General features: G+C 35.8%; 2 long non-coding RNA genes across 3 annotated transcripts; one reads left to right on the top strand and one right to left on the bottom strand.

Moving 5' to 3' along the window:
• Nucleotides 1-27,165: 27,165 nt before the first annotated feature.
• Nucleotides 27,166-65,360, top strand: LOC116665864. Of its 2 annotated transcripts, XR_004322612.1 has the most exons (10): nt 27,166-27,239; nt 33,240-33,370; nt 36,043-36,195; nt 38,047-38,155; nt 43,530-43,720; nt 43,894-44,334; nt 47,375-47,670; nt 53,688-53,765; nt 59,447-59,509; nt 65,209-65,360. It is a non-coding gene; the product is annotated as an uncharacterized LOC116665864 (long non-coding RNA). The 2 variants fall into 2 exon arrangements; XR_004322614.1 differs by lacking the exon at nt 43,530-43,720.
• A 35,066-nt stretch (nt 65,361-100,426) lies between these two features.
• LOC116665867 lies at nt 100,427-236,469 on the bottom strand. Its single transcript, XR_004322618.1, has 4 exons — nt 236,270-236,469; nt 230,632-230,831; nt 192,465-192,507; nt 100,427-100,867 (listed from the first exon to the last, which is right to left on the bottom strand). It is a non-coding gene; the product is annotated as an uncharacterized LOC116665867 (long non-coding RNA).
• Between the last annotated feature and the right edge of the window lie 51,889 nt (nt 236,470-288,358).

The following is a 288,358-nucleotide window of genomic DNA, read 5'->3' as shown; positions in this document are numbered from 1 at the left end:
ACAGAAGCAACACTGAGCTGCTCTATTCCTGGCCAAAGCATGAGCTCCTCTATACTTTACAACTTACATGCCTCTCTTTGTAAATCACCGACATTTGTTGGATACTATGTTCTGCTCAACATTCCAGGCACTTCAATTGTACTAACTCATATAATCCTCGCATAAACCCTAGTTATTGCTTATTACTATAAGTTCGTTTTATATATCAAGAAATTTAGCACAGGGAAATATATACAAGATCCTGTCGTAGCTCATGGTGAAAAAGAATATGAAAATGAATATATGCATATTCATGTATGACTGAAAAATTGTGCTGTACACCAGAAATAGACACAACATTGTAAACTGACTATAACTAAATGAAAATAAATTAATTAAAAAAAAGATACTTAGGCACAGAGAGGTTAAGCTACTTGCCCAAGGTGACACTCTTAACTACCACCTCTGTGGATGGGAGGAAAAGTACAGCTATTCCTTATTGGTACACATTATTTTCATGTTTCTATTAAAATAAAAAGGTTATACATCAAAGTAAGTATATCATTTTTGAATTTGATGACTTACTGTAGCAAATGCACAATATGAACTTCAATTCCTGTAATTCTTTGTACAGGAAGCTATCTCATAGAAAAGTAAAAAAAAAAAACATAATGCATTAATAATCATAAATCTTTCATTTGGAAGAAAAATTAGAAGCCATTTAAGGTATTACAACATTTACAATATTTATTATTTAAAACAAAAGGAAAAAGTTTTATAACATTTATTTAGTAGATCCGTGGAACATTGGAATTGAAAAGGATTGTAATCATCAGCTAGGCTAGTTTCAAATTGGCTGCTCTCAGAGGTGATTTATTTGGCCTCCACAGTGATGTATGTTTTAATTGAATAGCTTGCCAATTTCAAAAAAAAAATAAAAAATAAAATAGGACATTTAATTTAAAGATATCCATTTCCAGGATCTCATAAAAAAAAAAGAGAGAATACTGGGCAATAGTGAACCCACATTTGTATGGTAATAATCAACTAGAGCTGAGTAGAGGCTGGTTAGTTCCAGTGGGTCCTATAATGCCTGGTTAGTTACAGACAGTGCATTACTTTTCTACTGCTGCATAACAAATTACACCCATTTATTAGCTCAAAGGTTCATTGGTCAAAAGTTCATAAGCATGAGTGGTTTTTCTGCTAGGAGTCTCACTAGGCCACACTCAAGGAACAATTAGTCATATGACTTCATTGTGTAATGGTTTAAAGATAATCCCAGTTCATTTATTTACACAGTGATAAGAGTATTCTTGCCAATCATTCTTGCACACTCAAGGCAGATGACTTAATTTTCACTTTGGAAATTGCCTTCATAATTCTCATTTTCTGTATCAACTCCATTTTGACTGACATTCATCCTTTTTCTGTATGCTCACAAGTTCAGTATAGTTATAATCGGGTTGATAAGCCTGAAAGAATTTCTGTTTCTTTTATGTGACATTGCTTATCTCTACTTGATCACCTCTAAGTATATTTGATAATGGGGTTCCCAAGTATATTCTATTTCCCTTATTTCCAAACTTGTTTGACTTATCTCATTTAAACATCCGCTTATTGACAGCAGCAGGTGTTGCTTGGATAATAAGCACAATGTTCATACATTAAAATTTTTTTGACAGCCTGTGTCTTTTTAAATGTAAGCAAATTTGTACTGTAAGTCTTGCAAAGCACTTGCCAATTATAAAAATTCATCCATTAGTGAATATTTGTTTTAAGTTTCTTTCATTTTTCCCTCCACAATTTATTTCCATTTAGCACAGATGTTCTCTAAAGAATTACAAGAGTTCCTGGAGTTTTTGCAAAGAAGATGATGTTGAGGTCTACATCATCAAACATTCATTGATTGCTGAAAATATAATCATCGACTCAATCAGTAAATTTCATTAAAAACCATACAGATAAGACAATTCAACTAACTCTCCTTTGAGCTCTACAGGAAAAAGAACATCTATTAAAAAAAAAAACAACTATCAGCCATGAATAAGTATCTTATCTTTATTCTGGTCTTTTTATAAGATTGTCTCTATTTCAAAAATTGTGTTAATTCATTCTGGGAAAATCTATAGTTTGATTATAAATGAACAGGTAAATTACCTGAAGTATGATATAAATTTTTGGAATTTAGAAATGTATTATTTTCTTTTTAAATTTCTCCTTTCATGATGGCTAAAGGAAGAGAACAAACAATGGTTTTTCCATCTTCTTGGAACAATTTATCTTGCAAAAGGTGTGATACAATCTTACACTTATTTTCTTTGGTATTCTGATGTGATTAGTCAACTTCTTTTATATGCAGAAGTGACAAAGGAATCTTTAGAGGATCATACTGTGCTCCATTTAAGACTTTGATTTTCTTTAAGCTTAAAAATTAGGCAAATTCTCTTGTTGGTTTAGCCTAAGAGGAGTATGTGTAAAGGATCTCATTTTTGCAAGGAATTGAAAGGTCAGAACAGTAAATCAAAGAACCACTTCTAAAGTTAAACATAATACATGTTTAACTCCCAGAAATGTCAAAAAGTGTCTTTCTCCAGCTATTGCAATAGATTGATTTGAATAATGTCAAAAATTGGTATTACAGCTAAACAGAATAATGCAAACATTGGAAATTCAGCATTCAAGAGCCGTAGCCTTCATTAGCTTACTCGGCATGCATTTATTGAGTTTTTCCACTGTGTAAAGGCCAGAGAGGCACCCAGGTGAATAAAGAACTGTACTGCTATGTGTTGCAGGTCACCCTACGTAAGGAACATGGAATCTACAGAAAGAGACATGACAATTCAATTGCAATGCAAGTCAAAAAGTAAGAACTAGTAACACATACATGCTTCTCATGTTTAGCAAATGAGAGGTAAAAATAATAAACATTGTAGAAGATCATAGGAGTGAAGACATTTCATGAAGGTATTTGAGCTTAGGTAAAATCACAGGCCAGCAATTGTGATTTTGGTCATTGGTCATTGGTAAGTGACATCATAACAACAGAATCTGGCCTGCTTCTGGCCTGTATCTGGCTTCTCTAAGCAGGGTTCCTTCACTCGGTCAGAAGTTCTGTTGTGTTCCTTTTCTGTAAGTAACAGGAAAACTTGTTTCTTCCCAGATCCATCCAAGCCGGGCAGTGAGGAACAATTTGTTCTGGTATTTCATAATAAAAGATACCATGGGAGAGTGTAATTTTGAGAACATTGAGTGAAGTATGCATTTTGTTCATTTGTTTGAAGAACTGCTATTTCAGTTAACAGGAAAGAGTTGAATTCAGTATGTGTATTTTTCTTGAGACACTCTCAAAAATTTCTGATTGACAGAAAAGAGCTGCCTGACAAGTTCCATTTTGGTAAAACTGGGTGGTAATAGTAGGACAGAGGGGCAAAACTTATCATAAGATGTTCGTTATATTAAAACATATGAAATTGCCTATAGAGACCACCATATTTAACCTCAAATATAGCAATTTAAAATTGAGCAACTGAGTAAATAGAACTCCTTTTATTTCATTTTTTGCCTGGAGCCCCTCAGCAAGGAATAACGTGATAGATGTCAGATATTCCAAAGTGTCACATGCTATGCCTTTTAACCAGGGTGTGTTGAGATGGTTAAATAGATTCTGTTGTCTTAGTGATCACTCAGCTCCAACCACAAATGCATAGACGTAGAAAATGAGTGAGGGAGATTTTCCTTAGAGAGACGATGGGCCAGCTGTGTGTTCTCTTTTCTATTGGGGCAGGGGGAGAACTGATTCTATTCAAGTAGGAGGGGCTTTAGGGGGACCTCCCAACCCACCTGTCTGGAGGGAGCCTGAGTGGAGCCATTTTGAAGGGAAATCCATCCAACGCAATTCTGGGGAGACACAGATCAGCAAGGGTCTGACTGTGGGTTCCCAGGCTGAGAATGGTGCAGGCTCCCTGTGCATTATAGGTATTCTAGTAGGAGTTGGTAAAGGGGGAATCTCAGAAACTCCCACAACAGCAATCTGTGAAAAATTCAGCTTGGACATGTGCCAGTCTCATAGGACAGGGACGTCATTTCACAAGTTATTCTATAGTGCCTTGTCTCTCCTTAGTTCCTACCCTGGAGAGGTCATCTGCTTCAATCTGTTGCATATGACACCATGCGAAAGCACAAAATGCATCAATAAATAGTTCTTATATTGTTTTATCTATACACAGAATAGATTATCTACCTAGAATGCTGAGAGTATGTGTGTGTGCGTGTGTGTGCGCTTGTGTGTGTTGTGTGTGTAGATACATACACAATGTTTTAAATTTCAAACAGAATTTTGCCACTGACATATATATAGAAGCTGTCTTCACGTAGTAACAGATGTTACTGTAAGACAGGAATTGGATTGCCTCACCTAGGGTTTTCTTTCACTATCTCTTGCTTTCACTCTTGCTTTCATTTTTTCATTTTCCCTCTCTCTCTCCCTATTGCTCTTTTATTTTTCTACTTGTTTTCTGAGCCACTTACTAGGCGACCCCTTCCTGTGGGAGGTTTAGGCTTCGCTGAGGGACCCCAGCCTGCCTGCCACTCCTCTGACCAGGCTGTTAGATTTCTAACAGATGTTCCAGTGTTGCTTAAGTTTGCTTCACCTTTTCCCTAAGAATTCCCCTCCTCCCACTAAATGACCCCCACCCCCAACCCTCTCCTTTTATTTCCTCCATCATCTTCAGAGGGAAGAGTTCTTACCTGCACAGGAACGCCTTATCTTTTCAGAAAGCTTTGCTGTGGCTAGACTTAAGTAAAACAAAATATTCATTAATTGAGATGATCTTTTAGGATACCTCGAGGAATGTCCAGTAGATGTAAAATAAAGGTAACATTTACAAGGCTCCTGAATGTATACAGTTTCCATAACAATATGGTTCCACATTACGAACACAAAATGTTTTCATCTGTTGAGATCTGACAGTATGAGTCATATGATACCTCATGTGAGTTCTCTGACCTTCACTTCTGATTCATTTACTTACTCCATGTGACTGATTCTTCACATCACTTTGAATTTCACCTTTACTGTGATTCTAGTTGTCATGACTGTAACACATCTGAAAATTGTTTATGCCGAATTAAGTCCACTAAAAATAGTCATAGAAAACACACACACACACACACACACACTCAACAAATTGCCTAGATATTCAGGAGAATATGGTTTCATGGCTGGAAGCCCAGTTTATTCATAAGAAAAAGGCAAGGGCACAGATAACTACTTTTATGAATAAAATGATCTTAACAGAAGCTACCGTTAAAGTATCATTTCCCAATTTTTCTTGCATAATGTCTGTAGAAGATGGTGATTGTGTCACTGTCCACTCTCCTGAAGCATCCGCACCTCAGGGCATCTGTAACTCATTCCCCGCACTTGGGGTTGAAGGCTCTGCTTCAGGGATTATTGCCAGGACTGGCTTCATTTCAAGTTTTTATAAGTGATCGGGAAGATGAAGTGCCCAGTAAAATCTTCAAGTTCACAGATGGACACTAAGCTTCTCTGGGTAATTAAATGTCAAGCTGATAAGGATAAACTGTAGAAAAATCTTTCCTGCTTGCCTGTGAGGTCGACACAAAGATGAACTTCACCTTGGATGTGTGACTGTTGTAGAATAATAAAAAAAATAATACAAACCAAATTTTATATGATGATGCCCCCTGAGCACCAGTGATGACCCATGATAAAATGTGAGAGTTCTTACTGTCTTCTACTCCTGGAGACATCCACCTGAAGTCTGTGGTGACACAAACAGTTATTACAATTCTGTGAATCATCAGAGAGGTCGTGCAAATGACACAAAAACATCAGTAGCACCTCAAACAATTTTTTAATTAAGTTTTTTTTTTCAGTTGAAGTATAGTTGATTTAAATGTGTTAGTTTCTGGTTTACAGCAAAGTGATTCAGTTACACATATATATGTAAGTATATATATTCTTTTGCATATTCTTCTCCATTATGATTTATTACAAGATACTGAACATAGTTCCCTGTGCTATACAGTAGGGCCTTGTTGTTCATCTGTTCTATTTTTGAGGGGAGTTAGGTTTATTTATTTATTTTTTTTATGGAGGGACTGGGGATTGAGCCCAGGACCTAATCCATGCTAACCATGCATTCTGCCACTGGGCCATACCCTCCCCCTCAAACACTTTTTTATATTTTATCTAGTTTAGTCCTCAAAAAAATTCTGTGTGAGAGTTTTTAATGCCTTTTGCAAATGAGGAAAGTGAGGCTCAATAAGTGATTGGTTCTTGCATCAAGGTCTAGGCTCCTGCAATTAGGTCTAGATGCTGTCTCTAAAGAAAATGGAAGTGAAAAGTGTTCAGACATGGACTTTTCAAATAAGAATTGGGGAATTAGAAGAACAAACTAAGGAAAGAAGGAGATTTCTATAGATGCATATATTTTTAAAATAAGAAATCTTTGGTATGGAAAAATGACTTGCATACTGAGTATAATATGGCTTGAGTAAAGTTCTAGAATTCTAGATATGTCTAGGAAATGGTGTGATGCTTCAAAATGGTATATTAGTTTGCTAAGGCTGCAATAACAAAGCACACAAAATAAGTGGCTTAAGCAACAGAAATTTATTGTCTTACAATTCTGGAGACTAGAAGTCCAAAATCAAGGTGTCAGCAGAGTTGACGTTTTCCAGAGGCTGTGAAGGAAGGATCTCTTCCAGGCCTCCTTTTCCTATGTTTCTTCACATTTTCTTTCCCCTATGCATGTTGCCTCTGTATTCATATTTCCTTTTTCTATAAGGACACCAGTCATACTGGATTAGGGTCCCTGCAATACCTCATCTTAATTATATCTGCAATGACCCCATTTCCAAAGAAGGTTATATTCTGAGATACTAGGAGTTAGGCTTCAATACACAGATGGTTAGTGGGGTGCACAATTCAACCCATTCCAATTGGCAAGGAAGCCCTGGACAGTGGGTGATACATTTATGAAAGTTATTGCTTTGAATAAAAACAAGACCTAAAGACTTTATATGTCAGTGAAAAACAGAGCACCCTGAAAACGTTAAGCCAACAAAAAGATGTGTGTGGTGGTGTGAGGGGGTCCTGACAGAACCTTAGCATCATAATATTGGAGAGTTGTGGGAAGCCACAGAGATCACTGTTTTTACACAGTTGAGAAATATCCAGAAAGAAGAGTCTCTTCTCTTGTCTAACAACAACATAATCAATTGATTTTATCCAATAGGCACTAGCAGTGCTATTTATTTATGCCTTTTTTTTTCATCCCAGTAAAGATTAAACCCCAAATGTTTAAAAATGTGGTTTACCACACAGCCCAAATAATCTCAACTCTTTGAATCTATAACAAAAACTTGTCTTGATTTTCTCTTTTAGATTAAAATCAAAACAAAAACATTTAGACAAGTTTATACTAGATACATTAATCCTGGTAACAGTTTCTAAAATGGAACTCAACCACATTTCTCCATGAAATTGAACAAGCACTTCAATTAAGGTTTGTTTTATTCAGGGTGCATTCAACCCTATGTCACAATGTTACGTGTTACAGATATCACAATGGACTAAGAGATATCTTAAGATATGTAGTTTAATCATCTTTAATGTATAAAGGCAAGAGATGAAATGATGAAGAAAGGCAAATTATCATTCCATTTATTTATTACTGCATCCATCCTCTCAAGGCAGAGTCTTTCCTAAAAACTGACCTTTAATATAGTCTTAATCATGATGGTACCTTGTGCATGTGCCTGCACTATGACTGTTTTGTTAAGGTTATTGTCCATGAAACTGTGGCCTTTAAAATGCCTCCACAATTATTTTCAGTTTATACTGATCCTCTGAGTCCATAGCTGAATAGATTTGGTCCTTGTCTTCTCTAGCCTTAGGTCCCTTGGCTGGTCCCTGGAGAGCCTAGTGGCTGGAGTTTGATTGACAGCTTCAGCAATACAAGGCACACCTCACCAGCACCTGGGAAGTAGTGATATGTAAATGAAGTTCCCAGTTTTTAAATGTAAATACCCTTGGGCTTTTCAACAAAGGATCGCCTAACTTGACTTTTGCTATGTGGATCAGGGAAGAAACTGAAATTGTAGACACCAGTTTGCAATACCTTTTAAAATAAGAGTGATGACTTGAGCCCATGCGCTGAACGCAATTTTTATTTGGCCTAGAATATCTGAATCCAAGTGTATGACACAGAGAGGATTGCAGTGAGTGAGGTGCAGTGGTGAAGGCCATCAGCAAGGGTCAAGGTGGAAAGGGATCTGTCCCCAAGATAAAAAGGTGGGAGATTTTCCCTCTGAGTATCTAAGGGAGGAAACTCTGAATCATTTGAAAGAGACCATGAAATGCTACTGCTATTTTTTAAAATACCATGGAATTTTATTCCATAAAATTGGAATATAGAAAGAATAAAACAAATTCTTTATTGTCACAATATATTTTTACCAATATGCACACAATCCAAACACAACTAGTTAACATTTTGATCGGTTTCTTCCCAGGCTCTGCATGTGCTATACACATTTGTGATTATGTGTTTCTCAATAGTCCAGTCAAATTATCTAAATTTTTTAAATCTTGATTTTTCTATCAAGTACCTAGTATCTTTTTATGTTCACACTGTATCTATACTCATTTCTGACTACTTTTTAAATGTTGATGTTTCCCACAATTCTGGTTTGGACTCTTCTTTTTTTCTACTTTTTGTAATCTCCCAGCTCTTTCTCACTTCTTTTATCAGAACAACTACCCCCTAAACACTTACAAGTCACAAATCTATATTTTACATTTCAGACTCACAACTATTAACTCTTTATTAATGAATGAATTAATTGATTATTAATGAGTTAACTAATTAAATCATTCAGATCTTAGCATGTGTTGGGTGGTGTTCTGAGTACTGGGGTCTTAACCTGGAAAATGGTGGTTGGATACAATGGAAGACGGTGAGAACTGACGCAAGGGTTTGAAAGCCATGAAAAGTCTACAATTTGAAGGTTCTAAAATAAAAAAAAAAAAAAAAGTAAGCATTTGGACATTTAGTCCCAGTCTACATTATGTACCCCTATTAGCAGTCTTGTGAAATGTGACAATGAATATACGTATGTTCATGTATAACTGGAAAATTGTGCTCTACACTGGAATTTGACACAACATTATAAAATGACTATAACACAATTTAAAAAAAAAACAGTCTTGTGGCTCTCTGCTTATAACAATCATCAGAGGTAAAGTTAACAGTTATTGGAGTGATTTGTGTGTGTCTGTGTGTGTCTGTATTAGTTTTTTGTTGCAGCTGTGATAAATTACTAATTTGTGTAAGCCAATTACACTTAGTGGCTTAAAATAACTCAGAATTCCTGTTGTATAGTTCTGTAGATCAGAAGTCCGACGCAAACCTCACTGCCCTAAGATCAAGGTGTTGGCAGGGTGCCTTCCTTTCTGCCTGTTCTAGAGGAGAACCCATTTCTTTGCCTTTTCCTCTTCTGGAGCTGCCTGCTTTCCTTGGCTTATGGTTTCTTTCCTCAGTCTTCAAAACCACAACATGGGCCAAGTCCTTCTCACACTGCCATCTCCCCGGTTGTCTTTCCCACAGTTATGTATCCTTGTGATTACACTGAGACCACCTGGATAGTCCAAGATAATCTCCTTGTTTTAAAGTCAGCTGACTGGCAACCTTAATTCTATCTTCTGCTTTAATTTTCCTTTGCCATGTGACTAACATATTTACAGGTTCTGGGGAGTAGAAGGTGGACATCTTTGGTGGGCCATTATTCTGTTGAACACAGTGTTTCTTCTTCGACCTGTGAATTTCATGTAGGAGACTCTGTACCCACTCTTCCTTTCTTCCTTAATAACAGAAGCTTGGTTTTATTCAGTGTGGCAATTGTCCAGCTAATAAAATGCAGTATCCTGGTCTCCACTATAGTACAGAAGCAAAACATGGCAGTTCTGGTGAATGAGTTATAAAGGGATGTCTACTGAGTACTTTCTGCAGAGACTTTACTTTCCTAGTAAGAAATATTACCCCTCCTTTCCTTGTATCCCTACCTTGAAGTCTAAAGAACAGTCATCTTTTGGCCAAGAATGATAGGAATGAGTACACCGAGGGTTCTGCATTAAGGCAAAGAGGTAAGAATATGGAAAGAATCATGGAACCGCTGATGACATTATTTAGCTGACATACTGTATCATCCAAGACTTGCCACTTCTTGTACTGGAGAAAAAAAAATTTATTACATACTTGGCTACTATAGCAGGGCTTTTGGTTACTAGCAGCCAAATGAAATCTTGCTTCATAGCTTACATGAGAGCAGGCATCTTTTCTATCTTGTTTACTCCTGTACAAAAAGCTTGGGGGGAAACAGAACATTTGTTAGGGACCTAATAAATGTTTCTTAAGCTTCTCTTGAGATTTTGACTTTTGATCTGCATTTACTGTACAAGTAGGCATTAACAAGGTTAAGAAGGAAGGGTGAGTAGGTCATCCAAAACAAAGTGCATTTGTTAATGTTCTGAAGTGGGAGTGCAGTTGTATTTAGGGAAGTAACAGAAAGTGCTATGATTGCAAAATAAGAGAGGAGAAACTGCACAATAATAGGCTAGCTGAGCCCTGTGAGATCCGTAGGCACAGGCTCACCATAGACCACATTAAGAATTTTCTTTTTTTAATCATAAGAGCACTGATCAGAGATTGAAAGATTTTAGGTGAGGTTATCATATGCCTGTGTTTGAAGGTTCTTTTAGGCTACTGTGTGAAGAAAGGCAGCTGAATGCTTTGAGAGAGATTGGGAGAGTATGGAAATTGTCCAAGTGAGAGGTGATGACAGCCGATGATCCTAGAAATGGATGGATTGGAGAGACATTAGGAGGTTAGAGTGGCCGGAAGTAGCGCTTGACTGGATGTGGGGGAAGGAGGGACGTGTCGGATGAACTCTTAGGTCTCTGATAATGTACATGGGACGGTCGTGGAGTTGTTCCTGTGGCAGTAACATCCTGGCATTGCTCTGTTGAAGATACCATAACTCAGGATTTTTTGTTGAGTGTTCACCATGTAGCAAGGCAGTAAGTGCACAGAACATGAATCTATTATTTGAATACTTCAGAGCCTAGGATGAGGTACAAGTGGGGACTAGTGGCTGGAGTTTGGGCTGTGTAAGGCCCAAATTCCACCTCCAGGAATTATTTCTTCATTTTCATACCTGTACTTATTGAGGGCACTTCTTCAGGAGCTGTAGGCATGAAGATGAACACCCTGCCCTCAGTGAGCCCAGAATCTAGTGCAGAGCTTTTTCTTGTGATACATGAACGGGTCACAGGTAAGGTGAGCCCACCCCGCCACCCCAGCTCTCAGCACAGGCAAGCTCCTCCACCGACACCACCAGTGTGGGGTGCACACGTATGTGCTTCCATGTGTGCTCTGTGGAAATTTTAGGATTTTCTAGCCTTGGAGACAAGTTGGACATATATAGATAATAAGAATAACTACAATACAATGTAATGATGTAACAAGAGAATATAAAGCAATAAGTTTTAAAATTGCTATCATATAATGATGGAATAAGAGACTATAAGGTAATAATTTTTTAAATTGTTAGGGAGATGGTTTGGGTGACATTGCAAAAGCAAGCATGCTTCAGGAAGCTGGAAGACTTGGTCCCCATCCTTCTGGAAGCTTCAAGCCTGAATGTTCTGTTTGAGTTTCAACTATAAAATTGCTCATTTGTTTTTTCAGTAACTGCTTACTTTTTCCAGCAAAAAATAAATAAATAAATAACATGAAGCATCTTCCCTCGTACTTTATCAGCTGATGAATTTTGAAAATACAGTACCTAGAGAATAGATGGCAGTGTAAGGGTTTGTCTCTGCACTCTCTTCCCCTCTGGGTAAGAAATGGGTTTGGAGAGGTGATGCAGTTTCTCATTAAGTCGAACGTGGGTGTTTTCCTGAAGTGATATCACACTCTTTCAGTTATTTACTTCCTTCAGCTTTGAAAGTTTAAGTTACAGCTCTCTCAGAGCTTCCAGTGCTTTTTAGTCAAAGAATTATCCTTGTATAGCTCCAAGAACTGTATGTTTGCCTGTTAGAATTCATTGTTTTCCACCACAGATTTGCTGTATCTATCAAATAACATTGTTTTAAATTTTTTGGTACATAAGCACTTTATAAAATTTGTAGGACTGTATTGTTTTGCCACCTTTTTTTGTTCTTCACTCAAGGAAGAATGGAAGGTCAAATAAAATGACCATTTGTTAAATCCAACTTCCAGCACGTTCGTTCTATGAAACTTTCAATAGATTCCAAGGGGTTTTAAATTGTGATTTGGAGTTGAATTCAAATAGGTAAGAGGATCTCTTGGAGTGACTGCAACAGTTGAACTTGAAATTGGGTCTAGAAACTCATCTGGTCTACTGCATGGCTAAAGGTGAAAATAAATGTGAAGCTATTTATAACATAATTAATAACATCCACAGACGTTGAGCTATTCTCAGACTCCTCCGAATCTGTCATGTCAGCGGTTGGAAACAATGTCAAACTCCGTTACTACCTTTTCCAAAGCCACGGTTGTATTATTACCCCCAAGAGATTTTAATAATGAGGATTCAGCCTGGGCTTCAAAGCCCATGTCTAAGCCCCCCTTACCCTTCCTTGGGGTGCTTAAATCACAAATGGAGCTTTTCTAGACTTTTAGCGCTGAGCACTAAAACCATTCTTCCGTTTCACAAATGTACCACGTAGGCTTTTATACACAATCACTATGATAGAACTTCTAACCACATCAGCCTACTGTTATAATCAAGCTTTTTGTGATAAGAGTGTTTTAGGCCATCTTGACAAATGCTTGTAATTATAATAGTTATCACATAGAGCACTCAGTATCCTCGAAGGGATTTAAGTATACGATAGAATCTTCCTTTTAACAGAGTTTATCATCCAGCAGATTTCCATTCTTATGTATGGAAAGTGCATTTTAGATACATAAAACCACCATAAATGAGCTCTTAACTTTGTCAACGGCTGTAGTAATCAAGCCCCTTTCTTTCCGAAGTATTTAAACTATCTCATTAAGTATACTTCTAGAAGATATAATGACATTCCTCCACATAAGCAAAGAGAATGTCTTGCATTTATATCCTTTCTTATTAGACTCCAGAGTTTTAGAAGTTTGGTCACTGGGATAATTAGGCAGCCAGTCCCCCTCAACCCCCTTTGCCTGCCTGTCAAGGCTAATGGCTGGAGAAAGAGAATTTGCTAAATTGAGAAAGTTGCTATGGGGCTGGAGGGGAGTGTTGGACAAAAGTAAGCAAGTTTACAACCTGTCACCCTCTTAAAGGCTCTGAGGAATAATTTATGAGCTCTTGAAGCTAATGTCAGTGGCGTGGCCTAGAAACACAGGCATTTCTTATGGAAGTCCTAAAACATTTATCTGATGATTTAAAAATATGGCAGAGTTTGACTAGAATGTTCCACTGAGGTTCTCAAGCAGTTTCAGAGTAAGAACACGCAGTGTGCAGGCCCTGTTTAGCTCCTGGCCTGAGCATATTTTAGGTATTGGGTCCAGCTGGTCTTCCACCTGAATTTCAGTTTGTGGGGCCAACACTGTTGTTCAGAATTTCTGATTCTTCTCCCACATTTCAGAGTTTGGGGATCTAAGACTGCTGTTCAGTATTTCGGCATTTACTATAGCAGGTGATGAATGTAAGCTGTGATGCAAAGGAATGAGATGTCCATGTTTTGTGGAATCAGACATCACTTTATTGTTTTCTTTTGACCTAAGACAATCTTGACCTCCATCCTCTACTGCAGTGCTCTTTCATAGATATAGATCTGTCATGGGGGATGGGGTAAAATACTGATTTAAAAGGTCAAAATAAAGCAATAAAGTAATAATGATTACATATATACCTACATTGCATGTGTGTATTACATGTATACATATATGTTATATTTATGTGTGTGTGTATATATGTGTATGTATGTTCACACACGTACATACACACAGGTTTAAACAGCAAAAGCAAATTTAAAAGTGCTGGCTCATTTTTATTTTCAATAAAATAATGATAAATAGTGAACTATGAATCTGTCCTTTTTGTAGTCATCTTTTCATCCTGATGCTCTCAGACTCCAAAATCAATGTTAAACTACTAAGCTTATGAGGTTGTCGTTCCAGTAGAACAGAAGTCCTGTAAGAAGAGCTGCCCCCTCACGTCGACTCCGTTACCATCTTGTGTGTGCCTCTCGTGGCGTGCGCTTATTTACTGCAAATAGCGGTGGCACCGCCATAAATCCGTATGACTGTTTTGCTTTTCACGGTCTGGGGAAATGGCAAAATCAAAGCCAAATGAATTGGGTGGTACTGAGATGCTGATGGTATTTGTAAAGGGCACAGGCATATTTTGTGCTGAGTAATGTGTGGGCCGTTATCTGTTGTCAGGGCCACTGGAAGACTGATGTCTTTTCATTGAGAGCAGCTTTTATCCTAGGGGAACAATCAAAATGAGAAAATCAAAAGCCTCCTGTAAGTGGAAGCAGCTTCTCTCTAATTTGATGAGCTGTGACATCAGTGTGGACCGGGTCAGCAGTTCTTCTCCTTACTGTGTGGAATATTCCATGCAGTTTTCTTTCCGTATAAACACATTGAAATAGTCCAGTGTGCACTTTTAAGTTCTTCTTTTGCTATTAGCTGTCTCTGGATGGAACACAATGTGGTCTTTCTTGTTTGATTGTTCTGGGAACATCAGCAGATAACTTTCTCAAAACCTTAAAGACGCCTGCTCTTTTTGGTATCTTGAGGGGTAGATACTAGTGAGATGAGTATTCAAATCCTGAGCACATCTCAATTTGTTGTCACTGCCAAGTCTCAGTAAGTGTCCAGGTTGCCATCCCTGCTAAGCACAACCCTCTCTCCATGGACAGAGGCCCTCAGTATATTTTAATAATTCTTTTTTTGGGGGTGGCAGTAATTAGGTTTATTTCTTTCTTTATGTTTAGAGGTACTGGGGATTGAACCCAGGACCTTGTGTATGCTAGGCATGCACTTTACCACTGAGCTATACCCTCCCCCTCCTCTCAGTATATTTTCCATTTGTTCCTTGGTTCTAAGACTCTGCTAACCCTGTAAACTTTCATTAGGTTCATTTCACAAAATTAAATTCTTCTTTGTAATACTCAGACTCCTAGCTGCAGGGCTGCCCTAGAGCTGACAGCCAAGTGTCCTGTGACCACACTGCTTGGAGGGAAACAGACAAAACAATGTTGAGAAATTGTGTGGCTCCATGTTGTTTGGCATCAGATCCTCACTGTGATCAGAACTGAAAAGTGTGTCAGTGCTTGTCCTCATTCTGCTGCTCAGCATAGTGCTTCTGACAAGCAAGGCTTCATCACAGAAGTAGATTTGAGAAGAACTCGTGCAGTACACTGTACCTCCATAAATCAAAGAACAGGGCTGCCCAGATCCTCCTATTTAGGAATAAATGGAATTGAGAATGAAATGCCTTGTAATGAACACTTAGCTGAAAAGGTTAGCAACTGGGATAGGGAGTGGGAGATGATAGAATGAGGACTGGGTGATTTATTAAATTGACAAAATCCCTAATTTTGCAATTTAACACCATTTCCCTTTGTTCTGCTCTCAGTAGAGACGGAGAACAGCTGGTTAGTACCACCTGTGTAAGAATCCATCATATTCTTGAATACCATTAATAAATTTTCCCACAGCCTTTTCAGCCTTAGAAAAAGATCAGTTCCTTTCATCTTTCCAAAGTGGTAAATCAAGCCACCAGTCCAGGGATTCAAAATGTTTTCTGAGGATGGTTTGTTTCTTAGGCTAGAACCCAGAACAGAAACTTTCTCAACTGATTGGTGAGGTGGGGGGCGTTTACTGTCTGGATGGAAGTGGAAATAACAAAGACAGGAATCCTGACTATGCTTAAGAAAACCCAATCCCTTGAGCCTCATCAGAAGAACAGAAATCCTAATCTGCCCAGGCTTTGAGGGGGATGGCTACTGAAAGGCTATTAAGATCCAAAGCCACTCTGGGTGGATTATCATTGTGCCTTCCGGCAGCTGAGTGTGGCAGTCTTTTATGTTTGGGTGCCATTAATTTTATACAGCTATTAACACAACTTGGCTACTCCTATCTGCAGCTGCTTCTATGATTCACTGAGCAACTGTTTTTTTTATTTGCTACTAGTAAAATTTCCAAAGTGTTCCTGATTGACCAAGAATATTTTGTAGCCCGTTGATCAGTTTATACGTTTAGTATCCTTCAGTCAGATATTCATCTTGTGTCCAATCAGTAATGAGGGTCACATGGTACAGAACAGCCCCACCAATAGCCCAGCCTCCTAGGGCTTCTCTTGCAGAGTGAGATTGACAGCTAGTCAAGAACTTTGTTAAGTCAGTCTAACAGGGTTAGCACAGATGGGCAGAAATGGGGAGAGAACAACTTTTCTTTGTTGGCTTTACATCTAAACACATCCTTAGGCTATATCTGCATCAATGGCTATATCACAACTAAACACATGTCAAATGCTAGGAACTGGGAGTTTTTGTTATGTGTATCTCTCTACGCGAATTGCATCTTCTCACTTCAATGACCTTTGTAAATTCTGAGCATTTGAGGGTTTTTTTCACATTGTTAAGTTTCTCAGTTTCTTATGTGGCATTTGATCTATTTCAGTTTTCTCTGTCTTCTGGTATCAATTTCAGGAATTTGTGTTTTCCTAAAAAAATCTTCTATTTCACTTAAATTTTAAATGCTTTTAGATAGAGTTTTGCAAAGTCTTCTTTTATGCTGGTTGGTTTTCCCACTCATCTTAGATTTGTTTATCAATTCTGTAAATTTTTAATGTTGTTATTTCTTCCCTTCTGTTTTTCTTAAGTTAATTTATTGCTTTTTAATTTACTGAATTCATTGACTTTTATTCCTTTTGTTTATGAATAAGATTTTTTTAATTTATGAATTTGTCAAAAAAATGAGTTAAATCTTTATCTGTTGTCCCAGAGGACTGTTCATGGTGTAGCATGGCGTGGTGTTAAATTAGAAAAGCATATTTGAGGGGTTAAATATTTAAAGTAATGAATTCTCTTCTGTGTCATTAAAATGTTACCCATAGTTGCATAACAATCTGATATTGCTCACAAACTTCAGGAGATGAGGAGGGAAAAAGTGATATGCATGGAATTATTTTCACAATTACAACAGTAACAGCAGACATCATCTCTATCCGATATGCCCTCTTGACTCTTGTTCATTCTGGATCTGGAAAATCTCTGTTTAGCCACTATGAGCTCAAGATCCAGCACTTATGTAAACCTGGCTGTGAGGCCTTTCAGAAACACCCCTAGGCCCAGAGACTTTCTCTTGCCTTCATCTCACTTCATTAAACTTTGGTGTCTATGTCTATTTGATTTCTTATCACAGGTGTCATTTTCTGGTAATTTTTATTTTTAATTATTTAAGCAAGTGCTCACTGTATAACTGAAAAAAATAGAGAAAATTACTAGAAAAATTAATCAACTTCCATTGCCTGCTTGAAATAACCTAATAGATTAATATGTATCTTTGCACACCTTTCTTTGTGATTTTTATAAATTTGAATTAACACATTTAAAATGTATGTTTGTTTTCCAAAAATGGGATTATGAGATACTTATTATTTTGTTACTTGCTCGTCTCACTTAATAATGCAGCATGAAATCCCTCTAGGTCAGTAATAGAAGTAACCTATGATTTTTTCTTTAATTAAAAAAAATAATTGTGGTAAAATATACATAACATAAAATTTACCACCTTAACCATTTTTAAGTATACAGTTAACAATATTAAGTATATTCAAATTATTATGCCACCAATCTCCAAAACTCTTTTCATCTTATAAATCTAAATACCCATTAAGTAACAACTCACCGTGCCCACCTCCCCTGAGCCCATGGCAACCGCCATTCTATTTTCTGTCCCTACGAATGTAACTACTCTAGGCACCTCATATAAAGTAGAATCATACAGTATTTGTCTTTCAGGACTGGCTTACTTCACTTACTACACTGTCCTCAAAGTTCATCCACGTTGTAGCCTGCGCCAGAATTTCCTTCCTATTTTAAGGCTAACTAATATGTCACTGTATGTATACACCACATTTTATTCCATCCTATTGTCAATGGGCATTTCAGTTGCTTCTACCTTTTGGCTATTATAAATAAGATTGCACAGAACATGGTTGTACACAAATCTCTTTGAGACCCTGCTTTCAATTCTTTTGGGTATACACCCAGAAGTGGAATTGATGTCTCGTATGGCAGGTCTATTTTTAATTTTTCGAGAAGCCACAATACTTGTTTCCATAGTGGCCACACTATTTTACTTGTCTACCAACAGTGCACAAGGGTTCCAGTTTCTCCAGTAACCCATTCTCATTTGGAAAAATCCATAATTATTAATATTGATTTTGATTTGGGATATATATATATATATATATATACACATATATACCTATTTTATATGTGTATATATATAGGCATGTTTGTGCCTTCCTCTCAGGACATGAACTCCTACAGGGAGTTGTGAAGAGATAGCGCTGTTTGATTTCGACCTTGAAGGACAGCTGGCAAGATGAGGGTGTAGGGCCTCACCCCTTCTGCCAGAGCAGCTGACCCCACACTGACCCCTAATGGCTCTGGACAATGGGCCACTTTCAATGCAACTGACACAATTGCTAGGCTTCCTCTGAGCTGTCTTTGAGCCTGACGTCAGACTCTAACAAATTGTCTAGTTTAGGTTGAGTGAACCTTAAAACTTCAAACAAATGTGATTACAGTTAGGTTCCTCTCCCTAGAAACATGCACATATTTAGTTTTTAGTATTTACCTTCAAATTTGGAGATTTTAATGTCCCTTGAATTTCCCACGGATACCCTCTCAGGACTCCCTGGCTTAAGAACACAGGCTCCAGGATCTGACTCAGCCCTTTCACTGATAAGCAGGAATGGACAAAGCTATTTAAGCTTCATCATTTATTCTGCCTTCATCACACTGCTCTGTCTCTCACCTTATTTTTGTACTAATCTTTGTCTTCCGCATATGCTCCCTCTTCTCCTCTTCGTTGGTCAGTGTGTACAAATTGTAGAACGCCCTCTTTAATTTATTCTTACACTGCTAACATATGGTGTTCATTCTGCCTATTATCTAATAATCCTCAAGACATCTCCAGAAATAGGTAGGAAGTCTCGTATCATCAATCAAACGCGGTAGAGAAGGCACAACTGCCGCATCGTGATTGTCCATTAAGCTTTAGCCATAAAATAGATTATTCAATGTGACCAGGCAGCCTTGAATACTATCAGGTATTTTTGTTTTATCTTAAACATTTCTTCCCTTGTTCCCTTTCTACCAGGCCTTCAGGCTGCTTTATGCTTTTCGAAAATGTCACATTGGAATAGAAATAAGAATTCACCATCAGGGACATGACATCCTGAGTAAAACAGGCCTGCTTTTTCTGACCTAGTTATGAATAAACGATGCTGTCATTGTGGTACTTAATTCATTAAAAAGAACATGCTTCCCCCCCCCCAAAATAAGTAGAATTTACCTTAGAAAAATATGAAATGGTAGTCATAAGTAGTGAAGTCTGTTAATTTTCAGAGACAAGAGTAAGAAGCTTTCAAGTGTCTCTGGCATCTAAGTAGATTTAATTGTGAATTCACATGTCAAAATCGAAGAAAAAAGGTTAAGGGAGACTTTCCAAACTAGTGATATGTGAAACATTTAAAAATGTGTTTGCATTCCAATTTTTACCCAGTCTTATTGCAACCCTTAAAATCTACATTTGTTTCTAATTTATATTGTTATAATCCTTCAAAATGCATTTTGTCAGCACCTTTTCATTTAAGGTTTAAATTCACTTTAAGAAAGACAAGTGCAAAGTACTGTGTGTTTAAAATTAATTTTCAGGTAACTTTTCAAAGTGTTGCTTCAAGATCTTTTTGATGTTTGGGAAAGCTCAAGAGACTTTTTTGGTGAGATTTTACAATCTTTAGCATGGAACATAAAGTTGTGTTTTGTGATGAATAAATAAAATAAAGCTTTAAAAGATTTAGATGATTTTAAAACTTAGGCATCTTAACAAGTTCTACATTTCGCCAAATATATTTTCCCATTTTGCTTATCACTTTCATAAGTATTTCTTCTGGTGGTTAATTATTCAGCAAACAGATTAGGATAAACTTATGCTTCAGTACCAGGCAGAGAATCTCAGTGGCTTAACACTTAGAATTTATTTCTTCTTGTGTAAAGACAGCTGTAGGTCAAGAAACTCACCAGCAGCCTGCCTTTCAGGTGGTACCTTAGTCATTCAGCCTTCTTTGACCTAGGGCTTAGGACTCAGCCATCTCAGCTTTTGAGGTCCACGCTTCCTATAAATGAGAAGAAATCTCACACCTGCTCTTCAATACTTGGCTAACCTCCACTCACAGCACGTTGACCAAAACGAGTCACATGGCACTACCTAAATGCAAGAGGTGACAGAAGGTGGGGGGTACATGGAATATTTGGTCTTCAGTGCTATCTGTGCTGCAAAAGACAGCTCTGAATTTGAGTTTGAGAGATAGAAGGGACTTGTAGGAGGATAGCTCCCTAATTTTACAAGTAATAAAGGTGAAGCTGGAAGCTAGATCAGCTCCCACCACTACTTGCCTTAGGTAGTGTCTTCACAGTGCTTTCTTTACTATACTGAGAAGACCATTCAAATAAACTAGTTATAATGCTATTTTACCTTATCTTGCCGTTCTTGAAAGTTATTCTTAGACATTTTGAACTTGGGCTCACAATGAGATGACTGTTATGCCATCTGGTTCAATAGTTATATTGAGGATGGTTACAGGATATACTGTAAGAGAGCAGCACCTTGGAATACAGGAGGATTCTCATACAGAAGTGAACTATGCTGGACCTATGTGGTAAGCTTTAAATCCTGCTCTTGAGTCGAAGTAGATAGGGAATCTGGATTTTATTGCATCTTAAATATTTCCTACACATGGCCGGATCTTTTCCCTGAGCTTTGAAGTCTTCAACTCTAGGATAAACCAAAGTGAACTGACTTTTCAAAACCAATGGAGACATCAGCTCTACTTTGTAGCTAAGGAATTGAAAACCAAAACAGAACTAGACATTTCACTAACTGATAGTAATGTCTGAGGAACAAAGTACATTTCATTAATATAAATACAAATACAAAACTTTAAGCTCAATTTCTATACTTATTTCATTGGAGATTAGTAACAGTTTTCTGACCAGCAACAATTCATGGACCATAGTTTTAGTACCACTTAAATGGAGGAGATTATACAGTGGCAAGTGTAGAACTGAGAGCTAACATAACCAGCTGCCTCTGTCACATTCCACAGTAAAAATCTGGAGTAATTAATACAGGTTTCCCCTGCTATCCGAAAGTAGAGCATGCCTATGAAAACTTTCATAAGCCTAAATGGCATAAAGTGAGGAAGGAAATATCTTAGGGGCCCATCTTGCTAACAGATGCACAAAACTGAAATAAAGCACAGATGCTCTCAGGCACAGTTCAAAGTTACGGAGTCTTTACTGGGATGCTGGGCGACATTCCCCGGAAAGGAGCTGGGTGGTACCACTCTCACTGGTCTGGGTGCGAGTGGCCTCTTTTGAGAGCTTGCTGCAAAACACACACTGAGCGCTGTTTTTCCTTCTTATCTTTTTTTCCTAAAAGTAAAAATCCTCTTCAGATTTCTTTTGGTTAGCGAAAACTGGTACTAGTGTGGGTCTTTCATAAAAGTGAAGAGGGCCTAAAGCAAACTTTTGAAAAGCAGGGAGTACCTGTATTTTGACCTTGAATATGTACTTGTATGTTATTTCTCATTTGATGATACATCCTTTGATGTATATGCTGCTAGGCAGAACCCTAGAGAGGAGAGCAAAATATGTATGTACACTAACCTTTGGGAGTAGTTATCATTGTATATATTTAATGAATGAGAAAATCCAGGTTTCCTTCATGAGTGTCCTTGATACAAGTGCTCATGTTTTCATCGATTTAAATGACTTTGCTTGAGTTTAAGCTACATAAATTTGTTTCCAATTGCTGCTGTAACAAATTACCACAAAGGTAGTGGCTTAAAACCATACAGACTTCTTACCCTAAAGTTCTAGAGGCCAGATGTTCAAAACCAGTTTCAGGTGACTGAAATCAAGATATGGCAGGTCTTCTTCTCTCCTGGAAGCTCTAGGGGAAAATTCATGTCATTGCCTTTTCTAGCTTCTGGAAGCTGACCACATTCCTTGTCTGGCAGCCCTGTCCTCCATCTTCAAAGCCAGCAATGTGACATCTTTCAGTCTCTCTTATGCTTAGCCTCCTGCCTCCCTCTTAGAAGGACCCTTGTGATTACACTGTCTTCACCCGGACAATCCAGGATAACCTCCCCATCTCAAAATCCTTAACTTAATCACTTCTGCAAAGTCTATTTTGCCATAGAAGATAACATATTCACAGGTTCCAGGAATTAGGATGTTAGTATCTTTGGGGGGCATTTTTCGGTCTCCTACACAAGAATATTTCATTTAATATGTGTATTTCAGCAATAGATTCTAGGTTGTTCTACTGTGTTTTTTTGGGAAACACATTTATTTCTATTTTTGGATGTTAAAACGATACAGAATAACACACACAAAAAATTAATCCACATTTTTAATAAGAAAAGTGGACTTGGCACACACTCCCTACAGCCATAAAACAGAAAGAGATAACATATTATCTCATAATGGAAAAGAGACAGAACAGAGCCTTACCAGTACAACATACAAAAATCATGCTTGACCACATTTGGCAATGTAGATTTCCATTGCCTTGAAGAAGATTAAAACTGAAGCTCGGCAGGACTGAGTAACTTATCTTCATTCCCTCTTCTATCCACATGGAAAGAAAGTTTACTCCAGCCACATTTATGGGGGGAAAAGTGGACTGCTTAATTTGACAAAACTGTATGTGTCATCTGAGGAGGAAAAAAAAATGGCTTTCTAATGAGAATGTGATGGTGTGGACACATCCATTTCCTCACCACTACATGAAATTTAAGAGAAGGAAAGTGGGTGTCCTGAGAGTTCCACTGAGAAATGGAGACAGTGTATGGCCTGACTTGAATAATGGCACTGTACATCCTGGTGGACTCTACACCTTTACTTATACTTTTACACGGTACTTTCTCACCTTCCAACATTATAGACTCATTGAATCTATGCACAATCCCCTGCCAATTCCATGCTCCCCCTTGACTTGACTTTCTGCTCCTCTCCACAAGGACTGCCTGTACCTCTGCACTAACTGAATTCTTCCCGCCCTACACTTCCCTCAAGTCTACTCCAGCCTGTGCTTGTCTTAAGACATAAGTTGGATTACATCACTCTGCTCAGAACCTTAATGGTTTTCTGCCATATTTAGGAAAATACCCCAAATCCTAAACAGAGCCTCCCATGCTGACTGGCCTTCCCTTCCAGTCACCTGTTCTCCCCAGCTCACTACACAGTGATCACACAGGTCTACTTTGAGGTCCTCCATTGAGCCAAGCACTTTCCTACCTCAGAACCTTCAAACACTTGGTTCTCTCTGCCTGGGACATTCTTCAGCTCACTATGACTGGTCAACTCCTTTTATCCCAAACAAAGTTAGGTTCCCCAGTCATAGAACCTCCTTCATAGAACCTCCAACCTTCCTTCTGAACGTCTCACCAGTTTCCGATTACACAGAGACACGTGTAAGTCATGTAGTGGTGAGGAGTGTGGGCTCTGCTCCACCTCCTACTCGCTGTGACTTCATGCATGTCACTAGTTCGCTGTAGAAGTAATACGTGTATTAATAGGGCTTTTTATGAGGATTAAATGAGTTTACATCTAAAGTTTTGATAGGGAAAATTTCAAGTTTACATATTACAAGTATAATTAAGAATTATCACTTCTGCTTGGAAAAGGGGGGTATTTTAATTAGACGATCAAAGCACATCAGCCTTGGAGATAGTTATTAAAAGGACGAGATTGCTCTTGCCTTTCAATGTGAGTCTAAAGTCATGTAAGAGCCTAGGTTTGGGCACTGTCATATCTGGTGTCAAATCATCACCTTTGCTTAGAGGTGTTATGCCCATGGTTAAGCATGCATTCTCTAGACAGTGACTGCCTGGTCCAGACTTGACTCAGGAATTTCTGCTGCTTCCTGGCTGTGTGGACTTGAGATAGTTGCTTATCCTCTCTGAACCTCAGTTCTTTTATGTGTAAAATAGAGTAATGCTTTTAAAGATTTTTGTGAACATTAATGAGAGGATTCACATAAATTATTTGGACTTTTTAGTAAGTACTCCATAAATATTAGTAATTATTACAAATTGACAAAGATTTACCTTGACTAAGATTGCTACCTTGACTAATATTTCTTAACTCAGAGTCTCAGTTTTCTTATCTAAATTAGGAATCTTTTCAATTTACAGATAATTACCTTGCTCCTGCCACTGGATTGCAAAGTACCTGTGGATACAAAAGAGAATAAAACTCAGGGAGTTAATAGCATCTTACCTGTAATATTTGTGTGAAAACTTAATGAGATAATGTATAATTGAAGTATTCCTTATGCTTCCCGGCATACTTTATTCATTAAACAAATGTTAATTTCTTTCCTTTCCCCTTTTTAGTTGGTGGAAGTGTCTTCTTTCTCTTTTCCATAAAGTCTTAATGGAGTCGCTTTTAATAATTTAATAGGGTTGGCCAGTGGAATAAATTATTTGCTTTCCTTTCACTTTAATCCAACTGGTATGTGTTGATGAGATATGATTTATTAGATGAATTCCATACATCATGCTACATTATTTTGAATTAGGTCTGTGTGACAGAAAAGAATAGGATAAAACCCCACAGAAATATCTTGTTCTTATAGAGTGTCATAGCCATGTGTGTGCTTATTCTCCAGTTTGGGGTTGCCTTAAGGACCTGTAATGCCCGAGAACCGCTTTTGGCATTTCAGTTATTGCTGACCGTACAGCTGCTCAATAGGGACTGACAGATAATAACCATAGATTGAAAGGCAATATCTAGGAAACGTTTAAGTGAAGAACCTCATAAGTAATAAAAAGGGACTATGTTTTGGCTCATTGTTCCCTAACCCTTGCTGCCACCCTTCCACCCCCTGTCCTTTAAAAGGGACTGAGGATTAATTCAGGTAGGAGTGCCTTGATCATGGGGCCTAAGTCCCTGAAGACTAGGAACTGCAACAGAAACAGCAAATCAGAGACACATGCTGGGGCCATAGAGAGAGAAAAACAGAACCCCTGCCAGAGAGATTAGATCCAAATATGCCGGAGATGGGGCACCCTGAGCAGGTGTGCACTGGTATGAAAATACCTGGTGTTTATGACCAGTGTCTATTCTGGTAGGTTGAGGCTCATACTGCGTCAAATGTTAAAAATATTGAATAGTTACTTAAAACTTATGCATTCCTAGGGAGAGCATAATGCAGAGAGCTAACTATCAAACTGAGAAAGGAATTAGGAGGAAGGAAGCAGGACTGAGTGACAATGGCATTTGAACTAACAGATTAGAATCAGGGACACCAGAATTGGTAAAAATTAATCTAGAAGCAAATCAAAAAAGAAGACCTCACACGGTGGCTTTGAGTATCAGGTATCATTTGAAACTTCTCTTTTGGGTCCTGTATGGCTACTTACTAGGTGGTTGACGTCACTCAAAGTAGGGGGACAAAGTACTAGTAATATAGCTGTAGCTAACTTATACTTAATTGTGAATGTTTGTGGCATTTAGAGAATTATTTCCTAGGTCATTTCCACCATTTACAAAAATATTTCAAACTGATCCTATTAACTTGAAATGAAAATAATTCTACAATTTGCATTAATGCTTTAGGAAAGGTTGTATTACAATACAGAGGTTTCTCTTATTTGGAGCAGTGATTGGACTGCATTCCCTAAATTGCATAAGCTTCCTGATCTTGTACTGAATTTCTAGAATACATTTAGCTCATTTCATCATTTTTTATTTTTTGATCTGATATCCTGACGCCTCCCAGGTAAGATAAATGGGTTTGTGTGGAGTTAGATGATGATGATGGTTTCAAATTTCAATCATTTTGAAAAGTTCTGGACTTCTGTTTTACAAATGAATGCTAGCATTTTAAAATGCACTTAACTGCAAAAATATTTTTAAGTTGAATTATCTGGAGCAATTCCAATTATGCTGTATGCATTGCTGAATGACTTTCTTCTGAGAGACTAGAAACTGTATAAGAAATTAAAGAAGTGGGGGGAAAGGAGAAGAAAGATTAGGAACCAAAACAGAAGAAGCAGCTTTTACTACTGCAGATAACTTCTAAAATGTGTAAAATATGCCACCTCTCAGTGCAATCCATATACCTGATACTTACAAAAATTAATATAGTGATACGCTTTTAATTGACATATTCCCTTTGCAAAAGTCAATTGCTACAGTTAAGGAAGCTCCAAATGCATTTGAAAGTAGTGACAGTAATCTGTGGTAGCCACTCTTAGATTTATAGGACGGGTTGTCTAAACTATTCCATGGTTTTGTGCCTCCGAGTTCTCTCAGTATTATTTTAGTCTCATTTACGTTTTAGAGACCTGTTACTCATAATATTTAGTAATTGTGCATAATTGATGAGAAATATGTACAGGTAGTCAGTCAGGCTGGAGGTATAAAAACCTCCCTTCCAAACGCCACCGTGGCCTCTATTGCACCTTGGCATTTGTTTTGCCTTGGGCCTCTTCCAGCAGTTAATACCACTGTACAAGTTAGCATTTTATAAGTTTTATTTTAAATATATATGATCTCGAATTATGGGTGAACTACAAAAGGATATCCCTCCCCTACCCACCGACCCCCAGCACAGGCCGTGAACGCCAAGGGTACTGAGTCTGCACGGGGGTTCACACGCCATGTGATGTCTCCGCAGATCCAGGGACACGGTGGAGGCGGCTGGCATCGCTGAGTGGGCGGGCTGAGTGTACCATCGCACTCAGAGCACGTGTGGGTCTTTTGTCCCACTCTTGGTGTGTTCTATATTTTCTCCAATTTTTAAAATAAATTTCTTCTATTTTGTGTTTTAGAAAAAAAGATATGATGGCAAATCCCCTCAAAAGTGAAGAAAAATCTTACTTCAGAAAGGAAGGCTGGAATAAAGGTGAGAGAACTAACCTCTAAGTTCAAGTTTTCTCACTGGGGTGTAAGTATAATTGTTTAGAACAGGGGAAAATATTTGAAGAAAATGCTCGGTCAATTCAATCGATGGGGTCATGAAAATGCATTGGCTGAGCGACGAGGTGGAAACATCTGTGACTGGATGCCTGGTCAGAAAATACTTATGCCCCAGAAGTTTAAAGTCTAAACCACACGATGAATGTTAGCATAGGTGCTTGAATCAATAAAGGAATGATGTGATTACTTCCAGAAGAGAAATTGTTGGCCTCGCAGCAGTATTTCAAGAAAAACTTGAAGCAAGGCTATAGAGGTAGCCAAGACTTTTTCAGAAAATTTCGTTTAGGTCATTGAAAGGGAAGGCAAGTATTTGCAATTTATATTTCAAGCTGATGAAGCAGGGCTTTGGGGAAAGCCAGTTCCCTGCAAAATTACATTCTCACGGAAGGAAAAGTGTACTGCTGGTTACAGAGGGATGTGCAGACCTTCTTTATAGGAGCTGAGTGATGAGCGGGAAGGGCATGGAATCAAGAGAAGAGGGTCACCTTGAAGAGATGTCATTTTTATTCACTAATGTATCCCAAGTGCCTGGAACAGTACCCAACATGTAGCAGGTTCTCAGTATGTACTTGTTAAATAACGTATGAAGAAGCCTCAGCTAGTCTAGTTCATACTAAAAAAAATTGTAACATAGCTTTTCTAGTGTGTCAGGTGAATATATAGCATGTCTATAAAACAAACATTTGTTTCTATTTTTGTTCCATTGGCTGAGTTTGGAATGGCATTTCAGAAACCTAAGTTGACAACATGGCGTTAATGGGAAGAAAATGGGTCAACTCGTAATGGCTGGACACGCAGCTCTCCTTAGGAACCAGTTACATTTGTCTGTGGTCATTCAGCTTGCTCTTTTCTTTTTCCCCTCTCCTTTTTCCCAGGACCTTCCAAATAACTGTTTTTTTATTTTACTATTGTTTTCTATTTTTCTTCTCGGGTTTCTTTCCCTTTATGTACCTCAATTTGTTAGCTGAGACATACTGAACACACCTTATCCCCAATTCCACCAAAAAAAAAAAAAAAAAAAAGCTACCCAAAATACAATGCCCCAATGATATTTAGAATGCAGTAATAGTCTTGGAGGTGGACTAGAATATCCTAATATGTGAAGCAATGTTATATATAATAAAACCCAGTGCCACCATCTCCAACACCTTTGAAAGTCACTGGATGGCACTTCAGACTCTCCAGGGATGTCCTATTTTATCTCCTCCTCTTTTTGTTAAACTTCTCTGCTCACAGTGGAATTGAAGGTACATTTTAAAAATTACTATTAAACATTTGTATTTTGGTTTCATTTAGTTTTATTATTGCGAATGTATGTGAATCTATTTTAAAATTGGAAAGCTGCAATAATTCAGCTACTTGCTTAAACACATTTTGTGTGATTGCCAAGAAACCTAACCATTTGTAGCATTGTTTCTAAGGGATAAATGGACTTTTGGATCATCTCTTGCTTATAAATAAGAGGCTGCCAATACACTTAATAAGAATGGGTTTGTACCAGGTGTTGCATAGGAAGCATTAGATAGAAAATTATAGACCAAATGATTTTTGCTGTGCTGAATTTCACAGGTAGAGAGATCTTGATTTGCTTCCTAAATCTGTCACTGTTATTCTCAGTTGATTTTAATTATAAAAAAAAAAATTTTGGCCCATTTTCTTGATTCCTAAAACTCGAGAACTTTGGAAATAACAGAGCTTGTAACTTTCTTTTCCCCAGGTTTATAGTTGTAGGCTACTGAAGGCTCTTTAAGCTTGGCACACATGTTATGTATTACCTTTCATTCCAAAGCAATATATATCCTTACTTGCTGAACTAAAACTGTGATTTTTATCTTCTTTGAAGGAAGAAATACATTTTAAATAAAGAAAAAAAATAACCAAATTTCAGATTTTCATCAGAAAATCACCAATATTAGCTTGGATTTGATGGTTCGATAAAAGAGAATATATATCTGAATTGCTTTACTTAAATTAACTTTTGTCCTTAAAATTTTTTCTTAAGCTTTAAACTGCCCAACTTTTGTGAACAAAGCAGAAGAGGACCTGGGCTTGAGAATGGAATAAATGTGTGAATATTGGATGCAAATTACCAGTCACTGTCCAGTGCTTGGAATTTTTATGTTTGCCGCTTTTCCGTTCACACAGATAATCAAGCCACTTCCAAGGCATAAAAATGACATAATTATTTTTAAATGATTAAGTTTAAAAATTTAATATGGTAACACGCAAAGCATGTCTTTCTTTTTGTCTCACTGAAACATACCAGGTCTGCCTTCTTTTCTTTTTCCTTCACCCATTTTCTTGAACAGAAGCAGAAAGAATAAAAGATCCTGGGTTTTGTGTGTTCTGTGTATTTATGTGCTAAGCAGTAGTCGACCGTGCAAACCATAGCAGGAACTTCCTTTTGGAAGGTCTTTCATCTCTGAAAGCAGCTTACTGTAGCCATCACGGTTAATTTTATTATTGGCACTCAGGCCTAAACCTCGTGAAACTGCAGCTGCAGAGCACCTTTGCATGTAATGACTATCCTGGGAATTCACAGTTCTGGGGTAAGTACTGCCTTCTCCCCTTTGATGACTCAGGGTGGTTTGATTTTTAAAGCACTGATAACACTGATGGTCAATGGACAGTTCACCATTTTATTTGTTTCTTTACTTCCCTGAAGTAGATCAAAGGGGATTTTACTGGCTTAGCAGTGATTCATGCTAATGACACCTGGGAAGCTGACCTGACCATAAGGTCACAGTGGTCAGGAACATGACAGGGTTGTCAAAAGCACACATGTTTTGAACTGCGTTCATAGAACAAGCACAACAGTCACTGTACCCTGGGCTGATCAGATCATTGGAGCCCTGGGTCAGATGGCAGGGCTCTATGTAAGGAAGGCACTGGCAAACTGCAGTGTCTTCAGAGGATGCTGAGGTACGAGAAGCATTTCTTTAGGAAGTTAATTTACAGTCCATAATGTGAAAGCTCTGAGAAATGGTGAGAGAAATTGTCTGTGCTCTTTCAAAACCATGCTTTGTCTGGTGAGTAATTTGGTTTTTGTGTTAGAGGCTGAATGTACCACTTCATACACTGATTCCTAAGAAGGCTGTAAGAATTGATATGCCCGATATTGTGACTTTCTTTATACCTAGAGGAGAAAAAAAAAAAAAAAAACTTCACCCACCAAGTATTATCCTCAAGCAACATTTTGACACTGTCATAGCAAACATTCTCAAGTCCTGGAGGAACAGAAAGACTTTTTTCCCCCAAAGTATTAACCTTTACAAAATGAAAAGGCATTTGGATTTAATGACATGGAACTCTGCTATACACAAATCTCCATGAATGCCTAATGTCTAAGAGTTCAGTTCAGACTTGAGTGGTTAGGAGTGCTTGTATTGACCAAGAGAGAAAACTTTGACATTTTTCTGCTTTACAATTTACTGTTTATTTCATTTCTTGTCATTTTTTTCTTTTCCATTGTTTTCCATGATATATGCCAATTTTAAACCCTAAGGAATGGAGGAAGGTTAGAGATTTTAGATAATTGTGCTTTTTCTTTTCTTCAAGTTTTCTTATACCAAATCTTTGTCTTTGCTCATTTTTATCTAGATAAAACTTCACCTGTTATAGTGATATAGGGTGACTTGGTATATAGTATTCAGCATAGTTTCAATCATCTAAAAAGCATATTTTTCTTGAACATATTAAAGAATTTCATTCAGTATTTCAGAAATCTAATGGCTTCATTGGATAGTATGAAACTTGATGCTCTATTTCCTACTAATATGTAGGATCTTATTTCTAATAAGAACTTAGGAAAATAAGAAAACAAACCTGGGAAAGTATATGGTACTCTTAGATATATTCTAATTAATTGGTGTTTTCAGGTTGCAGATTGAATGTCATCTTTCTGTAAGTATGCCTTTAGTTAGTGGGAAAACTATTTAGTGTATTAATAAATTAGCTTCTGAAAGATGAGGTTGGCAAATATTTCAGTTTATTCAAAATATTTAGTGAAGCATCAAATTAACACTGGCCTGGTTTATAAAGGAAGCACCAGCAGGTGCAGAGTGAAATCATTTTGCCTAATAATGTTACTGAATGATATTTCTCTTGATTAAAGTTTATCATTTTATATTTGACAGTTTGAAACAAGTGGGCATGGATTTTTGCATTTCTTATTAACCCAATCCTGATGAAATGGATTGCCTTGTACTAGAATCTAACCTACCTGAAAAAAATACATATGTAGTTGTGCATTATTGCGAGGAAGGCCATAGTAGCCAAAGAGAATGCTTATTCTCCCTCAATTTTCACAACTAAATAAGAAAAAAATAGTAATATATGCCATAGCGAATCACCAAGCAGAAAACATGTACCGTGATATGGGGGAATATACCTAACTCAATAAACTAATATAAAGAACAGCAATGACTTATGAATTTTATTAGACATTCGTTATAAATATTTATATCTGAATAACAAAAATGAAACTTATGTCTGGGAATCCAAATATAACATTTATTTACTGGTGTTAGAACACTGAAACAAATTTCAGTTAGAGAAATTAAAAAAGAAATATACTCACTCGTGTCTGTACATCCACAGCAATCAATAACAGGTTACTAATTTGTGTTTGCTGTGGTTTTAGGATCATATCGAGGTAATAGATTCACAAGCAGTGTGCTTCAGGGGGGTGGGGGAGGGGCTCTTTAGAGTGATTCTCATGATGGCTTTACCCTGGTGAAGTCCGTGTAGTTCAGGATCAGATCACTAGAGCATCTCCTGATGCTGGTTAATCAGTAATTGACTCCAGATTTATGTTAACAAACTCACAAGAAAACTGATCAGTGTACCAGGTTGCCTAGTAGTTAAATTAAAATGAGGCATACGATTGTCACAGAGACCAGAGGAATGAGTGTTGTCATAGGAAAGCCACATGGGAAACCAAATTAAAATTAGAATATTGCTTGGTAAGCAATGAGTCAGAGCAAGAAGAGCTTGTTGCATGATTAAAAGTGCCAGCGTATCATAACCCAATGCATCTGCTGCCATCATTAGGACTTGGCTGCCGTGGGAGCTTTATAGTTGAGTTTGATGTATCAATACCACTAACACTCTGCATGGTAGCCAGCTTGTGAACTGGGAGCCACTCTGCTTCCTAAAATGGTTTTTGCTACAATTTTATTACACCTCTTATGAGCTTATTTTATAAGATTAACTCTTAAAATCTTGGAGGGTCTGCCTCTCCTTAGCAGCACAACATAGTGAAAAGAACACAAATACTGGAGTCAGACCATTCTGTGTTTGAATCCTAGTTCTGCAGCTTGCTATCTCAATTGTTAACCTTTGCCAAAACCAAGTTTTCAGATTTGTAATGTGTGAGTGATAGTTATCTGTCTTCCAAGGATTATGTATCATCAGCGTCAGCTCAATCAACAGTGGCAAGCATTGCATGGGGCTTAAGTACACTGGGTTTAGAATCAAATGGACCTGCCTTCTGTCCCAGATCTACCATTACTTTCTTCTCTTAGCCTCATTTATTCATTTCTAAAATGTGGGAATCAAACTGCTGCCCCATGGAGTAGTGCTAGGATTAAATGAAATAAAAATAAAACATTTATTACAGTTTCTCTCAGTTAATGCATGCTCAATAAATGGTAGCTATCAATATAAAGTAATAACACTGTTACTATTCCTTTCATTGCTGAGAATAGCAACGCTATAGTGAATATATCTTGAGCCACAGTCAATTAGAAAATAATACTCAGTTTCTCATGATCCAAAGGAATCATCTTTGGTTTGGTTTGAAGAGTTTTCACTGTTCTTGTCAGTCATTCAATGCCGATAAGTTTAGGGTTGACTGGAAGTGGTTACCCTTGAAATTTATGGGGTCTTGTGAAGAGACTCAATCATCTCTCTTTGTCAAGCACAGCATCAGAACTGCCCTTGATTAATTGGAGCCTCCAGGGAGCCTAAGTCCTCACTGCCTGTAGCCTTCAGAATTGTCATTCTCACAACCACCACACTCACTTTGGATAAGGGAAGTGTCTACCTTATTTTCAGGTATGTTATTGTTTCTGGGATTGTTCAGAAAATGCTGATTTTCCCCCAGCAAGAATCTGACTGCATCTTCTTTGAAATAACCTGAAAACATTTCAAAGGAAAAATATTAGAAATTATATGTAGAGGAAAAGCTTTCAGCGAAGAGCAGGTCATGGTAGCCACTCTTTTAATAAAGCAAGAGATGAGATATTGATGGAAAGTTTGATGAGTTAGAACTTGTCTAAGTGACATGACCAAATTGATATAATTTGAAGATATGATGAACTATATACTGTATTGCCTAATCGTAACAAAAGTGAGACTTTTGCTGCAGGCAACTGTGAAAAACTAGAAAAATTAGAAAAATGTTGAAAGAATGAAGTATTTTCTAGCTCTGTCATGACACTAGAGGGTATATAAATGTATATTGTGGTTAAGTAGCGGATACCACAGAAGAGCAATAGAAAGTAACTATCAAGTGGCCACTGTGAAATTTGCCTAGAAAATAATTTTTCCAGGTGATTTCCAAGGTATAAGCTAGATTCCAACCTAGCATTAACGGATAAGTGTGTCTAAGAAGTCTTGCAGTTAGTAAAAACACTTGTGCATGAACTTCAAAAGTCTCATACACAACATGTCAGGCTAAAAGCCAGATTCTCCACTCCCCACCACAAACTTGCTTTTCCATAGTTTTCCCATCTCCGTGGCTCAAGCCATAAACCTTGGATTTATCTACGGCTCCTTTCATTGTCTCACGTCTCAGTCAGGAATCTCTTTTAGCTCTCCCTTCAGACTATATCCAGGACCCAACCACTTCTTGCTCTCTCCTCTGCTCCTGCACTGATGTGAGCCACCGTCACCTCCCACCTGGGTTATTGCCAGAGCCCCAGAGTCTCTCTGCTTCTGTCTTTGCCTCCTACAGTTCCTACTCCACACAGTAGTGAGTCTTCACACTTGGGGGGAGGGTATAGCTCAGTGATAGAGCACATGCTTAGCATGCATGAGGCCCCAGGTTCAATTCCCAGTACCTCCACTAAAAATAAATAAGTAAATAAACCTAATTACCTCCCCCGTAAAAAAAATTGAAAGTAAACTCTATGTCAGATCATGTCACTCTTCCATGAAGAACACCATGACGGCTCCTCATTGCATTCAAGCAAAAACCAAAGTCTTGAAAACTAGAAGTACCTCTGTGATTCGATTTTCTGTTACTTCTCTGCTTCACATCCTATTCCGTTTTTCTTGTTTACTCCAACCCAGAGAGACTGAGTGCCTTCCTGTTCTCCAATCTCCAGTCTGACTATTGTAGAATATTGCCACCCAAGAACAGCCTGCAGGAGCTAGATTTATAGCTATAGAATGCAAAGAGCCAGGATTCTGGAAAATGAAAAGAAAGACATACAAACCATGAATATTAATAGTCTGTTTGAATTTATATTAATGACAGAATTCTAGCCTGCTTTATGGAGAGTTTAGCTGGGATATTTGAAAGAGCTGTAATTTTAGAATATTTAAAAGGAAATATGTTTAAAACAAAGAAATATGCTTATAAAAACATTTTGATAAATATTTCTGCTGGAGTGAAATATAACTATTATTAGAAATATTTAGAAAATGGATAGATTCATAAAACCTCAAAGATGAATATCTAACTTTGTGAATGTGACACTATGTAGACTATTCGCTCTAGTCTCCAAATTGTTCATTAGAACCATATTCTTGATAGATGGACCATTATGTAAATTCAGTTTTATACTTTATGAGCTCAGGTGTTACTTTCATATAATTTAAATATAATAATGAACATACATGTAAAGATGTTTTTGTAATTTGATGTGATTTTTCTTTCATTTTTAACAAAGATGAAATCAGCTAAACTATACTAGTTATTTTATATGCATAATGCTCATTGTATATACCTAACAGGATATACCATTAGGAAGAGAGTAATGGTTACCTGAAATCCCAACCAACAGAACATTTTGGTGACTTTTCTGTCAAATTTATGTGCAAACTTGCAGACATCTACCTGCTGATACATACACATATACCTGGAAATTTACACATACATGATCATCTCAGAAATAACTGCTTTTATCATCTCACTTTTGCTTATTTTATTTTATTTATGTAGTAAATCCTTCCTTTTCTTATTCAAAATTCTCCTCATGCCACCTAAACAATATGAATAATCTAGTATATATTCTTCCATACTCCTCTGTATATTTATTTAAACATTTAATCTCAAAACACACAGTCATATGCAGACATTTTTGTCATTATAAAAAATAAAGTTGTGCTACTTCTTTCTTTAGCTTTTGAAAGTTAACACATGCATATTTAAAATCTTTCCAAGTGAGCCAGTGGAGCCTCATTTTTTTATTTTTAAAATTCTGGATAATATTTTATAGTATAAATATAATATAATTTTTCACCAAAGCCTCTATTATTCTGTATAGTTTTTGCTCCCAGCTTCTTCCCTGCCTCCATAAACAATTCCACAATAAACATTCTAATACATATTCTGTTCTTCATGTTTTGTTGCTTTTATTTCTATAAGAGAGATTCACAAAATTGTGATTGCTGGCTTTGGGCTTATCCTCTAGATTGTGGTAGCACGTAGACCGCTGAGAGAAAAAAAATTGCAACGTAAATCTTCTATATCCTTCCAAGATATTTTTTATCCATCACAGTGAAAAGAAAGATATTTGAAGCTATGCAAGAGTTCTGAAAATAGATCACCAAGCACCACCTGTATGTACAGTACTAGAGAAAAGACTCTACAAGACAAATGAATCAAGACATGGACCTCTGATAGCAGAAGATGAAGTGGAAAGGAAACGGTGGTGAGCAATGAATCTTGCAATCTGTATAGTTAATTCTAAGTGGAAAATGATAAAGTGACTGTGCATGTGGAAGTTGAGATAAATAAAGCTTGAAACAGAAGAGAGATACTGCAAGGGGAAAAACTGAAACTGAAGTCCTCAGTTATCAGCAAAAGCTGGGACAGGAAGGAGGGTGGGGAACATGCATTCTATGGATTTCATTTTATTGGCAGTAGTCTGAGTGGCAAGGAAATAGCCTTCCGATGGTGGAAATACATGAATTTGGGGAAAAGAAAGATAACTACACATGAAGAACATCCAAATGAACAAGGGGTAAAACATTATAAGTATCTACAAAGAAAAGGAAAAAAATGAAATAATAAAGTAAAATGAATTGCATAAATTAAATAGGATGAAGATGGTAAAATCAAATATTTCAATGCTTACACTAAATGTGAACATGCTGAATGATTTGTTTAGAAGACAGGAACAATAATGTTAGGGTAAAACCTCATAGCTACTTGCAATTTATAGGAAGCATTCTTCAAATGACATGTTGAAAGAGATTGAAAATGAAGATCTGGTCAAAGAGAGACCAGGCCAAGGCACAAAAAGGAAGTAGCAATATTATTACCACAAAAGATGGAACTTTAGGTTAGTGGCAACGACAATACTGAGGAGTAGAATTTAATGAAATGTCCAAATTAAAAGAAAATATTACAATAAAAAAATTTCTGTTCATGAAACTACATAGCAGCTCAATTGAGTCAAAGCAAAAACTGTTAGTAATGCAAGACTTAAAAAATTAAATTAAATTAATTATATATCTTTCAGGATTAGGCTGATGTCAAAAGCAAAAAATAGATTAAAACATACAGCAACTAAATAATATATTCAACACATTTAATTATAAATATATACATATGTAATATTATATAAGTTAAAATGCAAACATGTTTATATACTCCAAATAAAGGATGTTACATATATCTAATATGTAATCTAATTTATCTATCTATATATAACCACAATTAAGAGATAAAATGCATTATTAAAAATTGACCCTTTTTAAAACAAAAACAGAGGAAACCTTACATAATTTAAACTTAACAAAGACATAAATAATATTCAGTCATAGAGGAAATAAAATTAAACTAGCAAGCAATATAAAAAGTAATGTAAATGAGAAGACTTCAAATCGAAATATACGAAACAAAGTTTTTGTTTGCATTTATAGTCTTAAGTGTACACAAAAAATGAGAAAACCCACAGGAAAATGTGAGAAAATGGACTTCTAACTGATCATAAAAAATGACAAAAAGAACAACAAAAAGTGCAGTAACAGGAAAGAAGGGATTGATCAAAATAAAAGCTCAAAATAATGAAAAAATAAAGAAACCTCAAAGTTTATCTTTTATAGATACAGCAAAATGTTTAAAGTTTTTTACTGTAATAAATATAAAAATTATTTACCTATGCAGGTCTTTCTGTTGTGCTTAAATAGTATGTGTTTATACAGATATACATACTATATTTCCTGACATCTAAGATATCAAATGTAAAAAACACCATTATTTTATGAACCACTAAGAAAGAAAACCTTCAGTTAAACTCTGATTTGCCATCTAGTGTAAGACTTATACTAAAATAAGTATGCCTTAGAATGGGTGTGTGTGTGTGTGTGTGTTTATGTCCCCTGCATGAGTGGGAATATACTCTGTGCATCACTTTGTAACTCTCCTTTTTCATTTATTGTAGTGGTAGATAGTCCTATTTCATTCTTTTGTTTTACCGCTACTTATCATTGTAAAATATGGGTGTATTTATTAATTAATTGTCACTTAAGGTGTTTCGTATTGTCTGTTGTTACAGATAATTCTCCTACGATAATACTCCTAAACAGATTGTGATACATAGATGCAGTTGAGGTTGGATAGTAAGGCATGGAATTACTAAGCTAAAGAGCAGGCTCACTGAAAATGTAAGTATATATTGCTAAATTGTTGTGTTAAAATGCTGTATTTATTTATATTTTCACAAGGGGTGTTTTGGAATAATCATTTCTTCACTTCATTTTATTTGATATTTAAATATTTGCCAGTCCAAAGGGTGGAAATAGTATCTCATTATTGGTTTAATTTGCATTTTTTTATATTACAAGTAATCATTTTTACATATATGTATTAGTCATTTGTGTTTTGCCATCTGCTAGATGCCTTTGAATTTATCCTTTTTTCATTTTCCTATTGAGATTTTACCTTTTCTGTTTAATTTGTAGTAATAATTTAAAATAACCTGATTATTAATATTTTTATAGTATTTTACATCCTGCAAATATTTTCTCCTAATCTGTCATTTGAATTTTAACTTTCTTAATAAAGCAATTTTTTTGGTTGTTCAGAAGTTTTTAACATTTAAAGAACCAAACTTACAATTGCTTTACTTATTGATTCTTAATTAGATCTTTTTTAAAGAAGTTCTTTCCTACCTCATGATTATTATTATTTCTTAAAAACTTTATCTTGTCCTCTGATAATTTATCACTCCTTTAATGCAACTGGAAATTTTGTTGTATGTTTTTACCCATTTTCCTTTTCATAGAGAGGAAACGTGTATGTATACAAAAACAAAGATAATTAGAAAAAAAATCAATATGGATGGCAATTTAAAAAATCAGTATGGATTATCCTGACAATCATAAATTGTCCAAGTGTCCTGATTATTTAAAGGATTTTATTTGGCTCAAAAAAATTTCTTTTGAGCGTTACTTCAAATAGTTGAGAAACAATCAATTACATTTAAGATTTCAAGGAATAGATCAAAGCTAACTGATCAGTTTTGACTGCCATTATTAACACTACTAATTGATAGAATCAAGAATAGAATATCAAAAAAGGAAAAAATTAATGTGAGACTTTAACCAAGTCATCAAGGTTAACAGTGATAAGTCACATTGATAGGATGGAACTTTGACATTGTGTGATAGAAATGGCACTTGACCCCTGGGATCTTCCTACTCAAAGTCCATAACCCTTGTCTGATTGTGAAAAAAAAAAATCAGACAAATCCTAGTTGAAGAACATTATGCAAAATATCTGACTAGTACTTCTTCAAAACTGTCAAGGTCATCAAAACAAAGAAAAGTCTGAAAAGCTGTCACAGTCAAGAGGAGCCTAAAAAGACATGAAGACTGAATGTAATGTAGCGTCTTGGATAGGATCCCAGGGGGATAAAAAGGACAGTAGGTTTAAAAAAAACAACTATAGACACACCTACACTCAATTAATTTGACAAAGGAGGCAAGAATATACAATGGAGAAAAAATATATCCTCTTCAGCAAGTGGTGTTGGGAAAGCTGGACAGCCACATGTAAATCAATGAAGTTAGAACACTCCCTCACATCACAAAGTAAATGACAACAACAAAAATTCTCAAAAATAAACTCAAAAACACCAAAAAAAAAAAAATGACCTAAAGACTTAAATATAAGACAAGACACTATAAACCTCCTAGAAAAAAACATAAGCAAAACATTCTCTAACATAATTCTCAGCAATGTTCTCCTAGGACAATCTACCCAAGCAATAAAAATAAAAGTAAAATAAACAAATGGATCTAATTAAACTTACAAGCTTTTGCACAGCAAAAGAAACTATAAACAAAATAAAAAACACCTACAGAATAGGAGAAAATATTTGCAAATAATGAGACTGACCAGGGCTTAATTTCCAGAATATATAAATAGCTCATACAACTCAATAACACAAAAAAAACCAACAGCCCTATCAAAAATGGGCAGAAGACCTAAACAAACATTTCTCCAGTGAAGACATACACATGGCCAATAGGCACATGAAAAAATGTTCAGCATAGCTAATTATCAGAGAAATGCAAATCAATACTATAATGAGGTATCACTTTACACCAGTTAGAATGGCCATGATTAAAAAATCCACAAACGATAAATGCTAGAGAGGGTGTGGAGAAAAGGGAACCCTCCTACACTGTTAGTGGGAATTTGGTGCAGCCAAATTGGAAAACAGTATAGGGATTCCTTAAAAAAAACTAAAAATAGACTTCCCATATGATCCAGTAATCCCTCTCCTGGGCATATATCTAGAAAAAACTCTAATTCAAAAAGACACCTGCACCTCAATGTTCACTATATAGAATAGCCAAGGCATGGAAGCAACCTAAATGTCCATCAACAGATGACTGGATAAAGAAGTTGTGTTATATTTAGAAAATGAAATACTACTCAGCCATAAAAAAGTGCCATTTGCAGCAACATGGATGAACCTGGAGATTGTCATACTAAGTGAAGTAAGCCAGAACAAGGAAGAAAAAATACCATATGATAGCACTTAATTGTGGAATATTTTAAAAAATGACACAAATAACTTATTTACAAAACAGAAAGAGACTCACAGACATAGTAAACAAACTAATGGTTACCAGCGGGGAAAGGTTGGGGGAGGGATAAATTGGGAGTTCGGGATTTGCAGATACTAACAACTATATATAAAATAGATAGACAACAAGGTCCTACTGTATAGCACAGGGAACTATACTCATATCTTGTAATAGCCTGTAATGAAAAAGAATATGAAAAGGAATATATGCATATGTAAAACTGAATCACTAAGCTATACACCAGAAATGAACACACTATAAACCAACTATATTTCAATAAAAAAAAAAACTATAGAAATTTGAGTAAAGTATGTATTTTGTTAACAATATAGTATTGAAATTTATTTGTTCATTAATTTTAGTTTGTTGATATAATATAATGCAATGTAATATAGTGTAGGGGAAACTGGGTACAATATCTTAAATTTTTTCTGTAAATTTAAAACTGTTCTAAAATAAAATTTTATTTAAAAAACAACGTAAGATTAGTGTATGGAATCGGTTCATGTTAAGATAAGTCATGTGAAGGGAAACTTCGACTTCTATTTAATATCACCAGTTTCCTGTGGGGACAGTGGGCATGTGGTTGAGTGAACACGTGACAGCAGAATTATTTGCATTTCAATATAAAAGCAAGTTTATATTGAATCCTGTTTCCAGTGGAAGTAAGAAGGAAAATGTTAGTTTTTTGAGCAAATTAAGTAAAATAATTAACTGCTCCTGTTTTGAAATCAGGATGAAGTTGCTTTTCCCCCCTGCCTCTAACTAAATAAAAAGTACTGAAAGAAAACAGAGTAATGTTTAAGAGCTAACACTGAGGCAAGAATGATCGTCTTTAAAAAAAGACCCAAACTTAGAAGCTGTTTTTTACCTGCTACTCTGATTGATGACATGGATTCCTCAAGGAACATGATAGATTTAATATAGTTTATTCAGGTATTAGGAAAACAATTTTCAGTGACACAGCATTTTAAAAGTGAGTATTCAATACCACTATATAATCATTTTCTGGTGTGTGTTTCAAACCCAGTGCTCTGGAGATTGTGCGCCAGGCTGTGTGCTGTCCTGATGGATGTGAACAATGTGAGCATTTTTTTGGTGTGTGTCAGAGAAACTATAATTCAGTTACCAACTGGACAACTGAAGGAGGATTATAGCTGACATCTTATGACTTATCCACAATAAGTATATTCATCTTGCACAAATTTTCTTATAAAATGAGAATTAGGAGAACTGAAGTGAAAATCTTCAGACAATATGAAGATGCTGTAACATACATTTAAGTTAATGCATTTTTGAATTTCTTTTTGAAATAGACTTTTCCCAGTAGTAGACAGGGACTTGAAGATCAACTGCAGCCCTTTTGAGAAATAACTGTGCTCTTTGCTACTTTCAGCAGACACATCTACCAAAATTAAAACATTGGCAATAATATTTGCATTTTGCTTTTATCTAATGGAATTTATTTAGATGTAAGAAGAATGTGGTCATGTAGACAAGGGAATATGAATGCTGATACACATTGCTCTTGGCTACACAAAATAAGCCACTTAGTATTACTACTGATAACTGTATTCTGTAGACTCTGTTGCTCTCTTCACAGAGTTCAGGTTTATTTCCCTACTTAGTTATCACCTAATGAAACACTCTAGAATTTTTCTTTCTTTCTTCCTTTCTTTCTTTTTCTTCCTTCCTTCCTTCCTTCCTTCCTTCCTTCCTTCCTTCCTTCCTTCCTTCCTTCCTTTCTTTCTTTCTTTCTTTCTTTCTTTCTTTCTTTCTTTCTTTCTTTCTCTCTCTCTCTCTCTCTCCTCCCTCCCTTCCTTCCCTCCTTTCCTTCTTTCCTTCCTTAATTTGTTTATTTATCAGGTCCTTTCTTGTTTAGAACTATTTTCAAATAAACATTTATTTTAATTTCTTTTTAAAACATGCCAGATCCTTGTCCCTGTATCTTTTGAAGTTCATTCGTCTCTATTTTGTATTTTTCACCACTTGGAAAATGCAGTGACATCTCTGTTTTTGTATTCCACAAGACATTTCATACAACTATTTACACTTGTGACACCCTTTGTTTCTATAATCATGGCACCTTACTTTGTTTTTCTCCAGGTATAATTTATTTTAACAGTTAAAACTTTGGCACATAGCTCTAATTGTGTGTGGAAATAAACTCATTTCCTTTTTTGTTCACAGGTACATAAATTCACATGATGGGCCTATCTCATTTTAGGACTAATGAGCTTCATTACTCAGGATACTTTATTATCTTCATATCCAGTATCTACACTAAAATTTTATTGTGAATTTTGTGTAGCAGCAGCTCAATTCTTGTTTCTACAGTATAAAACTTAGTAGCCATTGGGGTGTTTATCATCCATGAAGTTCATTTCACATCTCATCTATTATAAGAATAAAATGCAAAAATAATTATGTTTCTCTAAAATGACATTATTAGGACTGACTGCAAGGGAACAAAAGCAAAGAACATTTCACGCAACCCAAGGAAGTTTACAGAATCTTTTCATCTTTTCTGTTAATTGTTGTAATGAAATAATGGAGAAAGCCACTTTACCTAGTGGTAGCCCCCAAACCCAGACCATGAGGTCCAAGCTAGAAATGAAAATATTAGTCATGGGAGCCCAAAGCAAATAAAAGGACACTTCTTCAGCTTTTTCTGTCTGTCAGAGAAATATGGTCATTACCTGTGCTCAGGGAAGATTCCATTCTGTTAAGCCTGAAACGAATGTAAATTGAGGTGAAGTTTCTCTTAGAAATACTTCATAGTATTTGAGTACAAACTCAAAGTGAAGTTCCAGCGTCACAGTTTAGAATGAACTGTTGCTGGAGCTTTGGCGATTCGGATCCATCTCACCTGAGATTTCTCAAAGTAACTTAGTTTCATAGTTCCTTCCTGATTGCCTCCCAGGTTTCTCTCCCTATCTAGAACCTTCCACAACTTCCAGTAACTCTCTGCACTCCCAGGGGTCAGAGACAGAAGGGCTCCAAAGTGTAATCATCACTGTCTGCGGGATAAATCTGCACCTGCACATGCTGTGGATTTTTCTTTTCTGTGTCTCTGCCTGCTGTGTTTTCAGACCTGCCTCTTATGCTGTTCTTCTGGGCTGCCTCCCAAAGGTGGGTCCCCCCATCAACTTGATTTTTTCAATGTCTCCAGTTTTTCCATAAGCAATGGAAAAAATAGTTTCAGTTCTTTGGCAATAATATGGTATTTTTAAACTTTTTTTTTAATGGTAGGTGAGAATTCCTGTTTGCACATAATCCTTAAGATACATTACCTCTCTTTTCAGGACAGATAAACATGAAGATGTACTCTTTGTCCAGTTGGGGAAGAAGGTCTTCAGTTGGCAGCCTGAACAGCCCAAATGGCCATTGGGTAAATCAGCCACCCTAAGGAAGAAGAGAGTCCAGGCACTCAAGTGGGTCCAAGCTGTCTGGAGGGGGGTTTTGTGAGTAATTATTTTAAAAAATGATTTCACAAATGTTCCTGTGAGATCCAGAGCCCAGAGACCCAGGCACTGTGGTCCCTCAGTATGTCTGGAGTAACAGAGGGAAGTGAAGCCCAAAGACACTGTCACTACAGTGCATTTCATTGATGTCAAATTTGTCACACGACCTGGTCTTGTAGCTGAGCCAGTTCATATCTTGAACAAAATGAGGGTGAGCACTTCAGCAGTGAAAAAGTTTTCACTACAAAAGGATGCTGGGAGCCAGGGAGTGCTTGTAACTGTGTAAGTATAATTTATGTTTTCCTCATCTTTTTTGGGGGGTGGAAGAGTTGAGGGGAAGTACTTAGGTTTGTTTGTTTGTTTAATTTATTTATTTTAATGGAGTTTCTGGGGATTGAACCCTGGACCTCATGCATGCTAAGCAGGTGCTCTACCACTGAGCTATACCTTCCCCCCTGTTTTCCTGATCTTTTCTACTATCAATGCTCAAATGCCTGCTAACCTACTATTGTTAAGTTTTCAGCCAACCACGGAGAGGTAGCTGACAATGATCTAATGTATGAATCTCTATTCTTCCATAGCTAAACTCTTAAGTCTAAAATATTTTGTACTCTAAAGGCACAAATTGCTATAATGAAACCACAAATAAAACTATATACGAATACCCCGAATCATAACGGTGACCTTAGAGGGGAAAAAAAGTCAAGCTGTTCCTTGGAGTTGTATAGGTAATACAGCAGTGCAGCATTGTATTTGACATTCATAAATGAATTATTTTTAGCCTTTCTAAACTGAGGTTTGGGGAGATCCTCAAGAATAGGAGTGTTCTTATAAATTTGGAAGAGGATTTTATAAAATTTGGAAAAGGAACTGTATAAACACCAAATTAGGACAATGTGCATTATATGCCACATGTTTTGAATGAAAAGATCTTACAAATAGTATACTTTTGCCTGTAACTGTTTTCCTACGTAAGTTGATTTATGGAACTAAATAGTTCCATGAATCTTTCCAGCAATGAACTACCCTATAGGCAAAGCCTAAAAACTGGTGATGTTATGGGGAATGAAGAAGAAAGTCTGTTACATCATTTGAGAACGACTTTGTGCAGGGCACTGTGCTAGGAGTGATAAGAGCGACCCCATTCCATCTAATGAATGATGCACATAAGCAGGTCAAAGTGGAGATGAGGGGTTCCAGTTAGTGTGATTAGTGCTACGATGGGTGTTTCACAGACTTATGTGGGAACATAATCTTGTTGGAAATGGTCATCAATAAAGATTTTTTGAAAGAAGAGATTTATTTAACTCACCCTAGAAGGCTGAATATGATTAGGCCAGGTGAAGGAGGAGGAAAGAGTTTTTTGGGCAAATGGAAGACATATGGAGACGCCTAAAGTTGGATAAAAACATGATATCTTTAAGTGTCAGATAGAAAGAGGTGATAGAAAGGTGTCAGATGAGGCTATTTCAGGAAATGTTTGTTTTATCATAAGAGCAGTGGGAAGCCATTGATAAATTTTAAGAAACAAATATGATCATAGTTTCATTCTATGAAGTACTTTAAGGCTGTAGAGAAGACTGAAAACATTATTATGATAAGTATAAATCACTTGAAAGATTTTAGGATAGTCAGTATGATATTATATATGTACCCATTAGTTTAGGATCCAATTCTTGGTCTGGTTATCCGACACAACATTGAGGGTGTGCAGCCAAGGGGAGGTGAACCCTCATTCTATCAGAAAGGGGCAGCTACCAAAAGCCCCCCTCTAATCCCGTCACTGTCAACAACCACTTCTTTGCTAAGGGACGTACTGAAAGTCAGAAATAATGTTTATTGATGTAACTGGAGACCTGTCAATTAGCGTGATGAATTACAGAAAGAGATTGTCATTAGACATGTATTTCAAGACATGTAGAATGACTGAAATATTGTTTACATTCTCCCACATTACCAGAACAGGTGCATGAATTTACTGGGTCTGAAATCTATTTTTCTTAAGGATGGTGCCTGCGGTTTGAGCTCTGGTTGATCCAACATCCAGGCATTGGTTTAAGAGGATTTCTGTTTGTGTGATGCCAACTAGAGGCAAGGATTGAATTTTTACCAAAATCTATCTGTCTAATAAGTGTCGATAGATTTGTTAGAATTTGGCCTGAGATTTGTTCTTATTAAACATTAACAGCAAGGTCATGAGGGCTTGGTTAATCTTTGCTATCTGAAACTCTTTGACAACTATTATTATCCACCCAAAAGGTAAGCATTACGTGGGACCAGTTAGGCTGACATCAGTTCACAGCAGACAGTATCACCTAACACATCTCCCGCTTTCACAGGAAGGATGAGAGTGGTCTGAACAAGTAATTTGGAAATAGTGGCTGGCTTGACTTAAGAAATATATAGGAGGTAGACCCAATGGAATATGATACTGATCAATAAGATGAGGGAGAAACAAGAAAGAAAAATCATATCTAATTTTCTGTCACTAGTAACTGGATTGGGGGAGTTTTTATTCACTAAAACAGGACACAAAAGTAGAAAAGCAGGTTTAGGGAAAGATGCTGCGTTCAGCTTTGTAAATATTGAGTTAGAAATGCCTGAAACATTCAAACAGAATGTATACACGTTGGAAAACATGCAGTATCTGGGCTGTGAATGAGCGATGAGACCCAACCTTCAGACGTAAAGAAAACAGTGCAGCATAACCTTACTTAGGGCAGTCATCTGGCCAATGAACTGTGCTATTTTTCAGTCCCAGAGTTCTCCCGGGTGATGAAGTTTAGTGGGAGAACATAAGACCTAAGGCCAATATGCACGTATACAATTTATTGACACTGGCTATAAAATAAAATTTTATGAAAAATAATAAATATGCAGCCTTTAGAATCTCCCAAGTATCCTGGGTCAGTTTAACTCATTTTTACATGATCCAAACTCTACTCCTCCTGAGACCTCCCAAGGTGAAGCCAATTAGACCTTGAGTTTCCTTACCTCTGATAATTATTTGTTTCATTGATGTGGGCTTTTTATTTTCCATCGTACATTATTAGCGTAAAGGGTAGCCTCTGTTTCAAAGGGATTCTGGGTTGAACAGGAAAGCCTTGCTTGCAAACTCTTATTTCTTGTCTCATCTTTTTTCTATGGTCAAAATAATCATTCTGTATTTCCCCATTTGTTTGTTTCTTGAGATCTTGATGACATATGTATGCCTTCGAATGTACCAAGTTCAGATATTTTATTTCTACTCAGTATCTCTGATACATTTTCTTTATTTTATATAATGAATTCTGCCTTCGGATCATTATTATTTCCTCAACAGAGTTTGCTCAGGGAGAGTGAAGAGTCAGAAGAGAAAAAGTGCCTGAATAAGATTTAATGCAAACAAGGAAACAAATAAACAGAACAAAATGAACCAGGATTTTAAAAAGAAGCACAGAAAAGAGAAATTTGTAAAAGAGATGAAGACCTGGTGGTTGAACCACAGGAGAAGATCCTGGAGCGGGAGTGTGGATTTAAGGTGAAAAGAGAAGAGGCGGTTTCAGGAAGGAGGGCGTGGTCAGCAATGCCAGTGGCTTCCAGGGGAGATGCACACTGATTGCCTTTAGCTACAGTGAGGTTAGTGCTAATAGTTTTTGAGCAATATAGGGGACCAGTGCGGAAATAAATCCACAAAGCGGTTGGCTGGGGAACCAGTAAGAATTGAGAAACTGGTGAAAATAACTCTTTTTGAAATGTTAGGCTCAGTGAGGGAAAGGGGGTTAGGATGGTTATGAAAAGAAGTCAAGGTATTGACATTGATTTTTTTTTTTTTAATGTAGAAGAAACGTGCTTAAGTTCTAGTTTACTAATTCAAATAAGAAGACATATGCAGAGAGGGAGAGGATGAAGAGAAAGGATTAATAGAGAATAATCAGTTGATCAAGTTGCCTGAGCAGAGAACAGGCTATGGATCAGCTGTATGCAGGACAGAAGCTTTCCCGCTGTCTGAAGATAAAGGGAGGAAATGATATGTGTCAAGGGGAAAAAGGTTTGGAGTGTTTATTATGTGACACATTTCTAAGTGCTTCTCACGTACTAGATCAGTGGTTCCAAAACTATGGTTGCTAATGCTGGGCTGCATCACCTAGGAATTGTTAGAAATGCAAATTCTGGGGCTTAATGGTAGGCCAACTGATCCAACTCTGGGAATATGGCTCCATTTGTGTTATAATAAGCCTTCTGGGTGAGTCTGATACTTGCCCAAGTTTGAGAAACACTGCACTAGATCATTTAACAATTCAATCCCCTTTTAGGTTCAAAGTTAGGATTGTGCCCATTTCACAGATGAGGAAGCTGAGGCACAAAAAGTTTAAGTGATTTGCCAGAAGTCACCAGCCACCTGGATCCAAAGCCCACATTTTTAAGTCTTGTCTTCTGCAGTCTCTAAGTGTTGCTTATACAATTGTCGATGGGATGTTGAACACTTTTCTGTTCAGTGATTTCATGATTTGTTGTTGTTTTCCCTGTAACTCAAGAAGTAGAGTCATTTCCTAAGATTAAGAGGGAGCAAGTGGTGGGATTAGCATAAAATGTTGAAAGTTTAACATGGTTTCTGTAGAAAATTAGAAACATACTTCAGTGGGGCAAAAGGAAGAATTGCTATTTAGCATGAAGGTCGGTAGATAGTAAATATCCATGAATTTATAAAGGCAGTAATCTGGATGATTGTTGGTTTCCTTCAGTATTATATAGGAGCAATTGAAGGTTCCCTAGGAAAGTGTCACAGAAGGATAGAAAATCAGGAAAATTAAAGAAATTGGCAAGTAAATGATTATAATGATGGAGAATATGATCTAAACTGGTTGCAGAAAGGCAGTGAAATCAGGAAGGAGATGACAGGAAAAAGCAGTAGGGAGTTCACATGCATGGATACTAACCCTGTCTTCTAAGCAACACAGCGATGACGATAACAGCAACATTGAGAATAACACAAAATAAGCAGCCAGGTTGCAAGTACTCAGTATAGTAAATACAGAATTGAAGATTCTTGATATTAGTTCTTTCCTTGGCTTCCCTGATACTACACCATTCTTTTGTGTTTTTTACCTGTAAACCTGTGTGGTCACCCCTCATTCTCCTTCACAAACTCATCTTCCTCCACATAGCATTTAAATTTTAAATGTTGGGATTTCATCAGGCTCTGTTCTTTGCTCTTTCCTCTCCTGACTCACTTCTCCGTGTGACATCATCCACATCTGTGGTTTCAGTTTTAGATAAACTGAAAAATCTTAATCTCTGGTCCAGACTTTGCCTTTGAACTACAGATCTGTATACCCAACTGTTTGTTCAAAACTATCCCTCAGATGTCTCAAAGACACCTCAAATTCAACACAAGTCAAACAGAACATGTCTTTTTACCTACTACATTTGGTCTTCTCCCAGAGTTTCCAACTTCACTGAATGGCACCATCACCCATGCAGCTGTGCAGGACAGAAATATATGAGTTGTCCTTAATACCCCCTCTTCATGCACAATGCATGGCCAAGTTGAACTGATTTGTAGCTCCTAAATATTTATCAGATTTTTCTTTTGTTCTTTTGCCCTACTATCTCCTGGTCTCTGTTGCTCTTATCTCTTGTATGGAGTATTGACCAGCCTCCAGAAACCCATCCCCTACCCTGATCTGATAAATGCATATCTCAGCAAGTCTCTTCTTGGCCTCTTTGGATAAAGGAAAGAGTCCTTCATATGGCTAGTCTAGTCCAGTATTTTACAAACTGGGCATGTGCCACATTGGTGTGTCATAAAATTGTTTGGTGGATAATAACTGTTACCATTATTTCTCTATTTCTATATATAAGTGTGTGTGTATGTGCACTGGTTCTTGAAACAAAATGGGTTTCTCACTGAGCGTCGTGGTCACAAAAAGTGAAAAGCCACTAAGCTAGTTACACCCACTTCTCATCTCTTACTATTCATTCCAACTACACTGGCCACCTTTCTTTCATTCACTGTAATAGAGTCTGTACATTCTCTGAGCTTGGAGAGATGGATATCGCCCTCCTTACCCAGCTGAAATTGCCTTATATGATGTGCTGAGCTTGGTTATGACTTTCCTTGGGTTAGAATAGGTCAAACCTTCCTACAGCGCACTAAACCATACCGACTCTCGTGTAGCATTTATCACGGCTGAGTTTTTGCATATATGTATCATTATTTGATAAATGTCAATCTCCCCAGTTAGAACTTTTTAATTTTATTCACTAAATATTTATGGCTTCCACTGTATGTCAATTTTCCTTCATGCTACTGGGGGGACCCAACAATGAATGAGATAGGACAGGCCACTTGCTATCATGGAACTTATATTGTAGCTCAGGGATGTGAACAATAATCATGCGAACAAGTGAATGAACTTGGTATGTTCTGATGGTGATTTCCTTAGTAAAGTCAATAAGGCAGTGTTAGTTATGACAGATTGTGAATGACAGACCTTTGGTATATGACTAATTGGGTGTCTCTGAATGGATGAGTCGAGAACTAAGTGGTAAGGATAGACCAGGCATACGATATCTGTGAGAACCGGATCCAGGTGTGTTTTTACTCATCAGTGAGCAAGTTGATATTTGGCATATAGGATCACTGCTGCTAAAATTATATTGCTGAATAAATGAACAACCACATGGATGAGTGAGTGCCTTTGCCAGATGGCAGAGCTACAGTCTCTAAAAACAAGAAAAAATTATTTTATGATTATGAACTTGAAGACATTGCAATAAGAAGAAGTAAGTACATATTCAGATGACAGGGTAGAGAAGAGTGTTTTTCATCTTTCTAAAGAAGTATGTAGAATTATTACCCTTAAAAAATGTTCAACAAAACAAATGCAATCTGCTTGCTTTTGAATGCCCATAAAATAGTGATTTCACAAGGCAATGTTTTCATTTTGCAAAGTCATTTGTTAGTTATGTATTTGGCTTAGAGATAAAATTGCATCATAAGATGGGAGGTAGATCAGAAATTAACATTTTGTAACTCATTTTCTGACAAGATTATACTTTCATATGAAACAATATAGTCTTTGTTGGAGAGAAATGATAATAAGAACAGACGGTACCCTTCTAAGATGAACCCTAAAGCCCCTTTCAGATTCCTAAAATGATAGTTCAAAAAACAATAACTTGAACAAATCTCTAGCCCTGTCTCTATTTTTTGTATGTCCTTCAGATGGAAAATATCACAGACTAATTGCAAAATTACAAACTAATGACACATTTCCTGTATGTTTATCTCTTATACAGATATATCTGGATTTACCAACCTGTTTCTTTTCAGGAAAAAGAGGAGAATTTGGGGCTAGAATTCCAGGATTGTTTTTTGTGTGTTTGTTTTCTTTCCTCAGAGCAGTAAGGGGAGAAGGCGAATCTACTCGGGGATCAATTGTGTTGGGCTTGCGAAAGCTCACTGATTAGTTCACATTAATATGTTGGACTAGTAATCATCAACTCTTCATTCATTGTCTGTTCCCTCTCTTGGAATTAGGACACACTAGTTTGGCAAAAGCTGTATTATGATTATCAAATAATAAGTGATGATTATAGATAGGCTAATTATATCTGTAAACTTTGTTGTTATGGAAGTAATTTGGGGGATTCCAGTTTGAGACTGTATATTGCTACTTTCTCACTTTGAGAATGGGAAATGGAAGTCTATGCCTAATTTTTTTCTGAACAAATTTCTCTCAGTTCCCAATGGTCTTCTTCCACCTTCCATGGCAATGAAAGCCCCACCTGAGAATCTCTGTTTTAAAGCTACAAGGAAGGAGATGACACTAATAAGACAAACTAATCTGATCTTTATTTAAGAAATTCTTTGATTGTTTTCACTTCCAATCCCAAAGTTGACTAGAGGTTAAAACATATTTTGCTTTTTTGTCTTTGCTTATGGAAGATTTACTTTCTTTTTCTTTCAAGAAAGAGACTAAGTTTCTTTCAAGAGAGTACAGATGTACTTGGAACAAAGCAAGAGCACCGCTTATAGAATGAACACAAGGCAGAGGCATATTGATGTGATTATGGTATTAAGATTGTACAAACACCTAGTTGACAGTTGGATCTCATGAATATAATGTCAAAAGTAAACATTTATTGGGTGAAAACTGTGTACCACTCAATATCACACTAATTTGTTACAAGGATCCTATGACATTGGTCCAAATGTTATCTTTTTTGTATAGATTGGAAACTCAGATCATAGAGAAGTTACGTGTTTAAGGGAATGTAACCAGTAAGAGGTAGAAATAATTTAATTTAAAGTTTTTTTTAATCGCTGTACTGTCTCTCAATATAAAATGAAATAAAATACAAACTGGGTGAAGAGTCACAAGTATCTTTTGTAAATTCATGCTACCTCTTCGTTACTCTAATACCATATCCTAGATGCATTCAGTGAGTCAGATGTCATTTATTTATTTGGTTGCTTAACAAAGGTCATTATTTCCCTATATCCAGTTTGCTACATCCCCAAGACACTGGGAATATAGCAACATATAGCGGGGGTTTTGTGTCTAGATGGAGCCCATATTCTAATGAATGTATAGAATGCCCTGTTTAACTACAGTTAAGTCCTAAAGGGGTAGTACTTGTTATTTGTAAGCACAGATAAACCTTTATCTGTAAGCACAGAAAACATTTATAGTAGATGCAAACTGAGGTAACAGTCGGGTTCGTAATCATTTTTCCAATGGATGTGTTTACACTGTTTGTCCTCTCTCTACTCCCTTGCAGACTTACCTCCCTGGGGGAATCTGCTCCTTTCTCCCTCTTCTGCGCTCTGACATGTGCTCTTGAAGGGAGGTGGATGATCTACCTCTCTGGCTGCAGTAATTGGAATGAATTAATAGTAACTCAATTTCCTGACCATGCTGACTTAGCCATGGGACTGGGCAGGCATAGTTCAAGTTGGGTGATCAAAAGCCTTTGCCTGGATCTGTAAAACTGAAACTGGTGAAGAGAAGTTCTTTTCTTTCTACTGTTAAAATGCAGGATCAGAGCACAGGGGCTGCTGGTGGTTCTGGTTCTAGTGCAGGTAATCAACCTGAAAGAATGAACTTGTCACACAGAGAAAAGCAGAGATAAGAGAGATGGGATAAAATAAACGGAAGTCCTGAGAGCATATCAAATATCAGATTCTGACTTTACTCCTAAATCCTTACAGAGGTTTTAACCAATAAATTTACTTTCATTACCTTTCCTTTTTCTTTTCCATTTCTACTTTTATCTAAACTAACTCAAGTTGCATTTCTATATAAGTTAGGGGCTTAGTTGCACATCATACATGTTCCCACTAGTTTAAGAAGAAAGGCAGTTTCAAAAAGATATTATAAAACTTACTGACTCTCTGGGCTGGCCAGAGAGCCATGCTTAGAAGCTACACATCCAGGATCAGTGCCCAGAATTACCATCCATAACTGGTCTACTGAAGGGACCTCAGCTACTGCCCTTGGAAACACACAATGTGGGTTTGCAGTTGACAGTACCTAGACTCTGACTCTCCCGCCTCTGGAAATTGGATGTCTCTGTCACTTCCCAAAATAGATCCTTTACAGAGAATGCTTCTTTACACCACTGGCTTCCAATTCTGTGTTTGACAGGAGTGTCTGATGACAGAAGTCACATGTCTTCATCTGTACTGCAAAGAAGGCTGAGAACACAGATGCTGGACTTGCATGGTGAGTATTAGGAAAATACCTTAATAGCAGGAAACTGTTCAAAGATGTTCTGTCACAAGAAAGAATGACAGATATTTACTACAATTTATGTTGCTTACATCCAAATATGTCCTCAGTAATACAGCTCATGAGTTCAGTTGTGTCTCCAAAAAGATCTGGTGAAGCCCTAACCCTTGGAACCAGTGAATGCAATCTTATTTAGAGATAGAAACTTTGCAGTCATCAAGGTAAGATGAGGTCATACCTGGTTTGGGTGGGCCCTAAATCTAGTATGACTGGTGTCCTTATAAGAAGAGGGAGATTTGTACACAGAAACACAGACACACAGGGGAGGAGGCCATGTGAAGATGAAGGCAGAGACTGGAGTAATGCATCTATAAGCCAAGGAATGCAGGGGATTGCCAGCTACCACTAGAAGCTTTTAGAGGTGGGAAGGATCCTCCCCCAGAGCACTCAGAGGAGCATAGCCCAGCCAGAACACTGATTTCAGTGTTCTAATCTCCAGACATATGAGAGGATACATTTTTGCTGTTAGGAGTCACCGAGTTTGTGGGTATTTGTTTTGGCAACCCTGAAAAACTAGTACATAGCTTCCTTCAGGAAGTGACATCTAAGCAGACGTCTGGAGGAGGAGTGACTGGAAGCAGGCTGTGATTATTGGGCAGATTGTTTACTAGAGAGAGTCAGGACCCACATTTGTGGAAGGAAGGGAAAGGAACAGGATTCAGCGGAGGGAGAAGTCAAGCTGTGATGCAGGTCTCAGCCAACCTCACAGGGAGATTGGAAGCTACACTGTCCCATCAGAGTTGTTCCGTTCTGTTCCACTTCCATCAGTCATTCGTTGTGGGCCTCTCCAAAACGGTGTGACCTTGGGCAAGAAAGTTCCCTGCTGCTGAGGCAATTCCTGAACAGGCTAACAGTTGAAACTGTCTGTCAATGGTACTCCCAGCCACTGAGAAAACAAATTCCTCCTTGAGGGGACTTGAGTGTCACATCTTTGTGACATCAATTAGGTAAAGGGAGTGTGAGGAGAAAACAGAGCACTGGGTCCGGGTGATGACATGTATGAAAGCCCTGAGGTGGGATAGTGATGGAAGTACTCTCAACAAGGAAAGAAAAGGTAACACAGTAAGAAAGGTGAGCAGGTCAAATCAGACCAGTGAGAGAGACCAGGGGTCAGATCATAGGGAGCTTAAGTATATTCTAGCTTTATTCTAAGAAAAATAGGGAGCTCCAAAGGTGTTTAGATAAATCTAAGGATGACATGATTGGACTTAAATTTTAAAATACCAACAAAGGCTAGAGTATGTAGAATAATACAGTGGTGCCAACAGGACATTTAGGAAGGTATCATTCTATTAGTCTCCCAGTAAGTAATCAAAGTCACTTACACTAGGGTGGCAGTGTTTGTTGGAGAGAAGTGGGCACAATTGGGAGCTTTTTTAGGAGGTGACTGAATCTATATAGAAAGAGAAGAAGAGGTATCAAGGATGATTCCAAGTTTGCTATGGACTGAATGTTTGTGTTCTCCACACACCCGAATTTATAGGTTGTTCAGATACCTGTGCAGTGGCATTAGGAGATGGGACCCTTGTGAGGTAATTAGATCTTGAGAATAGCGCCCTCATGAATGAGATTAGTGCCCTTATAAGAAGACAGAAGAGAGATGTTCTCTCTCTCTGACATGTGAGGATAGAGTAATAAGGCAAACAAGGAAGTGGGTCCTCACCGGACTCTGAGTCTGTAGGCACCTTGATCTCGGACTTCCAAGTCTCTAGAACTGTGAGAAATAACTGTTGTGTAAGCCACCCAGTCTAGGGTATTGGTTCCAGCAGCCAACAAAGACAAAGTTTCTTGCCGAGATGAAGAATCTTTGAGGAGGACCAGATTAGTGCAGCCAAAACTGGGGTTCGGTTTTGGGAATGAAGCAATTGAGATTGGTGGTAAACGTCAATGAACAGAGAAATTGTGATTGCCTGTGTCTGTGTGAACCTCAGAGGCATCTGTCCTGAGATATAAATGCAAGAGATTTAACTAAGTCCATGGGGAGGATGAAGTCACCTAGAGACTGAGCGTATAGACCACTCAGCATGGAAAAGGGCAAGTTATCGGGCTTCAGAAACTCTGATGTTTGAAGACTGAAGAGAGAATAGTAAACAGCAAGAGCCAGAAGAGACACAGAGTCTGAAAGTAGACATCTTTGTATTTGTGTTAGAGGTATTATTTTATTTTTTTGAAAGTACAGTATCAACAGAGGAAATATTCATCCTTGCATTTTTTCGTGACCTAAAAGACATGATTATTTGAAATGAGAAATATGGATAACCGTGTTACGATGAATGAATCACTTCCCAATTTTTACACTAATGCAATTTAGAAAATGTTTTTCTCTAAAAATAAAGTAGACTGATAAAAGTGAGGAAGTCTTTTAAGTTTTGTACCATCAGAGGATTGACCTAATTAGTGTGTGAGGAAACCCAATAGGTAAAAAAAGAAAAAAAAAAAAGACTAAGAGTTTATTCTGTTGCTTTAATGTATATTTTAAAAGTTAAGAAGCAAAGGATGGAAGATTTGGTTTACCTCCCCCTTCAAAAGACTTCTGAAGTAACATTTCAACTTGGACCCTGCTGGAAGGTAAAAGACTAATTTGCAGAATAATATTAGTTCTCTATGGAGAAGAACACGCAGAGTTGTCTTGATTTGCAACATTCGAAGGGCTAATTACTGTCTTCATGCAGCCTAGGCATGTGGGCCAGCTAAATCTTTTCAGAGTAAGAGCATTGTTATGCAAGAGAGATGTTGTTTACATAACTGCCATGGAAATGGAACCCTTCTTCCACAGTTAACCAACAAAAGCTGAAGAGAAGTTTTGTTTTGTTTTGTTTTTAGCCCTGACCAGTGTAGTATGTCTAATGAATACTCTGTCAGTGTAAGGTCCAAGCATTGTTATTACAGGCTAAGAAGTAAGGCAATTTAGGCAATGTTCTACCTTAGAAAAACAGTGCTTAACACCAAAGCGAAGCTTTCTGTACCCAGAGCAGGACAGGAAGGATACAAGTCTTCAGAAATGTACATAGGTCCTGAGTACTTGGAGGGAAGAGTTAAAGTCCAAGATATAGTGGTTTAATATGATGGTTTTTAGCTTTAGACAGAGCATCATATGACACTAGTCTATTTTATTTTATAAATTTTCTCGCATAATTTGTTTTGTTGAGTAAGTAGCAACCAAATACAAGGTTTTGTACACAATGTTTTCGTCTAAATTACTCCATGAGTTTTTCATAACGCAGATAATAAAAACAGATGCCATATTAAATTGGGAAAATGGTGACAATTATGACACAGGGTTAGATATTCTTAATTATTAAGAGCTTTTTTAAATAAAACCCAAAATACAAACTTGTCAATGTATAAATGGGCCAGTGTTTACATGTGCTCAAAATACAAGAATAAAACTGATTTCTTCCATCTTAGTGTCTGAAGATTTTTCAAAAACAAAAAAAAGTATTCCAAGTGAAGGTGGGGAGAAGTAGAGGAAAGCTGGTCGGAAATAGGTTTGTTATCCTTAGCTCAATACTCATTTTAAATAAAGCAAGGAGAGAGAGTCTTCTGAGAGAGTCGGGAGTACTGCTGCATCTTCTGTTCCCTTGATGTCGCCGGTGAAGGGGGCAGCATACACCCAGCTTAATTCAGGCCTAGTGAGAAAGACTTCAAGGAAACCACTCAGACTGTTGACCTGTGTCCTCTGGAGTTGATGAGGTTTAGATATCCATGTTAGATCTACAGCCAGAAAATCCTGAAGGGGGAGACAGGCTGGCTGGTGGTTTTCATGAGAGAGTAAGAAGAGATGGCCCCTTTGGCCCTTCCATGGTTTGAAGGGGCAAAGGCTGCATGGATACTTCCTGTGGTGCAAGCATGGGAAGGGGGCTGGTGTAGAGCCATCTTACAGGGGCTGGAACCGAGAGGGCTTCCTGGAAGGTGAATGAGGATGAGAGCTAAGCAGAGGAAATCTGTGTAGAATTATAGACAAACCAAGGAGGCACTGCCTGCCTACAGAGATGACAGAGGAGATTATCAGTGCTGAGGAATCTTCAGAGAGTCCTGAGTCTGACTTGAATATCTGCTCTGACCAGATGAGAGCAATGCAATGGTAGAAGACAACCCATCAAGGCAGACCTTCCCTGCACCTCCTTCCTCATCCTCTTCCTCCACTGGGAAGACTCAGAGGAACTCAGTGAGCAGACATTCTGGTTCATACCAGACTTGAGCTGGGGAAAAGGCTGAAACAAAATAAGTTTGCCCACCATTGCCACTTTTATTTATCCTCTTCATGGATTTCTGGCCAATACAATAAAGCAAGAAAAAGTAGAAACTGTACAGATTGAGAATGAAGAAATAAAACTGTCACTCTGTGTGATGACACAATCATAGTCATAGAAATTCAAGAGAATCCAAGTTTATCTTGGATGAAAATTACATAAGGAAAATAGCAAAGTCACTGGATACAAGATCAATATGTAAAAATATTTTGTATTTCTGTATATTTAGGCAATAAGTAGAGAATGAGCATTTCTAAAAATGACATCATGATAATATCACAAAGGACCAAAAATAGAACAATTAGGCCAAAAGAAATGTACAAACTGTTTATACTGAAATCCACAAAACTTTGTTAAAAGCAGTTAATGTATATATAACTTAATGAAAGGATATATCCTGTTGATGAGTTGAAAGTCTTCATATTGTAAAGATGCCAATCTTCTCTCAATTGAGGATTTTTTATTGAAATTGCTGATTGTAAAATTTATATTGAAATGAATATCATAAGAAAAAAAACAAGATAATCTTGGAGAAAAACAAGGCTAAAGGACTTAAATTTCCAGGAGAAAAATAGCTCTTATAAAACAATAGTAATTAAGATGATATGGTACAGATCAATGAAACAGAATAGAGAATCCTGAAACAGACCCAAATTTTTAGTTGCCTGATTCCTGACAAAGGTGACAGTGCAGAGTTGTGGGCGAAGTATGGTGTTTCAATAAATGGTACTGGATCAATTTGATGTCTGTTTGAAAGACAAAATAATTTCATCACTAGATTAGTTTTTGAGGGCTCTTATAACAAATTACCACAAGTTGGGTGGCTTAAAACAATGGAAATGTGTTCTTTGCCCAGTTCAGGAGTCCAGAAGCCCAGAATCAAGGTATTGTATGTTACCAGCTTTTATTTAAAACCTGAAAGAGTGATCACCAAAGGATCATAATAAATACACTTAGGACAATTATGAAACAAGAGTAATGATGTATAGCTTGCCCTGTCATTTATTAAAACATTATTAAATTAATTTATAAGTCATTTAAAAGATATTGTCTGTAGATGATGAGATTATAGGCTTATAGTTTTATTTTGTGTCCTTATCTATATTATCTTATTTTCTACGGTTACTATATATAGAATGTAATTAAAAAATAGTAAAAGTTGATACTCAAAAAGCCTGAAGCCAAGTAACTCAAAATACATTTTCGTAAGTTGTTTTCCTATTTCACACTATGGTTAGAAAAGCTGGACATGAGTTCTGTTCTCTCCATTTCTGTTGGAAAGTTATCCTGCTTTGGTAGGGGGACACACCTCCTTTTGCTACTTTCTTCCTTTACGGTTGTTTTGTTTCCTGGACTAAACAGAAAGAAGAAGATATGGCAGCAGAAACAGAACTTGCCTGTTTGCAACAGAGGCTGTTACTCCAGGTCAGTGGTTCTTAGACCTTAAATTGTGTCAGAATCTCCAGAGAGCTTGTTAAACATGACTGGGGCCCCAGCTCAGTTCCTGATTTAGTCAAGTCTTACTTGGGGCCTGAAAATACCATTTCTAACAAGTCCCAGGTGGTACTGATGCTGCTGGTCTGGCGGCCACACTCTGAGGACCGCTGTGCCGGGCACAGGCAGGTGTTCCCTCTGATTTGGAGCAGCCAGCCTCATTGGCAGGCTTTGCTCCCTTCAGGAGTATGGCGAATAGATAAACAGAGTAACCAGGCATTGCCCCACTCCCTCCATGCTCTTAATCCACATTGCTTCTTAGGAAAAAGGTTAACTGGGTAATGGAGAAATCAGATCTTTTTTAAAGAAAAGTATTAATGCAAGATCTCCATGTATCTTTAGATGTTTCTGAGATTCTAATACTATATTCATGAATATCTAAATTATATGAGGTTACATAGGGTACATATATGAAACGTACTGAACCTAAATTCTGATTCTGGATAGATGAATTTTCACTGGTTTTTTTTTTTTTTTTCGTCTCTAATACTTCTGTGTTGCTGGTTTGTTCATTTTTCTGCTAAATTTAGATTTTTTAAAAAGATTTTGGTGTCATATTCATATGTGAGATCTGTTCATAAATTGCTTTCCTAACATAGTCTAGTTTTTGCTATCAAGGTTATACTAACCTGGAAATAAAATGAATAAGGGCAGAGTCTTTATAGTTTTATTCTTTGAAGCAAGGTTAGGAACTACTTGTTCCTTAAAAGTTTAATGGAACTTGCCCATAAATCATCTCAGCCTGGTGTGCTTTTGAGAGGTAGTTTTTGTTTTGTTCTGTTCAGAACATCTTTAACTGCTACACAGTTCTTATTTCTTAAAGTGACTTTTGTTGAATCATAACATACACTAAAATTATAAATGCAGAGCCCAAAAAATTTCCATAGAATTAACACAGCTATGTAACCACCACAGATTGAAAACTAGAATTTTATCAGCACCTCACAAGCTCACCGTGTGACTTCCCTTTATGTGCCTTCGGTATCCTGACTTCTGCCAACCATTAAGTTAAAAAAAAGTAAAGACTGCTAAATAATAATCTAAAATAAAGCTAAATTTACTTGCTTGCTAGGCAAAGAAGAGACACCATTCAAGTACAAATGCAGTTTCTCTGTGTGAAAACTGGAAGAGCTTGATACAGATTTAAAAAGGAGAAAGTACAAAATCAGGCAACTTTTGGAGTTCAGGTCTCTGGGTGGCTTACAAGGTAGTTTGTAAACTCTTCTTTGCAAGTGGTCACTCCCAGGTTTCACTTTACTGCTACCTGGAAGTCTGGTTTCAAACAAATCCAGAATGCGTTGTATGGAATTCCAGAGCATAGCGTTGTTCAGCGTGTACATTCAAGTGCGCGTGCTCAAAGTTGAACAAAAAGTTTCTTTAAAGCACCATCGATTAGCTTTGAACTTTATATAAGTGACATCATATACGATGAACTCTTTTGCCCGTGGCTTCTTTTGCTCACTGTTACTTTTATGAAATACATATTACTGAATGAGCTGTAGTTCATTCTTTTTCATAATTTTTTAATATTCCCTCATGTGAATATATTATAGGGTTTTTTTGGGCATCTGATATCCCATTTGATTCGTTCATCACTCAAGCTATGTTCTTTTCCTTCCAAATAGGAAACTATAGTGATATTTTGGATTTCAACATGCTAGCGCTTCAGGGAAATGATGTGTGTTTCATATTTGCTTTGCTGTTATGTCACTTGGAAGGAAGCTAGTCACCAATGATGTTGTGACTATTTCAACACTAACAAAGCCCTTTTAATATAATTTATTCATCTATTTTAATGTTAATGGATATTTGGGTTGTTCTAGTATATGGTTCTTACAGTCTACTATAAATGTTCTTTTAGTATTTTTATACACATACACATAAAGACCACCATACACGCACACACTTCAGTTGAGCATATGCCCAGAAGTAGAATTTCTGAGCCATGGGGAATGCATAAGGAATCTTTAGTGGATACTGCCAGTTTTCCACAGAAGCTGAACCAGTTTACAGTCTCACCAGCTGTACATGAGTTCCAGTTGCTTCACATTCTTGTCATCACTTAGTGTTGTTAGTCTTTTAATTTTGACCATCTCAGTGAATGAGTAGTGCTATCTCACTGAAGTTTTAATTTGCATTTCCCTTATCACTAAAGAAATTGAAAATACCTTTGTGTGTTTATCGGCCATTTGGATATCCTCTTTTCTGAACTACTCATTCAAATACTTTGCCTATTTTCTATTGGATGTTTGTTTTTTTTTTCTCTCAAAAGTTACAGGAAAATGTAACTACACATACATACATATATACACACATATATATACACACATATGTAATGTTCTGAGTTTGAGGTCTTTAGATTATATTTATACAAATATTTTCTGTTCTTTGACTTCCTTTTTCATTCTTGTTTTCTATGACTTGTCTTTTATTCTCTCAACAGTGCCTTTCATTAAACAGAAATTCATGAGAAATACATTTTTAACAAACTTTAAATGATTGCAGGTCAATTCAAGTTTTCTCTTTCTTATTTTATTTTGGTAAGGTATAATTTACCAGGAAACTATTTCTTAATCTATTTTTTTTTTCAGATTTATTGGGATAATGTTTCTCTCACTACTATTTTATGATTGAAGAGATCTCTACTTAATCTACAGTGATTAACTCATTTCTTGTTCCTAATGCTATTTAATTTGCTGTTTTTTCATTTTTCATTGATCAGTATTGCTACAGTTTTGTCTGCTTTTTCAATAAGACTAGATCTTTAAAATATTTCCATCATCGTAGCATCTTAATTAATCAAAGATAGCTTCATTTCGTATCATAAATTTATTTAAAACTCTTCTAAATTCTATCCAGAATATGGAAGATGACATTCTTTACTTGGACAGCATGTTTGTATGAATTTAATAACATTAGAAAAAAAATCCTTTAAGAAACAGGATACAGAATATTTAGGTACCAAATAGTATGCCCTAGTTTTTCATTGTAGGTTCTATATTAAATTTACAGACACTTTCTAAAATACAGCCATTCTATTGTATTTTTAATCAGCTTTTCTGTCTCATAGATTTTATGTGTGGGACTGAGAAATATGTTAATACTGACAAAAATTATGTTGGATGAAACTAACTATTACTTACGAAATAGCTGAATAAACATGCTGGAGGAGTTCAGGTCACGATTTCCACAATAATTTTAGTGTAGTCTAAGTAGAAGGAGGTCTGCACAGGGTCCCTAGCTGCTGGTAGAGGTGTGTTTTTCACTTAGATTTGAATTGGAAGTTGCTTTTTTCCACTCAGACCCAAAGCAGAATAGAAATCCCTTCCCACCATGGCAGGTCAGCTCCAAGTAGGGAGAGAAGAAGACAGGGAGATAGTGCTTTACAAAAAGAAAAACAAGGCTATTTCTGGAAAATATGTTATTGGTGGCAAACATTTTCCAAAATATATTAGAAAAAAAGAGAAAGGGACACTCTTCAGGTCTTTTAAATTAAGATCAAAAATTCTTAGAACTTGCCTCCCCTACAGTTCCTTTCCCTCCCCCATCTCCCAAAATAAAACAGTCATTAAGGGCTGCTTACTTAGAGTCTAAACTCTTAACAATAAGGAGATAACTAAGAATTTTTTTCAGTGAGCCTAAAAGATAAAATATGAGGAAATGTCTGCTCATAGTGAGATGGTGAGGAGTGTTAGAACTCCTGACTATAGAAAAGGGATCAGTAAATTAAGTAGGACCAGATAAAGGGGATGGGGAAAACAACCCAGAATAGTGAGGTTGGGAGCATGGGTGTTGGTTTTCCATACAGGGCTAGGACAGGGTCAGTAAGCACATTGCTGGGTGCCAACGTACACTCTCCCCTCACCTGTAACAGGGACTGCTGATTCCATGGGGGGCTTTGTTTCCTGTGGATCCCACCACATCTCAACAATCCTCCTCTGCTCATCCTGGAGGTTGTCATTTCCAGCCTACCTATGGGAGTTGGCTCATGAGAAGCAATTACTTTGCTTTCATGAGGTTAAGGAGGTCACCAACTAGTTAGAGAGGAGAAACTCATAGTTAATAACAAAAATGCATCACATGTATAGGTTGTGTATGTGTTTATCCAGAAGCAGACTCTGTGTTGTTCTCGTCCCACTGAACACATTCAGTCACTGTCAATCAATATCTGTCTTTACAAAGTCTTGCGTTAAATAGCCTCTTCAGGGATGGTTAGAGATGGATATCTGGATCGGGGGAGCCTTACTCACAACTGGGTAAAGATTTAGGTTTCTATCCTATGTATGGTGTGCTTCCCAAATAAGGCTTAGTTCTGTTCTCTTGTACATTATACATGAACTCTTCATTGTTTGTTTGCTTGCTTTGTTTCAGAATAACTTACTTTCAGTCCTTTTATTCTGTGACTATGTTTTAATTCTTTCCCTAAATTCTCTATCCTTAATTTTTAACAAGTATTTATCAAAACACAACCATCAGCCCCAATCTGGTATCTTGGGAGCAGCAAACCAAGTAACAGGTGGTTTGGGTTGGCTTTGGGCATCTCACTGAAGCAGGATTGAGACTCAGCAAGATGAGTTGGACCAGGAGAATAGGGCACATATGGCCTTATAGACTTAGGGCAGTGATTCTCAACCACAGAGAACTCAACTCTTACAACACCCCGAATTCTGCTTCAACTTCCATCTTGAAATTTTTATTTGATTGGGTTTTGGATAACTCCCAAAACAAGATATATTTCCCCAGATACTCGATATGCATCTAAAGTAGAAAACCATCGTTTTAGGGGATTAAATTCTGTTTAAGGCAAAGGGACTTTAAGGCAGGTGACTGGTTATTTATCAGGTGTTGTTTCCAAAAGTAGGCTCAGTGGCAGCCAAGAGAACCAGGCAAGTCTGCCCTGGCCCCCAGGGAGCAAACGCTTCAGAGTCAATTTGCTTCAAACAGCCCTTTATCAAAATAGCTCTGTTTTTCTACAGTAGGTGTATGCCCAGGGCTACTCTGATGTCTTATTATGGTAGAGTCATATTTTGTAGTCATCCTTGAGCTATCTTTTGGTGTGGTATTTCCTCTAACATGAAAAAGCTGGCGTGTGTGTGTGAAGGGGGGGCACACACACCAGCTTTTTTATTTTAGGGGAAACAGTTATCTTCATTGAATGTGAGATAGGTGATATTGCTATAATCCTACAGATCTCTTATATGAACCTAAATAAAACTCTGGAATAAAACAATGCATTTATGGCCACGGGAAGAAGAAATGAATAAAGATGGTTAAGCAACTAGGTATACTTTCTCAGTGTAAATAGAGATTTGGACATAGTAGAAAGAATCCTGAAAACAAAAAAAGACCTCAATGATCATTAAACCTTTGTTGAATTGTCAATTATTCAATGACATTTTGCTTATATGGAAAAACTACTCACATATCTATCTATTCAGATCATTTATTAAAATCTTATTCAATCTTTTCAGCTGATATTTATCAGAGTAATCAAATTTATTCCTGCCTTGGAAAATAGTAAAATAAGCCTTACCAAATGTAATAATTTTGTTAAGATTTAAGAATAAAGTTTAGAATTCAAAATAAACTTGGGCAATGCATTGATGCTGCAATCTGTTCTTACCTCATAGGAAACGTCTGCTATAGACACAAACTGAGGTTGCACACATCATAACTAACCTGGAAGAAAACAAAGAAATTTGTCAAGAGATAACTTCAGACTATTCAGACATATTCCAATTGATTATTGCATTTTGAGGATTTCCACACATTTGTCGATCTACAGAAGGTGAGTTGAGGCTAATCCATAATTTATCAATTATGAGAAAAGCACATTTATACATAGCCAGGAATACGCTTCTGTCTTGGAAAATAGATTGATAATTATATCTTGTATAGAAAAGACCCTGTTCTGATAATGGAAGATTTTACCTTTGATTTGTTATTGATATAATGAGATAATTAATTTTAATTTTCAAAGGTCTGTGGCTGTGAGAAAATGCCTTAGGATTAATATTTGATCTCCAATTAGAATTAATTGGAATTAATTCTAATTTTGATTATTGAAAATATATTGTGGGGAGTAATATCAGTCAAAGAGATACAGAGATTTTCAATAAGTAGATCAGTTTTTAAGTGTGATTGTAGTACTGCTTTTATGCTTTATTATTAAGAGTTAAATTCCATGGTAACACAGCAAGAGGTGAGTTTAACCATGAGGTACTTTAAAATAGGCATTGCACATAATTGTCTATTCATAGCTTTAGGTGCAGCCTCTTCGAAAACAGAGAAACAGGGTGCCTATGGGAACAGCTAAATTATTAAGAGGCTGATTCTGATTGTTTCTTATAAGCAGTTTTTCAGGCTGCAATGTGTCCCCTTGGGGAAACAATGTGACATTGGAATTTGTTACAGAAAATGAAATTTCATGACAGGAGAATTACGTGTATTTTTAAAATATGGTTAGTTGAGATGTTGTTTTTATCACATTTGTCCTTATGTCTTCATGGTTGGGGTTATTAATGTCACTGCTATTCTCCCAGACACATAGATTCCAAATGCAGGCATCTTTCACTCATCCTTATTTTTCTCCGTTTCTTCTTTTTTCCTCACTGCAGAGCATCTGCACAGGATGTTTAATCTTTCTAATTCACGATTCCTCATATAATACTTACCTGCTCAGAAACCTTTAATGCTCCCACATTACATACTGAATTTTGAATTAAATCTCTTTTGCTAGCACATGCCAGTAATATTACTAAAAACAATCCACGTTTTCAAAAATTGTGTCCTGAAACTAATTGTTTTAATTGTGCAGGAGGTGGGGGCAATTGAGGGAGGAAGTTATAGGAGACCAGCAATAACCAAATTATATTTCCTTCAAGAATTTTGGTAATAAAGATCTTAAAAAATGGCCATAGTAATATTTGGGGAAACCTAAAAATAATACACTGGTTGATCAAAGCGGGCAAACCTAAAGCGGAATGGAACATCCCTGGGAAAATTCTGAAGAGCATGTAAGATCAGACAAGAATCAACAAACTCTGAACAATCAAAATGAGTGCCGGTGCTGTTTACAACCTCCAGCAGGAAACAGAAGAAAGGACGCCAGCTGAGCTTCCATTTACTGCACACCAAGCAGGTGTGAGTTCCTACTCTGTTTACTCAATAGCATTTTTCCACTGAGCAAGGTGCTTCTTCCCAGTCACAGTAACATTCTGTCCAGCAGCTGCTGGAGTAGTGCCAGTCTTGCTCCCTGATTGTTCAATCATGTTCTTTTCAACTCATGTATTACAGAAACTCACACGGCCTGAGACATGCCTGTACAAACTCTTCAGTCTAGGGGGCGAACAAGGACCCCATGATATACCCTGAATCTACTTAGCTGGTTTAAGGCCTTCTGTTTGCTTATGGGATAGTACAGCCTAGTGGTTAGGAACGTGGGCCCCACAATCACTCAGCCTCAGCTCACATTCCAGCTCCTGCATTTGTTAGTGGTGTTCTCTGAGGCAAGTTATGGAAAATACCTTGTGCCTTAATTTCTTCATCTGTAAAATGATGGTGATGTTAATACTGTTTTGTCCGTAGTATTATTGCAGAAATTAGACGAGTTATTAGGTGTAACTGTGTGGAATATTGGCTGTACCTGGCATGCAGTTCTTAGAAGTTGGAGGGGGCTGTTATTACTCTCTGGCATCTGGATGGTTATTTCCTAAACTTAAACCTCTCCGGCTCTGTTGTTCCCTCTGATAAGCATGCTATTTCATCCTTGTTGACCTGCTAAAAGCTTTCCTATTCCTGTAGGTCTATTGTGATATGCCTTTTATACTCTTTTCAAATGGATGGGATTTTCCTTCCTTTTGTACGCCATTGTAGGCTTTTTTCCCTGAAACTTAAACTCCTCAGTTCAAGACCATTCATAGACGATTCAGGAACAGGCTCCATCCCCAGCCTGCGGCATCCCCCATGGTGTTCAAAGAGAGAATGTTTCCTGGTGGAGGGGGTCGGATGACAGAGTCAGCTCCCCCATCTCAGGGAATACGTATATTCCCCTTTTATATACGTGTACACAGTCCCCCAATTCCTATCTATAATAATCAGTTATTAATGGATTAGTTTAAAATGCAGCAACATTTCCCATTCTATTTTGGGATGATGAGAAACAAATCAGAGGCGAGAGCGATGATGGATGCTTCCCTATTTTGCACCGTGGTCATTTGGTAAGAGCACTTCAGGGTTTACTCAGTTCAGAGGTAATCAAGTGATTCCAGACCTGCAGCTGAATAACTATGAGATAATATTTGGAAATATGTGTTTCTCTGTTTCTCTCTCCAACCACAGGTTTGTGCCTGAGGTTCCCAACAAATGGCTGATTATCTCTGAATTTTTAGTGGTCTGGCAACGGCACTAACGGCTCAGAATAAGCATGTTTAACTTTAGAACCCATCTGGACTCTTGGCCACTAGTGGTGGGTGATACTAGTTACAGAAATCAGTTTCTCCAAGTCTGTGCAAACCTCCAGATTTTGTTTCAAATTAACTTTAGTCCCCGTGGAATTATTTTGAGAGCAGAGCAGAATACTTAACCTTAGTTTTCTTTTACTTGCCCAAGCTATAAGCTTGATAACTCTTTCCAACATATATTTGCATTTCCTACAAATGCCATTTTGAATGAAATTAAAATCTATGCTTATTAAGACTAATGTTGTACAAGCAGTTTATGCAAAATAAGAGTTTCTAAAATTGAAGGGAGTTTTCTCTCCTGGAGATTTATTTTGCTATTTTTGACTAAGGAGTCCAGGCTTCAAATCAAGGTATTGAAGGTGTCGTTTGAAACCTGTTGGGGTACTTACTTATGGTATAAATTTCAAAATAAAGTTAATTCTTTCATAGAAAAAAAGTTAAACCTATTTTGTTCTAATAATTTCAAATCCAAGCAATTAACATTATTTAGAGTTGCATAAGATTTGCTCTCTAAGCATATACTTTTATAATTGTTGATATACAGTTATTTTATTTATTTGTTCATACTAGGTCAATATAGCTAAGTAATCTTAGCCATGTTTATCTCTGTGTGTTTATATATAAATTTAATTCAATATAATTTTAAATGAATGATTTATTTTGTAGAATCCATGCATTCTGTTGATTTTATGATGGCAGATGATACAGAGATAGGATTGATATTGGATAAATATTTCATAGTCTGGCACTTTTTATGCCTTTAAAATTTTGGGAACTTAGTCTTTATTCATGAGTTATACTCTAGACATTATTAAGAAAATATATGAAATTTTGAGAACAGCTTCTTTTATCTTAGAGGTTTTCCTATTGTATTTAAACTTTGCTTTTACTACTCAATCTTATTCTCATCATTGTAGGAAATAGTGATCCCCTATTAACTCCATTGAGATGGGTCTCACTGAAGGTCCATCCAAAACAGAAGAGAGCAGTGCCCATGGAGAGGTGCAGTGAGACAGAGGGTTCAAATATGCAGGTCATCACCCAGGGCTGTTGAAGACCATATAGATACAGAAAAAAAATAATTGACGTTAATAGATGCCTTGGACAACAAGAGCATAGGAGTGAATCTGTAGTCTGAAGGCAGAAGCAAGGCCATAAATGGGAAGAAAAATCATACAGTCGGAAACTGCAGAGATGCAGAACAAATTAGATTGTAGGATTCAAAGTGCTTTAGGATTGGTGATTGAGAACAAGGCTAGGGTAAGGGTGGTCCAAGGTGCCCAATACAGAGCTAGCTGGACCTAGTCACATTAGACAAGGAGCATGTGCTTGATAAAGAGACTGATGGCTGCATGTGCAAAATTTGTTAAGCTTGAACACAAGTTCCAATTTAATTTTTGGTAATTATTTTTAATAGCAATTCATGTTTTTAGGGCTTCAATTACTGCTTCTCTTCTTTTCCAAATAGTTGCCAATTATTATCAACAGTCCACTTTAGCCACAGAACCTATCCCATTTTCAAATAACCCTTGTAAATATTTTCCCTCGGATATTATTTTGTTACCTTAAAAGAGCAGATCTGAACCTGTATTTATCAGCTTCTGAACGAGATGTCCCTTGTATGGTCTCTTTTTGTTGTGGTTGTCCTTAGTGGCATCCATAGACTCCCTGTACCCATTTTCAGAATGTTTAACTTCTCTTTTATTTATCTGCTGCCTTTATACTGAGACCTTGAGTTAAGTTGGAAAGTTGTTATCAGCAAGTCAAAGTTCAGCTGCTTGGGAATTTCACCTGTTTTGTGTGTGTATACGTCTGACTTACGTACAGCATTTACATGAGCAAGAAGCAACTCAGACTGAGCCTTCCTCCTTGCCCTGGGAGGTCTCTTAGAAAGATTCCTAATGATTTTATGTAGAAGATCGATACTTTTGCCAAAATCAGAGAGGTGCAACTCTGTTGGTCTAGTACAGCAACAACCTGGGTGCATCAAAAAATGTGAAATGTGTCCAGTGTATTACGCAGGTATAAAAATGGGAATGTAGTTTTATTAAATCACAAGTTATGGATCATATTTATTTCAATTCTAAAAAAATAATAATAATTTAATTTTAACGTTGCCAAAATTGGGAAACATCTTTTGATTGATGTCAACATATAACTGATGTCAAAAGATGCTTATATGCTGCTGGGCCGTGAAGTAAATTCTAAAGTCATTGTCATTTCTGAGCTCACGGTAACATGGCCAAGAATTGAAGGCATCTGTTATCTGACTGCTGTTTCATCAGACAACAACAGAAGAGTTATTTGTCTCAGTACCATCAGAGCTGCTTGAATTTTAAATTTGTACCTGCATTTGTTATTTAAAATGTCCTCAAAACGATTATACCCCTAGGGAGCATTGTAATGAAAAGTTACCGCGGATCTAGGTGATGACTTGTCTTTTGCCATCCCTTGTAATTCAGGACAGTAGTGTTGCCAAAACTCTTGGAATTGATCATAGACTTTTCAGAACTAGATGAGGTTCCTGGGACCAATTTTTGAGTCCTGAGGGACGATCAGTCATTTAATTAACAGCCATACGAAAACAAAACAAGTAACTATGAGTTCAGCCAAATAGTGAATGGAGAATACCTCTAGGATTATCAGATGTGTTTCAAAATTACACTGTTGTTTCTAAGATTGCTAAAGTGATTAGGATCATGTTCACTGCTTATCACGGTGATGCTCTGCTTATTCACTGATGGTCAAAATTCATCAGAGCTATCTTTAGACTTAGAACGTGTCATGGCTTAAATGTGGCTATTAATGGACAAACTGGCATGGAATTTTAAAGATAAGTATATACTGTTGTTGAGTAGTGAACATTTTACTATAATGTCTCTCAAAATGCTGTTCCTAAATTGATACGCCTTAAAAATCAATACTGTTTTAGGATTAAGGAAATGTGGTAAATTAATGGTGTCATTGAAAAGATGGAGGCTGTCATACAACTTCATTTGCATTACTCTTAGGATATAACATTAATATTCATATTTGTGCTGTCTCATCATCTATGTCAGGAAGGAAGTTTACTGAGGAAGAAACAGTGAGTACAATTAGCATAGCCCTAATAGGTGCTCATAAACTCTCGTTTGCTTGAAGAAATGAAGAGAGGGTGAAGGAGCATGGAAACAAGAGGGAAAATAAGAACTAAAGTGAGATGCTACGTCAGAAGTGAGGAGCAAATGCTAGTCTGCCTGGCCTGACTTTCTGACACTGACAGGCAGACCTCCAAGACTCCCAGCTCTCCGTGCATTCATTCATCCATTCACTCTGTCTTCCCACATTAAGTAACTGCTTATGTTAACAGTTTCAAATGGGAATGCAAAAGTAAATAAAATATGATTTCTAAGGGAAAACGTTTGTGTCAAAGACACACGTATTATTATAATATACCTGGTTCAATGTAAATACTGGAAATTATGAGAGTCTAGAGGAGTTCTAGTTTTTCACATGTAAAATAATACTAAAAATGGTGATGTGTTCAGAGTAATGGCAAACAATTTATTTTCATGCCTTCAAGCAATGTTCTTTTATTTATTGGGGATTTTAATAAGAAGTAATCATTTGTACATCATGGATGCCCAGAAAGAGTAGATGCTGTGGTTCAAATCCCTTCACTTTGATTTATTAGTCCTTAGTTTATTTGAATGCTGTGTCACAGAGTACAGCTAATAAAAGCAGGAACATTTGTCTTTGGGCAAGTTTGATTTGAGGTGAATGACATTAAACAATAGCCTATTGACAAGCAATTAAACACCACTTCTTTTCCTAGCACTTCTTTGAATTACGGTTGTCCTACCTAATGGAAGCATCCTTGTGTTTTAGAATTCCAATATAATCTAAGATGAGAAGAACCTTTTAATTGGATTTTCAATAGAATCAGCCAGGACCCACTGCTCATCATCTTGACTGCTTATCTTCATCGACTGAGGCCAAAACAAAACAAAGATAAATAGCAAAATTCATTAACAATCCATTTACTTCAACTGCAGCTTCGAATTGAATAGACATTATTCATGCCTATTGCCGTTCCCTCGGGGGCTGTCACATGGCATTCCCCAGACAGACTGCTGTGCTTCTTAGCTTTCCGTTTAATTTAGTGAACTCTTCTGCATCATGGAGGAACCTGGCTGAAGCAAGAAGAATTAAGATGGGTTGTTTTCTCCCATCCACACTTAACATATTGATTTGAAGAGGGAGAAATAAACAATGAGATACCTGAAGGAAGTTATACAGGTTTTTTCAGCATATGAGAAAAGAAGGGTAACCCCCCAAAAAAGATGCTATCCTAAAAAGTCAATAGGAGATATTTGTGGTACCCAGTGTAATACTGAGGTCATTCCAGAAGAACATTTAGGAGAGTGATGTTTATAATATTCTCCTGCAAATGAAAAAACTATTCTTTCACCACTTAGATGTGACAAGCCAAAAGTTGTGAAATAAAGGCACCAGTGAGCCTCTGTACCCTATCAAATATCCACTGAAGAAGTGTTCGTTAAACTATCATATTGCCAAGGTGCGGACTTAGTGTGTTTAATTAGCAACCTCCTTCCAAGAGAGACTTGTCGCTTGTTCACAGATCTTATTCCCATTTTCCATCCCCACCTGACATCTGCTTGCGTTAGTACAGGTATTGTGATGTTTTGCATTTTACTATAGTTTGTGGTAGTTTTAACAAGCAGCATTTGCTGCCAATTAAGGCAGTGTTTTATTGACTTGTGGCAACTGCAAAAGAACTACTTTAAATTAAGAAATGAATCAGTTTTTTTTTTAATCTGTGTTTCTTTGTTGCCTGTACCTTTCACATAATTCTAACAGCCATGCCCATTAACTTTTTAAATCATATAAAATTTTGAGGGCAAGAGAATTTCACTGCCGTCTGATGCAGGGTTAACCATTTTGAAATGATACTTGCACAGCCTAAATTATACCTGATCATCCAAGTAGAAACTAATCATGAGTGGGTGATCAACAGACAGAAACCAGGTTGCTAAGGAAAGAGAAAAGGAAATTAACTCCCTAATTAGATAACCAGGGTTTTTGTCTACATGATGCCAAAATGACTAATTTAATATGTTGAATGAGTTAGACTGGTTTTTATCGTGTAAGCAAAACAAAGGCCTGATTCCCTGATGCTTCCATTCTTCAATTAGCTATGGCCTCATGTGGGCCAAGCTCGAATATGTTTAAAGTTTCTTTTCCATTATATCTCAGCAAACATATCCTAGGGAGACTGTCAAAAGGGAAATGTTTTTTCCTTTCTAGCTATGAAGCAATGCCTATAGTCAGAAATCAGCTTGATCGATTCCAGTTGAGTTTACCAGTAGCATTAGCCTCCAAACTGTCAACTTTATGTGTGTCTATACATGTGATTCTCAACTTTGAGATGTTTTGCATAGTAAATCATGTTTCTTAAGAATCTAACCAAATACGTTTATACTTTTCAGTCAAGATATACTGACAGGATAGAAAAATATCCAGAATTGTGGATCCAGAGCTTATATATATATATATATATTTCTTTAGATTCCATGACACTCTTGCCTTCTGGTTTCTCTCTGACCTTTCTTTGAGATTTCTAAATCTAAGCTTTGGAGTCTTCTGTTAGTTCCAGAAAACTGTCATAATGCATCAAAACCTGCCTCTCCCTCAGCCCCTCTCTGTTCTCCTAGGACTCTAACTAGACATATAATAGACCTTCACATACCTTCTCCTTGTCTTAACCTCCTCATATTTTCTATCCCTATCTCTCTGTACTACATTCAAATAATTTTTTCTAGTTAATTAGTTCTTTTTTCATCTGTATGGGTTGAATCTGCCATTAAACCTAGCCATTCAAGGTTATGTAATATTCTGCATTTTTATTTTTATCTAATTAATAAATGTGCATAAAGAATCAAATAATTCCACAAACCATGAAAAACAGCTGTCCCTAGGGCCTCTCCCTGATCATTTCCCTATTCTCAAAAACAGTTATTTTGATTCTTTTATCTGATTATTTTCACATTTGTTGGGCTGCACCCTGCAGGCCTGCAAGCCCTGTGCCTGCCCAGAAGAAAGAACCCAGAGTCAGCAACAGATTAGTCAGTGGTTTGATGGACGGGGGGCCTTACATGTCCAAAGCAAGGTCCAGGAGTTGCATTCCATTGTGTACGGTGGATGAGAGGCAGGGCATGGCAGCAGTCTTTGCTCCCACTGGGAGAGGAAGGTTACCAGTTATTGGGGGAATTGATGTCAGGTTGGCTCATCGGTTACCAGGGAAACCAGTAGAGGGGCATATTGCTCATAGCCCTTTTGATAAACTGTCAAAGTTTAGTGGAGCCATTCTGATCCAAAGATTAGAACAAACTAGGTGGGGCAGGGGAGGGGGGCGGGGAGGGGGGCAGGTAAGTAGGCAATTCCTGATTAGGCTCTGTGATTAAGAGGGAAGGTCAGTCAGGTGAGTAGGGTGTAGGTGAAGCAGGGACTGGTTCAGCAGGGGATGCACAGAAAGCAAGAGAACCACTGTCTTGAGTGGCTTGATTATACAGCACTTGTCTCTGTATTTCTAAATAATAGGATTACAGTGCATCCTTATCACTGGTCAGTTTAGAAATTATTTGTTGGCTTCTTATGATAAGAATTGAGAATTTAGCTATTAAAAGGTCTTTGTAGAAACTCATATCTCTCAGTTGTGGGAAATACTCCCAAATGAATTTTGATGATTACCTCCCCTCTCAGTTTCCTCTGTTCTCTCTTTTTGGAACTTCCATCATCTGGAAGCTACATCTGCACTGGTCTTTCTTTTTGGCTCAGACTTTAATTTGACTCCATCTTTCAGCACATCTATAAAGTGTTTCATTTCTGCTATTATGTTTCTAATCACAAGAGCTTTTTTTTTAATTCCCCTGAACATTTCTTTTTACATTTTACATTTTTATATTTAATCATTTTACATTCCATTTTACATTTAGCATCGTATTCTTATTTTATGGTTTATCATCTTTCCTATTTATTGAAGGATATTAAAGTTTTCTTCCCATGCATCCTCTCTGCTCCATCAGGGTACTCCTTCCTGTATATTTGCTTTTGTCTCTACCTCTTGTGTTAGAGGCTTTCCCAAGTTGTGTGCTGATTGCTGGTTCTCTGCACATGGTCAAGAAGGATGAAATGTTGACAATAAGCTTCATTGGAGGGTGATATGTTAGGAACTTTCATTTGGGACACTTCTGATATCAGAATTTTAGGTCTTTCATTTAAGGTTGTTAGATTTTCCAGCTTTTTCTGGAGAGTAAAGACCTGGTTACCAGCATTCTGGGAGGCAGGCTGTGTAAGAGGTGTAGTGTTTCAAGTGGGGAACGGGAAAGGGTTTTGGAAAAGGTGGTATCTCCTGGCAAGTGGCATGTTTAAATTTGCTTAATTCTCTGTGTTTTTTATTAGTTAATTAATTAATTTTTTTGGATGAGAACTTGTGATATTTACTCTCTTAGCAACTTTCAAATATACAGTATAGTGTTTTAACTACAGTCATCATGCTGTAAATTACATCCCCATGACTTATTTGCTTTATAGCTGGAAGCTTGTACTTTTTAACCTCCTTCACCCATTTCACCTATCCCCTACCCACCAACACCTCCCTCTTTGGCAATTCCCAATCTGTCCTTCATATGCATGTCTAATATTCCAAGATAAGAGATTCAGCAGTCTTATAAAGGAAGGCACTTATGTGAAATAGGGAAGGGAATCTGGAGAATATAAGTAATTACTTAACATATCTCAACAAATCATTAGTGTTTTATACCTCCAGCAGCACCTCACTCCCAGTGGTAGCTGGTATCACTCATTTTTTGACACTTTGGGGATTTCTGAAGTATAAAATGAATTAGTTTTCCATTTTTTTCCCACTTCCCATTTAAAATACAGCTTTTTTTTTTTTTTTTTTTTGACTCAACTCTGGCTGTTACCATTTGTTGGGCTATTTTCCCAGTTTTTCCAGATTTTCCAAAATCTTGATAGCATTTCTTCTCTTGGACTCACCATCCTTGTGGGTATATGGACCTTGTCACAGGTTTCAGAAGGGAGAGATATTAGATGCATTTACTTAATCTGTCAACTTTATTTGAATTTCTCTAGTGAATTTTTTTAGTTGAGCTTCTAGAAGATTTGTTTGACTCTTTTTTTTTAAATGTGTCTGGTCATTTTTTAGAGTTTTGCTCTTTTATCCCATTTCAAAACATTTTACTTATTTAGCCATTTTCATTGTACCTATTTTCTGTTCTGTGCCTGGTAATTCCAACATATGAAGTATTGTAGGTCTGATTCTGCTGCCCATTGTTTCTTCTGGCTCTCACATAATTATATGTCTTCCTTATTCATTCTTGATTTTTGTTGCTAATCTCATTTCTTGAAGTTTGTCAGTAGGATTTCTTTAAGGCCAAGATGAGTGCATTCTACCAAAAAGGATTGTACTTGCTTCTCCTCATTTTCTGGGATTGGGAACAATCTGAAACTAAATCCTCAGCATGGGGTCTCTGGAACACCTAGGTATTATCAGCAAGGCCGAGGTTGTGCTTATGAATTCTTAAAGAGAGTATTTTTTTTCCTCTTTCTCCACTTTGCATCAAAGTTGAAGATGGAAAATTTCCTTCCTGCCTGCTTTTTTTCAGGAGGTGATCAATTGTTTTTGTTTATCGTCATTCTGAGGATGGAATACCGGAGAACTCAGCTTTTATAGGAGTGTCTACTAGAATACCCAAATTGGGCTGGCCCTAGGTTTTGTTTTTTGCTCCTTGCACCTTGAGCGGATATTAAAAGCCAAGTGCCCTGTCAGTCGCTTTAAGCAAATTTCCTTGGAGTGAAGATAGCTTCAGTTTTCTATGTACCATTTAGATTCCCACTTTCAATTTGTTTTAGCTGCTGATGAGTTTTTCTTTCTCTCTCAATGAAGTTCTTAAAAATATGCTTCTTATGATTTGTCTTGCATTGCAAGTTACTTTCAGTTGTAAGGTTAGTCGTGGTATCTGACCCATTAGCCATTACCTCTCCTTTCTCCTACGTAGATGAGGACTACAGATTTCAGTCCATGCTCCACGTCTGGTTATAGTCTCTTTTTCTGCCAGTATCATCTCTAGCCATTGATTCCTCTAACATCTGTGTTCTGAGGACTCCCAGATATGTGTCTCCAGCTCAGATCTTTAAATCGAGTTCCAAAACAGCATCTCCGAGTGTGTCCAGGACATCTTTGTTAGTTCTCTTAATAACTCCAACAGGAGGAGTTGTTGTGTGGTTAATGTTCATTGTTGTTGTTGTTGTGTGTGTGTGTGTGTGTGTGTGTGTGTGTGTGTGTGTATGCGTTTTCTAATTTTTCCTCAGGAAGAACTTTTATTTTTTTCTTTTTGCCTTCCTTATCTTGGCTAGTCTCACCTGTTACAAAGCCCAGACTCCTTGTAGTCCTACTTAATTTTGCTACTTTCCAATTAGTCACTCAAACTGTTTGATTCTATCTTCTTATTGGCTCTCCTTTCTTTTTCTTTTGTCTCTATTCCCTTGGCCACTCCTTAACTGCCTTTCCGTTCTTATCAAAATTTCCACTATCTCTTCCTTCATTTAGCTGACAGGTGGTTCTTTCTAAAGTACAAACCTGATATTAGTTTCTTGATTACAGTTCTTTCTATGACTCCAATTGTCCTCAAAGAAAAGCCCACATTTCTTAAAATGGTATTCAAAATCCATCCTAATCTGACTTTGATTCGTTTAGTTTCATCTTCAATTATGTGGATTCTAAGCGCTGGCCGTATTAAACTGTTTACATTTCCTCAGGTCTACGTGTTTTTCTCGCCCTTGCCTGCCTCTGCATACCTCTACCCTTGCGCCTCTCAGAACTCCTTGATAGGGTCCTTCCTCTCCTCTGATCACCACAGAGCCGAGTGTGTACCTTTATTGATTTACAAGTTACCTTTTATTATAATAGTTACATTTTTTATCCTCATCAGAGGACAAACTACTTGGACTATGCCTTTTTTCCTTTATTTTTCCCATGTACACTCTTGACACATAGCGGACACTCAATAAATTTTGAATTTATGAATGAATGAATTTACTGGAAATTTTGGAACAGAACTGTGTCTCCAGACTTCCTTTTCATTTTGCTGTGTAATCTGAACCAAATTTCATAAGAGGAATAACTTTTAGTAGAAACGCTTTTCATGTCCTAATAATTTAAAACCCTTTCAGAAACTTCTGGTCTCACAATAGCATAATCTCAGTGCTGGAAGGGAGCCTAGAGGGTATGTAACTCCCTTTCAAGCAGACTGTGAGTTTCTGCACAAGTTCTCCAACATGTGTTTTTCCCAGATTGTATCTGAATAACTTCAGAAATTGTGAATATGAGGAAGCCATGCAGCCGATTGTTTCTATCTTTGTAGAATTATGACCATAGAAAAGGTCTCCTTTTATACCAAATCTAAATTTCTCTCGCTGTAAGTTTCACATACTCACTTTAGTAAAACCCCCAGGCCAAAATGGGACATATTTAAATACCCCTGCCATAAAATAGCTCTTCAAGAATTTGAAGACAGCTTCAGCTCCCCACCCTAATGTTCTCTAGCTCAGCTTAAAATGTATAAAATGCTTTCGGGGGACATTTATAGACCTCTTGCTGTGCTTTCACCACTACCGTTCTTTTTCCATTTACAAGGAGACGCTATTAAATGGCACTCGAGCTTCCAAGATTGTCTGATTCAAGAATAGTTGAGTTGGACATTCACTTTACTGGGTCTGAGGTTTCATCTAATGATGAAGCCTAATTTTGTATATATTTATCCTTATTGTTACTTTCTTCTTTCAAAATTAATTACCTTTTCGTTATTAAAAAACTTAAAACAACAGAGAGTTATAAACATAAGGCCTGTGTTTCATAATTCTGCCTTTTAGGCATTATCATCTTTAAGAGTTTGGTATATATGGTTTTCAGAATATTTTTAGAATTCACATAATATACACATTATATATATATACACACACACACTCTCTTAACAAAATCTTAAAAAATTGGATCACACTATATGTAACTTGCTATTTTCACTTAATATTATGTTTAAACATTTGTTCTGTATTTTGGTGATCTTTGCATGCCAGTATTCATAACTAGTTGATTCTATTTGAAAGCTACAAAATATTTTAGTCTCCAGATACATGGTTATTTATTTAACTAATTTATTGATGTTGTTTCCAACTGTTGGAATCATTAACAATTCAATAAAAAAGTTATTTTTTGTTATTGGCAGAGCATTATGCCAATCACTGGAGCCAAGAAGATGAATGCAATAATCTCTGCCTTCAGGGAGGTCACACTCTAGTGTAAGAGTAATGAATCCATAATCATAATGCAACGTAAGTGCTGTTTCAGGAATATGCACAGACGCATAGAGGAAGTAAACACTTGCTGTAATCAGGTGAAAGTTTCATAGAGAAGGCAATGCTTATGTTGCATAGTGAGACATATGGAAGAAGTCATCATAGAGGAAAGGTGTTTCTAGTTGCTGGGAGCAGCATATTTAAAGTCATGTTGTTATGCAAAATTATGGTATATTTGAGGAACTGCCAGTAGTTCAGTGTGTTATGTGTGGTGGAACCATACCACAAACTTTGGATCCTATCTCATGGGCAATAGGGAGCCAGATTAATTCAGTGGAGAGAGCTGGGGAGAGGTGTGACATGCATCGGTACCAAATGGAAATATGTCTTCTTCAAGCACAATTCTGTAAGCAGTGACATTTTGCCTGGGTTGCCCTCCTTGGGCATAGCTGATGATGTTTGTGCCCTTTTGTGCCCTGACTCTATCACCTGGGCCTTACCATTGCAAAGCCCTCCAGCCCTCTTTCCGATTCCATGAAGGTTATCTCTTGAAGCCAGAGACCATTGTGTCCATGGTCATAGTAAAGGAGTGTCTGGCCAGGCATTAAATACCTTCAATAGCTAAATGAATTATTTCACATCATGAATATCAGCTTTTACAAGATTTCAGATATCTCATGTCTTAAACGTTCAAAAAGCTTTTACTTAATAATTTGGGTGCATTTGGGGCAAATATAATAAAGAAATGATATTGTTTTCATGTGGTCCAGTTTGAAAATCTCCAAACTTTGCCTTTGCTCTTACACACGTGCTGTCTGGCATGGGCTGATAACGCATGATTCAAACTACATTTTAGTTTTTCTTAGTGATATATTTTATGTCAGTATGGGAAGAAAAGGCAAATAAGTATAATCTTGCCACCTGGTTGATGAATATGTTTTTATTTTTGACATTGGATCACTGAAAATAATACTAAAAGACCAAAAATATTAGGTAATTATGCAGGTTAAATTCAGAGTTTTACTGAAAATGGATACTGCTATCAAGGTGTATACTATGTGGGAGTTAAGCCCATAGATGAATTGTAGAGTGAGAACCATTATGTTCATGTCAGGTATAAAATAGCATATGTGATTCCAAGATATTAAACTATGAGATGAGTCAACCGTAGTTTCCTTGGAAACAATGATGAATTAAAATAGCTCATTACACTGAATTAACCTGAGGTAACAGAGCTAATGAATTATCTCCCACCTACATTTCTCTTTTCCTTCTAGGTCCTTTCAGTGTGATGTTGCCTTGAGCTGTCAATCTTCCCTATAGATCCTTATAATTCACTGTTAAAGACATGATTTCAAATTGTAGAGTAATCATCTCTTAATTTTTGTTATCTACTTCATTAATTTTGTAATTGATCACTCTGTCCAATCTGTTTTCTTTTTTCCTGATATTGCATATATGTGTAGGTTATCTTTTCTATTAAAAACAATACTATATCAGTCTCAACAAGACTACCTACAGGAATATTTCTAATGATTGGCTTTAAAATGTCTTTTACACTATACATGTTATTTTTGCTATACAAGGTTAGAAAACGTGTTCAAGGTAAGCAGGGTAGGATCCCAAGAATGATTCTCATTAGTGACATCACAGAAAAATTCAGAACCAGCAATCAGAAGGCTTAGGTTTTGATCTTGCTTCTTTCTTGCTGATGATCTCTGGTAGATTCAGTTTCATCATCGGTAAAACTGGAATGATAAAGCCTATTCTGTCTGCATCAACTTGATTGTTGGGTTGAAGCCATACATATGAAAGTACTTTGAAAGCTGTGACCTGACATGAAAAAAATTGTATGGAAAAGGTAACAGAGCACATAGTAGTCAGTTCACAAGTTTGCTATGTAAAGGTAAACATATAAATAAATAAATGATTTAAAGGATATTTATTGAGTGCTGCTTACTTTGTTCATGTTATAACTCAGTAAGCAGTAGATACTATTATAACCCCCATTTTGCAGATGAAGAAACTGAGGCACAGAGATGTTAAATAACTTACCTAGGGTTACATAGCTATTAGTGGTTAGATCTGGCAACAAAATCAGGCTCCAAAGTTAAAAATAATAGGTTATATGTTCTGTGGAAGAGACTGGTGTCTATTGGTTAATGCTCTGTTAGGATGTTTGCCGTTTTCTACTTACTGTGTATGTCTTCATGTATGACTGTGCCAAAATTCATTCTTTTCTTACCTCTTTTTCCTTCTCAAATCCTAAGTCAGTCAGGGTCCCAGTAGGAAAAAATAATTCCATATAATTAAAACATAGAGATGTTTTAAATGGATAACTTAAAACAGGAAATAGATGAATTGAGATGCCAGCAGAGAACGGGGAGACAGCCCTGAACCTGGGAGCAGTAGAGGGCTTCAGCAGCCCCTGAGTTGGAGGGAAAGAGGGAAGTGGTCTGAGTAGATCCTGGGGGCTCTGCACCGGCAGTCGGAGCTGGAACCCCGGAAGCCTACCTGGTGGAGGCTGGATCCACTGAGGAGGCTCAGCTGCTGTGGGAGATCCGCCCAGCCAGGGAGAAGGGTATAAACATCCTGGTTCCCCGCACCCTCCCCCTTATCTTCTACTTTCTTTCCAAAGTCTTCCCTTGGCTTGATCTGCTGCAAGCCAGCTGTTCCAGGAGTGGGGGTGGGGGTGGGGAGGGAGGCAGCCACAGGTGTCAGCCCCGCCCTTGGTTAGAACTCAGAGCAGGCCAAGTAAAAAGGCGGCAGGCGCGCCGCCGGCTCAGGACAGACACACCCCCTTCCGTTTTCTGAGTTTTCACTTTCCGAGGCGGTCCATTTCCGCTGTGTTAGCTTCATCAGAAAATGAATTACGACGATAGTTTTACAGTGTCTTAATGGCACTGCATTGTTCCTTCTTCCACTGACAAGTTAAGTTAGACTCGGCTGCTAGGAACTAGGACTCCTCCCTTTCTCTAGAATCATTTAGTCCCGGGGATGAGTGTAATCCCCAGCACAGAGGAAATTATTCGATAAAATTTTAACTTGATACCATAGAGGCCCCTGAAAGGATGAGTAGTCCACATGTAGTAAATACAGTGAACAGCCCCACTCTTTGGAGGTACAAAGGAGGATTAGATTTAGTTTTCCAGTAACTGCCACTAACTGTGCCCAGTTGATAAAATCTTTTTTTCTCTGAGTATCTGGCTTTGAGTGTTATGGTCCCTGCCTGATTCCAGAATTCTTCAGTAGCTTTCTATTGTTAAATAGTCTCAGCGCAGGTTATAAAAATTAGAGTCTACATTTTTTCCCAACTCTCTGCTCGGAAATATTCAAAACTCATCAAAAGTATAAAGTATAAAGAATACAGTGATTACCATGTAGTTTTCATTTATCTTTATTAATTATATATGCATACTAATTGTATAAAAATATACATAATTCTGTCTCTTTCTCTCTCTATATATAAATATATACTATTTAAAAGTAAGTTGTAGGCATTAAGGCATTGTTTTCCTGAAACACATAAAATGCATCTCTAAAAATAAGAATACTACATACCATTATCACCCTAAGAAAATGAGTAATAATTACATTTTTGGAATTGTTGTGGAAATGAGGAAATTTTTCACACATGGAAAATTAAAAATAATTCTATAATATTTTCTTGACATCTAGCTTATATTTAAATTCTCTCAATTGGCCAATTTTTTTTTTTTTTTGGACGTGTATAGTCAGATACTGTGTACCAAAATTACTTGAATTTTTTGTTGTGATTTGGTTATCACTTTGATAAAAGTTAGATTTACTTATTTCTACTTATAATCGATTTTAGAATCTTTTTTATTGTTTTGATTTAATTCTATTTATTGAATATGTAAAACACTCACATGGTTCAAATATCAAAAAAAAATCCAGAGATATACCTGGAGAAACCACAATCCCATGCCTGTTCCTTCCATCTCATTTTTACTAATGCTCCACATGTAATCATTTCTATAGTTTATGGTATATCTTTCATATATATATATGTGTGTGTGTGTGTGCACGCGTATGTGTTCGTGTATAATTTTCACCTTTATTTTCACCAAAGGTAGAACTGCTATATATTCTTTTGCATCTTTCTTTATTTTGACTTGAAAATATAACCATATTTGTTCATAGAGATAGTCCTCATTCTATTTTTTCCAAACAACAAAAATGTATTTTATCACAGTTCTGGGGGCCAGAAGCCTGAAATCAGGGAAGCAGCAGGGCCTTGCTCCCTCTGGAGGATCTAGAGGAGGATCCTTCTTTCCCTCTTAGCTTCTGGTGGCTGCCAGCAATCTTCGGCACTCCGTGTCTGGTGGTCACATTGCTCCAGTCTCTTCCACTGTCCTCGCGTGACTTTCTTCCTGGTGTATCTCTTCATCTCTGCCTTCTTAGAAGGGAACCAATCATGTTGGTTTTGGGGCCCACCCTAATCCATAATGGTCTCAAGCAAACTAATTACATCTGCAAGGAACTTATTCCCAAATCAGGCCTCGTTCTGAAGCTCCAGGTGGACATGACTTTTTGGGTGACGTTGTTCAACCCACAGTAGTCTACTCTGAACCACCAAAATTCATGTCATTGCAATGTGCAAAATACATTCACCTCATCCTGTGTCCCCAAAAGACTTAACCCATTCTAGCATCAACTCTAAAAATCTTATCTACATGGAATCAACTTGAGAAAGTTTCAGATTCTGTTTTTTAATTCATCTAAATCAGGTATGGGTAAGACCTTGGATATGGTCCATTGCAATGAACTGAGTGTTTGTGCTCATCCAAAATTCATATGCTGAAATCCTAATTCCCAATTAGGAGGTGAAGCCTTTGGGAGGTGATTAGGTCACAAGGGTGGAGAATTCATGGATGAAATTAATGCCCTGATAACAGGGACCTCAGAGAGCTCCCTTATCTTTTCTGTCATGTGAGGTTAAAATGAGAAGTTAGTGGTCTACAACCCAGAAGGGGGCCTTCATCATACGCTAAGTATGTTGGCTTCTTGACCCTGGACTTCTTGGCCTCCAGAACTCTGAGAAATAAACAGTTGCTATTTAAGCCACACAGTGTATGTTATTCTATTATAGCAACCTAAACTGACTAGGACATTCGTTCTAGGGCAAAATTTCTCTCCATCTATAGACTTGCAAAAGTAGAAAACAAGTTATCTGCCTCCAAAGTGCAATATTGGGACAGGCTTAGGATAGACAGTTCTATTCTGAAAAGGAAAAAAATGTGAAGAATAAAGGGGATACTGGTCTAAAGCAAGTTCACAGCCCAGCAAGGCAAATTCCACTGGGTTTCAGGGCCTGAGAATAAGCCTTGATGCTTTGTCCGCTGGGTCCACGGGTTCAGACCCCATTCTTAGCTCCACTCTCTCTGCCTCTGCATCCCTGACTTTATCCTTGGAGTCATTCTTCCCTCATTTGGTCCTGTCTCTGTCTCCTCATTCCTTTTTGTGGCTGAGCAGTAGTTCATTGTGCAGATGAACTATAATTAACTATAAACAGTTGTGTTGCTTCTAATATCTTGTTACTACAAATAATACTAGAGTGAAAAGCCTGGTATATAAGTGGTTTAATATTTATTTTGGGGTCATTTCCTAGAAGTGTAGCTGAATTGATGGGTGAATGCATAGAGAGATGTTTGAAATAGTGTCCAATGTTTTTCTACAGAAAGGGATAGCATTCTGCAGTCCCACCAGCAGTGTCGGTCTTGCCCCTTTTCCTACAACCCTGCTAATGAGTTTATTGTTTAGCTTTTATATTTTTGTCAGTCTGATGCATAAGAAATCAGATTTTATTATAAATTTTGTGATTATCATTTCATATATTTAAGGGTCTATTTTGCCAACTTTTTTTTTCTTAAGAGTTCTTTATATATTGGAGACTAGCCTTTTCAATAAAAATAGTATTCAGTTTAACATTTCCAGCTTAACTTCAATCCCAGTGCCTTCAGCCACTCCAAGGGGGTTAGATCAGAGGGCTCCAGTGACTTGGGATGAGATGGCGGGCATGTTCTGCTCCCTCACAACCCCAACCTTCTTCCCTTTTCCTCTGGAGGCAGTGTGGGAAGCAGCGAGGGGAAAACAGATACTGCTCCCTCTGTAATTACTCCTGGTGAGCTGGCTGCCCTCCTCCACTTTGCTTGTTACCTATTCTCAATCTAACAGTGCCTGACAGCTCTTTGGTTCTGTGCAACCAACATCCAAATGCCAGCTCTTACTGGGGCACCTTGCAGTTCCTTCCAAGGACCCATGAAGACCCTCCTTGGATGACCTCTGGAGGAGGATACAGGGGTCTGACTCATGCCTTTTCCAGCTCCCTTCCTTCTTCATGAGTTGACTGTCTCTATAGGGACTTGCTGATGAGGTCTTTTGGCCCAGTGGTCAGTCCTCTTGGACGAGTTACCGGCAAGATGATTTAAATTCAACCATTTTCACTTGATTGATGGACATTTAATTGCTCTTACCAAGCAATGTGGTTGGGATGCAGGCTGACCTCTCCCCTTCCCCAGCTCCTGAGCACGTCTCTCAGCTATAGCATCTCCCTCTGCCTGCCCCCGAACACTGGCAATTTCTGGGACTCTGCTAGTTTATATGCTATGGAACTTTTAAACCAGAGACAGTTGCTCTTTTCTGAGCTTTAATATATATATATATATATATAAAAATATATTTTTATATATATATATAAATATATTTATATATATATATATATAAATATATTTATATATATATATAAATATATATATATATTTTTTTTAATTGAAGTATAGTCAGTTATAATGTGTCAATGTGTACAGCACAATGTCCCAGTCATGCATATACGTACATATATTCGTTTTCACTCTTTTTCACTAAAGGTTATTACAAGACATTGAATATAGTTCCCTGTGCTATACAGAAGAAAGTTGGTTTTTTTAATCTATTTTTATATATAGTGGTTAACATTTGTAAATCTGAAACTCCAAAATTTATCCCTTCCCACCCTCTTTGCCTGGTAACCATAAGATTGTTTACTATGTCTGCGAGTCTGTTTCTTTTGTAGATGAGTTCATAGTGTCTTTTTTTTTTTTTTTTTTTTTTAGATTTCACATAAGAGTGATATCATATGGAATTTTTCTTTCTTTTTCAGGCTTACTTCTCTTAGAATGACGATATCCAGGTCCATCCATATAGCTGCAAATGGCATTATTTTATTATTTTTTATGGCCGAGTAGTATTCCATTGTATAAACATACCACAACTTCTTTATCAGGTCATCTGTTGATGGACATTTAGATTGTTTCCATGTGTTGGCTATTGTAAATAGTGCTGCTATGAACACTGAGGTGCATGTATCTTTTTGAATTAGAGTTCCCTCCAGATATATGCCCAGGAGTGGGACTGCTAGATCATATGGTAAGTCCATTTTTAGTTTTTTGAGGTTTTATAAGTTTTTGATGGGAGGACAACTGGTCTAGCCTCTAATTTGGTAGGAAGGGGTGGGAGATCCCAAGTCTGAAGTCACCTTTCCTCCCCATGTCTGTCATTGAGAAGACTTTCAAAGAAAGAGGTACTACAAAGTTTAACAAGCTTTTGCTCTCTAAGGGACCAGAAGAACAGGGTGTGGTGGCTCTAACAGTGTCCCTCTGTAAGCCTTGACCAGAAGGGACTGACCACAATAGAGGGAGGGTCTTTAAACTTAAGACTGTGTGGTCCAGAGTACATTTATTTATTTTTTCTCAGCAAAAGACTTTAATCATCATTTCTAGGGATCAAGAAATAAATGTGACTTGACTCCTCACATGATTGTATCACATAGGGATTTACAAAGCAGAAAAGAGACCCCCTAAAGTGATGGTTATAAAATTTTACCACTCTTTAAAAGTAGGTGATCTGGGGAACTCCACAATGCACTAAGTTTTTGTTCAGTTTTAGTTTTTCTGCTAAATTTGTTGGATATGAAGATTGATAGAAATCAATTAACAGGACAATTTTTGAGTTTTCCTGATTTTTCATTAGAAATCTAGAAATTACAATAAAATGGTAGTTAGATTGGAATATATAAGTAATACACTATCTCCCTCCTTTTTTAATCTTTTTTTCACAGTGTCATACTGTTGAAATAACACCAAATACCAGCACATCTTTCTAACTAAATTTTTTTGATTAACCCACAATTTGGTGTTAGTATATTCTATCCAATCTTAAATATACAGACATTGCTTTTATAATATATTTGAAGGTTCTCCTGTCAGAAGGCAAATAGAATGGGATTTTATTTAGACTTTTATTCAATTAGTTTTAAGCATTGTTAATGCAGGAAAGAAAAATAGAAGAAAATAGCTGCTAAACGATTCTGTTACAAATGGCTCCATACTGACAGAGAAGTTAAAAACCACTAATAAGATTTTACTTGTGATTCTGTGTCTATGAACGAAACATTGATTGTACAACAGCCAGGAGACAGAAGAGGCCACACATGCCTTAAAATGTTTTTTCTTATTCACACATAATACCTCATTCATATTTGGGTTGGAGCAAGCCGGTTCCTCCTCAGCCAATTAAAGAGGGTTGGTGCGCCAGCCCGCCCAGGAGCCGAGGGGACTCTCTGCACCACTGAGGCTAAGGCTTATTGTGCAAACGCTGTGGCTGCATTTGAATGGATCACCAGGAAATATTGGTTGCTTGGTTCTCTTTGCAATCATCCTCTGTCTTTGATGCCAGGCCACACAAGTGCTTCCTTAGAGAGTTTTGCCTTTTTCTCCTTAAACTCCCACCCAAAGCACTTTGAAAGACCACCCAGTACTGACTTTGATACTGAAGCATGACAGCAAAATAAGTTAAGTGTGTGATCCACACATAGGTAGGGGCTGATGGACTCTGTAGAGGTAAGTCCTTGAAGTTTGGAGAGTCGGGTGAGGCCTGTTTGGAAATCCACCAAGGAGACGGAACAACGGCTGGCATTGAATTCAAAGGAATCCAAATATTTGACCATTAAACATTTATTTTCCATTTGAGCCTTTAAGTTTACAAACTTCAGAAGCCTATTTAAATTTCAAAAACTCCGATTATTTAGAACTTTAAGGATTTAATAGTTTTGTTTTCTAAAATATTCATAATTTTTTTTGCTAGTTAATTCTGTTAAGAAATTTCAGCCAGCTCAAAGAACCACTATCATTCCATCATTTTAGGAAAAATTAACTTAAGATAAATGTGAGTGTTCCTTAACATAATTATGGGGCTTTGTGGGGCTCTTGCCCCTTCTCTGCTACTAGTTTTGAGCCAATATGCACTATATATGTCTGTTTATCTACCTACCTGTCAAATAGAAACTTAGAAAAATATTAAGTGTATTGTTGGTAAAGCTGGTGGAAGAATGAACTTGAATTTGAGGCCAAAATGGGCTTCTTATTCCACCTGCCCTATTTGATTTGAACTCATTCACCCAGTCACAGATAGGGCAGCTGGACAACTGTAGGCCCCTGTGCAGGGGAAGAGTCTGTCCTGCAGGGCTGACCGCAAGACAGAAGAGAGCCCAAAGTGGGTCATTCCAAGGACAGAGACTCAAAGAGGACAAGGGATAAGGCTGTTGTACATAGTCACCTGTAACCCAGCAGCATACCCTCCCCAGTCTCACTGTGGCAGAGGGCTTGTCACCCATCAAAAACAAGAACCAAAAATTTATACCCCTTCCTTACAGTGGAATTTTCACCAGAAATGTTCCCAGACAAAGGCTACATGTTCCAGCCTACTCCTTGCCCGCAGGTGTGGTCATATGACTTAAAAAAAAAAAAAAACAACAGGATGAGTTGAAAAATAAGAAATCTTCCCAGGGATTGATTAAGCTATTTGGGTGCTTAGCTGTTTCCACTTGTTTTTGAAAACTTGTTTTGCATGTATTATGTATAAACCTATAAAGGTAATGCTTTGAAGTAGGAAAAACTAGAACTGGAGGAGTTCTTTTCTTTTTTTCCTTGATGTAGTCTAGATAATAATAAATCTTTTAGACTTCTAGCTTCTCTGATTTCATAAAGAATGAAATACTTTAAATAATATTATATTCATCCTAGATATTATGAAAATACAGACTTTTCAGATTAGCAGGTGAGATGACTGGTTCAGAGGAATTTGGCTCAAGAGTTGTGTGACAGTTTCAAGACCCTAAAAATAAATTGGATCACCTTTTTCTTCAGCCCACTTTCAGTCATGCTTATTTATTCATTCATTAATTAATGAACAAATAGACACTGAATGCCTACTATGCCAAGACCTCTTCTGGGCACTGAGGTTGCTGAAGAAGACAAAACTCTCTGCTCCAAGAGAAGTAATTTCTAGTGGGGGAAATAGAAAAAAAGAAATATGCACATTCCAGAATATACCAGAAAATTATGAACAATATGGACACAAGTAAAACAAGGCCTTTCATTTCTTATAAACTTATGGAATATCTTGATTCATGTCAAAGAAGCAACTGTGCCATTTAAAATGCAAACTCTTGGAGATTGCCATAATACCGGGCAGTCTGATTTTAATGCCAGAAATTTAAGTGTCTTTTGAGGCTTGTCTAACGTAGGGAGGAAATGAGAGCTAGTGCATTTTCTTTCTTTTCCTTTTTTTAATGGGCTCTGAATTTCTTGCTTGAAGAAGCACTTATCTAGCAATAGCAAATGATTTCTTTATCATGTAGTCTTTTGAAATGTAAATGCAGAAAATGAAGGTCTCTGTGCTAAGAAGTCCAGGGATGACTCATTTATATTCTTTGAATCACTTTTATACCTAAAGAGTTTCCAGCATAGTCTTCTGGCATCTGTCACAAACAAAGAGAAGTGACAATTTTCAGGCTCCATCTGCTGTTTACTTGCTGTGTGACCTTGGGAAAAACACTGAAACTCTCTGAGTCACTTCTTCATCTGAAACACAAACTGAATAATATCTAGCTCAATGGGTTACTGTGGGGATTAAGTAAAATTCTATAAGTAAACTTCCTGGCTTAACATTCCTCAGGCAATGGTAGCTTCTATTATTACTATTTTTATTATTGTACTTACTTCACATTCTAAAAGCAAGGTGATCATGCATGTAGTCCTCTTGAATCTTCATTTTTCGGATCATAAATTAATGTCTATGCTACTGATTCGAGGTCTAATGCTGAATGAATAACAACACATTTTCACCAAGTGACAAATCAATTAAGGGGGTGACTTGAAACAGATTTTCTGAATGTTTTATTAAACTTTCATTTGCAGAATAAAAAAATACTCTTCACTTAAGTCCTGTTGTCCTTGACATTTCAAACGTCTCCATACAAGACCACCAAACTGGCAACATTACCATTCACTTGGTACAGTGTGCCATATATGAACGCTGATTGGATAGGAACTGGCTGTTAATCTAGAACCTGTAATTGGGCCAACTGTCCCCCAATCTGGCTATCTGTCATGTAGAGACTTCCAAGAAGTTATTCTTCATCTACCCAATTTTTTAAATAAAAATGAAACAGTAATAATGAAGAAAAGCCTGCTAAATGTGACTGTATTGCTTACACTATGGTTCTCAATCTTTGTGGATTGATTTATTCTGATTTAATAGTAGCATGCACCTTTGTATATAAAAGGAAATATGTACAAAAAACTATAGCATTGACTTATAATTTTCTACTTCTATGAGTCAGGGATTGTTTGTTTTTCCTTTTTTTACCCTCTTTTCCTTTTCTGGTGTCTCCCAGAAGACTCAAGAGAGCTTATCAGCTATACACTCACAGCATGAGGAAGCTAGGAAGAGTTTTAGAAGTCCCACGTTCTAATTTTCTTGATTTAAAAATAAGAAATCTGAATCTCAGGGCAGTAAAGAGACTTGCTCAAATTCATAAGCTATGTGTCAAACTGTTCGTAATAGTTTTAATAATTAACATTTATTGATTAATCATTGTTTTCTAGGTATTCTGCCAAATGATGGCTAGATATTATCCTATTTAAACCTTCCAAGCATCCTTGTCTGTCTTATTCACTAGGGTGTCCCCAGCACCTAGGAGAGTCCCTTACAAACAGTAGATGTTTGATAAGTATTTGTTGAAAAAGAATACATCAATGAGCAAACAACTTTAAGAATGAAGGACTATCTACCCCATTTTACAGACAGTGAGATTGAGCCTTAAAAAGGTTAAGTGATTTGCCAGAGGTTGTACAGGTAATGATTGACAGTGTGGACTCACCTCCAGTGTGAGTGACTCTGGAATCTTAGTTCTTAGCCACTTTCAAGGGCTGCTTCTGGGCTCGCAGCCTATTTGGGGCTAGAACTTGCAGAACATTGTGGACAGGTAAATTCATATTCTTGGATTTAATTCCTAAGGACACCTAGGATTTAATGGGTTCTCCTGGCTTTCTTGAATGAGGAATAATGTGAGAAATGAAATGGCTGCATTACAAAAACCCATAAACAGGTGGTGAAACAATCTATTTGAAATACCGTGTTCTGCACAAAGAAACATTCAAGGGAAGAGTTTGACCCTTTAGGCTATTTATTTGAAAAAATGGTAAAAGCAAGAATTTGCTTTCTATCTCTTTGAGAAATAAGTAATTGGGAAAGTATATTTTGTAATGTAAAATTCACGTTTCTGGCTTAATCAGACTTCAAACTGCTCAGCCCATTTTACCGATCTTCCTTGCTGGTCTTTTTATTGTTTTGTGAGCATGCATTTTTCATTTCTACCCGAGCCTGGTTTTACCCCTTAACAGGACCACTCCCTGGACTCTTTACCCCTTTCTTTATCTCATATTATACAAGGGTCTGTTCAGTTATCTTTACCTTCGAAGAGCCCTCCCTGAAATGCCATCTGCCACAGGACTTTCTCTCTCTTTTGAATAATGTTAATACCAATCCTTTCATAGATTTCACACTTCACCGTAGTCTGATATGGAGGTGTTTTTACCTTCCAGACCTGAGTGCCGTTCTTTACAAAGGATGACAAAGTCTTCAAAAGACTGTACTGCATTTTATCCTTTGTATCAGCACAGCTTAGTGCCTTATGTATGGTGATGGCTCAATTTGGTATCTGTTGAAAGAAAGTGAAAGAGAAATAGATAAAAAAGATGATCACACTATTAGAAGAGGTTTTTTCCTGCTTGATTTTATTTTATAAATAATGCACCTTTAGCATGACTTTGAAATGTAGGTTTGCAGCTTATAAAAAGAATCTGCAAATGAATTTAATATATTTTTTTCCTTCTTATCTTTACCAGTGGGTGAGATATTTATGTGGTTTAGTGCTTAGGGCTTGAAACTGAGTTTTTTCTTTCATGTGCTCAGTGGACCTAACTAGTTTTTTGCTCACTCCAGACTTATGTCTCAATTTCCTACTCTGTTTTCATAAACAATCATAAATGTGTCCTTGGAGGAGATCCATGAAATTTAACTTACGTTTTTGGAGGCCTCTGGGACATTTGTGTGAAAGTGTGTAAAATGCAAATTATCATTGTGGATTCGTCTATTTTCATCTGCATTTGTTGTTTCTAGTGTAATTTTGGAGGCCGGGAATGTTTTCATTACTTCATGCAAAAAGATTCAACCAAATTTTCTTTCTTCATGAGCAGGTTGGTCCATTGGTGTCATGCTAATAAGTTTTTCATTTTCTGGTTATTTTTTTTTAATTAACCATAGCTGAAATGTTAATTATCAACCTGAGTAACTGTAGGCAACTGTGGGCAACTTGGAACACTGTCACTTGCACAGGCTAAGAAGTGGAAAATTCCCAGCACACTGAATCTTTTTACAGTCCCTGTGAGTGACAATCTCTGGCATTTTGGTTAAATCCTGGGCTTACTGTAAGAAATCACAGCAGGAGCTTGCTTTTAAGAAGTCCTGAGGCTCAGCTTAACTAGTCAGGTAAAATCCTTCCCCCACCAGATTTGGGCTTGTCAGTTAGTAGCTGGTGTGGCTGGCAGTGGCTGCCAAAGAAAAGCTAATGCTCTGTGTCCCAGTTACTGGCCTCCTCTGAGCAAGAACCAGATGAAGGAGTGCTTGGTAATTAGCTTAAGCTAAACAGCCTCAAGATTTGTCTTGCTTTGTTATTAAAGATCAGCTGGATAATGAAGAAAGCCCAGATAATGAAGTAATTAGCCCAGAAACAGGCAAGATGTTTATCCTTACTTCTAATTCTTCTTTATATGAGAGAGTAAGGTCAAATAAAAACTTATCATGGAGAAGGGAATAATATAATATGAAAAGTTATGAGAATTGTATCTTCATAGGTCTGGGGGTCATCTTTCAGGAAGAACACTGACACTGTGAGCTATCTTTTTCTAAATTTCTGGGAATTCAGTGATACGGTACTGATCTCATATTTTAGAACTGGATTTCTGTCTGACTTCTTAAAGAATAGGAAAAACCACATCTATTGTTGAGTGTTATTCACTGGGCTATGTTCTTTTCCATGCATACACATTTAGCCTTTAGAACTGCCCAATGAAATAGATCCTATCCAGTGTCATTTGCAAGTTGGAAAATAAATTCCTGAAAGTTACACTTCATAGGCTTTTTCAACATTTTTTAAACTTATTTAGACATTTAAAAAACTGTAAAACTAATAGCAGAACTTTGAAAATAAAATATATTTTATTAAGGAAATTATTAAGGAAATTATTATTAAGGAATATTAAGGAAATCTTGGAGGAGGGAGCAAATAGATCAACTGCATGAGACAGAAGTTAAATTCTTTGTCAAGGTGAGGAAGATAAGCAGAGAATGGTGAGGACAAAGGAGAATTGGAAATGAAAAGGGGGAAGTTCCCTTGAACTTACCAAGTCACTATAAGCTATTTTCAACATGGACATGTCAAACATAGCACATTTCTCAAATGTAGAAAATATATTGGGGAAAAGCTTTAAATACATTAAATCTATACTTGAAACTGTCCTATTAAGAAAGGTTGAAATGAGTATTTTGTTAATAAGTTTTAACACTGGCTAATGTGGCATATATTACTCTAGTTACAATTAGCAAAATCATTGAAAGATAAAATCATAGGGGCCCTTAGGCATCTCTGCCAGCCCCCTGGTCTATTCATGAATAAATTGAGGAACAGAGTTACTATAATTAAATTAAGTCGCACGGGTACTTACCAGCATCTTGGGGCTAGAATGTGGATCTTTGGCTTTCAGCCTAAATTTTCTGTAGTTCAATCCTGTTTCCTGTGATTTTGATAGCCCACCCCCTGTTGTTAATGTTCTTCTTTCCAAGGTTAACTGTGGAATAAAATCCTACCATAGGCTTCCTTTTCTGGTATTGAAACGTGTACATGTGACCTATTTATTATAGAGCAATAGGGAATTTTTGAAAATAATAAAATATTAGAAAAATTACAAATGTTTAGAAAAACCCCATTTATATAGTATTTACATATTTTAATTATACATGAAATGCAGCTAGAGCAGTCTAGTATCTTCTTTCTTCAGTTTTTTACTTTATTTCATTTATTAAAATTTCTGGAGATAGAGCTTGTAACGTTTCCCTGCCCTGCAATCCTCTCTGTTTTTCTTGGTTGATTTTCATTTAAAGCTATTTCTTTTTCATAATCCGCAACCATTCTCTTTATCTCCATCTCAACCATGAGCCATCATTTGTTTGCTCTTGACCTTTGGGTTATTGGTCTTTTTTTGGCTTCTAGAACTGGGCTTCTTTAATTATTGCTGAAGTCTTCTAGGCTCCATCTAATTAATGTTGCAAAATTCTATTTTATCTTCTGAGCAATTTCCCAAGTAAACATTAGTATGTATATGTTTTACATATTAATCAGGACACTGTAATAAGGAAACTGGGCTAAAGTTGAGATAGCTAAGTTTTTCCAGTTCTGCTAACTACTATTTGACTTCTCTATACCAGTATTTCTTTTGATATCAAAGTTGTCTAAATACCTTTTAGAACCGCAATTCTCCAGTTCTTTAAGTTTTAGATCAGTGGTAGATAACTGATGTAATATAGGACTAATTACGGGAGACAAATATTAGTTAATATATTTAACAAAATAGATGAATAAAAATAAATAAATACATAAATCCTTTATCCAGTTTCTATGACCAGTTAGTGGGAAAGTTTGATTCAAATTAGTTCAAGTTTATGGATTTTAGCTCGAAATAGACAAAATGAGCTCCACGTTGACACACTGCCTCAGATAATACTTCAGATGCCTGAACTATGTCACAAACAGATGGCCAGTTGACAAAACTAACAATGTGAGTGTTTATTAGTATAAAAAAATTGACTATTAGAAAACAACCCAAATTATCTTAATGATAGATCAGTAGCCAAATCTTTTTTGTAGAAATTCAATAACATTTAATTTTATAAGATTATGTATCCTGTAGTCAGTTTGTTGTGTGAAGGAAGTTTGTTGTGTATCTCCTCTGGTCTAGGTGTGTGCTAAGCAGTGGGGCCTGGTGGTGGTTAATATATGCAGGTTAAAGTTTCTATTTTTAGTAGGTGAAAGGTGGGTTCTCTAATGTTTGAAATGCATTTCTAATGCATCTCTCATGCATTTGAAAACTTTGTTGGAACAAGGGATGCAGTGTTTCCTATAAACCCGATGCAGACAAAATGGAAAACGAGGGAAAAGAACTGATGTAGGGTTTTCTTGAGTCTTGCTCAATAGAGCTGCCTGGTGAGGTGAGCATAACTCAGCAGAAAACCAGGGCAGGAGTACAGCAAGAAGCTCAGGGGATAGTGACCTCTAGGAATGGAAAGACATTCATCTGGAACCATGGAGCCCCGAGAGAGGAATTCAGCAGGAATCTCTTGGAAGACCTCAGAAGTGGCTTAAAGAAATAAAAAATCAGCTCACCTTCTCTTGGTGCAGAGTAAGAAGCTAGCTTACATCAGTACAGTATTAGAAACCCCTGTTCTTTAGCCCGCCTTTCCTGCTTAGACTCTGGTAGTGTCAATACAGTAATTGTTAAGGAAGCTTGGGAAATCACCTCTTCCCTTGCTTCTCAATGGCTTCTACCTTAAATTAAATCACAACAGGCTAAGGGGAGAACGTTTAATGCACAGACAAATTCAAATAGTTATTATCATAGGACTTTAATCAATAAACCAAAATGATGTGGCTTTGTATGCATTACGAATACCTTACTTAGAGAAGCAAAAAAAGTTATGGGCCCCTTTGGAGTTTTCATCTAGGGACATGGGCAGATTGCTCTTGCTGAATAAAGTTAAAAAGATGATAGAAAGAAGTAAATGTGCTGTTGATCACAAATCACATATCATGCTTGTTCATCATGATGGTTACATGCATCTTCTTCATTTTATTCATAAGAGCTTTTAATCTTTAAATTAAATTATTTGTTGAATGAACTTGACTTTCTTTTTGAAAACTTCCTTCAGGAAGCCCTCTGGATTTCTGTACAGTTTGGGTCAGTTGCTTTCTAATCATACCGCTCACTGCTCAGATAATTTCCTGGACTCTCTTTGAATTGTACCACTAGCTTAGGTCTCTATTTTCTTTCTTATCTTTGGATTTCTCTTCTGCTTTGTGAAGAAAATATGTGGGAGCCAAGACCTCTTTGAGATCTTACCAGTCATTAAATTATTTACCTATAAATTATTATTCATGTGAGTGATAGTTTGGCTAGATATAGAATTTCAGACTCAAAATTACTTTCAGAAAATGCCCAGTCTGCCATCTTGATCCAGAAGTCATAGCGCAGGGTGTTTTTCTCTTTTTTGTTTTTAACTCTTCTATGAACATTTGCACAATTCAGACCAAAGAAGATATCAATATCACAGTATCTAGAAGCTATGCCCTGACAGCAATATAATTTTTTAAATTGCTGGATCAGAAGCTCTTTTTGTATAACAAGAGGAAAAGTAGTTCCAGACTGGTATTGTTATTCCTTTATTTCCTGTGGCTTAGTGCTCTTGAGATTTATGATGAGGCTAGAGCCAGGAATTTTGGCCTGGTAAAAGTTAACCAAAGGGATGATGACTGTCCTCTCAATAAACATGATTGAAAAGGTGGCTTAGTCCTGTTCTGAAGAAAGGTGAACAAAAATAGACTAAATTTGTTCTCTATTGTAAACTAATGATATGTAATTAAATTTTACCTCTATTTGAGACTTTGCAGTGACAATGTTTTGAAAATTAGGCCTAAATGGCACATTTTGGAAATTTTATTTCAATCATTCGGCTTCCCGGGTTTATGCAGATAGTCTTTCTTTCTATATCAGAACAAGTAAAAGTGTTTTACCTCTGTGTGCGAACAATAGTTTACTCTGAATGAAATTTTGAAGTAGCTTTCCGATTCCACTGAAGGGTTTGATGTTATAAATACTCTACATAACTTGTGGATGATCAAACCACATGGCCCCAAGCCTCATCCTCTGCCTTGAACTGTATTGTTTAACTTCTTTATTTCATGGTGGACAACAAAATTAACAAATATAAAATTGTCCTACTGACATTTCACCCTCATAAATGCTCCTCCTGAGGTCTTTCCTATTACAGTTAATTACAACTTTATTTTTTCGTTTAATGTATCCCAAAACTTTAGAGTTCTTTTAGCCTTTTTTCTTCTTTACATCCCATACCCAACAGCATCAAATTCTGTTATTTCTACCTTCAGATTATACACAGAATTCAAACACTTTCTTAATTGCCACCTCCCTCATCCAAATCTTGTTTCCTGCCTGGACTATTGCAGTAGACTTCCCACTGGTCTCCTTACTTTTGCCCTTTCCCCCTTCATTTTATCCTTAACAAGCCAGGGTGACCCTGTTAGATTGTACAGTACGTTCTGAAATTATTGCATGGGAGTAAAGTTTAGACATCATGTCTACTTGCCTGTACATGAACTAATCATGTCACTTCTCTGATCACAATCCCCCAACAGTTCCCTTCTCACTCAGAAGGAAAGCCATGGTCTCTGTGATGACCTAGAAGGTCAACATGATCTGGTATTCCTCCTATTTTTCTCTGACCTTATCTCCCACACCTTCCTTTTATTCTGTTCTAGTTTATACACCACCTGGCATGTCCATGCTCTGGGGATCTTCCATTTGCTCTTGCCTGTGCCTATACAGTCTTTTCTCACATGTATCTCGCTTGCTCCCAAGTTACAGGTTCTTACACAGATATTACCGAGTCAGTGAGAACGTCCTTGGCCATTCAGTTTAAAATTACAACTCTCATCTAATACTTCTTATTTATCTTCTCTTTCCCTCCCAATTTTTCCTTATTTTATTTACATTATTCATTTATCTTGTTTTATGTTTGTTTGTTTATTCTATAAGGATTTATGCTCCATCAAGGTAGGGATTTTCTTATGTTTTGTTCACTTTTGACTCTCTAGCCTCTAGAAGGATTCCTGAGACATAGCAGTATTCAATAAACATTTATAGCAGAAGGAAGGGGGAAAAAGGAAGAAAGCAAGGGAGGCAGGGAGGGAATAAAAAGTAAGAAATCGGTATTGGATTTCATTCTAAATTGAGTGTAGAGGGAGAAAATTTAATCTAGTCATTAAAAATCAGCTCAAGTTTTCTTCCAGTAAAGAAAATCTTCTATTGGAAAAAAAAATCACATGGAAACTTCTCAACAATATTTTCACTTTGGGTTGGACATAGTAAATCAAGCACATTCTGAAATTATTCTATGGGGTAAAATCTAGAAATCAGATCTGTTTGCCTGTATATGAACTAAATGTTGACAAATTTATAAAAGGAATTTAGCATATGCCAGGCTATTCAGCATAAGCTGTGAAAGAAACATGTTTTTACGGGAAATAATAAAGTACTTCAGGACCATTTGGAGAGCAGTATCTTTTTATTTTGTATGGAATGTCTTTTGATATTGATATCTACATTCCTCTGAAGTGCTTGCAAAATTTTCTAGTTCCTTCTCAATAATGTTTTCCCCAGATTTAACTCTTTTACAATTACTCCAACACGTGGCTTATTTCTGACAATAGGCTTGACTGTTTTTCTTCAGGATGAGGAAATTATAGACATACATCTTATTTAGGCTGTCACCAGTGCATCTTACTACCTCCGGTAGATGGCCAGGCTTGTGTAGTTAGGATACTCTGAAAGGTTTTTCCAACCAGATTTGTTAAATTTGTCATTACTTGGTAAGAATAGACTGTTGCTCGGTGCCTGGACACTGCCTGCCTGGTTACTACCTTTGAACAAAGCAATACGATCAGAAATCACAACAAAAATAAACTCAAAATGGCTTAAAGACTTAAATATAAGAAAAGACATCATAAACCTAGAAGAAAACAGGGAAAACATCTTCTGACCTAAATCTTAGCTATGTGCTCCTAGGCAGTAGAAATAAAAGCAAAAATTAACAAATGGGATCTAATTTAACATAAGCTTTTGCACAGCAAAGGAAACCATAAGCAAAACAAAACGACAACCTACAGAATGGGAGAAAATATTTGTAAATGATGTGACTGACAAAGTTTTAGTTTCTAGAATATATAAACAGCTCATACAACTTAACAACAACAACAACAACAACAACAACAACAACAAACCAATCCAGAAAAGAGCAGAAGACCCAAACAAGCAATTCTCCAATGAAGATTTGCTAATGGCCAATAGGCGCATGAAAAAATGCTCAATATTGCTAATTATTAGAGAAATGCAAATCAAAACTACAATGAGATATCACCTCACACTAGTCAGAATGGCCACCATTCAAAAGTGTACAAATGATAAATGCTGGAGAGGGTGTGGAGAAAAGGGAACTTTCCTACACTGCTGGTGGGAATGTAGTTTGGTGCAGCCATTATGGAAGAAAGTATATAGATTCCTCAAAAAACTAAAAATAGACTTAACATATGATCCAGCAATCCCACTCCTGGGCACATATCCAGAGGGAAATTTAATTTGAAAAAATACATTTACCCCAATGTTCATAGCAGCACTATATACAATAACCAAGATACGGAAGCAACCTAAATGTCCAATGATAGATGACTGGATAAAGAAGTTGTGGTATAAAGACATTGTGCTATACATCAGAAATTGACACATTGTGACTGCACTTCAATACTTAAAAAAAAACTTAAAAAATCACATATATAATCTGATTTTAAATGACAGACTTTGCTATCTGAAACTTTATGAAATTGAAAATAATAAAAATAACTACCAGTATCAAATATACCTGCATTCCAACATAAACAAACCTTTCTCATTTATCTATCTGATACACACATCAGTTTATCTTTTTAAAATTTCATTATACATTTTTTTTGTATTCTTACATGAACAACAACAACAAAAATAATTACAGAGACTTTCCTTCTTCCAGGTTCTCCATTTGAATCAAATCATGGCTGGCATTTTATCACTTGCTTGGTTGCATCACACCCCCCTCACAGGCATCTGATTACAGGAGTACTCAAACTGACATCAACATGCAGACTCCAGGGAGGAGAGCCTGAGACCTGAGAACAGAAAATTAGATGATTAGTGCTTTCTTTCAGCCTTGGCAGTGCCACTTTTGATGAAGGACTGAAAATTCTTTGTTAAACCCTCTTTTTGATTCATTTTGATTAAACCAGAACATTTTTATAGTGAAATGTTTATACATCACCTAGAGCCAGAAAGACTGACTGCCTTATCAACTGTAAACCTGGATGGAAACAGATAGCAACAAGAATGTTGACTTGCAATTTTAGGAGATAAAGGCAAATTTTTAAGAGTTTGATTTTTTGTGCTCTCACAGTTACTTAAAAAATAAATTAAAATTCTCTTTGAAATAATAACAAGATCTCATGTGAGGCTTCTGCACTGTCATAGAAAACTAGCATTAGAGGCAAATATACTTGGCTCTCAGGATTTTGGAAACCAGAACACAGATAGTGGTTTAATTAGGACAGCTCTCCTAATTTGAGCTAGAGTTATGACAAGTACTTTTAATTTAAATTACTCAGCAGGACTACTGTATCATAACAACTATGTCAAGGGCTTATGTTCCAGTCCTAAAATTGGCTAAGATCTTTAAATTGCCAAATAAGTCAGCCTCAGAGGGACCATATTGCTTTGAAAGAGAGTTATGTGGAGATTTTGAAGTGTCAAAAATGAATGAGAGGTAGCTTAAAGAAGATATCTGAATTGGTATATGTATCACCCCCCCCATTTCTATCTAGTTACTAGACAGTTGATTGTCATTCCTAAAGTATAAACTGCTTTCAATAATGAGATTTTAAAATTAACTGTCGAGTGTGTTTACAGCCTTTTAATAGTGTCAGTGTATGACAAAGGTGAGTTAGGAGAAGATGAGCCAAGTCCTGAAGCCCAGGGGACTCCTGGCCTGTACTATTGCCCTTTGGCTTTCCCATTTATTTTTCTGCACACGAATACCCTGCTGACCTTGGATGAGACATATCTGAAATATACTGGGGAGAAAGAGATGAGAACTGGGCAGCTGAATTCTAATTTGGTCTCTGCCACTTATTACCTCTGGCTTTTTGGCTATTACCTCTAGCATCCAATTGCAGTGCCCTCTTCCCTGAATAAGGGCTTTTCATGCAGAGGCCCTAAGAACGATTCCTTAATTCTTCAGCATCAGTGCAACAGAGATGAAGAGTCAGATAATTATCTGCAGCTTCTACAGTGCAGTGCTCTCCTCAGTGTGTCTATTAACTGGAGGTTGCAATCGGAATGGTAAGCAATACCCACGTTTATATACATAGTGATCATTAACTATGAATATATACTTTGGGCTGCAGTAGCAGTTTAATAGTTTCAGAGCCATTTATTAAATTGGCTTCATGTATTTTCATAGTCATGAATTTAAAGAGTTATATTTTTAGAGGATTTTCACAAACTGAAAATGATTTGCAATCACATTAATGGGAAGAAGTAAATTGAAGATGCTCAGGTGAAGAGTTTAACACAAGGAAGCATTTGATTTTTATGCTTATAGTAAATGAGTTTAGGGTATCATTTGAAGTTAAAGTTTCTGTGTGTGCTTTTTGTCAGGTTTTGCTTCTTATAATTAATTTTTGAAACATTTCTAGGAACTATAACTATGTTAAAGTTTTTGTGTTCTTTACTGACTATTTTGCTAACAAAGTCACTAAAGTGTATAAACATTCATGTTAGTGCTGAGAGCCATGCTGAACAACTGGAAGAGGTTGCTATCATATTTGTATTGCTTTTAAATTCTGATGAAGTTGATTGCATGATTATTGTGTTTAATTACCTCATGATCTCAATCACTACCTTTGCAGCTATTGCTTAAATAACTAGACCACTAATGTGGCCATGCTGCTTTAAATAACCATAACATTGTCAGATAGGCAGTCTCAAATCAATGTGAGATGATCAAAAGAGCACACAACTATATAAATCTTGGGAGATGTGTGTGTGTTTGTGAGTATTGGTTGGTTTGGGTGTATTTAAGAAATGGGCAAGGTTTAGGTTTTGAGAGAAGTGTGAGAAACCTATTCTGTTCATTCACTTCAGTAATCCCATGATATCAGAGTTGAAGCCAATACATCTTACTTCTAAGAGAAGAAAAAATTTTGATGTCATTATTTTTATTCGCTTTCTTTTTTTGAAAACAAGAGTAAAAATACAATATATAGTCTCTCCCTATTAGACATTGTTACCACAGGATCAAGAAAACCATCCTCAATCACTTGGAGGCAGTTTTTTAATTCTGACATTTGGTGTCAGGGGAGAAAAGTGTCCGTGATTGCCAAAAGCGGAATCTTTCTTTATTATTAAACAGCAGTAACAGGAAAAAACTATATTTATAGTTAGTGGGCTCTAACATTCTGGGATTAGCAAATACAAGCAGAGGTTAGGGGAAAAGGTATGGAGGGTCAGTCTGTCCCAGGAAGTCAGGAAGCTCATCTTGGGGAAGGGGGGTTAGAGTGCCAGGGTTCTACCTGAGGGCTGGCTTGTGCTTGGTGAAGAAGAGTGTAATCTCCATGGCATCATTCAAAGATCCTTTATACCCGTGCCCTGAGGAATGGGATTTATGCTCTTTATCAGAGAATTTTATATGGTCTGAAAAATTCAGGCTTTCTCCAGGTGGGCAGGAGCAAGAGAGAAGCAACAAGAAGAGAGGTGCAGACAGCACAGATGACCAAGTTAATGGGTCTGAGAGTAGCAGCCCTGTAGAAGAGTACGTGGGTGAACCCGAGCTCTTTCAGGAGGGAAGAGGGCACCTAAGAGCCTTGACGTCCTGGTGTTTTCACTGGACAGTAATTTGGATCCAAATATACTGGAACTAATATCTCTATTTTTAATGATCTTTTTTTTTTTTTCCTTACGCTTTCTGCTCCTTAGCTCCTTAACCATATATGTATTTTTTGGTTTTTGTAACTTGGGGAATCCAAGGCTAACATTATTACTATTGCCACTCTCCCAATTTTTCAGTCAATATTTCAAAATTTCCAACTGGAAATTTTGTCAATTTCAATAGTAATACAATTTTTCTTGCTTCTGAAATTGATAATTTTTATATCATTTTAAATTTTTCTTGCCTTTATTGTGCTGACTTTAAACATTCATTAAAATGTTGAGTACAAATGATGTTCATGGGCAACTATGTCTTATTCATAAATATAAAGGTAATTCTTTTAATATTTAATTATTATATATGTTTGTTGAACTTTTTTTTAAATGCCCTTTATAAAGTTAAGTGAGTCCTCTTCCATTCTTAATTTTTACCCTTAATGGATGATGGATTTTTGCACCTATTTTTTCTACATCTAATAACATGGTATTATATTTTCTCAGATAATATGTTGCTATAGATAAATTCATTGATGTATTTTTCTAAGGTTAAAGGATTTTGAATTCTCATGATCTCTATTTGTTAGAATTGAATAGAAATTGCTACATATTATAAACAATAACTTATTGAGAGTTTTTACATTTATATTCATAGGTAGGATTGTTTTATTATTTTCCTTTCATGAACTATTTTCATACAGTTTTGGATCAGTGCCACGCCAGCCATGTAAACTGAATTGGTAGATTTCTTATTTTTCCTATATTTGGGAAATATATATCAAGGGTTATTTATTTAGAACACATAGCTGGATTTTTTTTTTTTTCATTTTGAAAATTTTTGTCTTTTAACTGAAAACCTTAAATGATTATTAGAATTGATATTTCATGTTGGGATTTATTTCTTCTGTAGATTGTGGAAGTTTTCAAAATCATGATTCTCCTTGGCTCTGCTTTTCCCTCTTTCTTGGCTTCTACTGGATAAATTGGATGTCCTTTACTATCTTTTAAATCTTTTGTCTGCTAGGTTGGAAGTTAGACATTTTTATCGGTATATTTAAGTAAAAGTTTTGATTATAACAAAAATAAGATATATAATGTAATTAATTGCAAAGGGAAGTATTAGTCCAATATGCAGATTTTTAAAGAAAATATTTAAAATTTGGTTTCACTGAATTAATTGAAACATTCCTACACTGAAGATGTTGAAGACAAATGAGAAGAGGATTTATGAAGACCGTCCCCGTGGGAAGAGCTGCTAGTGCACTGTGACTCCGTGCCCACGTCCAGGAGAGAAGGGAGTGGTACAGCATGATCTCTTCTCCAGCTTTAAGGGGAGACAGGAGGAAGGCAGCTGCCTCCTGTTTGGGAAAAGGGGAGGAGGAGAGAGATGGGGCAGCCAGTGATCTTGTGGCAGAGGAAAATCAAGCTGTCATGGCAGTGAGTGTGCTGGGAGAAGAGGTGTGGGTTTCCTCTGACACCCGTGTAGGCCACCTGTGAAGGGTGCTGGTGTGAGGGTTGTCTTAGCTGCTATCAGATAAGGTCTGACTGAAAGCAAATTCTGTCAAAAAGTGGCAGAAATAAAATCACTGGGTTCCCGGCGGGCTGCCACATCAAGGGAACTGAAGGTCAAGAGGCCCCAAGGACTGAGATCTCTAAAGAAGCCACAGAAGTGCTTGTGTGACATTCATTTTGGACACAGTGGCATTCAAATAAGGGTAGTCCAGATTCCCTCATCTGACCTCAAAACCCTCCTGGCAAGTGGTGGAGGAATCTGTCCAGTTGACTGCCATGTTCAGGGAGAGAATCAGCAAGAACTAACATGCAAACTGCACTCTCTCACTCTGAAGACCAGCAGCCCCGGCACAACAGGCTCCAGCTGGAGGATAGGGGGAGAAGTGTTACCTTTGAAAAGAGTTGGAGGATTTCATCATTAGACTGGATTAGACATTCTATGTATAAAAATGAGACTCTGCATAGACAGAGAAGTTTCTGTTACTTCGGTGAGATCAGAAAGTCATGGAACAAATTAGTCCCCTGCAGTATAGGTCTGCTTGTGCTCCATGAATTGTTTGATTTGTGTTCTAGTTAAAATACTCAATTTCTATTATTTAGTAGCCGTCCTTACATTTTTAGCGTGCGTGCCTGAGAGCGCATATCTCTACCCTCCTCCTGACCAACACTATGATGTTAGAACTAGAAGTTTCTAACAAATTCTTTTAACTTCATTATGTAAAATTTTAGCATAATCCTATATGCTAATTGTTTACCTTTATAACTTCTGAGTTTGCCCTTCTTATTTAAGACAGCTTTTCCCTCACAAATGTACTAATATTCTCCTAGGTCTTCTCCTAATGTTTTTATATACAGTAGTTTTTAACTTTTAGATTATTGATCTATCTGGAAAATTTTTCTGCGTACAAAACGTAGTAGGATGTTTAATTATATATTTTTCTTCTAAATAGATTACCAGTGGTCTCCATCCCATTTATTTCAGAATCCGCTGTTTGCCCAAAGATGTGTACTTCCCACATTTATCATGTATTTTGATGTCTGCCTGTTCTGTTTCTTGATTCTTTATTCTCTCTTCTGTTGCTGCTTTTCCTATACTATTTTTATATTTGTTTAGCTATCTCTACCCTCTAATTTTTTTTTCATTTTTTTAGAGGGGAATCCTGGCAGATTCCTTCTTCCACATGAAATTCAAAATAATAGTATAAAGTTCCAAGAAGATCTCATTGACATTCCAGTTGAAGATGTATTAGATTTGTATGTTAACTTTTGATCTACTTATATTTTTATTTAGTTTTCCCATTTAGGGACATAGGCCATCTTTCATTCATTTAGGTCTTTTTTCTGTACTGTATAGAATTTTTTTTTCTCCCATGGCTGCCTTACTTTCGCTGTTGTTATTGAATTCACTCCCAGCTATTGTACAGTAGTATTGTATCTAATGTACAGCTATTATTGCTCTTGCAATGAGATTTTTCCACATGCAGCCGTTTGATAATACAAATTCTAGGAAGCAACCTTTAGAAAATCTCCTGGGAGACTTAGGTCCAGATGTGCTGGGGGCACAGCCAAGAGTAGGTGTGAGCCTCTTTTGTGCAGTGTGGCAAGTGCTGAGCCATTGTGAGAACACAGGGCAACCTGTCATTTATTCCTGCCACAAAGTGGAGGATAAGACATGGAGTGCTTACTGAGTGCTTACTATTAAGTGCCAGGAACTGCTCTAGGATCCTATAGTAAGCAAAGCAGACAACAACAACAAAAAAGCCTTTGGCTTTATTTAATTTATTTTTTAGTGAAAGAGACAGATAATAAGTAAATTACATACTATGTGATATACTAAAAACTCAGGAGAAAAATAAACCAAAGAGAAGTAAGAAGTGCTGGAATGAGCTGAAGTTTCAGGTTGGGAGCATCATCTAAAGGGGAGAAGAGCACTAAGAGAGGATGCAAGCCAGAATGTGGACTGAGAGACCTGGTCAGGCAGTGAGTTGTAGGTGCTAGTAATGATAGTGAGCTGGAAAGTCACAGGAGAGATTTCAGCAGAATAGTAAAATGATATGACTTTGTTTAACTGTATTCTTTCAGCTCTGGGTTGAGAATAGACTAAAAAGAGGTGGTCTATAAAGAAGCTGTGGTATACGTATACAGCAGAATACCACTCAGCCATAAAAAATAATAAAAATAATGCCATTTGCAGCAACATGGATGGACCTGGAGATTGTCATACTAAGTGAGGTAAGCCAGAAAGAGAAAGAAAAATACCATATGATATCACTTCTATGTGGAATCTAAAAAAAAAAAAAAAAAAAAAGACAAATGGACTAACTTATAAAACAGAAGAAGACTCACAGACATAGAATACAAACTTATGGTTACCAGAGAGGGAAAGGGGTAGGAAAGGATAAATTAGGAGTTTCAGATTTGCAGATACTAACTACTATATATAAAATAGATAAACAATACATTTATACTGTATAGCATAGGAAACTATATTCAATATCTTGTAGTAACTTTGGTGAAAAAGAATATGAAAATGAATATATGTATGTTCATGTATGACTGAAACATTATGCTGTACACCAGAAACTGACATATTGTAAACTGACTATACTTCAATTTTCATATATATTTAGTTCAGTGCACATAAAATTAAAAAAAGAAAAAATTTAAAATACTGGTAAATAAAAGTTATTTCCAAGAAAAAAAGAGCTAGTTTGACTCAGGTAGAAGATGGCAGGAAGGGAGGGAATTCTGGGGCTATTTTGTAGGTAGAATAGGAAAGATCTGCTGACTGAATGAGCAAAAGTGTGACAGAAACAGAGGAGTCAGGGATGACACGATTGCTTTTTGTCAGAACATCTGGAAAGATATAATTATTTACCTAGATGGTGAATGCTGTGGAACAAGTAGATTTTGGCATTGACAGGTGTCAGGAGCTCAGTTTTGGACATGCTATTTAAGAGACACCTATTACAAAAAGTAGATACTGAGTTAGTGGCTATTGAGTGTGGATGCTAGGGACCAGGAAAGGTGATAATAGATGTGGGAATCATCATAATATAGGTGAGATTCAAAACCATGAACCTGGAGATCACCTAGGAAGTCAGTATAGAGAGATTAGAGAATCAAGGACTGATGAGACATGGAGTGCTCTGACATTTAGGAGTCAGGAGGAAAGAAGCATTCAGCAAAAACACTGAGAAGAAGCCAGAAAGGTAGAAGAAAACCTAGCAGCTATATTGTGCTGTAAGCTCAGTGAGGCACTTGCATCAAAGAGGAGAGCGTGATTAATTGCAGCAAATGCTGCTGAAAAGTCAATTAAGATGAGAAATGGAATCAACCATTGTCTTTGGCATGTGGAGTTGATTGATGACTTTGATAAGAGCAGTTTTGGTGAAATGGTGTAGGAGCAAATTCACTGGAGTGAATTCAGGAATTCAGTGAGAAAAACTGAAGACAGAAAATATAGATGATTCACTTAAGGAGGCAGAGTTCAAGGCATAGGAGAGATATGAGACAGGAATTAGAAGAGAAGGAGGATAAAGGGAGGCTTTTATTGAGATAGGGGAAATTATAACAGGTTTGTACGTTTGGGAGAATCAACCACAAGAGAGGGAAAAATCAATGTTGCAGGAAACAGAGGAAGAGAATAGGTGGAGGGTGTCTTTGAGCAAGTGAAAAGGAATTGCATTTAATTTAGAAGTGAAGGTTTGGCATTGGCTACAAGCAAAGACATGAGTAGACACTACGGACACAGTTGCAGGCAAGTGGGTAGATGTGGTGGTAGGAACTTGGGGAATTTTTCTTCTGATTGCTTCAGTTTTTTGTTGAAATAGAAACCAAAGTCATTTAGAGAAAATAAGTATGTGGAAAGATGTGTTGGAGGTTTGTAGATAGAGGAAAATGAATGAGGTGGTTCACAGAAGGAGGACTCCTCCAGCCCCTGGCTCTGGGTAAGAGATAAAACATTTGATTGGCCTCCCCAAATCACTTTCTTCTCCTTTGTTACAGTTAGCCAGTTTTCAGCCAGACACATGATTTTACCGAACAGGACGGCCTTCTTTGCAGCTAGGCATGGCTCTTTGTCTGCATTTAGTCAATGGGAACAGATGGAAATGTTGCTTATGATTTCTGAAAAACGTCCTGAAGACAGAGGGGTGGAATTTCTTTCTCTCTTCCTGCTTTCTGTTGTTCAGATGGCGGATGTGATGCCAGGCTGGTGAGTAGCCTAACTGGACCATGATCTGATGGGTCCAGGGTTCTTAGAAATCAGAGCCCAAAGCAGGTTCAACTTCATTATTGGTGAGTGAGAGTAAAAGGGAAAGTGAGGCTAGGAAGGAGGAAAAGCAAACACAAGGCGGTGTTTCTGAGTCAACCACAGCTTCAGGAGAAAACATAACTGGTTCCACAGTCACGGGGAAGTCTGTAAGGGACAGGACAGGAGCCATCTATCTGCCAGCCTCTTGCTATTTTCTGTCTCTTCCTGGCCTCACTTCTCACCTTGGGGTGATCACCGCCCCCCCCTTCTGGGCTGTCCTCCCTGGCTCCTCCAGGTGGGGGGCTGGAGAAGCCAGAGCCTCAGGGAGTCAGGTCAAGTCAGCCATGGGCAGTGGCGCTGCCCGGTGCTTGCTGCATGGGCCTGGTGGAGCCCTGCCAGCCTGTGCCCTTATCCCAGAGGCGGATAAGAAGGTAGGGAGTGGCGACGAGGGCTCTCTCGTGGTAGGAACTTAGTGACTTGCTGCTGGTACTGCTGTGGCCAGGAACCAGGGCACAGACCTCTGGGCTCTTATTTTTACTTTGCTACCGTCAACTAGAGAGATCAAGGGGAAATAACTTAAGTCTCCATTTCTTCATCTATTTCAAGTAAATGCTTTGGGGGGTAAGTAAAAATGGCTGGAAATAATACTCAGAATCATTCTTGTTACCTGTGATTCGGAAGGTTCACATACCTTCAAAGTCTAATTCCTTTGGGTCATATATTTATCTTATAGTGTATTATTAATAAATACTTTGGAAAATAGCCACAGAAGAGAGAGGATGCTAGATCCCAGACTCTTAACTGTTCTTGGCAGTGAGTCTAGTTGACTATCAAAGGGTCCAATAAGTATCAAACAGTTCACAGTCTTAAAACGCTGCGGCACAGTCAGAGAGGTCACCATATCCTGCTGATGAAACTGACTCTAACTCCATCATCAAATGGGGAAAGGGCTTTTTAAATATTCTATTTTGCAATTTGTTGAAACATGTAAATGGAAAAGACTTCCTCTCCATCTTTATTCACTTTCTAACCTATTCTGAAGGCTGTACATAAATAGCTAAACCAACCGATTCTAAACCGATTGACGGTGGAAAGAAGAAGGAGCCAGTCCCACGTCCCCCCCGTAAAATTGGCCAGTGGCCAGTGAATGGTCAAGAGAATGAGGGATGGCGGGGGCACCTAGGCTCCGCCTGAAGAGTAAGACAACTAGGGCTTGCCCAGGCTTTGAAGAAAGGACACACGTCAGATAAGGTGGCAGGTTGGTAACAGTGTGACATTACTATTTAAAATGGTTTCAAGATGGGGAAGGAGAAATCAATTAATCTGGCCTGTGTGGTCTGGATGCAAAAGGCTGATATCCTGTCAGTATTGCTTTAGGCTCCCTGGAGAGACATTTTGGCTCTGGGCGGAGAGCTGTTGTTGACCTTACTCTTCTAACATTCAAAGGTTTAGAAAGAAAACTGACCAGAAAAAAAAGGGAAAGGCTAACCTACAAATTTGCAGGCCAGCATCTAATGAGTTTCTGTTTACTCTCATTAATGAAATGGAACTATGAAGTTTGGCTGAAAGATGACAAGAAACCCAAAATAAAAGTGGTTAAGCACAGTGGAAGTTTAATTTTCCTCTCACAAAAGTCCAGAGGTGGAGACCCAGGGCTGATACGGATATTAGTGGTCCATAATATTAGGGAGATGGGATCCTTCTATCTTCCTGTTTTGCCATATATGGCAAAGGTTTGCATGGACCAATACTGCTGCTCTAATTAGCTATAAAAATTACCCCAGACAACAGAGAAAAGCTCAGGAAAGTCATGAGCTATACCGCTCCCCTTTAGAGACATTTTCAAGAAGATGTCCACTATATATGTTCACATTCTTTTCCAGACTTCATCACCTGGATACACCTGGTTGAATGGTCAACCAGAAAGTATAATTTTTGTTTGGTGTTTCCATGTGCCCAGGTGAATTTTGGGATCCCTATTACATAGGAAGATGGTCATACAGGCCTCAGGGGGACAACTAGCAGCCTCTGTCACAATCATCGGGGCCCCTGCATATGGTTTTCCAAGTCATTTTATAATTTTGAACAAGATATTTGTATTGTCATCTTTAAATTTTAGTTTAATATTAAAATTTATCTCTTATAAATAATATTTGTCTTTTATTCCTTTAACATAATCTAATTGAGCAGTACAGAATTAAGAATACAATTTCATACAGATTTTTTTACAGTTTCTTCTGGGAATCTGAAAGTCCTGGATTTCCCAGTCTCTCATCAGTGGTCTGAAGAAAAACTGCCTAACAGGGAAGTGAACCAGGACAAGGGGTGAGGAGAGCCAGAGAATGGGTGTGGAGGTGTGAGCACATCCCTCGAGTCATCCTCCAAGCCAGTTCCTGCCCTGTATTCTCTTTAATTTTCTTTTTTTTTTTAAATTGAAGTAAATCAACTATGATTTACAATGTTGTGTTAGTTTCAGGTGTACAGCATAGTGATTCAGATATATACGTATATACATATTCTTTTTCAGATTCTTTTCCAATACAGGTTATTATAAGATACTGAACATAGTTCCCTGTGCAAATCAGGACGTCCTTGTTGTTTATCTGTTTTACATACAGTAGTGTCTATCTGTTAATCCCAAACTCCTAATTTATCCGTCTTCCCTCTTTCCCTTTTGGTAATCATAAGTATGTTTTCTATGTCTGTGAGTCTATTTCTATTTTGTAAATCAGTTTATTTGTATCACATTTTTAGATTCCACATATAAATTATGTCATATGATATTTATTCTACTCTGTCTGACTGACTTCACTTAGTATGATAATCTCTAGGTCCATCTATGTTGCTGCAAATGGCATTATTTCATTCTTTTTTATGGCTGAGTGATATTTCATTGTATATATACACAACTCCTTTATGCAGTCATCCATCAATGGACACTTATGTTGCTTCCATGTCTTGGCTGTTGTAAATAGTGTTGCTATGAACATTGAGGTTCATGTATCTTTTCAAATTAGAATTTTTGTCTTTTCCAGATATATGCCCAAGAGTGGGATTGCTGGATCATATGGTAAGTCTATTTTTAGTTTTTTAAGGAATCTCCATACTCCGTCATATATTTTCACTTCCATTTGACAGGAAACTCTTAAAGGAGGCTTACACCAGTATAAGTTAGGGTTATGAATCTGTGTACAAAAGAGTTCTGACAAATACATGGAGGTGGTAAGAATATAGTGAGTGAAATGGCTAGCACCTAGTGTAGTGTTTAAGAATTGATAACTATTCCTACTTTAAGTCTCTCAAATGAGGTTTTCCCAAGCAGTATTCCTTGTAAATAGACTTTTCTACAAAACTAATGATTCTATGAAAAATAGCTTGTTGAAGAGCATTGCCAATTACATCAATCTCCTGGGGCTACATTTTGTTAAAATCTCTCAGACACCTTGCAGATGAACCTGGTGACAGTGTTTAAAACCAATGTCCCCGATTTTATTTGCCCATGGCCACCACTTTCCCTCATGAACTTCTATTTTGAGGCATACAGTTTTAAAAAATTTGCTCTACAATTTCACCTGGAGGAAGATTCTAGGTCACAGGTCAAGGATAGTATTTATGTAATATTTAGACATTTTGTGGTTTTGGGGTTTGATTCCTTGATTAAGAAAAAGGGAAAATAAATAATCACCTAGACAATCTCATTCTTCATAAAGCCTAAGCCTAGTTAATATATTTTGCTGAACTTTGGAAATGAATGTCATAGCTGTTCAGATTTGTGACATATTAAAGAAGACTATTACTCTGGATAATGAACACCATGCTACATAAAGTCAGCTGGAAAGGTTAAGTTCATCACAAAATTGCCTGAAAGAGTCCAGTCAGCCTTTGGCTTAACTCTCATGCCAGAGTGCCAAGCTACATTTTGAAAAATAGCATAATTTCTTTTATGATCACTGGAATAATTCCTATATTTTAAAACAATTTAATTATATTTTCCATTTATTTCACAATGAGCCTGATATAAAGCAGGCAGAGAATCACTTGGGAATTAGAACATTTATTCTCATTTATATTCTTTTTCAGCTATTTTCTAAATATATATAGAGCTGAAAAAGGAAAGAAAATATAATAATTATAATCAACTGTATTGGGAACTACACCAGTTTAGCTCTTTTATTTGACAGTGGGTTATATAAAAGATTTCAAATATGGTACAAGGATGAGATTTGCAAGAAAAATGATAAAAAGACTATAAGCAGTATAGTGTCATTTCATAATTCAATCATTAAGAAATTCTTGGCAAAGTCCTTTTGCAGCAGAGGTATATTAAATAGTGGATTATCAGTTTCTTTAGGAAGCTGCAAGAGTTCCATCATCCGTTTTCAGAATCTGAGTATGGTACTCACCTCCTTTGAGTCTTTCTCCTCATCAACAAGGTCTACCCTGACCTCTCTGTATAAAACTGAAACATTGCCCAACCTCTGCATACTCTCTCTTCCAGCTTTACTTTTATTCTGAGGGCATGTGTCATGACGTAATTTGCTAAATAGCTTACTTATTATTGCTATTGTCTAGAGTACAAGCACTATGTAGGCATGGACATTTGTCTGTGTTGTTCACTGTTGTGTTCCAACTACTGAGAACAGTGCCTGACTCACAGGAAATGTTAATAAATACTTGATGCTTGAATGAATGAATGAACAGCGGGCATTATATAAATCCCTCTGCAATATTTCTTGCCCTCATGATTTCTAGAATCATCTGACACCAGCATTGCCTGGTGCATAAATCAGATCGTGCTTATGGAATAATGCCAGAGACCCACAGACAGCTGGAATATCTTCTCCAGCAATGCCTAAAGTTAAACCGTTGATGGGCTCCTTCTTTTCTTTTTCCTCCTCCTCCTTCTCTTCTTTGTTTTTAACTTAACAATTTTTAGGAGAGTGAGGTATTGTAAAATTGAAATATATTTCCATCCATGCCTAACATCTTGTTTGTTTTCTGAGGGGGAGGTGATTAGGTTTCTTCATTGATTTCCACTTGGAGGAGGTAACGGGGATTGAACCCAGGACTAGGGGAAAAAACCATAGGACCTCTTGGTTGCTGAGCATGCACTTTACCACTTGAGCTATACCCTTCCCCCGATGCCTAGCATCTTAATGAGAATCACTACCCATTGTTTCTGCTGTTACCACCTGGATCCAAGTCAGAGGCATCTCCTCCGTGGATTATTGGAACATCATTCTAACTGGGCTGTCAGCTTCTACTGTCACTGCTCTCAAGTCTCTTCTTAGCATGACAACAGAATAATCCTTTTACGATTATAACAGAGTATGGGTCTCCTATGCTCAAAACCTCCAGTCGGCTCCTTATTTCTCTTTTTAAAAGCCTGAGTATGTGTCCTGTCGGACACAGCCTCATGTAACCTGTGACTTCATCTTCTACACTTCCTCCTGCTCACCATGGCCTCCTTACTGTCCTTCAAACACACCTTAGGATGCTGGCATCATCTGTTTCCCCTCTGCTCTTTATCCACATGTTGCCATGGCTAACTCCTTGCCTCCTTCACAATTTTGCTTATACCTTGCTTTCTCATTGAGTCCTACCCATACGACCCTTTTAAAATTTGTAACCCCCATCACCACTCTGAAATCCATTTCCTCTACTCTACTTTTTAAAATCTTTTCCATAGCACTTGTTAACTTTTAACATTGTATAGAATACATTTATTTATTATGTTTACCATTTATTGTCTCCTTTTACCAGGATGTGGATTCCATGAGGGCAGAGATCTTTGTTACTTGGGGGTACTGGTGGACCCCAAATACCTAGAACAGTACCTGGCACATGACAGATACTCAAATCATATTTTTAGAATGAAAAGATATGTTAGATTTCATCTGTGAAGGACAAGAAAATATTCGCAAATTATAGAAGTCTTGGATACCTCACAATGATGGGCAATGCCTGGGGAAAAAAACCATAAAGGGTGAAGGAGCTGTATTACACCTGGCCTGTCAGCAGACTTTTGGGCCCATATGGCAAGAAGTTAATTTAGATTCTGAGCTTGTGATATGATCATCTGATCACTTACCAACTTCATCTTACCAACTCCCTATCACCTAGAAAGACGATAGACTATAGCAGGCTGAGTTTCCTGCAAGCTGCTATATAAAGGCATGGTTAGGATCCAGCTAGTGTTAAATATGCTTGTTCCCGATGTCTTCAAAACACTCAGATGTCCTCCGGTTACTGCCTTGTGCTGATGCCTTTTTTCTCAAAGTACACCCATAAGACAACCAGGAAGAGTGTATCAGACGTTTGCTGTGTCAGCACTAGACTACTGACTGCTGATAAGCCTGACAATAATTTGTGTCATGGACAAGCCTGCACCGGACACTGAGAGAGAAATGCCAAAGATCTTAATTGACATAACCAAGCCCCATACTCCTACAGAAACCTCTATAGTAGGCAGTATTTTGTCCAGAGAGGTATTAAGTGATAAGAAGAAAACTAAATTGAAAAGTTTCTATTTTCTGGAGGAGCTTTTGGGAGCTACTAATGGCAACTGTATTTGGACCTCTCTAAAAGGCTCTACTGAAACTATGTGAGGGATTTGTCCTAAACATTATGGAAGGGGTCTGCTGGTAAAGAAAACTATTAGCAGCAGTGGTTACTTCTAGAAATAGAGAGTTTGGGAGTAAAATGCAGATTTCACATTTCATGCATATTTATACTGCCTGAATGTTTGTGAGGCATTTCGGTTACTTAAAAAGAAGTTGTCGACATATTTTAATGGGAACTCAATAGCTGGTTTGTGCATCTTGAATTCTATGCAACAAATTATTTTTAAAAACCAGCATGAAACCTGAAGTTTTTATATTATTCAGTCTTGTGTCATGGACCCTAAAGGGAGGGTCATGATATATCTTATCTTATGTATACAGAGATCATTCTCATCTCAAAAATGGGCTGTGTCCCAAAATTTATTTACACTTCAGTTGTTTGGAACACAAAATGCATCTTTTTCCTTTTAGAATTAATTTTGAACAAATGGTTTTATTCTGTTATAATTCTCTATGTAACTCACAAATATATTCACATATAAATGAAGGAAAATGCTAATAAATCTTAAATTCTAAGTATATATTAGCCACATTTCAATGAAATGAAAGCTTTTCAGAGATCGGACTACACCTGCCTGTCTTCGTTCCTCTAAGCAGGATGGTGGGGTCATCCTTTCATCTGGTTCTCACTGTTGGGGAAGGCATCCAAGAACTCCAGCTTCCCTAAGATGCTAATTCTTGGACAGGAGGAAAGAGCCCTGGAGTGTGGGGCCAAGGCTCCAGGATAGCATGAGAATGAGGGGCAGAATGCAGTCCTGGGGATTTGAGAGGAATGAGAACCAGAGAGGTGGGGCCTGGGGGACACAGTGGAGCAATGGCAGAGTGGAGTGCACATTTCTTGACCCTTTATTTCTGTTTTTTTCACTGCTGCTCAGGGAGGCTTGTGTTTGTGGTTTAGGCAAATTCTAGGTCTATCACATGTGGATTTTAGAGCCCTGCTTTAGTTTGAAATAGCCATGATGATTCCATTCTCTTAGCAGACTGGTCTTGGGGTATTGAGAGGACCGAACATGGGGTACTACTGAAACACCTCCATGTTCTCTGCTAATTACAGACAACACTTAGCCTCTGATTTGTGACTTGGGTGCAGGGATTGAAATGAACATAATGGCCAAGTGTTTTTTCTGCAGGATTCTGGCATTCCCAAAGGGTGAAAAGATTTTTGAGAAAGTACCCTTTGTGAAGACTTTTTAAATATGAAGCATTTCTTAAAATTAGTTTGAAGTGAGAAGTATATAACCCAAAGACAAGCATGAAGTTATCACACTTCTACATATTTGTGACAGGAAAACCTTCTGGAGGTTGGCACTACTTAACAACTCTATTTTTATTAATTCTTATAGTTTCATAAAAATCTTCATTCCAGACTCTCTCCAAATGATATTGAAAATGCATGTTGATAACATATTTGAAGATTATAAAAATTGGGGAGTATTTTCATTTGAAACGCCAAGAAATACTCATGAACATTTTTTGTAAAACATACATTTAAATATATAAACTATGGCATTGATTTCTTTAATTGAACAAAACATTCATAAGACCATTTTTCAGACTGAAAAAGAAATCGAAAATTTGTAAATCCAGCGTTCTTCCCTGCAGAGATAAAACCTCAACATAATGATATGGTGATAACTTTCTCAATGTTTGGTAAGTTCAGTTGGAGTCAGAAGCAGAATGTTTATACCTTAAAAATTTACAAAGAAGCTGTAAGTGGAAACTCATGTTCACATGGCATTCTACTTAACAAATTCTTATGTGATAAATGCAGTTGGGGCAAAAAAGAAAAAAAATAATATGGAAAGAACACAAAATGTCTAGATTTCACATTTAGCAAATTTCACTGTCTTCTCCAGATTAGCATCAGATTGCCCCTCTGAGGACGCACAAGAAGGTGTTCTGCCTTACATTTTAGAACATTCAGTAGAAAGGGGAAAAAAAAAGATAAACACATTGAAAAGGCTAAAAAGATTTAATTATATTCATGGTATTTAGCTTACTTTGGAAAAGGAAAGGGAATTTTTAAAAAAATTCTCCTAATTCTACTTTAAAACTTTTTTTTTCCTGACAGAAGAGAAAATAATGCACTTATTCCAACTGGCTATAGAGTGCCTTTAGATTATTGTTTGTGTCTGATATTGAATAATTCACAAGGGACATCCTCCATGGTGATGACTCCTTTCCTTGTTGTTTGGAATAATGTTAACTCTCTCTTTTTTAAAATTTGATTTTATTGAATTATAGTCAGTTTACAATATTATGTCAATTTCCAGTATACAGCACAATTTTTCAGTCATACATGGACATACATATATTCATTGTCACATTCTTTTTCACCATGAGCTACCACAAGATCTTGTATATATTTCCCTGTGCTATACAGTATAATCTTGTTTATCTATTCTATATATACCTGTCAGCATCTACAAATTTCAAACTCCCACTCTGTCCCTTCCCACCCCTCCCCACACCGGCAGCCACAAGTTTGTATTCTATGTCTATGAGTTTTTTTTTTTTTTTTATGTTTAAGTTCATTTGTCTTCTTTTTTTTTTTTTTTTTTTTTTAAGATTCCACATATGAGCAATATCATATGGTATTTTTCTTTCTCTTTCTGTCTGACTTCACTTAGAATGACATTCTCCAGGAGCATCCATATTGCTGCAAATGGCATTATGTTGTCATTTTTATGGCTGAATAGTATTCCATTGTATAACTATACCACTTCTGCTTTATCCAGTCATCTACTGATGGACATTTAGGCTGTTTCCATATCTTGGCTATTGTAAATAGTGCTGCTATGAACATTGGGGTGCAGGTGTCTTTTTGAAGTAGGATTCCTTCTGGATATATGCCCAGGAGTGGGATTCCTGGGTCATATGGTAAGTCTATTCCTAGTCTTTTGAGGAATCTCCATACTGTTTTCCACAATGGCTGCACCAAACTACATTCCCACCAGCAGTGTAGGAGGGTTCCCTTTTCTCCACAGCCTCTCCAGCATTTGTCATTTGTGGACTTTTGAATGATGGCCATTCTGACTGGTGTGAGGTGATACCTCATCGTAGTTTTGATTTGCATTTCCTGATAATTAGTGATATTGAGCATTTTTTCATGTGCCTATTGATCATTTGTATTTCTTCCTTGGAGAATTGCTTGTTTAGGTCTTCTGCCCATTTTTTGGATTGGGTTGTTTGTTTTTTTCTTATTATGTCATATTAACTGCTTATATATTCTGGAGATCAAGCCTTTGTCAGTTTCATTTGCAAAAATTTTCTCCCATTCTGTAGGTTGTCGTTTTGTTTTACTTCTGGTTTCCTTTGCTGTGCAGAAGCTTGTAAGCTTCATTAGGTCCCTTTTGTTTATACTTGCTTTTATTTCTATTCCTTGGGTAGACTGCCCTAGGAGAACATTGCTGAGATGTATGTGAGATAATGTTTTGTCTATATTTTCTTCTAGGAGGTTTATTGTATCTTGTCTTATGTTTAAGTCTTTGATCCATTTTGAGTTTATTTTTGTGTACGGTGTAAGGGAGTGTTCTAGCTTCATTGATTCACGTGCTGCTGTCCAGTTTTCCCAACACCATTTGTTGAAGATACTGTCTTTATTTCATTGTATGTTCTTGCCTCCTTTGTCTAAGATAAGTTGACCAAAAGTTTGTGGGTTCATTTCTGGGCTCTCTATTGTTAGTCCAAACACAAATGGATTAAATCCATTGTACATGTAGACATACGCCAGTTTAGAATGATTTAAATTTTCAAAGCTTAAAATTCTTAAAACTATGGCTGGAATACCACTTTATTTCCCTTTGTTCTAGGAATGCTTCTCATCAAAAGACCAAGCAATGACCTGGCTTCAGCGTTTTCTACCCAGAGCTTGCAGGCTGTGTCACCCTCTCAGAGAGCTAGTGTGTTAAACCCAGACTACATACTCAAAACAGACCATGACTGATTCCTTCCAGAACACTCTCCTGGCCACCAGAAACTGCTGCTATTTTATATGAAAACAGAAAAATATTTTGCTCAGTTAGGCTAGGACTTACATAGTCAGCGTGCACACAGTGATTGCTTCTGGGAGACCGTCCTCTATCCATCAGGGAACTGCTGCACCTAAGGGCCAGCTGAACTGAAGAACTAGGCTCATGATTTTAGTTCCTGATCCTTTGCCCACTGCAAGACAGCATGTGCCTTCTCTTCTACATTTGTTCTTTTTAAAATTTTTTAAATTGAAGTATAGTTGATTTTCAATGTTATGTTAGTTTCAGGTGTACAGCAAAATGATTCTATATATGTATTTTTTTCTTTTCCAGATTCTTTTCCATTATAGGTTATTAAAAGATATTGAACATAGTTCCCTGCGCTATACAGTAGGTCCTTGTTGTTTATCTCTTTTACATACACTACTGTGTATCTGTTAATCCCAAACTCCTAATTTATCCCTCCCCTCCCTTCCCCTTTGGTAACCATAAGAGTGCTTTTTATAACTGTGTATGTGTTTCTGCTTTGTAATAAGTTCATTTGTATCATTTTTTAAAATTCCACATATAAATGATACCATATATTTGTCTTTAATTAAAAAAAGATACAAGCACCCCAATGTTCATAGCAGCACTATTTACAATAGCCAAGACATGGAAACAACCTACCTAAGTGTTCATGAACAGATGAGTGGATAAAGAAGATGTGATATAGCCATACATATATATATTTTTATATATATATATTACACACACACACACACACACTGGAATATTACTCAGCCATAAAAAGAATGAAATAATGCCATTTGTGGCAACATGGATGGACCTAAAGATTATCATACTAAGTGAAGTTTCAGACAGAGAAAGACAAATGTCTGCACTCATTCTTAAATTCCTGGCTGCGTTCTTCTGCATTTCAATCCTCATAATAATTCTGGGTGGCATTCTTATCCATGAAATGAACCATCTAAAGCTCTGGATTCTCAACTCTTCTCCCCCAAACTCATTGCCTCTCACTTCTGTGTCATTTTATGAATCCATTAACATAGTTAGATCTTGCTCCTTGCCATCACCTGCACAATCTCACCTCTGAAATTCTAAATTAAATCATCCAACTCTGTGACCATAAACTCCAGCCCCTCACCTTTCTCACTTAGTTTTTCCAACTTTCTTGTTCTTAAATGTTTTGGGAATCCCTAGTTCCTACCCTTATATATTTTCTCTCTCTCCATTCAACTCTTTCAGCATTCCCCACTCCTTTGCTCCATCCTGTGCCAGCATTCACTAATGTCTGATGGGATTCCCTCAGCCTCTAGCCATTAAAGTCATAAGCTCACCCACCCCATATCCATTCTTCCCACTTTCTATCTTGTTACAGTTGAGGAGTTACTAGTACCACCTTCTGCTCCAAGCCAGTCGGCCATTTGATCCATGGGTCCTGTTTCATTGTTTTCACAGGAACACTGATCTATTGACTATGTTCCTTCTCCCTGCAGCTTCACATTTCCCCTCTCTCCTGTTCATTCTCTATCAGATTTAAACATCCTCAAGTCTCTTCTCCCTTAAAAAATGATAGTCTTTCTGTCCCATATTCTCTTTACCTATATTTATTCTTTATCTTCTTCCTTCACAAGACAATTTCATAAAAGAGATATCATACTTGCTGGCTCTATTTTCTCATCTCCTACCATTTCTCTCAAAATTTTCTTGTCACAGTCACCAATGGCATCTTTTTGATAAATATAATGTGCTGTTTCACAACTTCGACCCATTGGTGACATTTAACAGAGCTCATCACTCATTCCTCAGTAAACTCCTTTTTCAGGATGTCTAAGGTCATAAACTTGCCTGGATCTCAGCCTGTTATTCTAGCTTTTCCTCAGCCTCCGCAATGTTATTTGTCTCTTAAATACCAGGTCCTCTTCTCATCCCACTTCTCCCTTAGGAGCCTAATGACTCCCGTGGCTTTAAACGCAAAATAGATGTTGACATTTCCCAACGCTATGTCTGATTTAGATCTCTTTCCTGAGTCCAGACCTGCATATCCATCCACTTATTGGACATTTCTAATTGCATTTTTACTGGTACTTTCAAATCAATTCATCCAAAATTGAATTAGGCATCTACTGTGGAAAACTTGTTTCTCCTGGGGTATCTATTTAAGGAAACAGGATTACCATCCACCCGGTTACCCATGCCAGAAATATGAGGATCATGCAAGACTCTTAGCACTCCTTTACCCTATGTCTCTGAACAAATCGGTTACCAAAATCTGTTGATTCTAATTCTCAAATATCTTTTAAGCTTGTCCATTAGCCCTTGTTCACTGTGAAATTGTTCTCATGTTAGAACTTAATCATGACTTTTCCTGCCTTTGGTCACTGTTTCACATTATAGCTAGAAATCTTTTTCAAAATCTAAATATCTGATTATGCCACTACCTTGCTTAAATTATTCAAGCTCTTCTTGTTGCTACTCAAAAAATGTTCAAACCTCTGTCTATGGCTTATGAAGCTTTCTTCTGCTCATATTTCATCTCTCTCTGGGATACTTCACCCACACAAAATTATTTTTCTTTATCTAAAGATGTTTAGTCTCGTTAAGGCCAGTTCTTTCCCTCTTGTTCCATTTTCTCTTCTATGATTTCTTCCCCAACTTCTTTACCTTAGTAACCTTCATGTTATGACTCCAATATAGCCTTTTTTTCCTGGGATATTATTCCTGATGCCTCTCCACCTTCCCACTCCCCCAACGTGTGAATTCTCTTTCCCCTATTTTTGAGGGATCTGAAAGCTGTACTTTCCCACACATATCATACTATATTGGAACCTCATCTTATCAGCTTCAACATCTCTGTGTTGCAATGTCCACTAGAGCAGTGATTTTATCTAACTCGATCATCATTATTTCCCTAGTCACTAGCACAAAAGCTGTGCAATAAATTTTTTTGCGTAGACACATAATTCAGTTTGCAAAAATTACTGAGTCACTGTTATACTTTAAGTTATACAATAGGATCTATAAAGTTAAATGCATACTTGCAGTTCTCTGGGAGTTTGTAATTGAAATGGGGAGAAGAAAACTATACTCCCCACCCTTCCCACCAAGATTAGTTTTAAAAAAGCCTCACTGTGCTATTTGACCTTTAAATTCAATGAAAGTTCAAGAATAAGGAGGTAAATTAAGACAGGAAGGGGGTTTGAAATCAGATAATTTAGGGCCATGAGCCATGCCAGTGAAGCTGGTTTTAGAGCAACAGGGTATTCATCCAGTAACATTAGAACTGTAACATGTCAACATGAAAAAATAATACTTAAAATACGTAAACTTGTTTTGGAAAAATCACAGGTCAGCGTCGCTCCCTTCCATTTCCCAGAATTGAATTGCTTACTTTTATTTCATCTATGAAGTCCACTGTTGCTGACAGTCAACTATCGACCTTGGGTACATAATTATATTCCCTTGGAGGAATCACCATATTGGCTAGGCTATGGTTGACCACATTGCAATAATGCAGAGGATTTAAGGAGACTTCAGTGAAGACATCAAATCTAGCCCCTTGGGAAGGGTGGTCATGTGACAACCACATAGCTTTAAGAGACATTGGTATAAGCCTCACAGTTCTCTGTTTGCTTTGTGCTTTAACAAAGCTTTGATATTGGCATAATGTACCTATTATTAAAAGGAGTACATAGCAGTCATTTTATTTGCCTTCTTCCAAATTATTTTCATATAAATCATCTTTCCAAAATTCATCATTTACTTAACGCTATATATTCTTGAGCTTCAAGTTATATATCTGCAAAATGGTGATAATATTAGTATGTACTTTGTAAGGTTATTGTGAGAATTAAATCAATTAATTCATGCTCCTCATCTTTATTTTAGTTCCTTTTATTTATATATATATATATATATATATAAAAACATTCAGCTATTTCTCTGGCATACTGAGGTGAAATGATGAGGTACTTCATGGCAGGTGTGGTCTAGGAGGTCCAGCCTGGGGCTTGTAATTGTCCCGGCACCTGCATGGCTACCCTGAGAGCTGTGTGGAGATTATTATCTTGGAAACACCTGAAACCCACTGAAAGCACACATTTGGGAATCCATGAGCTTGTAAAGCTCTTAAAATTATGCTTAACACATAATGAGTGCTCCAGCTATTACTGCATATTTACAATAACCTGGTGAAGGTGAGGTAGGGTAGATCCTATAGCCATTCTGTAGACCAGCATCCTGGGGCTTGGGGAGATGTTTGTCGCAGCTGAATGGTTCTTTCCAGGACATAAATTATTTTAAATGGTAATAAGACTCCCAGAATATCCTCTCCCCATTGCTTGCCCCAAACAAGCTAAGAGACATAATAAGAATTACATGAAAGGGACAAACCAAAGGTATACTTGAGATTTTAATATTTACTCCCAGTTGAGAGTTACTCCTGCCGCCTGCTACGTCTAGGGTCTCTGTGGTGATGGGCCCTGCATTACAAATGTAAAGGACCACAAGAAGCTTGCTTCTGTAGGGATGCTTGTCAGTTACCTGTATCCCTTGTGCAGTGATGTATTGCAAACTGTGGATAATGTTAAGCCCATAGACAGAAAATTCAGATACGGAAACCCTAATGTGATGGTATTTGGAGATGGGCCTTTGGGAGGTAATTAGGTCATGAAGGTGGATTCCTATGATGAGACTCATTTCCTTTGAAGAGGAACAAGATAGCCAACTCTCTCTGCTGTCCACCATGTGAGGATACAAGATGGCCATCTACAAACCAGGAAGTGGGCCCTCACCAGACACCAAATCTGCCAGAACCTTAGTCTTGGACTTCTCAGCCTCCAGAATTGTGAGAAATAAAAGGTTTTCTGTTTAAACCACAGCGGCTATAGTGTTCCTGTTCTAGCTGCGGGACCTAAGACATCTACATAGGAGAGGAAACAACGTGGGATTTGGAGCTTGGCAAATTCTGGATTTCGCTATTGCCTGGACATTTAAACAACTAAGCAGACATTTAGTGATAAAGAACACATCTTGATAGTGAATATGAATACTCACTAAAATGAACTGCAGAGTGATCACAATAAAAATTAGACTCCCCAAGGAGATAATCACATAATGCTCACATGCAGAAAGGCTTTAACACTATTTATAACAGAAGCATCTGGCAATACCCAGATGTCCTACAACTTCTCTGTGGAAGGAAAAACCAGCCATAACTCAATGGACCAGTATTAGAAAACATGATTTAGGTGTTTTTCCCCTTGAATGACTATTGATTGGAATAATGCAGAAATATATTCCACATAGTTTAACTCAATTAAAAAATATATTGTGTGCAAAATATGTGCAAAATCCTGTGAGGTACTGGGGGATACGTAGAAATGAGTAAGACATTATCTTAAAACTAATTTCTGTTGTTGAATTTGTAAGGTATCCAAGCAGGCTCTGTATGCATAAAACCACATGCCCTGATTAATGTATCTCATCATAAGCAAGTGCTGATTTAGTTTAGGTTCCTGATATGAAATGAAGTATAAGTAAATATCAAGCATTGCAGGATAATTTAATATTTCATTTACTTGTATTAATTACCTTATTAATGATTTGCTCCTTTAAATTACTTCCATACACATATTACCTCAAAATTTGTTATATTGATAAGAATTATGAATAATTACAATTTTACTATTAAATATATCACTACTTAAAATTTATATAAATGTATTAAATTTATATTAATATATTACTATTTTAAATACATAACTATTTTTAAACTATTTAAGTAGTTTTAAAAGCATTGCTTGATTTATAATGATTTCAGAAATTGTGGTAGAATCTAATAAATTTATTATTAATTAATTTTCTATTTGAATTCAAGTACATTTCCCAAGTTTTAGTCTTTATATGTTCATCATACACAGCACTAATAGTGTGAATGGTAGGTTATACTTTTATATTAGTATGCCTGAAAAGATGAAATAGGTGGATAATTCTCAATATGCATCTCTGGTTTCCAGTAGAGATTTCTTATCATAGTATCTGTGTAGGTATTGGCCATGACAAAGAGAAGTTTCTTCCATGATAATACTATTGCTCTCACCTCCTATCTCATCCATTTTCTATAACAAAATTCTATAATTACTCCTGTGTGGCGTTATGAATCGTATAATGTGATGATTCAAAAAACTTATTTTTGGTCAGTACATTCATAAGCATATGTCTATCTAGGTCTGTATCTGATTCTATGTCTATAATCATCTCTCCAAATTCCTAAAATAATGTCAAAGGAGAAGGGTGACTGAAAATGTTCTATGTGAGAAGGGGCTGGGAAAACGTCCAAAGGTAAATTACCCAAAATACAGTGCAAACTCATTTTCAAGGCAGGTAGCTGGTTTTAAGAGTCCCCAGTAAAAAGTGTAACCAAGCCACGTCAAGACAAAGCAGCTGCATGAATTGGAGGTCTGAGACACACACCTAAACCCTGTTCATTTGCTTATCTGCCCATGAGTCAGGTTTCCAGATTTGTCTTCAGCATCTGTGGAAAATCTGCTTCTTACATCAACACTGAGCCATCAAGGGCACATCGCCAAGTTCCTTCTGTAAAATGGATGGTGACAAACACCGCGTAAAGGTTGCTGGGGCATCTCTCAGTTTCTCCAACAAATTCTTCACTAGTTTGAGTAGAACAACATGCGAGTTAGAAAGTAAAGAAACCTAAATTTGGGTTTCAAAAATCTAACCCACCACAATGGTAAGAGCTACAAAAGCTTGCCACTTCTGTCCTGACTCAGCCACTTAGAAAGTCATTCTTTTCAATATGACTAATTATCAGAGAAGTGCAAGTCAAAACTACAATGAGGTATCACCTCACACCAGTCAGAATGGCCATCATTAAAAAGTCCACAAACGATAAATGCTGGAGAGGCTGTGGAGGAAAGGGAACCCTCCTACACTGCTGGTGGGAATGTAGTTTGGTGCAGCCACTATGGAAAACAGTATGGAGATTCCTCAAAAAACTAAAAATAGACTTACCATATGACCCAGCAATCCCACTCCTGGGCATATATCTGGAGGAATTTCTAATTCAAAAAGATACATGTACCCCAAAGTTCATAGCAGCATTATTTACAATAGCCAAGACATGGAAGCAACCTAAACGTCCATTGACAGATGACTGGATAAAGAAGTTGTGGTATATTTATACAATGAAAAACTACTCAGCAGTAAAAAAGAATAGAATAATGCCATTTGCAACAACATGGATGGACCTAGAGATGATCATACAAGAAAGAATACCACGTATCACCCATATGTGGAATCTAAAAAAAGAAAAAGAAAGAAGAAAGAGGACACTAATGAACTCCTCCACAAAACAGAAACAGACTCACAGACATACTAAACAATCTTATGGCTACTGGGAGGACGGGGGTGGGAAGGGACAAATCTTGGAGAGATTTCCAAGTGTTAACTATATACAAAAATAGGTAAAAAACAAATTTCTTCTGCATAGCACAGGGAATTATATTCAATATCTTGTAATAACCTTTAATGAAAAAGAATATGAAAGTGAATATATGTATGTATATGCATGACTGGGACATTATGCTGCACACCAGAAATTGACACATTGTAACTGACTATACTTCAATTAAAAAAACAAAAAAGAAAGACAACAGAGAAATTTTTTTTAAAAAGGACTCATTTCTTCTACATTATTGAGAACTGATAGCCATGAGTGGGGTTGGGGACATTAGAAGTGGCAAAAAGGAGATGACATTTGGCCAATACACTTAAGGGGTTCCCATTTTAGTTTGGAGCTGAGGTCTGCAAATGGACACTCCAAATGTTTATCCTCAAGGAAGAGGATTTGCAGCTCTTGCTAATATTCTCCAATTGACTATAGCATGCATATCTAAAAAATGTCTATAAATATATACACAGAGATATGTATGTTTTTACTTTATACAAGCCCATTTTCAAGTACTTCAGTCCACACACACTTATATTGAATTTTCTTTTCATCTGATTTCTGATTAATATTTATAGTTCATGAGAATCCAGGGACACACTTTAACACTCATAACTGCATTTTCTTGTTTCCAGAAACTTGAAGGCAGCAATATTCAAAGAACTGATATTACTATGAGATCAACCTATAGAAACAGACTGGGATTTCAAAATTTGTAGATAGTGAAAGGCATATGCAGAATAGATAAACAAGATTATACTGTATAGCACAGGGAAATATATACAAGATCTTGTGGTAGTTCACAGTGAAAAAAAAACGTGACAATGAATATATGTATGTTCATGTATAACTGAAAAATTCTGCTCTAACTGGAATTTGACACAGCATTGTAAAATGACTATAACTCAATAAAAAAAGTTAAAAAAAATTTTTCTTTTTTAAGAGATGAAAGTATCAGATGTAGCTACCAATAAGCTGAGAAAAGTATTTTACGAATGGAATTGCTTTCTCTGTATATGTTGCCTTAAGTTTGCTTTAGTGAATCAAGCCCACTGCTTCAAAGACTCGCAATAATATGGGCATTGTTTCCATTGTAGACGATTAACTAGTCCAGCTCCCTGTAACTTAAAAGGTAAGCTAATTATTGTTTGCGATATTAAAGTTATGATGCCCTGAACCCAAAAAGTAACAGTGGAAAGGTTTCACAAAATCACAGATCCAGTGCTCTGATACCAAGATTTACTTTCAAAGCCTCCAATATTCAACCATTTATGTAAACTCATAATGCAAATCCTTAACGGAGCATTGGGAAGCATGTAGAAAGAGCCATCTAGGAAAAGAAATCACTTTCAGGTAAACTGGAATGACTATTCTGACTTTGGGGCAGTAAGTCCCCAGACACTGTGGTGGATTCATCTGCATGGGCTCACTGCCCTTGTGGGCAGGAGAGGAGCAGCGTTGTTTGGGTGAGTTATTGAGGGGACATCTGTGAAGTGACAGATGTCTGGCGCCTGGGCAGTGCTGGGTAAGCTCATGTTTTGTTTATGAAGCAGCCTCTCTGGGAAAAAAAAAAAAAAAAAGACATTTCTCTTTATACTTGTCTCAGCAGAGCCTAAAATCACACTTCTCTATAAGGGGTACGTGATTTATGTATTAACCTAAGTAATGTTCCTCTTTTCTCTTTATTGCAGAAATGATTCCAATAGACACACTCCATGGGCAGACGCCCTTTTCTGCGGCTTTGTTTACTCACTTCAAATAAAGTGTGTGGCAGTGTGGATTTTTTTAAAGGTCAGTTCTCAGGAAGATGAGGAGAGTTTAGATTCCAAATACATTTTCAGCACCTGAAACATCTGTTCTTCTCTTTCATTCCCCAAATTCGAACTAGACCTGAGGCTCTGTTTCTATGGCTTCAGCAGTTGTTGTCAGAGTTATTTCGACTACAAACAGACTTTTCAATTCTTCTGCTTTTGTGCTAGCTCCATAGTTTTAAGCCTTATCTTGGGCTTTTCTTCTTCTACTCTTTGATCCTGGGCCAGAGAAATCTTAAAAGGCAAAGCGAATTCGTGGTGTTTGCTCATTTTTAACTTTACAGTTCTAAGACAGAAATATCAGAAGCATTAGAAACCTTTACCCTGGGACAAGTGAGTCAGTGGCTGCAGAGACACACATGCCACTAACTTATTCTCAGGGACATATGTAACAGTGTGACTGCATACGTGTGTGTATTTCTGCTATCGTATTTACAGTTCTGCTGGTGAAAACCCTTCAAACTGGAAGATAATGGAGCGGTGGGCTGAAAAATAGTAGACACATTAGAAAATACTTTTAAAAGACAAGAGTGGGGAGTTTAAGCTTGTGCTAATGTCTAAAGGAGGCAAATGTTGATGCCTTTTTTGCCAAGGGTATAAATTTCCTATAGAAACAGACAAAATATTTTATATAAAGAAACTCTGTTAAATAAAAAGGAACTCTTGTGCAACTTTTTTTAGCAATGTTTTAAAATGATCACCAAGGGTGTCAGGAATAACAAAGGATGATTGGATATATCACACCCTATGTTGTAGTCAGAAATGAGGCAAATTTGGCGGTAGCCCTGGTTTTTTTGTTTTTGTTTTTTGTACATATCATTGAGAATTTCCTTTGGTCTTCTGCCTTTCAGAGAATGTAGGGGAGTCAGCATATTTCTTCGTAAGACAATTTTCAAATTAAGGCTTATGTGAATTGCACGTTTTTAGTTGGTTTTTTTGTTTTTTTGTTTTTTTTTTTTTTTTTTTGAGTGGTGGGTTAAAGTCTGAACTCTGAGTTTGGCAAAGAAAGCCAGTGGGATCCTGGAGGGCACATTTTGAGATCTCCGACTCCTAGCGTGTGACCACCCAGCCTGAGAGCAGACTGCCACCTGCTGCTGTGAGACAGAGGGGCACATGGCCTGTCGGATTCTGAGCATCTTCTCATTGGCCTCTGACTCACCAATCCTCACCGGAGCATCAGTCCCATTCTGGCCTTCACCTCTTTAGAGATCTTATGCAGAGAAGAGGAAAAAAATGAAAAGGAAAAGACTGAAGGATTATAAAATACTATCTCTTAAGGAAGAAGAAAAGCAAGAGAATTTTTTAGTTTCTAAAGAAGTAATTTGAGTAGAGAAACAGTTGAGTAATTCTGTAGAGCCCAGGAGACACTCTTCAGAACAGAATAGCAGGAACTGGTTTCGAACTGTAGCATAGGAGCTATATACATAACAATGCTCCAACAGCAAGGATAAACACAGCCACAGACAAAGCTTTGGGATAATGGTCCTTGTCAAGGAAATAATGCGGTATTCATGTATTTGACCAAAGTCAGTTGCTGACTCTTTAAGGCCTTTGTTAAGATTTAAGGCCTTTGTTAAGATTAAAGCTTGGGGCTAATCTTTGGGCATGTTTTGTTTATCGATTTTCTTTTTTTAGAGTTGAGAAGTTCTGCTAGCCACTTGTACTGTGATCCAAATTATGACTTTAAAACCCAAAAGGCTCAGTTAACCGTATTTCAGTGGTGGAAAGGCAACATGTTGAAATGATTTTTTTTCTGTCTTTCTTGTTTATATGTAAGATTGAATTGCTCCATGTGATTCTGAGGTTGGCTTTCGCTTATGAATTTTATTTTACTATTTTTAAGGCTCTTGGGAAAAGCAGTGTTCAAAACCCAAACTGCTGACTTTGAGGCAAATCCAAGGGCAGGAGTGATTGATGGCAATTAGTTTATACTATCAAACACAGTCATTGAAATTCTCGAGTCTCACTCCCCAGTCTTACACAGGAGGAAAACAGGAGATCAGTACTTGAAGTTAATGGCCCACTATCACAGTGCTATTTAGGAGTAAAAGGGCGACAAGCGTCCCATCTCCTGAAATTCAGAGCCCTGCCCTTTGCACTGATCCACAGTTCCCCTTAAATATAAGGCAAGAGGATAAGAGACACATATTCCTTCATGCTGAATAACACCAATGACTAAACAGACAAAGGTTATCCTTAAGTAATAATTCTCAGGGGGAGAGAAGAGGTACATTTTTATATTTGGAGGAAAAAAATGATCTATCTTTAAAAAACAGTGTCTCTATAAATTTCCCACTTAAGGAATACAGAGAGGTGACAGTAGGCATGTTTACAAGACCTGAGACAGATTTTCAGAATGTCATTGCATTGGGTCAGCCTTGAAATGCCTCCCGACTTTGTTCATCCTCTTCACAGGTATAATATGCTCTTATTCTTTTGTTTGAGAATACCCAGTTCTGCTATGGAAAACCAGAACACAGATGAGCTGTATGAAACTCACAAAATGTATAAAAAAGCAGGGAGTACAGCATGTATTAAACCGAAAGAATAGATGGACCAAGAGAGTTAATATTCATGAGACTCTCTTAATTATAAGAGGTACCTGAGCTTTAAAATATACAAGGGACATTGAATATTTGGGTAAGTAAATATACATGAACACTCATTATGTACGAGGTCTTAATTTGGCCACCTATTGACGACACCGTTTTGGTCCCATGTGTCCTTTACCCAAGAAACACAATGAAACCCATGGCTATTCAGTAGGTTAACTGCTCCCCAGCTCTGGCCAGGTGTCCTTGTCCCTGTTTCTTGCTAGTGCGCATCAGTGGCTCATTGTACCTTCAATCCATGGGCAGTTTCGCTCACATCTTAACTCTAATTCTCTTAACTACACTGCTGGAGCAGTTCGGAGGCTGATGTGGCACAGCGAGGAACAAGGCACGTGAACATTGTGCACCCAGGATTCAAGTAGTATGCTAGGACCCCATCTTAACTGTGCAAGCTCATGTCATCTCCTTCTCCTTCCTTCTTACTGTATGTTTTAAATTCCTTTAACCAACCATATGATTTGAGCAATTTACTTTTTGGTTTATGAGCTATTCTATCTTTTACCTCTGGAATAGTATATTAGTTTCCTATTGCTTCTGTAACAAATTACCACAAACTTAGTGGCTTAGAATGACACAAATTTATTATCTTTTAGTTCTAAAGGTCAGAAGCGCAATACGGATCTCACTGGCTAAAATTCAGGTGTCAGCAGGGCTGTGTTCCTTTCTGGAAACTCCAGGGGAGAATCCCTTTTGTTGCCTTTTCAGCTTCTAGAGCCCACCCTAATTCCTTACCTTATGGCCCCTTCCATTTTCAAATGGAAGAGTTGCTACAATGCCATCTCCCTGGTTCTGACCTTCCTGCCTCATGTTCCCCATTTTAATGATCCTTGAGATCACAGTAGGCCCACTGGGATAATTAGGTATAATCACTTACCACACAGGTAGAATTAGCAACCTTAATTCTGTCTTCAGCCTTACTTCTCTCCTGCCAATATCCTATATACATGGGCATGGATTAGGATATGGACTTTTAGGGGAGGTCACTTTTCTACCCACTATAGATAGCTCACCTGAAACTGTATCTATGGACAACCACTGTATACAGGTAACTTTCCACGTGACTACTGGACTCATTCCCTCAGCAATACTTTAATATTGATTTACTACCATATGTATTGCTGACCTAAGGAATCCTCTTCCTAAAGGCTTCTCTCCCCAGCTTCCACATAGAGCCAGAAAGCTTGCAGCTCTACCGTGCCCCTCGCCCTGATACTATCAGGGATCATGGAGCTAAAGATGAAACCCTGAACCTGTCAACTGCAGTTATTAACGCAAAAAGTGACCAACCATCCTGGTTTGCTTGGGACTGAGGGGCTTCCTGGAATCCAGGACTTTTGGTGCTAAAACTGAGACAGCCTTGAGCAAACCAGGACATCAAACCTCTTTCTAACCCTCTTGCCTATCTGCTCAGTAGCTCCGTCAGGCCCTGGAATTAGAGATGATACTTTTCCTGTAATGGTCAGTCTTGGGCAAGGAATCAAAGCACCATGGCTCTGTGGCTTAAGTATCTATGGACCTGAGAGCATATCACCTAACTTTTCTGCTCCCAAGTTTGCTAGATGGTAGAATAAAGTGTCTGGTGAAATCATCACAAAGTTTTCTTTCAATTCTAAAATGCTATGCTGTTTTTATTTGTCTATTTTGGTGAAATTATTACTAAGTGGCTTTGAAGTAGGTTACAGAAGAGTTCAGGGCTAGGGCTCTGTTCTTCGGTTACCAGATTCCCCACTAGCCATGCACAGAGTAGCTGTTTAAGGCTCCCACCGTTTTTTGGCTATTTACATAGAAAGTACTTTGGCTCTTTCTGGAGTTTTCCCAGATCCAAACAAATCTTTGAAGTTTGGGGCATCTAAAGCTTTTAAATAGAGTGAGCAAGCATATAATTAGGCTTGGGTTTCTCTTATGGCTTATTCCAAGATGTTCCAGAATTCTGTAAGTAGTGATGCTCTATGTTTGTATGTGCATTTGTGGCAACATGGTTGTTTCAGAAATACATTTTTTTTTCCTGCACCACAAATGGAAATACAAATTGCTGATTCAATAAAATACTCTGGAAAGCAGATGTCTTAAGATACAGAAAAAAAAGAGGATGAAATTGAATTCTGTAACAGTACATGGATAAATACAGGGCTTGCACAAAATAATTGATGATTAATGTCTTCACAGTGAAAAGTTAGGATATGTAGGATTTGGGTTGGAGGTGAGAAAGGGAGGCTATTTCAACACCACTGAGGGAAGTTCCTAGTTTATCGTTTCAGAATGCATATTCTCCAGGGAAGGGAGTTAGAGAAACGGCTAAAACTTCATGGCCACTTGTGGTTGTTAGGAAAAATGGCCCTTTGCTATGTTACCTGTTTCATTCCTGCCCAGTGTATACACTGTATCTCCCGTGGCCAACTTTTACAGCCCAAACCAGGCATTCCAGACAGCCCCCAGAAGTTGTCTTTTTTTCTTTTTTTTAAGATATCCCATATCACTTCCTTTGAATGCAAGGAATCCAACAGGGAGGTCACCAAACACTGCATTTGTCCTCCTTAAACTTGCCTGCACTGCTGTATACATAAAGAAGTCCTTGACCTTTCCTGATGGGCAGTGGCAGGGACTCTGGACTAAGGAGCCGAAAGGTTGTGTATAATTTATGTTTTGCTACTTCTTTTCCCCATACAATACCAACAGAAGAGTAAGAAAAAGTGAAGATGGGCAGATTCAAGAAGCATTTGTGAGTCTGGTTTTTAAAAAGGGACTCAATAGCCCATCTCTCTGGTCTACTGTGAGGAGAGATAGAGAATGTCATTTCTGCCATCTTCTCCTTTGCTGCTTCTCTGTGTCCTGTGGCCTAAAGGAATTATAAGCTGGCCATCACAGTGGCAATCTTTTTTGTTCAACATAGTCCTTTCCTTTTCTAATATTGCCTGCTTAGGGTGTAACAACAGGCACGAAAATGGGCCTTTAGAACTTGATAAAATTGCCGTATCAAAAAATCAGACAGATAGATGTGGTCAGGTAAAACTGGGAGCACCACCACACGCTGCTTGTTCAGGGAAAGCAGAGGCAAGTACATCTGATTCATAGATGAAACTTGCCAAGAAGCCTGTGGCTTCATGCATCTGTCTGGGATGTGAGATCAGGCTGAGTTTCACCAGTGGGTGGCTGACTAAGTCCTCATGAGGACTGAGAGCCTCGTATGCCTCTTGTATGTTTAGTACCCACTGGGGCCATCTCTTTTACCGATAGTATTCACATGCTCTGCTTTACTTTATTTATGGCTACCATGTCTCTTGAGCTTATTTTTTGTTGCTTAACACGTTTTGAGTTTCTTCCATTCCACTTGTTTTGTATGCTATAGAAAGTCTGAATATTCTAAAACAATAAAGTAAATACACATTATGCTTTATTAGAAAATGTGTAAGAAATGTATAATCACTCAAGACATAGGGAAAAAACAAAAAAACTTTGGTTGCCAAAGGAGAAAATGGGGGAGAGGGAAAAATTAGAAGTTTGGGATTAGCAGGTTAACAAACTAATATATATAAAACAGATAAAAAACAAGGTCCTACTGTATAGCACAGGGAACTATATTCAGTATCATGTAGTAAATTATAATGGAGAAGAATCTGAAAAAGGATATATATATGTATATATAAACTAAATCACTTTGCTGTACACCTGAAACTAATACAACATTGTAAATCAACTATATTTTAATAAAAAAATAAAATTAGAAAACCCCTAGGTTTTAAAAAAAGAAGTATATAGTCATTTTACTATGATGTTAATATATGGAGTATACTTTTGTGTCTCTATTGATGGTCTTGTTGTCCAAGTTTTTCCTATAATTATGTTAAAATATAAGTTGGATATATGAATGTCTATGTTGTTATTAAATAAAAGGGTTAAAGATTAAAAAAATGAATGTCTTCTTACTATCTTCTTACTATGCTTAAATGAGTAACTCTAGTCAGCATTTATTAATTCAACATATATATTTTTTCCTCTTGTTCTTTTTTTAATCAAAGTATAGTCAGTTACAATATGTCAGTTTCTGGTGTACAGCACAGTGTTTCAGTCATACATATACATACGTATTAGTTTTCATAATGGTATTAGTTTTCATAATTTTTTCATTATAGGTTACTATAAGATACTGAATATCGTTCCCTGTGCTATACAGAAGAAATTTGTTACTATATATAAAATAGATAAGAAAACAAAAAAAATAGGTTTTTAAGAGCGTAAAACAACAATCTTCTGATAAAGACAGTAAATGGTAAATAAAGAAATGTATAATTACAAACTGCTCAATATGTTCTACGGAAAGTGAAAAGATTATAATTACAGAAAAATGTGTTGGTTTCGGGAAGAGACAGTGAAGAGGGACACCAGGGAAGGCTTCTAAGAAGGTAATATTTGGCCTGAAAAAAGGAGTCAGCCACACAAAGAGAAGGGAAAAGAACATTCTAGTTTTAATTCTAACGGCTAGGAACATACATACATAAGTCTTGTGGTCTAATACCTGCTATGGCTAAATAAGATGCAGAATATTTGCATCTACTGTTCCCTGGTCCCCTTGAGTTGGCCAAACATCATTTGGGATTTATCTAGGTAGAATTCAGACACAGTCTTGGTATCAGATGAGACTTAGCAAGTTGTCTTCTCCAGCAGATTAACTGCCTTCAAATCTGGAATCTGCCTCTTAACTGTCTCTTAAACAGGTAAATCTTGTGAGAACTTTTCACTGGGAATATTGCCAGGGAGACAAGCCTGCCATCTTGTTCAAGATCTGAGCTTCTGATGGAGAAAACTGCCTACCCCAAGATGTACCGCTTAGTTACTGGGGTGGGTGAGGGACGGGAAGTGGGGGAGGAAGAAACGATCATTCTCTTTTCTCCCAGAGACTTATTTATTAATAAAACACAATAAATCTCATGGCACAGAACATGAAATTTATTGTATTTTATTTAGAGATTACGAAAGCAAAGGCATAATAAAAAACTGGTGTCAAAATATGCCTGATTTTGTGGCTCTCCAAAGGCAAATTCAAAACAGAAATGAAAGTGTCTAGTTCAAAATACTTGTAATTAATTTGCTAATTAGTTAATTAATTTTCAATTTACTGTAGATTTCCCATCATGAGCCAGTAGCAGTGGTGTTGTATTTTATTCTAAGTGATTGACTGACAAGGTAAAATTTACTTTTCTCAGTAAAACTTAATACACTAGGCTTTGGATCATTCAACTCTTAAAGGCTAAAGGTGACAATTTTGGCCTTTATTTCAATTACTGTAACTTGTATTTCATTACCTAGTTTGGAACAGCAAATGCAATTTCTTCTATGTGTGAACATAGGTTTCTGACACTCTATATGCTTGGAGAGGGTGGTCAGTCTTGAAGACACTAACCCCATTGGCAGTGGTCTCATGGTCTTAAGAGTGTTTCCTTGGCAACTGGGAATAACTGAACTTTGCGTTTTGCAAAGAAGTTTGCAAAGGAATCCCAATCTGATAGCTGCAGATTAAATTCTATTACAAAGACCTATTGATAAAATGTATGTCTACTGAGAGCTGATACAGGACTAGCACTGTTACGGGTGCAGTGGGAGACACAATGACATACTTTAACCCTTGCTGGCCTAGAAAGACCGGATAGAGAGATCAGAAACTCATTTTTAGGTATATGTGTCTAAAAGCCCCAAAGACCTCAAAATCTGACATTCTCAGTCTCAACTAACCAAATGCTCCTTTACTTTTTTTTCCTTACAAAATCCACAGTTTTCCCACTGATACAGGAAGAGAGAATTTACATGATAATTATTTTTAGGCCACTGGATGGGGAAAAGGAAGGATTTAGATAGCTGTTGTGAATGATCTGTGCTGAGTGTAGGTAGCTTTAAAGGTAGACCATTTATTTACAGCTCCAAAATTACGTGGAAGAAAAATTCACAGAAGCCATTTGACCAGGCTATATGAACCAATGGTATTTTGAGATGGTCTGAGTCTATCCCATGTTATGAGATACTCATGGTTCTATTACAAAACTACCATTGAGGTAAAAATAAACCTAGCATTGCTAACCCCAAATAAGACAGAGTGACTCATTTCTAACAGTGCTATCTGGAGACTGGGTCCTTGCTGATGTCTGTGGGAAGTCGTTTAAATGTGGGATGGCAGCAAAATCTAGCCACATAATTATGCAATAGCTGTGAACTAATGGACTTATAACTGGGGGGTGGAGGTAGGAGGAGAAACCACATGAAACTATTGCAGAGTAATATAAAACTATATGATAAAATGTCAACTTTAATATAATTGTGTTAAAATATGTTCTCCAGAATGAAAATTTTACAAGAATATTCCAAATACTTTTCCTTTCAAATTAATATCTAGTTGCATTGAATACCTATTGAAATACGCATACAGTTGCTACACATTATTTTTTAATTAAAGATTTTTATTTATGTAATTTTGTTCTGTAACCCAAATATTTGTTAATTAGATAGCCCTTATCCACCAAATGATGGGATCCGACTTGCCCTGCCCATCCTATATCTACCCCTTCCTTGGACAGGACAGCCTTGTTCTAAGGCATTTGGACAGAAGACTGTCTTCATCCTCTTCTGGAGGGGCGCGTGCTGCAGTCTGCCCCTCCTCTGACATGAAGTTCCTCACGGCCACCCTTGCACCTACATTGTCCCCTTTGCTATGGTTTCAGTCTAGAACTACAGAATGGGCATCGTCCCTTCAATCGTATTTTTGCCACTACACTAACTTCTAACACTGGGTTTTAGTGTGTTACATAAGCAATGAAAGTTTGAGGATAGCCATAGGGACTTACAACACTGAATGGGGAAAGGAGACCTGTAAAATTAGATGTTAAGATGACTTTTCTGGAGTCTAAGGACTGAGGATAAAAGAAACTCAGCTAATAATGGGGTTTCTCTCTTGGGAACACCGTGGTTTATGACATTATTTTCCTTTGTTGTAACTGTCCTAGAAGAGTCTGCTTTCTTTTCTTGCAGTGCAAATGTGTGCTTCTAGTAACCCACTGACTGTTCTCTTCTACCAGGATATGTGCCACTCTTACTTCCACCAGGTAATACCCCGGTCAGTCTATTTGCAGTATCTGAGTTATGCAATCTGGAAAACAGTCTGTGGGGTTTGGGAGGAGTTTGAGCAAAAGAGAAGGAGTTAGAGAAATTGCTCCTGTCCCTCTCCCTGCCTCCATCCAAGTCTGATAGTCTGATATTCTCTCCTGCTGGCGGCTAACTCTTGGAATGAATGCACTCAAAACACTCAAATATAAACATTCCCAAGGAAGGATCATATATGTCAAAGATGAAACACTACAAATCAGTTTAAGATAAATTACAGTCTTCATTTTGGGGAGTAGAAACCTTTGGAAATATATCACATTATTACGGAATATAATATGTTTCTTTATATTATTATGCAAAATTGTTCTTCTCCCTTTTTTGGTCTCATTCTTAGCTTCCAGACTCTCTGACTATGGGGCTTAATTTCTCATATGGCATAGACAAACTTTTAGTATCTTTAACAAAATAGCAGCTTTCCTGCCTTTATTCTAAATTTAATGTGGAGACATCCCAGTTATGTTCTGAATGCTGACTGGAAGCAAAAATTGTTCATTCCAGGTGATACAGGTCAGTGATACTCCATCCCATCAGAGAGATAGAAGGCCCTTTTGCAGGGCTCCAGAGTCTGGATTGATATGTCTTGGGAACATTTTAGTAGCTTCTGTTGACTCTGCTCCTTCCTTGAGTTTATCTTAGGAATTTTTGAAAAAGTGTAGGGCCATTTTACAATTCAAGTTTGGTGTCTGAAACCAGGGTATTCTGGTGAGTCGGACTCTCTGTTTTTTTGTTTTTTTGTTTTTTGTTTTTTTTTCACATAAAGTCTTTTGGAGGGCTTCAAATTGATCTGACCACTAAGAAGCTTCTCAAACAGGAAACTTATCACAATCACAAATCAATTCACACAATATTTGAGGCATCTTTGGCTTCCCTTTGGTATATTTCTATCTGCAACCCAACATCACTCAACCTTGCCTTTATCTGTGGCTACAAATAGGACTTTGTGAATCTATGTACACCAAGATGTCATGAACACTCCATGTTACAATGGCTCTTGACCCCACCCATCCTCATGTAAGACACTACCTTTCAGGATAAACCCTAGTTATAGCAGGAAATGCCCCCAGAGATGTATCCCACGTGTCATAGAATCAGATACAATTATCACACATAAATGTCTGCTAAGTTGATCTTTCCTCATCTGGCTGCTTCCACTAAGGGAGCTCAGTCACCTGCAAAGCTGTTAGAAGAAAACTTACTGTTTTCCCAGCTCAAGGTGGCCCACCCAGAGCGTCTTCGTTTATGCTACAGATGCTATCTCCTGCTAGCCGCTAGTTCTCCAAGTGGAAGGAGGGGCTAGGATGAGGACAATGAAAGAATTTCCTACTTAATCATATGGGCTGCATCGCCTTACAAAGACCCTCATGGGAACAGTTCCCCCAGATTGTAGTACTCTCCCAGAACCTACAACTCTTTGGTAAATATATTTCTATTAGTTTCTGGAATTAGCCTTTCCAACTCATTGATTCACAGGAATAAAGGCCATGTCATCAGCTTCATCGCTGTTCCTCTCGTCCCTGACTTTTTGTTTCCAACAACCATTTTCACTTCTCATGAGGTTGAAAAAGAATAGTGGCCACATGTTTCACAGTGACGTCAGGTGCTGTGTTTATGTTTACCCTCCCAGGACAGAGTGGCCTACTAGCAGAATCTCCACCAGCTGAACTTGTTATGCACAGTTTTACCATTGTCTTGGGGATCTGTGAGTAACATTTACAGCCAATTAACACTGGCTGGAAAGCAAGGTAAGATTTATGGTTCAAACCTGTCTCTTGGCTTGCCTTTTCTTGTCCTAGTTCCATTTTAAAATAATTTTTTATCTTGGCCAGTTCTTTTTTCCTCTGATCCCAGCTTCCTAGAATTGGTAAACTCTGTCTTTCTCTCTTCCCCATAACCTAACCTTATTTACATTTACTGGGGACCCTCACTATTATCCTCTCTTCCTCCCCAGAGTTTTCTAATAGCTCAAGAAGAGTCATTTTGCTTGATTCTTGGATTTTTGGTCTCTATTTCTTTTTCATCTTCCTGAGGTTTCAGAACTGGTTGGTAATCTTGCTCCCAGGACTACAGTCTACAATGGCTGTTGCATTGGACCTCTGTTGAAGGTTCATTCTGGTGTTTATACTTCCAAGCTTTGGGTAGGGTACATGTTGCTAACCTGTGCTTTCTGAGTTTACTGTCTGGACGCAGACAGGACCTAGGCCTTTATTATTGAATTCCACTCTAGCACAAAAGGTAATTATTGCTATATTAGATAAGAAGATTATTACTTCTGTATTTTCAGAACCATGAGCTTTTATCAGCAGGAAAGATAAAGATAGTTAATTTGAAACAGAAGAGATAAAGAATTAAATGAAGCTAAAATGCACTTGAGAGGCTGTATAAGCAGAGATGCCTATTTATATTTTCCTTCTTTAGACATTTCAAAAATACAAAAGTGTCCCTTTGCTCAAACATAGTAGTCAATATCATAGGAAAATATTTCCTTGATCTTACCCATGTCCCTGAATTATGAAATTAATCCTTTAAGTGCATATTAAATAAGTCTGAAGACAAAGGATTAAAGGATTAGCTATAATAGCTTTATATATAAATATATTATGAAATCATAAATAAAATATATAGCATGTTAGTATTAATAATATAAACCAAATCTATTTGACACCCAGGAGGAGGGAAAACATAGAAAGCTATACAGTTTACTTGATGATACATAAGCTTTATCCTAAATATTCTGGGGGGAATAATAAAGGAAAATACATAGCCAAAAGGAGTGGAAGATCTTGCTAGCATGATTTGAGTAAATACAAAGAAAAAAAAGAGAGATTAGAAGCTGAGGCAGACAACCACACTAATCGTGCAGCATTGAGGTTGGGACTCATGCTTGAGCTTTTGAGAAAGGAAGAGGGTGGATGCAATGGGTGGTGAAGGCTGAAGATCTGAGGAGCAATGACTCAGGAAGCAGGAGTCAAGACTGAATGGCAATTATGTAGGACCAGACAAAGGTGAAAAATACTTTTGTAAATCTCCTCTTATGACAACAATAAAAAAGTACAAATCTTAAGTTTATGAAATGCAAGAAAATAATTAGACAAGTGTTTAAAGATAAAGGATGTTTCTTTCAAAAGTTCCTTACAATGCCAAACACTGGCAACAGTTAAATTGTCCAACAACATATTCTTTAGTTAAGTAAGTCATGGCACTTCCAAACACTAGAATAGCTTGTAGCCATTAAAATAATGACATAGATTCTATCTTTGCCAGTATGTAAATATGTTCACAATATTTATATGTAATAAAGGTAGGCCACAAAACAGCGCTGAAAGCACAGTCCATCTAATTTCATAAAATTATACACACACACAGATGGGCCCAAAGGAATTATTTTGAAAATGGGTCTCTGGGATAGCGATATTAAAGGTAATTATTATTTTTTCCTTCTTACTTTCTTTAGTGTGTGCTTTATAAGCTGTTACTTACAATGACAATGTATTGATTTTACATCAGAAAATGAATGAACTAAAGAATAAAGAAAAGGAAGAATGTGTCAATGAAAAGTCACTGGTTAAAATGGAAGCTGGGTATTATATGGTCAGAGCATTTGACATTTTCAAAAGATACTGCATTATGAGGAGCAAATAATCTATTCACTTGTTACTGTTTTTCCCTCCCTTAGAAGCACCAGCACTATTAAAAAATGGTTCAGAAGGATGTAGGCCTCAACTGTTCACTAAACAAGGGCACTTCACAAACTACCATAACATAGAAGTAATTATAAGATTCATAGGATCTGTGCTGACAAGGACCTTAGAGGTTTAGTCTAGCTCCCTCATTTTACACATGAGGATGCTGAGACCCAAGGAGGGTACTTGATTTACTAAAAATAATACAAGTAATAGAAGCAGAGATAAAACTAAAACTCACGATTCATCTTTTTTTTTTAATTTACAATCTGGACTCCTTCCACCATGTCACAATTATTGAAGATGGTAAGATGCAGAAGTGGAAGACGAGAAGAATGAAACTCATTCCTTAATTTTTTATTTTTACTTTAAAATGTTGTTAGAGTGGGGGAAATACAATTTACCAAGCAATGACAACTTTATGTCAATTTTATGATTTCAGAAAAATCTGACTAATTATCCCAGCTAACAAAAGCATAAAGACAATCATGCATGAATTTATAATCTGCTTAGAAATTAATGAGATCACACACACATAATTATGTGTGAATAAATCCAGTCTGAGTTTAAGGTAGAAATGCCCACATGGCCTATAATCTGAGCTTTACAGTGTGGTTATAAAGGAAAGGAAAGCCAAGGCCGCGTCTCTTGGGCATGTAATGACTGATAATGAATTACAAAGGACCTTGGTTCCTTTAAAGCTACACTAGAAACCTAATGTCAACCCCAGGATTCCAGTGCCTTTCCTCCCGCAGAGGAAATACATCCACGCTTACATTGCCTTTCAGGTTATTAATTTGTTTCAAATGTCTGTTTCCTAAACTCTTTGCTAAAGTCATGAAATATTTAACCCATTTTACTTTTATCAGCCTCCAAAATTATGTTTACGTGGCCATTGTATGAATGCAGTCTCAGTTTCTGCCATGCAGGATGCTTTCCCTTTCGGCCCTTCTAAAAAGAATCCAAAGAAGGAGTGAATCAAAACGGGGAAAAAGAAATGAGGACAGACCATCTTGCTCTATGCTGTGAGGAAGAGCAGAAATGAGGTCTGTCGTGGTTTGTCTGTCTTTTAATTGTCATCACATTGATCAAATTAAACACATTTAGTTTTATGGAGAGGTCATTATATATGATTCCCCAGGAATTCCAGTGTAATTTCACCCAACTTGTGCCAAGAGTCATACAGACAGCTGTGTGTAACTCCCCTTCCCCACAATGCCAGTTTCCGATATCCTGATCCTCAGCAGGTGCTGCTGGTTCTTTCTGCTGTCAGCTGTGCCCCGGAGAGAATGCACTGGGTGTCCACTTAGAGTCCAAATATCCACTTAATGCACAACCTAACGCACAATGGCGCAAGCCACTGGAGACCTTTTAGACATCACTTCAATCCAAGAAAACCCCAAGTCAGCTACTTAAAGACTCAGTGATCATTAAGTCTTACTTCTAATGTTTTGTTTAACTGATACCCAGAGTAAATTTTATTTTTACCCAAAAAAGACAGTCGAAGCAAATCCAACAAATTTTCTCTTTAGTGACAATTTTAACTTTTGAGATCTATGATGATATCTGACTATTAAATTTGTTTAAAACACCATTAATCAACATGTTTCTTTTTTCAGTTGATTGATACGAATTTAAATTAGAAACCCACACACATAGCCTATAGTACCCTTTTTAAGAGAAATACATAAGGACTAAGAACTCACATCTGCAGCTATTTTTTTTAAATATGTAGCTATTTTGAAGACAGTCAAAATACACTGAGAGTCTCCTGCTTATTATGTTGCTGTTGTTGCTACATTTTATGTAATCTCTGAAAATGGGTTAAATTAAAAGTACATTTTGTAGGTTATTTTTAAGAGTACTGTTAGATTATTTTTAAAGCTGTGGTTTGGGATAAGACATGAGTTTATTAAAATGTATTATTTCTTATATTAAAGCCTAATTATGCAAATATATGTGCATATTCTCAACACTTTGTGTCATGATCGATAAGATACTTACTTTACTTATATAGACTCTACCTCTAAGAGGTAGATAGAATTACCATGAGTAGAACACTGTCTGCATATAGTAAGCATTCAATCACTGTTAGTTACTATTACTATTATGTCTCCATATGTATGCAGTTTTGCTTTGATCTTTTGGAAAATTAGTATTTTTAAAACAAAATATATGTACTATTAAACGTAGAATTGCAGTTAAATATACATACGTAAAAGCTTAAGTAGTATTTCGTTTTTAAGATCTGAAGAAAGGGTATACTTAGAAATTCATTGACGTAGAAACTCATTTAGTGGAGCAGTCAAACACAGAGGCCCATTATTACTGACTACCTCTGTGGAAAAAATGTCTATTTATGTGACTGTAATGTATTCTTACAGTTTTGAGAAATCAGCATGATCATGAAGATGACCAAAAAGATGAACTCATGTGAACTCTGTTAACTGGTTGTTTTCATGGAGAAGATACCCTGAGTCCACATCTACTACACTGACTTTACAGAAAAGGTCGGTAATTTGGAACAAATGTGCCTCTTAAATGACAGCCTTGTGATGATAGGAGAGAAACATTTACCATAAAGCAAGAAGAAAAATGTTCCTAGATCATTACATGCTACTTGTCCTATATTGCAAAATCCATGTCACAATTCCCTTTCCTGAGATACTAGCATAATCTTAACATGCATGTGTGCATGTGTGTGTAAGAGAATAAAAACCTGTTTTTATCCTTAATTTTACTTTGAAAACCTATCTCTATATTCTCCTTGAATTAGACTGATAAAGGACTGATTACAGACTCTCGCTTTATAAAGTGGAGCTAGAGTAAGTTTTCCCCCTCCTCAACAAGTGAGCCTTTACACAGAGAAGAGAAACTCTAAGGGTGAAGGTGAAATACTGATAAATGTTATTGCTGCCTCCTGTCCTCCATGCACCACATATGTTTGGAAGAAAGAGGAGCATCCTAAGCCAAAGCCAGGAGTAACCGTGACCCATGAATCCACACAGGATCTCATACCATTAGATGGCAACAACTCGGGGGGGGGGGGGGAGCAACTGGTCCCTAAGTGAACTGTTTTCTTTCTTGTGCAGACAAAGGAGGAAATTTAGAAAAGAGACTCTCAGAGAGGGTTATATCCTGGGACACCAGACTGGCCCTGAGACTTGAACACTAGGCCTTTGTTTTTAAGATGTCAGTTGGACTTAGTCCTAACTTCTGTGGAGTCTAGCCAGGAGTCCTGGGGCTGGACTTTACAAACGCAATGACTAATCAAATCTTCCAAAATACAGTGCTAAAAGCCAATTACACTCTTGCACTTCAACCATAACACTGGCTGCAAACTGAATCTGTTGTGCTGTAATCAAATTGCCACTATCTTTTTTTGTTGTTGTTAAAGTGTATGAGCTTCAAATAATTTCCATAACAGTTGGTGAACAAGGAGAGAGAGTTTTATTAGAAAGTGGTGTTTACTCCAGCAGTCCCAGGAATCAGCTGTCCAGGGGGAGCCCCTGACAAGCTGCTACCTTACAGGATTCTTATGCAGACTAAATGAGATAAAGATGTAAAGGAATTTGATAAACTAAAAAATCGTATAAGATATATAATTAACCTTATCATTTACAGAATTTACAGGCAATGTTTTCTTGCCTGTTTAGGGCTCTCTATATAAATGCATTATTATTTAAGATATTATAAGAATTCTTCAAGATCCAACAGTTGAGCAGTGCTTTCTCTTTTCAGATTTTATAAAACTATGTAAATTGTAAATGATCAGGTAATAAATAAACACTCAATATACCTATCTTTCTTGGTAGATTCTTTGGCTGCACACAAATGAGGATGATGTGATCCCCAATCTTAGGAAAGAAGGGATGAAAACTTCCATTTCCTTATCAACAAGCATTTTCTAAGTACCTCTAATGTATAACATCACTGTTATCAGGGTTTGAGGGAGATGCTGGTAAGCAACCCATGGTTCCACTTTCCAGGAAGGGATTAGATATGATCCTAGGGATATACTGGTCGAGGGAAAGGATAACTAGTTCTCCTAGAAGAAAGCTTGAGAGGTTCCATCAAAGTGGGAAGGAAAGGGAACTTCTAAAGGGAAAATCTAAGGGAAATTTTTTTGGTGGTGGCATATGATGTGGACTTTGAAGCATGATAATAACTTTCAAAGAGGAATGTGGGAACGTTAAGTCTAGAGACCTAGATAAGGCTGAAACTGTAGACGACTGTATAAGGCAGAGTGAGAATTTTAAAGTGTATTTCCTTTTTTGAACTTGGGGAAGAGGGATGTAGGAGGTAATTAAAGATTTTTGAAATGGTGATATAACATGACCAGATTTCTGTTTTTAGGAAAGATACTTGGTTTGGAGAATCCATTGGAGGTCAATATGAAGACTAGAACAGCGAAATAAACCACAGGATATAATTCAGGGAAATGTAAGTGCTACACTGGAAAATGTGATCATCAGGAATTTAGATAAGGAAAAGACCGATATGGATAGGAGTAACATAAGTCTTCCTGGGAAAAGGAGAATTTATAATAATTCTAGAAGCACTCACTCATTCATTCAAGAAGTAATTATTGAGTAAATAATGTATAGTAACATTGTTGAGTCCTCAAGTATATTACATTCTGGTTGGTGGGGACAGACAACTAAAAGAAAATTAGAATTTAGTATGATTAAAAACTTTAATGTGGAATGAGTGTGTACTGGAGGAAAGGGGGCATTTTCAAGACGCACATAGTCTATTCTTCAGAGGAAGGGACATTTTCTTAGAAGAAAATTAATCTAAAATATCAATATGATTTATTCAAAGTGGAGAAGGGATGGAAGAATACCTGGAAGGAGGAGGAGTTCAAGAAAAAGTCTGAGATGAGGATGCTCTAGAAATCAGAGCAGTCTTCTAGGATTAGAACTTAGAGCAAGCCCAGGACAGGTCCAGGAGATATTACAGTGAAGAGATAAGGCCAAAGAAATAAAGCCCTTAAAAATCCATGTTAAGGAGAGAAGGGGGAAATCCACTTAGGGGTTTTAAGCATGGTTATAGGTGCATTTTTGAAAATTTACTTAGGCAGTACTTTGGAGAATGGATTGGACAGAATAAGAATAAGGCTAGAATCAGGAAAATAAGGCATGAAGCTCTTCCGTTATCTCATAGGACCACTACCTTTGTGATAGCTTCAAAAAGGACAGCTGTATTGGGAATGGAGAAAAGTTACTGTTTGCTGTTGAGGCTGTGGATTCAACTGGACTTGACTGACTGGGAGGAGTGAGGGAGAGAACAAGGTAGGACTCAGGGATGACAACTGGATTACCAGCTTGGGCAGATGGATAGATTCTGTTACTATCCAGTGACAGAAAATTACAGGAAAGGAACAGGTGTTTAGAGGATGATGAAAGATTAAGTTTGGGGCACAATGAATTTGAAGAGTGTGAGAGCCATCTAAGCTGACATTGAGCTGTTTTAAAGGAAAATTCAAAAGAGAAACTGGTACTGACAAAACAATTTTGTGATTCATCAGTGAATACGTGTCAATCCTTTAACAGGGAGTGTAAAAATCCCTCTAAAATTAAAAGTAAAACTTCGTGTCCACGGGTCCGTGCATAAATATCTAGGGAGACAATCTGCATCTTTCTACAGATTTTTAAGAAGTGTTACCAAGTAAAATGTTCATAATAAATTATTAAGAGCAGATGGCAAGTAAACCTATGACACAGGGTCATGTGACTCAAAGTTAGGATGCAAATAGAGAGGAAGATCTCGAACATTACTTGAAGGAAGACTAGCATTTAGGGGATGGAAAAAAAAAGTAGAGAAATTCCTTAAAAAAAAAAAAACACAAAAACTGAGATTGGACTGGAGAAGAGAAAAGGATGGTGCTTGGAGCTCTAATGATAGAGGTAGGACCTTATGAGGACCCCAACCATCAAAAATACATCACATTAGGTAGGTTGGGTCAGGGGAGCACACTTTGTGTGTCAAAAGTTTAAAATCACAGATTTCAGGGTGACAGTTTGCCCAGTGTCTTCAGTTCTCTGGTATATAAAAGAAATGTACTACTTTTCAATTTTTAGCTTTTTCTTGTAAGCACAGGAGTGATGATACCCAATTCTTTATATATGGACCTAATAAGGAAGCCTCTGGTCAGTCTATTTTTTGATGAAGCTAGAAAGACAAATCACTGAAGAAAGAAAAGTATTTTCAACAGAGTCTGTTAGAACAACTGGACATCCCATTAGAGAAAATAAACTTTCTACTATACTTCACATCTTATAAGACATTAAATCAAAACAGATAATACAGATAAACGTAAAATGTAGAAATGTTCATCTTTTTGAAGAGAACGTAAGAGAAAACTTTCTGACATTGAGTCCCGCAAAGAATTCTTAAATTACAGCATCAAAGGCATGACCCACACATGGGGAATAAAAAAGAGCCCAATAAACTGGGCCTCATCAAAATTTAAAACTTTTGCTCTGTGAAAGACATTATCGAAAGAATAAAAAGAAAATCTAAAGGCAGGTTTTTAAATGCAAATCACATTTGTTTATGGGGGAGATTTCTTTGACAGAAGATTATAAGGGAAGGTAGTTCTCTAAACTAATTCTAAGTTGCACCTCTGGGACAGAAGTTGAACCATATCCTATACAGTTATAGCCAGAATAAAAGCTCTAAGCATATCCTGACTTTCTGTAAAACTAAAAAGCCAACTATAGCAAACATAAGTTACTTATCATGGAAGCAAACACAGATGATCAAGTACAAAATTCACCACAAGATAAAGAATCAGCAAACCCTTGAAGAATGCCAACAACATGAAAGAGAATCATTAAATTTAATAAACAGAGTAACCAACACCAAATAGCACTGAGTGAATAAAACAAACCAAAGGAAATTTATAGTAAATATTTATCTTTTCCAGCAAGAGTGAAGATATTTCATTCAGAAAGTAAGAACAGATTATAATGAGAAATAAATAATTACTATCCATGGAAACAAAATCAATATATAGGCTGGACAACAGAATCATTGTATCTAAAGTAAAAATTTATCAATTGGAAGATTAAACAAGTTACAAAATTATACAACTTGATTTTTAGACTAGCCCACATTAACATTCAAAATGTTTGAGGGAAACAGATTTTTATATTTAAGAAATCAGAATCATTATATTATTATAATGTTATATCAGACATTAATTGTAACACTTTCATATTATTTCTAAAATAATTATCAGTTTTTTATAAGCTAACATTTCTATGAAGTTATATATATACACCAAGTGTTATTCCAGGAATTTTATACACATTATAACATTTTATCCCCAAAACTAAAAAAAAAAAATGAAGAAAGAAACATTCAGAAATATATGATTCTTATCCATGCTTTAAGATAGAAGTAACAGAGACACAAATAGTTAGGTACTGTAATTGGTGTCATACTGGTTGATAGTGGTGGAAATAAGATTTAAATGTAAGTTGCTTGAGCTTAGAGTGTGCACTCTTAATCACTATGTCAAACATTTGAAAGCTAAAAATGAAACCCAATGATGCTGGAGCAATTGGATTTTCATACGTGTAAAAAAGGAGCTCTGACTCCTGTTACACACCACATATAAAATTAACTTGATCTGGATTACAGACTAAAACAATGAAGCTTCCAGAGGAAAATATGGAATATACTTGTGAATTCTGGTAGGCAAGATTCCTTTTTGACAGCACAACAAGCACTATGTTTGAAAGAAAAAAAATGTTGGTAAAAATTTTTAAATTGACTGTCTTTAAAATTAAAACCCCTCCTCTTTAAAAAAGTCACCCCTGAGGCAATGAAAAGGCAAGCTATGGATTGGAAAGAAATATTAACAAAGATATATTTGACAAAAAGTTTTGATTCAAAGTATAGAAATAAGTCATATAAATCAATATAAGAGCAAATGGCCCAATTAAAAGTGGGCAAAAACTTGTGTAGAGAGAGAACAATAGAAAATAAATGAATGGCCAATAAGCACTACATTTCTCAATGTCATTATTGAAATGAGAAATGCAAATTAAAACCACAATATGATAGCATTTTACACTCACTTGAATGTCTAACATTAAAAGACTGATAAAAGAAAATGTCAGTGAGAATATGCACCAGCTAGTTTTCTTAACCACTGCTGCTAAGAATGAAAACTTGTACAACTCCTTTGAAAAATTAGATGACAAGCTTTTTTTAATAAACATAAACAGTTAAACATACACCTATCCCATAATATGGCATTCTCCCCCCTGGATGTTCACTTAAGAGAAATGAAAACACATGCCCTTAGAAAAGGCTTGCACATGAATTTTTACCTAAATTGATTCATAATAGCAAATAACCCAAATTAACAACAAAAAAATTCAAATTATCCATCAACAAGAGAGTGGATGAAAGTACTGTGGTATATCCAAACAATGGAATACTACTCTGCAATGAAAAGAATATACTACTGATATAAGCAAAAACAGACGAATCTCAAAAACTTCTGGTAAGTTAAATGATACAGAAATCATACATACTTTCTGATTTCATTTAATAAATGAAGTTCAAAACAGACAAAATTAATCTTTAATGACAGAAATGAGAATAGTAGTTGCCTAAACATTGTGTAGTTGGCTGGGATAGGGTACAAGGAAACTTTCTGGAGTGATAAAAATGATTGAGGTTGTGGTTATCCATATATTTGCATTTATCAAAACTTATTGAATTGTACATTTAAGATCTATTCAGTACACTATTTGTAAATTTTACCTCAATTGAAAAAATACTTCCCCATCTTCCCTGAAGTAAAGCTATTTTAAAATAATATGATTTTACCATGAAGATTAGTAGGGAAAATAATTAATTACTTTCATTTCATATAGGAAAAAGTGATTAGTACTAATGAATTCTAGGCATTATAAGTAAAAAGCCAAAAATTGTATAAGATTAGGTATCACAGACATGATAAACTTGGAAATTGAAGCAAAAAATAATAAAACAACTTTCAAAATCTATACAGAAGAATCATGGAGAGAAAAACAAGAAAGCAAGGTGAATAAATAATGTAAAAAAAGGGACTAAGTTTAAATATATTAGTATCACAATAATATCACTAGGTCATATTTTCCCATTTAAAAATGTAGACTTAAGACTCTTTGAGTAATGTGAATTAAAACAATCATAACTCATTATTTTTTAACCACTATGTACCAAAAATACGAAGATTGATAGTATCCACTACCGAAGAAATAGGCATTCTTCTCACACACTTTTAGTGGGAGTGTACATTGGAGCAATCTTTTTGGAAAGCAATTTAGCCGGATATATAGAAGTAAGAATTTTACATAGCATTTCACTCAGAACTTATTTTTTATGAATCTTATATACAAGCATGCAGAGACAGGTGAGCAAAGATCTATGGACACAGGTTGCAAATATTTTTTTTATAATAGTTATAAATTGGAAATTACATAAAGCCAATCAAAATAAACAAATGTGTATGCATATGCACACAAAAACACACACATGCGTGCATGCACACATAACACATACACACGAATATGTAAGAAAGTAGCAACAAGGATATACACCAAACTATTCATAGTGACTTCTTCCTTAGGGAGTTTGGAGGTTTGGGGCATAAATGGAGATTTTCATATTTTATTCCATATGTAGCCAGAATGTTTTCACTATCATGAGAATATATTTCCATTCTTTATATTTATACATTGCTTAAAATAGAAGAAAAATAAATGAAGATGGGGATGGGTGTTTAACAATAGATCACATCTTATTGGAATGTAGCACTGAATCTATGAGATGGGTGTACCCATCCCAGTGTCTAATAAATATTAAAGATTCCACTTCCATCCTTTTAAATAATAATAAAAAAAGATAGCTAGGTTAGTGGCTTAAAGCAGTATTGGGTATAAAAAAGTTTCTTTTTTTAATATGATGATGTCACCTCAATATGCTTAAAGCTAAAATTTAGGGGAAGTAGACTTCATTTGTAGGAGAGAGGTCCCTGAAGAGCTAAGAAGGAGCATAAAAGCTGTTCTCAAAATTTTATGTAAATTTTCAGGATTTTGGCAGGGAATGCTTAGGGCTATCTTTCCAAAACTCATTTCCCAGAATTACACATGCCCAATTTATACTCCAGAACCTAGTATTTAAAAGGTATTAGCCATTATAAGCATACTTATTACAAATAAAAGAACTATGCATTCAGGTAAAAAAGATGGTAAATGAAGAGATTTTCAAAGGTAGAGAGTATGTTTCTATTTTGTTTTAGAGAAATTATGTGTTGTCATTAAATAGTTACATACTTAAACTCTCATTCTCAGATACTAATTCTTGCTATTCATTTAAATGTGAATAATTTATTATGTTTCTAAAATTAACCATCAAATCCCTAACAAACTAAATTCAGTAATTAAGTCTAAAATGAAAAGAGATTAGAGACTGGAAGTACATTTTGCTATTTAATTTTTTTTTTTAATAAAAGTAGTAAGAGTATTAGCTAAAGCAACGCATGTGTGCGCGCGCACGCGCGCGCACACACACACACACACACACACACAGAGTCTTAAAAGAGGAGTTTAGAACTTGATGGCGACTTACAAGAACTGAACAAATATTTTTCAGTGCCAGCTCTGTGTCAGCCTCCTGGGACCAGGGTTAGATCTTTGAACAGGGCTCTCAACCTAGTGAGAGGGAATGACACTAATAAGAATAAACAAAGACAAGTAATATGTCGTGTTGTTATAATTGTTACAAAAGAATATAGAACAGAGACAAGGGTGGGAGGGTGGCTGTATCTTACACAGGGCTAGTAGAGATCTGAATGAAATTTGTGAGCAAGACAAGGGACTATTTGGGGCAGGTGATCCAGGAACTGGGAACAGAAAGTGGAGAGGTCCTGAGTTGAGAATGTGCCTGGGGTGTTGAAAGTACATCAGAGTTCAGTATGGCAGGAGCTCAGTAAAGAAATTAGATGCCAACCATGCAGGAAATTTTCAGCACTGGTGAGGAATTAGCATTTTATTCCTGTGTGATGTGAAGATATTGGAGGTTTTCTGGACAGGGGAGTGGCATGATCCAAAGTACATTTTTAAAATATCACTTTTGCTACTCGGTAGAGAATAGATGTAGTTCAAGAAGTAAGATAAATGGACAAATATTGCCTAAATGGGAGAGATAATAGATGAGACTAAGATTTGGGGAATCATACACCTTAGTCTCCTGGAGAGAGTCCTGGTTTGTACCTGTTGTCACCACATAATTATTAATAGCACTTTCCCTCAAAGATAGTTATACGGTCACCTAAGAGGGTGACAGTGACGGTCCTGTGAGGTGGCCAGTGTCTGGGTGTATTTTGAAGGTAGAGCTAGCAAGACTTTCTAATATATTCCATGTAAGATGCAGAGAGAAAGAAATCAAGAATGATGCCAAGGTTTGGGGGCTGAGAAACAGGATTTAAGTTGAGAAGTGCTAGCGGAGGAGCCCTTTGGAGAGAAGAAGGTTTTGGTGGTGTCTTAGTTTAGAAGCAATTACTGAGACTAGGATTGGTGTGCAAGTAATTTACCAAGGAAATGCTTCCAAGAGAGATGGGCAATGGAGTAGAGGAAGCAGGAAAAGGGAACTTAGAAAGTCGAACAAGGCTGCTGGGGCAGGTAAAGTCCCAGATCCTGCCTGATTCAAAGGGAGCTCTGGAGCAGAAATCACTTCTTAGGGCTTTTCCTGCCTTCAGGCAGTTTGGGGAAGGGTTTCTGGGCTCAAGGGAGAGGAACATAAAATCCTAGACTTTTCAGGTTCCTGGTGCTTTTAAGCAGGTCTAGTCACCCACGGGCTACCTTTTAAGCAGGTGCTCTGAACTGAATTGTGTCCCCGCAATTTCACAGGCCGACGCCCCAATCTCTAATGGGATGCTACTTAGAGATGAGGCCTTTGGGAGACAAGGTTAGATGAGTCCATCAGAGTGGGGCCCTCGTGATGGGATTAGTGGCTTTATAAGAGGAGGAAGAGAAAGAGCTCTCTCTCTCCACTCTGTGAGGACACAGCAAGAAGGCAGCCATCTGCGGCCAGAAAGAGGGCATTCCCCAGGAAACAAACTGGATGGCACCTTGATCTCAGACTTCCCAGTCTAGAACTATGATAAAACACATTCCTGTTGTTTAAGCCAGCCAGTCTCCGGTCCTTTGTAATAGCAGCCCAGGTGGACGATGACAGAAGATTATAGGTACAAATCACTAGATTCAAAGCATGTAGAAGCTGGGGGATGAGGACTCTCTGGAACTCTGGTGGAGCATTAAGCACAGTGGACTGTAGCATCCCCTACAGAGCTGAGAGTCCAGAGTTTACCTGAGTAGGTGCCAAGGTATATTAGATCAGCAAATCAAATGAGTAGGCGGCCAGATATATGAGAGTGAGGAGAGAGGTCAGGAATAAAGACAGATGTGTTTGAATTAAGTCGGCAGCATTTAAAGATGGGGCTGGCTGAGATCATCTGGGCAGTGAGTGTAGGCAGAGAAGAGAAGTGCAGTGCTGTGCTAGGCACTGAGCGAGCCCAGAGGAAGGAGGACATGCCAACCTTGCCCTTGAGCGATGTAGAGCTTATTTGAGAATTAGGAATAGGCCAAGACAGTATGGCTTTCAAGGGGTGATGTCTGTGATGGATCTTCATAGTGGTGTTAATTTGTTTTTGACTATTTTATCTTATGTCTTTATCCATTTCTACATCTCTGCCCTCTGCCCCTTTGTGTGGGAAAAGGTATTCTCAGCATCTTTTTCTTCTCCCCTTAATTAAGAACTGTCATCAAAATCACATCAATGTTGAAGACAGGTAGTTTTAGGTCAAAGATATGCAAATATTTGGTGCTGTGATATGTTTGAGAATCTCTCAGGTTCTTGAATTACCTCAAGTTAGCTATAAAATTCTCATAGGAAATAAATTTGAATGATTCTAAATAAAATAAACAAAACCCAGAACAGCGGATCCCATGCCTTTGAAGGCAGGGTAGTGGTTACTAAATAAAATAAATACATGTTAAGTGGGTCAGAGGAGTTGGAATTTTCTGTTGAAGGGATTGACTTTGTTTATTCTTTTAGTGCCATTCCCTCTCACTAGCTGAGAGTCTAGTTCAAAGGCCTGTCCCTGGTCCCAATCTCCACCCGCTTTCTTTTTATGTTTATATTACTGTAACTCTTGGCTTTGAAGGAAGCAAAACAGGCTCTTCAGGCCAACTTCTAAAGCGCATACCACCCCCATGAAGAGTCAGCTAACCTTTGCTTGAATCCTAGTTGTAGGAAACTCAGAACTTCCTGAAGCCACACTTTCTTATAGGAGACACTGATGTCTCCCTTCTTTGTCCAATCTTCCTTACATGAGTGGACTGTAGAGCCAGTCCTTTGATATTAAACTATTAAATTCTATTAAATATTGTTATTTTGTTAAATTAAATGTTATACTAATAAAACTGCTTTTCATTTTTCCTTTTGCCTTTCCTTCTTCAGCAGCACAGTCACTCAGACAGTGGCCAGAGGGTATAGGGGAGTAGGAGCTAGTAATATTAGCTAATTTCTGTGACCCAATTCTAGCACTTCGCATGTAGGTACGATGTGAATCCTTCTCACAATAACTATCAGCTTGGTGTTATTATTATACCCACTCTAGAAATGAGGTAGACAGTTGCCAAGAAACTAGCCCAAGGTCATTGAGTTAGTAGGTGGTGGAGCCAGAATTCAAACCCCAGCAGTCTGGACCTAGAGGCCAAGTTCGTAACCACCATGATACACTGACCTCTAAGCAAGGCACTAGTGCTGTGTTTGAAAACTTGCTCCCCACCCTTGTTCAATTAAGGCCCCATAGCACAACTTACCTCACAATAGCCAAGGCCACTTGTGCTGGTCATTTTTGTGCTTGGTTTCAAAAGGGCTCAAGCCATTGCCTCTCAGAACACAGGAAATTTATGAAGCAGCTTACAGTCTCCATGCTAGAAACTGATGAAATTCTATTAATCTCCCCTCCACTAATTTGATTTGGTGTGTTCCTTTCACGGAAGACACCAGCTCATCGTAAATCTGACAGGCCTTGTGCTCACGCTGCATTGCTTTTATTATTATTGTATTACAGGGTTTCAGTAACTCGGATTTAGGATTACAGACATAACTGCCAAAAAAATTTACAGCAGGCTGCCATCCCCACATTTTTATGGCTTGGCTTGTTGCACAGTTTCTTTTAAAAGTCTTAACACTTATCCCTTGACTTCAGTTTAAAAATACAATTTGTGCTTTTTCTAGCTATAAGAACTGTTGGGATTCTGAGTTAACTAAAGCAATTCTTGGCTCTTTGCATTTTTGTATCTTCAGCATGAATTTTGGAAATAATAGGAATATCTCCTAGGTTAGTCAATAGCAATTAGGCATTACTTCTAATTTGCTGGCATTTTAATATTACATATTTAAAAATTCACTTTGAGGATATGCAATGTCACCTCAAATAAAGCTCAAGTGTAATCTGAACCCTTGTAATGTGACTCTTAATTAGTTTTGAGAAGAGGCAAAGCTTGTTCATTATTATGCTGAGGAGGACATCTAATGTTTTAAAAGGACAAAGATAATTATTAATTATATGCTTAGAATTTTATTTTTAGGTAAGAAGTATGAGATATAAGGTAATTATCTGAATTAATTAATTTTCAAATTATTAATGGAAATAACTATGCTCTATTCATATGCCACTCAGAATAATAAGTGGTTTATTTGTATTATCTCATTAAAATGTGTCAACAATCTTATAATTGAATGTTTTAAAGCAATACAAAATACAGTGTATTGTCTTAGACTTCCCAGAACACAAACAAATTGCACCATATCATGCATTAAATTCTTACATACCATAGGGTTCACTCTGATAATATTTTGCTCCTGGATCTGATAATATTTTGTTCCTTTCTGCTCTAGTAGTCTTGTGCCAGGAACCCCTAAATAAACTTGTGGAGGCAGGAAGAGAGAGTTTCTCTATATTTTCCATGGGACAATACTTACATTGGTGAATATTTGAGCACCACCTCTGGGCATTCTTGAAACATTCCAGCACAGATGAGCAAAGGTGTGCCTGTAGGTTCTGTCTACTTCTGCACTAACTAAGCTACTTCACCCTCATAAGATTATTTATTTAATTTTGATAAGAAAATAGAACATGAATATGGAATGAAAATACTGGAGTGCTTTTTTAGAATTTTTTCCCCCATGCTTGCTAGTGTTAGAACTTTCTTTAGGTAGGCCTCTTTGCTACCTCTTTAAGGCAGGAGGATGCTGGAGGAATCTCTCAGTCTCTGTTTGGACCTCTGCAAGGATGCAGAGACTTCATGAGCAGGGCACGGAGAAGCCAGCATGGGGCATACTTAATGCAGACTTTAATAGAAAAATCAAAGGGCTTTAATGAAAAACACTTCTGATGAATGTTAATCTTTTAAAGAACTTTTTGCTCACTTTTCTCAGTGAGTTATAAAAAGAAAGAAAGAAATCAAAGGAATCCAGGATGGTCAGAAAGTTGGGCTATATTAGATACCAAGTGAAGATGTTTACTAGTTAATGAGACATAGAAGTCTTGGGTTAGGAGAGGAGTCAGGGCTGGTGGCTAGTTAAATACATAGATATAGATACAGATATAATTTTGGACTCTGCATAGAATATATTTATTTGGATATATATAGCCCCAGGGCTGAAAGTATACATTCTCATGCTTGTATAACTGGTTATATCTGGAGGATTTGGATTTGGGGCTTGGTTAACCAGGGCTTTAGCTTTTTCTATGTTTGAACCTTTTCAATTGAGAGTGTATTCATGAATGCTATATGACATTAAAAACTAACACAGTTTTAGAAAGAAGAAAATATGCTAAGTCAGCCATGCTTGGGCCAGGCTCTGATGAAATAAAATGCTGCAGTCTGTCAGTGGGAGAGAACGTGATCCATTCTCTTCAAATCAGATAGAGCTGGCTAACCATGACCACTTTCTTGACTTCCCTCTGCCTCTAACTTCTTACCACCTTATAAATATTTTAAATATTTACTCCTTTTTAAAGAAATGACCGATATTCCTACCTTTGTGATGCCTTATCCTGTGACTCTTCTCCCAAGATAAAGACTACTGCACCCCCTTTACTGATTATCTGCCATTCCTCCTCTTCTCTGTGTCGCTCACCTAGGCTCCCTGACTCACTGACTTCCCACTGTGTTTGGCAGCTGGGGACTGTACACAGGAGATTAGAGGGTGGAGGAACAGAAACTTTGTGGCAGTCCTTCCCTTGACCTCTCCCTTCCTCCGCTGCACCTCTCACTGTGGCCACGTGCCACCCCAATGGCAGGTCCAGTGGAACAGGGGAAGGGTATGGGGACCCTCCTCTGTGGCTTCTGCTCTCCCTTCTACTTCGTTTGCCAACACTATTTCTTCCCCATACTCAGACCTGGATCTGGTGACAGCTTGCTGGTGTTGCTAGTTTCTGGTTACCTCAACATCCCTCATCAGTTCCTTAAACCTGCCCTAGCTTCTCTTCATTCAAGTCTCTGTTAAACTTTCAGAGTAGACCGAAATGTCTTGAGAGGACTTTGATCAGTACACTGTTCTGAGTTTCATGTAGGCTTCCACCACAACATCTGTCAATGTGGTCATCTTTGAAATTTTTTTTCCCACGGAAAGACCCATGAACTTTATTTCCTGTTACCTTTAAAATATATACAGATTGTCATCATTTCTTGCTACCTCTATGGCTTCCACTCTAGAGCAAACTGGTTATCTCCTGCTTGCATGACTACAATTCCTCCTAACTTTCTTCATTCTCGCTCCTAATAGCTAAGTTAGTCTATGCTTATTTTATTTTATTTTTTTCTCTCCCTACACCATAATGTAAATTCTATGAAAGCAAAGATGTTTTGCATTTTGATCACTAATTTTCCAGTAAGTCTGTTTTTACCCATCTCAGAATTTAGTAATACATACACCAATGGAGATATTTTTAAGTGCTACAAACATGATGTTAGAGAACAGGGATATTGGCTATGTATCTTCTTTTTAATTTTTAAAATTTGAATAAATAATTTACATGTTTTATTCAGACACTGTATATGTGTGTGTGTGTGTGTGTGTGTGTATGTGAGAGAGAGAGAGAGAGAGAGAGAGAGAGTGGGTCTTTGTGGACAGATAATCAGTTACATATATTTTCCCCAAATCAAAGTAAACTAACATGAATCAACATGATTTCTGCCAACAACTCAAAAAATTCCATTATCATGAGAAAATCATATCCATTAATTTATAAATGGAGACAATGAGAGGGGCTGATTGCATAGTTATTTTATGAATATTGTATGCCTTTAGAAGCACCTAAAATATTAAATTAGTTTGTAATTATCTTTTACCCTTGCCACATTAAACTCAGATCATCTATTTAAGGCTTCTCGTACAATACTTATTATTTAGCTTGGTATATGTGTTTACTGCTAAACATTGCTGGATGTTTACTTACTTTTTATTTCATTTTTAAAAACTAATATGAACCTAATTTTGGATGTAACAGTATTATGTGCATCTAAAAATACTTTTCCACAAGCTAAGGATGGCCAAATAACCCTGTTCTGAGAAGTGAAATGCCTAGGATACTCAGATTCTGGGTGAGTTTCTGGAAAACTTATTATTTTTTCTGGGGGGAAAAGAGACAAACTCAGCTAATACACACTTTGTAGCTTTTGCATTCTTGTCTGAAATGAGAGTACCTGGAGTTGCAGCATTGAATACTTGGTTTTTGCTCTCCTCTTCTCTCCCTCACCCCTAAGAAACTACTGTCAATCACCTGATGCATTATTCTGAATGCTGCTTTATCCTCATTGTGTCTCAGAAATATTTATAAACACACATGTCATTAATTGTTTTGTATATTGAATTTTTATATCTATTACTTTTTTTTATACTTAGCAAGGATCATGAAATCTCTCTAAATCAGATGAAAAAAATAACTCATTCTTTTTCATTGCAGCATAATGATCCATGGTATGGACAGATGTCAAATAATACAATTACTCCATCATTGGAAGACATTCCACTGGTTTAGTATTTTCTTCTCCCCTGATATTTTTAATTAGATTTTCTATGAAAATATGATATGCAGTTATAAAAAATAATACAAAGAGATCTTATGTATACTTTATCCAGTTTCCCCAATGATAATATTTTCTAAAACTATACTATAATATCAGAGTCAGGATATTGATGTTGATACAAAATCTGATCTTATTCAGATGTCTCTGGTTTTACTTGTAGTCATTTGCATATGTGTGTGTTTAGTTTTAGAAAATTTTGTCACACGTTATGGGTTTGTGTACCCACCAGCACCAAAGTCAAGATATAGAACAGTTCCATCCCTACAAGGATCCCTCTTCTTGTCATCTTCTAACCACACCCACCTCCCCCCCATGCTTGTCCCCTTCTCTAAAACCTTGGAAAGCACTAGTCTCTGTCCTCAACTTCTAAAGTTGTACCCTTTCAAAATGTTGTATAAATGGAATTAAATAGCATGTAACTTTTGAGGATTAGCTGTTTTCCCTCAGCATAATTGGATGGAAATTCGTCCCAGTGGTTACATGTATCAACAGTCCATTCCTTTTAATTACTGAAGAGTATTTCATGGTATGCATTTTGCCATCTGTTGAAGGACATCTGGGTTGATTCTAGTTTTTGGCTATGTAAAATACAGCTGCTATGAACATTCGTGTTCAAGTTTTTGTGTTAACATGAGTTTTCATTTCTTTGGATAAATACCCAGGAATAAATAAACTTTCTGCGTCATAGGATAACTTGCATATTGAGGTTTATGAGAAACTGCCAAAATGTTTTCTGAAGTGTCTGTTCCGTTTTACACTCCCACCAATAGTGTGTGAGTGTTCCAGTTTTTTTACATAGTCATCAGCATTTGATGTTGTCATTATTTTTTATTTTAACTGTCCTGAGAGGTGTATAGTGATATCTCATTGTGGTTTTAATACATATTTCCCTAATGACGAAAAATGTGGAACATTTTTTAAAGTGCTTATTTGCCATTTGTATGTTATATGAAATGAACAGTGCCTTTTGCCCATTTTCTAACTGGATAGTTTGTCCTTTTATGTTGAGCTTTGACAGATCTTTACATATAATCAATACTAGTCTTTTGTCCTATTGTGATGTAGCATTTCAGACTGCCACAACAAAATACCATAGACTGGGTGGGTGGCTTAAACAGTAATTTGTTTCTCATAGTTCTGGAGGCTAAAAGGATCAAGGTACCAAGATCAAAGTGCTAGCAGGGAGTCTGATAAGAGTTCTCCTCTTAGGCTGAAGACTGCTAACTTCTCCCTGTGTCTCATATGGTGAGAGACAGTGAACTCTCTTGTATCTCTTCTCATAAGGATACTAACCCTATTGAATGAGGGTTCTAATTTTATGACCTCATTTAACCTTAAATAATTCCTTAGAGGCCCCATTTCCAAATACAACTATACTGGGGGTTGGGGCTTCAACATGCATATTTGAGGGGACACAACATTCCATCTATAACATGTGGCTTGTAAATATTTTCCCCTAGTATGTAGCTTGTCTTTACATCCTCTTAACTGGGTCTTTCACAGACCAAACATTTTAATTTTGATGAAGTCAAATTTATCAAATTGTCTTAATATGAATTTTTTTTTTAGTAATGTCTAGGAACATTTTGCTTAGCTCTAGATCTTGACAATTTCTTTTAACAGTTTTATATAGTTTCATATTTTACATTTAAGTCTATTGTCTATTTTTAATCAAACTTTGTATACGGTATGGGCAAGTTAAAGTTCATTTTCTTTGCCTAAGGATAGCCAGTGTTCCAACATCATTTGTTGGAAAGGTTTCTTCCGCTGAATTGCGTTTGCATATTTGTTAAAAATTAGTTAAGCATATACATGTGGGCCTATTTCTATGTTCTCTATTCTGTTCATTGATCTATTTATCTCTCCTTTCACACAATCCTTATTTCTGTAGGTAATAGTAAGTCTTAAAATCAGATAAATTGATTACTACTCTTTTATTCTTCTTTCTCAAAATTGTTTAGCTATTCTAACTTAAAGCTTTAACTGTTCCTTTGTCTTCCCATATAACTTTCAGAAAATCTTATCTGTATCTTCAAAATAAATCTTGCTGAAATTTTGATAGGAATTGTGTTAAAAGTATATAGATCAATTGACATTTTAAATCTTCTAATATAGGAACTTGGCATTAGGTAATTTTTGATTTCTTGCATCAGCATTTTGTAATTTTCAGCATGTTATTACCTGTATATATGTTATTAACTGTACGCTTAAATATCTCATTTTCGTTGGAGCTGTTATAAGTTATATTGGGTTTCATTTTGGTTTCTGCATGATAATTGTTAGCACATAAAAATGCAATTGATTTTTTGTGTTTCTTGAAGATATTTTGCTTGAAAATAAACCTGACAAGTTTTTGTTTTTTCATGATGATGATGATTTTCAACATAATTTCTAAGAAAATATGCTTTTATTTTTGAACAACTTGTTTATAATAAAAGTTTTAGAGAGAAGCTTGTCTGTATTTGAGATTGAAGAATAAATCTGAGTAGTCATGCTGTTTTGGACAAGGTATTTGCAAACTCCAGTTGCCTAGTAGGTAAAATTTACTTAATAAATTTTCCTTTCATTATCTAAGCTATTTTCAGACCCATTATATGCATTAGGAGGGTCAACTTTCTATAGTGCTTTTAAGTAGAAAATTCATTCTGAATAAAACAACTTTCTTTAAAGAAAAACAATCATAGTTGTACATAAACAGTTGAACAAATATCTGGATTTCACTTGCAAAATAGGATTATGGCAAAAATATTTTTGGATTTTGTTTTCTAAACCATCTTTCTGGATTAATTAAATAATACTTAAATCATTTCCCCCCAGTTTTCTGGACACATATAGCCATAACATATAAAGGGATATTAACTATACCCAAGAAGTATGTCAACTTGGGATGTTTTGTGGCATTTCTTTACTCACTAAATTGTTTTTAGTTGATCAAGTCATCATCATTTTAAGCTGCTTTCAAATGTGCTCAATACCTGCACATTTATAGATAAAAAAATCAAGATTTAAATATAGCAAGCAATTTCATCAGGTAATTTACAATGATTAGCAATCTCCCAAAAGGAAGTGCACAAAAATGAGAGCAAACCAACACATGTGAACAGATGAAAATTATCCTTTTGGTGCTTTCACTTGGGAGTTAAATTCAAAGCTAGTTTTCTGAGTTCTCCCTTTCCTTCCTGAATTTGAAAGATGAAATAATGGATTGATTTGTATATAACAGATATGTGATGACAGTTTTTGGAAGTAAAGTTAAAAATAAGTCTATACACAAGTTTTCCAGACAGTGGGGAGTAGTCCTAGGAGGAGAGACCTGTTAAGTTTTGTTTACATTGCCTTCACGGTTTAGCTATCTTCTGCACCTGAATTTTGCATGTGTATGACATAACTAAGCAAGTGTTGCAGACAGTTGTATCTGAGAAGTGTGAAAGCGTGGAGAGCAGAATTGGGTCCCAAAGGAGAATATAGAGCCTCTAGATACATATAACTCATTGCATTTCATGAAGGAGTTTATTTCATAAGTTGTAGAGCAGCGCGTCCATTCCTTTTCTACTCCAGGCTGACTTTGCATACTCCATTACTAGTTTCCCTCCAAAAGTACAGGAGTTCACTCCTCTGGGAGGAAAGATAGGCCATGTAGACTTCAACAACACCTGAGACCCTGAACATACCACCATGTGTTTGCCGTAATTGTTATGTTGCCAAAACTTCTCTCCTATCCTTTACTTTTGTTATTGAAATAAGTCAATTTTCCAGGACCTTCTTCCCACTGTTCTTAAAACACATTAATTCTTTCTCACCTGTAATTGCACTGCATTAACATTTTCATTGGTCTGTTGGTCATTCTCAATATCTAGCAATTTTTTTCATTAATTTTTGTAATACAGAAGCAAGATTGACACTCTCAGAATGAAACTCAGAAGTCTAGGCAGAGATATAGGAGAAGCAGGGCTTTGTAAAACTATTCTATGTTTTAATCCACACAGCCAAATATATACAAAAATGCTATATAGGGATTAAATACATTTTTCTAGTCACTTCTTTCTAAACTACTTCACATTTCGGTGATTCTAATATGTTCTGCTTGAAGGTTTCTAGTGACAAGAATTGCTTGACATCAGCTTATTCCACACTATTAAATAAACATGATTACCAGAATTACCCAATTATCTTCTGTCCACTGGTCCTAGTTCTGACCTCTAGAGAAACAGAACAAATTTACTCTTTCTTACCTATGAAAGGGATTTGCTGTTGTGAATACAATGGGTGATATCTTGCTTAGTTTGAATATCCTCATTCAAACTTTCTGCATATGGCACAGTTTCTACACTCTTGGCGATCACGGCCATCATTCTATGGTTATGTTTAATTTTGCTAAGTCTTTCTTTTTAATTCAATTATCATCCATGTATCTGGTACATACTATGTGTTAGATAGTGGGTTAGAGTCTGGGGAACATTTATTTTTATTTAACAAACATTTACATATTACTTTTTATGTTCTAAGATTTGTTCTAAGTGCCTCATAAATATTAACACATTTAATCATCTTATCGTACCTACGGTTTAGGTACTATTATCTCCACTCATATACCAGGAAACCAAGGCACAAGGAAATTAAATAACTTGTCTATGGTCACACTGTTAAGAAGTTGTAGAATCAGGTTTTTAACACCTCCAGAGTCTGCCAAGTTATACTATTTCTCACACACTGTTCTTGCTTTCATACAAAGGTCCCCTATGAACACAGAAGTATGTAACCCTAGGACCCACAGTGTAGAGCTCACCAAGATGAGAAGGAAAAAAAAATGGATCCTTGGAGACATCAACGATCTCCTAAATCAAGCCTCATTTGAAGCAACTGCTCTAGATAAGCCAGTTGTCTGTATAATAAAACCAGTTTTCTAATGTAATAAAATTTCAATAGTTAAAAAATTATATATATTGCTCTCTCTAGAAATGGGTTTAAGAGAACTCCTTATGGTCACGATACTGTATTTTCTTAAATGTCACTTGAGATTGCATTGCCATTTTATCACAAGTGATGGTATTAATTTTAGGATTTATTAAAGTACTAAGAAATTTTTTTCTATATGATATATTGCCAAATCAGATTTTTCCAATTCTGTTCCATTGCAATTGATTTTTTAAAATCTACATGTAAGACTACCCCTGTTAATTTATATATTAGTCTGGGTCATCTGACATAATGAGTTTATTAAATTAGTTACATCTTTCAACTGTATAACATAAGGTTATCACTACCAAATGTTACTTACATGAAATGCTATTAACATAAATGTAGTGTATCCTGAATATCCATTACTATGGATAGAATTTCCTTCTGCATAAATACATATGGATAGTTTAAAAATCAAGAGAAAACAATCTTGGCAAAATACAATTTTGGTCTATTTCATATGTTTGGAAATATTCTGACTTGTAAACAACTGACAACATTGTACAGTTGGAGTCACCAGATATAACAATGGCCTCATAAGTTTGAGAAAGTTAAAGCAGTTCATTGGAACTTATGTAAAACTTTTTTTTTCTGAAATGATGTATAATAATTTAGCTTTGTGTGGATCAATTTAATATATAAATAGACACCACTTACTTCAAAGACTTGAAATATGATGGAAATCACAAAATGCGGAAATTATGTGATTGTACTTTGAAAACTATAAAGTGCTGATGAATAAGTGATAGCATTCCCAAGTTATAAGTTTACAGCTTTAAAATTAAAAGCCATCTATAGATGCTGGACTGTTGTTGTAAACAGACAACCCGCAAAATCTCAACACATAGAATTTGATTGGTCTCAGATTCATACATGCATGTCTGTTACCTGATTATAAAAGATTCAGCAAGTATCACATATGATACTGCCATGTGCTGAGCCCTGGGTTAAACTCTTTCTGTGATGATCTTATTACTCCTCAGGTAAACTCTGAGGGTGAGTATTCTTACTATCTCCTTGTAATAGATGAAGAAACTAAAGCCTCGGTGGAATAAGGTACTAGTCCAAAGTCTTAACATTAATTAATCAACAAACTGAAATTGAACTCAGCTATCTGACTTGAGAGCCCGATCCCTCAGCCACTTTTTGGGTTTTTCTTATTGAAATGAGTGTGGTACTGCCTGGGGAACCAGACACCACTCTTTCTGCTCAGACATCGCTGGAACTCCTGTTTAAGAAGATTATGATCTATAGCAAAAGGGTGGTATTTTTAATGCAACCTAAATAACTGTCTTGGGCTAGATTCCCCTGAAGCAGATCCTGAAAGTACAGTCTTATTAGAGAAAAGTTTGCAGGGTAAAGTGGTCAGGCTGTGGAAGAAGTAGAATAGGGAAGAGGAAGTACCTAGTACCTTAGCATGGGTATGAATTCAGTCAGCCCCGGCCTCAGCTTAATCTTTCAGATTAGTTCTAGAACATGAAATACACATTCAAGTGTATCCCAACTTGGGCAAGGAAGTGAGATTTCCATACTTCTGCACGGGCCTGTTCTTCTCCCATAGTTTTTTCTTCTTCTTCTCAGGGAACTCAGGTTCCCTTAGGGTGATATAATGTATTTGTTCCCCTCAGGATTCCTTAGCCCCAAACAGTCAAAGGGTGTCTCTGGATCTTTGCTTCTGAATATCAAATGACAGCTAAGAAATACTCTTATTGTAATACTGCAACAAATTTACAATTCTGATCTATATATTTTACTTCAAATCAAATATTTGGCAACTTTTTAGATTATCATTGACAGTAAATATTGATGTGTGTGTATGCATTGCATATATATAGCATGCAATGAGTATTGTTAATAATTATAACATTCCAGTATGAGAAGATAGGTTTTTCATCTTGAGTTTAGAGATGGAAGAATTTAATAATAGATAAAATTAGTAACTTGCCCAGTATATTTGGTTTCTAGGGCTGATATAGCAAAGTACCACAAACTGGGTGACTTAAAACAATAGAAATATATTCTCTCACAGATCTGGAAGCTGGAAGTCGAAAACTAAACAACTGGCAGAGTTGGTTTTCCTCTAAGAGCTCTAAAGGAGAATCTATTCCAAGACTCTGTTCTAGCCGGCAATCCTTGGTCTTTCTTGGCTTGCAGATACATCATTCCAACATCTACCTCTGTCTTCACATGGTCATCCTATTATATGGATGCTAATCATATGGAATTAGGAGTCCACCCTACTCAGATATGAGCTCATCTTAACTTATTATATATGAGACTATCATTTTTCCAAATAGGGTCATATTCTGAGCTACTGGGGGATAGGATTTCAGTATATCTTTTGTGTGTGTGTGTGTGTGTGTGTGTGAGACACGATTCATCCAATTACTGGCAAAATAGAAATTCCAAACCAATTCTCTGTTCAGTGACTCCAAATTCTATGCTTTTTCTATTCTTGAAGTATGGGGATGAAAACTCTGGTACATAAGTAAAAACTACAAAGTAAAAGAAAAATGGAAGTAAACTTTTTCACTCTATCTTTTGTCTTAGAATAAAAGAATAAGTACTTTTAGATTTCTTCACTCTCACAGCTACAGAATGTTTTGTTGAGCAAAATTAAGGGATAAATGACTAGGTTTTTAAATGAACAATGTGAAGCTTCTTTGTGAAGTTGAGGACAAAGCAGACCAGAGTGGAAGAAATGAGTGGCATATAATTTGAGCAGACAGACTGTTTACTAATGTGCAAAATTCCATAAACACTGTTTCACTGATTTAGTTTGCTTGAAGCTTGAATGCATATGAGGGAGAGAGCAAATCATAAGGAAATTGCTTCAAGGTAAGAAATGTGGAATGAGACATATAATTTGCAAAAAAAAAAGTAGCAAGAGGAAAATGATAGTTTCTTAAGAAAGAGAAATGCAGTCCTCATAGTTGTAAACTCATTTATTTGTCTAAAAAGAGAAAAAAAAGTAAGGAACAAGATGCAGTTAGGAAACTGCATTGTTAAGAGTAAAATGATGTAATTTAGAAAATAGAGACTGCCTTGTTGAGAAACTGGATTGATGATTGAAATGCAAGATAGAAAGGTAAAAAGATGACCTATCTAATGGTTGCAAGAGACATAATAGGTCTCCACAATTGGGTAAAAATTACTGAATAAATGAATGAAGGGATAACACCATTATGCACTTTCTTTCCTAATTACCAAATCCACATATTGTTTTTACTAATAAGGACATAAATAATGCAGTGTCTTTGTCAATAAATCCTTTGTATTTTTTAAAGAGAATGATGGGCCCATGTGCCTCTATGAAACCTTGGGCAAAAATCAAAGAGCTTTCAATGTAATAAATTGTCTATAAAGACATATTTCCAAACCTCAAAAAGTTTATCATCACAGAATCCAAATCTTAGTTTTAATTATTAGAAAGAGATCATTTAAGAGATGCACTTTATAATATTATAATAGAATATTTTGATTATTTGCTTTTAAAAAAATAAAGTAAAATGTTTATAAGACATAAATCTTACTTCAACACTGTACTCCGGCTGAACTAGTTTGGAAGGTAGAACTTTTGTGAGAGAAACAGGAGGCTACATATTCTCTCCTAAATATTGTGATAATGCCTCATTTTGTTATGTGATGCGTATGTGTTTGAAAGCATCTACTAGTTTAAATTTAATTAAAAAAGAAAAGTACATTGATAATGTTAACACTATTAGACATTGTTTAAATAATTTATTTGGATCCCAAATTGGAATCATGGCTCCATGTGCTCTTAAAATGGATTTGGTTATATTGATGCCAAAAGTAAAGAAAATACATAATCTGCCTGTGAACAAGCTGGAAACGTTCAGGTTTTCTAAATTCTTCCAAATGTGATTATAAATTTGAGTTATAAGCTCCTTAGAGCTCAAGGAGTATTACTTGACACACCACAGCACAAAAGCTTGGCATCACACAGCATCACCAAGAGCTGGCTTAATGTTTAAACAGGAATTCAGTTAAACTTAAGATTTCACATAAGGATAGACTTTTAGACTGATGTTACGTTAAATTATAGAGCCAAGGTATTCAGCCATTCATCTGCCTCTGCACTGAGCCACATATTTAACCGTCTAATAGGGAGAAGGAATCCAAACTTTAAAGTTTTTGTGAGGGAAGCATTCAGACAAATTTAGCATACAACATAAAAAGAAACCCTTTGAAGTTGAAAAAAAGAAAGCTCTTCTTTACAGACGGATGCTAGATAATATCTAAAGGAATGACAGAATTACAAAAATAACTATTTTTCAACCTTCAATGCAATATAATCAGGCATGAATCACAAGTGAATGATAAAATCATTGGATGAAAGGTTATTGCAGAATGGGATATTCATACATTGCCAGATATAACCCCATAGACTGCTTAACTATGTATAGCTACTAACAAAAGGCGAACACATTGGAGAAAACTTGACAGTCATCACAATAACTACCTTAACCCCAGGACCAAACACAACATTGCTAGTACTGGGGCCAACTGATATTATAAGCCTTTCCATATGATTCAATGTGAAAGACGGAGCATCAGCATTGCAATATTATTTCCAGTAATGTCTAACCTGAATCTAAAAAGCCTTCAGATCTCACTTCCTATTTACAGGATTCAGGAAATAAAAAGAAAAATGTAAACAATGTCACATGCAAAAATTAGATAAATCTATAGTGTTGAAATCCTGTTAAAACAAATGACCTGGCTTATTTAAAGAAGAGAAAGAGAGCAAGTTATAATAATCAAATGCAATGTCTGAAACTAGGTTGGATAGAAAATTTAAATAAACAGGTGTAAAAGACATTTGGACGATTTGGGAAATCTGAATATAGACAGGATGCTAGATAACATTATAGAATTATTGTACTATTCTTAGATATGGTTTTGGGATTTAATTTACATAAGAGAATGTCCCTATTTTTAGTAGACATATGCTGAGGGAGAGTTATTGTGCTGTAACTTACTTTCAGATGGTTCAGAGAGAAAAAAAAAACATATATGTGTAGAAAGAGATAAAGCAAACATGGCAAAATGTAAGCATTTGTAAGCTATGGTAACGTTAAACAGGTATTTATAGAACATTCTTTCTCTAAGTTTGAAAATTGAAAATAAAAGGTTGGGGCAAAAGGCCCTTTCTCTTAAAACAGATAAGGAATTAATTCTAAGCTGTAAATCACTGATTCCTGTCAGGTAAAATATGAATGATCTGTGATCTTTCATGGACTAAAACTTTTCTTCAAGTAATGGCTATAATATTTGATGTCTATTTTTTATTGCAATAAATTTGCTACAAATTACGTGGTATTTTGGTCAAAGAGTAAGTATTTTCTTAGGTAGAAGTTTTTTGTTTGCTTGATATTGTTTTAATGAAATGATATTATTTATCATAACAAAGAATTAATATATTGCTTTACCTTGTATTTGTTTCTACTACTTGCTTCTACATAGGACGTTCGTGCATTGTTAAATTTTGGCATTATAAGTGACGTTCTTCAGCTGTGCCAATGTAACTGGAAAACTGTGGTAATGACTGCTACACCCTTAGCTAAAGTAGCTACCAGAGGTTTTATGGGATCCGTGTTATACATGTGCCTTTTAGCTTCTCAGCTTTCTCTTCTAACAAAAACCTGGTGAGCTCATTATAAAATAGTTGTAATAAAGAAAAAAAAGTACACTTAACCTTTGTAACTGATATTCGCTTTCTCTTCATGGGCCTATAGTTGCCTTTCTTCTCTGGATGAGATGATAGAGAAGTATCTGAGATACATCAAGTTCCATTTCCCTTCAGCATTGGCAGTGGGCTTTTCTGGGAGTGAAGAGATCAATTTCTCTCCTTTATCCTAGAATTTACAGGTTTCTGGGCTCATACTTAGCCTGGTAAGGAGGTGAGTATACAGCTGTCATTTTTGATGTCCTTGCCCTTTGTAGACACTATTATACTTATGTTTTATGCTACTATTAGTAGCACAATATACAAGAATGTAGTTGTATGTAGCTCTATCCTTTCCTTTATGTTTCTAATACAACCAATACTCTGAGCAAAGCCACAAATCCAACTGATTACACCTGCCATCATATAGTTACAAAGACCTGTGATAGAGTATGAGAAGGAGACTATTCATTCATTTGTAAAGTGTTTAGTGAGAACCCTCATGTGCAAGTCACTCTGCCTCTCATTGTCTACAGTCAAACAATGAATAAAGTTTGATTCTTGAGCTCAAAAACTTTGTTACTAAACAGGGGAAAAGAACCTGAACATGAATGACTGAGAATAAGGCAGTAGCTGAGAAAGGTCATGTGAGTACCACAGGAATTTAGAAAGTGAAATTAAATCTGTCTATGCACTACTTAAAATAGCCAGGGCATGGAAACAACCTAAATGTCCATCGACAGATGACTGAATAAAGAAGATATGGTATATTTATACAATGGAATACTACTCAGCCATGAAAAGGAATAAAATAGTGCCATTTACAGCAACATGGATGGACCTGGAGAATGTCATTCTAAGTAAGTAAGCCAGAAAAAGAAAGAAAACACCATATGATAACACTTTTATGTGGAATCTTAAAAAGAAAAAAGACACAAATGAATTTATTTACAAAACAGAAACAGACTCACAGACATAGAAAACAAATCTATAGTTACCAGGAGGGAAAGGGGGTGGGAAGGGATTAATTGGGAGTTTCAGATTTGCAGATATTTACTACTATATATAAAATAGATAAATAACAAGTTCATACTGTATAGCCCAGGAAACGATATTCAATAGCTTGTAATAACCTATAATAAAAATGAAAAATAATATGAAAAGGAATATATATATATGTATACGTATGACTGAGACATTACGCTGTACAACAGAAATTGACACAACATTGTAAACTGACTCTACTTCAAGTAAAAAATAAACATATAGCTCTGAAATTAAGAAAAAAATCTGTCTACAAGGGCTCTGATGTTAGATCACCTTTGAGTTCATGCTAACTGGTTGATTTCCTAACTGGACAAAATATTTAGTAGTTTTTCTTTCAGTTTCTTTATTTACAAAAATGACAAAACAGTAGCTCCTTTCTCTAGGTTTTGTATACTAAATGAGACAATTGGTGTAGAGTATAAAGCATAAATTGGCTTAAACTGGTGATTTATTGAAGAATAACATCTTTATAAAGTGTAGAACACTGTGCAAAGGTACTCAGAATGTCACACCTAATTCACAGTGATTCAACTTGCCCTTTCCATCTCTAGAGCTATCTAGTAATGAACTACTTGATTAGCAGTAATTTCACAAAAATAAATTACATAAAAACAAATTCTACTATGGGAGTTTAAGTATAAAAGCAGAGAAGATAACGCTAATGCTAACTTCTGGAAAAACGTGTAAGACATGTAGAATTTCCCCCAAAAGAATAAAACATTTTGCCTCTTTGATAAGTTGCAGTAGAATAAACACTGTGCCAGGAGTAACTGGACCTGCATTATAACCCTGGCCTTAATGTCTATACTGTCTCTTAATAATCACATGTATCAAATCAGGATAATACTGTTTTTCACTGCCTTATTATACACTTGCTTAACCTTTTCCTTCCTTCCTTCCTTCCTACTTTTCTTCTCTCTTACCTCCCTCTTTTTCTCCTTTTCTTCTATTCCTTCCTTCTTTCTTTTTATTTATTCTTCAAAACATCCATGCCATGTTCCAAGAACTCTAATAAGGCCCTAAAGTAAGCACAGTGAAAATACAGCTATCATCTCTTTGTTCTTGGAGCTCACAGTCTAGGGGAAAGGAAAGAATCTAAACAAGAAATTTCAATAAATCCAAAGACGTAATATCAGTGAGAGTTCTGGTACTATGAAAAATTAAATAATGAAAAGGCTCCAAAGCTTTGAACAAGCGTAAATACGACTCTTAAACAAGAACACTGTGTAATCTGAAAATAGCCACTCTTAGACAATGTGCAAATTAACCTGTGCCCATGGCATGCTGGACAAATAATTTCTTCATTTTCGATGAGAAATTCTTTTGTCTGTAGTGACTGGAATTGTGGCAGCTGTCCAATTTCATTAGGCCTCTTCTCTGTAATACTGGTAAGGCACTATTTTCATTGTGTTCAAGTGACTGATTTTTCAGATACTGCTGTGTGATTGTTTTTTCTATGAAATACTTGAAATACAAAGTAGCATATAGAGAAAAATACAAGCAAATTCACATAGCCATTATCTAGTCTTATCAAATCTTAGCATTTTGGCAATTTTTTTAGACTTTTGAAAGAAATTATATGATACAGATACTTGAGTATGCTTTCAATTCCATCTTCCATTCTCCTTTCTTAGTGAAACCTAAATTATGCAATTATCATTTCTATCAAAATATTAGCAATATTACTATAGTATTTATAAATGATAGGTAGCATTGTTTTGAATACATTTAAACTATGTTAACAATATGGTATTGTATGTATTATTCTGCATCTCGCTTGCTTATTTTGCTCATTATGATATATAATATGGTCCTATGTAAAGATATATAGTTCATACATAAGATATATCATATATATGTATATGTATATATACATACATTTCATTTTAATGGCCATTCTGTATTTCATTGTTTGATTATATTATATATTATTTATGTATTTTTATTAAATAACTTATAGTTTACAGATTTCACTATTACAAATCATAGCACAGTGACCATTATTGTAGAAAATACCATTTCCACAAGTTCTTTCTTTCTTTCTTTCTTTTTACTGAAGTATGGTCAGCTACAATATGTCAATTTCTGGTGTACAGCACAAGTTCTTTATATTTCTTTTTTTTTCAGGTTGGTGTAGCCACTATCATATGAAAAACATGATGAAGTTTCCTCAAAAAACTAAAAATAGATTTAACATATCATGAAGCAACCCTACTTCTGGGTATACCTCAGGAGAAAACTCAAGGTCAGAAAAATACAAGTTCTTATTCTTTTTTTTTTTTTTTAACAATATGTAGAAGGAAGTCTAGGGATTGTGGACCAAAGGGAAGGGAAACTTTTAACTCTACTAGATGCTTCAAATTGTTCTCCGAAAGATTATACTCATTACTTTTCATCATCCATGCATGGGATTTTCCATTTCTTCTCTTTACCAATACTTAAATTGTCAGATTTTAATTATTTCCAAACTGATGAACCTGAAGTTGCATCTCAAGGATTGTTACTTTTTTTTACCTTTCCTTGATTAATATTGAGATTATCTATTCATGTTTCTTGGTTACTTGGTTTCCACTTTTATTAGTTTTCAGTTTATATACTTTGCCAATTTTCCAATGAGTTGTTTTTTCTGATTGATATGTTAGAGTTCTTAAAAATTATACATACTAGTATTTTATGAATTATATGATTTAAGGCTATTTTATCCTTGTTGGTGGTTTGTCATTCTCCCTTGCTTTAGTTAACTTTTGATGAACTGATGAATGAGTTTATCATTTAAGGAATATATATTTATGTGATGTTTAAAAATTCTTTCCTACTCTTATCTCAAACATAATAAAAGTGACATATGACAAACCTACAGCCAGCATAGCACTCAACAGTGAAAATCTGAAAAGCTTCCCACTAAAATCTAGGACAAGATAAGGCTGCCCACTATCACCACGCCTATTCAACATAGTCTTGGAAGTCCTAGCCACAGCAGTCAGGCAAGAGAGAGAAATCAAAGGAATCCAAATTGCAAAAGAAGAGGTAAAAGTGTCACTATATGCCAATGACATGATACTATATATAGAAAACCCTAAAAGGTCCACACAAAAACTACTAAAACTAATCGAAAAATTCAGCAAGGTAGCAGGTTACAAGATTAACGCTTAAAAATCAGTTGCATTTCTTTACACTAATGATGAATCAATAGAAAAAGAAAGTAAAGAAACAATCCCCTTTAAAATAGCACCCAAAGTAATAAAATACCTAGGAATAAATTTAACCAAGGAGGTGAAAGACTTATACACAGAAAACTATAAACCACTGATGAAGGAAATTAAAGAAGACTTTAAAAATGGAAAGATATCCCATGCTCCTGGACTGGAAGAATCAAAATTGTTGAAATTGTCACACTGCCCAAGGCAATCTACAGATTTAATGCAATCCCTATCAAATTACCCAGGACATATTTCACTATAACAAATCATAATAAAATTTATATGGAACCATCAAAGACCTAGAATTGCCAAAGCATTATTGAAGATAAAGAAAGAGGCTGGAAGAATAACTCTCCTAGACTTCAGACAATACTATACAGCTACAGAAATGAAGATAGCATGGTATTGGTACAAAAACAGACATACAGACCAATGAAACAGAATAGAGAGCCCAGAAACGAACCCACAAACTTTTGGTCAAATAATCTTTGACATAGGAGGCAAGAACATACAATGAAATAAAGACAGTATCAGAAAAAAAAAAAAAAAGAACCTAGATGTAGCATCACATCATATGCCTAAATAAATAACTGCTTCTTTAGCAAGAAAAAAAAAAAGAAATAAAAGACAGTATCTTCAGCAAATGGTGTTGGGAAAACAGGACAGCAGCATGTGAATCAATGAAGCTACTAGAACACTCCCTCACACGATACACAAAAATAAACTCAAAATGGATCAAAGACTTAAACATAAGACAAGATACAATAAACGTCCTAGAAGAAAATATAGGCAAAACATTATCTCACATACATCTCAGCAATGTTCTCCTAGGGCAGTCTACCCAAGCAATAGATACAAAAGCAAGAATAAACAAATGGGACCTAGTGAAACTTACAAGCTTCTGCACAGCAAAGGAAACCAGAAGTAAAACAAAAAGACAACCTACGGAATGGGAGAAAATTTTTGCAAATGATGAAACCGACAAAAGCTTGATCTCTAGAATATATAAGCAGCTCATACGACTTAATAAGAAAAAAACAAACAACCCAAACCAAAAATGGGCAAAAGACCTAAACAAGCAATTCTCCAAGGAAGAAATACAAATGATCAATAGGCACATGAAAAAATGCTCAATATCACTATATATCAGGAAATGCAAATCAAAACTATGATGAAGTGTCACCTCACACTGGTCAGAATGGCCATCATTCAAAAGTCCACAAATGACAAATGCTGGAGAGGCTGTGGACAAAAGGGAACCCTCCTACAATGCTGGTGGGAATGCAGTTTGGTGCAGCCACTGTGGAAAACAGTATGGAGATTTCTCAAAGGACTAGGAATAGACTTACCATATGACCCAGGAATCCCGCTCCTGGGCATATATCCAAAAGGAACACTACTTCAAAATGACACCTGCACCCCAATGTTCATAGCAGCACTATTTACAATAGCCAAGATATGGAAACAGCCTAAATGTCCATCACCAGATGACTGGATAAAGCAGAAGTGGTATATTTATACAATGGAATACTATTCAGATATAAAAACCGATAACATAACGCAATTTGCAGCAACATGGATGTTAAAGTGAAGTAAGCCAGAAAGAGAAAGAAAAATACCATGAGATAGCTCTATGTGGAATCTAAAAAAAAAAAAAAAAAAAAAAAGAACATTAAATACAAAACAGAAACAGACTCATAGACATAGAATACAAACTTGTGGTTGCCAAGGGGGCTGGGGGTGGGAAGGGACAGACAGGGATTTCAAAATTTGTAGATACTGACAGGCATATGTAGAATAGATAAACAAGATTATACTGTATAGCACAGGGAAACCTATACAGGATCTTGTGGTAGCTCACAGCAAAAAAAATGTGACAATGATTATATGTATGTTCATGTATAACTGAAAAATTGTGCTCTAGACTGGAATTTGACACAACATTGTAAAATGACTATAACTCAATAAAAAAAGTTAAAAAAAATTCTTCCCTACTTTGACATAAAAACTATTTTACATTTTCTTCTAAAACTTAACTGACAGGACAATTCTTATATTTTCACCTCTGCAAATTATTTTAACTGCTCTAGGCCTTTTTGTCTTCTGTATGAATTATAAAATTAGCTTGACAGTCTCCATTAATGAACTATTCAAAATTTTGATGAAATGTCTTTAATTTATGAAGTAATTTGAAACAAAATTACCTTTAAATAAAACTAAGTTTTCCAATTCATGAATGTGATACATCTCTTTATTTATTTATATCTCATTTTTGTCCTTCAGAGATGTTAAATTTTTTAAATTCCATTAATATTATTGCTCTATTTTGTTTCTCTAAATTTAATAACAATTTCTCTTTAATTATTATGCATATACAAAATTATATCAAGTTTTAGATGTTCATCTTCTAATGAAGATTTTGCTTAAATCTCTATTGGCCCTATATATTTATATAATCTTTCAGACTTTCTTTGGAGACATATAATTTGCCAACAAAGATAATTTATCACTTTTCTTCCATTTCTTTTAAGTTTTATTTATTTTGGTTGTCATACTGCCTTGGCTGTGATAATCTGTATGAAGTTGGTAAACATGGAGATGGGAGAATCATTACCCGGTCACTATTTTTGAAAGGCATATGTCTAAAGTTTCCCCATTAAAGTGACATTGCAACTGGTTATCAGGTTATAAGAAATCTTGTTTAGTGCTGATTATTTTGTAATAAGTTATTTTTTCTTAAATATTATCCTGAACCCATTGTGATGATCATATAGTTTCACCTTTAATCTGTCACTGTGGTATATTATTTTAATAAAAATTTCTAATGTTGGAATGCCTTTGGTTTGCTTTCAAGAGCCCTACTTAGCCATGGTGCACTTTCCTTTTACACACTGCTGCAGCTGGTGAGCTAGTTTCGTTTTATTTTTAAAAAAACGTAGTATATTTGTATATATCATTTGGTTTTTGACATTAAATTATTAATAGTATGAGTTATTCATAAATTCATTATGAAATGAATTAAATCACTTACTTCATCTACTCTTCTATTCACTGGAATAATTTATAAAGAATATAAACATCCATTCCTTTTAGTTTGATAAAACCATGTAAAAACTTGCCTAGAACTGATGATCCTCCTCTCTCTCTTCCCCTCTCTTGTTTTTCCAGCTTCTTTTGATCTATTTTCAGTCCTTCTTGTATTTAAAAATTTCTCTCAAGGGTACAAATTTGCTTCCACATATTATTCTAACTACATTCTGTAAGTTTTGATATGTGATTTTTTCTTTCTTATTATGTAAATTCTCTAGTGTTTTCCTCTTTAATGCATAAAGTATTTACAACTGCATGTTTAAATTTCTAAACATATAGTTTTTACCACGTATTTGTAAATGTACTATGAGTTTTAGCTATAATTTCATTGTTGATACCTTATTGAATTTTATTTTGGTTCAAGTTTTTTTATTAGTAGGATAGCAATTCTTTGTTGAAGAGATTTGGAATCTCTATACATGCTCTTTTCCTTTTTTGGTAAATGTAACATATGTACTTGAAAAATATATTCTTTCTATGATTGGTGCAGTGTGTGTGTATGTGTGTAACACATTCGTATATTTATTTAAAGTTTTCTTATACTTATTAAATTTTTTAGCCTACTTAATTTATCTTCATGTGATAGAAGCATGCATATTAAGATCAAGTTCAGGATGTGCTAATTTCTTTGGGTAATCTTCTTTTGTCATTTGTGCTATTATTTTAGCTCTTTACAAGTTTATTATTGTTATATATTATATGTCATTGTTATGTTTTCTTGGTGAATTATTAATACATTATTTTTCATTATTTTAATTATTTTACTAGATTTCCTATTACATGTATAAATTATAGACACTTTTATGCTATATTATATAATAAATACTTATTTGTATCATTATTGTTATATTACATATTATATTATGTAATGTCCTGCTTTACCTTTACTGCTTTCTTCCCTTAATTATATTTTGGTTGATAAATTATCATGTCTTTGTGTCATATCTGTTTGTACCACTTATATTTAATGTAAACACATGGTTTTGTTTTAGGTGTGTCTTTTTAAAGCAGCATATAGCTTGATTAAAAAAAATACCATCTAAATGCCAGTATCATCTGTTAAGGATGTTCACCTATATTGCTGAACTCTCTGGATTTTTATTTAAGTTATATTTCTTGATGTTTTCTGACTACCATTATTTTTCTTTTCTCCTTTAGCATCCCTTTATAACTTCTATGAGATAAAGATTTCTGTTACTTCTTTCATTTTTCCGTGTTGTCTTTCTTTTCTTTTTTTTTTTTCCCTCTTCCCGTTGGTCTCCAAATGTAGAGGCTGCAAACTGTGTGTATATTACCTTGTAATTCTTTATATGTTACCCCATATAAGTAATGCTAATTTTCCATTAAATCTAAATTTATTCTGCATGACTCTCTCATCCTCAGCCCGACTAAACTCTTACTGTATCCTGACCATCCACTGCATATCCTATAGTATGTCCTAGCATCTGGCCAGTATTGTTTTGAATTTAGTGTGAGTTTTTTAAACATAAAAATAGTTGTTTTGTAGTCAATAGTTAAATATTTTTATCAACATATTTTATTAATTTCTGTTCTCTTTTGTCCTATACATTCTTTCTGGTTTCTCATTTCGTCTGGAAGAAATATGTCCATTAGGAATTTTTCTCATGAGAATTCTTATGTGAAAACATCACTATCTCTTGAGAAGTTAGAAAATATATTTATTTCATCTTCATACTTGATGGTAGTTTGACAGGTTATAATATTTTGGGTTGACAGTTACTTTTCCTAATCAATGGGAAAATATTACTTTATTATTTTTTAGCATCATTTAGCACTTTTGCTGATGAAATTATGCTCTCTTCAATAATTATATTTGGAAACTATTTTTTATTTTTGTTGATTTTTGAAAATCATTTTCTCTTCATTTTTGACATTGTACAGTTCACAATGTTGTGTCTAGACGTGAGCTAACCTTTATCCTGCTTTGTGCTAGGAATATTCTTTCAAACCAAAACTCAGCCATTGCTGAACTGACTTCTGCAAAACCTGTCTGAAGATATATGATGAAGGCTCTTAAATTATCACTGTATGGTGAATTATCAGTATCTTCCAGTTCACCAGTTTTCCAAGAGACTGTGGTTATCCTAGTTACATTTTATTAAAAAGGTACATTCTTCATTTTCAAGATATCTAAGTATTTTTTATGTCACCTGTTCTTGTTTCATTTCTGCTAATTTTGTTACACAATTTCATGCTTTAGGTTTTCACTGTTCTTTCATTTTACAAGTATTTTTGTAAGATACTGTCATCTATTCCATAAAATTAACTGCATCTGTTATATGTTACATACAGGTTGATTATCTTTATTCCATGTGCTTTATAACTTGTGTTGACTAGCTTATTGAAATTGGTTTTTTAATTGATTCATTGATTTTTCTCTTTGACTGATTACTCTGCTTACCCATCTCTTTGAGTTGCCTCCATCCCTCTGTACTCAGGGCCTTTGTCTAGAATCAGATATTATAATGACCTTAGGATCCACTGTCTCCAAAAAGTCATAGCCTTGATCACTGCTCAGCATTTCTATTCCAATTCTGGAGTAACAGAGGTTTTTGTTTTATTTTTATGCATGGCAATTTTTGTTTTGCTTCTCTATTTTTCAATTTTATTTCTCAATGTGTATTTAATTCATCTCAAAGCATGGGCTCATTTTGCCATTTTAACTGAAAGTCTGTGACTATTTAAATGGACTTTTGGGTCACCAAAGGACTTCCTTGTCTCTTTTACTTTCTAATGGGATAGATCTTTGTCCAAATGCTCATTATTATTCAGCATCACCTGGGGAAACTTTGGCTGCTGTAATGCGTTATAAGTTACAAGTTTTCAATGCAGAAAATTAATTTCTTGTAGATTTGGAATTATAGTTCCTCAAATTCTTTATTTTGTATGTAGAGAGTAAAGTGAAGACAGTTGACCTAAGATATGACTTAAGGTACCACTGAAAGTACTAATAATGGAAGTATTATATGCAAATTTGATACAAGGAAATGTAGGTACTTTATACAGGGCAGGGAATCATGGGGTGACATGGAATATGGAGGAGAACACTAGGCTCTGGGTTAGGAGATGGGAATCTGCTTTGGGCTTTGCTGGAGGTTAAAAGGATTGAAACCTCCTCTGAAGTTTCTTTAAAACCTTTGTTCCCTCATTTGTAAAATTAAAGAGTTGGATTATAGAACTTCTAAGATTTTTTGCAGCTTTAATATATATGATCCTGACAGTCTAATTGATGTTATGTTTCTGAAATGATGTCCAACACTTGCAAATTGCTTTAATCAGAGTAGAAGCAATTTTTATAGAGGCTATAAAGGGAGTAGATTCCAAATGAGGCATTTGGCTTTACCGAGAAAAATAACTGGCAACCATGCACAGGTAGAAAAATAAATCATGACAGAAAAGAAAATAGCCATCGTCACACGAGAGTTCAATTTCTGAAGAGTTCACTTTTTTATCCTTTTTTGGGAAAGAATATTTCATCTGGGAAACTTCAAAGTACAAAATTGTGTTTTCAGTTTTCAAGTTTGAAAATTACTCTAATCAAGTGGTTAGCTTTTATTTTTGCTTTGAACATAAAAAGAGTGCATAGAATTCAGATAAGCAAAGTGATAATACTGGCATATTTCATAGGATCTTCCATTCATTGCCTTGCTTTTATGGGTATAGAGGGAAGTTGACAAATGAGCACTCACTTTCAGAAAAGGCAAGGGAAAACCATTCCAAGAATTTGGTTTTCTTCTTACTACAGTGAAATGTAAACATTTTAGAAATTTAGGGAATTATACAATGATTATCATTTTTTTGATAATTTACTTAGTGGCAAATACAGACGAAATGCTTTATTTTGTTTTATAACTGAAGCCTTGAACTAGACTCTCCTAATTACAGATTTTATGCTTTCAAAGGATCAAAAAGACTCAGAAACATAAGCATGAGTACAACTGAAGGCAGGGATCAAATGCAAATCATGTTTGTATCTTCTGTATCCATCACAGTATTTAGCTCATGTTAGGTACGTGCTGTTTGCTGAATTTATTTTAAAGAAAAGATTTAAACTCTGAAATTGCAAAGTGGTAGAGCTTTTAAATGTTCATCCATCTAACAAAAATACATATATCAGAGTTTTGCTAGAATTCTTAAAAATCTTCATTCAGGGTCTAGAATCCCTTATGTAAAGTTCCTGGGTTTGATAATTCAACGTTTTTTATATTTTAGAAAGGTGATTTTTGCATTTACTGTATATTAAGGATCATCTGCAGAGGTACCTCAAGTAGAACCCTATGATCAAATTAATAATTTCTGTAGCAAAAAAAAAAGTTCATATTAGGTAGAATAAATTGCTTCACAGGTTAGGTTTTGCTGCCAATTGAGTTTGAGACATAGTTAACAAAAACAAAATTTTTTTCAGAGCTTTTGGTTTTGGAATTGCAGATAAAGGATGGTGTACCTACATTATATTAAAAGTGCAGAGAACTGGAGAGAGGAGAGCAGAATACAAAAGTATGTTTGAAGAGATCTATTTGTATTTCACAAAAATATACTGCCATTCCCTCTTGAGGCACTGCAAAATTGTAAAGATGACTGGTTGGGTGGACTTAATGGGGCAATGTGTGTCAGGAAATGGATTTTTTTTTTTTTAATAAGAAGTTGACAACCTAGAAGGTAACAGACCTAGGGCCTTGACTTCTTCAGAGACAGGCACTTAGCAACAGAATCAACAGAAATAAGAAAAGTGGATAGATAATTTACAAAAGCAGTTTAGAAACTGATGAGCCACCTTTAAAATGCTAGAGCCACTCTTGGTGGTTTGAGCTATCATTTTGCCCATGTGTGAAGTCACGTGGGAGCAAGTTCAAATACAAAGAGGAAGATTCCTTCAAGAGGAAGAGAAGAAACATTTCTAAGTAAACAGACAAATGAACAAGCTTTAAAAAACTGAGTAAATGTGGTTGACACATAAACCTGTTTAACAACAGAGAGAACTTTGTTAAACACATACACATAGTCAACATTTTTGACATACATCCATTTAGTGTTTTTCTGCATATAATTTTAAATTTTGCATCATGCTGTGGGTGTTGATATAAGTAGATTCTCCATATTTCAAATTCAGTGGCAACAGTGGAAGAAGAATAATTGTGTTTAATATGGAAGGGATGCTAGCTGAAGTAGAATATTCATTTATGCATAGAAAGACACAACATAATAAGTAGAAGACATTCTGAAAACAGTAATGGTTCCTTGAAGATTTGATCTCTTTCCAGTTAAGCAGTGTTATACTTGTTTAGCAAAAATAGGTAATATGCATGGAAATTATTTTTGGGTGCTACAAGTTTTATGATTCGATCATACAGTGTAGTGTTCTTCACCTTAACCATTATTAAAGGAACTAGCTGTGAGTAGTGTTCTAGGTGCTTGAGATACTAAATTGGGTGACATCTTAGGCTGAGCATTTTTGCTAGTCATGACAATGAACGAGCACTATGGCCTGCCATAGGGAGTGACATGTATCTGAGCAGTGAAGCTCTGTGAAGAAGCCCTGGTTCATAGTCAAAGGGCAGTACTTGCCGGTTAGACAACCCTTGACAAGTCACTGAGTCTTCTGAATCTTACTGCTCTTTTTTGCTAATGGCTAACTCATAGACTTGGGCACGAGAGCATTTTATAAACTGAGAAGAGCAGTGATGATAACAGAAGGCAGTGTTGGTCTTAAGTTGCTCTAATAGAATAGAACGCTGGTTTAGCCTCTCTCAGGCTTGCTCAGGTTTTGGTTTTTCATGCAACCAGCTTCTGATCTTAGGCAACTTACTTAACAACCATTGATAGCTTCTGTTTCTGAAGCTATAAAATAGAAAGAATACCAGTAATAGTGAGTATCTGCCTTTCATTAACAATGAAGCAATGCACACAAAATGCTCAACCCTGTGGCAGGCACAGACTGAGCTCTCACTGATACATGAGTTTTGAACATGATGGTGAGAAGGTGAGGACTACAGTGGTGAAACCAGGTACCCTCTGCATCCTCAGAGCAATTCAGACTGATCCTCAGGAGGAGAACTCTTTAGCAAGTAAATTAGGCTATGCAGGGAGAGAATCTCCTTGTTTAAAATCATTTATTCAATATTGTTTACTTTTCCTGAACTAGTTTTAAAATTCTCCATCTTTTCCCACTTTAACTAGTTTTTGTGCTTTGATTCATCATTTTATTACAAATAGCTATGCTGTATATGCTGTGAAGCTGATCTATATGTTTAAAAAATACCAAAATCTGTTTCATATCTAAAATCATTCAGTAATGAGTAAAAACCGATCTTTAAGGCTTAAACACTATTTGCAAGACTCAGCCAGTTCTTAAGAGTGAATATAAAACAGTGATCATAACAACGTATTTTAGTGATAATCTTGAAGATTTTCAAGAAGACATAAAAAAGAGGCTTATACATGCTACCATTTTTCCAATAAGAGTAAAAAATTTGGTATAATTTGAGTAGATTCAGTAAGTTGCCTAAGTCTTTTACGTTGCACATATGTTTTTAAGCTTTTCAAGATAGTTTTTGCCTATGCTCTGAAGCACTTTGATATGCCTCTCATTCACTAAATTAAAGCAACTTTTCAGACAGATATTCCTGATTTTGCCACCTTGCTCGTAAAGGGGAAATTTTCAAAGCCATAAGTTACCCTTTTTCTTTGATTATAAAACAATATTTTATAGAGTAGAATGGTTTCACTATTCTAGTCATCTTCTGATTTATTTATAATCTGGTTGTTTATGACATCTTTTCATAAGTTACCAGTTTTTATGTATTTTTCTCCTTCTCCATAAATGAACACATTGCTCCCAAATTAATGTAAAGTAGATAAGTGGCCTCTCATAAATCAGAGGTTTCACATAAAGAATATTTTATGAAAAGTCACAACTCAATTTAGCCTTATTTCAGAACAGCTGTCCAAGCCATAAGGTAGAAGAGTCATAAATACAAAGTGGAAAAACGTTATTATAATCTTGATTAATAATGAATAAACTGACCATGCACCTAGGCTTAAAAATCTTGAACAAACTCAGTCTTCTTGTTATAAATTAAACCTACATCTGAAATCATTCAGTCTCTTTTTCCATTTGAAGCTAATGGTAAATTGTGATCTCATTTTTCCAAGTGAACTTGATTAGGTTTTTAATATTACAAAAGAGCTATAAATTTATTTTACTGTAAAATAAGTTATTCTTTTTATTTAAATTTCTTATGCTAGAGTGACACTGTGTAGAAAATTACATTCAAAGATCTTAATAAGAGTCCTTTACTGTTCTTAATGCTATGAAACCATTTAAATATCTAAAAATTAATGTTTTGTAAAAAATATTATGTTCAGCAACAATCTAGTGTTTGTAAGTAAAATTTTTAGAGATATGTTTAATGGAAAACATATATGGAAAATTTATATATATAAATTTATATATGGTTGGATTGTTTAAGATATACTTCAGTATTATTATATTCTTTAACTTTCTTTTGAGAAAAACTGTAGTGTGGGTAAGGATTTGGGGACATATTTCCCTTCTTTCTGATCAGAGTAAAAAAATATAGCCCTTCATTTGGGGAAAAGCATCAAAGGGATGAAATGTTTAACAGACTGACCAGGTGGATATTCAATACCAGGTAGCTGCATTTCTGGAAAAAAGAGATACCTTTTTCACATAGGTTTGAGATGAAAAAGTTAAGTACTGCTAACAAAATTTCTGAGTACAGCTAATGAGGACAACCTCACACCCAGAGGAATCATAGCCAGTTTGGGGATTCCCAATCCGCTGTTGGTAGACCAAAGCTCCTACTGACTTTAAAGGAAAGAATACCTATGAGAATTACTACAGAAATGGGTAATACAGAAATTTCAGGACAGATTCCTTTACCTGAGTAAATAGAATTGGCAGCATTGATAAATGTAACGGATTTGATGACTAGCAGATTTGAAGCCCCAGATTTACAGTTCACCCTAAAAGGAGGTCCATTTATAAGGAATATTCTAAATGAAACTAGAAGATGGACCAAGGTCAATTTATAATGTCTGAATTCATAATTAGCTGAATGATTGGCTGAATTATCACAATTTAAGATCAGTGAGAAAGGCATTGGATTTTACAGAAGTGCATTCCTACTTGACATTATAACTGACTTTACTCATTAATCATTGCCATTTAAAGTTATCTTAATGGAAATACTTTTCTCATGTCAGTAATTTTCACTGGTAATTTTGAGTGTAGCTTACAACAATATTTCTCAGATTGTTATACATGTTATATCTGTTTTAAAAATACAAGGGTGATTGTCAAAATACATATTGCTGAGTTCCAGCCCAGACATATTAAATAAAATCACAGAGTTGGTGCCCCCAAATCTGAACTTTTTAGAGCTTTCTAAATTATTATTAAGTACTAATATTTAAGAACCACTGGCTTCAATTATATATATATATATAATATGGCCACATAATTGAGAAAACCAGAATTAGTTTAACCAAATAACAGCTTCAAATACCTTGACTAGGGGGATAATCCTCTTGTAAATTCAATATATAAATTGAAACCTGTGACCATGGGAACCACCATATTATGATTATCATAAATTAGGGTCTACATTAATATTTGTATTTGTGTATTTCATAAGAAATTTAGAAGGCTATGACAAATTTTAAGGAACTGGTACACAACCAGACAGTCTCAAAGTACACAATAAATTTCTTCTGTGATTTAGCTCATTGTGTCAAAACAGAATGCTAACTAGTAAAAATTTCAAACAGGCATAATGTATAGTGCACCCCAATGAAATGTGAAGAATCTGGAGAAACATAGCTCCCAGACAAAAGAAAAAAAAGGCTAATTCTCCATCAAAATGTAAAGTATAATTATAAATGAATTGGTAATACTGAATGTTTTTCAATTATTTTCACTGATTTTTATTTTAAAACCCATTTTGACAGGGAATTGCAGTAAGTCCTCTCTACATTTTTATTGTAGTCACAAGGAAAATTCCAGTGCAGAGAACATTTTCATTAAGAGTGAAATACTTCTTGAGTGAAATGGAAATGCCTCTGTGGTGTCAGCAAAGTGTAGGAGCCTTATTTTAAATATAACTAAAACTAAGGGGAAAGGAGGTTAAATGCCTTTTCCCAGGGTCATCTATGAAGTCAAAAGCAGACAGAATGAAAATAAAGAGCAAATGATAGATTATACTTATTAAATTCAGGAAATGGATCCAAACACATTGTGTTAACTAGTAGAATATCTGAATTATTGTCATCAGTTTGTGCAACTAAATATGTGTGTGTGTGTGTGTGTAGACATGCACGCATGTCAATTCTCCACATTCACTGCTACAAGGATTTGTTTTATTTTTAGTTATACAATTTTTTGAGCAATAACTATGCTTAGTAAACCAGGAAGCAATCTGTTTACCATGGCATCAACTTCACTTGGATTTATAGGTTGAGAAGGGAGGTTGATTTTTCTACATTTTAACCTGGGCCCAGGTTAAAAGCTTCAGAGGCCTTGGACAGAAGACCATAATAGTTAAGAAAGTTTTTACATTAGGAACTTTTTTTTTCTTGGAAAAGAGAATCCACTTATACTTGGGAAACTCATCTGTTTTTTAAAAAATCCAGTATGTTTAAACTCTAGGGGAAAAATAATAATGGCATTGTGATAGGTGCTTATTTTTAAACTGGTTGAAGGTAATTTAAAGCATGTGTTACATGCTTGCTCACACTCAGCTCATTAAAGATTACTGAATACTGTGGAGCAGGGGGGTGATAAACGCATGCACCCCACAAACAAAGGGCTTTTATTCCTTTCTTCCTTTGCTCCTTCCCTCCTTCCATTCCTTCCTTCCTCCCTCCCTTCCTTCTCAATCCCTTTCTTTTCTTTATCTGAGAGAATATTTTTACTGAGATTTCAAAAGGTAACAGAACTCTTTATTTACATACAATGAATTCTATACAGGAACCAGATAGAGATAAAAATATTAGCAGTGGAACAGAGAATAACCTAAGGTTTTCCTTCTGTCCTCCATCCTATGTCATATCCTTGGTACTCAATGAAGGGAGAGGAGAAAGCTGACCACACAGTCTCCATGCAGCTTCAAGGAGATTTCCAGGAAGCCTCACACCCTGCCTTGAACCCGGTGCAGAGGTCCTGGGACTTGTTTGGTAACCTCTAATCCCGTCTTGGGCCCTGAGTCAGATATTTCTATCGTACTGACTCGGGAGGGAGAGGAGAAGGAGCTCAATTTGTGAGCATCTCTGAAGGAAAGAGCCCCAGAATCCACACTGCGCCATCCCTCCTCCTGCAGTCAGACTGAGGAGTGGCTAGAGAAAAAGAACAAAGCTTTTCTTAAAATTTTTGGGAGGCAGAAAGCAGTAGTTATTTTATGGCTCTCCATGCTGTTTGGTCATCCCAAGCCCCTCTACCTCTTCCTTTTGCATGGTACATCTCTGATTCACTGTCTCGTTACCCTAATGTAATTTAAAGTAAATTAAACAATTTTACCAAATACAGTATTAGAATAATTTACTACACCAGTGGTTTTCAGCCCTCTCTTAACATTACAATCACTTTTGTATCATTTTAGAAAAAAAAATGATTTTAGGGCCTCAATTCCTGAAAGGTTTACTTAATCAGTCTAGGGTAGGACCCATGTATCATATTTTTGTAAAGTTCCCCAGGTGATACAATCATGCAAACAGGTTGGATCACCATTGCTCTGAACTGGATGGAGATTGGGAGCAAAAAAAAATTAAGCAATACAACATATAAAATGTGGCACTTGAACTTAACTTATTTTATTATGATTAGAATTATTTTGGAAGTCCTATCCTGCAATTACTTATAACATCTTGACTTAAAAGACTCACAAGCAAAGACTCACATGAAAGTCCCTATTAAATTTTTCCCTGCTGTCCCCAAACACAGGCAAATTACAGAGGGATCAAATGGCCCACCTGGTCTACCCTGATCTGTTTGAGGATGTACCTCTGGCAGTGGTGTGTAGGACAGATTGAAGGAGGAGAGTGTGGAAAGAAGCAAGAGGCTGTTTCAGTAGTAGGCGAGAATGAAGATCTGAAGCATGGCAATTGGCAAAAGCCCTAGAAAGGAGATGCCAGATAGTGTTTTATGATAATTACTCAAGCTACTGCGAGTCTGAAAATACTTTTTCTCAGATAATTTTACAAAGTGAGAATTAATGAAGTCTTCATAAGTGAGCTTAGGTTAAAAAAAACAAAACAAAGCAAAACAAAACATAACACAACAAAACAAATGCCTTCCTGAACTCCTAGAAAATTATAGACCTTACAAAACTTACTCCTTCATTCCCACATAGATTTGAAAATGCTTTTGGATTCTTTTCCCATAGGATCCCTGGTGTGGTTGGAGCAGCACTTTGTGATATTTGAGATTTGGGGAGCAGCACAAGGTCTCATGTGCCCTTGGGACATATCAAGTCTCCTCCAATGTCTCAGAGATACCAACACCCAACAGGTTCCTGCTCCTGGGTTAGAGTGGGGAGTTGTGGGGACTGTTGTCCAAAATAGTACAAAAGCACTTGCTAAAGGTGTCACAATCATGCAACTTCAGATGGTGGTTGCCGTGTGGAAATACAGGCCCAGAGATGCCAGATCTTCATATTTTTCAACAGAAGCCACAAATGAGAATGTTTAAATGAAATGACTAATTTATAAAATTTTATGGAAAACACACACACACACATACACACAGAGAAATCTCTGAGGCAGACCTAGCCCAAAGGCTGTCAGGCCTTTGGATTAGAGACACAAGAAAGGCGAGGCTGTGGCTCGAGCCGACCATCACCTCTGCATGGCAGCTGTCTGCCTGCCCCGTTCTCAGATACCCTGTTTCGGCACAGTTTATATTGGCCTCCTCCATTTTGCACATTTCTCCTCTCTTAGCCCTCTTCATAGCCTCTTGCAAGCCCTTCTTTCACACGTAAATCAGCTGTTTCCATATAGGAAGGGAGGATCCTTGATGGCCACCACCTTCTTACCTTAGCACCTACAGGATGCTCTGCACTTGGAGACCCTAAGTAAGTCCATGTCGCATATACGTGACCATCTTTAATTTATCCATCACCATGATCGATATTGGGCTATTATTGTTCTTATTTTACAAATGGAGAAGCTGAACCTTAGGCAATATATAATCTGTCTGAATTCAGACAATACATGGTAAAGCTGAGATGCTTGACTCCAGCAGCTGTGCCCTCCAGTATAGAGTGCATTCTACCTAACATCTTCCCCAGACCATTCATTCTTCTGTATCTAATATAATGAAAAAAACTAAAACATCAGGCAAAATGCAGTACAGTGAATTTGTTACCTGATTTCTGGTCGCCATGTGCTATAATTGAATGAAAAATGTAGGTTAAAACATTTTACATAGTCATTTTATTTGTCACAACAATCTGTTATTATTATCTCTCTTTATGATAAGTAAACCAATCCCTTAGAGTTCACATTTCCAACACCAATATCTAAGTATGTTAGGATTTGAAGGCTGATATCTGATCCAAAGCCTAATTATCCAATGCTCTTTACCTACTTTTTACATACTCACTCACTCTTTACCTTTAATCAAGGGACTATGTGACAATATGACTTTTTTTTGGCTCCAGAAGGTTCCCTGTCCCTTCACCTCAAAAGACTGATATAAAATCTATAGGAAATTCTATTAATACTCCTGACAATTCTGAGATACTCCAAATTTTATAAGTTTAAATGATGTTAATATAACTGAAAAGCAATGTCCAAAAGCATGTTTCCTTTCAGTAAGCAATTTTCTGCTAAGATGTTATTGATTGTTAAGCACAGTACTCCTGCTTTGTTGCCTTTAGGTACAAAATTCTGAACTCAAGAAAGAGGATGACTTTGTAGCTATTTTTATAAATTTTACATTTTGAATAAAAGTTAGAGGACAATTACTAGAAAGATATGCTGAAAAACATTTTACTTAATATGCAAGAAAAAGAAAATACAAAATTCATTATGATGTAACTAGACAACAATATTCTGTTCCTGGATTTTCTATTTCATGTCTAAAACTTTTAAGAATTTAGGAAGAAACATTGAATAGTTTCCATTCAATAATATATCATTATAATATCTGTCTTATTGTCACCAGCATTTGCTTTTATTTTGAATTTATAGTCTTTTTTGCTCTCTCTTAAGAAAGCATTTGTCTTCTCCAGCCAACTACAATAATATCATAAAATACAGATCTTTCAAGTCCTAGAATTTCTTTTCCAGAATTTCCACAAATTTTGTTTCAATGACAGAAATCTTGAAGGTAGAAATCAAAGTATTATTTGAGTCCCAGAAATGTTATGCTATTGATTTCACTCTAAAATGCTGGGTAATTTTATTAATGCATATTTTCTATGTTCTCTAGTGTGTTTTCTACATAAATAATGTATTTGTATGAATGTCCAAATGGATTTCCAATTTAAGAAAACGAAAAAAGATTGCTTACGAAGTGTTCAGTCTTGGTCCTTCTGATTCCTCTGTCTTGATCTCTAAAAGAAACAATGTCAACAAATAGATAATTTGAATCACAATCTTCTGAAAAATTTTGGAAAGGTCTCAAACACACACACACACATGCACATACACACAAGCACACGCACACACACACATGTGCGCATGCGCACACACACACAGAGAACAGGTACTGGAGTCCCATAAAAGAAAAAAAAATAAAGATATAAACTGGAAGAAAAAGGCACTTAGATTTATAGTTGTTTCTTGGCAAAAAAATACTGGCAAGAAAAAATTTTAAGACTTTAAATGATGTTAATGTAACTAAAAAGCAATGTCCAAATGCGTTGTTTTTAGCAAGCAATTTTCTGTTAAGATGTTATGGATAAAGTTAAGTACCAAAGCAGCCATTTACTGACAGTTTATTTGAATTAGTTAAAAAAATATATATTCTGTGACTTAAAATAATCTACTTTTTAAAGTCAAAGAAGGCAAAGATGGAGTACCTAAGAACTGTCAACCCTTAACCATAATATATTTAGATTTAAAAACTGAATAATAACCAATCATTAGGCCTGAAGCTTTACTCCAACAGAGAAAAAAATATAAATAAAAAGCTATAAAAGATTAGGAAGTTTCCTTTTGTTAGAGGGTGCTGTGACCACTGGTCTTGTGGCCACCTATTCTGAATGCTGTGCTCAGTGGTAGTGGATCTAGAACACTGGTGTAACCATGACTAGGCTGTTGTTACCTAGCAGTGCAGGAGTTTAAGGGCAAAGCTATACTGAAGTTAACTTGACCTCAAAGATTATGCTATCAGAGATGAGATGAAAAGCTCAAATCTCCTTATTGTCGTATTAGTTCTGTGCTACACAGAGATATCTACATAGATATTTGAGGAATGCATTTTTGAGAGGTGAGGAAAAGATGTTAAGATTAATTGGAGGAAAAATAAAAATAGTCAATTCAAGGAAGTTCTTAATAAGAAATTGTAGAAAGGAAGAAAGGAAGGATGAAAGGAAGAAAGGGAAAGAAAGAGAGTGGACGGAAGGAAGGAAGGAAGGAAGGAAGGTATCAGGGCTATATAACATTATGCACTGTTGCAGTTACAGAAATGGAGCCAAGAGCACAGCTGAGGTGGACTAAGAGCTAAGCTCTCCATGTAAAGTAATCCGTGAACATCTCTCGGGTTGTCTTCGTAAAGGACTTCCACTTACTGATAATTTATAGTAAGAAAACCCTTACGAGATGATGTAAATAGTAAAATAATCAACTATACTTTCAGTCACATTAAATTACATTTTAAAACATTTTAAGGTACGTAACCTTAGGCAAATTTTAAAACCAGTAGGATCTAACACATTTTATGCATCAGGGTATGGAAAGCAGGTATTGCACTACTTTGGTGAGTGAGGTGCTAAAATCTTAATATTAATGAACATTACCAGCTAACAGACTAATATGAGAAAAGTATGTTTTCTGCTACTGCTTAGAGCTAGCATTAGTCTCTAATGAATATATGAAGCTATTGAACACATGAAAATTAGTTTCTCAAAATAGCTGGTGTTTGTTTATCCATACCTGTTTGTATAAACATGGAATCGTTATAATTTTATAGCTTGGATCCAAATGGGGAAATAATGCCATGTAGTAGAATGGATATGGAACTGAATTTAGAAAACCCAAATTGTCCCTATATCTGCTATTTTCAATTGTGCACACACTGATGCGTCACTCAAGCTTTTTTGCATATCATTTCTTAATTTTTCAGATAAGAATAATAATATGTATCATATTTGGGCTTTTATGTTTGCTGAGATGGCATTCACTGATATTTTTCACTTAATTTGTTTGAAAATTAATTTTAAACTAATAAGTAGTGTCTACTTCTTAGCTATTGCATTTTAGATTTACAAGCTTAAATTATTTTATCTCAACTTTTCTTGAAATATGTTGGTAGTTCCTATATTATTAATTATTCTATGATTGATAATATTGTAAATGGAACAGTATTTTTTGATGTATAGGGAACTCAAGAAATTTGTTCTATATTACTACAGGGAAACATTTAAGATATGGTGTATGCATGTGTGTGTATATATATAGACAGTATGTTGAGGAATAACATAGCTCTAAGAATTAGTGTTGACATCTCAACCAAGCAGGCCAGCACACATCACTGACCTATTTTGATTTATGTTCATAGGTAGAAATTACAACAAAACAACAGAAAGGTCTTCTCTAAACCTCAGCTTATGTGTAGCTTAGTGAGAGATCAATCAGTACTAAGAAGACTGTCCCTTTGATTCTATTAATATTAACTTGTATTTTCCTCTTGACTAAAATAACTCCAAAAAAACAGCTGAACAGAAGAAGAAAACTGAACATACTATGAGGGGGGAAAAAAAAGGGTCTCCTGGAAGCTGGAACCAAGGAGGGATGGAAGAAACACGGAGTCACCCACTAGCACAAACTAAGAGCACATCTTGTTTTCACAGGACATAGTCTGCAGGTCAGCAAGAATAAGCTTGGTCTTGGGATCCCCCTTCAAAAGGCCTGTGGAGGCGTCTGCAGAACAACTAGGTGTTAGATGAGCAGCAGCAAGAAGCCTTACCGGAGGCCCAGCAGAGGGGGAGCAGTCAAGGCCAACGCCTTTCCCACCCAGCCTCTGGAGCCAACATTTAAAATCTCAATGCTTTTCCTCTATATCCCCCAATCCAGACAATTCATGTCATGAATTAAATTTATCACCAATTCATTCCCAGTGACTACAAATATGAACTTAAATAGAAAGTGAAGCTCAACTGCATACATTTTTCAGCAAATTAGAATCATTCCCCACATCTCCTAGCCCGTTCACCTAATTCGAAGTAAACTTCTCTGCTGAGGTTCCTGACATTAGAGGTTTGCACGTGTTTGATGTGTCCTCAGAGGATTCAGTTTTCTGCTTGCTCTTCTCTGGAGCTGCTGGGTCCTCAGCAGCCTTTTACCTGCTGCTGTAACCTCTGCTTCAAGCCTCAGTCCACCTTCCTAATGCAGGTGATAACCCACTATCAGCCTGCATGTTGCGAGTTTCTCCTTGGTAGAAATAGTAACTTTGAAACTTTCTTAAAAGAGAGCAAACTTAAAAAAAAAAAAAATAAAGCCAACAGCTATTCTAACTTTATTAAATCCATGACTCACAGGTACTTTGGAGTGAATCTCAAACTACTTAGTTTAACAAACAAGGCTTATTTTGCATTGGTTCCTGAAAACCTTGAGCCATATCTCATCTTCCTTCTGAAGCACAGCCTTCGTTTCAGTCCTACAAACTATTTGTCACTTTCCCTAGGTACTATGTCACGTCATTCCCCTTGCCACATATTTCTTTCCTCCTTTGCCTGGAATGTTTCCCCACCCCATTCTTTGATTGTCTGTTGCTCCCTCCCACACTCAATCTTTGATATCCTTGACAATTTTGTGTGTATATATTATATATATATATTTATATATATATATGTATTTTATATATATACACACATACATACATATATATTTTTTTCCTTTCTGGAATTTTATTTATAGTTGAATATTGGATCATCTGTATTAATTCTCTAGACATTTTTGCTCTCATATTTTGCATTTCCTTTTTCTCTGTTGCCAGGGATGTTTCTTGGCTTTATCTTTCAGCTGATCTACTGAATTGTTAATTTATTCTGTCATGCTTTTGTATTTCCAAGAGGTTTTTTCTCCCCCTCCTTTTAGAGAACTTTCTGTTCTAGTTACATGGATACAATGCATTCGTTTTAATCTCTCTGAGGCTATTAATCATAATTACTGATTTTTCAAGTTTTCTTCTGCTCCCAATGCAATGTGCCTGCATGTTCCTAATTAAATTTTTAAGTTGGTTGTTTTTTTGTGGGTTTTTTTGTTTGTTTGTTTCTTTCCTATTTTGGTTTTTAAATTGTATGCTTAGAGACTTAACTAATCTACTGTTATTTTTCTCCATTTGTTTATTTCATGCAGTATTTAAAATGGAATTATTAAGATACTGATGGGAGGATTTTTTTTTGCATAGCTAGACTATCCCGCAGGTGACTTGACCACTTCATGGGGACACTGAAATGTCAGAAACTGTAGGATGTTTGTTTGAAACTGCTCAGTTTCCCTTGAGAGTGATCCTGCAAACCTTTGCCTGGGGAACAGAAGATTGGTTGCAGTAATTTGAGAGCTGAGTTGCGGGGAATCAGCTGAGTCTCACTATTCAGTGAGGTTTCATCCTTCATTCCCTAAAGTAACACTATGGGGAAAGTATATTATTTCAGATGATTTTTAAATTTGGAAAAATAAAGCGTATTTTTCTTTTCTCTCTCTATCTCATTTGGCCCCAGTCCAGCAAGAACATCTCTTCCTTAATGCCATGTCTGCAACACAGAAATTGATCAATACTGTTCTAAAACTGTTGTGGCCATTTCAGTATACTCACCAATACTTGGTAATCCTGGAATTATTCATATTAATACTTTTTGTATATTTTAGATTATACATTTATTCTTTAGGTAAGATCACATATGTAATCTCAATGTCTTAAAAGGAGAAAAGGAGAAATTTGGGGGATTTACAAAGAGAAAAGGAGAAATTTGGGGGATTTACAAAGAGAAAAGGAGAAATTTGGGGGATTTACAAAGGAATAAAGTGGTTGGCAAACCTCCCCCACACAAACAAGCATAAAACTGGACAAAAATTGTTACAACCATTTCATGGTTTGGAAGTTGACCAAAGGCTAACAGATTGAGAAGGGCTTGTTCATAAACTCCAGGTAAGAAAAGCAGGATCGGCAGTCATCCTGCATGGATCAGCTCTACTGCTCTGTGGAAAAGGGGGGTTTATCAAGGCAGGGATGACCATGAAAACCAGTAGATTTGCTTTCAGAGGGAACTGACCCACGATAGAGGGGAGGACAAACCTCTGCCTAGTAAAATTTGCATTAAGAGTAGCAAGTTTGGTAGAAAACAAATGGGGAGACCACAGCTCAACTAGTTTGAGGTTGCTATACCCTCTGACGCAAGTGGAGGAAAGATGGAAATTTAATGGGGGGATCCTGGAAATGAAGGATTCATATAAGGGCTAGATAAGTTCTCCATAATTCCCTGGCTGCCTGAGAACTATGTAAATGTGTGTTGGGGGACCAGAGAAGCCTGATAGAAAGTAAAATCTGAGGCAGACATTAAAATTTCCCACACTTTGGATATGCTCCCCAACACACATACAGCTCAATCTCCAAGTACCTAGACCACCACTTATTGATGCTCCTAGGTCAGACTGCGGGTTTCACGTGAACCCATTCTAGTTTATGGACATCAGTGGGGAAAGGCTCTAAAACTTTAAATAAAATTGTAACTGAGCTGCTTTTAAATGAAGTCATTTGTGTGTTGATAAAAGTTTAATTTCTTACCCTTAAAAAAAGAGGGGAAGCATTCTGGGCTCTAGTGATTGAGCACAATCTTAGCCTGACCACTAACCTATGTTGTGAGGAAACTTTTTGGGTGTGATAAAAATATTCTAAAGCTGAACAACGGTGATTACTGCACAACACGATGAAGCAACTGAAAATCGTTGTGCTTTACAATAGTTACATTTTATACTATGTAAATTATACGTCAGTAAATCTGCTACAAAAAGGTTGCAAAATAAAATTTCCTTTTAATATTTTTACCAATAGAAACTTCACTTTAGCATTTTTAACTTTTATACTTTTTCAGGGTGATTATTCCACACAGAAAATAATTTCTAAGCTTTTGTCCTCTGAGCATCATTTTTTTCTTCACTCAATTATCTTGCAGAAATCATAAATCTCCAAGGTAACAACTCCTTTTCTTAAGAGGAGTCTATAAAAACAAAGATTAATTTTCTCATGTTGGAGAAGAGTTATTAACTGTTAAAAATGAAAAACTTTATCTTTTTTCCTTGTGATATGCTAATTTTTTTTCCTTCCTCAAGAAGCTACTGTGTGAGAGTTCCAAAATTTCTCAGCTACCTTAAGATACCTTAAAACTTTGGTTATAATCTGTTTACATCTACAGAGACATTCTTCCAGTCTGAACTAGACTCCAGGAGTCCTCAAGATAAAATTCATTCCTAATTTTACCATCCCAACTGAAGGATCTGGAAATTCTCTTTGGGGACCTAAGCCCCACTTCGCACTTTAGACTATTCTTTTCCAAGGAGCATGATTAAGAGTTCTGGAGAATTAGTTTGGAGGCTTGATTTCAGAAATAATGATAAAAACCATGCTGCAGACATGGTCTGACATCAGACAACTCTGTGATGAGGAAGCTGCAATCATTGGAAAGGCTAATAAGTGAAAAAGTACCTAATTGGTTTAGAACTGCATAAGATTGATTGTTTTCCATGGAACACGGAAAGAGAAACACATTTTGATTTAGTTTGAAATTGAGTGGTGATAAGAAAGTAGTTGGACAAGTCTTTCCAACTTGTTACTGGTATTTAGAAATGGTATGAGTTTTAAAGGATAAATTTTAAGATAGGAGACTAGAAGAGCATGTCTCACATAATGCCAAAAGTACAGTAGTGCATTGATTACTCAGGGAAAAGACAATGAGAACTCGGGTTTGAGCTCAGATTAGGTTTAGGGCTGGAGAGTGAAGTACTCCTGCCTTTATAAAATAGGAGGAAGGGCACAACCATTGGTACATTCCTTTATTATGAAAGGAAGGGATATGACAAATTAGGTTTGTAGATCTAGTGGTTGAAATTTTAAGAAACTCCAGGCAGACGGTTTCTATCAAATTATTACTAAAATTATTAAGCGCTTACAATGTAGTAGAGATAATGTTAAAACTGTTTCACATGTAAATAGTTACTTATTGGCAAAAAGTCAAAATGTATATTAGTATTTAATTTTATTCTATATCAGCTACTTGTTATTGTTGCTTTAAGCTGTTTCTTTTAATTTTCTTCTTTTTTTTCTTTTTGGCAGTTGTTCCTGTCTTCTGTCACTTTCTTTTTTCTTTCGCATTCTGAAGTATCCTTTAAATGTTATTTAAATCTCTTAACTGATGAGGATTCTTCCAACTTCATATTCTAGAATGGGTCTTTTTTGGGACATGGGATTTCTCTTTTCAGGGTCAGTCCACAACTCTTTCCCACCCTTTCTGCCTAACCATTCAATTACCACACAGCAAAATTTATAGTTTATAATTAATTATTTATATTCTGCATCTATTTTGATACAATTATATAATTGATATCCAATCATTTTTATTTGTCCATGGTACTTTGCAGGAAGCAAGCAGTTTTGCACTTTGCCCTTCCAACTTGTTTCATCTGGCATCATTGCACTATGCTTTTTAAATGACACCTTTATGAATACCTGACTTATGTATGAAAGAACACCAAGAATGAATGGTTTATTAGGAAGAAGGTAACAGTGCAAAATTCAGTGAAGGATATACCACTGGTGTGCACTTCACTGAATTTTAATAATATACTCAAATGTTAAAAAGTAGAAAAACCTTGGTATCATTAAGGCTCTGTTTCAATAGGCATGAATTCAATGGAAATGTATTTTAGTGTCACTTCCACTGTGATCGTAATGGCTCACAGGAGAAAACAGAAATAGGATCATTATTCATACTTTATCTGCCAGGCTTTTTGAGGCAAATGATTTCAATGGAAATGTCTTACATGCTCAATTCTCTAATTTCTGTTGTTTGTAATGAAAGATTGAAAAAAAATCACATGCTGAATTTTAGCATTTTAGCATTTATGTGCCAGTGAGTTTTTCATGAATCCATATATTACATTACTGACACTTTCTAGAATGGGGAATAAAAGATGGAAGTGATAGATAAAAACTATGACCTTGAGACCAGTTACAGAAATAAGGAGTATAATAGGTATTTTCTACTTTGTATACTATACACATATTTTTTATATTAGGCATTTTATTTCTCTCCCTTTTCCCTATTATTTTAAATAAAGTTGTCTGTGGTTAATTTGGTTTTCATGTTGCAGACTATCTAGACATGATTGTGACTGTAGGGGAATTAACATTTCTAGAGATGAATCATGGAGTCTTGGGCCAATCTGGGGAGAATACATCATAGTATGAAGACTGGTTGCTTTTTGTAATTCAAAAGCATGATGTGGTGTTTACTGTTATTACAGAAATGATTAGATATGGGTAGAAGGATGTACGGGATTCCAAGTGTTAGAGAGTTTGACTATACTGGAAAGCATCTGTTGCCTCTCATATCCACCCTTGCTTTTCTATAACTTCCCCTCTCCCACCACGTAGGATTTCTGCAGACTACATTTCCCGGATGCCTTTACCAGCTGATTTCCTGCTCATTTCAGCTAATGGAAGGAAGGAAAAAAAAGAAAAATGCCACTTTTTAATGATTGCTGCTTTCCCCTCTGGCAGGGTGCTAATAAGACAGGGCAATGGCATTATTAATAGCAGTAGTAACAGAAACAGTGGTGGTAGTAGTAATATTGACAGAACTGTGGTGGCAGTTGAGAAAATAGGAGCATCCAGTGAATGTGAGCTCCTGGATTCTTTCTTGGCACCTAAGTCTACAAGAACAGACTTAGTGGCACAGTGAGCATAGGCTCCAGGTAGCTCTGAAGTCTACTTTGTCCAAAATTATTATAGCTACTCACACTTTCTTTTAGTTTGTGTTATCATGGTACGTCTTTCTCCTTCCACTTACTTTTAAAGTACATGTGTCTTTATATAAGTGGGTTTCTTGCAGACAAGGTATAGTTGGATCTCATGTTTTGATTCACTATGACAATCCCCACTTTAATTGGTACATTTAAATCACTGACATGCAAAGTTATTATTGATAATGATCATTCATGAATGAGAGTGTATCATAAAAAAAAGAGTATGATTAACCTCCTTGAGTTCCAAGTGAGGAATGAAGGGAGAAACAAATATCATTTTAGCTTAAGACCATTTGAAAATTAACATTAACTGAAACAAACAAACAAAAAACAATAGTCAACCTCATTATTACTAGCTCGATAGCCAACTTACATATATTATCCGTACAATCACGTTATCGATATACCTACATATTTTTCATACACTTAATATTATCCATACACTCACATACAGGATGTTGTGCACACTCTTCATAAAAAGCATTGGATGTTATGTATAGTACTTCATTAACAGTTTTTTAGTGTGTGTGAGATCTAGGGTCGTAAACTGAACACAAGTATTTTCTGCTTTCTTTATTTAGCTCTGCAATGGAAATTAAAAAACAATCTGTTAAGATTTAAATAAAATGTATCTTTTTCTGTTTTTATTGTTTGAAGGAAGCCTTATTTATCCTTTGAATGCTGCTACTCAATTTGACTTGTATTTTTATGATTACCTCTTTTAGGTTACATGAACTACTTAGGCAGTTGTGATGTTGAAAGGGTAGCTGAATAAAAAATTTAAAAAATAACAAAAAAAGAAAGGGTAGCCAAATAAGCACTAAAAGCATAGCACTTGCTTTAACAAATCTAAAATATGACTCTAAATGATGCTAATCTGTATGCATCATCATTCTCTGCTCAATACAGTGGTCAGTAACCACAGCTCTGCAGCAGGTACTTATGTTTGTATTTGCAAAATACAACCAATTATGGTGCTTCACATTTGAACTTGGCCTTGGAATTTATTGCAACAGAGTTGTTTTAGAAAGGCTGAAAATACTTAGTAGAAAATACTTAAGTTCTCTAACCCCAATTACCAACATTTTTTTATTTTCAATGTGGCTTCATTTCCTGCCGTTTTTCTTTATCAAGCTGATTTTGAGCTAAAAGCTTGTACACCACTCACTGGAGGCAAAAATAAATAAATACTTTAAAACTTATAGAAGGTTATGAGAGCTTTTTAAAAATCAGATTTGAAAACTTGAATGAAAGACATTTATAAAAGGAGAAAGGAAAAATCAATCTCCATTAATCTTCCCAGGTGGGCATCAGTTGAGTCAAGGACTCAGTAGGAATTTACACTTTCTCACTTGCACAATGATAAATGTTTATATCAACACCACAGTAAACACTGTCCAGCAAGAATCAGAGAAAAAGGAAGCACCAAAGGACTAAAGGGGTTAGAAAACATTGCAAGACCCATGTGCCGTTATTTCTTTTAATTTTCCACCTCATTAACATCTCAGAAGGGAATATGCTGAGTGTGCAGAAGTTATACCCTTTATTATTAAATGCTTCACTGCAACTAGTTCCTTACTGTCCTCAGTGTGTGTGTGTGCATGTGTGTGTGATATAAAATGTTTTACAGATATCCATGTAGTTTCTAGTTCTGTCGCTTATTTGAACCACAATGAAAAGAATAAAACTATTAGGTATGGAATGATTTATTGAACATTTGATGATTTTGTGAAATGCTTTAATCTAGTATAAAAAATAACTATATTCCAAGATATTTCCTAGCTAAAAATGTCTGCTATTAAACTTCCTATGATATACTGGAAAGGAAGGGAAAATAACCCAGGATATATGAGGAAATAATTTATTCTGATCTCAGTTCTAGCATTGAACATTTGGGATTATGAGAAAGTCATTCAGATTTTCTTCTTCTTAGATTCACTGATAGTATTAGAAAGTATCATTTCCAAAGTCATGATTATTCCTTCGATATTTTCTTCTCAACTCATTATTTTATCACAATTTTTCAATCTCGTGTTGTTTTGTAATGATCTACTGTTTACTTTCTGCCTCACTGAGCAGAATGTGAATTCCTGGAGAGCATGGTCTTAACTTATTTATATTTCTATCACACATATTACTGAATTCTAAGTTCCTTTGCAGCTTTAAAATTGCTTGAAATGTATTTTGTTGTTTTTCTTAAATATAAAATTTATACTTAAAGTTAAATTTATAAATATTTAGCAAGTATATATATATATATATTAGCATGAAAGAGTACGACCACATGTCCTTTGAAATGATATGTTAAAAGGACTTTGCTCATGTTTGTAAACTTGTGCAAAGCTACCTTCTTTTACAGAAAATTATTGTTGTGCACATGTGTCTTTTTGTTGGTATTTCTCTTTAGAATGCTGGCCAAGTACACATTCTTAAATCATGGTCAGCAAAAAATAAATTACTTAATATTTGAATAATTAATCATTTAATATTTAGTCAAGAGTTTAAGCTGTTAACATTGGAACAATTGAGTATGTATATATATTTATACATACACACATACATATAAAATGTTATAATTACTAAATATGAAAGGTATAACAGAAATTTTATAACATGCATTAAAAATCATTACTTTGCTAAAGCAAGTTATGTGGTTTACATTTTGAAGTTATGATCATTTTTCCTCCTGTGCATTGTACTGTACAATGTACTGATTCTCATCAGTACATTTAAAAAAATCAGTGTGTCTTCTTTCTGTTCTTCATCTGTCTCTTTCTGTCTGTCTGTCTCCTGTTTCTTTTAGAATAGTAGAGCTAGCATAATTCAGTTTGAATAGTGCGCTATATTGGCTTGAGATTTAGAGACTGTATGCAGTCCAGCATGGGGGTGTCAGAGCTTGAGTGTGGTCAGGAAGCTAACCACGCTGAAAGGCAGCCAACACAGGGTACGAGAGCCAGGGCTGAAAGGATGTCCCTGTAGAAATACAGCCCAGTGACGATGGCAGAGCTCAAGCAGGTTGAGGAGGATGTCTGTGGTGGGGCATACCTGGCATGTGGTGTCAAAGTCCAAGAGGATTGAAGAAGTGTCTTTACAGGAGGCAGAGCTGTGTGTAGTGTTGGAGCCCTGGAAGGGTGAGGAGATTGTGTGCAGGGAGGGCTGCCTGGCATGGGGTGTTGAAGGCTGCACAGGATGAGAAGAGGGTCCATTAAGTGGTGGGGTGGTGACAGTGGCCCATCTGGAAATTTCTCAGCCCAAATAAGATGAGGAGGGCACATGTCTGAAGGAGGAGTTTAGTAGGGATTGGACATTTTTTTTGTTCTCCTACAGGAAACTGAACAAATAAACTCGTGAAGGACAATGGGCACTAGTTCTCTAATTGTCTAAGAAGGGAATTATAAATGTGAAAAGGGATAAAATCAGCATGAACTCTGTGGTGTTGGACTGGGCTATAATTAGTTTCCCCATTCTGCTAGTACAGGAAACTTTGGTTATTTCTAGTTTCTTTATTTTAAAATGTTATAAGATTTAAAAGTTTTTAACAAAAATTTTGTGTAGTTTTTATTATTTTGTGGGGAGATAATGTAGAAATAAATTTCCCAAATAAAAATACACGAATAGTTTCATGGTTTTAGATACCCAATGCCAAACTGACAACAATAAAAACTTTTTTTATAGAGACTTTTTTTAAGAGGAGTTTTGGGTTCACAACAAAAATGAGCAGAAAGTACACAGAGTTTCCATATACTCCTCCCCATACACAGGCACAGCGTCCCCCACCATCAAATCTCCCGCCAAAATGCTATATTTGTTGCAATCAATGAATAAACATTGGCACCTCACTCTTGCCCTACGTCTATAGTTTTCATTAGGGTTTGTGTTCGGTGTTATACTTTTTATGGGTTTTGGCAAATATGTAATGTTATGGAACCACCAATATAGTATCATACAGAATAGTTTCACTGCCCTAAAAATCTATCCAGTTTGCTCCCTCTATTTATCTCTCCTTCCCCGAAAGCATCTGGCAGCCACTGATCTTTTTACTGTCTCTGTAGTTTTGAGTTTTCTTGAATGTCACAGAGTTGGAAATAACTTTTTTTTTAAAGTGCACGAGAACTTTACAAGCAAGCTTGTTACCATACGGGCTTACTAATTTTAAGTGTTAGCAGTAGAAGTATTTAGGAATTTAAACACCATAAAATTTTATTTTCTTGTTTAATTTCAACCTCACCCTTGCTATCTGTCTTTGGCTAGTCTGGCTGACACTGCTTTCCCACAATCTACCAGTGAATTTGTAATAAAATCCAAATTTTTTTTTATCACGATCTAGCTTCCCATGACCTTACCCTACCCAATTTTCTGCTCTTATATCATTCTCTATTTCCCTAATCTCAGCACCAGTATCTCCTTTCTCATCATCTAATTAACCCACAAATACTGAACTCCTCCTACGTGATAGACATTTCTCTAGATGTTATACAGAGGTAAACAGAACAAAGTTCCTACACCATGAGCTTAGAGTCTACTACACTAGCCAAGCACATTGCCATTTCAGGGTATTAATATTTGTTTTCCCTTTAACTAAAATGCTTTCTCTACTCCTTTGTATACTTAAGATATCAGCTCAGAAGTCACTTCCAAAGTATCTGCCTCAGAAAAATATAGCTGACCACTTTATCTATAAAACAAGCCTCTCTCACCAGAGTTTCTCTTAATCTCATTATCTCTGAGTTTGTTTCTTTGCACTTTTTAACATTTGTTTACTTGCTTACCCAGAAATATGTAGGGACCTACAATTCACTCTTGGCTATTAAAACTCCCAGTTCAGCCTAATATCAAAACTTCTCTCTCTTGTTCCCATTAATTGTATCGTTAGTGCTTAGCATTGTGCCTGGCACATAATAAGGGATTGAAAAATATATTGAATATGTGAGGAAATGAATTTATGACTCATCAGATGAATAAATGAATGAATGAATAATTGAGGTGAGAATAAGATTCAGTTAGGACATAAAATGAATCATTTTCTAATCTTAGATTGGAAGATCCAGGAATAGGAAATGTGTCAGAGAATTGCTTGCTCTTAAGCTGTCTTGAAAGATAAGTAGGAGATCACCAGGTATTTCTGGAGTAAAGAGCATTCTAGCTAGAGAAAGCTGAGGGGAAAAAAGGTTTAGAGATGGGAGAATATGGTGCATGAAGGAGACTAAGAAAAGTAGTCTGGTTGGAGGGCAGACAGTAGAGCAGTCATAAGACTATATGAAAGTAGAGAAATCAAGCAATTGGAAGCCAGTCTCATTGGTCATATTGGGTTTATAGTTCAGCCATAACAACGTAATTATCATTATCCAAGCATTTCTTTTTACATCACTGATACTCTGGAATATACCAATTCATGGTCAAAATCAAAGCTTTCTTGTTACCACCTCTGATCCTATCAGGTGAAGCTGATCACAACCCCTTCTATATTATTTCAGTACAGAACTTGTATATAACTGGACTTGAACACATCACTCACCAGCAAGATTAAAGTCTTTCCTGAGCTTTTTGGAGACTTTAAGTGCTGGAGTAGTATAGGGCTTTTTGTGCTTCTCTGGTACTTAGCACAGTTGTTGGTAGTCAACGCTCACTAAACATTAGACATTTTCTTCTCAATTTCCCCAATGTTACCTTCCAAATTTGGAAGTGACAGCTTATGCAGTGCTGTCTAACACAGAACATGATCCATCAAAAGCAAACGTAAATACTATTAATAGACAATGAAAGTTAGAGATGCTTTAAACTTATATAAAAGAGGAAGGAGCAGTAGTGTTGGTAAAAATACCGAAGAAAATATTACTCTCAATAATTAATGTTAAATAATTTTTAAAAATTCATGGAGGATAGAAAAAGAAGGGGGAATGGGGATAAATAATACATAAAGGCTTTCTCATTTTGTTGTTGAGTTTTATAATACTTTAATTCTTGCTTATTCCTTCTTGCATTTGAACCTTAGATAATTAAAGTGCTTTCCCTGAGGGAGAGATTTTCACAAACTAGAGCATCATGCTAAATGGTTGCACATGATTGCATATTTTTGGGCTGTTTGATTTGACATCTTTTCAACGTGCTTGGGCTGAAGCTTTAGCTGATTTTTGCTACTTTTTTTCCTTATTTTTTTCCTTTTGCTTCTGAGAATGCATATTAATCTAGTTCTATCTAGACTCATTAGAGTTGTTGAATAAGTTACCCATAGCAGATTTTGTGAAATAAATCTCGTAATGCAATTCTCAATGGACTGTAAAAATCTGTTATTAGTTACTTATCAAGATACTTCTAAGTGATATTAAATATCCCATTGGTCTTCTGATTATTATTCTGGTGTCACGTAAAATTATAAGATGTGTGAAGAACGTCCTGTTAAATACTAAATTTCCAACATGAATGATTTTTACAATCACAAATTTAAGTTATTACTCCTCAAATTTTAAGAAGTTCATCCTTAACATTTTTCCTTACAGTTCTTTACTTCATGGACAACTGTATAATTTGATATTAAAGTGGAATATTTTTTGAGTCATTAGGTTTCACTAAGGATAAGCTACTGTTAGTTCACCTGAGTAAGGCACCATTTATAAATCTATACCTGGAAAGTAGACAGCCAATGTGCTCTGCACTAATGTACAGTGATGCGCGGTTTTGCTCACCTTACTGGCCAGTAAGCTGTGCCTGCCTTCACAAAGCAAATGAACAGTTAATTCTTCCACGACAAATGCTTGGTTGCTTTAAAATCATAGACTCACTCTGTGATATGGCTTTTTCATCTATAAAATAGGAACAGTCTATCTCATGGTTGTTGTCAGGATACAACGACTTCTTGGCATTTAGGACGAGTTCAGTATGTATCAGCATAACATTACAAGACCTTACAGGTTAGTGCCTGGTGGGCTTTATAAAGATGGGCTTTATCAGAGTCAGATGTAGAAGGATGTGCTAATAAAACTGAAAAGAAAAGCATCCAATGGACTTGTCAATATGAAGGTCCTTCATCTCGGTCCTGTTTTCACCCTTGGTTTATACTTCAAGGTACAATGGTTTACACTTCAAGGTCCTCTAAAGCCACGGACATCAATGAAGTATTCTCTTTTCTATTTATTGTGTACTGATTAAAATAATTATAATTAATTTTCCTTAATGGTAGCCTGAAGTGAATTTTTTTGTGCCAACTATTCAGTTAAAGCAACGCTTCCAGAGTTTTCTTCTTTCAAATTTATTCCTTAAGGAAAAAAAAACAAACTTCTGCTCAAGACATTTTTCTCCAAGTGAATCATTGGCGAGTTGCTTCTAGAGGGACCTCTGCACTCAGCGCCTGTTAATGTTCTTGAAATTATTCACAGTTCAGTATTGCAGCCACCATAATCCCTATTCTTCTCTTTCCTTGGCCTGAACATTATGCTCTCTCAGACAGGTCATTCAAGGGAGATGGTATATTATGAAAAGGAAAAAAAGTAGTAATAGCATAATTATGTTGTCCAGGAAAGTCCAATTGACAATTAAAGGACGTGTTGAAATAGGCTTTATCAGAAATTATGTATTTGTTCTCTATATATTCCCACAGTGTTGTTACACAGTTCATTGCTCAAATTTAGTGGAAGGCTAAATGATAACTCAAATAAATGTTATTTTAAACAGCTTTAACATTCTTCTGAATAACAAGTCAAAAGCAAAATGACTGGGTAATAATCGTTTAATACTTCTTGGATGAAGAGGTATTTTAATAGGCTCATTAGGAAGAGTCTAGAATAGTTTGAGAATGCTGTTAATCTTTAGAACTGGAAGATTCTAATGAACAAAGAAAACAAAACCAAAAGAAATAAGTATGAATCAAAGTTGGGTTTTGCCAAAAAAGTATTTTTTAAAAGTATTAACATATCTAAGCTTTATTTTAGTCTCACTTTCTCACAGGTATTTAAAATTAATGCAGTTTATATAAGTTAAGAGTATGTCTGAGTTATGAGAAGAGAAATTTTCAAATGGAATTTAATCAGACAGTAGAAGTTTAGAAGAAGCTTATATCAACTGATCTAATCTGTCCGGCTATTGAAGTGTTTTTACAAAATGGGAACACCATGATAAAACTGGTTTCAAAGATTGACTAAATGGATTCTGTATTTATATGACCCACGGAATAAAATAATTTTCAAGACTTTACTCCAATAAACTAATAATTTTACATTATGAAAAACTGTCTTTTCTTACTAATCTTGGAACAATGAATTCCCATTGGCAATACTTTATCATTTTATGGAAATCATAGATTTGTAAACACAAATTATTTTCCAAGCAATAATTATTCTAACACATGTAAAAACTATGAATAAATAATGAAAATGTGATGTTATAGAAAATTATAAGTATTTTCTCCATTGAAAAATCAGACTGTACTCATGTGATGGTAAATATGAGAATATATAAATAAACAGATTACTTGAGTATTTATGCACTTAGTGATTGCCACGATTTTTGCCCCAAAGGTATTATTTAAACCTATATGTATATGTGACGATCTATATCTATATACCCAGGTTTATGTCTACAGAAAGTTGAAAATCTAATTTGGGATTTACAATTTATGCAAAAGAAAATATGGCACAAAAGATAACATATATATATAAATGCTAAGCTGTGTTGCTACGACTCTGCTATAGGCCTTTAGAAAGGGAGGAGATCAGTGTTTGCTAGATAACCAGTCGAGGACTACAAGAACAGGAAGAAGGCTTAGAGATGACTGTTAAGTCCAGCCCCCTTGGAACACATAAGAAATCTAAGACTCAGAGAATACGTGACTTGCCAAGTTGAAGAGCTGGTATCAAGAGCCAAACCGGTGCCTTGTCAGTTTAGTGTTTTACGTGGGCTTGCACTTTGGCATGTTAAGTGTCATAGTTCTTTCTTTAGGGCGCTGTCCTAATCATTGCATGTGTTATGTATCCGTGCTGCCTGCTCACTAAGCAGCATTCCCAAATGTTCCACATATTTATTTCCAAGTGCTCCTTGGGAGATGTACCGACTTTGCTTGAAATCTCTTTTAATACAGGAGTCCAATTAATCACAAGAAATTAAGATTTGTAGTAAAACTTGAAGATACTGTAGAAGCTCCTCAACAACTGGAAATTTATTGTTATGGTGATGATTATTTAGTTTTTCCGCTGGCATTGCAGCGAAATGCTTTATGAAAGTTCCAAATGGAATTTTTTACCAACCTATAAGCTATAGATAAGATGGGTGAACAGATTAAACACCACTGTGCTCCAGGAAATTTTAATATAGGATTAAAATCTGTCAGTTTCTTTTGCTGTTGCCTTAAAGCACTTTTTTCTCCATGTGCTAATATACTCTAACGGTAAAATTACTTGATTACAGCCCAGTGACATTCTTCCCACATTTCATCACGTACTTGTTCAACAAATTCGTGATAAAAATACCTTTGGAAGCAAATTAAAACTAGGTCCACTAACATGCACAGCAAGAAAGAGTACACATCAGAAGAACTCAGGAACATCGCATGAAACAAAGAAAGAGACATTTACTTTAGGGTTTGTGAGAAGGGAAGAATTTAGGCAAAATTTAAATATAGCAACATATATTAGCCTTAAATATGTATGTTCTCAGAGACTTTTAAACCCACAAATTCTCATTCTGGTTGAAATAGGAGTAAATCCTCAAGGATAAAGCTGGATTGAAAGTAAATGTAAACAAATTTTGATCAAGGTTTACAAACTTAAAACTTAAATGCCTACACTGGCCAGTTTCCACGGGTAAACAACACAGACTAGGCTGGGTGGGGATCTTAACTTGAGAACACCTGCCTTTTCTTCTCAACTCCAGTTGTCAGGACAGTGGCCTCACTGTGGCCACACCAGTCCTTACAATTTTTCAAATAAATTATGAACTTCCATGTTTGTATGGAAAGTGTCAATTTTTTAACACTGCCAATTAAACATTTTATTAACACAGCGTGGGTTAAAAAAAAGTGCCCACTAGTCAAATTCTGCCTCTTTTTTGACAGACAGTATGGAATCAAGTCTGACCACATTTTGAATCTGGATACAGCCATTGGGCTCTGTCTGAAATGTCCTCAATTATGACCGTTCAAGGACACAAATGTCCCAGGTCGTTTTATCCTGATTACTGAATGAGGCTTGGAGATGGCTTCTTATAATATTTATTTCTCATCAATATTTGATGACGACTAAAGACAACTGCATCTTACACAAAAATTAAGTATTCCATAATTAACTGCAATCTTTTTAATCTGAAGTATGTTTTGTTTACTTATTATTTGGTCTGACTTCTGAGTAGATTCCTATTAATTCACCAATTTATAGCTATATATTCCTGGAAATTCGAAATTATCAGGTACATTTTCTTCTGTTTAGAAGATCACATGGTGGATTTGGGTAAAAAATGAGGCTGGGATAATAAAAATTGTTAGTACTTACACAGCACTTTGTACATTGTGAAGCATGTTTAAATACTATCTCATTTTGATCCTTTTGTGTGATTTATCAGGTAAGTATTGTTAGCTTCACTTTCTTGAATAACACAGAAACTCTCAGAAAGTGTGAATAAATTCCCAGAGATCACACAGCCATTCAGCTGTAGAGGCAGAAGTTCTTTAAGCCAATCTTACATTCTTTCCAGCATACGACAGTGTCTCAAATGTGTTCTAAAAATCTGTCTAATGTTTGTTCTGTGCGTAGACACATTAAAATAATACTAAAAAGCTTTATCTTCAGATGCATAAAAGAACTCACCTGATTTAAAATTTGAACTAAAGAAAAAATAGCTTTAGTGCTAAAAACCGATCATGTTTAAGTAGCAAATCTTTACCTTTGGGGTTTATTTGTACAATTTTAACTTATTTTTGTAGATCAAAACTTGAATATAAAATAGGGATATATCATATCACATCTAGGATATATTATTTATTGTTAGAAACATCAAGTGATACTGTTGGTTTAGATGGGATTTCAAAACTTATTTTTAAATCTTTATGCTTCGTTCACATTTGTGTTTGAAGAAATATCATATTTTTACTTCTGGGTCTCAGTAAACTAAATTTCCATTTTAATCTTGTTTTCCAAGAAGTGGAAATGTCCATAATCTTTTAGTTAAAATGTTGCGAGGAACTTTTCTATATTAGCCCTTAACAATACACTATACTTATTAGAAATGCAACTATGAAAATCTGTCATACTTCAACTAAGTTAGAAAAATACTGTGAATTTCTTAATCCTTCAGTTGTTACAACAGGAGTTGATATTGTAATTCTCATACATATGCTAGGTTTTATAATTTGTTAAAACATGTATTTATTTATACTAGGATAACCTATTAAAGAGCTACACATTTAAAAGAGAAATGTATTAGAAAATGCCAAAAGAAATTGCATGAGAATAAACTGTATAATAAATCATCTCAAGAATAAAGAGACTTTCCAGTGCTCAGAGGTTTTCTATGTGGAATATTTAAAATTCATCTTGCATTTGCTAAATAGCTATGCTAAGTATCACAAATAAAATGTTTATGAGAGTAACAAAGGGAACTAATAAGTAATTATAGTTAGCTGCTCATAATGGAAAATGACTATTTACTGTTGAAATGAATTGAGTAGGATGCATCAGATTATTAACATAGAATGGCATAACCTATTTCTGACACAGTATAGTGAATTACTGCTTAAATAATAGTTTCAGTTTCTTCAAAATCATGATTTGAGAAATTAAGTAATTTTTTGGATGAAAATTGTTTCTCTACAATCAGATACTATTAGGGAAGAAGAACTTTATAAAAAGTTATTAAAGATTATTTTAAGTAAAATTAACTATATTTCTCATTCCTTACCAACTCGTTTTCAAAAAAGACAAGCAAATACTAAATTTCAAGATTACTTGATGAGACCTTTTTAATGAAACTATCGATGATGTGATTTTTCTTTACCTTCAAGAATCCCCCCCAATAATTTTATGTAAACTTTTTGAGGGTACATACATACAGACATGCACATATACAGACATGCACATACAGTCAATTACTGCAATTATAATAAATGAATGTTCAAATAAATCACTTCTGCAACTGAAGAAAACAATATAATTAAGACATTCCGTATTTCAAATCAGATTCAGAAACCAGATTGAAGATAAAAGAATTGTTATTGCTGGAAGGAACATACAAGTTCAACTAGACCCAGTGTTTAAACTGAGGAAATTAAGTCCCTGAAAACGTTCTTTTTAAAATGACGCATGAGCTTTGAATTGCCAAATTCAGTGACCTGTTTTACCTTCCCCCTGCTTGGTCTTTTAGCTGACTCTGACCTTCTTTGAGGTTCTCACATTTGTCTTGTGCTGACTGCTTTTTCTTAGTTCCTCTTCTTAATCTTTCTCTCTGTCTTCTCTTTTCCTGTCAGTACTTCATATGCTGTATGTTCCAAAGTCCTGCTTTATGTGCCTCTCCTTTTACATTCATAAAGTGTCCAATATGCCTTTAGGATTCAGTTGTCTTCCAAACAGATATAGTTCTTTCAGCCCCCATGTTTGTGGCAGTCGTTTCACATAGCTCACTTTTTCAAGATGTACTCCTTTTGCTTCACTTCCCAAGCCGCAAACCCTAACTCACTGAATTATTTTTCCTTCTCCATAGTTTTGTGTATTTCATCCTTAGAGAACTGCTTCCTTGTCCTGGAACTCCCTTCACTCTTTACTAAGTAGAATCTCCCTTCTTATAAGTTATACAAGGGGTTCAAAGGAGGGAACCAAAGTAACCCTGCCTAGGGAGATACAGGTCACCTTTCTGATGAATTCCTTGACTCCTTCTGGTATTTCCAAAAGTAGCACGCTCATTTAATGAGCAATGTCTTAATCAACTTCTATCATGTGTCTAGCCAGTTTTAGAGGTATTTTAAATTAAACTTAATTTTCATTGGTATAGAATTTACCATTTAACATATTTTTTTTAAAAATCCTTAATTTTCTATGGAATTCATTTAAATTATGATTTTTCATTTTCTTTTATAAGCAATGGCTATTATTTATTTTTCTTTGTTTAGATCTCATAAATAGTATTTGAATCAACATAAACACTAAATGACTAAATAATTGGTTATTTAAACAAGCACACCTGACAGGATTAATCATAAAATATATTTTCATCTCCACTGAACTTTTAAATGCATTCAATGAGGGAACTTTTCTCTACCCCTTCAAATTCTGATTGGGATTGTGTTGAATCTATAAATCAGATTGGGTAGAACTGGCCTCCTGATTATACTGAACCTCCCATTCTATGCACACAAGGTCTTTCTCCATTGATTTAGATATTCTTTATTCTCTTCCTCAAAGTTCCATCATTTTTTAGCACGCATATTCTACAGGTAAGCTGTTGAAGTTCTACCTCAGCATTTCTTTTACTTTTACTTCTCTGCTTTTCTCCCTTCCCTCTGTGTTAGTTTGTTAGGGCTGCCATTTAAAAAAATACCACAGACTAGGTGGCTTAACTAACAGAAATTTATTCATTCATGATTCTGGAGGCTAGAAATCCAAGATCAAAGTATCAGCAGGTTTGATTTCTTCTGAGGCATTTCTCCTTGGCTTGCAGATGGATGGCTTATATTGTCACATGCTTTTTTCTCTGTGAGCCTGCATCCCTGGTGTCTATCTTTGTATCCTCATCTTCTTTTTTTTTTTTTTTTTCATAAGGCCATCAGTTAGATTGGATTAGAGCTTATCCTAAGGACCTCATTTTAACTTATTAAATTATTTTATTAAAAGACTCCATCTCCAAGTATAGTCACATTCTGAGATACTGAGAGTTAGGGCTCCAACATACAGATTTTGGGAGTGACACAGTCCAACCCGGATAATTTCCTTCCCGCCTGCCTACCTGTCTGCCTTCCTTTCTTTTTTCCTTTGGTCATATTGAAAATGGTATTTTTCTTAAAAAAAAAAGATTTTAAATTCCAATTTGTCATAGATAGTATATAGAAATACCATTTAATTCTTTGTGACACTTTGCATACCAAATGGCATATTGCCTACCTTTTCCATTAGTGTCTTGAACATATTAACCATAATTATTTGAAATTTCCTATCAGATTCTTTGACGTCTGTGTCATATCTGAGTCTCATACTTCTGATCATTTTGTCTCTTCAGACTCTTGCTTGTTTTTGTTATGCCTCAGAATTTTTTGAGGAAAGGCAGACATTTTATGTGGGGCAGCAGAGACTGAAAATTGTTTCTATGTCTGGGCATGTGTATCCTTTTCCTTCTGCTAGACCTTTAGAACAGGGCTTCATTTACTATACTTGGGAGTTGGGCTACGTTTGATATTGTTGTTGCTATGGTTACCCTCACTGCACATCAGATTTCAAAGCTCTGTAGAGATAGCTTGTATTTAGGGTGGAGGATGGTTTCCCAAAGAGATGCCTGATTCTGAGACTTGGATCTTCTGCTTGTGCTGTGCATTAAAGAGTCTCTGCACAAGTTCTTGTTCCTCCCCTGCCACTCTTTCAGCAGTAATCTGCTCTTACTTGTTATCTGTAGGCTGTTAGCTTGTGGTGGGGGTATGCTCACTGCTTTCCTGGCCAAGCCTCAAACATGGGCATGCACTGTGTCACTGGGTCTCAGCAGTGTGACATTCAGTTCTTTTGTCCTTTTCTCAGCTATGGTTGTGGGGTCCGTATATAATATTTTCTCCCAGCCAAGAGTAGGATTCTTCCCCTGTTTCTTTTCCCACATGTAATGAATTTTCACTAGTGCTCTAAGGACTGTAATTCTTGCCTTTCCCACCGATAAAGGCTTGTGTTCTATAGTGTAGGTAGAGAATGTTGTGGACCGAATTTTGTCCCTCAGGAAACACGCTGGGGTCCTAACTCCCAGAATGCGATGTCTCAGAATGCGATGTTGTTTGGAGACAGGATTTTTCTGAGATAAAAAGGTTAAAATGAGGTTATCAGAGTGTGCCCTAATTCAGTATGACTCGTCCTTTTAAAATGGAAACACTTTAGACACAAAACTCAAGATGCACAAACGGAGAGCCCCGTGTGAACATGAAGGCAGAGATCGAGGTGACGTACCTACAGGCCAAGGAAAGCCAGAGCTGCCAGCAAACCACTAGAAGCTAAGAGAGGGGCATGAAAGATACTCTCCCTTACAGTCAGCTGAAGGAACCAACTGATACTTAGATCTCAGACTTCTAGCCTCCAGAACTGTGAGGGGGAAAAAAAACCCGAAACAAAAACAAAAAAACCCTCACAACTTCTATTCTTTAAGCCATCCAGTTTGTGGTGCTTTGCTACGACGGCCATAGCAAACTAAGACCGAGGAAACCAGTCTTGTGGGATTGTTTGCTGTCTCAAGTAGCTGTTCTCTTCCCTTAGCCGTGTCTCACGTCTTGGGTCTATTCCCAATCTTTTCTGTGCACACCTGGTGCCATTAAAGGAATAGCACCTGCAAAATGGTGTAGACATCTCAGTTTCTTGCCTCCTAAAGGTTTCACTTTGTTCCACAGTCTGTACTCAGTCTTTACCAATTTGTCAACTATTTTAGCCAAACTCTATACCGGTGTCCAGTTCCATCAACCCCAGAGAGTGATAGTTGTGTCTTTGTGTGTCCTTCCCTGCATGCATTGTCTCCCCTGAGATTTGGTGCAAGTTGGTTGTTCTGTGACCTCAGGAATTTGAAGGGCTCAAAACAAGTTATACGTTTAAAATTAACTCAGCTCTTTTTCACTATAAGGTGTGGAGCAGCGCTCCTTCTATCTCCCCATATTTTTAGGCAGAAGCTAGACATGCCATCTTTTCTGTACTGATGATAAATCCTACATCCACTGGACATTGGAGGGTTATTTTTGGCTGCCTATTTTTATTTGTTTTATTTTGTTTTGTCTTGCATCATGTTGTGATGTAACATTTATCGTGCTCTATGTGAAATAATCATTAATCTTTAATTCCAAGTTAAGAAAATTCAAATCATCAATATTTATTTATTCTTTTATCTCACATCTTCTTCTTCAGATTCAATTGTCTTTATTTTCTTGCTTTGCTACAATACACCCTCAAATACATTTTCCCCCCAAAAATGTCTGGGAATTGAATTTTCCGAGTTCTTGAACTTATAAGACAGTAATCATTTACTTTTAAATTTAATTGATACTTTGTCAGAGTAAATAATTTTACATGCAAAACAAGCACTCAGAACTTTATATACTGTTTACCTGTAACATGTATACTTGAAGATAACAAAGTCTGATATTTCTGGTTGTCCTTTAAAAAAAGTCTCATGACTATTTTTCGCTTCTTTGGAATTTTCAATTTGCAATCCATAAACACTGAGAAAATTTGAATCAATATTATCCAATTATCTATAAATATTGTCAGAAAGAGGGTAAAATCATTATTTGCCCATGGGCTCATTTACAAGTTGCCAAAATTTAAAGACTATTTCTACTTATTTTATCTAGCAGAGAATTCCCCTCTCCCCTTTTTAGAACTTCTGCAGCATTCAGCATTTATCAAAGCAATATTTTATTAAAGCAATATTACATATTAGCATGTGTTACATTTTCACTCTTCTGTAGAGCTATTTTTAAGGTAGACCTAAGTTTTATTTTATTTTATTTTTTTTGTGGCAAGAATTTTAAGAATTTCATGTTATTTCAGTGAAGTTTCATTTTTTAAAGGCCAATTTTAAGGCATTTTCAAAAAGAGTATTCCACACTATACACATTCACATATACCAGTAGGTTCTCAATAACCAGATTTCTAACTTCAATTTCTAACATTAACACCAGACATGGGAAAAATTCTCCTTTTGTTCTGTGTTACTTAAGTAGATTTTTAATTTCTTACAATGTGTCTGTTATTTGGCATATAATACAACTATTAATATAAGAAAACACAATAATGTAGGATTTTGACTAGTATTTGGATTTGGAAGTAGTAATTGCCCATATTTTCAACTTATTAGTGATCAAGTATCATTAAAACTTCCCTGTAATAGACCATACAGCCCTCAATTCCATTGCATTCTATGGACTGAATACATACCTCTGGTTCATATACTACAGGGACAGTTTGAAACTTTAATGGTGCTGAGATACTTCATAGATTTCAATTTTCACATTAGATTTTTTTAGGAGGAAATATAACCTGACCTTCTTGTAATCAGCTCTTGTTTGCTGGGATTTGCGGTTTTAGCAATTTTATTTACTATGGACTTGTGTCCCCTAGTGAATTCTCCTTATTCCTCTTGTCAGCTCTTTTAAGTCAATATATCAATAGAAAACAGGAAAATATTCCATCTTAGATAAATATTGTAATTGAAAATTGGAAGAAGAAACATATTAATGATAAAATATTTATACAGCATTAATCTTAAAGATGTAAAAGTTGGTTACAGGAACTAAAAATAGTCACAGAAAAAAAAAACAGCACTGTTGGGTGGTTGACAAGGAGAGAGTCGAGTGGTTAGCAATATGGCTGCACTGCCCTTTGATCTAACAAAAAATGTGCAATCGTTTAGCTTCTGAGGTCAGAATGCAAACTTCACAATGATTTAAAGTCAAATCATTTTGGCTGAGTATGAATTTATTCTAGAGTATGATTTATTCTTGGCCTTACCTCTATATAATCAAAGTGTTTATTCTTTGAGCATCTATTTTTGCTATACATTCTGCTAGAAATTTTATGTATATTATCCCATTTAATTTTTACAGCCATTAAAGGAAGGCATTGTTATCTCTACTTTTTAGCTGAGGAAATGGGTGCTCAGGGACATTGAGATAATTTACCCACTTTCTTCATAGACTGTACTTGTTGGAATCAATTATGTAAACCTATGACTTTCAGCCAGAAAAATCTGAGCTCTTTTTTACTCCTTCATGCTATATTTCTGCCATTCTTATCTTCTTCTGTTATAAACTTTATGAGGCAATTCTTATTCTGAAAGAAAAATGGATTACTTCTACACTCATTTAAAATATTTTATTAAACATGAGGGACTATTTTCATTACCTAGACCAGGGTTTCTCAACCTCTATCTTGTTGACTTTCTGAGCTGGATAATTCTTTTGGGGGGAGGGCTCTCCTGTGTATTTTGTATATTTTAGGATATTTAGCATTATTGCTGTCCTCTACTCACTAAGTGCCAGCAGCACTCCATGGTTGTGATAACCAAAAATGCCTCCAATAATTTCCAAATTCCCCAGGGATAAACCTCCTGGGTGGAGAACCATTCACTGACAAAGACGGAAAGCTAAAGTTTATAGACCTATTTGCTGAGATCAGGTTCCTTTCTTTTATATAAAATACTTTTTAAACATTTTTAAATGTATAGTCAGAATACGCCATGTTCTGAAGGCAATTTGAAGAGATGATAAAAGTGGGGGAAATAAGGGAAATGTGATTGCTGAGGACTTTGTGTTAGATTTGTCACAATTTTACTTAAATAAATCTCTTATAATTAAACAATTCCATGAATATGAGTTAAATCATTAATATTTTACAAGTAATATGTTAAATACATAGCACAATCAAATAGTGAGGGACTTGTGATTCAAATCACAAAAAAATGCGCTAACAGTGTCACATTCTTAGTGATTTTGAATCTCTTCATAAATAAATATATGGAGAAATATGTTTGAATATACTTATCCCACCTACTGCGCTGCTGAACAACTTCCTTTCAAGAACTAGCTAATTCCATCCGATGGTCCTCTTGTCACTTTGATTCCTTTAGTATTTATTTATATTGCGTATTTCACCTGCCAAAAATTTTGCTTCTCGTTGGCTTGCAGTAATTTCTTTTACATGAAAATGTATTTCTTGTGTCTATTCTTTAAAATAATAAATTTTCTAAGCTAAAAATCATGGCTTTCAGCACTCTTCTTAATCTTGTAATATCTCTCAAGGTGATATTTATAATGTTGGAAAAATTAGATGATATATAACAATAAAGAGAAATCATTTTTCTCAAAACACTATGTATTTCTTTAAACAGCTATCAATAAAAACACTATTAAAACACACTAGACTTAAAAAATTGGCATATTTGATAGATGTAAAGTATAAGTAGCTGATCATTTGCTTTGTATAGCTAAGACTCATTTTTCTTTTTGAACTGAGTATAATAGAAAAACACTTTGATGAAGAAATAATGAAAATCTGTCCTTGACTAGAAGTATTTTAAAATAGCTTCACTCAGCTAGTACTGGTAAGGGAAATTCATGTTTGCTGGAGTGTCCTCATTGGGAGACAGACAAACTGCACTTCCTTACATTTAAAACAGTTGCAGTTTTTGATTTAGCTGTGATTCACCATCTGCTTCATGGAGAGCAAAATCAACCCTGCGGCTGAGATAGGCAGTTTATGATACCAAATAGATAAATAGAAGGGAACCATCATTCTCTGTCAGAAAGTAGGGTTAGGCAAACCAATTTCCATACATCATATTTCCCACTAGCATTTTTATGTTTCTAGCTTCTAACTTACATTGAGGACTGACATTGAACGCATTTTTTCCTACTTATCTCTCTTGCATTGAAGAAGTCCAAAGCACACAACTGTATTTCTCTTTCACACTTGCTGAACATTGACATATGATACCCATATAGAGTGACAAGGAGGCACAAAGGAAGCATCAATTTGTTTAGGGAAATCTTTAGATATTCTGTCTCTTCTATGAATTGAAGAAATGTTCTAGATTTTTTCATTACATTTAGAAGAATGACCCCAAATAATTGTGTTTGTTATTGTTAGTCTCATGTATGGACCAGTGCCTTACTTAGCTAAAAGCATCAAAATGACTAATGCAGTGATTGATGTCAGTTTGGAAAATCAGGAGAACAGACAATTTCAGTGTAATTATTTGTATTTGTGACTTTTTAAATTAACCGTAATTCAGTGAACACAATGAACATTGTAACTTCATTGACAGATTATATTATTTTGACAATTTAAAAAACTGATTCCTAAAGACTAATAACCAGCTATATTTTCTCATGTCAGGTAGAACAGAGGATGTTTTAAATGGATTATTTTATTAAATCCTCCCACCAGTTCTGTGACCCTTTTTATAGATAAGGAAACTGTGGTTTGAGAGTCTAGATAACTCATCCAAGGCTGCACAGCTATTAAGTGTCATAGTTGAGAATAAAACCCATCTGCTATAGTTCGTAGATGGGATGTTTTTGATTCTTCAGCACTACCATTTTTATACTTTCCATTACCAAGAAATGGATGCTATTTTGGTAACGTAGTTAATTACAGATAAGTTGTTCTGTGAACTGTAACCTTACTCTATTCTTTACTGATGCAAATATGCATTCTTCACTTCCCCTTTTGTTTTATTTTTTAATTTTTATTAATCACCATAATAAGGTGCATAGCTTCATAGTATTTCTATATGTTTTGCAACTAATGTAAAAAGGGCAGTCCCCTGTCTCGAGCATCCTCACCAGATTCCTGCTTTTCAGAGGTAAATATATTTTATATTGTTAGTTGACACTTCTGGTGTTTACATGCTTATTTCTAAGTAACATGATTATTCTACTACCTACTTTTTAATTTTTAATTTTAAATATTATCTGTTGATTTTTCTATGGAAAAATATGAGATTTTGACTCTCCTCAGTGCTCCCCTCAAATACATATGTTTGTCCTCTTAGACTCCTAATATAGTTGTGACATAATTTTTGTAACTAGTTTTTAATAAATATTCAGTGTTTGCATTAGTATAACTATGTAAATATTGCTCACAGTTCATTCACCTGTGTTCCATAAATGAGTTTCACTTCTAGCAAGTTTTTTTTTTTTGGAGTCAATAGTTGCTAATATTTTGTTACATATAAGTCTACCCATTATGTATAGTCCTCCAACTGTCTGACACTATTATTGTGTCTGATTGATCTCATCTGATCAAGCAGAATCCTCCATCATTTGTCAAATTGGACTTGGCCTCTTGGCCTGCAGCAGAGCACTTTCCCTGGGACTTTACCAGCACCCTAAAGAACTCTCTTCCTCTTATTTCCATGTTAGTTCTCCCATTTCCAGGGTCTCATGGAACCTTTGTTATGTTTTGTTTTTACCTTCTTATTTTGTGGAATGTATTTTACAGCATCTTTCTGAGAATGAATCAATGAAGATTAAATGTTTGAATCACAAGGTAAACTAATGTTTGTTTGTGTTGAAATATAACTGACATATAACATTATATTAGTTTCAAGTGTACAACAAAATGATTCAGTATTTATATGTATTGTGAAACAATCACAATAAGTCTAGTTAACATCATCTCTAAACAGTTTTTTTCATGTGATGAGAACTTTTCAGATATACTCTCTTAAGCAACTTTTAAATATGCAATACAGTATTATTAACTACAGTCACAAAACAGATTTATGAACTGCTTCTGTGGGTTTCCTATGCCAAAACCATGCTCCTGATAGAAACAGAGTGACTCCCTAAAGGCCTTTGTGTGGACATGTTTTAGAATCTCCTGTTTCTGAACATCTCCCTCCCCCAGCTAGAGAGGAGAGTTTCCTCTTAACTGGAGACACCACAGAAGTGTCAGTTCAGGAAGGTGTCTCATAAGGTTATGCTTTTCCTCTTCAAAGGGGGTGCCTCTCACTCCTCATTGCCTCTTAACAAATAAGAGAGAAGTTACAGCACAACCTGAGCCAGGGAAATGTAGTCTCTCCTCTAGAAATAAACAGTTTATACCCAGAAAGAATTACAGGATACATGAAGGAATTAGGATTGATAATGTCTATTGCCTCTCCCAGCAATTCAGTGTCCATGATTTTCCAATAAATGTATCACAGGGTTGAATCTCAGCTCTGTTTGGCTTATGTGTGTCAAATCAAACAAGATATTTACCTTCATTTTCTTAAAGAAAGAAAAGATGATAGGAGTAGTGCTTGGGAGTCAAGAAGCTCTTCTAAGCCAAGAAGGAACAGAGAAAATTCCAGGAGGAGGCTCTTTTTGTAGAGGAGGGTGAAGAAAACACAGAGGTTTTTTTTTCATCCTTTGCCTATAATCGAGGGTCATCATGCTATATGAGGATGACAGAGGTAGAAGGAGGGGAGCCATGGGAAGCGGTCGGGGTGTTCACTGATCATTTCTTGGATCCACAGCTCTTAAGCCAAAATAACTGATCAATGCTGTGAAAAGGGAAAGGCTACAGATTTTTCACGGTGTTCCTTTGTGACTGTGACCATCACATTAAGTGTGGATATTATCTGTGTATCTTTCCTCAGTTTTAAGACATTTATTACAGTAGGATATGTCAAAAAGAAGATACTGTAAGCATTTAATTAGTTTAGGGTATGATCAATATAACCAATAATACTCATGTCAGGGCATTTTTTGAAACAACTGAGGAACAGGGAAGTGTGAGATGTGATCCCACTGCAGGTAAGTAAGGAATATATTTTATGTGTGGTAACTGACTTTTAAAATTCAAATCCCAAAACCTAAATTAAAAAAATTTAATTATGTGTAAGTCATGGGTAAAGATTATTTAAGAACATGCTTATCCTTCCCCCATAGCTCATATAAAATGCTTATATGTTGCTATAATAGACAAAATACCAATTAACTGAACTTTTTAAATTGAAATATCCCCAAAATTAATAAAAAAAGTAAAATGTGCATATTTATCTAATGACTTTACCTGCTTCACATTTATTTTTCAGGCAAAACATTAATCACTGCTAATAGTTTTCTGTAGGGATACCAATTACAGAGTTCCTTTGTTTTTCTCAAAAGGGGATGGGAGAGTGTTCTCTAAATTCTCACTTATAGGATAGTGTGAGGTGGGGCTCTGAGTTCATTGCAATAGTTAAAGACATGATTCTTTTGCTTCAATACTAACAATGTTTGGTTTATTTAAAATCAACGTTGGTTCTTAACGTTTGTCATAGTGGAAGAGTCTTCACTAGCTGATGAATAAAATAGTTTCTTACTGAAAAGTATCTGAAAGAGTCTCTCATACATGGTTGCTTGATAACTTTCTGGTCCCATATATTCAGTCCAAAATGTTATGTACTTTTAGTATGTAATTAAATCATTACTCATTTTAAAGTTATTCTCAGTGACATCTATTTTCATTTTGCTTTTATATTGATGATTTCTTCTAGCCATACAGTGTTCTTCAAAGCCTAATTAATGGCTGTTGCACTAAACTGTATCTTTGAGTGTCTTATTGATCTTTCGAACGAAGGAGACTTAAGTGCTGTTTATGAGGAAAAGGTCTTATTAAATCATATAGAGAATTTTTATTTTAGACTTTCCTTTTTCTGTGACTGTTCATTTTAATAAAAACTTTATTGGATTTTCTGAAGAGAAACTCAGCAGGAGATGTTTCCTTCATTAGAAAATTTAAAGTGCTTAAGGCAGTAGAATATGTTAGCTTCTTGTTTTTAAATTCACTACCCTTTTTTTTCTTATATCTGGCTAATGGGACATTAGGCAGGAGGGAAATCACCTTACATTTTTCTATACTTGATAATCCATATTTTCATGATGATCTTTGTGCAATTTGATCTTAGAAGTTTTACACAATGCATAATAATTTGGGGAGATAAGTAAAATATTAAATTCCTATCCCAGGGTAAAGAAAAATAATAAATACATAGACAGTAGAACACTTTATCTAAATTGCATCCTACCTGATGATTTTCACATTTTTGCAATAGCTGTGGCACATGTGAATTCACTGTAGTTTATTAAATCTATAATCTGTTTTTGGTTTCTGGGAATTTTTGTTTTGTTTTGTTTTCTGGGTTTTTTCCCCCTAAAATTTTCATATGAGTACACTTTAATCTACATAAAAATATTCACACTGTCTGAAGCTAAGAAAAGGATTCTTATGTAAATGAATTATTTAAAATTCTGAACAGCAGCTTCAGACAAATGCAGGAGAAATGATAGGAAATTAGAACTTCGGAGGAAGATTTTCAATATGGTAATGGAATTCAAATTGTCTATTTTTCTAGAGAATATCAAAGACTCACTCACAAGCCTGTGCCCAGATTAAGTAAAAGTTACAAGACATACATTTGAACATATTTAAACTGAATTTTTAAAAATATAATTCCTACATTCATTATACTGCCTTATTATTTCACCATCAGTTTTGTGAGTGGGAGTGATAATGCAAATAAAGATCAAATCCTTCTGGCATAGGCATGAGAGACAACTGACCAAACAGGATGAGCAGTGGCTGAAAACCATTGGCCTGACATCCCAGTGCCTAGTGGATGAAACAGCAATCCTGGCTTTCACTACTGACTTTACTCATGCTTCATCATGAATTGCCATTAGGAATCTCTGGCCCCTATGACTCCCTTTGAGACTTAAGCATTTTCTTTTTGTTCTATGAACCACCTCTGTCTTAGTTTTCTGGCCAAAATCTTTTCTTCTAATCTCTTTGTATTTCTCTAACAGTTAAAAGAAAAGAAGTTAATGAAGCAGACATTGTTTTTAAAAATAAACACAGTATTTCAGTTGATCAACACACTTCAAATTTGGTTCTTCCAAAAGACCATTATCCTACTATTATCCAAGTAGACAACACTTTTGCAAATATGGACAAAAAACAAAAGCAAGAATGCTTAAATAAGCCATATGCAAATCTGAGAACTGAACTGAATTAGAGATACAGACTAAATTCAAATTTATGAACATACAGTTGACTCTTGAACAATGTGGGTTTGAACTGCATGGGTCCACTTATACATCAATTTTTTTCAATAGTAAATACTACAGTACCACATAATCCATGATTAGTTGAATCTAGGGATGCAGAACCACAGATATGGAGGAACTGAGGATATGGAGAAACTACCTATACAGAGGGCTGAAGATAAGTTATACTTGTATTTCCAATGGGTCCCTAACCCCAAAGTTGTTCAAGGGTCAACTGTGTGTGTGTGTGTGTGTGTGTGTGTGTGTGTGTGTGTGTGTGTGTGTATACATATATATATAAAATAATAAGTTTGAAAATAAGGTAAAATGGATCAATTTACAGGAAAAATATGATTAGCAAATACAGCCCAAGAATTAGAAAACCTGAAATTACCAATAACCATGAATTTAAAATTGATATTTAATTTCAAAATTAGACACCAGCCTCAGAAAAATTGAATTGATAAGGTGTATTGATATTTCAAGGAGTAGGTATTTCTCAAATTATAAAGTTATTATAGACTACTGAAAAGCTAAAAGATGACTGAATTCATTTTTAGGTGATCAATGTACTCTAGGACATAGCAGGAGGGAGAGCTTGTAAATACAAAAGCAAAAATGGTTTTGTAAGTATTACCACATTTATCTAGCACTGAGTAAAAGGAAATCACAACAAACTAGGAATTAAAAGATCATACAACATTTAAAAATCTATTAATGTCCTCTACATTAACAGATCAAAATTAGAAAAACACCACAATTACAGAAAAAATATTTGATAAAATTCTACACACAGTTTTGATAAAATATTTTAACAAACCATGAATAAATGGGAACTTCTTTTATCTGATAAAAATGTTCAACTATAAACACAGCAATTATCATACTTAACAGTTAAATGACATAAATATTCCCATTAAAGTCAAGAACAGGACAAAATTCCACCACTGTTGTAGGGTTTCTAGTCAATTCTACAATATTTCAAAAACAGGAAAAGAAAGAGAAATCTGTAATTATTTCCTGGCAATACAAATATCTCTCCAGAGAATTGAAAATAAAATAATGGATAAATTTATTAAAACTAATAAGAGGTTTCAGCAATATACTGGACACACATCAATATATACACAAGTAATAAACCTGCAATAGTGAATTAAGAAATAATAGAAAAGATTGTATGTATAATAGCAAAAAAATTAAAAAGTAGCAAAGAATGAACCTAAAAATAAATGAATAAAACTTTGATAAATTTATTAACATTAAAGAAAATCAGACTGAATGGAGGAGTATATCATATACTTGAAGTGTAAGATGTCAGTTCTCCCAGAAGTCAGCTATAAACTCAGCATAATAAAAATCTCCATTCCTACAGGTTATTCCTAACACAGATGTTTCTGATCAGCATAGGGAAGTATGAACCTAAACCAAGCCATATTAAAAATGAAAAGGTCATAAAGAAGTTGGCAATAGAAAAAAATATATCAATGGCATTGTGAAAGAATCCCAGAAATAGGCTTGTGAATATACGGGTATTTGATAAATGATAATGTCGGCATAGCAATACAATGGATGAAATTTAAGTTTGGGTTTAACAGTATTGTCCAACCAGTTCTGAGGAGAGAGAAAGAATACTACCTCCTGGCTGTTTCTCAAATTTCAAATGGATTAAAAATCTAGCATTAAAAAAACCCTAAAATATTTACTTTATTCAAGTCTTCACTTGAATTTTATCTTTTCAGTGAGATCTACCATGACCACCCTATTTTCCCTTAATATGTATAATTGTATTTGTTGAGATCAAGGGAAATTCCAATATAACTCCTTTATAAAATCCTGAATGTTGTAAGAACTTGATTTCAATGAGGGTCATAATATATTCCATGATTGTATATAACAAAGAATTGAAAGAACATGTTTGTCCTGTGAAGAAGTTGTTAGCTCTGCCAAAAAATATTATTAATATGTGTTATTCCATCCTCCGTTGTTACTCCCATTTTAATTTTTTATTATAAAGTATATTGTTTAGCAGTTTGTATTCACAGGATGCTCACAAATCATTCATTCTGATACAAGATCAATGATCAAGGCTATATTTACATCAATCATCAGCAAATTTTATGTTACCTTAACTAAAGTCAAAATCAAAGAATTACTAAAGGTTTCTGAAATTTGGTAGAAAACTTGAAGTGATACAAAAAAAAAATACATCTCTCCCTTGATAGAACAAGCTAGTTTCCAGTCCTATTTTAGATACATGGCAATTTTCCCATGTCTTATTAACCTACCTTTCTTGTTTCTTTTCATTAACACCTGGTTGGAACTCAGCCTCCCATTGGGAAACACCTGTCCACAGTTAATAAGGTGTTAATTGTAAAAACAATAAAAAGTGGAGTTGCGGAATTAGTTCACAGATTCTTAAACAAGTTATAAAAAATTCAACAATAGAAAATAAAAAAATAAAAGTATGTTATTTTTATAAGAATTAAAACTTTACAGTGATTTCATCTTTGTATCTTTGGGCAAGTTACTGAAACTCTCAGTGCCTTGCTTTACTTATCTTGAGAATGGGGATAAAAATCATATTTATTTCATAGAATTCTTATAGAGATCAATGTAGTCAATGCAGGTGGTACAGTATTATCTTTGAGTCAATAGCAACCACATGTCACTGCATTTTGTATCTCATAGAGGACTAATTCTAAACAAGTTGTGATTTTTTTTTCCCTTATAGGATATTTGGGAATATCTGGAAATACTATTGGTTCTCTGAAGGAGTAGTGCTACTGGCTTCTAGAGGACAGAGGCCAATGGTGCTTCTAAAAATACTACAACACCCAGGACAGTCTCTCATAACAAAGAGTTATCCAGTCTTAAATGTCAATAGTGCTGATGCTGAGAAAGCCCACATTAAAGCAACGATTTAAATTGTTAAACAAAGAAATGTGGCTAAAATGCGAACAGAGGTATTAAATTAGTACATGAAAAGTTATTAACTAACCCAAAAGAAAGCATGAAAGGGAGAATAAAGGAAGGGGAAAAAGATGTGGCAAAAAAAAAAAAAAAAATAGCAAGATGGTAGACTTAAGCTCTAATATATAAAATAATTATATAAAATGTAAATGAATTAATGGGATCAGAGGAGTAGGTTGGCCAACTTATGTACTCTGCTCAACAGTTTGAATCTCAGAGATCCTCTTTTAAATGCAGATCTCTCTACCCTTCTCCCTACTCCTTTGAGTTCTACAAGATGAGGAGGAATGGGCAAGGGAGGTGAAGGTCATGTTTTAGTTAAATCAAGACTTTCCATGTGATTATAAATACTCATAAGACTAGCACAAAAATTAAGAATAAAATTGGAAACCAGCCTGAATGCTATGCTGTGATATTCAAACTTTTTTCATTTTATTCCTCCTAAAAGAATTCTGAAAAAAATGTTCTGTATACTCTTGCACATTTTAAATTTATCAATAATTATCATAATTTCACACACTGTAAAATGTTCTGACATTTTGTTGATTGGAACCTCCTTTAAACAGACAATAAAACTCACTGATGCCATAAACTCAGACAGAATGCTGTTAGTTTCCATCCTTCATAGCAGCTTCACTCTGGTCATTTAGTTTAGGCTTACAATAACTCAATCCTGCATTGGGTGCAATTTAAATATCTGAACTTTGTTTACAGTGGTAGGGTGGGATTTTATTGCATTTATCATCAACACCATTAAGCTTCAGATTTAGTCTTTTCAAATTTGGGAAAAAGCCATCATATAATCTAAATGGCAAAGATAGCTCTTAGCCAAAATCAGGCTGAATTTCCATGAAAATATCTGCCTTCATTTTATTTTTAATTTAAATATAATCATTTTTTATTCCCATGACAGAAATCTCACCACTTAATTCTAAGATAATTAGGCTGAATCAAGAATACAGAAAGCCCCACCCTTCCTTTGGTGATGGAGGAAATAAGGTGCTTCCCCTTCAATAGCCTTCTCTTTATTTTGCCCTCATGGTGCGCTCCACAAAAGCAATATATCTAAAATCCTCCTTTGGTGCCTACATGCGTTTTCACCTGATGACAATGCACCATGTCGTGTGGGGTGGGTGAGATGGACCTGTTCCCTTTGTGTAGGGGTAAAAGGGCAGTTTTGAAAGGAGAGGCAAGAAAAAATAGTTGGCAAATCACAGATGTTCTCAGGCAGATTGATTTCTGGAAAGGACATGTATTAAAGTTAAGGGTCTGGAAATTGATTTTTCTAGAAGCCACCTATGTCCTGCCCACATACCTGCTAGAAAATCTTTGTGCATCCTTGGGTGTTTTAAGTACCTAATTTTGAAGACTACTGCTCTATAAAATAACAGTTCAAAAATGTCTTAGTGATATTTTCATATTTGCTTTCCACTGATAAGGTCTTATATTTGTTCTTGAGAAAATTATATAAAATAATGGTTCAAAATAAGAACAAGAAATGCTACAAGTATGAACTTGCTCTTTTCTACTGCTTTGGTCAGTCTTTTTGTCTGTCTGTCTCAGGTACAACCTACATACATACACACGTACACATGCATGTGCACACACACATACACACATGCTCGATTTTGTCTGCAACAGAACATTCTCATTAATATTTAATACTCAGTTATTAAATAGTTTAATAAAGTTATCTACCTACTAGACATTTTGCTAGTCTCTGCAGATATAGACATTTATAATAAGCAATCCTTAATCCAAACAGCACACAGTCTAGAGAGGAAGAAACACTGACAGTCATTACCTGGTCACTTCCTGAATGCCTCCTCACACGACAGCGACTGGTGTACCTGCAGCTACAGCACCACGTGATGAGAGCTGCTGGGCTACAGAACGTCCTGTCCACTTGGCACCAGCAGGTGCTGGCATATCCGGAGCTGCCTCTGTGAGGTCCCAGGTAATGCTTTCTGGTAGCAACTCAGAGTGGATGAGTTGTTGCTGTGCCTGCAAAGGTGCAGTTGTGATGCCTGTGGTTGTTTGTTTTACTTTATTTGTTTTTAACAGTAGCCCCAAACTCAAGAAAGAGCCACCCCTCACCCTAGACTGACTCCATGTGAGAAGCTGTTCCTTTGGGCTCTCCTGTAGGGCTTCTCCTTCAAATAAGTTATCCCGGAGGGCTGCCTTATATTATGAAAATTTAAAAAATAGCTGAACAGTCTTAACTATGATAGTTAAAGAAAGTATTTGGATGCATAGAGGACTATAATTCTAGTTATATCCACAAAAGAAATAAATTAACTAAGCCTCTGTAGCTGCTTAGGGCTTTGCTTATTTCTTATAATAATAGATTTTAAAAGCACATGTGGCATAAAAAGTTAGACTTACTCAATTTCTTAAAATAAGCTCCAATTATCAAAATTTTTTGTCTTTAACTCTGAACATGCTTCATAGCAATTAAATGAATCTGTATTGAGCAGAAAAAATATATACAGTCAGAATAGAAAAACTGCCACTTAAAAACAACAAAAAAAAGAACCTAAGTATAGTTTGTATTTTATAGATTTTCTGATACTTTAGTACAAATTAAAGATTCCTTCCTGCCAGTCACTACAAGTCTGGCAATGAGGCTCATTTTGTTGCCACACAATCATTTTTATTTACCAAACGTAAGTCTCAGATAACTGCATTGATTCCGCCACACTTGAGGCCATTTATTCGGAAAGAAAAGTATTGTATAAAAGACATTTTAAAATAACAATAGCAGCAAAGGGCAGCTGCTAGAGGTTTAATGAGGTTTTCTGTTCAGATAAAGTCGAGCATTCCTGCAGAACAAGATCAATACTGGCTTATTTTACTTAGATATTTTGGGAGACTTTATAACAGCAATTTTTTTAATTCATGGGGTCTTTTAAAGCAAGTGGCAAAGGGCCCACATAGATTGATTAATCCATACTAAATTTGACCACATTCAAAATACTGGCTTATCTTCTCCCTAAACTTGACCTATAAAGGTAAAACTTTTCTGGACAAATGATATAGAATGCTAGACCTGATGAAAAGCAAAATGAAGGCTGCCTAGGATCCCAAAAAAAGTATAACCAGACACAATTCCAAATGCCGTACTTGTTTGAATGTTCACATTTCACAAAACCATGACTACTTTTCGAATAAATAATGTCCTTTTTAAAATCTATAAAGTTCTTTTTCCAGCAGAACAATTTGAAAGTAATTATAATGAACTTAAATTCTGGTGTGGAGGGCTGGTGGCTTCTGAGGACAATATCATTTATTATTAATTATTATTATTATTATTATTATTATCATCATCATCATCATCATCATCATCAATAACAACATTTCTTACTTTAAATTTAGTAATGTACTCTGCAACTCCTGGGTGGCCAATAATACATATCTTCCATATATATAAACTTACCTTAAACACAGATACCTGAACACACCTATAAAGATTGTATTTTCATCTTTATAATTTTACAGATAGGGTCACTGAAGTTCAAAAGAAGAAGTAAGCTATCCAGTGTTATCTATGAGTAAGCATCTGATCCAAGGTCTAATTCTGGGTAAGACTGGTGCCAAATTCTATGGCCTTACCAGTAATTAGACACAGTAAATCTCCTAAGTAAGAGATTTCAGTACTACAAAGGCTCCTAACATCTAAGGATGCATTAAACAAAAAGTCATGAAGTCTTTATTTTCTATTTTAGAAGTGGTATATAGGTCTGTAGGATTCACAAAATGTAACTGTCAAAGTCTCTTAATAAATTTGATATTTTGATTCTGAGAGAACTCATAGAATTAAACTATGGAATTTCACTGGTTTATTCCCAGCCATGTGTTTTATGACTGCTCTGGCTTAGATTTTAAGCCCTTAAATTTGTCTATCTGGAAAGGGAAGTAAACCTTAGAATAGGAAATGTACAGGCCATTGATCCAAACAACAAATATAATCATTCATCACTTTTCTGACAAATATTAATTTTTGACCATGGCATTCAGTTTATTTTATTATTTCATGTTGTTTCTACATCCTTGGTTCATCAGTAAACTCTTGGGTTGAACTTACATTAGGTCATTTTGTTACACAATTTCCAAGCTCCAAGTGATACAACAGAAACAACTAACAGAATATGTTCCCTACTGAAATTTTAAACTGCTTCAATAGACAATATTCAGATTTAAACTGTGCACTAAAATATTGCATGGGTACTAAGTCCAATAGAAAAAAAATTAGTGAAGTCTATTAAGCACAGACTGATTTACTAGATTATTTTTAAAGAGTTGACAGAGTGAGGACTTTTTACATCTTGCTTAACTGCTTACTTCATGGACAAGTCCCTGGATATTCTCAGATGACAATGATTTGATTTTGGGAGATAAATACCAGTAGCTTCCAACTGTTATATTCTGGGTAGTGTATGACATTACATAACCAACTGTATAACTATACATGGAAAGTCCAAAAGAACATGTTTAGTCCATGAAAAAGTTGCTAGTTTTGCCACACAGTATTAGATTGCTTAGAAATTTTGCTAAGCCTAACTAATAAGTATTTTTCATCTCATAGAAGAAAAGCTTACATTTTCTTCACAAAATATATGGCTAGTAATGGAAAGTTATTAGTGTTTAATAATAACAAAGTAATGTTCAAAGGTATCTTTAAAAAATCAAATCAACAGCTTTAATGTTTGTGTACATCGGTGGCTCCCAACATTCCCTGTTGTGAATTCCTGGGCTTCACCGCAGAAATTTTTTTCTTTTTCATTTGGTCTAGATTTGGGCCTGAGCAGAGACACTTTTTTTTTTTTTAAAGCTCCCTAGGTAATTCAAATGTGCAGGCAAAGCTGAGAACTACTGATTCAGATTAAAATAAAAGAGATGAACTAAGAACAGTTTCTGAATTCTGGCCAAAAATGTAAAATGATTTTTAAGAGAAATGCTCCCTTGATAAAACAAGGTTATTTACTGTCCAATTTCAAATACAAAGCTATTTTCCTGTCTCACAGTCACCTATCTTTCTTACTTGTTTTTATTAGCAGTTAATTTCCATTGGGAAACATATGTCCGCTGTTTAACAAGGTGTTTTCCATAGAAACATTTGACAGGGGATTCAGAGCCAGTCCATAGACTTTAAAGATAGGAAAGCATTTTTGAGGAGTAGCAATGTTCCTAACTCTACCTAATTCCCTCAGAAGCCATGCTGAGAAGTTCACAAAACACTGATAATTCATATTGAGTTTTACAAATATATGAAGCAAACTAATCTCCCAATTTTAAAAGTTTACCTTTTGTGATGAAGTTGAGGTAAAAAGAACTATGGGGGAGAAACAGAAAAAATTAATGGACAGTATTTTGTAACAGTGTAGGAACTGTTTCTAAGTTGTAAAATCTGAAATCCAAAAATGTCTTTCCACAGTAGTGGTAACCCCCCCCCCCCCATTAGATGGAGGGAGCATGATGCAGGGCTTTTAACAAAATCTGGGGTGCGAGAGATGAGACAAGCTGTGCCTAAGCTGCCTTGACAACTCTCTTCATTCTTCCATGGCACTGTCTTTAGAAAATGGAGGAGAAATAGAGGAGTGAAAAAATGAAAGGCCCTCAAACTTCGTCTTGGTGAGGGGCACCTAGTGTGTAAGTCTGGGATAAAGGAAATAAAGAATTTACTCCTCATGTCAGAGCAAAGAGAAATGTCATGAGAAAGAAATTTTTTAAATGGCATGCTTTTGTTTTTAAATGATCGAAGAAAAATCTACATTTTGCAAAAGTCAGTAAAAAATTACCCCAGCCTAAGGAAACAAAAACACAGAAAACAGAAATAAATTCTCTGGAAATGCTTTGTGCTGTAAAACAACACTATGAACATGAATGCAACAGAACAAAATACTAAAATATGTTGATAAAACAGGAAGAGAAGTAAAGGCAAATTAAAGACATAAGGAAGAAAATTAGGATGGAGACACACCACAAAAATGTTGAAAAAATTAGAAATGAAAAGAAATGTATAGACATCTGAAATTAAATTAATAACACTGAGTAAAGGTTTGAGATAACTGCAGCAAACATACATGAAAAATAAAAAAAGATTAAAGGTATCAGTGAGAAGCAAAATCATATGGAAGAAACAAAATTGACCCAGTTGAAGCATTATTGTCTTCAAATTTATAATAAATAAATAAATAAATAAATAAGCAAGCAAGCAACATCTTCTGAAATAAATGACTAATCTGCAGTATAAAAAAGCATATAAGTTCTAGAAAAATTCCATGTAGAACATGTGACACAAAGATTAATTCTAATTAATTTATAAAAGTCTGTTCATGAAGAAAGAATATTTTGGGCATCTATGGAGAAAGAAAATCTTTCAAGAGAAAAAATCAAAACAGACTGTCCCTGAGACACTTCCCAGCAACATTCAATGCCTGAGCATTAGACTAATCACTTCTAACCTTGAAACAAAGAGAGATCCAATTACCCATAGCTGGCAAGTTAGAGTCCGACTGTAAAGCAAACATTCTCAAAAGTAAAAGAACTCAGAGTAGCCAGGCCTTCTTGCTACCAGTAGAAATTACTTGGTCAGAAAAAAGATCCAAATCAGTAGCAATCATTTAAAAATTAAAACAATAACAGTGAACAAGAAAAAAATACCTTATTATTTATGTAGACCATTGAATATTGAAGAATACTCAAGAAATTCGGATTATTGCACAATAGGATGCAAATATCATCAACTTGGATTCTACAAAATGTAGTAAAATTAACAAAAAGAGGCTAGTGTTCAGTCTTTCTTAGAGGGAAGTCAACACAACTGTCTACAATTGAAATTTATAGCTTACAGACTAATGATCTCAACTCCTTAATACTAAATATATTTTCTCAATTTTGTAAGGCTTTTTAAAGAAATACATCTTTTAAGAAATACATCTTTTGTAAGGCTTTTTGAAGAAATATTTAAATATTCACAGTCTCTTCAGTTTCTCTTCATCCATATTATGGAAAAATATAAAATACAAAAAAACACTTTTATTTTAAAAAGTATCAAACTGTATCTTGTCTTCTCTCTGTAGGCATGGAGAAAAAGATGATTGGAATGATGTCATTTTAGGTGGCAGGATTCAGAACTGCTTATATTCTTTATAATGAGTATAAGAATGTATTAGTTTTCTTTCTACAAAAATAGTTTTAAAAACTGGTCTCAGACTGTAGTTATAAACTATAGGCTTCTGCAGCATTTGATACTGACCTATCTTTGTATTACTCTGACAAAACAAAAATAAAAAGGAGTGTTTAAAATGAGTATCTAGTAATTCTACCATAAAATGATTCATAAGAATAATAATTGGTAATACAGAACACGTGATTATTATTACCTGGGATGATGTCAGTTACTCTGCATGTCATATGTCATATTAGGTAATGTTACGTACCTCCCTGCGTTGGTCCCCAGTGAGAGTTTTTCCGCGCAGTGTTGCTGGCACCAATAGAACCAGACGGTTCAACAGTGAAGGAAAGTTTTATTCTTTGCTTAAAGAATGGAGAGGTGGGAGGTGGACCTCTAGGGCGAAAGCCTCCTCGACAGGCTGTGGCTGGGCTGCTTCCCTCGAGCACGAGACTCCTGTGCGGTGAGAGTCTCCCACCGCGAGATTCCTGTCGCGAGATTCCCGAGGACGAGATTCTCGTGGGGCGAGATTCTCCCACAGCGAGATTCCCGTGGGGCGAGATTCCCGCGGGAAGGGAAACTGGCGGGATGGAGTTCTCACGGTGAGTTGTCAGGAACAGCTCTTCGCACTAGAAACTCTGCTCTGAAGTGCAGGTTCCAGGCCTCTGCATGCGGCACCCTGTGAGCAGGTGAAACTAGATGAAGCACGAGGAAAAGAAATAAAAAGGTTAGACTTTATTTTATTACCCATATTCTATTTTTATTCCCCACGAATTGCTCATGGGGTTTGCCGGTGACAAACTCCTCCTGTCTTTTGTCTCTCTCCTTTTTCTTGAGAGGCGCTGAGGGGCAAGAAGCCTCTTGTAACTACTTCCTGCTGAGTTTGGGCGTTGTGGTCGTAACCCCTAGTGCAGGAGCAGAGCTTTTCCCCAGCTGCCTTTAGATATGTCCCAGCCCTTAACTCGGACTGTTCCTGCCCCTGAGTGACCACCATTTGGAGTTTTATAGATTCCAGTGCGTTTGGAGACAAAAGACACCAGACAATTTAGGATGCAGAGCCCTAACTCTCTGCTAGCAAAGAATAATGGTCCTTAAGGGGCCTAGGAAAGGTACAAGCCTAGTGATGCTGGGGAGGGCCTGTTTTACTCCGCTCCAAATTTGTTCAGCCAAATTAGACTGACTGGGCTCAGCTCTGAAAAAGAGGTTGGGTCCAAACACAGATTTCTGTATAATATGATAGATAGAATTCACATCCTTCAAGCAAGCTCCTATAAGGACTGTTTCATTCAATAACTGTTATAATAATAATTAGCAGTAATATTGTCCTTTTGACCAATATGGAGACATTGGATAAGATGCTTGTTTAGATAAAAGGTAAGTCAACTTTTCCGCAGAAATATACTCAATATTATAGGCAGCTTCATGATTTTTTTTTCATGAATAAGCTTGGGGCCTAATAGAATAGAAATGGCAAGTGAAGTTCTCAAATTACATGATATACAGTACTCAGTTTAACCATTAGTGAAAAATGTCTCTCTAGCATTTATGCCCCACAGCATCTCACACTCCTTTCCTTTGCCTCTGTTTTCCATGCAGACTGGTTTTCTTCTGGTTTTTAGGACATGTACATCCATTCTACTCTCTGCCTTGTCTGTTCCCTTGGTCTTGAATGCTTTTCCTCCTTATTATCTCATGGTGAGCTTCCTTTTGTCACTCAACTTCATTTTGAGTAACTTCCTTAGAGAAATCTTAGCCTGACTTCTTAATCTAGAGCACTACACAATCACTATTACACAAATGTCTTTTATTTCTCTGCAAAGCACTTGGCACCACTGGAAATTTTCTTGTTTGTTTATGCACATATGTATTTACTCATCATCTGACTTTCCCTACGTCCATGTAAAATCTTTGAAAGCACGGGCTTTTGATTGTCAGTTTCCTTGAATTTTAAAATGTTTGATAAATATTTGTTGCATGAGTGAATAAAATGCAACTCCCAAGCCCAACTCTCTAAGACAGATTGGTTAGAAAATAAACAACTAGGAAAAGGAATATATTAACTTGTTTTATAAGATCTTTAGAGATAAGCCAGTTAACTATTTAAAGACATTTATCCAAAATACAATTACATAGGGTTTAGACTGGTTGATCTCTGGGCTTTCTTCTGTATAGTATTTAATGGGCTCTTCATATTTTGCACCAAGGCCACCTAGTTCTAATTTGTAATAGTAAAACCGTATCAGCATATAAAGTGAGTTGTTGCTTATCCTCAAATTTTTACTGAGGGATGTGGAAGTGAATTAAGGGTATCAAGCATTTCATTTTTTCCTATAAAATGTTATCATTATCCTGTAAGACACTGTCAAAATGCTGATTTCACAGAATTAGGTTTTTTGAAACAAATTCAGGATGAACATCCACTGGCAGGGATAATAGCATGTTTATTCAATATAGCACATATTGGATTTCTGGTCACAGAGTCCACATCCAAGGGAACCTCAATAAAAGCCATAAGTCCTCTTTGTTACTTTCAGTATAATCTAAGAGTTACTGATGAGCAGAACGATGTCAGTGATGAAATAGTGATTCCTGAGGCCCAGCTGCTTCTCTTGTAGAACATTGGCTTCAGAAGCCCAAGACTGCAATTTATCCAGAGGAAAACTTGCATAGTGAGCTAATTGGTTATATGATGGAAGAACAAAGAGTTGTCTTTTTCAAAGTATAGTAGATGTCTGTGTTGAGCAAAATAGATACACTGGAAACAGGTTTCAGAAATGATTTAATGTCCACCATTTAATGCTGTTCATAAATATTCCTAGAGAGAAGAATTTTCTCAAGTGATAAGCTTAGTTTGCAATTTCAAAATGAGTTATACAATATGATAGGGCATAATAGCATTTATATAGGCATATTTTAAGTTGTTCAATTACATGGTACATAAACTTAATGGAGGGGACAGTACATACTAAAATACCGATATAGTAGTTTTTCTAGGTAAGAAAAAATTACCCAAAAGTTGCAAATAGGGCAAGAAGGTGGATGGCATTTATTTTCATACAGGAACATGGGCTCACTCAAAGGTTAGGGAAATATACTTTTCAATTTACTGTATGCTATTGACTGAAGGTCTCAAATTTAGTAAAGTTAAATGTTAGCTTGTTGATTTTTGTCCAGTAGAAATGCAAATTATTTCCATTTGATGGAAGAAATAAGTCAAAGATTATAGTTTATTGCCTTTTTGGACATTAGCCAGGTTTAAAACTAATCCAAAAATTTTAACCTAACGTTATTTTTTAAATTGCTGGTAAATAACTGGTTTCTCAAATGATAATGTTTTCCTCATTAATTAACAGTCTTTGTTGAATAAAATATTTGCTTATACTCATTTTTTGTTTGAATGGGTTTCACATTTTTGCCTTTGAAAAGTTATACTTTAATTGCCCTACATCCGTATATCAGATCAGTAATACCTTCTTAATGTTCTACTCCTAAAACAGCTTTCTCCAATACCAAACCTGGTGCTTTATCCATGTTCCTGCTTCCCTCAAACCCCTTTGTCTACAGGTTATAACTCACACTGTTTAAGAATTCTAGCCCACACAATTTAACCTCTCCCTAAATCTCCAGCATTTTCTCTTGCTAAATCTACTGTCAAATTCTAAACCCCCAATCCTGTTGAGTTGCTAATAGTTACTGTAAACATGCCTAGCTGGTTCATGGTTTATGCTTTTGCTATTGTATTATTTTTGTCTGGGAATGCCTTTCTTCTAAGCACCTGTCCCACCCCTTGTCATTGTTCCAAAAATATCAAATATCACTTTTTTATATAAAATCTTGCTGGATTAATCACCTCAAAAAGCCCCAAGTAAAACTAGCTTTCTTTCATAGTTCCCTAATTCTATTTAACAGCTCTCTCAGCCCACCTGCAATTCTTTATTGCACTTAGCTATTTACATGTCTTTCTCTGTTTACCAGACTCTGTACTTCTTACAGGTGGGCATATATCTTATGTGGCTCTGTAGTGCTGGTAGTTCCGCTGCATAGCTCTCTAATACCTAGAAGGCATCTGACACACAATTGTTGAAAATTAAAATAATCAGAAAATATGAATTGGGAAGACAATATGATTAACATCATAACGTGAAAACTGGAAAGAATCTTAGAGATCAGTTAGTTACTCTGAGGTTTCTGTACAAATTACACTCTGCATGAGTAATCCATCTAAATTCTACATTTTAGAAACTAAGGATAAATGGTAGAAGTGTCTCTGTTTACTCACTCAGTGATCCCAAACCTCCATTTTAGATAAAAAACTGAGGCCTAGAAATAATGCAGATTGTCCATGGTCATACACCAATTCAGGGACAGAATGAGGATTGGCCCTTTTGTCTTGAATCTCAAATGTATATTCTTATAACTAGTACCCAGGATATGAAGTACTTTTTAAAAGGTCCTTTTTTAAAAAAAGTTTATTACTGAAGTGTAGTTGATTTACAATGTTAGTTTCAGGCATACAGGAAAGTGATTCGGCTATGTGTATATATATGTGTGTGTGTGTGTGTGTATATTTTCAGATTCTTTTCCATTATGTTATAAGAAATTGCATATAGTTCCCTGTGCTATATGGTAGGTCCTAGTTATTTATCTATTTCATATGTAGTAATGTGTAACTGTTAATCCCAAACTTCTAATTTATCCCTCCCCTGCCCTTTCCATTTTGGTAATCATAGTTTGTTTTCTATGTCTGTGAGTCTACTTTTGGTTTGTAAATGAAATTTGTATTTTTTGTTTTAGATTCCACATATAAGTGATATCATACAATATTTGTCTTTCTCTGACTTCACTTAATGTGATAATCTCTCGGTCTATCCACGTTGCTGCAAATTACATTATTTCATTCTTTTATATGGCTGAGTAATATTACATTATATATATATTAACACACACACACACCCTACATCTTTATCTGTTCATCTGTAGATGGACATTTATGTTGTTTCCATGTCTTGGCTATTGTAAATAATGTTACTATGAACATTGGGGTGCGTGTATCTTTTCAAGTTATCGTTTTATTTAGATATATGCCCAGGAGTGGGATTGCTGGATCATCAGGTAAGTATTTTTAGTTTTTTAAATGACTCTCCATACTGTTTTTCATGATGGCTGCACCAAACTACGTTCCCACCAGCAGTGTAGGAGGGTTCTAAAAGGTCCTTTTTGATTCTTTCTGATTTTAATTCTGATGAATTAGCCTTACCTTTAGAGAACTCTGTTTATAGACAGACCTCAGCCTGAGTAGATGATTACCTCTTATACCACAGTGCGTTTTCAGCATCCCCAAAGACGTTCTGACCTTTTAATTTCAGTTTCTTAGCTCTCTGGGATGAGCATATCCTGCTTAGAGTGTCACCAGGAGTCATTTTAGTTTTCTTTGGAGACAAAGTAACATTAACAGAGATCAGCTTTTGCTAATAACTTGACCTTTCAATTCAGTGATGCTCATACTGGTAGCACATAAGATTTAAGAAAGGGGAAAAAAGAAAATATCAGAAGGTTTATATTTTTCTTTTGCGAATTCTGGCCAATATACTACCACAGTGTACAGTCAGGAAATCTAATACACTCCATTTTTCTTTTTTTGCATACAGAATTACGAAGTATCTTCTGTTTATTTTAGACAGTAATGACCAAATTAAAAAAAAATCTTAATTACAAGCAGCAGACTTTTGAAGTAGTAGTATAAAGAAGAGATGTCTAGAATAGTCTTAGTAAGTGTAATAGAAACAAAGAGCATTGTTGTTCATAGAAATATGATTCTGATGTTTACAGACCTTAAAGTGGTTCATGGTGAAATAGTTTTAAAATAAACGAATTATTTCTTGTAGATCTATCACCCTAACATTTAAATTATTTTTCTAAGCCCTTGGAAAGAGAGCTCCTTAGGCATAGACTTTAACATTAGTTGATAATATATGGTTTTATTCCCTTTTGAAAAACAGAATGGAAGGTATTACATTTAAAAGAAATTGAGACTTATATTTGCTGACAAGATGTCCAATCTGCCGTTCTTAAAGTACAAAATATTTGTGATTTATGTTCCTTCTTTCTTCTCTTCCTTCTTTAACCAACCTCTTTGCTACACTTCTTATTCTTTACTTGTTGAGGACTGATGCTTGTTGCTGCTGATGTTTCCAGTATAAATGAAAAAAGAAGGGGATCAAGAAATAGTCATTATTTTTAGCTAAGAAAATAATGAAGTATTTCATGGTTGCAAATATGTTCATCTGTAAACTATTTACTTTATTCTGTTGGTAACATAATAACTAAAATCTAGTTATATACCACTGAGAATATAGGTTTAATATACTGTAATGTAAGTGGATTTACAAACAAGATTATTTTTAAAGTCATATTGACTTCATTGATTTTCATAAGGCTGTAGTCTATTCTAAGTAATGGAGTTTTTATTGCAATTTACAGGTAAACAGTTGAAATATCTTAGGGCATGTTTTTCTTACTGTAGTGACAGAAGCTAGAGGTGGAATGTGTCACCACTAACCTTGAAACTACTGGGTTTCACTGGTTTGTGTTTTAACCATTTATTTAAATATGTCTATGTGGTTATAATATTTATTTGCTAATACATATAGAACACACATAGAACAATGTCTGTACTTCGAGGTTAATGGTGACAGCCCTATATTTCAGGATTTATTTTCAAAGCCCTTTTTTTCCCAGTGAAATAGAAGAAAATACTTTTTATGTGTTTTAACAATGACTGTACTACTTAAGTTTTTCCCTGAAATATGGCCAGTCATAATTCTCTACTGGATTAATAATATACACACACACGCATCCCCAAATGCACACACATACACTCTAACTGCAAAATTCCAGCAAATGTTGAGTTGTTCCACCAGCGTTTTTCTTTTGTTTTGTTTTTGTATGTTGTCATAGCCCATTAAAAAGAATGACCACTTTACTAGGAGGCTTCTACAACTAGATGTCTAGTTGTTGAAAATATGTTTGAATCTCCGTACTCATTCAGACTCCTACATTATTAAATATCTCGATTTGGAAAGAGCTTCAAACTGCGGTAGCATGGTGCTTTTTAGGAAATAATGGAGCTGGTGAATTAGCCTGGAAATTTGATGTAGAAAAAATCCAGTCTTTTTTCTTTTTAAAATGGAGACAGAATATATTTACAAATTGTCAGCTTGTAAGTCCCATATTGATTTCAGGCAGGATTCTAGGATGGATATTAGAGAAGTACTTTAAACCTGCTTACCTTAATTGTTTCTGCTCAAAGCTATGACTTGACTACCTGTAAAGCAGAGCATGGAAAAAACAAACAAAAAATCCTGATCTGCCTGTTTGTGTATTCATATAGACAGATTTGGATTCCAGATTTACGACTGTAGGAAGGTTATTTAACTTCTACCTGAGTGACTTTTAGCAAGTTGCATTGTCTTTCTGCCTCATTTTCCTCATCTGTAAAATGGAGATAATAATATCTTCCTCATAGAGTTGCTGTAAGATTTAAATCAGTTCATATATATAAAACACTTAAAGAGCATTTGTGTGTACTATTATGTTTACTATTATTATTACTGTTGTTGGCAGAATTATGGTCGGCCAGAGATACTCATTTTCTAATCCCTGGAATCTGGGAGTGTGTTACTTTACATGGCAAAGGGGACTTGGCAGATATAGTTAAGGTTGCAAACCTCAGGATGGGGTGATTATCATGGAATCTTCTGGTGGGTCTGCTCTAATTACATGGGCTGTTAAAAGCAAAAGAAAGAGTCAAAAGAGTCAGGGCAGAGAGATGAGATAGAAGAGAGATTTGAAGCATGGGAGAAACTTGACCCACATTTGCTGGCTTTTAAGATGAAGAGAGTCACAAGCCAAGGATACAGGTGACCTCTAAAAGCTGGGACCTCTAAAACCAAGTATGATAACTGTATAGAACTGAATTCTGCCAACAATCTGAATGAGCAAGGAAACAGATTCTCCCCTAAAATCTCCAGCCCTGACAGCACCTTGATTTTTAGCTAGTGAGACCTGTGTCAGGCTTGTAGATACAGAACTGTAAGATAAGAACTTCTTTAAAACACTAAATTTGTGGTAATTTATTCACTGTCACCATTAACTTTTAAGTTTCGCCATTAACTTGAATAAAAAATTGCTGCCAGAAAAACCTCTTTGAGAGTCACTGTGAGAGACCATTGATATGTAAATATCTGCTGTCAGAACCTTTATTTTCTAATAAGGCTCCAATCTATGCAGTAACAGGAAGAGATTTGTGGTTAGTCATGTTGGGTTTAGGCTGGTCTCTCACACAAGATGAAGAGCACTGTGTCACATTCCTTGAAATCTCTTAATAGAGACAATCTCCTCTTGTCTTTTAACATTATTTCTGTCATTATTGTGGTCTCATATGGAGAAATTAGAAACAATGTTTTTAAAATGCCAGACGGGTAAAGACACACAAATGAGAACATCTCCAGAAAACAAAGTGGGGCTGTTGCTTATATGCAGAAGCACAGTGCCAGCTTAGCGTGTACTATCACATGTTTTATTAGATCGTTTTAGAAAAAAAGGAAGTTGGTTTCCTGGGAACTCATGCAACATCAATTATGATCACATCAAAAATTTTCCAGGAAATCTTTCTGAATGGACTGGTTTGAGCATCCATAAAAGCATCTTTTACAAGTTTTATCCCAAAATCAAAATTTGAAAGTAGAAAAAAGTCCCTTAAATTTCAAAACACAATGTATTAAACTTTGGAAGTGGGTAATAGCCGTATATTTCTTCTTTATGCCTTCAGTTTTGAAAAATCTTCTCTGCTAGTCTTCAGTGCATTATCAGTGATAGTTGCTCAGTAAATAGTTGTAATTTTACTTACAACTTCCCGTGGAAGGAGGGGAGCTCAGGGTCTTCCTACTCTGCCATTTTGTCCACACCCCAGCCAAGATTAATTTCTAAGTATAAAACTATCTCTGTAGGCATTTTAATTTATGTTTTAAATTATTTTAAGGATTAATAGGAACTATGATGTTACAGAAGCTTTCCATGGAGAGCAATTGAAGACAGATTAAAAAAAATGTGCCTTTTGAGGATCATAACAAATGTCAGCTGTCCATATATACCTCAGAAAATCTGTATACTCATTCTCAGTTTATAACATATAAACGCCTCAATTCTCACACAACTCCTTCACACATTGGCCACAATCAAAATGGTGCCGGATGTTATTTGCTTCCAAGTCTTTTTTGTTTTTGTTTTGTTTTGTTTCTGGCTGCAAACACTGTGCTTTATTTTGAAGAAATAGCTGTGAATATTGCTCTTTTTTTCAAATATGTCAAAAGCAACACTAAAACACTCTTCTCTGGAGGTCTGTAATCATTTGTGATGATAGCATTGAACACAAGCAGATCTCCACAGGCAGGTCATTCACTACTTACACATATGAAGTCTTATTTTTCTAGAGAGCTCCCAAGTTTTAATTCTCTCATCTGAGGAGTCAATGCGGTGATATACCTAGATTGGAACAAAGAACAAGACTATATCTGAAAGGAAAGCTATTCATTTATGAACTTTAACCATATTTCTGAGAATAGATGATTATAAATTATGCTTTGCTTATAAGCTGAAATGAGTCTTAATTTCTTTTTACACTATAACAAACTAATAAAACACAAGAATAATCCTAGACCAGAAGTGCAATAAAAACCAACTTTATATCATTAAAGTTCAATAGTTTAAGTCCAGAATACTTCTTTTTCCAGTCCATCTCACTAAAATGCTTTATACAGGCAACCCATCTTTCAAGACATAAAATTCCTACTTTACTACATTTATTTCTAGACATCAATGTTATGTGCTTTCTTTCAATTTAAGTGTTTCTAACTGAAAGTTAAGTATGTATTTGGATATTTTGATTGAAAAAGCTATGCACACAAGATTCTCATTTTTATAATTAACTTTTTTCTTATAATTCCCTAGTGTCGTTAAATATTTCATTAATGTTTTCTGAATAATGTATTCCTCTTTCATGTTGTGGAGTCATCAAGATTTTGACTCACTTTAATTATTTTTCCCTTCTACTTAAAGCCATGATTCAATGTTTATAGCTGAACTCATAACAATTTAGTATCTACAAACTAGTATTGGTTGGTAGACTTCTAACAGCTGTTTCTCATTTGCTGATTCCATTATTTTCTCACAAAGGGTCAAGTCTGAAATAGAATTGAAACCAAACATTATTCATAACTGTGTTTCACTAAAATAATTTCAATCATTTTTAGTATTCAAATGAAATTTGAAAATGTTATCCTGAAATCCAGTTGTTCCCATACACTTAAATATAACTTCATGTGAATGCAATCATAGAGTCCAAATGCAACTTCTCTACCTTATTATCTATAAGGCTTATTTAAAAAAAAATAAAATCTATTAATTCAATGCAGTATATGATTTTAGTGATCATGTGTTATTTACAGTCTAAACAAATACCATCTGCAACATACACTTGCTACATTTCTGTGCCATTCTACATACAATTATTTTGTGTCTCAAACTTATAATTGAGCATTAGACAGTATTTCCTTAATGTTTTAATTTAATAATTCATATTAATAAGCATGCCTAAAGTGGAATATATCATGGAAAAAGAGATAGAAGAGTGAGCAAGTGAGAAATGAGGGAAGAAAAAAAGGGAAGAAGAAAGGAAGGGATTACTAACTTCATGCTTGACCATGTGAAACTTACACTATTTCAAGCAATTACACTTACAAGTAGGGCAAACTGTATTTTGAGTGTGATTTTAATGCAAACTATTAAGAAAAGGAAAATCTGAGATAGAGTGAGTCAGAGAAAACATGTGTTTTGAACTGTACTTTAAATAATCATACTCACCTCACATTATTTTGAGATTTAATCAAATTTATCTTACAGGGTTTAGCATCATGCTTGAATCTGACTAAGTAATTAATAAATGGTAAATATTAATTCCTTTCACTGCTGGTGCAGCTGCCAATTGTTAACATTGTATGACATTTTCAGAAGCATGGGGAAGGATCCCAATTGGATATACGGTATAAACAAAAGAATAACGACAAAATTGAGAGTTGCGTGTTGAGAGAATGGTATAGGAATTGTCTTGATTAAATTAGAGAAACAATTAAAGAAATAGTTTAGAAAATTACAAGATTAAATAGATTTTTTAAAAAGACTGTTAGAAGATTTGAACTTCTAAAAAACTTGTTTCATTCTTTTTTAAATCCCTCATGTTAATGTACATTGGGAAAAAATAGAAGGCCAGAAAAATGTAAAAAAAAGAAAAAATTATAATTTTACCCTTTTAAACACTATAAACATTTTGGTTTAGTTTCTCCACAGGAAAGGATTTCTCCATGCAATTGTTTTTTAAAATGCTTGGCATTACAACTGATATTACAATACACTTACACATTTGTGCCTTGCTTCTTTTTTTTTTTTAACATTATAACGCAAGCATTTTTTCTTCAGAGCTGCAAGTTGTATATAACAATCATTTAATGGATTTAAATCAACATAATTCTCTTTCTTCTTACTCCATCTTTCCTATGACACTCCAGTCACACAATCTTCTTGCAGTTTTCTGAACATTCCAGGCTATAATTCAGATATCTGTAACTTTTCTTACTTTGCTTATTAAGCAAATATTTTCCTACTTCTTTCTTTCCACCCAACTCACTTATAATGTTTTAAGAGTGAGCTCAAGCACCAACTCCTCTATCAAGAATTACCTCATCACTTAGGCCAGAAGATTGAGCATCAACAAGGGAGAGAGTGGTCAATTTTGTTAAAGGCATTTTTGGTTGAGTCATATGGGGTGAGAAATAAATAGATTTCAGGTAAAGATATCCAATGGGATGATGAAAGTATGAGTTTGTAGCTCAAAAGAGAATATTTTTCCTTTCATCACCACATAGCAGAAATTTAATGCATGATGTGTCAAACAGACCATAACAGAAGAGTATGAAATATGAGAAGAGAAGAAAAAAGGAGAGGACCAAGGATAGAGCTTTGGAGAACTTCACCTTAGAGAGCACTGATTAAAGGAATTAAAAAGAGGATGAAAAGGAATGGAAGTGGATTTAGACTGCTAGAACATTGTGATGTAATAAATGTGCTGGAGGATGGAAGGAAGAATTGGTCAATGAAGACAGAAGTCACAAACAGGTCAATTCAAAGGGACTTGAAGTATTAATTGTATTTTCATTTTTACCTTTGTGAGAGTGAGGGTTGTAGGTAGAGAAAGAGTACAGTGGCTGCAGAAACAAGTATGTGTCTTCTGGAAAATTGATCATGTGCTCTTATCTCCCTTTAACCCAAATTTCTCAAATACAAATAAAATAGTTGGGATGCTTATTAAGTATCAGATACTGTTATAAGGGCATTCTGGTCTTAATTCATTGAATCAGCATAACAGCCCTAACATATCAGTTATAAAATGAGGTTTTACCCCTAATTTACAGAGTCATGAAAAGGTTAAGTACCTTGTAAGGAAAATCCTGTAAGGGAGGGGTAGCATCTCTGAAAAACAAAGTTAACAACACCGTGGACTAAGTGTACAAGTCTTGTACATATTTTTCTAGCTTTATCACTAATGATTTCATATTTGTGATGCTGTTTTGAATGTTTTTGTTGCTTTCATTTAATTTCTTATCATTTGAATATAGTGTATATAAACCAGACTGATTTTATATATTGATATTGCATCCTTATACATTTTTAAATATACTTACTGTATTTGGTAGGTTTTTAAAAATAGATTCCATTGGGTTCCCTAAATAATTATGTCACTATGAATGAATACTTACTCCTTTACAAACTATGTATTTGACTTCTTTTTCTTTCCTGATTGCAATGACTATAAGCTCCAATACACCATTGAATATAAGTGGTGATAATGGACATCCTTGTTTATGATTTTAGCAAGACAATTAACTACAATGTTAGCTATCGGTTTCTCATAGAGGCCTATTACCAGGTTTGAGGGAATTCCCTTCTTTTCCTCATTTTCTGAGAATTTTAGTCAGGAATAGATGTGGATTTAGTCAAATGTTTTTCCTGTGTCTTCTGGCTTTTTGGTGGGAAGGCCAGGCTTTGACTCCAGATCAGTTTGCTGCAATTCACAAACGTATGTTTGTTTGAAAAAATGTATTTTGGAATTGTGGCTAACAGGTTTTGTGCCTATCATGGACATTTAATTTTATTTTTGGCAATATTATTTTATACTTATTTCTAATTATACTAGAGAATTTTACAATTATGCTTTGTTATCACAACAAATCACCCCGACCAACTTGGGCATTTTGACAAAGATTGAAGAAATGTTTATTGTAATTTATGTAAAGTGATGCTAGGGAACACAGCCTTTGTAAGAAATATGTTTCAGAAGAGAAATATTTATGATAGTTTCATTTTATTTTATTGTAAGTCAAATACTTTTATTCATCATTTTGGAAAGCTCTTTAATGTGAAAGTATTATAAATTCACCTTAAAATTAGGTTTCATATCTTACCATTGTTTCTTAATTTTCTTATTTTATGGACCTAGATGACCAAAGAGTAATACCAATTAATACTGACTTTGGCTACTTTGTTCAAAACAATACCAAATGTCTTTACAGGCATACGCATTTTATATAAAGTTTATACATTTGACTGTCACTTTGACTATTGAAGTATTTTTCATAGAAATCTAGTACAGAACATTTCTGAATGCTACAGAACCTGTATTAATTGTTATACAGTTGTTATAGAACAGTAGAGACAATTTTGACTTTCAGTTTTCTCCCTCTGAATAAGAGAAAATGATACCCATTTGGTAGTGGGCTCCCATTATTGCACAGGATATAGTGCAACTATCATGTTAACTGAGATAGGTGAAAAGGTACCTGGTTCAACTGTCTGCAGCAAGAAAACTTTCTACAAACCTCTTGACTAAAAACAAAATAGTCTGTTAAGAATTACACGAAAGAAATAACTTGAAAAATAACATAAACTTGTCAGCACAAGGTTGTAAAAATGAAAAGGATGATGAGAGAACAAAGAGTGAGGTGATAAGGGATAAATAGAAACACTTTGAGCAATACATCTTTTGACCAGGATAGAAATAGAAATGTTACCTGATTGGCTGTTTTTTGGCAGAATGATTCTCCATACGGAGAATTGGCACCACATGGGGTAAACCTTTATATGACAGTGTTCTATACAGATGCTTGGACATATAAAGACATATTTTGCTTTTTAATGACTATTCTCAATAAATATCTATAAATTAATACTTTACAATCTTGGTGCTATTTGTTAAATTTTTGTCAGTAGAATTTGCTTCACTTACCTGATAGTAGTAATGCTTCCTTCCAACAAGTCACTGGAATACGATTTTCTTATTATTTAATATAAAAATGATAACTACAATTTCCTAAGCATTTATGACAAATGAGATAGTAAAATATCTGGTGCGTAATACAGATAGAAAAAAATGACATTTCATTTTTCTACTACTCCCTCCCCTAATATAAAGCAGAATATAAATATACATGTATCTATTAGACAACTTAGAAAATATTAATTGTTTTAACAAACAAAATCTTTCTTTGCTTAGATAAGGATAGCTAGAAGAAACTATTATGTTGACAGACATAAAAAATGCTATTTTTTTAAAGTTCTCATAGAGAAAGTTTAAAATTTCAAAACTGAGGAGTAATATTTCATGAAAGGAAACTTTGGCAGATAATGAAAATTTTTAGTTCTCAAAAGAACAAAGTAAAAATTTGTGTGTTTCATATGTGAGGACCTAACAAATGCTGTAAATTCTTGGGCTTGTTGAAAATTAAAGCATTTTGCAAAAATTATGGTCATATTTATACATGTATTTAATAGGAAGGTTTGTATATCTAAAGAGTTGGCATTTGTAAAAACAACAGAGAATGACTTTATTCATATAAATTTTGTTTTTTCCCAATCAAGTATACTCTGGAAATACATATTTATTCTGCATCAGTAATAACTCATTTTCATAAAGTATATTAAGTAAAAGGTTTTTTATGGTCCAATGAGATGAATTTTTAAAGAATCAAGTAGCCATGGTTATAGATATCAAATTATGATGAAAGGGATGGACTGCTTTTAACCTCTATTAAATTTTGAATCATCAGAATATTTGTGTGTGGCTTGAGAGGAGCTGTCCCCTAGTTTTCTTCAGAGTGAAAAAATATTCAGTGTCATTAAATTAATAAATGAATGTATCAGGCTTCATGTAAGATTAATGAGATATAAAGAGATGCATATTCTCTACCTGCCTCTGAGGAGCTTAAGAGTAGTATACAAGTTTTTTTTAAAAAGATAATTAATCTTTAATTAATCTTTGATTATAATTAAAGCATAGGTAGCAATACAGATAAGCTGGAATTTTTTAAGGAAGGAAGTTAGAGAAAATGATCCAGAGGAAGTGATTCAGTTGATTCCTTCAGGAAAGTTGAAATTGCCAAATTTTCAGATAGAAGGAGGCTAATCTAGGATGAGAAACAGCTGTGCTTCGGTTCAAGGGACAAGGGGCTGAAATTGGGAATTTGAGGGAAATGATAAAACTAGTGATTTAAAAAGGTCACGTATGAAACCACAGTGTTATGAGAAAGAGCTTGGCTTAATTCTGCAAGCCATAGAGATTAGTGAATTTTTAAATAGGAAAGTCATTTGTAATTCACATTTTAAAAAGATCTCTTTAGGTACTGTGGAGGAATCAGGGAGAAAGTACTATGACTGAAATTAGGGAAGCAGATAATGAGGCTGTTAACAAAATTTCAGAGAAAAATGATGAATATTGAAACATAGGTGTCATCTGAAGGACTGGAGAGAGGTGGGTACATTTGAGAGAGAGGAAGGAGGAAGAATGAACTGATGGCTTTGAGAGATTTACTGTGCAGGTTTAAAGAGAAGAATGATAAAAAGTCTTTTTCATATTCCTGGCTTGGGAGACTGGGTGATTGGTGTTGCCATTCCTTGAGATATAGATAGTAGAAATGAGAATACAGATGGAGAGAGAGAAAACAAAAATGAGTTTAGCACTGGACATGTTAAATTTGGAGTGACTGTGGGACTTCAGAGTGCTGATGTCAATTCTGCTGGGATAAACTTGCTAACAGATCATAAATTCGAATTTATTCCCCAGAAGCATTGTATTCTTTACATCGTAATCCTTTCATAAATATATGCTTATTCAAATCCTTTAACATGAAGAGTTCAAGCAATTAGCCACTAAGGCATCCTTTGTATCAATGAGTGATTATATCTATGATACATTCTGTAAGAGAAAAGTGCATTTTCTTATTCTGAGTAGATTACATCATTAAAAAGGTTGGGTATTTGCCTAAAAATTTTCCAAAATACCAAATTAATTTCTGATTATAATGAATGAAATAGAAAACTAGCACAGGGATTTTTTTTTTATTACATGATTTCCCCAAATGATTATCTTACTTGGATGAATTTTAGGGGAAAAATGCTTGAAACAATTAACTTCACCTCTATTTCTATATTGGGCTAAGATGAACATATTCAACTCAAACTAATATTTCAAGTGTGGAGTTTTATGTAATATTTATGCTTAGAAAAGTGTGTCTATGTCCCTTATTATCAGTTTTCTCCATGGAGACCATGGCACCTCATAAAAAAAGTCCCACACTTGGAATAAAGTCTTCAAATCATTTTGTTGGCTTGCACCTCCCTCTTGATTGTAACTTTACAAACAGTATAGAATTAGCTGTAGGACATGTGCATTTATACACACGCTGGCTGCTTTGGAATGTCCTCTTTTGTGCAAGGAAAAAGAGCAGATGTACCTTTAGATGATGTTGTGTGGAGCTCCTTTGAACCTTATTAAATCTTTTCATCAACAGGAAGGAGACATCCTCCTGAGATAATTTCCTTTTACCATCTCTCTCTGTCTCTCTTCTCCCAAATCTGAAAGCAGCAGTATTCTACAGAAAGCAGATGTGAACTGAATGAGACTTTTTTTTAAAGCTCTTACATAAATAAGAAGGAAGCTGTCATCAATGTGTAGTGTTCATTCACTTGATAATATATATTAACCCCACACCATATGTAAAACAGTTTTAGGGTCCAGTATATATAATGGTGACAAAAGCAGTTAAGATTCCTGCTTTCTAGCAGCTAAGACTAAGTATAGTAGGGAATACTGCATTGATTTTAAAAAAAATAGTCATAAATACATAAACCTGAGACCTGTCCGGGTTAACTCCTGATGTCAAGCAAGTGGCTTTTTATTTTAAAGAAGTCTTGGGTATGGGAAAAACCACAATTCCACAGAATTTTTTTGCTGTAGCTGTTTGAAAATGCACCATTTGTTTAAAAAAAAAATCATTTGGACCAAAGTAGTTAAAACAGAATATAAATAAAAGGAATCAGTGTATAAAAATAATATTTACAAATTTTTATTCCATTAGTGTTTAGTGTTTTGTTTCATTTTTATCATCTGAGAGAATTTTATCTTTGTGTACTAAGTTTAACCATATATTTTAATATTTCTACCCATTTTCCAGACCTTAAATTTGTCATTTATTTTCTTTTAATTATGCTTACCCTATTTATTTGCTAGCACTAATGAATTTTAAAACTTTTATCTCTGACAAAAATTATATTATCTGAACACAAATTTGCAGCACAGATGTAATTGGCAGAAATTTTGAAATTTTAAAAAGCTGAATAAAGTCAAAATATTTTAAAAAGCAAGTATCTCCAAGAATGAATAGAAATAAACCTCCCAAACCAAAAATCTAAAAAAAAAATTCTTTCTCAAAAACACTTAACATTATAAAATTATTTCATTTCACATAAAAATTAGATAGAAACTCTAAAAAATGAATAAAAACACTAAAAAGTTTATTTGAAACTTAAAAAAATGATAGGACTTCTGATTTCTAGTTCCACATGTAAAAACCTTAGAAGTCACCACTTTTCCTGACAACAAATAAAAATTGTGACCACATTGAAAAGCTACATCTATTCTTGAATGTGAAAAAGAGGAGGACATAGGCCCCTTAGTATAAAGCAACAGTAATCAAGACAGTGAGGTACTAGCAAAAGAAAAAACAAATAGATCAATGTGACATAGTAGAGAATACAGAAATAGACCCCAATAAATATTGTCAACTGATCTTTGGCAAAAGAGTAAAGGCAATACAATGGAGTAAAGATAGTCTTTTCAACATATGGTGCTGGAACAACTGGACATGCAAAATAATAAAGGTACATACCTTATACTCTTTAAAAAATTTACTCAAAATGAACCAGTAATAAATAAGAAATCCAAAAGTATAAACTTCTAGAAGATAACATAGAAGAGAACCTGGATGACCTAGGGTATAACCTTGGGTATGGTGGTTCCCTATTAAATACAGCACCAAAGACAATTCATGAAAGAAATAACTGATAATCTGGACTCCATTAAAATTGAAAATTTCTGCTCTGTGAAGGACAATGTTAAGTGAGTGAGAAGACAAGCCACAGATGGGGAAAAGATATTTGCAAAAGACACATCTGACAAAGGACTAATATCCAAAATATACAAAGTATTTATAAAACTCAAGAGTCAGAAAGCAAACAACTTGATTATAAAATGGATTAAACCGTTTAAAAAGACACCTCACCAAAGAATATACACAGATGACAAACATATGAAAAGACAATCCACGTCACATGCCATCAGGGAAGTGCACATTAAAACAATGAGATACAGCTACACACCTATGAAAATGGCCAAAATTCAAAACATTGATGACACCAAATGCTGGTGAAGATGTGAAGCTACAGGAAATATCATTCACTGGTGGTGGAGTACAAATAGATACAGTCAGTTTGGAAGACAATTTGACCATTTCTTACAAAATTAAACATACTGTTAAGAATGTGGTCTAAAAATTGTGCTTCTTTATATTTGCCCAAAGAATTTTAAAACTTATTTCCACTCAAAAACATGCACATGGATATTTATAGCAGCTTTATTCATAATTGCTGAAACCTGAAAGCACCAAAGATGTCCTTCAGTAGCTGAATGGATAAATAAACTGTTACATCTAGACAATGAAATATTATTCAGTGTTGAAAAGAAGTGAGTTATTAAGCCATAAAATGACATGGAGGAATCTTTAATGCATATTACTAAGTGAAAGTTACCAATCTGAAAAGGCTACATACTATATGATTTCAACTACCTAACATTCTAGAAAAGGCAAAACCATGGAGATAGTAAAAACATCGGTGGTTGCCAGGAGTTTGGGCACAAGGGATGAACAGGTGAAGCACAGAGGATTTTTCAGGCAGTGAAAATACTCTGGATGATGCCATAATAATGGATACATGTCATTATACATTTGTCCAAGCCCACGGACTGTACAATGCCAAGAGTGAAATTTAATGTAAACTATGGACTTTGGATGATTATGATGTGTCTATAGGTTTACCAGTTTTCAGTTTATCAGTTACTATTCTGATGGGGGATGTTGATAATGGATGTAGGCTGTGCATGTATGGGGGCAGGAGAATAGGGAAATATCTTTACCTTCCCTCAATTTTACTGGGAACCTAACACTGCTTTTTAAAACAATGAAGTCTTAAAATGAGGGAAATCTTATATAGTGCACAGAATTTATTAGTTCATGAAAAACGTATTTTTTCGGTAAATTCAGTTGGAGTTGGCCACAGTTGCCAATGGATTTTCCAATGGACACTTGTTTCCTTGATTGCCAAAAAAAAAAAAAAAAAGTTTCAAGTGTAGTGTAGTGGACATCTTTCTCCCATCAGCCACCCTTATCATTAGCTTGCTCTCAAAGTGTGTTGGGAGATACTGGGTCTTTTTGCCAGCACCTCTACTTAATCATATGATAGCAACAACTTCTAGGTGAATAAACTGCTTTTCTTAGAGTCTTAGTTCCAGAGGCATTTCACCTAGAACAAACTCTTCAATTTTTGTAGCATATGTGTGAAACCTTTCTTTGTTTCTAATTCACATGTTAATTCCTTACTTGTGTTTTCTATTAGTCCTTTCCTTAGCTTTCAGTTGATGGTTACTGGGGACAGGTCTGGTAGGAAACAGGAGGAATGCCTGTGCTCACATTGCCCCTTTTTCCTTGAACGTTCTTGCTTATGTCCTTCATGGACAGTATTATACCAAATTGAAGAGCCAACAGAATGCAAAAAGAAAAATCAGTGTGATGTTGAAAGAGTCAGTCTAAATTTGATTCTTTATGTATTCCATCTTTAGAAAGCCTTCCCTTAAGTTTGCAGCTGGGTTCAGCGGCTTTATATGTTTGCACACAATATTGTGTGTAAATGTGTGTGTGTGCTTATATACGTGTGTGTGTGTATGTGTGTGTGTGTGTGTGTGTATATATATATATATATATATATATAATTTAATTTACTGCATTGCATAATTAGCCCTTATTAGACTGTGAGCACCCTGGAGGCAGAGAATATATGTTAGTAATATTAAAATCCCCAAGACCTGATTTATACTTGAACATAGAATAACTCCAATGTATATTAGTTAAATCAAGTATGGTGAATTTTATGCATACAAGTATGGATAAGCATTCCTTATTTGTATGAAGTCTTACCACTTTTTCATAATGAATCTAAATTTATTTCCTATTTACATAATTGTCCATATTTTTGCTTGTTTAATGTGATTATAGTCAGTGAGAAGACACATTAACTATGAGGTATAACATGAATTTATCACCTGATCAGTGGACTTTGGAACTATACCTTGATAAAGAGCATAAGTACATTATTGTTTAGCTTTGGTATTTAGTTTTGCAATAGCTTATGCTTATCCACCATTGCCTATATATAATAATTTTCTATATTTGACACTTGTTTTATAATCAGATTTTAATGGTACTGACTACCATTAACAATCTTTTTGAGTAATCTCTGACTTCAAAGACAGATCGATTTGAATGTCATTTTAAAAGTACCTAATGTTGATAATTCATGTGTAGTAATATTTACATATATATAATTAATTACCTAATGATATTTCCACTAAGTAGAAAGCCTACTGGGTTATTTTCACATATTATTAAATAAGAAGTTCAGGGAAAGTTTTTAGTTGGTTTAGTAGCTAACAATTCAGCTCGAATTTAATGTGACACCCACAACCAATATAAAATTGGATTTGTCCATTTTCTAATATGATATCAAAAACAGTCTTAAAATACCCATTAAAGAAGCAATGACACTGGTGATAAAGGATTCAGTGTCTAGCAGAGTGTGCACAGAAGCAGCCTCTGTACATCTGCTAAATTGTTTTAAAAAATTAATCCAGAAGGTGTAGATAAATTGGATTAGAATTGGAATAAAGTATAATATAAATACAATAATTAAGGCCTATTCACATAATATAAGTTGCCAAAATGGCCTTTCTTAGTACTTATGCTGCTGGTTCAGGGCTTTTAATGCACAGAGCTTCAGTGGCAAAGAAATAACTGAATTCTGATGAAAACAATCAGGCTTTCCACCCACCTGATATGTTTTTACTATTTGTGAGAAGAGATACAGTTAGAGTAGCAACTGTAAATATTTCTTGACAGGTCACTATTTAGAACAGCCTCTGGTAGTGATTTGAGATACAAAGAGCTTAGAGTCTATGGAGAAAACCAAGCACACATAAAATATAAACAGTAATAAGTGCTCAGGATTGGTAGAAATAATAATTCAGTCAGATTAATAATAATGTGAGAGAACTTTATTGAGACCATAACAATCTCTTCCTAAGGTTTGGATAGGATTTGTTATAGGAATTAAATAATAAAAATAATATGTGCTATTACTGCGTATCATGATACTTGATAGTATTATGTTCAACACCATACTATGAAGTGGCTCTTATTATTCCCAGTTTACCCCTAAAAAATCCCAAATAATTTGTACAGGAGGCAGGCACACAGCTGATAATTGTTAGAGTTGGAATATGAATTCAGGACTCACTGCTTCTAAAACCCAAGCTCTTTCCATTATACCTTGCTGACTGCTAATATCATTTCAAACTCAATTTTCCCTATTCAAGCAGTGTACCCTCATTTGGGAAATAATAACACAACCTTCAAGTTATAAGGAATTGTGACAAAAGAGACAAAAGGTGAGCGCTTAAGGAGGAGGAAATCAACTTCCTAGGCATATCATTATAGACATTGTTTAGATAACCTTTTTTCATTGAACACCAATGGTCCTAGACAGAATGAACAGTGTACCAGTTTAGACTGCAAACAGAAGTGACAGGAGCTTCAAGAGGGGAGAGGTTTTTGTCTCTCTCCTACAGGAAGACTAGAATATGTACTCCAGAGCTCTTTTGACTGCTATGTGGTGATTCAATCAAGAACCTGCATTTTTTTCCCCCCTTTTTTCTGTTTCACTCTTTGCATGAGTCTTCTGTCTTTAGGATCGTCTCTAGGTCCAAAATGTCTGATGGAATAAACTCTCTTCATCATATCTGCATTTCAGAGAAGCAGCAGGAATAAAGGAAGGGGTATATGCCAGCTCTGTGTGCTTCTAAAAAGAGCTTCCCCCAGTGCCACGTGCTGACTTCTACCTTTTTCTCCATAGTCATCTCCAGCTACATAGACAAGTGGGAAATGCAGTTATTTAGTTATGAAAATTGTTATCCAGCATCATACTTGGGTTTTGTTAGTAAGGATGAAGGGAGAATGGGTATTGAGTAGCAGTCTGGGCCCCAAGCACTAATGTAACAAAACAGTGAACATATTCCAGGCGTGCATTACCCAAGCAGTTTAAGTAGCTTGGCTCTCTTGTTAGGGTTAATTGGGAGTTTGTGGAATCCCCACTGGGAGAGTTTCAAAGGGAAAACTGAGTGATCAGGTAATTTATGCAGCTCAAATCAGGTGAAAAATTCAGTTAAACTCTTATGATGTGCTCTCTGTCACAAAGCTGTCTGTCTGCTTACATTTTCTCTCAGCCCATCAGAAGGAATTAACTTAATCAGCAGTACAAGATCAAACTGTATTATGTATGCAATTTTATATTCTTAACAACTTTCTGGCAATCCAGAAGTCATTTTTGCCATCATCATAGAAATCATGTGTATATTTTTGTGGTCAATGTTTTATTTTCATAATTCACATTCATAAATATATAATATATGACATGTACATGTCCTGATGATATTCAGTTATTATATCCCCCAGGAAACATTTCAAATGATGCAATTCACAACATGGAGAAAAATTCTCACAGGTCAAATTTGAGGCTGCTTCTAAATTTTTCTTTGATCTGAAGTAAATTAATTCCTTAGTAGGAAAAAAAAAATAGATTACAGGGATGCAGGGTAGCACTGCAGAAAGAGCATGGACTTTGGACTTGAATAAATCTCAGTTTCAATCCCATCTCCAACCATGATTTACTTGGTGTTTGACTTTGGACCAGTTGTGCAAACTCCCTGAGCCTCACCTTTAACTGTAAAATTGTGGTTCTGGCCCATAGGTAGGCCTGGGACCTCTGTAGTGTGTTATACTTAGGAAATGTCTGTCTGTTAACTCTCTTAGCAGCAGCCTACCAACAAGTCAGCCTTCCTTGGTTAACACAAGGTAAAGCAAATTCCAAGATTTAGGCACCTACTTCCTCAAGCCACCAGTTCAGAGATGGGGCATGGGTAGCAAATGTGTGGGACTGCATGGCTGAGCACATTTTATGCGATGGAGTCAGCACACTGAGTTTTTGTAACTAATTCTTCTTGTCCTGAGGGGCCAGGCAGCCTGGATTCATTCCAGTGTCTATAAACTGAATTTGTCCTCAGGCCAGACCTTTAAGTCCTAGGAAAAGAATAGGCTGGGAGGAAAAATTTTAAAAAAACCCACAAAAACAGAACAAAGCAAAGTATTGTACTGCTACATCTTGGAACACAGGAACTCCTGCACTGGGATCTGTTAACAACATTGTAACCCAGTGGGAGAAATGCACTATCTCAGTTTTGTCAAAAACTGCAGTTGCATCTTTTGCCTCCCAGATGCTGACTTGAATGCCTGGAAGTTGATGTGGAATAGCTGTGTCACCCACCATAAAAATAGGACAACCAAGCAAAGCAGGTGACCACCCCCATAGCAGGGCAGTTCAGTGCAGTGGACATGCCCCCATGCTCAGCCCAGGTGAGATGGCTCCTGGCAGAGACCTGCTCAGGGGACTGTTTGGGAGGAACTTCAGTTCCTGATGCCTGAGTGTGGAAACATTGAGTATTGAGTATCTGCTAGTCATCCTTCCAGAGCCTCCCAGATATACATACATACAGAGGCCAGACAATACAAGGGATTAAGAATCCTGAAGTTAAGCAGGTGGAGATCATGAGTCAATGGAATTTGGTTATATGCCATGGTAAATAACTCATTTATATTTAAGCTTATATGCCGTGTCTAGCAGCGTGGTCTCTCTTATTCACTATGTAAGATCTTGTTTGTTAATGGGCAGAAGCTGAGTGGAGGTAAATCCTGATTATTTATACTCTAGCAGAGCAAGTAAGGTTCCCCTAAGGAGCCCTAGTGTTGTGTTGGGTCCCAAGATTAGATACCATGAGATAAAACTAATGGATCCAGTTTATGTATAGCTGAAAAATTGTGCTGTACACTGAAATTTGACACAACATTGTAAAATGATTATAAATCAATAAAAAATGTTAAAAAAAATAGTGGATCCAGAGTGTGAATCAGGAAACATACATAAAGAACAGGCTGCCAAATTCAATATGATCAACTGAGAAGCAAAAATAACAAGGAAATCAACCTTCAGTTCACAAATCCAAGAACTCTTATGGACAAGAGAAGCCATACTTTGGTTTGAAAATCAGAGGCTGAAAGACAGTCAATGTGGAAAACAAATAAGAAAAATGAAGCAATGAGTTATGGAGCAGCAGATAAATGTCCAGATATGGCCGTGTTTTGTTTGGTTCCTCTGAGCATAGTAGGAACAGAAGTCAAAATTCATAGCTGGATTTGTAAACAACACGTGAGCATGAGCCTTGAATCTACTTAGAATCTTGTTTCTTTTAGGTTGGGGATTCTATGTGACTATTGCCAATCCTTTAGAATGCTGGAGTTCTGTAAATTGGGCTCCAGTCCCATTTACTTAATAGTAAATTGGAGTAGATTTTGTTATTTAATGATAACCATTTCCCACCTGCCTGATACTTCCTTCTTCCAAATTCTACTCTGATTTGTTTCACATTATCTAATGGAAACCTCATATAACCCTTGCTGGCGTTCTCTGAGAATGACCAAAGCTTGCTTGAATCTCTACCTAGTACCATACTCTAGACTATGCTGTACCTAACTGACTATTAGACAGATACTGGATCTACCTTTCAGTACCTGTTCCCCTGTGGTAATATATCAGGGTTCTATGTCCCACCCCTTAATTGGTCAACTAAGAACCACTGATGAGAGAAATTTCTCTTCCTAACTGCCTGTTAGGGTGACATAAACACTCACAGAGTAACCTGCTACCTCCAGACACAAAGACTTAGCCATAAGAGAAACTTTGTTGCAAAGAGCAAGTATTTTTTAAAATGACTTGATGTCTTAGCTTAAAGGACTGTAAAATAAAACAGAACTAAAATGTAAGTTTGCATGCCATCAAAAGGATCGGGACTTAAGGTCCCACCTAAAGGTAACCATGTGGTTTGGCAAAGTAATGGGGAATCTGCCATCTTACTAGGTTTCTGTGCACGTGGTAGTGATTGGACAGCCCTGTTGCTCAGCCATGTGGCAGAATCTTTTATCCAGCCTTTGTCTGGAGTTGAACAAGGCTTCAAGAGCTGTTCACCAATTTTTACATGGTTTTCCCAGAATATAGCCTGTCTGTATCAGACACTCCTGGGTTTTAAATGTGCATCCAAAAGTACTCTTTTTTTTTTTTTTTTAACTTGATTTTATCAACTGCCTCACCTCTAGACAGAACTGGTCTAAAATTAGATTTGAAAAGTCATTGATCTCTTTTAAAGATATTTGTTTTGGTTTTAGTCACCCCTACTCAGTTAGAGAGGTTATCTTTTCATGTGGGATTGTCTTCAGAATCCCCACTTCCTCTTTTGAGTTTCAAATTAAGTACCTTTGTTTTATACCAAACTTCTTCTGATAGCTCTTTATGCCAATAAAGAGGAGCAGATGAGCTGATTCAGCTAGAGTCTTCCACCAGTATGGTGTAGGATCAACATGGCGCAGGATCTGGTTCTTAATATTTCAGGTTGAGAAAAATAACTATGTCCTTTTATAGTTCTTCAGTCTGTGGGAGATAAGTTCATAGCAATGTAATGGACCAAAATGACACATCATTAGGTCATTTGGCTCAAGAACTAGGACTATTCCCCTGCAAAGAACTCTTCCTTCTGCCAGTCAGGAGACTAAATTACAAATCTGAACATGGCATTATAAGCATGGAACAGGGCAACAGATGCTGGATGTGCTCAAAGTATTTTTATCAAATTATAGAACATAAGTGACTTTTCCTGAATCATATGAAAAATGTTCACGATGAAATAAAGTTGATCTTTTGAGATCAGCCATTAAAATTCTCTACTGAACAAGAGGAAATAATTTAATTCTCCATCTTTTAAATTTCTCATTTTAGATTTCATTTAGACTATATTAGAAATGTTATGGCAGCACATTTCTTAATTCATGCATTTGAATATGATAGAGTTTTGGGGGTGACACGTCTTCTTGGTTAGATTCGGGGGATATTTGGGTCCCAGTACATTTATAAACCTTCCCTTTGCAAATGTGAGTATTGCTTATTTTACTTTCAGGAGGTTATATTTGTCTGCAATTGTCCCCAGTTCCTGAAAATTAACATTATAATCCTTATCACACATAACATATTTCACCCTCTAAAGAAGGAAAAATTGTATATGATGGCCACTTCCAAGGTAACCTATCAATTCATCATATGTTTAGTTTTTCACTTTAAAAAGTAGTTTGCCTTGAAGTTTAAAGTGTACTGGCTTCACTTCTCAAAAAGAAAATGCAGTGCTCCGGCAGATTTAGAAGTCTTTGCCTCTGTGGCTTATCAGCACATGGCAAAATCTGAAACTGAATATTCTAATCCAAGCTTTAGGTCATTCTTTCAAAAATACAGAGTCTATGTACACAATCTCAAATGTTCTTATGGGATAATTTAGAAGTGATTTAAAAATTATCAGACAACAAAACATTAGATTAACAAACACCCTGTTAATAATAACTTGACAGAAGGATCCATTACTGCACACAGACATAGAGAACAGTCTCATGGTTACTGGGGGCTGAGGCAGTTGGGAAGGGATAAATTGAGAATTCGAGAATTGCGCCTCTTGGGGAGTGATGGAAGTGTTAACTATTGTGATTGTGGTGGTGGTTTCATGGGTGTCTACATCTATCAAAATTCATCAAACTGTACATCTGAAATATGTGCAGTTTACTGTACAGGAACCATACCACAATAAAGGTATTAAAAAATGCTGTGTAGTGGTATGTGCTCCAGCCGTATTGCAGAGACTTAAACGCTCTCTTACTTGATTAAGCACATTTTTTAAAATGTCATCTATTTTTCCAATCCATAGGTGATTATTTAAATGTATTTTAGGCATATGAATTTTTTCTACCTAGATCTATATTCATTGAGATGAAAATGTTGGCAGCTTGTAAGTAAACAATTTAGATATGCCAGGTGCACTGATACTTTATCATGAAGTAGAGATGTTTGGTATCTTTGCTGCAATTTTTATGAGATTTGGAGAAAAATGGAATATTAAGTATTAAACATAAATTAAATCTGAGCATTTTCTGTAATCTTTTTCATTCTTGCACAGTTTTGGTGATTGGCCTTATTTTAATATGAACCACCTGGGGAACAGTAGTGCACATATATCTTGACAAACAAAATATGAAGCCTTATTTCATTAGCCCCACCTGTTCTTAGGCACTAAATTGCTTTCCATTTACCAAAGACCGTCTGAAATAATTTATATGAGTTTTTTGCAAGGTGCTTTTTGCATTTTTGTTCATTATTCTTGTAATCATGGTTATATTTCTAAATCAGAGGGAGGAATAGACAGCATTCACTTATATACTTGATTATTTGGGTATTAATACCTAGTAGTTGTCAAAAGCAGAAGAATTTGAGATTATACCCTGCTTTTAAGCTAACAAGCTATCCTGCATCAATTTCTTGGATGTTGGTAGAAGACATGATACTCTTGGGTCAGAGACAAAGGACTTTATTTCTTACGGCACAGCAAGCAGCTTAAGCTTCCTGTTTGCTTCAGTTCCCCTTGCCCCCAGGTTCCATAATGGCACAGTGGATGCTATACACACAGTGGTTTTGCACTGCAGCTGAGGAGGCTGAAGCTTAGGCTGTACAAATGTTTTATAAAGCAAACCTCTCCGAACTCGTCCCTGCAGGCTCACATTAGCTTTGATACATAGGCTGTAAACACACCTGTGCTCTTCTCTAGGGGAGCTACTATCTATATCTTTTAAGGCTGTTCCTTCTACAAACATCCTTGAAAAATAATATGGAAAAAAAAGATGTCCATGCTTTTGCTAGATGTGCAAGAAGAACAAGAAACACATAGGAGAATTGCCTCCCAACCATACTTTATAGAGATATATATTTTTTATGATACCTAATGACCAAAAGACTTTTATTTTAGATATAACACTGAGAGACTGAATATTTAAATGAACAATGGTCAGTCCATATATGAAAATACTTCTTCTCTCTGGCCCCCAACCTCTGCAACAACCAGCCTTGGAAGCCAAACCACAACTTCTATATAAAAAAGCCCCAGATGGACAGGACTTGGTCAATGGCTGCCAGCTTTCCTGTTTTGCCTCCTGCTCCCTACTCAGGACCAACTAGAGAAAGCCAAATATATTCCCCAAACCTACCACGCAAGGGACACTGCTTCTGGTAAGCCAGTCTCCAGCTTCCTCCACCAACAACCTCCAGTCAGGCATACTGAAAGCCTTTCCTTTCTTTTTTCTTTCCACTATAAAATTTTTTTCATTCCCCCACCTGCCTTGAGTCTCTGCCAAACACAGGCGATGGACTGACTCTCTTGTGATAGCAAGTTCTGAATTGCCTGTTTTTATTTTAATGGTTTTCATTTATTTCCATAATATACATATTTAAACAAGTATGAGAATTAGAACTAGATCCAACAACAGTTTAATTTCTATAGGAGACACCAAATTAACACATTATGGCTGTATGTATGTGTGTTTTAAAAGATCTGACTAGAATTCAGGGAAAAAATCTAATCTAAATGGTAGAATCTTTGGGATTTGTATGTATTTTTGATGTAGTGTTCAACATTAATGAAAAAAGCAAAATCTAAGTTTTCTTAAATTATAGATTCAGTCTCTAGATACTTATAAAATGCCATGTAGCTAGAGATACTATGAATAGCTTTAAAAAAAATCTCTGTACCATATAAATATTTAAAATCTATTAAAATTATATTGCTTTTATAACCTTACTATCCATTAAATGGTTTAGATGAGATAACCTTCTATGCTGTTGTTCTTTAGCACAAAGGAAGAAGGAATTTTGCAAGCAGTAGCTGGCCTTATCAACACTGGTGACATTTTGCATCACATGAAGAACCCTTAAAGAACGTGCAAACTGAAAAGTAAAAGACCCCAAAATTTAAAAATACGCCCTTACTCTAAAGACCAAGGAAATGTGGTACAGAATGTGCTGCTTTTTATATTTTGGCTGTGCCTGGCAGATATTAGCATGCTTGTTGAATAGATGAGTGAAAATATATTTAGAAGCAGAGCTTCACTTTGTCCTTGGAACCCTGTCCACTGAGAAAGGAAGGAGGAGGCAAGTAGCTGGGGATTAGTACTTTATCTGTAGCCCTTTGACGCCTGTATGCAGTTCAGTGACGATTTTGTAGATATCGAGATCACCTCTGTTAAGCACAAACACAGATAACTTCACTCTGTCATCTATAAATGCTCCCACCCACAAGGAAACATTTCCAAGGGAAAGTGAAGCTACCAGAATAGTTGAGCTAATTACACTCTCAGAATAATGGCGTTCTAGCTATGCATCAACGAGAAGTGGACTGATGGGGATGATTACAATGGCTCTTGCTCATACTTTAGAAAACCCGAAGAAATGATAGAGAGCTTAGAAATAAAGACCACATGAAGAACCAAATCCATAGCACTTAGACATGCAGTGATCAGCCTCAGACTTACTGTTAAGCAGCCCATTTCATATTCACACAAGTTTAAATATTAAAATTATCTGCCTGACAATGAGGAAAAACGGTCCATTCTATTGTAGTCACCCCTGTTCTTGCCCTGTAGGTAGATGCAGTTATTCTTAAAAAATACTAAAAACAAAAAAATCTGACAGGCCTTCCCTATATTATCTTTAAGTTCCAGAATAAGCATGCCTGATTATCTTGACCAGTCTCTTTGATAGCCACTTTCTAAATCTCTGAGCATTTAGATTGTCTTCTTTTGGATTCCATTTATTTGTAAGGCATTCTTTGAAAGGACAATGCTACACTTGAATGTGATCTTCCAGAGGGAACTGATTAATTCATAACTTAATGGGACCACTATCACTCTTGGTATGAACGTTCTACATATGAATATGTATATATTAGCATTTTGAGAAGTGAACAAGTAACATTCCAGATTTATTTGTTAAGCTAGATCATTTGTCCTATATTTATTCAATAGATCCTTTAAATCTGCATCTTGAAATTACATTTTTTCAGATTATGTATCATTTTTTTGGTCTGAATCCTGACTCTTGTCATGGTCAGTATCTCCTGTCATTTACTCAATGGACTCTCCCTCTTAGTTTATGTGCCACCTAGTAACTAAATGATAACCTCATTTCCTTATTTTCCTATAAATTACTGATAAAGTTGTAGAAAGTAATAGGATACTATACACCGCCCTGAGGTACCACCTCAGTTGGCTGCCACCTAAGTAGCACTAACCTTATACCTCCCCACTCCACCCCTAGCTTTCATAGAGAGAACAGGGGCCTGTAATTGGAACCCCATGGTTGACATGTGGAAAGAGAAGGCTCTTCTGCAAGACAGGAGTTACGTACATTTCTTAAAAAATGGAGAAGAATCACTTTGAACTACTCACAAAACAAGGATAGTTCTATGTCTAACTTAGGTTCTGAAAAGAATGGTGATACGCCAAGATAAGGTAGATGCTCTTGAGTTTGGGGAAATACAATGAGTTCAGCATAATTCTTGTTGAGTTTTAGTAAAATTTTATATCTAGGCCCCTTAGGCAGCTGGGTCTATAGAATGGGCAATGTGTGTGAGACTTAACCTAAAGCAGTACATTGAGTCATCAGTATGGAAGTAATGACCGGCCTATAGCAATGAGTGAGATCAGAGAGGAGATACTGGGAGATAAAACTGACAGAAGTTGTTTCATTTGAGAAGAATCCTGAGAAGCAATGTCTCGGTACTGATTATGGACAGCCAGTGATGGAACTGGATGTGATAACATAGGAAAGGACTGAATGATTCCTCCCCTGGCTCGCCTGAAATAATATCACACAGGGTCTCTGTTAGAGGCTGTGACCTATAGTGTAGACAAAGATGGCTGTTTCTGTATCAAGGAAATCTTTGAAACTCACCTAAAACATACCTAAAGTCATTTGACCTTTTTCCTCCTCACTGGGCTTCTGAGTTCCATTCGCTTTCTGCAATAGCTCGGTCTCCACACAGAAGTAAGAGTGATCTCCTAAAGACGAATACTAGTTCAGACAGTGATAAATAAAACCAAAAAATTAAACCCAGACACCCCCCACCCCCGCCCCGTGTCTGCTAAGTCTTTGCACAGCCAATTCCTGCCTATCTCTGGGGTGCATTTTATAGCTTCTCCCGTTTGCTTACTGGGCTCAGCTACCTACTCTACTTTCTCTAAGTAGACGTAGAGGCTTTGCTTGGCTTAGCACCTTTGCGCTTCCATAAATCTGACTCATCAGGCTTGGCACATGGCTGGGCTCCTTTTTATGTTTAGCCTCTCTACCCATCCTCCAGCCACTCCTTCTCCTCGTTGCTTCCCATCACATAATTGTATTTAATTTCCTTGTAGCATTCAGCAGACATTGAGCTTACTTTTTTTATTTATTTATTCTGTATGTATTTTCTTCCTATGCTCAGTAAAATACAAGTTTTCAAAGGCAATGCCCTGCTTTTCTTTTTCTCCTCTGTATCCACCACATCTGTACTAATATCAGGAGATGATCAATAGTATGTATTGAATTTTTCATCCATGTAATCATTCACTAACAATATGAGAAGTCCAAGTCTGGGTACCAAATATCCATTTTACAATGTCCAACATGTTTTACATGTTCTGTAGGAATACAGTTTTACAATTACATAGCAGAAAGTAGGTGACATAATGGAAAAAAAATATGAATTTTAGCATCAGACAAAACTAGATTTAATTTTCAGTTCTATTGACCATCTGAGGTAAACATTTTTAGTTTTAGAAGTCAAGATGGCATTTAAATTTGAGGCAAGAAAGAAGGTAGTGATTGGAAAGGGCATGAAAGGGGATTCTGGGAGATATGTAATGCTTTATTTCTTCATTTAGGCAGTGGTTACACAAATGTGTTCACCGATAATTCATTGACTTGTAACCTTGTGCAATTTTACAAATTATTTTATAGCAAGTATCATATAACACGTATTATATAAATTATTATATTATTATATAAATTATATAAATTACATACATAAATTATATGTATGTAATTCCAAAAAAAGTATTGCATATTATATATAGTTAAATATACATACATTATGTGTGTATTTATACATAATTAATTGTATGTATAAAGTCTTTAAATTAAAATGTGTATAAAATAGTGAATTACTAGGTCCAAGGCTCTGAAAGATATATAAGGTCTTGGCACATACTGCCAAATTTTCCCTCAGAAATCATTGCCAGTTTGCATGTCTGTCATTTGCTCATTCATTTACTCAACAAATGTATACTGTTTACTTATTAATCACCATTATTAGTGAGCCCTTGATGACTCAGAATCCTTTCATTAAAGTGTATCTTTATTACTTAATAGCCAAATATATAACATGTTTTGCTTGTTTATAATTAGTGAAATGGCATGATTTGTAATATTTTTTATAATTAGGCATGATTTTTAATATTTTTTCCACCGAAGTTTGTTGTTAATTATCCATTCACACTGTGCTGTTTTGTTTTATTTTGAGGTTTCAGTTCTTTAAATATTAATTAATAATTAATTTTTGTGTTAAGTATCATCCCTAATTTTCCTTTTTATGGATGAGGAGTCTGGTCAGAAGTTGTGGCTCCATAAAATTGCCACCAGATTTCTCCTTTCTATCTCTCAATTATGTTATACACTTTTATACAGCAAAAGATTGAAAGGGCGTGTACTAGAATATTGCTGGAAATATGATGGTACAAACACAGATAATTTGAATTTTCTTCTTTATATATTTAGTAGTTTTTTGGGTTTTTTTGTAACTCTTCCAAATTTAAGATGTACAGGGCTTATCATTAAAAAAAATGCAGCCTAAGACAGTTAATACAGGATTTGGTACATAGAATATGTTTTTTTTTCCCAACATATCACTCATTTTCTTCTTTTAATGTCTTTCTTTCCTAAATCTTCTCTATACTATAAAAAGAATCTAGGATGCCTATAATATATACTTTCTTTGAAATTCCTTTATGGAGAATATGTGCTCATCTTAGAAGACAAATGTAAAAATCTAATAGGAGAATGATGACCATAAACCCTTGGTGGCTTAGCAGTAGGAATAGCAGTAACATCACTAGTAGTGCTGCATGCCCTTTTAGAGGCTGTTGATGGAAATTTTCACACTGTAGATTGATGATGATGACAGTTATTAAGATGGTTGAAAATATTTATTGACTAACAGATGTTGGTCATTCTGCTAAGCACTGTGGGTGCTTCATCTCATTTATACTCACAGCAAACCTACATTGTAGGTTTAACATTATCCCCATTTTACAAAAAAGGAAATTAGTCTTTGTGTAGTTTGTATGATTTGTCCTAAGACACCCAACTAATAAGCCGTGAGCATGGGGTTCAAACCTGACTACAATTTGACCCCAGGGACAAGCATTTATCAGGGACAAGTACAGGCAATGACTGTGCCAGTTACCAGGAGCGTGGCAGGCCCAGCGGTGGATGAATGGTTCCTGTCCTCACAGACCTCCCAGTCTTCTAGTGGTACCAGGCGAACATGATGATCATTGTAACACAGTTTGATAAATGCTATTCCAGAGGGAAGCATGACACTGTGGGGGCACATAGGGTCTACAGCTACTCTGTGTTAAGATTGAATAGTTTTTCTTACCCCAACCCCACAAAAGTGCCTTTTCTCATTACATAAGCAATCTAGATTCAATGAAACACATCCCAAATACCCACAGAGGTAAACTGAAGACAAAATTTAAAACAAATGAAAAGCTTATAAAACTATCACTTAGAATAGTACTATCCTTTATCAACATAGTTTTATAAAACGGGGATCAAAGAGCACAGACTTGGTGGTAACCAAGACTTCCATGGCTAGACCTTACCATGTGGCGTTTCCTCAGCCTAGAATATTCTTCCTTTTAAACTTCACCTGTCAAATTTCTGTTGCTTCTATGCTATGTTACTTAGCCTCAAAATAAATCAGGTTACTCTGTTAGGTTCATTCATACTGTAGTCAATATTTTTCATTTTTGGATGTATTAAAATTTATCATTAGAGATAGATAAATAAGCAGAGATTATTGCCTTTACTACTGACTCTCCCTCAGTAAGTATTTTATTCATAGTTCATGATAGTGACACACGTTAGTAAAGTGATCACACATTAATGGCCCCTTAACACTGAACGTTTTAAGTTCAATGATGGGAGATTTTCCTGAAGATAATCCATAAAGAATCACTTGATAAATATTTGTTGAACTAATGATACATTATGAACATAATTTGGTTATTTTTCTACCTTAAAAAAGTCTGAATAGTGTTTATTTTGTGTTTAAAACCATAAAATATTTATTTATTCCTTACAGTTTAACAGCTGCCTTGTTGATATTTTTATACTATCATCCTTGCTGTAGCAATGAAAATATCATACTTTTTACCCCCAAAATAAGTGCCTAGAAATAGAATTGCTATATATAAAAAGATGTATATTTGTAAGACTATTAACAAATAAAACAGTAAGAGAACATAATAGAAAAACTTTCAGAGATCAATATAATATTGAGGACAGGCCAATCATTTATTTGATGATTTAAATTTGATTGGTCTCCTGAAAAAGCAGTCATCTCTAATTGTACCTGTATTAGCTACTTTTGTCTTGTTTTTTTTCCCTGTTTTTTGGTTGATGTCTTACTTGAGTTGAATGTACATAGATAATCCAAAGTTGATTAGTTCAAAAGTAGGAAGAGTGGCGAAGAAATAGACTTAATTATTAATGATGATTTATTTAAAACGTGACACATTAGAGCCATCCTTATGTTTTGAAAGGATAATCCAACTTTTCTCATACCACATTATTTACAGCCTATCTATAAATCTTGATTGGTTGGTATTGAATCTGTTTGGCATAAAGGATAGTGTTTTTGCATATCTGACAACTTAAAAGCAAAGGTTTGAGTACAGTTATAAATTATTATAACTCAATTGTAAATTAAATGGTGTCACTTACTACTTATCTTGCTTTATTGTTAACTCATGCTATGGTTGTATAACTATAAATATAATTCAGGAACACTTGTTTATCTGTGCCACCTAATTTTATACCTAAAGCATTCTACAAGATTTAATAATTTTAGAAATTTAATTATGTGGTATGGATTGCTAATTTGACCCTCAGAATTCCAACCTTTTTTTCCTCTTTAGTAATAAAACTGATATTATTTGGGATGACAATGAGTACTGTTAAGAGACTAGATTTCTGTAGCTTCCTGGAACCTAGGTGTAGCTATATAACTAAATTTTGTCATATTAAATGTAAGGAAAAGTATTGTCTATGACTTCTGGTAATTGTCCCTTTCCCTTTGTTTCTACCACTTGCTTCCTTGAGCTTAAGCAGTCATCTTTGTTCATGAGGGGATGTTTAAAGTGGTGCCCACAGACCAGCCCTGAACTGTCTATATCTGCATTTATTTTTGTAAGAGAATACAGTTATTTGTGTTTGAACCAGTGTATTTGGTATCTTTTATATATACAGCCAAACCTAATCCCAAATACAATATATTGATATTTATCCCAACTATCCCAAATGTACTCAGAAACCAGATTGACACTGTCCATTGTCTACGGAGTGTTCATGAGTTTCTCAACTGTAAATCCTAAAGTAGAGGAGAGAAGATACACCTATTGTCTACAATGGCAGGTCTGTTAGGAGATCCCAACAAAGTCAATGTTTTTCTTTCACTAAATACTCACTCCTTGTTTTAATCATCCATTACTGTGTAACAAATTACCACAAACTGGTGGATTAATGCAACATACGTTTATTATCTCTCAGTTTCTGTAGGTCAGGAGCTGGGTGTGGCTTTGGTGGGTTCTCTGCTTCAATATCTCATTTGAAAGCTGCAATCAAGGCACTTGCCTTCGCTGCAGTCTAATCTCTGAGGAGGGAATGCTTCCAAGCTGAGTGACGCCTCAGCTCTTTGTTGGCTATCAGCCAGAGGCTGACCTCACTTTATGGTTGGTTATTGACCCAAGGCCACCCTTACTACCTTACCATGTGGACCTCCCCAACATGGCCACTTACTTTATCATAACCAGCAAGAGAGCATATCTCTAGCAAGATAGATGTTGAAATCTTATGTTGCATTATCACTGATGTGACATCCTGTCATCTTTGCTGTATTCTGTTGATTAGAAGTGAGTCACAGGTCCCATCTACACAGAACAGGAGGGAATTGCACAAAGAGATGAGTACTAGGAGGCAGGGATAAATGGCAGTCATCTCAGAGTCTGTGTGCCATAATCCTTTGAAACACTTAAAAAATGATCCAAGACATATTTCTACTTACCTCTAATACTTATTGACCTTAGGACTTTTGCAAAATCTTATTTTGCAGTAATTTCTGTGAATTATATTATTTCCCAAGCAGTCATGGAACCTCCTATGGCTTTGGAACAATCTGCACAATGTAAAATACACTTTTCAATGCCTTCAACCAAACCACCACAGATATTATGTCATTCTGATCTGAGTATGTTTCTCTATTGTTTACCATTGAATCTACTCAAGAAAAGGAGAAAATTGCCCTTAAATTGATTGAATCCATTTTAAGATAAATAGTAAATGTATATAGTGTGCTGTGTGAAAAAATTAATATATACGTTTTCTTGTTTTATTTTTCTACAATGGTATTGAATACAAAATATATAAGAAGACATATACTTCGCAACCAAGGTGATAATTATACACTGAAGTTAATAATGGAAGTCAAATAGAAATTTACTTTTGTTCCTGGATGAACACTAGCATTTAAATCAGAGCCTGAAGTATTATATAAATGAAGAAATATATAGTTTCTAGCATAGTTCCCAGATTTTAAGTCCCTGTTGCTGAGTATTTCTTGGCATATTTAAATTTATGAAACTGTGTTATCCTATTTAGAAAATTGGTGATAATTAGGGAAAAAAAGGATTATGGATGTATAAAAAATTGGCAGAGTAGAAATAGAGAGCTTTGCAATGCAGCTTTGAGAGAGATAAGGAAAGCTGAGCTAAATATACTGTGGACTTAGGACTGCATTCCTCACCATTATGGGGAAGGCAGCTGATCTTTCCACAGAGTTTACCGCTAGAACCTGTTAAGATCTGTTGGGAGGCAATGTATTATAGTGTTTTCAAGGGCATATTCTGTGAAACAGTGAGTTCAACTTTTCACTGTAAATTTACTTACTGAATGACCATGGAAAGATCATTTAGTATATTTGAACCTCAATTTCCTCATCTGTAAATTGGGATTAAAATTCATACCTCTTAGGGATGTTGTTCAGTATTCAGTGAGATAGTGCTGATAGTGCCAAAGCAGTTCCCTAAATTATGTATAACTGTAAAGCTAAAAGAAATAACTAATAGTGTGTGTATATGTGTATGTGTGCATGTGTGTGTGTTTGGATAGGTGTGGATAGTAAACGAAAAATCATCACTAAGTATTACTTCTGTAGTATACCTAGTAACATACCTAGGAAGTTCATTTACTTGTTAATACTGAAGTTCATTTTCATGTATCCCTAAAGCTGATAAAAAACCAGAAACAGAGTCTGCCAATCAGATGTTGTATTTGAAGTGCTCAGAACATTTATTGGTTGATAGAAGACTCTTGATAAATACAGATTCCCTTCTTAACTATCCCAAGTCCATTACTAAAATTTAATAAAATAACTCTCTATGCAAATTCCTTTAATTTGATAAAGTAAAACTTTCTTGTCCCCCAAATGCACTTTTTCCTTAGGAGAAATAGTCTTATTCATTCTTATTATAGTAAAGCTTGCTTATGGATAAAAATAGAAGATTATATTCTTTGTGGGAAGAATGTTTGAAATTAAATTGTATAAAAAATCCATAACTCTACAAGTAATGAAGCTTATAACTTAAATATTAGGTGACATTCTACTTTCCAAATTCTTCTAAGAACATTTTCCAGTATATTTATTAGAAGTATTTGAATTGTTATTTTAAATGACACATATTGCATGGCCTTATCCCAATTACTAAAAATAAACCTCAGAAATTTTATAGAAACCAGAATCTGATTAAATATGCTCTTAAAAGCTGTTTCTCTACATTGTAAAATCACATTAGCATTTTAGATGTCAAAAACTCATTCGGTGGTGTACATTTATTCTTATCTTTCTGGTCTTTGTATGTGATTAAGAATATTATTTTAAAAACATTTTATACTGTGATTAAATTATTCCTATCCTAATTCATTTGCAACAAGGATGGCATAAGCTTTGAATTATACAAGTATGTATGATCTATTACCTGCAAATAGCAGCAATAACCAAGAATACATCTATTTGAAATGAAAAATAAAATTGGAGATACTTTCTAATATGCTTATTTTCTATCAGTATGTATGTAGAATATACTTAAGAACAAATTTCTGACCAAATGATGAGCTGTGGAAGAGCTGAGCTAAGTATATGGTGCTTGTACAATTAACAGTGTCTGTTGCATACAGTGGATAGAGTAGCACATGATAATAAATAAGTGAATTGCCTGTAGTATTTGATGAACAACATAGGAAACATGAGAAATCTACTCTCATTTAATTAAATCTTGAAAAATGTTGGAAAAAAGAAAGCCACACCTGAATAATTGAGATAAGCAAGAATTCTCTTAGGCAGCTATTACATACGGAAATTGCACTAAATTTGTAGCCAATAGTCATGAGCTGCATCCTGATTTTCTACTTGCTAGCTGAGTTGAAGTAGCAAGTCACTGAGCACTCCTAAGTCACAATTTCTTTGTCAGCAAAATAGGGATATTAATATCCACTTCATCAACACCCATTTATGATAAAAACTCTCACCAAAGTGGATATAGAGGGAACATATCTCAACATAATAGAAACTATATATGATAAACCTACAGCCAGCATAGTACTCAACGGTGAAAAACTTAAAATCTTCCCACTAAAACTGGAATAAGACAAGGCTGCCCACTATCACCACTCCTATTCAACATGGTCTTGAAAGTCCTAGCCACAGCAATCAGGCAAGAGAGAGAAATAAAAGGGATCCAAACTGGAAAAGAAGAGGTAAAAGTGTCACTATATGCCAATGGCATGTTACTATACATAGAAAACCCTAAAAGGTCCACACAAAAACTATTAGAAATAATTGAAGAATTCAGCAAGGTAGCAGGTTATAAGATTAACGTTCAAAAATCAGATGCATTTCTTTATAACGATGAATCAACAGAAAAAGAAAGTAAAGAGACAATCCCCTTTAAAACACCAGTCAGAATGGCCATCATTCAAAAGTCAACAAGTGACAAATGCTGGAGAGGCTGTGGAGAAAAGGGAACCCTCCTACACTGCTGGTGGGAATGCAGTTTGGTACAGCCACTGTGGAAAACAGTATGGAGATTCCTCAAAAGACTAGGAATAGACTTACCGTATGACCTAGGAATCCCACTCCTGGGCATATATCCAGAAGGAACCCTACTTCAGGATGACACCTGCACCCCAATGTTCATAGCAGCACTATTTACAATAGCCAAGACATGGAGACAGCCTAAATGTCCATCAACAGATGACTGGATGAAGCAGAAGTGGTATATTGATACAATGGAATAATATTGAGCCTCAAAAACCGGCAACATAACACCATTTGCAGCAACATGGATGTCCCTGGAGAATGTCATTCTAAGTGAAGTAAGTCAGAGAAAGAAAGAAAAATACCATGAGATAGCTCATAGGTGGAATCTGAAAAAAACAAACAAACAAACAAACATAAATACAAAACAGAAATAGACTCATAGACATAGAATACAAACTTGTGGTTGCCAAGGGGGCGAGAGGTGGGAAGGGACAGACTGGGACTTCAAAATGTAGAATAGATAAACAAGATTATACTGTATAGCACAGGGAACTATGTACAGGATCTTATGGTAGCTCACAGCAAAAAAAAAATTTGGCAATGAGTATATTTATGTTCATGTATAACTGAAAAATAGTGCTCTACACTGGAATTTGACACAACATTGTAAAATGACTATAACTCAATTTAAAAAATGTAAAAACATTAAAATAAATAAACAAATAATAATAAAAAATACCATTTCACACAGTTATTATAAGCTTAAATCAGACAACAGGAAAACCCACTGCAAATTGCTGGACAAGTGTTACTTGTTACTAAAATGTGTATTAAAGTACGTTTTCAGTTAGGAAGTACCATATTATTATTGAAATGCAGCATACAGATTTTTTTCTGTAATGGTATTATTGTAATATATTTTGAAAGTTTACATATTCACCAAACAGTAATCCTCATAAGACGTATTTGTGCTGTAGTTGTAAAAAGTTACTAGCAATTCTTGGATATTTCCAACTATTATTGATTATTCTTATTAACTTTGATATTAAAACTATAATTGGCATAGGTGGGGTCTATAAAGATACTATTTGCAGCAGGGAAACTGGCTGCAATTTGACCAACTACAGAATAGGAAAAAATGATGAGTAAACTGATTTATTTTAAATAAAGGTTAGATACTGTTGTGTTTGTTTGTTTTTTGGGGCGATTATTTTCTCTTCCTAAAGGATTATTTTCATCTGGTTGTTGTTACTACTAATTCTTCTAGTAAGCAAGTTTCTCAGTTGCTCTCTTCAAGTTTCAATTCGTTACAGGTTGGAAGAGTTTATTTCCCTTTGTCTAATTGCCAGTAGAGAAATGGTAGAACTTAACTGGAAGTAACCAGATAGAGGTAGTGTATATAAGATATATATTGGAAAAGGGAAAAAGAAATATTAATGAATGTTTTTTATTCTTTTCTGAATGATCCATGGTTAACATAGGAATATGCATAATTTCCCCCATTTCTCCCCCTAATTAAAAAAAAATCAATCTCTATTACTTGCATAGAAGGTTTATATGAGGAGTATATTGAGTGCAAGACTTTGGATTCAAATACTAATTCAGAGTGATTTCTGGTCAGGATGGTGGAGGACCATAGTCTACCTCTTCTCATGATCACAACAAAACCACAACCATTGATTAAAAAAAACAGACTGGAATCTACAAAAAAAATTTTTTTCTTCAACTGGATTCATAAAGATGGAACCATAGTGGGATGGTAAGAGGGGCACACTGATGAAATAATCGGGTTTCATATTGCACTCCCTCTGGGTGGGCAACCCAGAAACTGAAGAAAAATTATATTGCAGAGGCTCTCCTATAGGAGTGAGAGTTCTGAGCCCTACGTCAGGCTTCCCAGCTCAGGGTTCCTGCATTGGGGGGAGGAGCCCCCAGAACATTTGGTTTTGAAGGCAGCAGGGCTTAATTGCAGGAGCTCCACAGACATAGGGAAACAAAGATTTTGGTCTCTTGGGAAGCACACACAGAATCTCGCATGTTCTGGGACCAAGGGCAAAAGCAGTGATTTCATAGGAACCCTGGCCAGACCTGCCTACTGGTTTTGGAGGATCACCTATGGAGGTGGCAGGTGGCTGTGACTCAACCTTGGGACATAAAAACTGGCGGCAGACATTTGAGAAGTATTCATCTACATGAATTTCCTGGAGGCTGACATCTTGCTTGGGTCATTATTGCCAAGACCTAGCCACACCCAACAGCCTGTAGGCTTTAGTGCTGGGAAGCCTCAGATCAAATAACATACTGCCCCACCCATCAGCAGACTTCCTGAGCCTACAGCCACACCCTGACACACTCTGGACATGGACCTGCCCACCACAGGGCCAGGACCCAGTGCCACACAGTAATTCTAACAACCGTTTAGAGAAGAGTTAACACCTAGCCTTCTGAAACTATTCCAGAAAATTGCAGAGGAGGGAACACTTCCAAACACATTCTGTGAGACGACTACCCTGATACCAAAACCAGACAAAGATATTACACAAAAAAAGGAAAATTACAGGCCAATATAACTTAAGGGTATAGATGCAAAAATCCTCAACAATATACTAGCAAATCAACTCCCAGCAATGCTTTAAAAGGATTATACACTATGATCAAGTGGGATTTATTCCAGGGATGCAAGGATTTTTCAAGTCAATCAGTGTGATACACCACATTAACAAATTGAAGAATAAAAGCTATATGATCATCTCAATAGATGCAGAAAAAGCTTTTGATAAAATGCAACATCCATTTATGCTAAAAATTCTCCAGAAAGCAGGCATAGAAGGAACATACCTCAACATAACAAAGGCCATATATGACAAACCCACAGCTAACATCATACTCAATTATGAAAAGTTGAAAGCCTTTCCTTTAAGTTCAGAAAGAAGGCAAGGATGCCCACTCTCTCCACTTTTATTCAACATAGTTTTGGAAATCCTAACCACAGCAGTCAGAAAAAAAAAGAAAAAAAAGAATCTAAATTGAAAAAAAAGAAGTAAAACTGTCAGTGTTTGCAGGTGACATGATACTTTACATAGACAATCCTAAAGGTGCCACCAGAAAACTACTAGAGCTCATCAATGAATTTGGTAAAGTTGCAGGATACAAAATTGATATACAGAAATCAGTTGCATTTCTATACACTAGTAATGAAATAGCAGAAAAAGAGATTAAGAACAGTCCTACTTACCATTGTGTCAAGAAGAATAAAATACCTAGGAATAAACCTACCTAAGGAGGCAAGTACCTGCATTCTGAAAACCATACAACACTGATGAAAGAAACTGAAAACAACACAAACAGATGGAAAGATATACCATGTTCTTGTATTGGAAGAATCAATACTATTAAAATGAGCATACTACCCAGGGCAATATACAGACTCAATGTAATCCCTATCAAATTACCAATGACATTCTTCACAGAGCTGGGACAAAAAATTTTTAAATTCGTATGGAGACACAGAAGACCTGAAATAGCCAAAACAATCTTGAGAAAGAAGAACGGAGCTAGAAGAATCACACTCCTGACTTCAGACTATACTACAAAACTACAGTAATCAAAAGAGAATGGTACTGACACAAAAACAGACACATAGATCAATGGAACAGATAGAAAGTCTAAGAAAAAACCCATGCAGTTATGGTCAATTCATCTATGACAAAGGAGGCAGGAAAATACAGTGGAGAAGAAATAGTCTCTTGAATGAATGGTGCTGGGAAAACTGGACAACTACCTGTAAAAGACTGAAATTAGAACATTCTCCAATACCATATACAAAAATAAACTCAAAACGGATTAAAGACCTAAATGTAAGGTTGGATACTATAAAACTCCTAAAGGAAACCATAGGCAGAACACTCTTTGACATAAATCACAGCAATTATTTTTTTTTGAACCAGCTCCTGAAGTAATGGAAATAAAAGCAAAAATAAACAAATGGGACCTATTAAACTTTTGCCCAGCTAAGGATACCATCAACAAAATGAAAAGACAGCCTACATAATGGGAGAAAATATTTGCAAATGATGTGACCTACAAGGGACTAATTTCCAAAATACACAAACAGCTCATACACCTTAATAAAACAAACAAGCAAGCAAGCAACTCAATCAAAAAATGGGCAGAAGACCTAAACAGACATTTCTTCAAAGACACCCAGATGGCCAACAGGCCCATGAAAAGATGCCTAGTTTCACTAATTATTAGAGAAATGCAGATCAAAATTACAATGAGGTATCACCTCACATCAGTCAGAATGGTCATCACTAAAAAGTCTACAAATAATGAATGCTGAAGAGGGTGTGGAGGAAAAGGAACCCTCCTACACTGTTGGTAGGAGTGTAAATTGGTGCAGCCATTATGGAGGACAGTATGGAGATTCCTTAAAAAAGTAAAAATGGACTTACCATTACAATTCAGCAAGCCCACTCCTGGCCATATATCCAGAAAAAAACTATAATTCAAAAAGACACATGCACCCTAATGTTCACAGCAGTGCTATTTACAATAGCCAAGACATGGAAACAGCATAAATGTCCATTGACAGATGAATGAATAAAGAAGATGTAGTATATACACATACAATGGAATATTACTCAACCATAAAAAAGAATGAAATAATGCCATTTGCAGCAACATGGATGGACCTAGAGATTGTCATATTAAGTAAGTCAAAAAACAAAGACAAATATCAATGGTGGTGTTTATATGTGGAATCTAAAAAAAATACAAATTTTATTTATAAACCAGAAATAGACTCATGGACATAGGAAACAAACTGGTTACCTCAGTTAGGGGGGTGGGGAGTGAGGAGGGATACATTAGGATTTGGGGGTTAACATATATATTATTATATATAAAATAGATAAAAGAGAAGGACCTATTATATAGCACAGGTAACTATATTCAATTTCCTGTAATGAGCCATAATGGAAAAGAAACTGAAAAAATATATATGCATGCATGTATGTATATGTATAACTGAATCACTTTGCTGTACACCTGAAACTAACATTGTAAATTGACTACACATCAATAAAAAAGAATTAAAAAAACCAAATACTGATTCAGACACTGAAAACATGAGCAAGATGTAACTACTTTGAATGTTTGTTCTACAATAATTAAATGGGAGGAGATAATATTTACTGTAAAGTTTGAGTATTCATTAAAATACTCTAGTCATTTTTTTTAAATAAACAATCCTCACCATTCTACCAAAATGTCTCATGCCAAAGACACTAATATTCTCTGTGTCTCTATAGCTCAAGGATATTTTTCAGTCTTCTTTTGAAACTTGACTTCTCATCAGCATTTGATTGAACTGACCATTCCTCTCTTCACAAAATACTCTCTCCCATTAGCATTTATGACACTTTTCTTTTTTTTTTCTACTTAAGTCATTCTCATTCTGAAAAGAATCATTGTAATTAACCCAGAGAATAAACAGAGCTTCCAGGAGCTCTCTTTCTTCTCACTCTGAAAAAGGCAATTTCATCCTTTTCTAGTTAACATTTATCATCCATGTAATGACTCATCAATGTATATAACCAGACCATACCTCTACTTTGAATATCAGACCTATATATCCAAGAATCTACTCAAAATTCTCACTCCTCTCAGATGTTTCAGTATCACCTCAAATTCAATATGTCCCAAGACTAAACCCCTGGTCTTATAAATACTCTCTCCCCAAATAAAGAACAAAGCAGTAATCAAGCACTATATTTTGTTTCTAATCTAACATTTCCTGTCTTGGTGAGTTTCACCACCTTCCATGTAGGCACACAAATCCAAAGCCTAAAAATTGTCATCAGCACTGTCTTTTCTCCCTTTCACATAGTTTTTCCATTACCAAGTTCTAATAATTTACATCGTCAATGCATTTCCTATTTATCTACTTCTCTGTCACCGTTTCCCTAGTTCAGCCTACTCTATTCACCCATCCAGTCTGATGCAGTATTCCTTGACCAGGTGTCCTAGAGTCCAATCAGTTCTTCAGACTATTACAGCTGTTCTCTTCTCAGAACTGAGGATGCTGTCACACTCCTCAACAATCAATTTAAATCACATTATTGCTTCCCCATTGTTCTTAGAAAAAAAGCCTGAAGTACTTAGTGTTGCAGAACACTTGGCTAGCTGCACTCTCCTTTTGTGTCACTCTTTCTTGCTTTGTCACTGATGTCCAGTCTTAAAGGTTTTCTTTGATTTTGCCCTGCCACAAGGCCTTTACACATATTATATTTAGCCTTCAGAATTCTCACTGACCACCCCCCACCCCCCCACCCCCGCTTATCTCTTATTCGTCCCTACAGAACTGGCTCAAGTACTTTTTTTCAGGAAAGCTTGCCCTGATACCCCTGTCTGTTCTGGTTCTTTGGTTAATAACCATTATATACAATACTCCCTTCCATCTTAACCCTCTACTCAGTCTTGCTTTGTAATTGTGCCCTTTTGATGGTGTGATTATTTGAATACTGTCTAACTCTGTCTGTAGAACCTAAGTTCCTCGAGAAGAGTGAGCATTTCTGTTCTCACTCTGTAGTACTCAGCATAATAGCCTAAATAAATATTTCAGTCACATTGTTGCTTGAGGTAAAGCACTCTACAGTGTCTAGGCTTACTGTAATACTGTTATTTTATGCTTGTGCATTTATTTATTTTTGTCCACATCCACTTTCTTAATTTACATCAAGTTGACAAGTTATTTTGTGAAGCATGTTTTCATAATAATGATAGTTTATATGGCACTTCTTTGAAGAAACACTCGGGCACCTCAATAAATATAATTTATATGTAATTCTTTTCTATATCTTCAATTCACCTCACTTTAAAAGAAGACATTTGAAAGCAAAAGTACCTTGACTTGTATTACACCGATAATGTTAAATAGAACTGAAATACCATTGTGATGCCTTGTCCTTTAGGGTCTATCAGAGCATGAAATCAGTATCACCATTAACTCAAGCACAATCAAATATTCTTTCCAATTTCTGTCACTTGCTGTCACCTGCATTTGCAATTTCATGACACTTTTCTTTCACATACTTTCTTTCTGCACATTTCTGCAAAATTCACACAACCATCTAGAACTATCAGAGGGTCACCATTGAGCTGAGTAGGATTAAAGTTGGAATAAAAGATATGACTTAACATAATGAGAGCATCATTATATCGGTTTGCTTTTTTACTCTGCCTCTACATTCTGTCCTCTCAGGAAATAGGGTAATGGAATCACAAAAATGCCAGTGTGTGCGGGAGGATTCAGTATTGTGTGGAAGCATCAGTTATGGGCAGCAGAGGCTGCAGAGGCTTGGAAAGGCTGGTTGCTGAAATATACTGACCTGCTGGAATGGGGCCAACAGGAAGAGCAAGGGGACATTGAGTAGCCTGGGAAAAGCCCAAGGGAATGAGAAGAGAAAGAGCTGAGGAACAAATTAGTAAACTGCAATAATGAGCTCAGATGAGAAAATGAAAGGAAATTTAAAGGCATAGAATAATTCAGATGAACCAGTATTCATCTAAGAGATTTCTAAAATAATCACAGGAATGGCAGAGAGGAAACATTAAAATGCAGTAATAATAATAATAGTAATAATAGTAAACCTCTTGCAGACTGAGATAAAGCCAACATCCTTAGATTGACAGGATCTACCAAGGACTGAATAGAATGAACTTAAGAGATTCATGTCTAGCAGAGAGACATATGTTGGAGCAAATGTCAGGGTATTGAATGTTGAAGGTGAACTCCTAAACACCTTCCAGTGGAAATGAATAGATTTACTTTAAATAATTAAAACTAGGTTATCATCAGACATCTTGCTGGTATTACCAGATGGATGAACAAAGTAGAGAAACACAGTGAAAGAGTTCTGAGGGAAAATCTCACTGCCAGTTTCTAGAGTACATATGTGAGTAAGATGAAAAAAAAAAGCTCAGGAATGAGTTATAGGAAGTAATCTAAAACATAGTTTATTAGTTTGCCAAATTTAAACTTAATAGCAACTTGGAAATAAAATATCAGATCTCAGTGACAAGGTGGTTGCTGGAGCTCTGAAGGGTCTAGAACGTTGAGGAAGGAGGAGAAAGCAGATAAAAGAACAGTAATGTTTCTTATTTGGGAGGGAAAAGTCTAGGGTGGAGAGAAAATGTGGCTCTGAATTGTGTTAAAACTATTTAAAGCTTAATATACTTATGAATATAACACACACAATAAAAAGGAAGGAGTAGTCTAAGCAGATAAATAGTCACAACATGTCAGAGCAAATTAACCTATTAATGGCTTCTGAGAGCAGGTTTAAAATGGTCAGCTAGATGTTGTTTGCAAAGGTGTTAAAAACAAACCAAATAAATTATATAGGAAGTTTGGGAAAGGAGAACTGTGTGTGTGGTGTGTTTAAAAAAGAAACAGACAGTGGGTACACAAACACTAACACTGTCTAAAGCAGAATTCAAGTAAAACACATAATTGCCACAATGAGAGATATTTCATACGTTTTCCCCACTTAAGACAAAATTATGTCTGCTCTTTTTTTTGGTTTCAATTGAGATGATGATGATTTTAGACTATAATGGAAAAAATAAACTCATGTTCATTATAGCAATTGTTTATCTTTTGATAAAAAATATTACATCACTGAGTATGTTTTTAGAAATAAATTTCAAATGGAATAAATCATAAAAGTGTTCAAAGAAATCATGGAGACTGTAGAATCTAGAAGTAGGTAAGGCCTTCTTAAATAAAATGCAAAATTATTAATTTAATTGCATGACCATTTAAAAATTGATAAAATAAGGTACTCTATAAATATATTTGCATTTATAATCTAAAATTATGCTTATACAAGTATTTGATGTGGATGTAGAACAACTTCTTTATCTTTTGATAATAGAGACTTTCATTTTGAACAAATTATTTTCCAAAAGCCTGAATATGACATAAAAATCTAATCATTTATGAGTATCATCTATAACATATACTATATATATATATACACACACATAGGTATATCTCTGGTATATACTAAAAGTATTGAGATGTTGGGTACGAATATGCATCTTGGTTTAAAGTATTTGAGCATTTAGTTATTCATCAGTTTAATAAATATTTACAAAGTATACTAGGTACCAGACACTGGACTATGGTTTCAAGATACAGAGATGATTAAGTCACAAACCCTATCCTTTCAGGATTTACAGTTTAATTACTAAGTCAGTTACGTATGCAGATAGATTACAATACAACACAGCACGTGCTGAAAATATGAGAGAGATGTGTAGTTGGCCTGGTGATGTCTATTTTCTGAGACTTCTTAGAGGAGGTGTTTCATGAGCTAAATCTTAACAAATGAGTAGGGTGAGGAAAAAGATACTACAAGCAGAGATTAGCAACTACAGAGGTTTCTCTCTTTTTCATGCACTATCAGAGTTTCCTTGTCTTTTCTACTTTTGAGACGTTGATCATACTGTTTCCTCTATTTGGGAAAGTTTCCCCTTCCCTGCATCCTCAACCCTTGTGGAACAGTCCCATGTAGTCACTCAGAATCTCTTCATGACAACATTCCAGAATCATGATTCTCCCTTACCCCATCTCATTATCCCTTTAAATGGTTTGTCCTTAATGTATTATCTGTGCATATGCCACAATCTCTTTGGCTGACCATCTCTTTGAAAGCAGGGTTCATGTTTAGTTATCCTCATATTACAAACAAATCCTTTCCCAGTTCTTTGCAGTAAAAAATATTCACTGTGTTGAATTATCCTCATATATAACAATGAGATAGACTTGGAACATGATCAGGTGCAGTATATGATAATCATGTGTGATGGTAAAAGGTATGAGTCAGGAGAGGGGTGTTAATGGGGAGGGAATCACCATGAAGTACATAGACAGATTTTAGCAATTACATTAAGAGGCAATGTCACATCAATTAAAAATAAGAAATAAGATGTTAGTCTCTCTCTTCTGTGGAATATCCAGTGTTCTCTGTATAGTAAGTGTTAGGAGGGCAAGACATGGAATAATCTAAATGCTTTCTAATGCGAAGTTACTTTTTCACTCCATAGGATCCTGGTGACCATATCACGTCTTATCCAAGCTCATTAACCATCCCTTCAGATGGCATTTCAGAGGTTTCCCATTGCCATGCCCATTAATCACTTCAAGATCTAAACTGAATAGCTTCTACTATCAGAATTATTTTTATCTGTAAATGATCTAAAACTCTTTGGTTTAATAATCACCAAGTACTTTTTTGCCCTATTATGGGGCAAAATATATTTTTAGCAAATTGTTATTCTTCAGAGTTAAGAGACTTTCTGTTTTCTCAGAGCTCTCAAATAAATAAAGTGATTTCTAATTTTGGAAGGGTGTCCAGATACTTCTTAATAAAAATTTTGTGATTGCTGGGGTCGCATTTTTTGGACTGACTGAGCAATTCAATATCATAATGCCCTGAATAGAAAAAAATGAGCAGGACATTACGTATTTCTATTAAAAGTTATGTAGTGTAATAAAAAGATATGAAATTATCCCTTAATTTAAGGACTACCTCTTATCAGAATAAAAAAATAATGCCCAAGGAAATGCTTTCAAAATTTCACAAAGCACTTAATGTACCTGAAATAAAGTCTGTGCTAGAAACAGAAGGGTGGAATTTTAGTCTCACTTGTTAAAGAACAATCTAGGTAATTAATTCTTCATAAACCTTTTAAACAACAAAGAAAAAAATGCCTGGCATTTTGTCTTCAAAGGAAACTTAGGGAAGTAGGCTTTAAATCATTGGTTTTTGAAAGCAGAGCTAAATGAATTCTTTTCTAAACTTCAGCTGTGCTGTGGGTGAGAAAGAAAAGCTGCTATCTGAAATGAGGTCAAGTTCATAGCTGGCCCAAAGGCAACTGTTCTCAAGTACTTGAGTTTCATTTCTGCACCTGCAGTATGGTAGTGCCAGAATTGCTGACTCAACTGCCCAGCTGTCCCGTCTGTCAGATGCCTGGACTCAGCTCGTTACTACAGCACATCTAAAAAGTAGCCCAAGACAAGTAAGGGAACACATTACATATTTGATCTTGGTTCATACCACTGTTTGCCCAGCAGTGCAGTGTTTTATATTTAGGCAGCTATGGTATGTAAAAAATTGGTTCTGGAGCATATAATGGATATGACGATAATTCATGATCACATGGCTTTGTAATGCCATCCACATTTAGAAGCACTCAGGAGTTCTTCAAAAGGGTGTATGCTGTCCTGACAATTGTTTTTTGTGGATTCTTAGAAAAGAATTTAGGAGGCACTAAGCAACTAAGTCATTCATCTTGTGAAAATGAAATATGATGTGTCATTACTCAAATTACTATGAAAGACTGACAGAAATATCACAGCCCTAGCAGTATCTCTGTGTGAAAATGCACGAGATTTGCTTGTCAGGAGTGAGTGACCAGTAGTGACCCCTGCTGTCCTGAAAGGTACTTGCTTTTCTGATCCTGCCCCCTTTTGGGTCAGAGACACATCATCCTGGCTCATTTCTTACTTTATTGGTTACTTTGCTCTCTCTTCTTCACTATTTTTTCTTCCTTCTTCTCCAAGAAATGGGGGCATCCAAGAAATGGAAACATCCTTCAAGGTGCTCTAATATCACTCCAGCTTCATTAGGGTTTTTTTCCTGATGATGCTAGTTAGTGAATTGCTTAAAAGGGCCCAAACTCTCCCACTCTCCATGTCCATCTGTGTAAAATGGCAGTTTCCTCGTAAGGTTTTCTCCAAAAATTGCAGAAAATGTTTCTTTGACATGTGATTACTCAGGCATCTGAATTTAGTTAAGTGGAGATTCTTGAGTATTATTTTTGTTTCTGGCTTTTCTCGTCCCTAATGACTCCAATCTATGAGATGCTGGGATTTAAGAAGCTTCATTTTCCTATGATACATTTTCCAAAAAATGCCTGCTTCCTGAGAACTGGGAAATGCTTCTCTCAGTGTTTGTCCTGTGCTCAGCTTTGGCCGTTCCCTTTGGCTCTGATTTCTGTCTATACCTCACTAGCTACACTCCTGTAGTGGTGGTGACGGCAGAGAGGAGGGAGAGAGGAAGAGAAAGAGGCTGCTGT

This window comes from Camelus ferus, chromosome 1 (genome assembly GCF_009834535.1).
Source record: "Camelus ferus isolate YT-003-E chromosome 1, BCGSAC_Cfer_1.0, whole genome shotgun sequence".
NCBI lineage: Eukaryota > Metazoa > Chordata > Mammalia > Artiodactyla > Camelidae > Camelus > Camelus ferus.
This window is presented reverse-complemented; position numbering and strand designations above follow the sequence as displayed.